Below are 242,473 nucleotides of genomic sequence, written 5' to 3' on the forward strand. Positions count from 1 at the left end.
TCCATGCCCACAGTTTTGGGGTGCCTCTCAGTTTTAGGGGTACCCCACACTTTTGGGGCACCTCTCTTCCCTGGGGGCACCCGTACAGTTGTAGGGCACCATCATACCCCTGGGATGTCACCACAGACCCGAGGACGCTCCTATTCCCTCAGGACACACCCATGCTTTTCTAGGGCACCCCCAAAGTTTTGGGCACACCCCCCCTAGCTCCAGGCCAACCTCACGGCCCCCCTCGGGTGTCCCCATTCCCTGGGGCACTCTCACGCTTTTGGGGGGCCCCCCATCCCTTTGGGGCATCCTCCCATCACCCTGGGTCTCCCCTGGTCCGTGGGGGCCCCCCATGTTTTTGGGGTCCTGTAACCCTGGGATCACGCAGCCCACGGGCCACCCCTTTTCCCTGTGGGCACCCCCATATCCCTGGAGCACCCCATTCTTGTGCAGACCCCCGTACTCTGGGGCACACACACATTTGCCTGGGGTACCCCTATATCCCGGGGGGTGCCCCATATTTTGCGGGACCCCCATACACCTGGAGCACCCCATATCCCCTGGGGACTCCCCACACTTTTGGGGACCCCTCCACACTTTTGCCCCCCCCCTTTTACCCCAGGTGCACCCCATATCTCGGGGGGGCACCCCACACTTTTGAGGACCCCCCACACTTTTTGGGACCCCCTCCCTACCCCAGGTGCATGCCATATCCCTAGGGGCACCCCACACTTTTGGGGACCCCTCCACAATTTTGGACCCCCCCTTTACCCCAGGTGCACCCCATATCTCGGGGCCACCCCACCCCTTCGGAGACGCCCCTTGTCCCAGGTGCATCCCATATCCGGGGGGCACACCCACACTTTTAAGGACCCCACACACTTTTGGGGACACCCCCCCCTTACCCCAGGCACACCACATATCCCTGGGGGTGCCCCACACTTTTGGGGACCCCCTTATCCCAGGTGCACCCCATATCCGGAGGGGCAACCCCGTATCCGGAGGGGCACACCCACACTATCAAGGACCCCACACATTTTTGGGGACCCCCTCCCTTACCCCAGGCGCTTCCCATATCCCGGGGGGGCACCCCACACTTTTGGCGACCCCTTCACCTCCACACTTTTGGCGACCCCCCCTTACCCCAGGCGTACCCCATGGCTCCCTCACCTGGCGCCCCCCACCTGGGGGGACCCCCACACCCCGCAGCACCCCCCAGCCCCGGGGGCACCCGCCTGCCCATGCCGACCCCCCCAATTTGGGGTACCCCCGGTGTACCCCCCTCCCCTCCGCCGCCGGCCGCTGGGCGGGGCATCAAGTGACGTCAGCGCGGAGGGCGGGGCGGGCGCGCCTCCGCCGCTGCCGCCGGAGGTTGTCGGGGAGGGGGGGCCGGAAGTGACGCGCGGGCGCGAGAGCGGAAGCGGCGGCGCAGGCTCGGGCGGGTCCCCGGTGCGCGCAGCGGGCTCGGCTCCCTCCGGCCTCGGCGCCCTGAGAGCCCCTCCCCTCCCCGCCACCGACATGATCCTGCTCGAGGTCAACAACCGCATCATCGAGGAGACCCTCACGCTCAAGTTCGAGGGCGCGGCCGCCGGGTAAAGGACTGGGGTTGGGGGGGAGGCGCCGGGACGGGCCTGACTGGGGCGGGGGCGGCGGGGCCGGGCTGGGCCTGGCAGGGGCGGTGGGGCCCGGGCCGCGGGCTGAGGGAGGGGCGGGGACCGCCGGTGTAGGATAGGGGCCCGGGGGATGATGGGGCTGGGCTGGGCGCGGGGGGGTGGTGGGAGTGGTGACAAGGCAGGATGGGGGCCTGGGGAGTGATGGGGGGTGGCACTGAGGAAGGATGGCGGCCTGGGGAGTGATGGGGTCATGGAGAATGATGGGGGAGTGGCACTGAAGTAGGATAGGGGCCTGGGGAGCGATGGGAGCCTGGAGAGTGGGGGGGCTGGCACTGAGGTAGGATGATGGCCTGGGGAGTGATGGGGGCATGGAGAATGATGAGGGGGTGGCACTAAGGTAGGATGGGGGCCTGGGGAGCAGGGGGGGCAGAGCTGGGGCAGGATGGGGGCCCGCGGGGTGAGGGGGGCTGGGGTTGGTGCTGGAGGAGGGTGGGCTGGGAGAGGGTAATTGGGCTGGGAGCGGGGCAGTTGGTCAGAGGTTGGGCATAGTGAAGGGCTGGGGGATGAGGAGGCAAAGTTGGACAAGCAGAATGTGGGGGAGGTTAGTGCAGTGTGGAGAGCCATGGGAGGAGGAGAGAGGTGGGGAGGGTATTGGGGATTGCGGTGTTGAGGCGGGCTGTGGGAGACAAGCTGGAGGAGAGGGCCTGGGCAAGGAGGGAACTGGGAAGGGGGGAAAGTTGAATTTGCAGGGATGTTTGTTTTGGGTAAAGCAGCTTTCAACAGAACGGGCCAAGCGTGGTGCCAGCGCTGGTACAGAATGTGGGGGGGGAGCCCAGGAACAGGAAGCATGTGGGGGGAGCCGTGGCCTCAGCCTTTTGCTTTGGGGGTGGAGAGCAGATTCCAGCCTGCCCCTCTTTACTTTGCCAAGCAGGAGGGATGCAGGCCCACAGGTCTGCCATGGCCCCTGGTGCCAGGCTGGTGGGTGTCCTGGCCTCGGGGGGTGGGTTGGGGGCTGGTTTGCACCTGCATCTCTGTCTGGGACAGCTCAGTTCCTGGGGAGCCAGTGATTATTTTAATGTGAGTGTTGTATCAGGGCTGTAAAGGTGCTTATCTGAGCACAGTTTAGCTCAGAAGAGAGTCCCTTTGTATAAACGTCCTTATCTGCAGCTGAGCTACCTGTAGGCTCCCTGCGCTGTCTGCACTGCACCTTTGTACAGAGACAAAGCCTTGAGAAGCAAAGCAGGGGTGTTATCTCTGAGGTGGAGCCTGCCCTGGCACTTCAAAGAGCAGGGCCCAGGCTGCTCTGGGAAGGGACTCCCCAGGCAGGTGCCTTTTTCTATGTCACCTTTTCCTCCAGTGGCTTTCGAAGCTGTCAGCCTTTTGCGTTCAGAACTTTGACAGAGGCCATTTCCTCTGCTTTCCCCTCTCTGTTGACTTCTTGCTCAATTTTTTTTGTTTTTTGTTTGCTTGTTTGTTTGTTTTTTGGTTTGTGGTTTGGTTTTTTTTTTTTCATAAAATAACCGACAGGCTGTACAGCCTTGCAGGGTAGCTGAGCTGCTCGCAGGCTTTTTATTCTTCTTGAGCCTGATCGTTTAACGCAACAGGTTTCCCCAGAGCATGGGCACCACACTGGGAAGAGAGAGCTCCCAGGTGACCACTATGGTATTGCAGCTGCATCCATTAGAAAATATTACGTGTACAGAGGTTGATAGCTTGTGTCAAAAATGCTCGTTCATCACAAGTCCTTACCGATGCACTTTTCCTGCTGGAGAGAGAAGAATGCACACGCATCCCTGTGTTTGCGTAAATGTGGAGGTGGCAGTCTGCAGGTTTAAACACACCTTGAAACCCTAACTCTGTGCGACCAGAGCTGGGGTTGCTCACTCTGCACCAGCCTGCAGGCCCCCGAAGTTTCGATTTCGCTCTACAGCAAAGCCACCTTGCTTGTGCGTCAGCATGCTTGCCTGGTGTACCGATTGTTCCTGGATCGATTTGTAGTGCAGCTGATAGTGCTCTGCTTCTGCCTCTTAACTCATCTGCAGCATGTTCTTTTCTTTAGATGTCATTTCTAGATAAGTTTTGTGCCTTGAGCGTGTTGCTGGAGGAGAGGAAGTTACTCTACTTCTGCTTTTAGTCTATGCTTGTGCTGGGGCCCTCCTGTCCAGGCAAGCACAGGGCGGAGACAAAGGTCTGAGTTGTACAAGGAGGTGTATTTTTTTTTTTTTCTCTTGGTTTCAAGTCTTTTAGGGAATGGGTGTTATGCAGTATTTATTCATGTGAAATTTCTTTTCCCTCTGGCCACAATTCCAGGGTCATTCCCATTGAGCTGAGCCTGGAAACAGGAGGGTATTTGCTGTATTTCATTATTCTGGTGATGGTTTTCCCAAGGCATGTCTTGGGGACAGACACTGGACAGTCAGGGCAAGGTCAAGCATTGAGGGATTCAGTGACTGGGAGAGGAGTGAGTCTGGACACTCGGACAGAGTTGGTTTTGAGTTATTTGTCCTAAACCAGGAGTAAGGCAGATGCAATGCACGGATTTGTCAATAATGATTGTCTCAGAGCCAGGTGTGCCTGGTGGCTTCAGCGCCAGCCTGGGAGTCGAGCAGGGCGGGGTTTGTTTCCAAATCCTTCACCAGAGACCTGTTCTGTGACGTGGGCTGTGTCACTCCCCTCTGCTTCCCACACCGTGGCCATGATTTAACAGGCTTCCTGCAGAGCTTTCTGGGGCCATCAGGTGAGAGACACGTTGTATTTCCCTGTATCACATAGAACTAGGTCATATTTAGAAGTCAGAGCTAGCAACTGCTCATAACGTTAGTGTTGTATATTATGTGTCAAAATTCGCTCTGCGTGGAGGTCCGTCAGCTGTCTCTGGAGTTCCCAGTGTGGAAGATGCCTTGGCAGGCTGCAGAGATCAGCACTCAAGGCAGGGCCTGAGCCCTATCTTAAGAGTCCTCCCTTGACAAGGCCCTTGGGTCTCGGCAGCATCTGCCTACAAATAGGGTAATTCCAAATTGAGTTTGTTTTTTTTTTGTGGGCAAAACCCATGGAAATCTCACCTCCTTTGACAGCCACCATTGAATGGTGGTGTTTAGATCAAGGTGCTGACAGGTAATGGACTTCAGTGCATCTGTTTTTTTTTTCCTTTATTTAACATTGTAATTTCTTGTTTTAAATACATTTCCTTAAACCAACCACATTTTTAAAATAAAGGCCTAAAGCTACCAGAATCAGAATCTTGAAATAGGTTGAGTTAGGAATTTGCTGCTGAAACTTTCAGGCGTCAAATTGCTGCATTGGGGGAGTACCTGGTCAGTACCTGGAAACAAGTGTGTTGGAATGAGGCACCTCCTGGGCTTTTGTAGGTGTCGAGAGAATAAGCTGTTCCAGAAGCTTTTGGCTAATTCGTTTTGACTTGAGAAATTGCCTAGAAGCTGGAGTCACACTCGTGTTTTCCCATTTCTGACAGAAACGTGATGTGGGGGGATGAGTTCTACCAGTTGGAAGATTTTATTTTTTTTTCTCGTCATTGCTTCCCTTTGCTAACCACACAGACAGAAAAAAACCCAGCAAACAATTTGTGTAAAACATTTTGATGATTGTCTTCTGTGTCTAATGAATGCTCGTTCTCTTTAACACACAGGGAGGAACAGCCTCCAAAAACAGCTTTTCTGTCCAGTTTTGTCCTGCTCTAATTTAACTGACCCTAGTGAAAGTGTCACAGGGCATGGGGTTTCGTTTTCCAGCCATACATAGCTTACCCTAAATCGCAGGTAAATTAATCATCTATCTCAAATTGTTACTTAGTATTTACCCGCTGTGCAAAAGAAAACAAATTCGCATAGCTGGGGAACAGCATGCCTTTTCCCTTGGTTGGGGGCGGAGGGAAGAGAATCTCAAATTAAATTGTCGGTTTCTTTACAGCCTTTAGTTAGGTACAAATCTGCAGGGCTTCATGACTATTAGCCACATAGGAAAACAGCTGAAGCTTGAACTTCCCCGATGTAGAGCGGTTCCTGTGAGCTGGTTGGAGACTTGGGCTGAAGCTGTACCTAGTGCTTTATGGTATTTCCCATTTGCGGTGACTTTGGTGCTTGGCAGCTGTAGAGCTGAGCGCTTCAGACGGGAGGTTGAGCGCTGGGTGAAACTGGGTAACGTGAACTTTGTGATGTGACATGCGATGTGAGTTCATCGTGGGGAGACCGAGGAGCATCTGGAGGCTCTCTGGCACACAGGGAAGGTAGAGGAGCTTCAGGTCCTGTCGGGCCCCGCTGAGAAACTCCCTGCAGGAGTGACTGCAACGATCTGTGGCTCTGGCGCTTCAGGGGAGCTCAGTGGCCCCACCAAAAACAGAGATTGCTCCTCTGGCACCCCTTCCTTCTTGCTGACACAGGCATTTTTGTGGCTTCAGGGGAAACAGGATTGGGGAAGCGACCTAGGTTAAAATTAAAACAGGCAAAACTGGGTATTTTTAGCCCAGATGAGTTTCCTCATCCCATTCATCATACGAAGGCTGCTCGCCATGGTGTAGCTGAGGAGCAGGGATCAGATCTCCCTCCTTCAGCAGCAGTAGCAGGTGCTGGCTCACTGTCCTCACCAGCCCAGCCTGGAGCCGCACATCTCCCCTGGCACAACCTCGCCTGCTGAAACTCAATCTGCTTGACTCTGTGGAGCGCTCGGGCGATGCCGCTGGCAGAAAGCGGTACCCTTGGGTTCAGCGTGGCACGGGCAGCACTGTAAACCTTGGCTGTCTGCCCACATTGATTGAGCGTGCTTGTAGGTGTTTGAGTGTAGCTCCTGGGCTGCCATAGCACATCTGCTTTCAGCCACCGGGGAAGGTGACTTTGCATTAATGGTGGATCATGAACCATCTCTGTCTGGAACTAGGCAGTGCTCTGCTTTCAAGCAGTAGCATGGGGAACAGGAGGGAAAAGCATCCTGGATCCGCAGAGCGTTAGGCTTTAGTAGGTTGTTTTGTCATTGCTCCAGCCTCAGTTTTCATCTCAGGTTCCTGAGAGGGGCCTGCTCCCTATTATCCTCTGAGAACAGTTTTCCCTGCAGCCACTGGTGCTTGACACCAGACAAAAGAGTGTATTAGTTGCTGTACTTAAAGAAATGCAGTGAACGGTGTGTGCAAAATGAGGCTCTCCAGAGACCTGCTGCAGCGCTGGATCACTCCAGGAGGGAGCTGTGGGCTACCTGCCCACAGCTGGAACTGAGACGCACAGGGTGAAGACCTGGCTGGAAGAGGACCTGCGTGCTGTGGGACCAGCCCATGCTTTGTCTGCCGGGAATCCCAACACCTTGCTAACAGCCAGCCTTTTCCAGGCTGCTGGGCTCACAGCAAAGGAGAAGCCTGGGCACAGAGGGGTTGTTTAACAAAGAGGGGAGGGCCAGCATGCGTGGGGGCTGCCATACACTGCTCAGCATTGCCCCAATGGAGTACTCCTTCTCCAGTTCATGGTGGGTGTGCTGTCAGAGCTACGGGAGCTCTTTGATTTCATACACTCCCGCAGCTTACGCAGACTAGCTTTTGTTAGCTGAGCAGGGCCCGGGAGTGGAGGAACTGTTCAGATAATTTTAGACATTGCTTATAATTTTTTTTTATTGGGGTGACCTTTCTGTAGCGAGAGCCTGCAGTCTGTCACTGAATCTGGCTCACTCTCTCCAAACTGTGTGTCGACTCCAGTGATCTGAAAGCTCTGCACAGAGCTTTAAGCTTTGAAATACCCCCTTTCTTTCCCCCCCTTCTCCCCCTCCTCTGGGGCAAGAGATTAGAATATCTGCATGCCTGCAGGTTTTAAAATAATTGCCATCCTCCTTTATTAGGTACAGCCTTAAATGTGATGTGGGAGATGCTTCAGTATGGTTGTCGACCAAGTTTGCATGTAGATCTGTTTAATACAGAAGATGAGAGCTCTGTATAATTACAGTCTTCATTCTTCTGTTCTTAAATTTGTTGTAACATATGGCTAAGAGCCTCTGTGGCCTGAGAATGAAGTGGGGAAGTTTGGAAGTTGTCCGAGTCAAAATTGAGGAAATGCTGTCAGAAAAAAAGATTTGCTATTGCTCTTAAGGGCTTGATGGCGTCTCCACGGGTGCTGTGGATCTTCGTGGATATTCCTCTGGGGTGAAAAATCTGATTTGGAGCTGGCTCTGCGTTAGATAGAGGGAGTGTAGGAGCCATTTGGAGATGAATAGGAGGAATGCGGGCGAGAAGACGTAAAACCTGTCAGGGCCTTTTATTGTTACAACCAGAGGGCAGATGGGATTTGGTGTGGATTTGACTTCAAACCTGATAAGTGTTATCAGAAAATGGACCACTGCCTGGAACAGCTGCCATTTTAGCATCAGTTCAGGCAGGGTTTTGCAGAAAGGGCTGGTCTGTATTTGGTGTTTAGTGCAAAGGGGGGGCCATCTCAGTTATTCCCAGTGTGAGCTGGTTTTATTGTCCGTTCCAGGCAGAGGCAAACAGGGAAGGTTGCTGGGGGAGGCTATGGTTTAGGTATAGTGTTGGGGTGGTAAGGAGCTTGCAGGGAGTCACAGCAGCTCTCCGCCTCAGGAGCGGATGGTCTGTACTGTCTGAAATCCTCTGAGCGTAGCCAGGCTTTAGTCTGGTTCTCCGAGACTTGAATCAGGGCTGGAAGTGAACCCCAAATGAGTTCACAGCTGCCTAGAGCACCACTTCAAAGTAAAACTTGAAAAAGGATGGCTGGGATTTACAGTCACTCTGCGCCGAGCTGCTAAACTGATGATTCTCACCATGGTGTGGATGGGTCTCATCTCAGGGGCAGGGGGCACTGGGGCATGCTGGACCAGGGAGAGCTCTTCGGGATCCCACCAGTAACTGGATGGTAACTGGTACCCACCCCACAGCAGCACAGGCCCAGGCCCATTGTGCATCCCCTGCGTGAAGCCTTCGCCTGCACGAGAGCAGGGCAGGCTGGGAGGACTAAACATGGCGAGGACATTGCTGGGGCTCCGCAGGGTGTTCGACATGTCCCCGCTGCTATTTCTGTTGGCGGAAGATGGGGTTGAGGGGTGGTGGAGGGGAAGTGATTGCGTGTGTGTGACCTGCGGCGTCCAGAAGCCACAGGAGGCTGGAGGTGAGAGCTCCTCTCCCTTCTGTCTCTGGACTTCTTGATGGAGGAACAACAATTCGGGTAGCAAAAGGGGTGGTTTTTCTGTTGTAGAAAGGTTTTAAGTAGCCAGGATAGTTTTGGTGAGGTGAGACAGAGAAATAAATAGAAGCACTTTAAACTTAGGGGTCGTAACGCTGCTGAACTGTTAAGGGCTAAGAGAGCATGTTTCCCTCCCAGCCATGCTTCTGATGTCCTCCCCTGGGCAGGGCCAGGCCTGGGTTGCTCAGGTGTATGCCAGGCGAGGCAGAAAAACCACCCTGCAGTAGATGATGGGGCCAGGGTGTCTGCGAGAAGCTCTGTATGCGGCTCACGTGAGCTCTCGCTTCACTGAGGCTGTGCGCCGGGAAGCAGTTGAATATTCAGCACCCAAAGTTCTGCCCAGTTACCTGCTTTTCCCTTAAATATCTCCCCTTCTCGCCATCCCCAAGTACAAGAACGGAGCCACTTGGGAAATCGGCGTTAAAATAACTTCTCTAAGACATCATGCCTGCGCGATGAAATGTTCAGAAATGGGGCCGTGTCAGCCGTAAGCTTTTGTGTGCAGAACAAAGGCTCGTGCAGAGCCATTAACTGACTTTGGGTACGTGGTCTCGCATGGCTTCCTAAATAACGCAACGAGTGATCTTGCTGCCATCCCCTGGGATACTGGGCAAGCGAGCAGGGGATCATTGTCCTTCCTCGGCAAAACCACTCCAGTGCTCGCTGGCTGTCAGTTTCTTCCCTGTGTTGCTCGGAGGGAGGTGCTGTGTCTGGAGGCTCTGCTGGGAGACAGGGCTCCAGGAGGTGTCAGCTCCATGCGCATGAGGAATATGGGGTTTGAACGGTGTAACTCTGAGAAGATGGAATAGAGGTTTAAGGATGCATCGCCTTTAATATTCCTAGCTCTCATGTGCCTGACTGCGCTATCTTTAAAGCTTCCTACATAGGTTTCTTTTTTTATAAAAATTTATACTGCCATCCAAGCTGATTCCCAAATCTGAGTGTGGTGCTCTAAAAGAAGAATGCGTCTGCATCAACTGACCGAGTGGGATTGGCGGGATTTTCTTTCATCTGTGCTCTGAGCAGTCCTCAGTGAGCAGAAGTGGCTTGGATGTGGCTTGGTGAATTGCCCCCCTTTCCAAGAGCCAGGTTTGAATACGCAGCCAGGGATACCCTGTGAGCCTCCATCTCAGTCCCGACTAGAGGGGAAGATGAGAGCGCGAGAGGTTGCAGATAGCTGGCATAGCTTATAAACTAAAGGGCCTGCCTTGGGTACACTCGCACCTCTTCTTTCAAGTGTGTGGTTTTTATCTTCAGCGATGCAGCGCTAAAGACGGAGGCTCTCCAGCCTCCTGACAAAAAAGGGCTGTTGCTTTTCACAGCTAATAACTTTTAAGAAGCAGCAATGTCTCATCGTTTCCACTTATGATCTCTGGCTGGGGGTTAATTCCTCCCTTTCTGCCCAAGTAAAATGTTGTTGACTGGGTGTGTGGTCTGGGATCAGTGCTGTTCAGTCAGTGCCTTGGTCTCCCTGCATTGCCTGTCTTGAGTTTTAGCACACTGTGGTCATTCCTGGCTTCCAGGAATGAGGCTGTCTGTAGAGAAGTTGATGGAAGAACATAATTTCTGATGGGGAAAAATCATTAAAACCTTTCCAGAATACAGTTAGGAAAAGCAGAAATTGAGTCATCACTTCCCCCACCTTTCTTACTGTATGTACCAAGGTGTAGCCGGTATCCAGCAGCAGACACGTGCTTGAAAGTTTCAGCAAAAAGGTTGGTGCTGGTCTCTGGGCAGCGGCAGCATAGTTGAGATCACAAGGCTGACTCGACACACTGGCTTTGGTTTGGGGAGTTATTTCAGTACATTGGTTCAGATGGGTGTGAATGAACTGTTTTAGAGGCTAGATTTCTGTTGGTAGCATCATTAGCCTGTACTCTGTTTAATACCAGCCGCTTCTGAAAAATAAACAGAGGTACACTGTGAAAGAGCAGTAGCAGACTGGCATTTTTATCCTGGTCTCATTTTCCACCGCTGCTCTCAGTGGTGGAGGTACCTTTGCATTGCTCCCTGTTGGAGAATGACCTATTAATACCGGTTCCCTCAGAGCTGCCAAAGCAATTATGTAGTGCCAGTCCCAACAAAATCACTTTTCAGAAGCAGTTAAGTCTTTTGTGGGATACTACTCTTCTATAGATCACGGGCAAACTGGCAGAAAGGGTTTGTTAAGATGCAATTAAATCTTCATACCCATGGTGTAAAAAGTGATGTGCCGTTGGATTGCAAGGTGCTCTTGTTGCTGATCAGGAATCCCAAGGAGCACGCTGGGCAGCGTTAGGGCAAACCCAGATCTACAGCTTTTCCTGCAGAAGTAGTTGGTGTTAGTGTTGGGTGTTTCAGAAGGGATGCAGGGGCTCAGGATGAAATACACATCTGGAAAGTTTCCTTCTGTGACTTGCTCCTAGTTCTGAACTTGGAGAAGGGATCTTCTCTGATATTCTTTAATATCAATGTGTTTGCAGAGCTGCTGCCGATGGTGAAGGGGGCACCAAGTCAGGAAGGATTGCTTAGCCTCTAAGTCCCTTCCATGAACTGGTATCATAGGAACTTGTAGAACAGCCTCTGTCCCCAAACCTGTATTGTAGCAGTTCTATTCGGAGAATGCACTTGTTAAAACAAACTCCTTAGTGGCAAGTAGCTTTTTCAGACATTTCTAGCTGGAAATCTGCGCTCTCAAAATCTAATAATAAACCACAAATAATAACAATCTGTGACAGCTTTGAGGCCTATTTTATATCATCTGGGGTAAAACTGATGCTTATAGGAATGGGGAGACGTCTGAGATATGTTGTCAAAGGTTACCTGCCAGTTGAAGAGCTGGAGTTAGAAGGGTTTTTAGATAGAGCTACTTGTGAGAAATAAGGCATTAGAAATGAATCCCCTTTCCTTCACAGCTTGGAGGCTGCTGTTTGAGTTCTTATTTACCTCCTTTGTTTTCTTTGCCTTTTAGAAATAAACCAGAGGCAGTAGAAGTAACATTTGCAGGTAAGCTCCACAGCTCTTTTGACTTCTCTGAAAAAAGGGCTGGCTTGAATGGTCTGCCCACGGTTACGCCCAGTGTGCCCAAATTCACACAGCACCGCTGCGGGGAGAGGAGAGACACTCTGGGGCAGCCGGTGGGGGCACCCTGCACCATCCCCAGGGCTGGGGCTTTGTTGGCTGCCACGCTCTTTTCTCTGTGTGCCTGCTGTCTCTGGGCCTTTCCCCACAGTGGTGAGTTCAGTGGTGGCATCGCTTTGTTTGGCGCGTGTGTGCTACATAACTCTTTTACCTCGCCTGTTCTCCAGTCCTGCCCTTGATGATACTTGTTATTATGTCTTTAGCACCATCTGGTTTGGGTTGTTAGAAAGCTGGCTCAGGGTGACAGGCAAGATGAATTCATTGCCTGAAGTTTGCTCTCCAGGATGAGAAGTGCCAAGGAAGTTCAAGTGTTCATTCAGCAACTGGTTTTTATTTTAATTTATTTTTTGCTTCTGTTATCAAGAATCTATGTAAGCTGCAGAGCTCCGCAGGGAAGTGGAGCTTGCTAGGTAGCTGGAGGGTTGCCTTTCCCTGCCTTCTGCCCTCCCTGCCCGTTCTGCAGTGAAGTGGAAGCTGTCTCAGCAGGCAGCAGCTGAGCTGCCTTTGCTGGCAGAGATGTTTTCTCCTCCAGGCTGGAGCTCTGGCCTGGTGGGCATGTCAGTCACTTTCTGTGCTGGCCATCCAGAAGGCTCCCGTCTCTGCGTGTTTGTATCCTCGTGCATTGAGCACAAGCAGATTTGCCGGGGATGCTAAATGACACTAGACTAAAGCTTTCTGTGATGGACAGATGTCAAAACTGTTTCAGCCCTTTGAATGATAACAGGTCTCCCTACATGACGTTACCACTTTCCTTAATTAGGGGTTTCTTTCTTGATGTATGTGTGAGGGCTGGAGCAGGGGGAACGGTGTCACTTTATGCAGTTCCTAGAACATGCATGGAAAACCTTCCTCAGAAATAGGACCTGGTTCCCTCATGTTTCTCACACTTGCTTCATAGACTTTGATGGAGTCCTTTACCATATTTCAAACCCCAATGGAGACAAGACAAAAGTGATGGTCAGTATTTCTCTGAAATTCTACAAGGAACTCCAGGAACACGGTGCTGATGAGGTGAGTGAGCATCTTTGGACCTTGAACCTACGAATACTGTCTTAGCATGTGCAATGTCCACGGGATGTTGATGAATCTAACGTCTAACGCTTCGAGAAGTATCTGTACTCTGATCTCATGCTGGTCAAAGGAGCAGCCCTGTGCCAACCAGGAGTCCCACTTTGCTGTAAGACAAGGGCAAAGTGTGTTCACACTCTCTTATGAAGTCGTCTTTTATGAACCTACAGCCTGAAAGGAGAAAGGCATCACTAGTTTTGAAAGTCAAAATGAGTGCGAGGCCTGACCATGTAGAAATATTTTCCCTGATCGATGTGCTGAGCTAACGAGTGAAGGAAGGTGCCAAGACAAATCCAGAGTCCCATGGCACTACTCTTCTGACTCTAACCACTCTTGAGAGCGAGTGATGGGCTCCTGCTGTGTCTGCAGACCTTGATCTGCAGACTGTCTGGTTCCTTTTTTGCTGCTGCTATGTGAAGTAGCAGGTTCAGTTCCTGTTGAATGGGCCGGGGCTGCAGAGGGCCATTTATGGTAGAAAGAAGGAGCCTCTCTGAGCTGTGGTTGGGCGGCGAGGCAGGAAGTGTGACTCAGTTCCTGAGTCAGTTTTCAAATCTCCGCATGGTAGCAAATGGGGTTCACCCAAGGCTCTTCAGCAGGCTTTTGCCTCAGAGTGTCTCTCTGTGGAGGAAAACAAGGAAAGTGCTCCATGAGTTTATTGTGGGTCTGACAAGAAACAGATGATTTGAACCTAAAGTGAATTCCTGCAAGTTGCTGCAAGACCTACTAAAGTCAGAGTAAATATGGCTGAGTGTCCTGCTTTCCTGGTTCCTGTATGCAGAGCTTCCTAGGGACGGCATTGCCTGCTACTGAAGGTACTGCCGCTGGCAAACAAGAGAGACAAACAGCCCCAATGGTCAATCCCTCCCAGCGTGTTTAGTGAGAATTGGTATGGTGTGTGATCCCAAGAGAACCGCTGTGGTGGGCAAGTGGCTGACACCATTCTGCACCAGCAGCCACTGCAGTTGTGGTGGAAGGCAACTTCCCAAGCTTTTAAAGGAAAATGGGATCTTTGCAGGACTGCCTTGGGAGTGCTGACTAAATAGAAATTACATTTTAAATTTCCAGTTAGCAAACTGTTGCTTTCTGTGCTTCCCTGGAGATGATGGAGCTTGTTTCTGCTCCGTCTTTGGTGAAACCCCGCAGTGAGGAGCGCAAAGTGGGGTTCCTGCTAAGACAGAGCATCTCCCTGGGCTGCTGCAGGCAGGCTCCCTGCTGAGAGGAGGTTTTGGCATGTGGAGAGACCGTACATCCTCTCTGCGTGGTAGTGGGTGTCATCCCAGGAGGGCCGGTTCTGCCACAGCGTTGTTGCGTTCTTCTCTGTGAAATACCTCCTGTTCCCGGCCCCCTCATTGACACAGAGCTATGGCTCAGCTGAAAATTGCCATTGATGTAAAATTCAGCAGTGATTATGTTTGAAGAAAGGTTTTTGCTGTGCTGTAGGCGTCTGTGCTTCTGAGAGGCATCCAAGCTGCCTGGCAGTTTCCTCTCCATCACCATCTGTGCCGTGCGATAGGCTGAGACAGAGTGGGCCATCGCCTGGCCACGCTGTGCCTGACCCTTGCGCTGCACTTGCCTTGCCGCAAGGAAGGGGACAGGGCACGCTTTGCATCTGCCTTTGAATGGGAAGAAGGGTCGTAGCCCTCAGATCTGTTGTGTCAAGCGCTGCTGACAGTTCTCCTTTGAAGGCCTGAGGTGTATGGAAGGGATTTTCTTCCCCGCACAAGTTCAAGACTACCAAGAACTTTAAAAAGTTCCAATTTTGAGTCCTGTCCTGCAGTGCATACCCTGACAGTGGGGTTCAGGGAGCTCTGCCTAGAGCAGGAGCAGCCAATAATACTAGAAGCCAATGACTTAATATTTGTCCAAGTTTACTTAACTAGGGGAGGCAGATGCTGTAATTTGATGTTCCTAAATGAAGACCAAACGTGTGCAGGAGGAAGCAGCTCTGATAGCTTGTGCCCTTAATGTTTCATTTCTTCCCTAGGTATTGAAGAAAGTCTATGGAAACTACTTGGTAAATCCTGAATCAGGTAACCCTGTGATAACATTTACTCTGTGTGTGTGTGTGAATACAATTCCAAAATTACTTAAGTCACCTCAGAAATCTCAAATGAAGGCTGCGCTTCAAGAGCTTGATATCTGAGGCTCTCTGTACAATGAATGGCAATTTAAAAGGTGGCTCAGGTACATCAGGGCTGAAGGAGCTTGCAGCACAAGCTGTAATTCTTGACGCAGCCCTCCTCCACAAAGCCTCTGTTCCTCACAGTTGGGGTCTTTGTTCTTCTCAAAGACGCTTTGTGAGACACAGGAAAACCATGGTTACCTGTGACAGCATCTCTTCCTACTTGCTGCGAAAACTTGGGAGCAGCTCAGCCAGCACGTGTGTCTGGGAGCTCAGGAAGGAGCCCCAGGAGCGTTGCCATGGCCACGTGCCGAGTTCAGGCGTGGCTTCTGGCGATGCATGGAGTGGGAAGCACTCACTCCTGGGATTTCTGGGAGGGCTTAAGGCAAAGGTGGAACTGTACGTGTCTCTTTCCAGAAGATTTCTCTGGCTTTGTTAAGGCCGTGCATAGATTATTAAGGTTAGTGGCTGTCCTTCCCCAGGTTACAATGTCTCTTTGCTCTACGACCTGGAGAACCTTCCTGCAGACAAGGATGCTATCGTGCACCAAGCCGGCATGTTGAAGCGCAACTGCTTTGCCTCGGTCTTTGAGAAGTATTTCAAATTCCAGGAAGAGGGCAAAGAAGGAGAAAAAAGAGCTGTCATCCACTACAGGGACGATGAGACAATGTAAGTGCTCAAACTAAGCAGCACGGGGAGTCGGACAGCTGTCAGTATGCTCTGCTCTTGCTCACAGCTGTAGGTTGTGGTGGAAAGTCAGGAAATCCTACTGCCCTGTGCTTTGGCAGGGTAATAAAGGCCTGTCCTAGGCTGTTAGAAGTATCCATTGAGGGTAATGCTCATCCCTCGGGCTGCAGGGATGTTACACAAGAGTCTCTGTCAGTAGCAGCACTTGTGGCTGCATGCAGGAGAGGAACTGGCCGTTCCCAACAGAAATGTTTTGCTCCCTGTAAATACTGTCTTGAGAGAGGGGAAATTTTCAGCAGACAGGCCTGTGAATGGTTGTTGAATCTACTTGACCTAGTCACATGGTTGCTTCCTCATCCAGTTGTAACTCTTAGCTCCTGTTCACAGCTGGGTTCTCCTCTCTCACCCACCTGCAGGTATGTCGAAGCAAAAAAGGATCGCGTCACAGTTGTGTTCAGCACGGTATTTAAGGATGACGATGATGTGGTGATCGGAAAGGTGTTTATGCAGGTATGGAAAATGACTGCAGGGAAAGGGGCTGGTCTTCAATTCACACGCCTTCTTGCTCGAAGCAGCATTGCCAAACAAGCAGATGTTAGGCTGAAGTGAGCTCAAGTGAAGTTTAATGCACGTAAAGCTTTGTAAGGCTACAGGCTGCGCTGGGATGGAAGAACCATGTTAACAGGTGTAGGTGGTGTATTTTCTAATCCAGGCTCCTGCGTTGGCATCTTTATTATCAATGGTCTTGCTTGTATGGACAATGGATGCTTGTATGGACAATCAAGCATACTATGTGTTACAGATGAGGAGCACCACGGTGAATACTTCAGTGTCCACCTTGAGGCCCTGTAGTGTGACAAGTTGTAGTGTAGAGATCACCAGCCAGCTGAGGAGCTGAGCGTGGTGGGGGGCTGCAGAGGGAGAAGAGGGGTGAGGCGATGTTGTGCCATGCCTGATGGTGCTGAGAGTTGTCTTCACCTCGAAGTTTGTTCCTGCTATTGCTCAAATGCTGTAGAGAGACTCAGCAGCTCAGTGTGGCTGCTCTCACATGCTGTTATGGGCTCTCAAATTTGAGCTTTTCAAAGCTATGAATTCGCTTAGTTCGTGGGCTTGAGTCAACCATCATAATGCCAAGTACTTCTGGACTCAGCTACGCTTTGCAACTGCCACTTAGCTGGGAAGCATTCAGAGGCCCATACTAAACACTTCGTGTGTCTGTTAGCGACTGTGTGCAGCCTGTGGAGACTGAGACATTTGCTTACAGCTGGGGAAGGCTCAGTGCATGCTGGTGTGTGTGTTCATCTGTGTTGCTGGCCCATCTCGCTCACCTTGTGGCTGCTGAAGCACCTGGGGAGCCTCCTGCACAGGTACAGCCGTGGAGCTGGGCCCTGCAGGGTGTTCCAGGGCTAGAGGAGCTTTAGCCCATCTGTTCAGGGGTGCCAGGCCATTCTGCTGACAGCAAGTTACTGATCTGGTTTGCTGGATACCAGTTTACCTGTCTTTGGGGTCATTAGAACAGGGTGTGTGGTGATGGGAGTCTTATCTCGCAGCTCTGCTCACTGTGTTCTTTAGCTACAGGCAGGGCATCCCCACCAGCATATCCCACAGCCTGGAATTCAGCTTTTAAAATGGGGAGGGAGGCGTGAGATGAACAAAACAGGGTTTGTGAGGCTCCTGGGGAGATGGCAGAGCTTCAAGGCAGCAGCTGTCCCAGAGTCTCCATGTCCCGAGTTCTTGGTTTTTACAACAGCAAACCCTGCTCCTGCCCAGCCACAAGAATTTCCACTGTGAGTCACGATGGCTCCTTCCCCCCAGCTATTGCTCTTGCATAACGCAGGCCGGTCGGGCATGGTGGCTGCTCATCTGGGCTCTCGTGGAGAAAATTTGACCATTAACTACCAGTGAAGCTGTTTGAACCATTTCACCCTCTGGCATAAGCAAGTGGAAGTGCAAGCTAAGCATTTTATTAAGGAAACTCCAGTGAGCTCCTCAGTTCTCTAAAAGGGGCACGGATGCTCCTGCTCTTCCTAGCGTGAGCTGTGCTCAGAAGGGAGGAGAGGCCGAGGGGCCGAGGGTGGCTGCTGATGTGTAGGTTGGGCTGGGGGTCAGCGAGGCAGAGGAATGGTGTCTGGACTTTGCCAGCCCTGCGTAGGGACAGTCCTGTAACTCCTGAAATGTGGAGCCAGTTCATTTAATATGAGGTGGGGGTTGTGCTGCTGTCAGAGAGGTTGCCTGGCAGAAGGAATCTCCCTGCCTGGAGGTATTGTTTCAAGATGTAGAGGTGTTAGGAGGAGCAGGCTTCACACAAGCTTCAAACCCTCTAGATGCCTCTTAATGCCTCGGCAAAGACTCCTGGTGGGAGATGCGTTCTCAAATGGCAGAACCTTTATGCTGGGTGCAGTGGAGACCTTGCAGCCTTTTTGGAGAATTTCCCTTCCTCTGGAGTGGTGGGTGCTGCCTGCTTTTACTGGAAGGGTTGATGGTGTTGACTTTCTGGCAGGAGCTGTGCTGTCTCATGTACTTGCTCAGAGGTGTCACTTCCACAAAACACCTGTGGCAGGAATTGTGACACTGAAAGCCACCCCAGCTGAGGGGCACATGTAAACTTGGGACAGCTGTGCATTTTGGTGTGGTTTTGCTGGGAAAAAGGACTGTTTTCTAGAAGTTTGGCCTGATGGATTTCGCCCATGCAGGGAAAGGTGGGAAATCTCCTGCTCAGTTGCCCTGTGGGGGTGGGGACACCCCATTTGCTTTCCTGAAGCGTCACAGTGGGTCTCACCTTCACTTTGTCTTGTTCAGGAGTTCAAGGAGGGTCGCCGGGCCAGTCACACAGCCCCACAGGTGCTCTTCAGCCACAGGGAGCCGCCCTTGGAGCTGAAAGACACAGACGCAGCCGTCGGCGACAATATTGGCTACATCACCTTTGGTAAGCAGGCAGCTCTGCAGCCTGGGGACGTTCAGGGAGGAGAGAGATTCCTACTGCTACATGAAAAACTAAAAGGAATTCATCTTCCCTGAGTATTCAGTGGGTCACTGGGGGCTGAAGGGACTCTGGAGTCACATTGTCCATTGTCTGCCCCCTTCAATCCCTCATGTCCGGCGTGTCCCTTTGCTGTATCAGGCCACCTCAGCTCTGCTCTGGGCAAGAAAGCATGGAAGTGGACAGTGAGACATTTAATGTCTTATAAAATAAGGTCAGCATTTGGGAGCAAGGGAAGGGCGATTTTGCTGTGATATTGTGGAAACTGAAGGTTTCTTGTGGGAGGTTTCCTGTGAGTGTATTTGTAGCTTGTCCAGCTGCAGACACCTGTGTAGTGTTTGAGCAGTAGGGGCAATCAAAGGGCAGGAGCGGGGCAGCGAGTTCTGCTTCTCTGTCTCTCTTCGCTCTGGGCCAAACACTTCCATCTCTGATAAGCCATTTTCCCCTGACTGCAGAGGTAGTGGCCAGCAGAGTCACCACTTCCTCCTGGGCAGCAATGCTGATGGCTGAGCTGAGGAGTCCAAACCCTGCCCTGTTCAAAGGGAAAGGTCTCTTCCTGAGAAATTGGGGGTCATGTTTGGATCTGCCCTTAGGGTTTCTCTCAGGCTGGCATTCCTGCAGTTCAGAGCTCAGAGGTAGAGCACAGACATTGCAGGGGAAGGTGAAGTTAGCACTGCCCTCCTCCCATGCCGGGAATGGTTCCCTGTGGTTAGGGCAGCTCCTCAGCTATGGGAGGGCTGTCTAATGGCAGGTCTGGGACTGCAAGCAAAACTTCATTCTTGTCGAGATGCAATTTCCCTGTTATCTGATCTGACAGTCCCAGGTGAGATCATCACTCAGACAAAAAGCTCTTTCATGGATCTTGGGATACTTAGCACAGCACCAGCCTGTGGAAAGAGCAAGCCACCAAACCCCTGCAGTAACCAAGCCTGGCTCTGTCACAGGGCCAGTAAGCTGTCGGCAGGGATCTACAGCTGATTTCGAGATGCAAGGGCAGACTGAATCTTGAAATCAGTTGAGCAGCCTTGCCATCATCTGCCTCCCACCTTTCTCCTCTGTTTTGCTTCTCACAAGCACTGAAGTAGCGTCATGCAGTTTGCTACTGTTCCATCACCTCTGGGCACTTGGCCTTAACATGCATCCTCTGGAGTGCACAGCTGTGTCCAGGCTCCTGCGGGCAATATGGAAAAGTGCTGCTAAACCCTGTGTTTAAAATCACAAGTGCTGCTTAATCTTGTTATGTGTCACAGTAAAGGGCTCTCTGTAGAGGGCAAAGTAGGTGTTTAGAGCAGCGCGCCCTGAAGCCTCCAGCACTGGAGGAACCCAAAGCCCTTTGGTGGCCTCGGGGTGCGGGGGTACTAACGGTTTGTGTCGCCCTCTTCTTTCAGTGCTGTTCCCCCGTCACACCAATGCTGCTGCCAGAGACAACACCATAAACCTGATCCACACATTCCGGGACTACCTGCACTATCACATCAAGTGCTCGAAGGTACCGAGGGGACAGGGCTGGGGGATACAGGGTAGCTTCAGCCCCTCTAGCCTAGGTGCTGCAGGAGGCGACCACAGGGCAGGGGTGCTGCCCTGAGAACTTGCTAGGATCTGGCATTGCCCTCCCCAGTCACACAGGGGTGGCAAATGATGCATCATCACCTTCTCCCAGTTCTCTGGCACAGGCAGTGCCCGTTTACTTCCCATCCTAGCAGTGAAGTAGGGTTTGGTTTTTTTTTTTTTTTTCCCCCCTTTGAATCCAGTTTTTTTTCTGGGAACAGAAGTAAGGGTAATTGTTCAGTGAAATCTGGCTTTGACCAGGGCTCAGGTGGTAATTTTCACTGTTGCCTCCTGAGCTCCCCTCGTAGCACCGTGGCTGTGCAGAGCCAGGTGCTTTCCCAACAAGGAGCAGAAAGATAGCTCCTGTCCTGAAATCTCAGATGTGAAGACAGGATCCTGACATGTCCCTGTTCTGTCCCAATGAAATGCAGGCCTATATTCACACGCGTATGAGGGCGAAAACATCAGATTTCCTCAAGGTGCTGAATCGTGCCCGTCCAGATGCAGAGAAAAAAGAAATGAAAACAATCACGTGAGTAGCAAAGTGGGGTCTGGCTGTCTGTTTCCCTGCCAGCCACGAGCTTGCTCCTTCTCAGCTTGGCGTGCTCCGGTTTGGGGAGAACTAGGATGCTGTGGGGGTGTCCAGACCAGGGCTTGATGTGCTGGGACCCCATCAGAGAGAGGAAGGGGGTGTTTCATAGCAAGGTGCTTGCCTTGGTGCCTCGAGGTGAAAGACTGGATCAGGATGTGTTGGCCTCCTGGGGATCCCTGTGCTCCCTCCACCACACTTGCTTACTGCCTCGTGTGTCCTTAGCAGGAGCTGGGTCTGTAGCACAACCTGTGCCAGCAGGTCCGTTCCAAAAGAAGGCCCATGCACGGCTCTGCAAGTCCTAGTGTCACCACTCTCCCACCCAACACGGTGGTGGCATCCATAGGACTTTTCCCCCATTGCATTAGAGCTGGTTGATGGACTCTGGGGTCAGCTCCACGTCACAGGGGAGAGTGACCAGGTCCTTCCTGGGGGGTTGCAGGCGCTGGAGTGGGTTTGTGCTGCCCAGTGGGTCTGCAGCTTCTCATAGCCCTTGGCCAGCAGATGGCTGGGGCCAGGAGCACTCTCGGGCCACTGTGCTGGCTGGCTGGCTCCCTCTTGTGAATAAAGCTGCCCAGAGGAACGTGGGTGGAGGAGAACAGTTGTATGAACACATTTCCCTTGTGTCCTTTACCCTCTGCTGATCCCAGAGCACCTTTATGTCCTCTTTCCCCGTGTCCTGGCATGTCCCCTTTGTGTTCTGCTCCAGGGCAGAAGCACTGTCCCCTGTTCGAAAGCCCTCCCCTCCCCACAGCCCTGTGAGCTGGTTCTGCAGCTACAAGTGCCTGCAAGCTCTGAACCAGTGGTACCTGCCTGGCTTTGAGAGCTCAGTGCAAGCGTGTGTCCCACAAAAAGCCCTGTAGCCACCCCGGGCCAGTGCCTGGGGGGCTGTGCTGACCTCTCTCTGCATCCATTCAGGGGGAAGACATTCACAACCCGTTAACGCCAGGGTCTCTGAGGCTGCCGTGGAGGATGAAGGTTGGGGCACTTGCTACCTGATAATCGTAGCTTTTAATGTTGCACCTCTGTGGGCTCATAAGGAATTCAAGCAATCGGGGTCTGTTTGTACGACAGTTTGGGGAGTAATCTGCAGAAACGAGCTGTGCTTGCGAGGACTCGATCGTTCCAAGAAACAAAACCTTAATTCCAGTTTGATTGACTTAATTTCTTTTCTTTTTTTAATTTTTTTTTCCTTTTCAAGCTGTTTCGCTTTGCAATATGTTACCGGAAATAAGTTGCAGTATTTCTTATGAGAATAATGCAATATTAACTTGTTTTCTTCTGAGTATTTGAGTTGAAAACTCCTGTATCTGAAGAAATACTGTTGGGGTTCATTAATAAAGGAGATCTTTCTATCTTAAGGGGCTGTGGGGCTTTGGCTTGTCAGTGCCTGTGGCCTTGCCCTGAAGGGGGTGTTTGGAGTCACAGGCGCAAGGGGGTTAATCACTGTATCTGGGAGCAAATCAATCACCTGTGCTGATATGTGGCATGGGGGCTGAGGCGGGGGTGCTCTGCCCAGCTCTAGGAGCGAGTAACCTGTTGCATTATGGAACTCCTGGACTGCACAAAGCAGGATTCTTCTACCCTCCGTGAGCAATCTGCACCCCTCCCTTGTACCGTCGCCCCCTCTTTCCCGCTAATAGGGACGACTAGGCTGGGGGTCTTTGCCTCCACACAGACCAGAATAAAAGATCTACCATCACTGCTCAGGCCATGGCAGAATGCTAGGGAGATCCCTGAGGAGGGAGGGAGCACAGCTTCTCAGGTCCTCTTCCCCCCAACAAGCAGAGTGGATGGCATCCAGTTAAGTGAAATAATTTATATAATTATAAGACATTTTCATACAAAACCCCAGGCTTGGTCCCCAGGTGGTGGGGGCGAAGCGGGGCAGGCTGGAAAATTACAAAGCACGCACCGGAGAAGGGTGGTGAAACCCATCTCCCTCATCCCTCTGTACACGAGCCACCCGGCAGAGCCAGGACACCATCCCTCAGCACAGCTCCTAGCGATCGGGGCGCTGGACACAGAACACTTTGGCTTGGTGGTCACCAGAGGTCGTCACCACAATGGAGGCGTCCCTGGGGGGGAAACAAAGCTCAGAGATGGGGCTGGGGTCTTCAGGCATCCCATACCCACTCCCCCGGCCCAGCTCTGATTTGCTCCGCTCCCCGTTGAGAACCTCACGTCTCAGCAAGACCCCAGTCTTTCGTCCCCCCCCATCACCCAAGCTCCCAGTGGCATCTGATGAAGAGACAGCTTGTCACCCAGCAGCCTTCGGAGGGGGAAGGGAAGGGGTCTGGGGGGTTCCCCTCTCACTTGTTGACGGCAAAGTCGAGGATTTCGGCTGAGTGCCCTCGGTACTCGCTGATCATCTTCCCCGAGCGGGCATCCCAGAGCCGCACGGCCCCGTCCAGGCTGCAGGTGTACACCACGGCCGAGCTCTCCTCCCACAGCAACTGCACGATCCCCGACTGGGGCACAGGGAAGCCGTGAGGTGAGCACTGGGGACGCCCAGCACAGTCCCAGCTCCCCCCACATGTCCCCCAAGCGTTGTCTGCCATCCCCACAGATAGGAGAGCCAGCCCCCAGGGCCAAGGTATGGGGCACGTCCCCTGTCAGGGACTGCAGCTGCCTTTGGAGAAGCCCAAGGGGCTGAGGGAGAAGCACAAATTGGGAACTGGCCCCAGGAAAGCCCCTGGGCTCCAAGGGAGGTCATGGATGGGTCCAGAGACACACACAACCCCCCCACCCAGGCCTGGGGAGAGGGCAGTACCTCATGTTGGCACTTATGCCTCAAGCTCTGTGTGGAGAGGTCGTAGATAGCCAGCGTGCCATCCAGGTAGCCCACAGCAGCCAGCGGCATCCTGTAGAGAGGGAACAGGCATTACGTGGGCCTGGGGGAAGGAGGGATGGAAGCACGGGAAGGATCAAGGTTGAAGGCAAAGCACATTGAGAAGATGAGGGACACCCCAATGACAGAAGCCATGAAACACCCCAATTCAGGAAACCAACAGGACAGTGAGAAGCAGCAAGGGGCCCGAGGGTCACAAGGGAGAAGACAACATCCTGGTAGGAAAGATCCCCAGCAGCTGTGTCTGGAGGGTATCCCAGCCAAACAGTGCTCCATCAGGCTAGCTAGAGACCTAACGGCTTGGGGGGAGGACTGAGCGGCTGGTGTCCCTCGTCATTCCTGTCACACACAAGTGACCCAGGATAACCACAGCCAACTGGGGAGGGCACAGGTGAGAGGAGAACGAGCATGAGGGACGGAAATGGGTCTGTTAGTAACCACATCCCCCCCATAAGGTCTGGCACTGAAGGGGGGCTGTCGTGCCACGCGTCCCCACACTCACACGTTGCAGAAGCCCAGCGACTCCACCGAGTTGGACTCAGCCTCCTCACCCTCGCCGGCGGGGGCCTTGGGGGCCATGCTCTCCATCTTGAACACGCACACCACCTGGGTGGAGGGAGGCCGAGGGGAGGGGAAGGGGACACCCAGTCACACCGAGGTTCCACACCCCCTGGACACCAAGGCCCGACCCCAAAACCTCAGCTCTTTGGAGCAAACGCGGGGGCAACTTCCTCCTACGAGCGCAACCACCCAGCTACCGGTCCCACCAGCAGCTGCGAGTCAGCAGTCGTGTTGGCCAAGGGCGCCTCCTGCTGGCCGCCCTTGGCCACCACAGGCTACTCGGGGTCGTCGTCGCCAGAACCCTGAACCATCCGGGAACACCCGCCTGGCCCAGGACAGGGGGTTGGGAGGCCGGTCCCCCATCCCCGAGGGCTTCTGGCTCTGCCCCCGCCGACACGGACCCACCTTGCCCGTGGCGGAGTTGATCAGCTTGGCGTGACAGTCCACAGAGCCCGTCATGATCAAACTGCCGTCCTGGTTGCTGGCCACACACGTCAAGGGGTCCTGGTGGCCATCCTGGCCTGGGGGGTGAACAGGAGAGGCATGAGCTCCATGTGTCCTCCCTGCAGAGGCCTCAAAACCCACCCTCCTGCAGCCTCCACCTTGCCCAGCTCTGTGAGCACCCCGGTGGCAAGGAGTGGCCACCTGTGGGGACAGGGAAACCCAGCGCCAGGCTCCCTCCGGCAGCCCCTGGCCTCAGAGGGTACCAGCTCTCCACCCAGGCAGAGGCCAGAGCCCCACTGTTAGGGAGCACCCCAGACGATTAACCTCTTCCCTACCTTTCAGGACGTGCAGCGAGGTTCCCTGCTTCAGGTCCCAGATGCGCATGGTCCCGTCCTCATACCCCACCACCGCTCGCTTCCCTGGGCAAGACAAAGCCGGTGGCTAGAGCTTGAGCTACCCTGGCCCCTCCACTTCCCGCTCAGCACAGACTGGCAGAAGCAGGAGAGCAGATGATGGCAGTGGGATCTGTCACAGACCTAGTGACATTCCCCACCCCGGGCAGCCGCCATGCCTCACCGTCAGGCAGGATCCTGCCACACGTGGCCGGGCACGCAGGGCCCTGGAAGGTTTTGCAGTCTCCGCTCGGGATCTTCCACATCCAGGAGTTGCCATCAGCCGTGCCCGCCAGAAGGACGTGGGCTTGAGGGTGCCACTCCATCCACTAGGCAGGGAGAGAGACAGACAGTGTCACAGGGGTGGCATGTCCCCCACCACCCAGTTGAGTCCCGGCTGCCAGCCTATGAGCTCCCCACAGCTCCAGGGGTCCCACCGCTCACCTCCAAGTCCCCCACCTCGAAGGACCACACTTCTTCCTTGGACTCCACCCGCCACACTTTGATAAGCCCAGACATGTCACCCGTGGCCACAAACACAGAGTCGTGACTGAAGCCAGCACAGGTGACTGAGTCCTTGTGTCCTAGAGATGGTGGGGGACAGAGACTGCTCAGGTCAAGCTATGGAGGACAGTCAGGAGCCTGGCTCCAGCAGAGCATCGGCTAGGGAAGAGCATGTCTGGAGAGACGCGGGCGGGAAGGGATGTGGCCTCGAGCACCTCACCTGAGCATTCAAACAGGAGCTCTCCGTCACTCACGCGCCACACAAAGGCCTTGTCGTCCTCCCCACCCGTCACTGCCAGTGTGTTGGTCTTGGGGTCAAGGCTCACGCAGAAAACGGAAGCTTCACAGAAGAATAAAGAGAGGCTACGTGGCTCGGATGCCGGTCACGCCCCACCCGATATTCCCAGGGAATCCAAATCCCCCGTAGCGGTGGGTCTGGGCAGGATGTCAATGAGCTGAACTTCCAACCCAAACCAGTGGGAATCAATCCTTCCCATGGGGGAAGAGCAGCACAGGCTGCCTACCGAGCTCAGGGCGGGCGAGCTGGCACAGCAGGTGGCTTGAAGGGCTTCCCTACCGGCGTGCAAGCCAGAAATGAGCAAAGCCCAAAGCATCATAGCCCCGAGTCACGACGGCTGTCCCAGGAACAGCCGGGAGATGACAGCCTGGCAAGGACCTGCTGCACCCCTGTGCTCTGGGGAAAGCCAGGGTGGGCGCAGGTCCCGGGGGACATCCCAGCTGCCACTGCCCATTGCCCACCGCTCACCCGAGTGGAGGGAGAAGGTGACCTCGCTGTCGTCCTGCGCCTCCATGCCGTCCTCCACCCCCTCGTCGTCCTCCGTCTCCCAAGCCTCGGCGTCGGGCTCTTCTGCCCCCTCCTCGTCGAAGTCCACGTCCTCCATCTCGTCGGCCAGGTCATCTGCAGAGGGCGAAGGTCAGGACGCGGCTCGGCCCTCCCAGGGCAGGCGGCGGCGGGCACGGCAGGACCTCGGGGGTCCCCGGGGAACGGCGCAGCGGGGAGGGGGGGACGCGCCATCCCGACGCCGCCACGGCCGGGAGACCCGGCGCAGAGGAGCTGCAAGGGAGCGGGGAGCGACGCGGGGAGAGGCCGCGGTCCCCGAGGGGAGGGATGAACAGGCCGGGCCCCGAGGTCGGCCCTGCCGCTGGGGCGGGGCTGGAGCGGGCCCGCTGCCCCGGTGGGAGGCCGGAGCCCCCGCAGGCCCTGCCCGGTGCGCGGCGCGGGGAGGCCCCGTCTCACCCGGCCCGGGCGGGCCCAGCTCCACCACCTCGATGATCTCCTCGTCGCCGTGGAAACCCAGCGCTCCCGGGCCCTCGGCGGGCTCCATGCCGGCCTGCCCGCGCACCCCACCCCGCCGCCGCCGTCGCCGCTTCCGCCGGTCGCCCCACCCCGGCCAATCCCCGCCCGCCGCCCTCCCGGCCTCAGCCAATCCGAACCCGCGTCCTCACCAAGACCCCGCCCCCTTCCGCCAGCAGTGTAAGCTGACCCTGCCCCGCGCGATGTGTTCTGGGAGCTGTAGTTTCTCGCGCGCAGCCCTGCCTGCGTCGCCGCCGGGCAGCCCGCGCGCGGCGGACTGCAGCTCCCGGCATGCAGCGGGGCGGCGGCGCACGGACTCGGCCCAACATGGCGGCGGCGCTCGGCCGACTGAGGGGTAACGGCGGTCGGGCGGCGGGGGAGGCTCCGGGGCGGCTGGGCGGGGGATCCCGATCGCCGTCACCCCTCACCGCACCGTCCCGCGGCCTCCGGGACGCGCCCAGGGCCGGCCCCGCCCGGCTGAGGAGAGGCCTCAGAGCCACGCCCCCGGTGCATTTGGCCACGCCTCCTTTGGCCTTGGCCATGGTTCAGGCCCCGCCCTCGAGCCCCCCCTAGCGCCAAGGCAGGGGAAAGGGAAAGGGAAAGGGAAAGGGAAAGGGAAAGGGAAAGGGTGAAGGCAGGGGTAAGGGCAGGACCCTCAGGCAGCTCAGGCTGGGCCCCCCGCACGCTGCCCCATGGCCGCCCCTCCCTAACACCTCTCTCCCTACAGGGCTGCTGGCAGCAGCAGGACCGGCCGTGGGTCGCGCCAGGCTGGCCCTCCCAGGCACACGGCTCCTGGGGCAGAGCTGCCGCCGGCCAGCGGGGCCACAGGCCAGCCCGGAGCCCAGCAGCAGCAGCAGGGGTCTGCCCGAGGGGGTGGAGTACATCCCTACGCGCAAGAAGGGCAAGAATCCCATGAAGCCGGTGGGGGTGGCCTGGTGAGTGTCCAGGTGGCACGGGGAGGCTCCACTGCTCCGCAGGGCTTAGGGTGGGATGGGGGGGGTCCCAGGAGGACTGCAGCACTGAGCGGGGTGGGGGGTCTGCCACCCCAGGGTGTCACAGGAGCTTTTGTTTCCCTGCTGGGTCTCTTCATCTGCCGATCGCCGGCTGTCCTGCAGGGCCATCGGGTTGCCCTCCGGCATCATCCTCTTCCTCCTGGTCAAGCGGGAAGTGGACAAAAGCCGTCTGGAGCAGCTCAAAATTCGCCGGAAGATGATGGAAGCCAACCAGGGCGAGTACGAGACGGAGCGATACAAGCGGGTGGCCAGGGGGGCATAGCCAGCCTGCTCACCCCCAGCCTGGCACCGTGGCACCCTGAAGGGACTGGACGAGGGGATGTCAGCCCTGTGGGGCAGTCGTGGGGCTGGATGGGAACAAATAAACCTCATGCCTGGTGAGTGGAACAGCTCGGTGCAGTGACACTGCAGTCACTCCCTCAGCGCTCAGCCCCTGCCTGTCCCCACAATGGGAGGGGGCCAGCTGGGATCCTGCCCATGAGGGCAGGAGGAGTTACAGACCTGGGGGAGGCCCAGCCTGGAGCACCTCAACCTTGGCTTTTCCACCCCAAAGCAGAGTTTGCGCTGCCCCAGGCCCCAGCCCCTGCTGAGGCTGCCCACAGGTTTTCTGGGGGAGTCACCACACCAGTAAGACCGGGACCGTCTGGAAAATTAAAGTGTTTTATTTAGGAAGTGCAACTTTGCCCGCACCCGTAGCTGCGGAGCCTCTGCGACGTGAGCTCTGCCACGAGTCCCGCCATGGGGGTCCCAGCTGCGCCCCCGCCTGCACCAGGCACTGCCGCAGCTTGGGGAGGGGGGCACGGCCGGAGCCGCATTTAAGGCACCGAGTGAATGATACCGACCAGGCTCTGCCAAAAAAAATCCTATCACGATCCCAGTGGCTGCTGACAGCTCCCCAGGCCCAGGCAGGACCATGGTGCTCTGTTGCCAGCCCGGCACCGCCAGCACAGCCTTGGCGAGTGGTGCTGAGGCCAGGCACTGCCTAAACACCGGCAGCCAGTCCCCCCCCACTGCCCTGGAAGGCTTGTGGGGGGGTGATCAAGGGAAGCCCTTTCCTTAGCAGCCTACGGGTAGGGATGCCAAAGCGTTAGGAGACATAGTAAGCGGCCGTATCCTGTACAGAGGCCAGAGGAGGGGGTGAAGGGCAGTGCGGGGAGACAACAGGGGACACCGGAGGGGTCCCAGGGCTAATCCCGGCCCACGATCTGCAGGATGAAGGTGAAGATGTAGACGATGTCAGTGTAGATGGTCAGGGCACCGTAGATGTACTCCTCGGGGCTCAGCGTGTTCTTCCTGTTCCCCAGCACAAGTTGGGTGTCGTAGGCAAGGAACTGGGGGGGGACAGAGGGTGTCAGGCAGGGACCAGGGGAGGCGGAGGAGGGGGTTCCCTGCGTGACACCCTCTGCTCACCCCAGCCGTCAACTCACCAGGGTGAAGGCAATGGCGCCGATGGCTGCATAGAGCATGTGGAGCCAGGGGACCTGCGCAAGGAAAGGGACACGGGCAGGGTGAGCCGGGTGCTGGCAGGCAGTGGGCAAGGCAGGGCAGGTCCTGCCCGCACCTGGCTCCCGAGGAGATGATGCCGACGCTGACGCACCCTCTCCCTGCGGGCAAGCTGCCTCTGCCGTGGCCACCACCACCCTGCTTCCCAGCAAAGGGGGACCACCCAAACCCCCCCGGCCTGCACCAGCCCTGGGGACACCCAACCAGGGACACCCATGGCACCCCACAGCCTCTCTGTCCCCGCCACTCACATATTTGAAGGAGAGGACGATGGCGGTGACGATCCCAGTCACCATGACCACAATGCCCAGCACGCAGAAGAGCCCCGGGCATGATGTAAAATCAACCTGCCAGTGGAGGACACACATATGTCACAGGAGACCCCAGAGTGTCCCCACCTCCTGGCTCCCTTCGTCTGACCCCCCACCCAAGGCAGGGCACGTCCCCCTCCTTGCCTTGGTCTGGAAGCAGAAGATGGTGACAATGATGGCCACGATGGCAGTGATGAGCATGGCAATCAGGACAGCACTGGTCTCGTACATGCTGCAGACAGAAGGGACAACAGAGTCACCCCACGCTTGGTGACCCTCCACGGCCCCAATCCCAGGCAGGGACCGCATTGTCCCCAATCCCAGGGGACCACGGTGTCCCCCCAGCTCCCGGCAGCCTCTCACTGGAGCCAGCCACGTGGGGGGGGGACAGGAGGGACCCCAGCTCCTGTCACCACAGAGTCCCCAGGGCTTACCTGGCTATTGTCCCTGTCATAAACCCCATGGCCAGCGTCTGAGAGAGAGAAGAAAGGTGGGCTCAGCAGGGCAAGTGGCACCGTGGGGGACAGCAGTTCCTGTCTGCCCCCCACCTGCCCACACGTCCCCCCATCCCTCCTGCCAGGTTCCCCCCATCGTCCCTGGCCCACTCACAAAGATGCTCAGCAGGATGATGTTCCAGGGGAAGCGTCTCCTGGGGACGAAATTGGGGGGAGAGAGGTGAGCGGGTGACAGCAGCCATGTCGTATCCCTCGGAGGCAGCTCCAGGCAGGGAAACCCCACACCTCCTCCTGATGCCTTGGAGACCCCTCGCCCCCATATCCACACCTTCCCACCCCAGGGTGGGTCCCAGCCACCAGCAACTCACCGGGGACCCTGGCAGCAGACCAGCACCAGGTAGGTCACCAGGAACACGACGCTGCAGAGAGAGACAGCGGGTGTCAGCCCTGCGACCACCCCACCAGGACACACCATCCCCCCTGGGCTGGAGGTCACCCCGGGGGGGACGCGAGCCAGAGGTCCCCTACTCACTACGAGGCGTAGTAGACAGCGACGTTCCTCCGGACGAAGGAGCGGACGGGGGAGCTGCAGGACAGGAAGGATGGGTGTGAGGGAGGGGGGACAGCACTTGCTGTCCCCTCGGGACCCCCCCAGGGGACACAAGGCACCAGGCTCCCCACTTTTTTGGGGCAAGGCTAAGGAGGGACCCTCTACTCACACAAAGGTGAACATGGCAATGATCCCCACCGTCACCAGCAGCTGCAGGGAGATGATGGCATAGACCTGCGAGAGACAGCGGGGGTCAGCACCCGCCCCCCCCACACCGACAGGTGCCCCCCAACCCTGACGGGGTCCTCCCAGCCCCCCAGGACTCGCCTTGCGGATGAAGGTGTGCCGGACTTTCCTGTCATCCCAATCAGCCGATTGGATGGGGGAGCCATTCCCGATGCCATCGTCACCTGCGGTGGGGGACACTCCTCAGCACCAGGGTGGGCTGCGCAGCCTCCCTATGGCACCCCTGTTTCTAGTCGTCCCCCCCTCCCCCGCAAAAAAACCCCAAGGTGTCCCCACTTACCGAACCGAACGGGCATGGTGGGCATGGCCATCCCTGGCTGGGGGTACCCCCCTGCTGCTGGGTACCCCCCTGGCTGCGGGTACCCTCCTGCTGCAGGGTATCCCCCAGGCTGTGGGTACCCCCCAGGATAGTGGGGGGGCTGGGGGTACCCCCCCGGGGGTGGGGGGTAGAGGGGGTTCTTGTCATCGTAGTAAGGGGGCGCGTTGGGCTGCGCCATGCCGGCTCACTGCGTCTCCCACGGGCACCTGAAGGGGGAAGAAGATGGGGGGCTGTCAGCGCAGGTCCCCCGTCCTGGGCAGGACGTGTCCCCAGCGAGCAGAGCCGCAGCTGCTGGGACACAGGGGACAGTGGAGCCACAAAACCTCCCCCTCCCACTTTAATAGCGGCTTCTAATTAATAAGGACGAGCTGGCCTCAATGTCAGCGGGTCAATGAGAGACGAGGGACATTGGCCAGGGCCACCTGCATTCCTGTGCCCTGAGTCCCCGGCACCTGCGTCGGAGGCCAGCCACAGGCAGGGCATGGCCATGCACTGACTCAAGCTGCGGTGGGGATGTGACCTCTCCAGTGGCGACGTGACCTCTCCGGCAGGGATGTGACCTCTCCGGCCTCTGGAGCCCACCCTGCCATTGCCTGGGGGCAGGGAACACCCCCCACTGCGCCCCAGCAGGTCCCTGCCTCCTGGTGGCACTGCCATGGGGACAAACGGCATCACCCTGCCCAAAGCCTGGGATGAAAACATAGGGCCTGATCCTGATCCCGTCCATGCAGACCCTTCTGTCTTCCCCACCATTTCGGGGGTGCGCCCCCACCCAGCAGCCCAGTGGGTCATGCGGGAGGCTCCAGAACTCCTGAGTCCCCCCAGGGAGTTACAGGGACAAGTGCCACCTGCATCACCTCAGAGGGAGGTGGGTGGATCCCTGGGGAGGGGACCCAGGACCCCTCCCAGAGCTGAGCTCCCCTCCCTGGCCATGCTGGGCCCCCTCACAGAGCCCCCAGCAGCCGCGAGCAGCCAGCCCGGGCCCAGGGCCAGCTGCCGGGCTCGGCCCCAGGAGGAGGAAGAGGAGGAGGAGGAGGAGGAGGAAGGCAGGATCTCCAAGGCCAGGAAAACAACAGCGCTGCCAGGAGCCAGTGCCAGGCCGTTACCCGCCTGCCACCCCCCCGACGCTGGCAGCAGGGGACACCCCAGGCAGGTGCCAGGACCCCCCACGTCCCCCCTACCCACAGCGGTGACGTGACTGGGAAGGGACCAAGATCTCACCCCAACCGGCAACAGGCTGGGAGGGAACCAGGAGCTTCCTCCAGCATGACGCCAGCGCTTCCCGCAGCCGGGCTGGGCGAGCAACAGTGCCGGGGGGGGACACACCCGGGCCAGCCATGCCAGCCCCCAGCTCAGCCTCTGTCCCTCCCACCTTCCATCTGTCCCAGCCACGGTGGAGCTCCCACGGCCGCGCCACGCTTTGCCATTGTGATAACGGCAGTGCCGAAAATAACCAGCACGCAGTGACCACCCGGCTGGGAAGTTTCACTTCTGCCGTTTTGCGGTTTGCCAAAAAACACCCAGTGCCAGGGAAGGGCCCAAAATAGGAGCCTGACCCCAGGAAAACCCATGTGACTGGCACCCAGCTAGGGGGGGTCCAGAGTCCCCAGGGAGGGGACACAGGCGTCTGGGGAAAGCGAGGTGTATCCAGCCAGTACATGGACATCGGAGGGTCCCACCATGTGCCCATGGCCGGCACCCCCTGGCAGGGGTCCACCGGCTGCTCCAGCCCCTCCTGTCCCCTCCCCGGCGGGGTGGCCTCGGGGATGAGGAAGCAACCAGCCCGACATGGGCTGGGGCACAGCAGGGTCCTGAAACCAGAGGTCACCAGCCATGGGCCCACCCGGGCCAGCTCTGTGACCCCTGCATGACGTGCCATCCCCGGGGACAGGGTGCTGCTCTGCGCTGGCACTGTGACTCAGCAGAGATAAGGCACGCGTGGTGGGGACATGGGGCACAGCCGGTTGTCACCCCCAGCACAGCCCATGGGTAGCACCCAGCGGTGTCCCCAGTAGCCACCCCAATGCTCCTGCCGCGCTCAGGCCCCTGCCACCAGCTCCATGGGGACCCTGGGGTGCCGAGGAACACCTAGGGGGGGTGACCAGAGTTTGGGATGGGAGAGAAGGGACCAGGGCTCCCCACGGCGAGGCTGCCTGGGAAAGCATCTAAGTTCCCAGGAGAGCCTGGAAGCTCCCACCAAGTATGGCACAGCCTGGTACGGCACGGCACAGCCTGGTATGGCACGGCACGGCACAGCCTGGTACGGCACGGCTCCTCCGTACAGCACAACTCACAATTCAGCCTAGCTCAGCCCAGTTCAGCCCAGTTCAGCCCAGCAGGGTTCACGCCGGGGAAGAGGGGCGCCGCTCACCCAGGCCGGGTTCCCCCTCTGCCCCACCGTGCTGCCTGGCCCCACGCCGCTCACACGGGACACGAGTTTGCAAGACCTCAGCATCGCTGCCGCCTCTCTGTTCCCCCCCCTCCGAGCCCCCTCCCGGGGGGCAGGGCCGTGTGACGGAGGTGCCTTCCTGTCCCCAAGGCCAGGCGCACCCACACCACCCAGAACCGGTCCCCACGCCCCCCCCCCACGGTGCCACCCCACGCCCTGCCGGGCACAGACCCTCCCGAGACGCCCCACGGGGTCCGTGGGGACACCCTCCACAGCACAAAGGACGGTGTCTTCCCCCCTTGCCGGGCCACCCCCCCCCCCGCCCCGCGATCCCCTGGGGTCCGGCAAACGGCACGAGCCCTCCAACGGAGTCCCACCGGACCGTGGGGGTCCTGCCCCCCCCGTGCCCCGCCCGCGGGACCCCGCTTCCCCCGCCGCCTCGGCCCCCGACCCGAAGCGCCCCCACCCTCTCCGGGGATGGGAGTGCGGGGGGTCGCGGCGCGTCCCCGCGGCTCAGGGACCGGCCCGTCCCCCCCGCCCGGTCCCCGCCACCCTCCGGGACGCTCGGTCCAGCGCTAGGACACCGGAGCAGGCCAGAACAGGGGGGTCGGGGGTCGGGAGAGGGCGGGGGGAACCGGGCGGGGGGGAGCCGGGCTAACATGGGGGGGTCTCCGCGGCCCACCGCAGGCGGGAACCGGTGGGGTTACGGAGCGGGGCCGGGCCGACCTACCTGCTGCGCGTTGCTCCGCCGGGCTGCGGCCGCGACGAGCCGGGACGGGGCGGGGGAAGGCACCGCCCCCGCCCGCCCTCCCGTGGCGCCCTCCCGCGGCGGCTCCGCGCCGCTGCGCCCCGGGAGGGCCGGGGTGTTGCCGGGGTGTTGGCGGGGTGCGTTCCCCCTCCCGTCGCTGCCCGGGACAGACCACTCTTCCCCCCGGCCCGTCGAATGGAACCCCAATCCCCCCCAGGGTGCTCCTTCCTCCCCGCTCTGACGTCATTCAGGGACACCCCCCCCCCCCCGACATGACGTCAGCTAGGGGGACACCCTTTGACGCGATGGCGGGGGGGGGAATCCCCTCCTCTCCGCCGGTGATGCGGTGTGTGTCCCGTCCCCCTCCCGCCCCGGTTCCCGCGGCAGCGGTGACGCGAAACGCCCAGCAGGGGGCGCGGCGGCGGCGCGTGAGGGAGCGTGGCCGGGGCGGCGGCGTGACGTGCGCGGGGGGGGGCGTGGCCGGGGGCGGCATGGCCGCGGGGCGCGGGGGGGGGCGGCGCCCGGGGCATGGCGGGTCCGCGCTGCGGGCGGCGGCGGCGGCCGGTGCCCGGGGGCTGGGGGCCGCCTGCCTGCGCTGCTGCCTGCCCTTCCGCCGCCTGGCCCGCCGCGCCGCCGCCGCACTCATGGCCCTCGCCGGCCCGCTGCTGTTCCGCCTGGGGTGAGTGTCCCGCCGCTTCGGTAACACCCACACACACACACACACACACACACCACCGCCCCCGCCGAGGGGGAGCCGTCGCCGCCCGCCTTTTGTTTTGCCACCTTCCCTCCGTCCTTCCTGGCTTGTGCGGAGCCCACCGGCGGCTGGGGCTTGGCGGGAGGGGGCAGCCCTCCATGTGCGCTCAACCCACTCGGGCTGGGGGTGGGGGCGATGGCAGGCGGTGTCAGCCCCGCTACCCGGGGGGGGCTACACCGGAACGGCGACAGTCGCCCTCGGACCTGTCCCCTTCCCCACCCCGGGTCTCCTTCCGCCGGGTCTAATCAATAACCCAGCCCGGTGCCCCGGCCGTGGACCCGCTGCCCGGCTCTATCAGGAGCCCCCCGATCTCCAGCGTCGGGCTTCCACACACACCCCCCCGCCACCGATCCCCGGCTCCTACCGGGATCCCGCCGCGGTGTGCCTGCCGGTGCCAGCGCGGAAGATGTAACAAGCCGGGGGGATGCCCTTGGCTCGGGGATGGGCTTTGCGTGTCCTTCATGGCACTGTCCCCAGCCCCAAAACGCAGCTGTATAAATGGGGGGGGGTGTGCGTGACCCCCCAAGGCCCCCGGCCAGCTCTGTTGCACCCCTGCGTGGCACATGCCACGGGGGCATTTTCGTTTCCCCTTTCCTCGGCCCGTTCTGCTCCCGCTTCCCTCTTCCCCGGGGCCATGGCACCCAGGGCAGGCCCTTGGAGAGGGGTCAACCCTGGGCATGGCCCCTCCGGGGTGAGGCGGGGGGGGGACAGCTGGGGGATGGACTGGCATCCAGAGCGCTGCTGCGGGAGAAGCTCTGGAGCTTCAGCCCTCCCTGTGAGCTAGAGCCTGCCTGGACAGATGGACGGACAGATGGACACCCCCACAATGATTTCCTCCCCCCCGCACTGGTCCTTGCTGCGCACAGCAGCTGGGGGGGGCCTGCCTGGGGAACCGATTCTGCCCTCGCTGCAGATCTGAGGCAGGGGAAGGCAGGGGGACACGTGCCACCTCCAGCCCCCACGCGTGGGAAAGTGACCCTGCATATGTCCCCCGTGGGGGTCCCGGCCCTGGCAGCAGCCCCCTCCCCAAGCGTGCTCCTGGGGACAAACTGGGGGTTAATGCCAGGGGGTGTCTGCCCTCCCCAGGTACAGCCTGTACGCCCGCACGCGGCTGGGCTACCTCTTCTACCAGCGGCAAGTGAAGAAGGCCCGGGAGCGGTACCCGCATGGCCACTCCGTGCCCCAGCCCTGCCGCTTCCCCGGTGAGTCCTGGCGAGACCCACCCCCCCACCTCCCCCCCCCCCCGGCCAAGCGCTGTGGCAATGTCGTGTCCCCCAACACCGGAACTTTGGGGTGGGGAGGGGTTATCATCACCGAATTGCCCAAAGCATGTTTAACTGAGAATTTGAGAATTTTGAGAATTTAGGAGGTGGGGAGTTTGGGCCATGAGCGGGGGGGGTCATGCCCTGATGTTTGTCTGTCTCTCCATCCCTCCCAGGAGTGAAAATCCTGCCCATTCCTGTGCTTTCCAACAACTACAGCTACCTGGTCATTGACACTGGCTCCGGACGGGCGGCTGTCATCGACCCCTCCGACCCACTGGCCGTGCAGGTGAGACATCCGCAGCCCCCCCAGCCCCGACGTTAGGGTGTCCCCGGGGGAGGGGGTGGCATATCTCTGGCTTTTTTGGGGGTAGAGGGGACAAATCTGCCCTGAATCTGCAGCCCTTCATGCCCGGGGTAAGGTTGGAGGGTGGCAGGGCTCATCCCGCGCCTGGGGAGTTGTGGGAGTGGGGGTTAGGGGGAGACTGGTATTTGGGGTTTGTGCGTTGCCCCCCCCCCCCCCCCAAACTCTCTGTGTTCCCCCCGCCTCGCTATTCCCAGGCTGCCATTGAAGACGAAGGCGTGATGCTGGAGGCCATATTCTGCACCCACAAACACTGGTAAGGGCCAAGAAGGGGGATGGAGGATGCCCCAGCTGAGGCGACCCCCAACCCTACGCTACGGGGGGGAAGGATGGGGGGGACAGACACGCATTTAGGGACACTGACCTCTCTGTCCACAGGGACCACAGCGGGGGGAACGCAGCGCTCCGCCAGCAGCACGGCTCCTGCAAGGTGTACGGCAGCGCCCTCGATGCCATCCCAGAGCTCACTAAGTAAGTCCTGTGCCCCACATCGTGTCCCCCCCCCCAGCACCCCTGTAAATTTAGGCGCGGGGGGGGGGGGCTTCACTCCCAACCACCACTACCTAGTCCACCCCCAAGTCCCACATTGCAGAGACCTGGCATGCTCACGACACCAGTGCCCCGGGGAAGGGTTGTGTGGGGAGGCTGGTGTTTTGAGGAGCTGGGGGGGGTACCCTGACTGGTGCCCCCCTGTGCCTGGCGCAGCCCGCTTGCGGACAAGGAGAAGGTGAAGGTGGGCTGCCTGACCTTCGAGGCGCTTGCCACGCCTGGCCACACCGTGGGCCATATGGTGTACGTGCTGGACGGGGGCCCCTTCGGCGGCCCCCCCTGCCTCTTCTCCGGGGACCTCCTCTTCCTCGCTGGCTGCGGTGAGTGCGCCCGGCCCCAGACCTGGGTGGATGAAGGGGGGGTCCCACCCTGAGAAGGGCTTGGGGGGACCCCCAATTCCTGCCCCCCCATGACAGGCTGTTGCACGGGGGTGCAGGCAGGCTGTTTGAGGGCTCCCCTGAGACCATGCTCGCCTCCCTGGACGTGGCCGTGGGCTTGGGCGAGGACACGCTGCTGTGGCCAGGTGAGTGTTCCCAACAGCGGGGCGCAGCCGCCAGTGTCCCCACTAGCCCCGGCTGCCGAGCTGGGGGGGCCAGGCGGGGGCGATGCTAAGGGGTCCGAGGGTCCGCAGGCCACGAATACGCGCTGGAGTGCCTGACCTTCGCCAGCCTCCTGGAGCTGGACAACCCCGCGCTGGAGCAGAAGCTGCAGTGGGCGACGCAGCAGCGGCAGGAGAAGAGGAGCACGGTGAGGCTGGGGCGGGGAGAATGTCCCCTGGCTGCAGCCCCCCACCACCACCTCAGCCCCTCGCGGGGTTCCCCCTCCCTTGGTGGGGATGCTGCACCCCAACACCCTCCTGCGTGGTGGGTGCTGTAGGGGAAGGAGGTGCTGGGGTGGGGTGGGGAGGGGGGTCTCGGCTCCCTGACGGGAGTGCTGTCTCTGGCAGGGGGGGCTGAGTGTCTGTTCCCCCCACCCCGCAGTGTCCCTCCACGCTGGGCGAGGAGCAGACCTACAACCCCTTCCTGCGGACCCACCAGCCGGAGCTGCAGGCAGCGCTGGGGCTGCGGCGGGGCGGGGGGGAGCACCCCGATGCCTTCCGCGCCCGCGTCCTCAAGGAGGTGCGGAGGCGCAAGGACCTCTACAAACCCACCTAGAGCCCCCCCCCCCCCGCCCTCTGCCAACAGCCCCCCTTTCCATGGGGCTGGGTGCTGCTCAGACACGGGGGGACCCGAGACTTTGTGATTTGTTTTGCTGTGAATCTCCCTCCTGGGGTGCAGGATTGGGGGGGGGGGGGAAGAGTGGACACACACCCCCTGCCATGGGCACCCCGTAAGTGATCCCTGCCTTTGTTCCCCCGGACTTGGGGGTCACCAGCTCTTACGTAGAAGCACCTTGATCTCCTTTCTGGGGGTCTGTAGCCCCCCCACCCCGCTGCTGGGGCTGTAGGGCTGGCACCAAGGGCTTTTTCTAACTGCCCCCCCGCCCCCTCCGTTTTTCTGGGAGCTCCCAATTTCCCCCCCTCTCAGCACTCAGGGAGCCAGCCCCCCTGCCCTTCCTCTAACAGCCCCCCAGTGCTGTGCATATCCTTTTTGGGGGGGGGGGGGCGCTAGGATGGAACCAGCCCAATACTACCTCCAGGCAAGGGACCCTATGCTTGGTGCCAGAGCCCCCCCCACACACACACACACATATACACACACACTGCAATGGGGCCATGGGGGCACGCTGGTGGGGTGGGGGGGGGGGCGGTTTGCTGCTGTACTGGGGACTGGAGCCCCTCCCCAGATAAAAGATTCGGTCGGATTTTTGCCTGTTTGGTCCTTTCTTTCCGCGGCCGGTGAGGTGTGCGCCCCCCCCCCACCCCCCCCCACCCCGGTAAAACCCCTCTGCGGGGTTGCCGCCCCTTTAAGAGGCGGGGCCAGGCCGTTGCTATGGAGACCGCCGAGGCGTTGTTGTGGGGGGGCAGCGGGTCCCGGGCACCCAGAGCCGCGCAGGTCTTGGGGCGGGGGGGCAGGTGTTGGGGGGCTGCTGAGGGGCGGGGGGTGCTGGGGGTCCGTGGAGGAGGATGGTGGGGGAACGACAGGGGCTCGGGGGGGGGGGGGGTGGTCACTGCGTCCCCCCCCCCCCGCCATGGTTACACAGGTGGGCACCGTGGTTTGGAGGAGACCCGCTGCCCCCTCACCCGGGGGTCCGGCAGTAGGAGCCCCCCCGGCGAGGCATGGAGCCCCCCCCCGAGTGCCGGCAGGAGACCCCGGCCCTGACGGAGGCAGCCGCCAAGTTCCTGAACTTCATCGGTGGGTGTGTGTGTCCCGCCCCCCCCGCCCCAAACTCCCCCCGGCCTCCCCCTTGTCCCCCACGCCGTGCCGGGGGGGGGGTCTCCCGGTGCGGGGGTGGGGGGCACCAGGTCCGCGGGACGGGGCCGTGGGCTTGAGCTGGGTAAATGGTGGGGGGGCTCAGCCTGGTCCGCTCTGGGGCAGGGGGGAGCAGAACAGAGGCAGGGTGGTAGACCCTCGGGGCACGGGTGACCAGCCCTCGGGGCAGAGGTGATGGTCCCTCCGTGCAGGGCCGGAGGACCTGGAGCGCTGCCTCTTTGCCGAGATGCTGGAGGTGGTGGCAGCTGGGGACCAGCCGAGGGACGGGGTCAGGGGGCGATGGTGGGTGTCAGCCCGGTGGGCACCCTACAAGCGGACAGGTGAGCCGGTGCGGAGCTGCCTCCTGGTCCAAGCTGCTTCCCGCCGCAGGCAGGACGGTGTGCTCTGCTCCAGCACCCTCAAAGGTGAGAAGGGGGTGGCTTGGGGTGTCCCCCTCCCTCCCCAGGGCTGGAGCATCCCCGTCCCACTGGCCCCCAGGGCTGGGATGGGGGGCACTGCTGTGGTGCCAGTGGGGTGGGCTGAGTGTGGCTCTGCTCTGTCAGCCTATGTGACCACCCAGCTGGAGACCCTGGAGCAAGAGGAGAAGGAGCGCCTGGAGGTGACCAGTGTGGTGACTGCATGTCCCCATCCCCGTCTCCTGCCCACCTGCCCTGGGGTGGGCTCTGCAATGATGCCCTCCTGCGGGCTGCCCCCCATGAAAGGTCGCTGTGGGCATCCTGGTGTCCCCTCCCCAGCTGGGACACCAGTTCCGTCCCACCAGCCTGGTCCCCATGCCCTACTCTGGGTAGCAGCTGGGGTGGGGAGTTTCCCACAATGCATCTGGAGTGGTACCCTGATTGAAAGGGGTGCTGGGGTGTGCCACCTCAGAGCCCGGGTGCCCTGGCTATGCCCTCCACCTTGTGCCCCCCACCCCTCCCACAGCTCAGAGCACACCCAGTAGAGAAGAGGACTCACATGGTGAGCCACCAGCATGGGATGACTATCACCAAGACCCTCAGGGAGGGAGAGGTGAGACTGAGCGGGGGGGATCTCTCCCCTCTGCCCCCCAGATGGGTCACATCCTGGGAGGGGGCGGCAGAGCTGGCCTGTCCAGCTGTGCCCCCCAGGCTCTGGGGGGGTGCCATCCCTGGGGATAGTGGAGCTGTGGCTGTCCCACGAGGTGGCCGGGTCTCTCCGCAGGCAGAGCTGCAGTGCTGGAGCTTCTCCTATGGCCGGGATGAGCTTCAGGGTCTGATGCCAGAGGGTGCCAGCCTCCTCCTGCTGCGGGTGCTGGCGTGTCGGTGGGCAGTGCCCCCCGGCCTCGTCTTCCCAGCCATCGACACCGAGGGCCACCTCTGCACCTCCAGCTATGTGAGCCACCAGCCAGGAGGGCCCGTGGGCTGGGGGGGTGTGGGTGAGGTTGGGGGTGCCAGGGTGGGATGTGGGAGGTGGGAGCCAGCATGGGGGGCATGGGGATGGCACCTGCAGGCAGGGGTGACCCCAGGGCAGGGGTGACCCCTGGCCATACCTCCCCAGCATGCCCTGGGCACCCAGCAGCAGGCAGTGGGCTCGTCGGAGGCCGAGGTGTTAGTGATCGAGCGAGCCGTGCATGCCAGCGCGGGCACCTCCACCATCTGGCACAGCAGCTTCCTCCCCAGCGGGTATGGGCAGGGGTCCGTCTGGGGGCATCCCCAGCCCTGCCAGCCTGGCAGGGACCCAGGAGAGGGGGTGTCACCACCTCTTCTCCCCCCGCCAGGCGTTTGGCTCGGCAGGTGCAGGTTGGCTCCCCAGTGATGGTACTTCTGCAGGATGAATCCGTCCTTGGTGAGACAGGTACTGCGTGGGGGAGGTTTGTGCCCCCCAGCACAGGCAGCCCCTGCCCATTGCCTGGCAGCCAAGTGGGGAACACCCTGCCCTGCCTTTCTGCTGCCAGGTGGGGTCGAGCCCCGGCCCCCCTTTCCCAAACAGCCCCTGGACTGGGAGGAGGACGTCCAGCTCTACTCGTGGTTCCTGGACAGGAAGGTGAGATGGTGGGACATGGGGACGTGGTGCTGTGCCACTCCCCAGCAGGGTGTCCCAGGGGGCACTGTGGGGATCAGGCTGGCCAGCAGCCCCCCACGCTCCTCAAGTGTGGAAAAGGACCCGGGCACCCTGCCCCCCCCACCCTGGCACAGCGGCTGGGGGGGACATCGGCGCCTGTGCCCACCCTGCCCACCCCGCCGCAGGAGGAACTGCAAGCGTCCCACACCGCTTACGTCCGGCAGCATCCTGAGCTCTGGGCGCTGCTGGCCGACTTCCTCCAGGCCCTGTTCCTGCATCAGCCCCACGACCCCGTCTCCTTCGCCGCCCAATTTTTCACCCCCTTCGCCCACCAGCAGCCCCCCGGGACCCGCTTCGCCTCTGCCAGGGCTGCAAGCCCCCTCCCTGCCCCCCCACCTCGCCACTCTCCAGCTAACGGGGAATAAAGCTGCCAGCGCTGCCCGTCCAGGATCATTTGCTTCGGGGAAACTGAGGCACGGGGAGGGGAGGGGGTACTGAGTTGCGTGCTAGACCCCCCTGTGCCAGTCTGGGGGGGAATTAGACATCCTGCTCCCCTCCTGCCTGTTCTAGCCCCTTCCCGGGGCTGGGAGGGAACCTGGGACATACCCTGGGGCAGAGCCAGGCTGGTATCCCTGTGCACCCCACATCTCCCCAGTGGCAGACCCCCAGGCCTACCTCTCTGTGGGGCACAGCCTGGTGGCATCTGGTACTGCCCAGACACCCACGGGCGCGCCTGGGGGGCTCCTCCTGCCACCTCCGCAGCCACAAGGGCCCTGGGGATGGGGTGCTGGTGCCCCACTTTGTGGGAGAAGCCTGACCCGCACAGGCGCTGAGGACCCCAGCTTTGGGGTGAGGATCCCCCCCCCCAACCCGGAGGTGGCGTGAGCACCCTCTGCTGCAGAGCCCGCCTGGCTGGGTGCTGCCCCCCCCCGTCCCCCCCCCGCAAGAAGCCGAGGGTGCATTTTGACCTGCTCCCACGCTTGTGCAACCCACGCCTGCTTCCTCCCTGCTCCCGCTCCTCCGGCCTTTCCCCTGCTCCCATGGGGCCAGCCCTCCCTCCCCACACCGTGGGACACCGTCTCCTGTCCCCCTCCCCACAGCTGCCCAGGGAGCAGGATGGCTGGCATGTGGTGGGGGGCAACACACAAGCACGTTCCCACCTCCCCGGGCAGCCTGGTGTCGGGGCCTCGTGTTTGCACGTGCGTGTGCACAAACCGAGGGGAGGGAGGCGCTGGGTCCCCCCCCTGCTGGCACAGGGTGGGGAAACTGAGGCCGTGCACATTCATAGCACCCAACTTCCCCCAGGCAGGGCCCCTTTCCCAGCCCAGGGCAGGGCGTGGGGAAGGAGAACTTCCTCCTCCTCCTCGGGGGCGGGGGGCAACTGAGGGGGGTCTTTAAAAGCCGGGCGGCGGGCTCCACACCCAGTGTCGAGATCAGGGCTCCCCAGCAGCGTGTCTGGATCGGGCCCAGCCATGGCATCACTGGAGCCAGGTGAGCCCTGCGACACCCGGGTCCCCCCCAACGCCCCCTTTCCTCCCCCGGACCCCCTTCCCTCTGCCCTGGGACCCCTGGCTCTGCTCCTCTCCACAGTGGGCACCGTCCCCGCCACCTGTCCCGGCTTCCCCACCTGCCCCATCCTCTCCTCCCCAAAGCCCACTCATGATTCATCCACACTCCCAGGACCTGTCTGTGGGCTGGGGGGGAATGGGGCCAGTGCCAGCCTCTTGTCCCCGCTCCATGCCCACCCAGCAGCAGGAGCCGGAGCAGCGTCCCCTCCTGTCCCTCCTGCCCAGAAATGCACTTGGCTCTTGGATTAGTGAAGACTGGGCTGGGACTAGAGGTTTTTAGGGACACCTGAGCTGGACGTGGCATCTGACCCCTCTAGGTAGCCACTGATAGCCCTCATATAGCCACCCTCAAGGCCCCCCTGGAAAAATGGGGCTCATCCCTCATGGGACTCACCAGGCAGGGGCAGGTGGGACTGGGCAGAAGCTGGTACCACGGCTGCCATCCCACCAGCGTCCTTGTCGCCCCGGCGGGATGCCACCTCCCCTCCTCCCTTTCCTTGCCCCCCCCCAGGCCTCGCCGGGTCCCTGAACCGGGGCCAAGCCCAGACCTACGGCACCGGTGGGAGCCCCGTGTCCCTGCGGCACCCTGCCACTCGGGATCAGACCTACCTGGACGAACTCATCAGCATCCCCAAGGGCAGCGGGGTAGGTGCTGCCAGGCTGGCACCTCTGCCTGAGGGTGGGCAGACCCTCCCATTCCCGTCCGCCCCCCAGGACGAAGGGATAAGGGGAAGGGACGGAGGTTCCATGGCCAGGAGAGGTGTTAAAAGCCGGGGTTGGCAGTGGAATCCCATGGGATGCAATTAACGGTGCCTGACAGCCACAGGAACGCCCTGAACATCACTGTACAACCTGTCCCCATGTGGGATGGGGGTCTCGCTGCCCCCCCAGCACTGCTGTTAACGGAGAGGGGCTGGGGAGGGGGCAGCGGTTCCCTCCCCGAAGCAGGAGAAATCTCCTCCCTGTGCGAAACGTGCCCATGCGGGCAGCACAGGGCTTCCCAGCAATGGGCTAGAGGGGACCGGGAGTGCAACTGGGGGACACTGGTTTTGAATGGGAGCTCCCCGCTCTGACCTGCTGCCTCGTCCCAGCCCAGATTCAGCTTTAGGAAACTCTGGGCTTTCACCGGTCCCGGCTTCCTCATGAGCATCGCCTACCTGGACCCGGGCAACGTGGAGTCTGACTTGCAGTGCGGGGCGGTGGCAGGGTTCAAGGTGAGCCCTGGACACCCCCACACACACACTCCCCCCCCCTGCCCTGGCCCCAGGGTCAGGAAACAGCCGGGGGTTTCGTAACCTCTCCTGCGCCAACGGCCACGGCAATCCAGCTTCCCCAGCCCGGAGAGCGGGAAGGGAACAGGGGAGGAGGGGGGCCTTGGCGCTGGGTGAGGGCACCCATGGGTGCCGACAGGCCACCCCTCTGCCTGGGCTGGGGACCACTTACAGCCCCCCGGGCTGGTTGATAACCTTGCTGGGAGCCCCGGGCGGCCGGATCCTGCCCAGTACCCAGCCCCTGCTGCCCCCCTCCCTCCTTCCCCCCCACCCAGCTGCTGTGGGTGCTGCTGTGGGCCACTGTCCTGGGGCTGCTGTGCCAGCGCCTGGCCATCCGGCTGGGAGTGGTGACGGGGAAGGACCTGGGCGAGATTTGCTACCTCTATTACCCCAAGGTGAGCAGCCACGGGGGGACACACACACGCACACCCCCTGGGAGGGTCACAGCCTGGGGTGACCCCATGCTTGGGTTGGTGGTGGTCCTGGGGGGGGACAGGGCTGTCTGGGGGATGGAGAGGAGCAGGAAGATGCTGCTGCGAGAGTCCCACCTCTCCCAGGGGCCCCCCAAAGCCCCCCCAGCCCCAGTGCCCCCCATCTAGCACCCACACACCCTTCTGGTATGGGAACAGGGTGCAGGAAGCAGCTGTCTCAGTGTCCTGGGCTGGTCTGGGGACATGTGAGCATGTCCCCTGGGGGTGGTGAGCCCGGGCGTCGCAGCAGCGACGCGCAGCAGCGACGCGCAGCAGGGACGCGGGGCAAGCCTGGGCGCATTGGTGCGGGGAGCTGGGGGGGATCGGGGGGGTCACATGGCAAAAGACGGGTTCCCTCTAGGCAGCATGCGGGAGCGAACAAGCGCTGAGATGTTGGCTGAATGACAGGTCCCCAGAAGGAGGGCTGGATACGTCCCTCTGCCCCAGCACCCCCCAGGAGCATCATATCCAGAGATGGGTCCTGTTCTCGGCTCCCGCTGGCGCAGGGATGGGGGGCGGGGGGGGCAGACTGGGGTTTAGGATCTATCCTGCACCCTGACGTTGTGTTGTGGGAGAGGCTGGGAGGGCTCTCCTGGGGTCCCTATGCTGCTCTAGGTGACCTGCTGCAGCCTGAGGATGGGGACAGGGGTCTCCACCCTGGAGGCTGTGTCCCCCCATGGGCTCGGGCACCTCACCGGGTCCTGGCCCCTCCAGGTGCCCCGTGTGCTGCTCTGGCTCATGATCGAGATCGCCATCATCGGCTCCGACATGCAGGAGGTGATTGGGACAGCCATCGCCTTCAGCCTGCTCTCGGCTGGCCGGTGAGCCACCCCCTGGGGACCTCCACAGCCCCTCCAGTGGCCCTGCTCTGCCTACGGGCATGTGGCTAACGCCTCCCCCTTGCCATCCCGCAGCATCCCCCTCTGGGGTGGGGTCCTCATCACCATCGTGGACACCCTCTTCTTCCTCTTCCTTGACAAGTACGGTGAGTGCTGGGGTGGGGAGACAGGGGGGACACTTGCCCTGGTGCAGATGCGGCATCGGTGTCCCCCACCTCGTCCCACCCCATCTCTTGACCCCTCTAGGGCTCCGCAAACTGGAGGCTTTCTTCGGCCTCCTCATCGCCATCATGGCCCTGAGCTTCGGCTACGAGGTGAAGGGGGGAGCTGGGGACACCCCTTTCCCTGCAGGGTGCTGGCCCCACGGGGTGTCCCCCCTGGCACCGGGCTGCAGTGGGGGGGTGTCAGCTCACAGTAGCCCTTTCCACCGGTCCCCAGTACGTGGTGGTGAGGCCGGGGCAGGCGGAGGTGCTGAAGGGCATTTTCCTGCCCTACTGCCCGGGCTGCGGGCGAGAGGAGCTGCTCCAGGCCGTGGGCATCGTCGGCGCCATCATTATGCCCCATAACATCTTCCTCCACTCCTCCTTGGTCAAGGTGAGACCAAGTCACTGCTGTCGGCACTGCCATCCCGGGGTGTCTCAGGGGACACTTGGTGGGACACTGTGGGACCAGGGGTGCTCTCCTGACCCCATGGCACCCCTGTCACCCACTGTCCCCAGACGCGGGCAATCGACCGGTCCAAGAAAGAGGCAGTGCAGGAAGCCAACATGTATTTCCTGACCGAGTCCTGCCTGGCCCTCTTTGTCTCCTTCCTCATCAACCTCTTCGTCATGGCTGTCTTCGGCGAGGCTTTCTACCACCAGCGAAATGAGGACGTGGTGAGTGTCACCCCGCGCCCGCGGGGAGGTGATGGCTGTGCCTGGCTGCGGAGACGGGCGGAGCGAGCATCCCTTGGAGGGTGGGCGTCCCCATCTCCTGGGATGTGGGGGAGTCCCCCCGTGTCCGTGGGGGCTGCCAGGTGGCCACCACGCTCGTGCCCACCGTGCCTTGCAGCACAACAAGTGCATCAACAGCAGCGTCAGCCGCTACGCCGGCATCTTCCCTGCCAACAACGAGACGGTCTCTGTGGATATCTACCAGGGGGTGAGTGGCCCTGGGCTGTGCCCAGCGGGTATCCGTACCCATGTGGGAGACATTGAGCTCCCCCCCAGTGACCCCTGGGTGCTGCCACCCTGCTGGGAGACCGGGAGATGATGGGGGTGGCTGGGGAGGGGGATACATTGGGGTCCCCATGGGAATGTCCTCACACAGGGTGTCATCCTGGGCTGCTATTTTGGGGCGGTGGCTCTGTACATCTGGGCCATCGGGATCCTGGCGGCGGGGCAGAGCTCCACGATGACCGGGACCTACGCGGGGCAGTTCGTTATGGAGGTGAGGGACGGACAGGGATGCTGGCCCTCACCCCCACGGGGAGCAGCTGGGAGGGAGGGGAATCACAGGTGGGCTCTGGGTGGGAGGTCCTATGGGTGTCCCTCCACCCCTAGCGGTATTTGGCAGAGTTAGTTGCCCCCCCATGCCCGCAGGGAGCTGGGCACAGGGCATTGCCCACCCAGTGGGTGGCAATTTGCTGGCACCAGGGTCCCGGGTCCCCAGGAGGTGGGATGGGGACAGTGCCCACCCATTGCCCCTGCACAGCCGCCCCCGCCCCCTGTGACATCTCCTCCCAGAGGCACACTGTGGGTGCCCCACGCAGCTTTTCCCTAATGAGTTCGTTTGCTTAATGAGCTGGAGCTGACATCTAGCGGGACCCGGCAGCCCTGCAAGGCCCTACTCAGCGCCTTGGCACAGAGGAGGGGGTGATGCCCCCTGTGTCCCTCCCAGCCCGGATTTGGGGAAGGCACCCCGGCGCAGTGCTCCAGGCATGGTGAAGGGCGAAGGCGCAGGTTTCGCTGTGTCCCCAGGGCTTCCTGCAGCTCCGCTGGTCCCGCTTCGCCCGGGTGCTCTTCACCCGCTCCTTTGCCATCCTGCCCACCGTTTTCGTGGCTGCCTTCAAGGATGTCAGCCACCTCACGGGCATGAACGACCTGCTCAATGTCCTCCAGAGCATACTGGTAAGGTGTGGGGGGGAGAACACACCAAGTGCCCCGCAACTGCATGGCCTGGCAGCTGTGCCCCCCTCACCCGGCTCTCCTTCCAGCTGCCCTTCGCCGTTCTGCCCGTCCTCACCTTCACCAGCCTGCGCCCGCTCATGCAGGACTTCACCAACGGCCTGTGAGTGCCACAGTGGGGGGAGACACAGGGGGGCAGAGCGGGGTGCCCCAGCTTCAGACATCCTCCCTTTGGACCATCCTGCCCCCCCAAACCACACCACGGGGGCAGCTGGTGTATGGGCATTGCGGCGGTATATCTTCATTCCCACATGCCCAGAGCAGCCAAAGCGGGACAGACCCCGTCACTGCCTTCTCCATCCTCATCCCAATGCCACGTCCAACACCCCCCCTCAGGCACCCCTGGGTCCTCAGCATCCTCCTGGCACTACCAGCCTTGCGTTCAGAGGGTGGCCAAAGCCCTTGCCCAGAGCCCCATCATGGGGGTGTAGTATGGCCGTGGGGTACAGAGATGTCCCAGTTGGGGTCTTGCTCACCTACAACCCCAGATCTCCCAGACCGCTGTGCCCGGTGGCACACGGGGTGGGGGCTCTGCCCTGGCGCTGATGTCCGCTCCCCTGCCACAGCCCAGGGAAGGTGCTGATGACCCTCATCACGGGGCTGGTCTGCGCCATCAACGTCTACTTCGTGGTGGACTTTCTGCCGACGCTACGGAGCCCGGGGTACCACATCCCCCTGGGCCTGCTGCTGGCCGGCTACGTGGCCTTCATCACCTACCTGGTAGGGCTGGCAATGCGGGAAGGGGCGACTGTGAGGGGGACGGCGTCCCCGTTGGGTGCCCATCGACCTGCCCTCTTTGCCCCCCCACAGATCTGGACATGCAGCATCGCGCACGGAGCCCGGTTCCTGGACCGAGGCCACCACAGCCGGTTCAGCTTCGGCGTCTCCCACGACCCGCCGGCGCTGGCAGGGACCCGGTGACAGACCCCGTCCCCTCTTACTGTCCCCCCCTCCCTGCCCAGCACGGCCCCCTGCACCGGGCACCGATTTGATGCCACACCAAGCCCGGGGATGATGTTCTGGCTGGAGATGCATCCAGCAAGGAAGGGATTAACAGCCGGGCAGACCTCCCCCCGAATTTTTAGAGTGTCCCCCCCACTACAAATTCAGGGGTGCTGGTCCAGGCTGGGTGCGGGGGGTGCGGGGGAGCAGAGGGAGGTGCCCCCGGCCCTTGGCACAGAGGCTTCAGTGAACGAGCCGCCCCGGAGACCTCTCCTCCTCATTAGTGCCGGGAACCGCCGGCCCCCGAGACCGCTAATTACCGCGCGGGACCGCTAATCACCTCCCGGGACCGCTAATCACCTCCCGGGACCGCTAATCACCTCCCGGGACCGCTACCCATCCCTCCCCGCCCGGGGACGGCGGGGCCGCCAGCCACCCGGCCCGGCCCCGGCCCCCAGACCGCACCGGCCGGAGCCCCACGGCGGGGGGGATCCTAAACTCGGGGCGGGGGGGGGGGGAAGCTCATAAATGGCGTGTTTGTAACCTGGCTTCAGCCTCGCCGCTGCTGCGCGCCCCGGGGAGGGACCCCCCCCTCCTTTTCCCCGGGCTGGGGGTCTCGGCAGGGGACGTCCCACACGCACACACGTGGCCGTGGGTGCGCGGGGTGGGATGGGGAGGTGCGGGGGCTTACCCCTAACCCTTTGCATTCCCCCGGGGGGGGCCACCGTGCCCTCCCCGCCCCGGATGCCCCGTTTCCCGCCCGCCGGCCCCGCCGGATGCGGATGCGGAGCCGCTCGGGCCCACCCCGGGGGCGGCTGTCGCCCCCCTCCCCCCCGCAACCCCCCCACCTCAAGCTCCGCACCCTGGGTTGGGGGGTGGTGGGGGGGGTGTCCCGCCGCGCTTCGCCCCCCGCCGCGGCCCGCACTTGCGAGACGCTCCCTGGCTGTTTCAAGGCTCCCCCCTCTCCCCAGCGTTCCCCGCCCCCCCCCCCCAAAATCCTCTTTCCCAAACCAGCCTGGCCGGGGGGTGGAGGGGGGGAATTTGGGGGGGGGGTAGGGGGGGGTGGATCCCCCCTCCCGTACCGTGCCCCCCCCGCCCCTTCCCCGGGAAGGGACACCCCCCCCCCGCTCCCGGGGGCCGCGCTTGTTTATGTGAAGAATTTCCCCTTCCTTAAAAGGGCGATGGCGGACGGAGTGGGGCGGTGCCTCCCCCCGCGCCTCCGCGTTGGCCCGGCCTCGGGCTGCTTGAAGGAGGAGCCAGAGCGGTGGGGCCCACCGAAAAGCGGGGTGTCCCCTGTCCCCGTCCCCCCCACCCCCCTCCCGCCCGAGGGCGCAGCCGACCCCAGTCGCCTCTGAGGAGGAGGAGCAGGGACCGTCCCGTCCCCCACACTGCGCCTGCAAGGGGCATCCCCGGCCCCGGCGTGCCCCTGCCTGGGGGTGACAGGGCTGGAGGGGCCGCGAGGGGCTGGGGGGGACCGGGGGACCTCGGGGTCGTCCCCAGCGGGCGCGGGGTTGGGGGGTTTTGGGGGCTGGGGTGCAGGGAGCAGTCCCATGGCTCTGCTGGGGGGCAGGGGGATCCCCCGGGCTGTGCTTTGCGGGGATCACCCTTCTCCGGATGGCACCCCCAGCCCGGGGACGCCCCCAGCCCGGGGACACCTGCCTGGGTCCAGCTCTTAGCAGGAGGTGCCCGGCCCCAGGCCTCGGCCGTGGGGCAGTGTTCCATGGGGCAGTGCTCCCTGGGGCAGCAGTCCCACGGCCATGGGTAGCTGGGGAATAGGGGACAGCATCTGGGACCCCAGCCTGGGGGGCAGTGGGGTGGCACAGATGGGTCCCTTGGGGGGAGCACGGTGCCTTTCTGCCCTTGCACCCCACAGCCCCCACGTCCAGCTGGGGTCTGCCTGCTCCTGGGCTGGGGATGCAGGATGAGGCCCTTGTCCACGTAAGCCCCATGTCCCCAGCCTGTCCCACAGCCCCAGGACAGAGACAACATCCCCCTGAGCTCCGCAGTTTCCCAATCTGTCCCTAAACCTGTGGGCAGTGAACCTGGAAACGATGCTCCAACTGCTGCCGCAGGTGTCTGGCCTGGAGACTTTCCTAATTGCATTAATTAGAGAACAGGCAGGGCTGCTGCCTGCGCCTGGCTCATCGGGGAGGGAAGAGCAGGATTCGGCCAAGGGGGAACAGGGGGTCCTGGAGGGGACAGTGTGTGGCCTCCGTAGCTGTCCTCACGGTGAGCAGTGTCCCCTGGCACCCACCGGCAGCCCGGCCGCCCCACTGGGGATGTGGCAGCCATCCTGCCCAGTTCCACCTGGGCTAAAGGAGCAGCACAGGTCAGCCCAAAAATAGGGAGTGGAGGAAGGAGAGCCTCTTCCTTCCTCTTCCTCCCGCCGGGAAGGGGGGCGGCAGCCAGGGGAGCGAGCTGCCTCCTCATCCAGGGTAGGGAAACTGAGGCACGACGGCTGCCCACCGGCAGGGCGGGCGGGGGAGGCGACAGGACGAGGTGTCCCGGTTCCCAAGCCGCGGTCCGGACCCCGCCGGGGTTCCCGGTGCCGGGATGCCCCGCGATGCCCCGCACGGAGCTGGGAGCGCGGGATTCGCAGGCGGGAACCGGATTTTTCTCTGCCAGCCTTTGCACCGCCCGCCAGGTCCCGCAGCGTCCCAATTCCGCCGGGGGGGTACCTCCCCATGCCGGACCCAGTTTCCCAGCGGGGTCACCTGTGGGCATGTGTCGTGCCCCACGCTGGCGGGGGTGGGGGGCGAGTCCCCTCCCAGCCCCGTTCCCCGAGGGCTGATCACACCGGCCCCGGGGAGCCGGAGGGGCAGAGCGGTACCCGGGGGTGCCGCCGCCGGCATCGCTGCCTCGCTAGTGTCCCTGGTCTTACGCCCCCCCCCGGGCCAGACAGGACAATTCCAGCCCCTGAAGATCCCAAACCGCTGCTGAGACAGGTGGAAAGACCCCAAACAAGCTGAAATGGGTAATTTCCAACCTGCTCTGCCCCCGGGGCGGCACTGACGGAGGGAGCAGCATCTTCGGCCACCGAGATGGCGACCAGGACCGGCTGGACAACCACCACTCCTCGGGTCCGGATGCTGCCCGGGGTGCGGAGGTGCCCTGGCAGGGCCCGGCCGGGCTTGCAGGGGGGGAAGGGGCTGGGGATGGAGGATGCCGGCACATGGGGGGCTTGTGAGGGGACACGATTTTGTCCTGAAGGGGGTTGTTGCATCCTCGAGTACCCGGTAAAAGCTACTTTTCGAAGAGCGCCTGGAAACAGCCCTGATTCCTCCCGAAGGAGGGGAGGTATTGCGAGAGAAAATATATGTATCGATAATATATGTATATATGTTAATTTCCCAAATAATTGGGTAATTGCAGGGGAAAGAGGAACGAAAGAAACAAGCAGGTGGTTACTGGTGCAGCGCCCCCCCCCCCAGCACCTGTTGCCCGGTTGCACTGGCCTGCCCTGGCAATGGGGAACGTGTCCCCACGCGGGGGGGGACGAGAACCCCCCCCCAGCCGGGAGGCACCGGGCTCAGGGGGGGCTTTGCTGCAGGGGACACCCAGCATGGCGGGGGGCTTCGCATGCCGGGGGTGGGACTTCCCTCTTTCCCCGGGGCTGCCAACTGGATTGGGGGGGGTGTGTGTGTGTGTGTGACCCTTGGGAGGGGTGACACTTGGGGGGAGTGACACTTGGGGAGGGCGACACTTGGGGGAAGAGTAATACTCGGGGCGGGGGGAAGGGGGGGGGGGGTGACACCTGGGGGGGGTTAATCCCTGAGCCGGAGGGAGCGTGGGGGGAGCCGACCACCATGGCGCAAGGTGTGTGTGTGGGGGGGTGTCCTTCCCAACCAAACCTGTGCCGCACCGCACCGCCCCCCCCACAAGAAGCCACTACCCCCTGCACCCCCAGCCCCGGTGGCGGGAGGTGGGAGGAGGAGAAGGAGGAGGAGGAGGAGGAAGAAGAAGAGGGGTGTCCTCCCCCCCCCCCCCCGGCGTTGCCCTTTTAAGGGGTTCCTTGAAACCGCGCCCGGGTTCCATGTTTGCAGCCCCAGCCCGGGCGGAGGAAACTCCATGTTGTAACAAAGTTTCCTCCGCGGCGCCGCTCCCGCGCCCGCCGCCCCGCAACGCCGCCGGCCCCCGCCCCGCCTCCCCCCCCCTCCCCCGCCCCCCCTCGGGGGGCAGCGCCGGGGGGGGCCGCCCTCTCCCACCGCCCCCCCCCCCCCCAACCTTCCCCCCCCTGCCCCCCATGGAGCACCAGTCCATCATCGCCCAGGTTAGCAGGGAGGAGGGGAGCGCCCCGCTGCAGGAGAAAGGTAACGCGGAGCGGCGTGGGGGGAGGAAGGGGGGGGGGGGGGGAAGGGGGGTTTCCCCTCTCCATCCCCCCTCCATCTCCCCCACCCCGGTGAGGGAGAGGGGGGGAGGTCGCCCCTCGGGGGTCTCCGCCATCCGGGTGTGATGAGCTGCGGGCGGGCTCAGTCTGCCCCGCGCGTGCCGCTGCCCCAGGATGCGCTGGGGCACTGGGGGGGGGTCGGAGGGAGGAGGGTTGTCGGGGGGGCGTCGTGCCCCATGTTGTCGTTCCCCCCCCTCCCCCGCCCCGAACCCCGTCGGTGACCCTGGGGTGCTCGGGGCGCCGCTCGGGCCGCGGCGCTCGGCGTATCTGCGCTGTTTCCTCCGGAGCCGGGCGGGGGGGTGCAGGCAGCGCCGGTGGGGAAACTGAGGCGGGGAAAGTGTGGGGGGGCGGGGGCATAGCCCCGTGTCCGGCCTCCCACCCCCGCCGCCATCCTTCCACCGGTTTGGCGGGGAGCGCTGCCCGTCCCGCTGCCCGATGTCGGGGTGCTGCCCGCCGGCCTGGGGAGCTGGCAGGGCCGGGGTGGGGGGGAAACGGTGGGAGCGGGGCCCGTCCCCAGGAGCGAGGGGGGGGGCCCCTGCCCCACGGGCGCCCCGCGTTATCCCTGGCCCGGCTGCTGGGGGCGGGGGGGGGGGCACAACCAGGGGGGAGCTGCGGCCCCTGGCCCAGGGCAGCCCCGCTACCGGCCGGGGCTGGGGGCAGGATCGGGCCCGCGGGGCCGGTGGGGAAGGGATTGGAGGCGCCGCGCTGCCCCCGGGGCGGGCGGGAGCGGCCCCTCTGCCTCAGTTTCCCTTTGATCCGCCAATGGGGGCTGCGGGAACGGCGCCCGGGGGCGGGCGCTTCGCCCTGATTGGCTTCTCGCCTGCGGTTACGCTCGAGCCGGCCAATGAGAGGGGAGGGGGCCAGGCTGGGGGCGGGGCAAAAGAGCTGCCGTAAGCCCCGCCTCCCCCCGGCCAGGCCCCGCCCACGGGGACACCCCCCCGCCTGGGGCTGTGCCCCCCCCCCCCCCCCGGGGGTCCACGACCACCCATCCCCCGGGGCAGGACCCACTGTGTTATTGTAGGGTCTCCGGCCGCGTGAGGGGGACCCAAGGGGGGGGGCACCCGTTTGGCGGGGGTAGGGGGCTGTGGGTGGTCTCCAAACCCTCCGGGTGGGGCAGGAAGGGCGGCTGGATGGGTGCCAGGGGACGATAAGGACGTGGGGGGCTCGGGAAGGGCCCCCCCACCACCACCTCCCAACACCCCGACCCCGGCTCACCCGCTGTGCTTGGGGAGGGGGGGAAAGATGGGACCCCCGGGGGTGCCCCTGACCCCCCCCGTGTCCCCCCCCCCGCTCCCCCCAGGTACCCAGACCCCCGCCAAGAAGCCGCGGAGCCGCAGCATCCTCCAGTCCCTCTTCTGCTGCCTGTGCCGGGATGAGGGGGAGCCCCGCGCCGGCACCACCAGCGCCCCGCTGCTGGTGGAGGAGAACGGGGCCCTGCCCAAGGTACCCCCCCCCGCCCCCGGGCACCCCCTGCACCCCCAGCCTGGCAATGGATGGGGGGGGGGGACACAGACAGTGCTGGGGTGCCCATCCCCTGTGCCAGGATGGGGGGAGTGAAAGGGGCTTCCCCCCCGACCCCCAACTCTGTGCTCCCCCTCTGGGTGGGCAGGAGGGGAGGGGGTGTCCCTCGCCACCCCGCTGACCCCCGGGTTTGCTTGTGCCCCCCCCTCCCTGTCCCCACAGGCTGCCGTCAAACACCTCCTGCCCGAGATCAAGCCGCAGGACGCCAGCAAGCTCTGCGTGGTCATCGACCTGGACGAGACGCTGGTGCACAGTTCCTTCAAGGTGAGGGACACGCCGGCCCACCCCCCTTCTTTCTGCCCCATGTCCCCCCCCCCCCACCCCGACCCTCCACCTGCTCTGCTTCCTCCCCTCCCACTCTCGGGCACCCAGGACCCTGCTGGGTCGGATGGGGTGTCCCCGCGAGGGGACAGCGGGGCTGGCAGGGGGTGCGTGGTGGGCAGAGGGCAAGGCAGCGTTTGGGCAGGGGGTGCCCACCCAGCGCTGACCTGTTCCCCCCCCCTCCCTCCCCGTTCCTTCCCCAGCCGGTGAACAACGCCGACTTCATCATTCCCGTGGAAATCGATGGCATCATGCACCAGGTAACGGGGGGGGGGTGCCCGGCAGGAGGGGGGGCACGGTCCCCTCTGCCCCCTTCCCGGGGAACAGGAGATGCACCGAGGGGCGTCAGGGTGCCGAGGCTGGCACCTTGGGGGGCAGAGGTTGGTGCCCCTCTTTCCAGGGGGTGGGGAGGTGGAAGGGTGGTGGGGGTGGTGGGGGGGATGTCCTGGCCCGGTGCCCTCCTGCAGTGGCCGGTCCCGGGTTCAAGTAATCCAGGATAGGCTGTGGTCTGGGCAGTCAGCCTGTTCTCGGTTACTTGGCTCCGGAGCCGGCCGGACACTTCGCTCTGGATGTGCCAGCGAGGCCGTGGTGGAGTCCCCCAGCCCACCTGGGGGGGGTGGCATCCCCCCCCCAGCCCACTCAGGAAGGTGGCATCCCCCAGCTCAACGCGGGGTGGTGGCATCCCCCAGCCCACGCAGGGCACCCCTCATGGCACGGGGCACGGGCAGCTCTCTGACCCCCTTCCCCAGCCACCTGCTGGGCTTGGGGACCACGTGTGTCCCCTGGGGTGGCCGGGTTGCCAGCGCGCTGCCCTGTGCCCCGTGTGTCCCCCCCGCAGGTGTACGTGCTCAAGCGGCCGCACGTGGACGAGTTCCTGCAGCGCATGGGCGAGCTCTTCGAGTGCGTGCTCTTCACCGCCAGCCTGGCCAAGGTGGGTACCGTCACCTCCCCACCCCGCCATCGGCCACCCCTGAGGTGGCACGACCTCTCCTTGGCTGCCCACCCATGGGCAGCGCTGGCCCCTTGTCCCCTGTGGGCAGTGACGGTGCCTCCCCCCAAGGTGCTGGCCAGGGAAACTGAGGCATGGGGTGAGCTGGCAGCGGCGGAGAGCTGGGTGCCATCGTCACCGTGGGGTGGTCACGGTGGCACGGCGTGCCTCGGTGACCCCGCTTCCCTGCCTGCAGTACGCGGACCCCGTGGCTGACCTGCTGGATAAATGGGGGGCTTTCCGAGCACGGCTTTTCCGGGAATCCTGCGTCTTCCACCGCGGCAACTACGTGAAGGACCTGAGCCGCCTGGGCCGCGACCTGCGCCGCATCATCATCGTGGACAACTCGCCCGCATCCTACATCTTCCACCCCGATAACGCTGTACGTAACCCCGGGGTGAGGCTGGGGGGGGGGGGGGGACATGGAGGGGGATGTGGTGGGGGCCCCCCCGCACTTAGCCGCCGCGCTGCCCGCAGGTGCCGGTGGCCTCCTGGTTCGATAACATGGCGGACACGGAGCTGCTGGACCTGCTGCCCTTCTTCGAGAGGCTCAGCAAGGTGGAGGACGTGTACGCAGTGCTCAAGAAGCAGCGGACTAACAGCTAGTGCCCCCCCCCCTCCCCGGCACCGCCGTGGCAGCCGGGTGCCTTATTTTGGGGAGCAGGGAGGGGGGGGGGGTGTTCCCCCCGGTGTGCCCCCCCCCCCCAGCATCGTCCTCCCCAGCCCCGGTGGGCGCGGGTGCCCTCCCTGCCCGCTGGTGGTGGGAGATGTGGGTGCCCCCGCCGGGGACCTGGGTGTCCCCCCTTCCTGCGGAGGAGGGGGGGCCGTGGGTAACCCGCTGCCTTGCCGTGCTGGGGACCCATTAGGGGGGGGGAGTTCCAGTCCTTCCCAACCCCCCACAACCTGTGTCCCCCCTCCCCGAAACGGTTCTCAGGTCCTTTTCCCCTCCGTGTCCCCCCGAGTGGGGAGGGGGGGGGGGTCAGCAGCTGCTGCTTTCCACTGCCTTTGGGGGGACTAGACCCCCCCAATTTGGGCTCTGCCTGCTGCGGGGGCGGGGGGGCGGAGGCCCTCGGCCCCTGTTTGCAGGGGGATGTAAGAAGGGTTCACTTCTCCCTTACCATCCCCCCAAAATGGGGGGGGGTGTTGTATTTGCCTTGGTGCATGGGGCTGTTGTCACCATACCCTTAAATCTGCCCTTGGTGCAGCTGATCACCTCGGGGGGGGGGGGGGGGGGGGCATGTCCCTACCCCTCCCCTGTGCCTTCTGCTGCCCCCCCGCCTAGGGGGGGTGTTTTGGGGGGGGCAGCCTGGCCTCAGGGCTGAGTCCCTGGCCACAAATGCCCCGCCACGTGCCTTGGGACACCACGTCTACGTGCCGCCCCCGCCCCAGCCCTACAAGGGGTGTGCCTGGGGGGGGGTCTCTTAACTCACCTCCTCCAACCTCGGTTTCTTCCCATGGAGGGGGGGGGGGAGTCTGGTGGCCTCCTCCCTCCCCAGTTACACTGTGTCAGTGGGAGCCACTCCAGTCACTGGTGGGGGGGGTTCCTTCCGTCGTGGGGGGGGGCATGCACCCCCTCTGCAGCTTCACTAAAGGCTGCGACTCCCAGGGGAGAGGGACCCCCGTACCAGCCTTAGCGTGTGTCCCCCCCCCAGCCTTACTCCAGCCCCAGCCCCCCAGATGGGGCAGGGGTGGGGGGCACAGCATGTCGTCCCCCCCCCCCACCACCTTCCTGCAGCCTGGGGTTACCCTGACCCCCGTGGGGTTGGGCTTGTGCCAGGGTGTCCCCCAGCCTCGAGGGGATGGGGGGGGTCTCAGGGAGGGTTTTTTTTTTTGAGGGGGGGGGAGCTGAGCTCAGCCAGGCCTTTTTTAGTGTCGCAATATGGACAATGTTTCATATATTTTTAGGGGGAAAAGCAACGGTTTCCCAAAAAAAAATCATGGGTGCCTTTTTACCGCTGTGCCAGGGAAGGGGGGGGGGGCAGTATTGGGGAGGGCGGGGGGGGATGCGAGGGGTTTTATCTCTCCGGTGCTGTCTGGCCGGCTCCTGCCGGCACTGCCCTTCTCCAATGCTGGGTGCCAGGGGCAGGTGGGGGTCCCCCCATGCCCCTGCCTCCACCCCCTGCCCCATGGTGGGGTGGGATGGGGGATGCTGCGGCATCCCCGCCCCCGCCCCCCCCCCCCCCAGACCCCCACCTGCCCCTCCAGGAGGGTTGAACTCAGCACTTTATATTCGACAAGTCAAACGGCACCAGCGAAGCCCCCTGCCCAGCAAGCACCCGTGGGCGCTGCAGCCCCCACGCTGGGCACCCTTGGGGGGCCCGGGGGGGTCTGGAGGTGGCAACTGGGGGGGCTGGGGAGGGCTGGGGGACCAGATCCAAGTGCCTTCATGTGATTAAAGCTGTCAAACCATCTTGGAAAGGGGTTGTCCTCTGTGTGTGTGTGCACGTGTGGGCACGTGCGTGTCACTAGTGGGTATGCCCAGGGTGGGGGGGCAGAGACGCACGCCGTCCCCACCCCGGATCCCCTAAATAACCCTGAGAAGGGGGAGTGCTGGGGGAGCACCCTCGGGCTGCAGAATCGGGGGGGGGGGGGGGGGTCATCACTTTCCCGGTGCCGGGGGAGCACCCTCGGGCTGCAGAATCGGGGGTGGGGGGTGTCATCACTTTCCCGGTGCCAAGGGAACACCCTCGTGCTCCAGGGCACCCCCCAGGCTGCCCTGGTACCCCCATCCTAACCCCTTTCCCCTCCTCCTGGAAAAAAGACCCTGATGCCACGGTGATGGGTAATCTGCCCCTTAACAAGGGGGGAGCCTGAATTTACCGTGTGGGCTGTGCCCCCCAGCTTTGGGCTTGTGGAGGTGAGTGCCTTGCGGGGGGGGGGGGTGTGAGTGTATGTCACAAGTTCTCCCTTCCTCAGTTTCCTCCGAATAAGGCGTTGGATGCCCCCCGGATAGACTGGGGGGGTCACTGTGGGGGGACTTGTGTCACCCTCTCGGGCAGCGCGCTGCAAACGTGCAGGCAGTGGGGGTCCCTTAGCTGCCCCCCCCCCGCCGTGCCCTCATTGGCTCCATGCCTCCCCTCATTAACGAAGTCTCTGTCCTCCCTGATGGCTGCACTAATTACTGAGTTCATTAGTGGCCCAGCATGTCCGGCTGGGGGGCCCGGGGAGGGGGCGAGCCCTCTGGGGCTGGCGTGGGGTCCCCCCCCCACCCCTGTGCCACACCGACGGGCTCAGCCCTGGGACTCGGCCACCGAGCGGAGAGCGGCCACCTGGGTGGCACACCCCACCCAAAACTCAGCCCCACACACAAGCCCCCCGCCGGGGGGGTCTGCACCCAGGTAAGGGACCTACGGGGACACTGGTGTGAGGTGCAGGGCTTGGGAGCTGGGTGGCATGTTTGGGGTTTTGGGGGGCCGGGGGGGAGGCAGCAGAGCCCATCCCCGTGGCATCAGGGCACCTGCCTGGCGCCGAAGTGACGGCCGGGATGCCGAGACGTCCAGGACGCTGGTGGTGAGGGCTGCTGGCTCAGCAGGGCAGCCGAGATAAGGCTGCAGCAATCCTGCAGGGCTGGGGAAGAGATAAGAGCGGGAAGGGGAGCCCTGGGGAACTGCTGGGACATCCCCCACACTCCCAGATTTATGTCCCGGCCACCCCCCCCCCCCGGCCCCCCCAAACCCCATTTGGGGCTGGGAGCCACTGGGCAGGACTCCATTCTCTCTGTCAACAGCAAAGTGCCACCCATTGGGGCTGGGGTTTGGGGACACGGGACAGGACATAGGGTGGTGGCACGGCTTAGCCGTGCCACCACCCTATGTCCTGTCCCGTGTCCCCAAACCCCAGCCCCATCCCTGCGCCCCCTTCCCATCCCCAAGGCTGCAGAGACCCCCCCTTAATGCAGGGAGGCAAAGCCCGTCAGGCAGTGATCCAGCTGGGGGCGGGGGGGGCACAACTTGGGGACGGTCCCATGGGCAGGGGAGTGATGTGCCAGGTAACGGCTGGGACAGGAGGACGCGTGAGGTGGAAAAGTGATGCCCCAGCGAGACGACGCTGCGTCGCTGGTAGCTCTGAGCTGGTGGCACCAAAAACCCCCCAAAAACCCAAAACCAAATGGCTTCGTGCTCCGTGGCCGGGGAGGGTTTGGGGGTTTTGGGGACCAGGGAGCGGAGGGCAGCGTCAGAGCCCATCCCTGTGGCATCAGGGCACCTCCGTGTTTGTGGCTGACACCCCCGCCCCGGTTGAGCTCATTGTTATCACTTTGGGAAACCTTTTTTTTTTGGGGGGGGTGGTGGTGGTGCAGGCATCAAAAACCCCATCACCGTGGGCTCGGTGCCAAGGAGAGGACAAGAGGGAAGCAGGTCCGGGAAGCTCAGCAGGTACCACCCTGGGCACAGCAAAGCCCGTGGGGAGGGTGCCCTGGGTTGCCCTGTGCTGCAATAGCACCTGGATGGTGGGGGGTGGGGGTGGGGGGGCAATTACCCCATGAGTAACGGGGCTCTTCGGGTGCCGTGAAGCCTCGAAGGGCCGTGGGGACCTTGACACTGGGCTGTTCCTGCCCTTATATGGTGAACATAGGCTGGGACAGGAGGGGACAAAGGTCTCCTGGGTGCTGGCACCCCGAGCACTTTGCCTAGGTACGCTCACCTGTGCCCAGCTCCGCAGGGAAGGTGAGGGGCTGGGGCGGGGGGGGGACGACAGGGAGGTGGGCATGGGGCGGCGGGGGGAGGCAGTGCATCCCACAGCCACCACCGCTCCTGGCACCGGGGTGGTGTGGGGATGGGGCTTGGGGACCCACCTGTGCCCCACCTCGGGGCTGTGCAGGGGGGATGTCACACGCCACACACACACACACACACCCCCCCCGGATCTGCGGGACGGGATGTGGGTGCTTTTGGGGCAGCGCAGTGGGACCAGGAGGGGTTTTGCGGGGCTGGGGGAGCAGAGACTTCTCCGTGGGCGCTGCTGGCTCTCCCTGCCAGGGCACACGGGGTGGGGGGCTTTGCCCAACGCTGTCTCCCCGAGCTCCCCCTGCCCACTGCCCGGCAGGGATGGCTGTGGGCAACCTCAGCAGCACCGGGGCTGAGCCCTGGCACACTCGTCACCTCTGTGGGGAGGGGCTGTGCCCTCCCTGGGGGGTATGGATCCGGCAGTCCGGGAGTTGGGGGGGGGTCGGGGGCTGGAAGCGGGCAGAGTGTGCTTGCACACGTGTGTGTGTGTGTGTGTGTGCAAGGCCACCAGCAGTGGCCATGCCACGCTGTGCCATGCCGTGCCATGCCGTGCCGGGCCCAGGCTGAGCGGGGGCTGGTTCCTGCTGGCGCTGGGGAGGAGCAGGTCACAGCGGTGTCATCCAGCTGCGGCTGCTGCGTTGGGGACGCCCTGCACGGCCCTGCCCCGTGCCCGGGCACAGGACAGGGCACCGGGGCGCTCGGGGGACCCCGCTCCTGCCCACCGCAGACCCTGGCACGGAACTGTGACAGCCCCCCGTTAGCCACGGTGACAGCCAGGCCGAGGGCTGGGCAGGGGATCCGGGGGGGGTCCCCTTGCTCCGGACGGGGGGTTTACAGCCCGTCCGGCCGCAGAGCGGGCAGGGCAGCAGATGGCACAGCAGGCTGGCTCCCTCCCAGCTCTTAACGACACCGCCTGCCATTAACGAGGGTGTTGCCGATGCCTCGGCAGGTCCCCTTGCCTGCAGCAGCCGTCACCATGGTGGAGCTCAGCACCAAAGTCAAAAGGACGCTTGACAAGACCACGCCGGGCCTCCAGATATGGCGGATTGAGGTGGGGACAGGGGCACGGCCTGGGCACCCATCACCCGGGCACCCATCGCCGGGCTGTTTGGGGGGGTGGGGGGTGGCTGCGGGAGGGAAGATCTCCCCCTTTGTGTCCTCAGTGCCTGGGTTTGGGGGTCTCAGTGCGGCACCCAGGGTTAAACCCGCACAGGTTTTGGGGCTGGGGTGGGGGGGGTCCCCGCCAGGGCTGATGTCTCCCTTCCTTCTGCAGAACATGGAGATGGTGCCAGTGCCCACCAAAAGCTACGGCAACTTCTACGAAGGGGATTGCTACATCCTGCTGTCGGTAGGGCAACCTGGGGTCCTGCGGGGGATCGGGGATGGGCTCTGCCCTGGGGGGGGGGACTGGGTGCAGGGAGGGATGTCCCTGGCTGGGGTGGTCTGGGGACAGGGGGGCTCTTCTAGCAGGGACCTGTGTCCTGCAGACACGCAAGACCGGGAGCAGCTTCAGCTACAGCATCCACTACTGGCTGGGCAAGGATTCGAGCCAGGACGAGCAGGGGGCGGCTGCCATCTACACCACCCAGATGGACGACCACCTGGGCACGGTGGCCGTGCAGCACCGCGAGGTCCAGGGCCACGAGAGTGAGACCTTCCGTGCCTACTTCAAGCAGGGACTCATGTACGTCGGTCACTGCCAGGGACCCACTCCCACTGTGGGGGGGGGACCTTCTGCATGCCCCCCCATGGGGACATCCCCAGAGGTGGGGACAGCCCTGTCCCAGTGGGGTGGGGGAGGCAGGAGGAGGATCTGGAGCTGGTCTTGCTCCATCCATCACCCACGTGGGTGGGTGGGTGGCTCCCCGAACACCTCCCTGCACACAGAGGTGGGAGGGGACCCAGCTGGAGGGGAAGGGGCACGCCCAGGGCTCACACCATATCTATCCCCTGCCAGCTATAAGAAGGGTGGTGTGGCCTCAGGCATGAAGCACGTGGAGACGAACACCTACAACGTCCAGCGCCTGCTGCACGTGAAGGGCAAGAAGAATGTGACGGCAGGAGAGGTGAGTTATGGGGTGCGGGGGGGTCCCTAGCCACCAACCTCTACGCAGAGATGCCCTTTGGGGTCAGGATCAGGCCAGAGGACGGCATACACAGCTGCCTTCAAGTAGGGGACAGAGTGGGTGTGGGGCCACCACCGCCTTGCCTCAGGAGCAACCTCTCCCCGAAAAGCCCCGCTTGGGGTAGGGAGGAGGAATAGAGGCATCAGCGCTGAGCCAGGGCAGGCGGGGCCTGCGGAGGCAGGGGGACCCGGGTGTCCTGCTGCTTGACATCCCCCCAATCCCATCCTGCCGCAGGTGGAGATGAGCTGGAAGAGCTTCAACCAGGGGGATGTGTTCCTGCTGGACCTGGGCCAGCTCATCATCCAGTGGAATGGCCCCGAGAGCAACCGAAACGAGAGGCTGAAGGTATGGCCGGGGGGGTCCCAGGGTCCCCCCGCTGGAGGACCCGTCACCCCCTCCTTGATCTGGGCTGAGCCCTTCTCCTCCGGGTGCAGGCAATGATCCTGGCTAAGGACATCCGGGACCGGGAGCGCGGGGGCCGTGCCAAGGTGGGCATAGTGGATGGTGAGAACGAGGGCGCCTCGCCGGGGCTCATGCAGGTCCTCACGCATGTGCTGGGTGAGAAGAAGGACATCAAGGCAGCCATCCCTGATGACAAAGTGGATCAGAAGCTCAACTCCTCCCTCAAGCTCTACCAGTGAGTTGCTGGGGGTGGGGTGCCTGTGGGGGCATCTCGCAGGGTGCCAGAGGGACCCAGCACCCATTTCTGCTATATCCCACAACTGCTATCCCCATGGATAGCCACCAAGAGGGGTCAAGGCCACTGCAGGGATGGGGACAGGTCCTTTGGATGCAGTTGGAGTAAGGGAGTCCCTGGTGCTAATAGGGTTGATACCTGATGGACAGATGCTCATGCAAGTGTGACCTTTGGATACGGTGGCAATGTCCCTGGGTGGCCCCATCACATCTGACACTCTTTTGTCCCTCCTCATGGCCATGAGTGAGCTGCATGGCAGGGCAAGCTGCAAACCAGGTTGCCACCATGGCAGGGCAAGAGGGTCCCTGGGTACCACCTCTGCCATGATCAGGGTGGGGAAGGAGATAGGGAGGGAACACCCTCACCCAACCCTGCCACCCCAAGGTGGGGGTGGGGAAGGGGTTTTACAGATCCGTTTCAAAGGCCCTCTCCTCTCTTTTCCCCTGCCAGCCTCTCCAATGCCAGCGGCAACCTGGTCATACAGGAGGTGGGGATTCGACCCCTGACTCAAGACATGCTCCTGCATGAGGTCTGTCACCCATGGGAATGTTTGGGGGTGCCCAATTTCCTTGGCAGCTTTAACTCTTCAAAAGCCGTGGCTTCGCCCACCAGATCGGCTTTTGAAGCGTTAAACCTGCCCAAATTCCCAATTTCTGCTGTTGTCTCCTCCCCAAGGACTGCTACATCCTTGATCAAGGAGGTCTCAAGATCTTCGTGTGGAAGGGCAAGAATGCCAATAAGGAGGAGAAGCAGCAGGCGATGAGCAGGGCGCTGGTGGGTGCTGGGTTAGAGGTCGGTTATGGGACATCCTGGCTGCTCCCTGGATGCCAGACACCCTGTACCCATGTTCTGGGTCTGAATCCCCCCAGGGCTTCATCAATGCCAAGAACTACCCAGCCAGCACCAGTGTGGAGACAGAGAATGATGGGTCTGAGTCAACCATCTTCAGGCAGCTCTTCCAAAAATGGACCGTCCCCAACCAGACCAGCGGGTTGGGCAAGACCCACACTGTGGGCAAAGTGGGTGAGTGTCCCCCTCTGATGCTGCAGGACTCCCTGGATTGGGATCGGGGCGGGCTGTGGGGGCCCCCATGGCCAGCAGGATGTGTCTCAGCCCTCTGTCCTTCCCCACAGCCAAGGTGGAGCAGGTGAAGTTTGATGCCACCACGCTGCACGCCAAGCCCCAGATGGCCGCCCAGCAGAAGATGGTGGATGATGGATCCGGGGAGGTGGAGGTAGAGTGGCCGGGGCAGAACATGGGACCTTCTTGGGCACCCTCCGGGCTGCACTGGGGGATGCCATGGGGCCCAGGGGCTGCAGGGCAGGGAGATGCACCAGCCCTGGCAGCAGAACATCCCTGTCCCACCAGGTCTGGCGTGTGGAGAACCAGGAGCTAGTGCCTGTGGAGAAGAAGTGGCTGGGACATTTCTACGGCGGGGACTGCTACCTGGTGCTCTACACCTATACTGTGGGGTCCAAGGTGAACCGCATCATCTACCTCTGGCAGGTGAGGCTCACAGGTCACTGACATGTGGGTGGGGGACAGGGACACCTCCTCGGACTGGGGGTGCTCTATGCGTGACCCCGTGCGAATGGCATGAGGGTTCCCTTTTCCCAAGAGGGAAAAGGGGGCCATGGTGGGCGCTGAGCCCCGCTCTGACCTGCCCAGGGCCGCCAAGCCAGCACGGACGAGCTGGCTGCCTCCGCCTACCAAGCAGTCATCCTGGACCAGAAGTACAACAACGAGCCCGTGCAGGTCCGTGTCACCATGGGCAAGGAGCCGGCCCACCTGATGGCCATCTTCAAGGGCAAGATGGTGGTGTACGCGGTGAGTTTGGGGTTGTCGGGGGGGAAGCCCGCAGGTGTCTGAACCTGTGGCACTGGTGGTGACCTCCTGTCCCTGTCACTGCAGGGTGGCACCTCACGGGCAGGCAGCACGGAGCCCACGCCCTCCACCCGCCTCTTCCATGTGCATGGCACCAATGAGTACAACACCAAGGCCTTCGAGGTGGCCGTCCGCGCCTCCTCCCTCAACTCCAATGATGTCTTTGTGCTCAAGACCCCCAGCTGCTGCTACCTCTGGTATGGTAAGGTAGGTACCGCCGGGCTCCGGGGTGGGTGCTGCCACTCCCAAGAGAAATGCCCCCATCTCCTCTTCCTCCTCCTTGGCGGGGGCTGGTGATGGAGCAGCCACGCTTGCTCGGCAGGGCTGCAGCGGGGACGAGCGTGAAATGGGCAAGACGGTGGCTGACATCATCTCCAAGACGGAGAAGCTAGTGATCGCAGAGGGACAGGAGCCAGCTGAGTTCTGGGTGGCCCTGGGGGGCAAGTCCCAGTATGCCAACAGCAAGAGGTACCAGCCCTGTGCCCAGGGGTCCCTTGTCCCTGCTCACCCTCAGGGGTGAGATGGGCCACCGGTCCCCAAGCCAGGTGAGCCCCTTTCCTACCACCACCACCACTGCTTTCCCCGCTCTGCCAGGCTGCAGGAGGAGAACCCCTCTGTTACCCCCCGTCTCTTTGAGTGCTCCAACAAGACAGGCACCTTCTTGGCCACAGAGATCGTAGACTTCACCCAGGATGACCTGGAGGAGGATGAAGTTTACCTGCTGGACACCTGGGACCAGGTGAGCTGGGGGGGAAACACCTTTGATCCCACAAGCTGATGTCCCCGGAGGGGATGGAGAACCTGCAGCGACCAGAAGTGATGGGCTGGGAGGCTGAAAACCCCAATGTGCCTGGCCCCATGCTGTTTTTTTCCAGCCCCCTTGCTCCAGTGATGGCTGAGGATGGACTCCCAGTGCCCTTCCCCATGGACAGATCCTGTGTGCCCCCAGCCATAGGTCAGGCATGGCCCCAGAGGGCCCCATCCCACCCCAGTGGTCGTCACGGTGACCCTGTTGCAGGTTTTCTTCTGGACTGGGAAAGGCGCTAACGAGTCGGAGAAGGAGGCGGCAGCAGTGATGGTGCAGGAGTACCTGCGGACCCACCCCAGCGGGCGCGACCTCGACACCCCCATCATTGTGGTGAAACAGGGCTACGAGCCCCCCACCTTCACTGGCTGGTTCCTGGCCTGGGATCCTCTCAACTGGGACGTAAGTCGTGGAAGGGGCTGGAAAGACCAGGGGGGACCCTTCACAGATGGGAACCAACTCTGGATCTGGCCCCAGGCAGCATCTCCAGGGCAAGGGCAGCAGTTTGCCTGATCCCTGCCTGTGCCGAGGGGCTGAGCGCTTTTGTCCCCTTCCCAGGACAAGAAATCCTACGAGGAGCTGAAAGCTGAGCTGGGGGACGAGAGCAGCCTCGGGCAGCTCACCTCCGTAAGTGGCAGAGGGAGAGAAGGTGGCCGGGGTGGGAGGGGGCACAGAAAGGCCCTCTGTCCCTTGGCAGGTGGCATCAGGAGCTGCAAGGACACATCCTCCAGTGTGGGGACACCTGCAGCCACCCTGGTGCCTCTATTCCTGGGGACACAAGGCAGGCCCTGATGTGACCCTGTCCGCCCCGCATCCAGGTGCTCACATCCAAGCAAGAGATCTTCACCTCCACCACCACCCTCCTCCCCGACAAACTGGAGACCTTCCCCCTGCATGTGCTGGTGAACACCTCGGCCGACGACCTGCCGCGGGGCGTGGATCCCAGCAGGAAGGAGGTGAGCCGAGGCCGGGGGGGGGCTGCTGTGGGGGGGAGACGGACCAGGGAAGCCCCCCCGGCTTTAGCTCAGCCTCCTCTCTCCTCCCCCAGTACCACCTCTCCGACGAGGACTTCGAGGCTACCTTCGGCATGAAGCGCGCTGCCTTCAGCAGCCTGCCCCTGTGGAAACAACAGAAACTCAAGAAGGACAAAGGACTCTTCTAGGGCAAGAGCCTGTGCCCGGGGACAGCCCCACCTCCTTATTTTTATTAAATAAAATATATTTGGAGAATGGGGCTGCGTCTTCCTCCCCGACGCCTGGGTTCAGCCCAGTCGTGGGGCTTATTCGGCTAAGAGACAGGGCACAGGGGGATGCGGGTCTTGATGGGGCACCGAGGCAGCACAGAGAAGGACCCTCAGCTCCTTCCTCTCCAGGTCCTTCACCCTCACTGCCCCCGGGGGCAAGGCACAAGCTGGCCCCCCCGGGCACCCCCATCCCACCCCGGCAGCTGCAGCTCGGGACTAAAGGTCTGGTATACAGGTGGAGCCGCTCCCTGCGTTATCACGTGAACCTCAGTAAACACATGCGATAACAAAGGTAAAAGCGACAAGATACAGGCACAGCACGCATGCGGGGACGGCGCCAGCTGGGGACAGTCACCAGCGACCACTCGTCCTTTCTCCTGGGACAGGAGGAGGGCACTTCCCTGCTGCTTGGGATCCAGGGGGACCTGGAGAGGGGCTGAGGTTCCCCCCCAGGGACGCGTCTCCGACAGGGAAGCTGGGATTTGCATGTGCTGGGTGGCGCTGAACATACACACACACACTCGATGGTCCCGGGCAACTGAGCAAAGTCCCAACGGCAAACGCAGGGCGGAGGTGCGGTGCCCACCACCAGCAGCAGCGCAGGTGGCACGGAAATAAGATCCCAAACCAAGAGAGGGTTAATAAAGAGGTTTTAATTTCACCAAAAAAAATAAAATTAAAAAAAAAAACCAAACTATCTATACATCATTTAAAAAGGGAGTGGGGAGAACCCAAGAGCAAAAACTGTAAATAGAGAGGAACAGGTCTGCTAAAACACAGAGAAAAGTGCTGCTCCACATCAACAGTGTAAAGAACCAGAAAGTCAGGGTGCAGGCAGAAACCGGCAGCAGCCACCCCGCAAGCAGGCACGGCTGGAGTCCGGCAGCAGAGCTGCCAGGGGTCCTGCACCCCTTTTTCTCTCTTTGGCGGGTGTTTACAGGGATAATTAGCTCCATTAAAAAGAAAACAATGCAGATGAGTTATTCCCAGTCCCCCCCATCCCGAAGCACAGCCATCCCCACGCGCCCCACGCTGGGGTGAACCGCAGCAGGATGCGCTGGGCTGGATATCAGCCCTTCCTCAGGAAGCAGGATGGGAAGATGCACAGGCGATGCTTATCCAGGCGGCACAGGAGGTGGAAGGCAATGCCATGGCCGCAGGCATCCAAGAGCCCTGCTCCTCCTCCCGCTCAGCTCCTCGCAGCGGTTGCAGGCTGCCGCACCAGTCGGGACACCAGTCCTTGGTTTGCAAAGGCTCTTTGTGCAGCCCTCGCCGGCCAGGGCTCCCCAGGGACCCGCGCACACAAGCTCCAGTTTATCGACACAGACAGTTTTGCACCTCTTGGAGTAGGGGAATAAATCAGGACCCAATTATCGAAGTGAAACAACGGAGGGGCAAGGTTAATGGCACGATGGGAGTTCCTTGCATTTATATGCTGCATCACGCTTGGACTAAACTAAACTGACTCAGGAGCGGGTAAATGTTTAACCACAACTCCGCACGTCTGAAGAAGAGCCTGCACATGTGCAGGGACCGCAACTGAACTTCTCCACCCCCAGGATGGGCATCCCACCAGGAAGGGATGGCCATACTGAATCCACTGCTGGGACAGCATGAGCAGTGGGAACGTTACAGCTCATCATCAGCATGCTCCTTGAGGATCGCAGCGTGTCCCTTGAGGATTGTACCCCCGTCTTCCTCCCCGCCGCTCTCCGACAGGGACACAGCTGGCTTCTGCAAGGAAGGGACTCCACGGACACTCCTGCCAGAGTGAAGGGGCAACTGAGCTGCCGTACACCAAGTGAAAAAAAAAAAGCTTAAATTAATTAACAGATGTCTGTGAATTCTTAATGGCTGGAATAATAAGCAAGAACTCTTCATAAAACAACGAACGCCGGTTTCAAGCATCAGCTTTCACACCTCAACCCAAACAAGAAGTGGTTTTAAACAAAAGTTAGCGCACTGAAAAGTCGGGCAATGTTTGCTTTTATTATAAATTAACTGGAGTGCAGCATCTTGGAAAAACAACCTTGCCACCCAAAAAAGCAGAGCTGACTTCTGATACTACAGGAATACTGGTTATTTACAGCACTAGCATAGGATGCACTTGGGGAAAACAGATTTGCCCTCTGGACGGAGCAGTCCCTTCATCACCTTCACAGGGGCAACCAGCAGAAAGGACAACTCCCACGTCACCGCCTCTTCCCATTGCCCAGAATTCTACCAAAATTAGTATCGACAATAGAAAAGTATAATGCTTTGTAATAAATTAACATATACACCCACCCGGGCTGCATCTTACAAGATCAACGCTCTGCCATGTTTACAACCCAGCGTTGGCTCCTAGCTCGGAAACCAGAAAGATGTCACCCTGACCAGGCCCACCCCGCTCATCCGACAACGTGGACTGGAAGGTCAGTCAGTCTTGTCACCACGCTGGGGTCCCCAGAGTACTTGGCGTGGGGAGGACGACCGGCGGCTGTCATTCATGGCTGCCCACAGAGGTGAGAACAGGCCACTGAGGCAGCATCTCCCTTGCCAGCCCCCCAGGATCAACTCCAGTGTGGAAGTGCCCAAGAAAGAGGTGCCTGCTGTCTCCTAAATCCATGGTTTTGTCTGCTTTGCTTCAGCTGGTTTATTCCTGAGAAACTCTTAACGATAGTTTAAAAAACCCAGAAGCTATCTTGACAGCAAAAAAAGGTGGCTTTTTTTTTGTTTGTTTGTTTTTCTTAAAAGAAGTATTTCACCTCTCAAACTCAAGCTGCAAAAATCAGAACTAGAGGCCAAAACAAAAGCAACTACTCCGCTTAACAGCAAGAATTTCTCTGAAATGAGACGTCTGCTCCTAAGTAAGGGCGAAGGTGCTGAAAAAATGAACTCCCTGGGCTTTACCCTCCCTGCTGAAACCAGCTATAGAAGGAGAATCATGCCTCTAAATCCAATAAAATGCAACACTTCTTCCTAACAGTGTTCTGTTAATGCAGAATATGGGCTTTCTGAAAGCCTTCCACCTGGTTTAGTTTCACAGTTTGAGCACTCTGCACTCCTCAGGAAGGAGAACAGAGGCAAAGCTGCAGTAAAAACCCTCTTGCCCTGGGATACGGGAAGACCAAGGCAAGACCATGACGGCTCAATCAAAGGGCGATTCAAGTGCCAAGCGCTATTCTGCAGGCCCTTTTCCCACCGTTCCCGTTTCACAGTGACCCAGGCCTGCGTGGAAAGGGCAACGCTAGAACACTCTTTCCCTCTCGGAAGATGACAAAGCGGCCATTGCTTCACCTCTGGCTACTGCTCTCAGCCTGCTCCAGGCATTCTCCTGCCCCCAGAGTTACATTGAAGCAGCCCCAAGCGATCAAACTTCAGCGCGAAATACTGCGCGCACCCAGAGAGAGACATCTCCTCTCCAAACGGTACTCGTGCCACAACCTTATGAAGAAAATGCAATCAAATAATAGAACTTGTAAAACAAAAGAAATCACATATATAATCTCACATCTAAAGGAGGATGACAGTGAATGGTGTTAAAAAAAAAAAAAAAAAAAAAAAACAAAACCAAAACAACCCGACAAAGCTGCCACCAGGTATGCAATACATTCTACAGCACCGACAGTTTGTTTCCTGGAACCGTATGTAAATAGCGGAGCGCTTACAAACCCATGAATGTCAAAACGCATCAGCTTGAGTGATTCCAAAACGCCTGTCAGCGAGATGACCGGCAAGAGCGTACTCAGTGATCCGGGTTTCCAGTGAATATTACTAACACAACACACGCCAGGTTACAGAATCTATTGCTTAAATTGCTCTTGGAGGAGAAGAAAAAAAAAAAGCCAAGTGATATGTAAATCTTCGCCACCCACGTCTCACAGGTGAATGGGCTTTTAAAGTCGAGTCTCTTTTTGCACTTTTTTATTTTATTTAAATCAGTTTATGAGCAGCTGTAGTCTTGTGGCTTGATGCAACTCTTTAAGGCTCCATGCTGACAGAATTATTTGAGGAACAAATAAAAACTTCACCACAGGAGGATCGCTCTGGGATGTCACAGTTTAAACGCATGGTTCAGGCCCAGGACTTGCACAGATGGTTCAACAAACCGAGCGTCCCATATTTCTACCTTTTGTCTCTTGTTTTGGCCCTGAGCTGTTTGTTACTCCTGCGTGTCTGGCACAAGTTCAGAACCTTCCTTGTTCCTCAGGAGGAACAAGGCGTTTTACTCTTCACAGAGGCTGACGAACCGATCTTCCTACTTCCGTGCTAAGTGGCTGTGCATTTTTTTCTGTTTCTAGTAACTCATCGAAGATATCCCTAGGACAGAGAGAAAAAACAATAGTGAAACTTATGTACAACAAGCTGCTACATAAGACAGCCCTGAGGGAATCGGCAACTGGATTTAATCCACAAATGCAAGCGTCACGGATCCTGTCAGAGAAAGGTGTCTTATCTGGCATCTCTAAGCAAGGCTCCTTGAATCCTAAAGCACCTTTTTTTTCATTTATTACAATGAATAAGGTCAGTGGTAAGCCTCAGAGAACAGTAACAATAGTGAAAATAAGTCCTGATCAGAAGCAACACAAGACAGTCTGTAACATCCTTTATTAGAGCAACCAGTAAAGACAGAAGAAGGGGCCACGCTGAGGTACAAAACCCCTTCTTCAGTTCTGTGCGCCTGAAAAGATATCGCTTCTACCTAACAAAGCTCATCTTGCCCCTGGCCTGAGACGACCACGGCTGCAACAACACAACCAGCAGGAGCAGGGATAAAGGAATTTACAAATATCACAGCACTTACGGAAAAAACCCAAGCTCCATTATGATTCTTAGTCTAATGAGTGCATAGCTGAGACACTGAATCCCCTTCTTAAAAGATGGTTTAATGCATCTTGTTAAAACCCTATGTATTAGTGACATACAATTCCAGCCTCTGAACGCAGAGCACTTCAATTTTGTCATTCTTGCAGATAATTCTGACTAAGATTTCTTCTGACAAATACATGGAGACACTTTTCAACCCAGCAAAGAGGACTAGAGGAAGAAGAGACGCCCACTTCCTGACAAACAGCAGGTAACTACCAGCACCAAAATTCCCTGAGACACCTACTTGTGCATGTAGAAGAAGATATAACCGCTTCGGTCTCTGTCACACTGAACGGTGGCCTCTAGAGTTCTAGACACTTCCAAGTCATTGTAGGTGAACCAGGACTGCTTCTTGATATCATAGACATCACTGATATAATGACCTTAAAAACAGAGAACGCACCATTGTTTTCATGCTGCAGTTCAACCAGGAAGCTGGTTAGCTATATACCCTGCTCCAGTGAGCCGTGTCAGATTTAAATACTAAAACACCCTTAAGATCCTGGTCCCTCCACCCTTCCTGGTCAACGAGCCGGTAACAAGCACAAGCAATCACACAGACCCCATAAGCTGTACTTCATCCACATGCCACAGTTAGGCACCGTGACATCCTCAACCTGCTCCCCCCAACTGCAAGCCACAATGGAAGACTTGCTTTGCTGCCTGAATTTTTCTCTGCAAATAATCCTACTATGGTAATTCTGCATTACAGATTTTTTTTAAACTAGATAAGAGATGAAGAATAAAATATAGTATCTTTTACCTGAAGATGATGTACTTCCGATATGGCTGACGATGCTGATGAGACGATAGGAGTGAGGAAGCTCTCCTGTCTGAAAACAAACTCCCAATTAAAGCTTTTAGGCGTTCACTTTTGTCCCACATAGTTTACAGACAAGGTGATTTATACCCAAGATAACAGCTTTGGCTACTATATTCCAAGTTGCAACCCAATCAAGGGTTACAGAAACAGACACCCTGGTTCAGACCAAACAGAGAATCCTTCCAGAAGTGGGAAAAAGCCTCCCATCCTATTTAATCTTGCAGCCAGCCAGTGAAAATGCAAAGGAGCCGCTCTGACCTCAGAACAGCTGCTGACACGAGCACTACACTGAGAAGTTTTCTAAACAACCATTTCCTGAGTGACTTCCACTGATGTCAGAATTAATCCACCAAATAAACATAGAAAAGCAAAAAGGGCACACCAAGCTTACTTCTGCAATATCAAAGAAATACCCTTGATAGTGGTACACAGATTTAACAGCTAATACCAGATACGCAGCCCAGATTCTCTTGTCCTGCACCTGTAATGTCAGCAGACAATGCCTTCTTTGCATGCAGGAAACATACTCTCTCTGTTCACTGACAATAAAACTAAACAACGATGACTGGTTTTTGACAATTATTTTTCAATCCTCTCTGACCAGGAAATCTTATTGATATGATTCACTGACAATACTCTTAAAATCTAACTCTTGGTTTAATGGTAAGGAAATTGGCAAAGAACTGTAAGAAAATAAAAACTGCTCAAAGATACTCCAATTATTTAACTTTTTCCACTCTACACAGTATTCCTTCCACTGAGGCAAGCAGGCAACTTTCACAACCCTGCTGCGTGGACTCTGAGTGTGCTAGCAGCTGGCAGCGCAGACTAGGTTACAGTTACATTTCACCTAATGGGAATAAGGTCTTGCTACAACTTCTCAGTTGTGCTGGTGCAGGATCTAGAAGCCCATGGCACTGCAACTAAAACACCACGCTGGCTGAAGTCCTCTCTCTCTGTAAGTAAAAATTTCACAATAGGACAGACTCTCAAAGATAGAAATTTTCTATCTTTTCACTTTTGAACATAAAAGATCTTTCCAGACTCCACAAACACTCTGCAAAACTACCTCCAACACTAAACTGATGGTAAAGAAGGGGTATACTTCTCAGCTGGCTTTTGAAATCATAGATCACACCTCCGCATTTCTTTTTAGCTCTTCTGCTTCAGCTTCTGAATACTCCATGTCAAGAACATCCTCGTTCCCAGAGTCTTCATCAGAGCCAACGCTGTCCAGTAGGGAGCTGTTGAACTCTAGATACATGGAAACAACGTGTGAGAAGCCGTGGCACACGCAGGAATTCAAAACAGGTTGAGGTGTATCTACCCACATAAACAAGCACAATAAAATGCTAACGTTTCAAGCTTCCTTTCCAAGGAAAGCAGGAGATGTTGGAATTCCCAAATAAAAACTCTGCCTCCCTTCCCCAACTTGTCAGAGCAATAGTTAAGAAAAGTATCTTGGATTAGAGAATTAATTTTAGCATCATCTCTCTGATACATTTACAAAAGGACACTATGGCAATGACAGCTGGGTGATAAAAGAGCATTTAAACACCCAGTTCGCTTCAGAGCGCTGGTGGTCTGCAGCCAGAACCGACATTAGAAGAAGCACAGCCAGCCTGGCCAGCGAACTGTAAGTTCCTGCAACGAGAAGCTATGAATTACAGTTTTAACTGTAAGTTGCATTAACAAAGTGCATTTTTCAATTAAAACTGGCATCAAAATGCTACTGCTGGCAGCAGGCATCTTTTCATTGTTTTCAATGGTAAGAAGGCCGCTCACCGCAGGAACTTCCAGTTTGCTTGGCTGAGCGAAACGCAGGCAGCTTTCTGTAAAGAGCCGGAAGGCACCACTGCTCCCTGTACACGCTGTTCCAAACTTCCTGGGATTCTGCAGCTACCCGACTCATTTAAGATTTTGTACAGTTCTCATCATGAGAAGTAGCTACGCTTTCACCAGCTAAATTAAAGCTATGAAGTCGTGGGTGGATGAGAAGTTAAGATTAACAGGACACTGCTCAGGATATTTTTTTGTTTTGTTTTCTTACAGAGACTATCACACCAGTTATGATGGAGACGTTTTGTCAAAGACATTCTCAAACGGCTTGCCCTGTTAAATCATCAGACGCTGGATTAGTATAATCTTCTTGGGAAATTTATAGATGAATCCCTTTAACTGAGAATATTTTACTGCTGGTTTCCACACTTTATTCGGGCTGTTGTAAGCCCGAATTCTTACTGTTGTAAGACTACAGCAAAGAAATGCAGCCATTTAGGTAGGTCTCTGCATGAAGCACTTGCCATGGGTATTGCTAAATGCCACTAATGCCACTTCACCAATGGTCCTCAGATGACTAGTGGCTCTTTGATTGCAGCACCACTGGGAACCTTTCTAAGACAAATACTACCAGCTATACGTTCAGGATTATTAGCACCTCCTTGAACAACTGCTGGCTGATGCTTTACAAATGACACAGTAGCAAGTTGAGGAGCACAAGGTAATGCTCATGTTTAAGTAAAGCCACTGCAAATCAAGGAGGAGTAAAGACTTCAGTGATGAACTCTTCCCGGCCATGAATCAGGGAAGATCTAAGAGGGACTGGGCACTGGCAGAGCTCATCAGGGGACAACTCAGGCTCAGGGATGTCTAAGTGGCATTCGACATCTCTTCAGAAGCAGACACAGGCTCATCCAGTAATATCTGAGGGCCTTTAAAGGTGTCTGAGCAACTACAAGTACCTTAACACAATACTTCGTTACCCTTCCCTCTCCTTTGGAGCAGGAATTTTCTCTCGGTTATGCTTTGCTCTGCCAGGTTGTATGAAATCACTCACATGCCAGGCTCACACAAATGTTAAACAATGCCCGAGGCTCATCGCACTGGCTGCATTTGGGAAAGACGGACAGTGTACTTTGGGTTTCTTTTTTCACCTCCAACAGCTATAGCTTGCAGTGAGGTCTGTCTCCCTCCCATCCTGTATCAGACAGGTAGAGCACTTACTCATTTTTCTGGGCAAGGCCAGTGCATTCATTAATCAGCGCTAAAATATTGGTGGAAGTAAGAAATAACCCTTATGCTCTGACTACAGCCATTACCAGCGTGTCGGCTTTTGCTGGGAATGCAAAATTTCAACATCCATTTTCCTATATATAATATAATAATTATACATAATGCATTTAATATCCTATAAATATAATACTACATATATAATTATATATTTGCTTATATATAAAAATGATATTAAAAACTCAAGAGACTGAAATAAGTCATTTTTCCTATTAAGTTTTTCCTGGCATTTGCTTTCACAACCACGAGCAAGAAAAGCTGACCTGCGCAAAGCCAAACACAACAAAGCACGCAGCAAAAGAGCATGAAATCCCAGCTGTCTTACAGACATCTGGGAGCTGCACTCATACATACAGATCTATTTTCCCTCAAAAGCAACGTTCTGGAAGAAGTTAAGTAAGTTTCACCTTGTAGACTCAATTCCGTGGCTCGTTTAAGGTCATCATCCTCTTTTTGTTCTCGTGCCTCCTGATGGGAAGAGAACAAAACTTAGCTCATTGAGACACTTCACTGTTTAAAATTCTTGTGGTGCTCTTTTTCCATTGAAACTGTCCTGCTCTGGTTTCTACAACAAACCTGACATTGTAAATTAAAGGTTCTGTGTGAAGGAATGTTTGCAACCAGCGAGAGTCCAACGTTCCCGTGCAACAGAACCTGGGACAAACCTTCATTAAGGCTCCTCAAAGCTCCTGAAATTTGGTATGCAGCAGAGCGAGTCTCTAGTAACACCGAAGGCTCTCTCTAGATCATTAATTTGAAAAGCATCTGAATGAATTTGTAACCCTTCGCTAAGGAAAGCTGTCACTTACACACAAAGCTCCTCACACTTCGGCAAAATTTAGACTACTTCTGCCCAAAGCCAGCTCAGGACAGAGTCGTTAAATCCTGTCAGATTTTATTATTTTTAAGGCCTTTGGAAGTAGAGCCAGTGGTTCTACGTAACAGGTGTACTTCACAAAGGCAGAATGCAAAAAAAGACACCACTAAACAACCAGGTATTAAAAATATTACCATGAACAAGTAGCAAAGAAACCTCAAGTCAACAAACCCGTCTAATCTTTGGATAATATCATGCCCCTGTTCCTCCCCCCACTCTTGAAAGCTCAGAGCTACAGCAAGCCAGTCAATAATATTTAATGAGCTGGCTTCTTAATTCAGGGCTTGAATGCTTTCGGTGCACCTGAACACAGAACCCTAACTCCGTATTTCAAATCAAGATAACCACAGCTACTGCATTTCCATGCATGAATCATTAGAAGAGCAGATTTTCACTTCAGAACTGTAGCAGAACAACACTCAAAGGGCAGTTTTACATTATTAGCATGAGGCCTTTTATCTTACTATTTCTAAAGCATTTGGGAATCTTTGTTAAACTACTCGGCATCGCTGAATCAAAGCTACATCTGGCACGGAACATACCAAGCAGCACCTCATAATGAGTAATGGGAGAGAAAAATCCAAGAGCCATGGAAACATCAGCTCTCATAAGGAAAACCACGACAGCTTTAGTATTAATAGAGAGGAGACAAGGGCACCTATTTAAAGAAAGACCTGGCTAAGCACTTGCTTCACTCTCAGTGGCTCAGTTAAACTTGCAGAAATCAGTTACAGGTCTTGAAATTCAAGTGCAACACGGATGGTCAGCACACAATCTGATATCCCAATTCTTTCCAAGTCTAATTTAGAGGACTTGTTTTCAATTAAATTATTTGTCATCTTTTTTCCAACTTACTAACAGGGAAGGATCCCGTAAATGCTCGTTTTCTATATTCTTCAGTAAGCATCTCCTACTTGCTAGTACCAGAAGCAAGACACTGGGATAGACAGATCTTTAACCTGCCCTGGCATGGCTGATCTTAGCTTTTGCTTTGAAACCTGCCTCTGTCACTTTGAGTCTTGACGTGACACGCTGCAAGAAGGAACTGCCAGGGAAGCTAAAGGTGGGCTTGGTTCTTGGTGACAGAAGCTAAAGGCGGGCTTGGTTCTTGGTGACAGACAGTAAGAGTTTAGTTCATTTTATCATCGTTTTACATAATGTTACAAGCCAATGCATAAGTGTGCACAGAAAGCTTTGAGAAATCTGCAGGTCTGTGATGTGATATATGGTTTCCGAAGCACATACAAAATGTGCCCAGACGTATCCAGTGCCATCACTCTACTGACACCAGAGCTAGAAGAAACGCAAGCCTTTTTTCATCTGGTTCTCTCAAAAACCAGCAGAATCCCTTTGCAGTTATTGCCCAAACACAAGTTTTTCCTCTAGCCATGAGGTTTCCAGTGTTGGGGAAGACAATTCAAGGAAGCAAGCTTTATTTCTTACTTGCTCTTGAAGGCTTTGAGCCAGTGCCTGCTGAAGTTCTTGTTCTTCCCTCTCTCTCTCCATATCGTACTGCTGCAGCCAGTCAACCTCCCCCTGGGAGCCTTCCGGAGTTTTATTTTCCTTATTCTCATCAAAATCTTTAGTTATCTCGGTGAAATTGGCAGGACCTGAGGAATCAGAAAGTACAGTCATGCTTTTCTGGGTCTTCTGTTTGTTACCAGCTAAATCATCTTTAAATTACCACAATCCTTGCAGCACAGTGACATCTATTGACAGGGAGAGCCTCACCAGCCATGAAAAACCACACAAGAGTTGAATGGAAAAAAATTCCAAAGCACAGCCTTATACTTATTTTAACTGGTGTAAGATGAACCATTTGATTAATCCCTGAACTCGTTCTCTTCTTAGCCTTTTATGTTCACTCAGAAACAGCAACATTAACTAAAGGAAGATGCCACACACCACTAGGTTTCTGCATCCACGAAGCTGACACTTGAATTTCTCTAGAAGCAACCATGGATTATAAAAATTTGCATTGCAGATTATACCTCAGAGTACTACAGACGAAGCCACAATTAAAGTCAAATCATATGTAAGATGGAGCGAAGCACAAATCTCAGGCGCTGTTTAAATTTGTTAGTTTTTTGCTTCAGGTGAAGAGCCTCTATCTTGTGAACACTATCTACAGCTTTAAAAGTGCAAGAAGATTATAACTCTTCAGTTCACCTTTAAAGTGAATACCATGGCAGAAGTATTTTACAGAACTTCCGGAACGAGCATTCATTCAACCACTGCATACATCTCCTGCAGTTGCAGGACAATGATTCTCCCATTTACTTGCAGCTGAAAAAGAGTCGGGACCTGCTCCAACAGCTATCGTGCAACAACATGTGAAACTTTATAGTTTTGCCCTATGCAGACTTAGACATCTGCTTATTAGTTATTAGCAAGGATTATACAAGGCAGTCTCAGTATCTGTGACCTGTTAAACACAAGATCACCAGAACCAGCCATATAATCCACCAGTCTAATCCTCTTAAGATGAAAAACAAAACAGAATTTATTACATGACCTTTGAAAACTTCCAATGTAAGAAGAAATACTCAATTGATTCACACAACTGTTATCTGAGGATCATGTATCAAAAAAGACATCTTCTGTCTTATCTAAATTAGCCTTTTTTGAAAGCACCACAAACTATTCAGTGTTTACAAAAAAAATATTATTACTAGCGGTAACAAGAAATGGACCAAGTTAAATCCATCATGTTTAGAAGCATCTTGTCTGATACAGTTTTGCAATTAAGTTTCCTTTAAATAGAACATAGGATTGTGAACTCGTGCCATGTTACATTCAGCTACCATAACTGGTAATTCAACATACACAAATACGTATCTCATCAGAATGCCAAAATCCATGCTTTGACTAGTACTTGGGTTTTCTTGGTCATACACAGTCAAATACAGAAACTTTTACTAAACACATGCTTTTTGCTGAAGTGTCACAATAGAGCCTTCAAATAATGACATTATACTTTCCAAAGAAAACCTGGAGAGAGATACATTTACGTGGCCACACTCTCACAACTCTCTTTCACACAGCCATAAGCAACACCAGTGTATATAAAGGAGGGCACAAACAAGGCTGACCACACACTTAGTTTTCTTCTACGCTGTCTTCAACATGAAAGCTGTCAAGAGCTGTCTATTGAAATAAGCGTGATTTTTGGTAAGGGGGGTGGGGGCGTTGCTAGTATTTAACCTCCTGGCTCTTAGAGGAGGAGAGCATATTGTTGGCCTGTTTTTCCAGGCCTAGTAGAATTAAGAATTTGACTGAAAGCATATAGCACACAACAAGTGATAAACACTTAAATTTTCTTTAGCGAACTAAAGGAAGACTCAGTTTTCCCCACACTGAGATCAAACAGGCTCCTTCTTGTACTTAACTGTGGCTTTGGGTCAGAGACCATAATTCACATGCGGAGTCTCTTATGCTCAAGGGTCTACTCTCACACAAAGTATTAGAAAAACTTACAGAGATAGAGCTAAATTAATTAGCAACTAGTGACAAAACAACTGTGTTTATGGAAGCATTCTAGTTTTGCATCATTCTTGCACTCCAGCGATATGAACACTGCTACTGCGCTGCCTAGGCTGCAACAGCTACAGAAATGAAAACCTGTTCCGATTATGGAAGATTAAGTTCCAGACACTGCAAAATCTTAGTAAATTGAATCATCTGGTATGGGAACCAGTGGAAGCATGTGTTAATCCAGAGAGAAAAAAATGGAAATTAACTCTGAAGATGACCTTACCTTTATCAGAGAGGTGACAGACATACAAGAAAATACATTTTCACAGTTCAATGAATTAAATGCTTTATACACAGGGAAACTGTAAGAAAGCTCTGGGGAAGGCAGGCAGTTTCAGCAGTGCGTTTGCACCCAGATTCTGCCACCATACATTACTAACTTGCTGCTGTCAGTAACCCGCTTTAGCTCACTATAGTCCAATTAAGATGGTTACTTTGCCTTACCTGAGTCTAATGCTGCTTTGGGTTTCTCCATCTCCATACATTCCAGGTTTTCCGGCAATTCCTGAATTTCATCATCTCCAAAACCAGTGTCTGGGCTGCTTGTGGGCTTATCTTCATCATGGCTCAAAGACAGAGAAGCTTCCCTTTTGCTAATCTCTAAGACAGCTGCTAGTAGCTCATCTTCGCTCATCCCATCAAAACCAGTATTACCCAGCTCAGGTTTATCGCCTTCCATTTTACTTCTTTTTGAACCCTGGAGATGAATGGAGTTATGATTAAGTGCTTGAATAAACAGGTACATAACATCAGCTTTACATTTCTGTGGGGATTTTTTTCATTTATTTTATTAACCCCAGGGAGCGGGAGCTTGGCTCTGTCAACATTAAACAGATAGTTATATGGGACTCAATGGAGACACAACCTTTGTAGCTACATTCACTCCAAGGAATAACATTTAAATATAAACTACAACCAGTTTTTACAGGCCCTGTGGATTAACATTAACAAGGTAACTCTTCTCCGCTCCTTCCTTCAACACACGTGTTCCACCTTTAGGTTCTGACGAATCCTCAAGCCTCTGGCAAATCACTGCTAAAATACTGAGTTACAAATCGCAAAACTGCAAGCTTATTAACAGAGCAAGGTGAAACAGCAGCATGAGAGTAACTGCACCTCAATACAGGGATGGAAGGATAGGAACTGAAATCAGGCTAGTCCAAAGAGCAATTAAAATTAGGTTTAGTGCTGCAGACTTGCCATACAAAATCTTACACGTGAGTCTGCAAACCAAGTAATGAAACAGTTAACGAAGGAAAGGGGGGATTATTCTTTCCAAAAGAGAACAGAATGACTTTAAATTGGAAGAAAGGAAAAACACTTCAGTCAGTCTGAATGTTTCCTTTTTTAGTTATTTTCCTAAAACTGATGCTCATCAACTCCTAAACCATACTGACTTGCAACTAATGGAGTAATTTCAATCATTTTGATATTAACTGTTAATCAGGAGATTAATCTCCATGTATACATAAATACACTACTTACCAAATGTTTACTTTTTTTTTTTTTACTATATTATGTTAAAAATGGGGGGAAAATAGTTTCTATTAGAATCTACTTGCCCAGATCTTACTGCAAACTGCATTTAGATAGGTCTCAGAACTTCGTTAAAATAAACAAGGATACATTTTTACTGCCACTTTTTACGTAAATACAACAAGCTTTTGATAATCAAGACTAGTTTTATATAGCAAACATTTTGTATTAAAACTGGCTTATCAAACAAGATTAGCAAATGAATTAGCCAGCTAAATCGGTTATTTCTAGACATCATGCCCTCCAAGAATTAGAACTGACAAATTTAAACCTCTCTCCTCACATCTATTCATGCACTGAATAAGGAAAGCCGAGTACCTGCTTTTTAAGCGTTCTGATTTCTTTCTCTGCACCTGTAGGCTACTAATGTCAAAACTGGTTTAGCTCTTCAGCAAACTCTAGTTCCAGGCACTTTGCCAACAACTACCACTAATTCAGTGGCTGGACTTTAAAGACTTGGCAGCATCTGTGCATTATTTGAATACAACTTTTCTATTAGAAATTATTTGCATAGATTTTAAGAAGCTTAGCCTCTAGGACAGCCTGCTTTAAATAAGTATTTTTAAGAAGTACTTCAAATCCTACTTCATCTGCAGAGGCAGCAATCGCAGAAATGGCAGTTCTGCCCACTTTAGCACTTTTTGCCTCTACAACCCCATGCTGTATACACCCGCTGTTCCAGCTGCTCTCCCGCGCGGCAGGACTGTTTTGCAAGCAGTGCCCCACAGGGAATATACTGGCCATACGAAGTGACTGCCAAGCCCTTAATGCAACCCCATCCACAGCTGCTATGAGCGGCATTCCAAGGGAAACGGTGCAGCAGCAATGGCACTTGCAAGAACCAGGAGCGGGTCCTCCCAGGACAACACAGAGAAGGACAGAGGATCTGGTTAATGACGACAGACGGCTGGTCAGGCCTGTGGTTGAGGAGTGGCCAATGTGCATGGCCACAAAGAATAAAGTTACTTATGTGGAATCATCACCACCACTGTCTTTTTCCCACAACAGGCTGGAAAGCCTATAATTAATTTGCTATTCAAATTAACAGGCTTTATTCCCACAATTTCTGCACTCACAGGGCTTGTGCGATAGAGACTCCCTACACTTCCTCACAAACAAAACTCAAGGAAGAATCATTTAGAACAGTTTGGAATACTTTTTCTATGAGGGACTTCAAAGACAAGCTAGTTTCCTTCCCCCACCCGCAGCCAGCTATAGATGCGCCATGCAGGACAGCAGTTGCCTACCCTGTCCCTGAGGGCTTCAGCAAAGGGTTTTTCTACTTTCTCCCAAAGGAATCCATTCGATTCCTACACATCCTGAGCATCAGGAAGCTTTCCCTAATATTTAATCTAAAAATTAATGTCTGCAATTTAGTCTATTAATTTTTGTTCTATCCACCATGAGCATGGAAAACAACACAAGTGTTTCCATTCATTTCTTTCCCTTCCTCGAAGACACAAGCCCTGTTTAGGTTTCTCCTTAAACTAACGGCCAAAGTTCACTTGCCTGCTCTTTCCCCCCAAATTCTTCCTTTCTAGACCTCTGACCATTCATGCTTCTCTCCTCTGGCCCCTCTCCAATTAATCTATAACTCTTCTGGAGTTCAGAGCCCAAAGCTGGATGCAGAACTCTAGCTAAACCTCAATGCTGAGGAAAAAAAAGGAAGGATTACTTCATGCAAACTGCGGGCTGTGCCTCTGTCTATACACTTGTGTTTTCAACCAGCCTGACCTTGTTATTGACTGTCACATTTTGGCTTTCCGAAGGCCCACTGCTTTCCCAGCTGTTCGCACCCCTCCCTGCATTTACAGTCGTTAGTCCTGCTAAGATTAGCACGTTTAGCCTGTTCCTACTGAACAACCCCTCCTATTTTTAGGTAACTTCTCAGATTTGTCAACATCATTCTTAACTGTAGTTCTGAGCTTCAACATACTTGCAGCCCTTCCCAGCTCTGGGTCTTCTGAAAATTTAATACTCATTATCTGTTTTATCATTTATTAAATACTGAGTGGATGAGGATCCTCCCTTGGTTTGATCTTCCCATCAGATCAGAAACTAGACATCTACCTCCTGTTAGATCTACTGTTCTAATCTACTGTTAGATCTACTAACATCTACCTACTGTTATTCAGCCAGGCTTACCCTTGTCCTTTCATGCCATAATCAAGACCACAAGTCTACGCTTGATTGAAATAACCCCATGAACATTGTCAAAAACTTTAGAGAAGCTGAGATGCAGGACACTTCTCCTAAGCACTAGGCCTGCAATACCCTAACAGAAGAAAGTGGTACTGCAAGATAATCCTCTAAGCTTCTTGCTTTCCCTTCTGAGTCATCATTCTTCTCCAGATAACTCCCCTACCTGCTAATACACTGTCCTGGTTGAGGGAAAAAAAAAAAAAAAAAAAATCTTCGCAACACTAATGTTAGTCACAATGAAATGCTCAAAAGCAATTTGAAGTTAACAGTGCCTTTATATCAATGAGCTCGATCTCTACACATTTCTATGTGCCCACCTCCAAAGACTGATAACTTCAGTTTCTAAAAGCCTTTAAAAAGCCACACTTGAAAGGGGACACAGACTGGATGTGCAAGATGTTCTCCCAACCAAATATTTTGCCTAGCCCAACTTGTACTGGATCTAATTTAATCAAGGACTTTACTGCATAATTTTATTATTGACAGCCCATTATACTTCAGCCTGGAAATGTTACTGGTGAAAGTTACCCAAAGGACTGATAGAACTGCTAAGCAGCTGGTATCCATAACCTGAAAACTCAAGTGCAGTTGCAACGCAATTACCTCTGTTCCCAGTGGGAACCCAAGACAACTGTACAGAGAAGCCAATTCGCAAAGCACTCCCTTCCAGCATTGCAGTGCTAATTAGGAGAAAAAAATATTATCTTACATCAATTTTACCCATAGTCTATGCTAAGAAAAGCACAGGCCAGACATAAGCACATATAGGATCTACGTACATGAAAGTCTGTGGTTTTTCCCCTTACCTTTTCTGGCTCTTCTTGCAGTTGTTGCTGATCTCTACTCTGTATGTTACACAACCTTTGGCTATGAGCAACAGAGCGCTTCAACGGCTCATCATCACTGTCAGAATCTACATAGAGTGCTGCAGAGCTCTTTGACTTGAAAGTGTATTTTCTGTAAATTAAAAACGCGGTTATAAAAACTTTATAGCATTATACAAATCTGTTTTGAAGTAACTACTAAAGAAGCGTTACACCCAACTTTCACATTGCAGGCCGGTACAATTTGGGGAACAAACTGAAACAATTGACACTGAAATTAAATTATCATAGCAGGCAGAGTTTTCAGAAAAGGTATATTTTACTAGGTTAACTGACATACCTACTTCAAGCCTGCAACTTGCAACTACAAATGCAAGCTACTTTAAGATAGCTGGCACTGACAAATAATCTGTACAAACTAAATCCAGTTCACATTCTGATGCTCGGCCTTCTGTCCGAAAAACAACAAAAAAAAAAAAATCATCTTTGCTTACTTACAAGTCCCCAGAGGTTCTCTAAAGAAATGCTAAGGTGACCATGTCAATTAGGCAAATGGTACCATTGATATTAATTTCAGCTAGCATGTAACACTCAGCTATGAAAAAAGACAGTAGCTGAAATAATTTACTACAATAGAAAAAATATAAAAAAGTGGAAAGTAAAGAAAATAAGTAGAAAAAGCGGAAAAATTAAAGAAGAATAATTAGAAAGCTTTAAAAAGCCTTAAAAATTATCCCATGAAACCCCAGGCCATGGGCATTCCAGAGCTATAACTCACCTACAAGGTGTGGAAGTGCTTATAGTACAGGAATTCACCATTTGGGAGGCTTTCAACGGACGGGAACTATTAAAAAAGCAAAGTATTTATTGCAGCAGTTACAGTCTTTAAAAAAATAAGTGTTTACTTGTCTGCTATGCATGCAAATCCATGACCAAAGAAACAAGTAGAATACCATCATGTACTTGCTAATTGCTTAGATTTAGAGTAATAACTCCATCATGCTATAAATATACAACAGTTGTTCAAAATCATATATAATTCTTTAAACTTGATTCACTTCTTAGTGATGCACCCTTAGGGACAAGCTCACAAATTAAAGGCTTTGGGCTCCCATGTCAAGACAACTCATTCCTTTATTTTTTATTCCCACCAACACTTGAGTTCCTGCTCCCAAACCACAGTCTCCTGCTGCTGTCTGGATCAGCCGGTTTTCTGGCATGTCCCACATCTCCGTTTCTCCTCCCTTACCTAGATTCTTCTAAACAAACTTCCTGCTCCATTTAATCCTTTCATGGGCTCCTCAAAGTCCACCACTATCACTACACATCTATCCACCAGATGGCTGCCAACGCAGAAATCTTTCCTAATCTTCCCCCTCAAACCAGGGCTGCGTCCCTCCAGCCTACTTACCCTTCCACTCTCTGGTCAATCAGAATGGTTTCAATGACCAAAAAAAGCCATTGGAAAGCTCTTTCAAACATATTTTCAAGTATTTCTGCTCTGGTTAGCTTAAGTTGTTTGTTGTGTTTAAGATATCTATTGTTAAAGCAAACTCTTGTAAAACATCCATGTAAATCTCAAATGTCACTGAACATTCAGCACAAGAACACATGCCACACTGCTAAACATACACACCAGATGTGTCCTAACTCACTACGACTACCATGGTTATGTCACTAGGCAGGGACCGTAAGAGACCTGAGGGTTTCCTGTTCCTTATTCTGCCACAGACTTCCTATGTGACAACTGGCACATTTAATCTCTGTGTCTCAGGACAAGCTGCTGTACAGAAATAACTGTCACGGGGAAAAGGAGAGAGTATTTTCAGCATGTGAAGTGCTCAGATACTACAGTGGCACAGGAAAGACAATGAAAAATGAATGACAGCACAGGAGGGGTTAAGTGGAAATTAGCAGAAAAAGGTAGGATGTTATGTTTAGCTCCTGAGCATAATATTAAGCATGCTGCGAAGGGAAAAAGTAATCCAGATTGTTTTGGACCAAGAGGCATAAATTTTAGAAATTACTAACAGAAGCTCTCTTAAAAAGGATAGAAAGTTATTTTCAAGGACAGTGAAGAATATTATTTTACCAAATATTCCCTAGATAATGCCCCACCAACTCTTCCTACCGTTTCTATCATGCTTCCTTCCCCTGCGTGTTCTCATGGCGGCATCACTACAAACTAGCAGCGCACATCTGAAGCTGCATAATTTTAACGTTTCCTTGCCCAGGCATCTTCTGGAGGAGATCTAACAACTGCCTCCCTTGTGGCACATATGCTTGACACGGCACGGATCAAATCACAAGTTGTACGCTTACATTGCAGAATGGACGCTCCATCCCAGCGTCAGCGGCAGCCGAGTGCTTTCCGTGCAGTGTGAGAGCAGGGTTAAGTATCTTGGAATAACCACCTGCTGCCCGACTTTATGATTGAGAGACAATGCTACATTGAAGCTGTATCGTTTCAGATGAAGAATCAGGACCCTGAGAGATGTAAGAGAAGGACAAATGTTAATCTCAGGACAGAAATCAGAGAAAACCTATTCAAAATCCAAGTAGCCCTGTTTACAAAACGCATTCCCCTGACTGTAAACCAGATTATTACTTTGGGGTGGTAGGGAAACACAATCCATCTCTTATCTGGCAAGAGACAGGTAATTACTCTCCTGTCCATCACTCAACTTTGTGCAAGGCGCAGAGTGCAGACTCTGCTGACTCAAGAGCCTTCCTGCTTTGATCTGTATCACCTTGATCTTCACTCAAGCAGAAGCAAGCAGCTCTTACCAAACTCATTATTTCTACGATACAGTGAGAGGCAGGAAACAATCAAAATATTACCATTATAGGCCAGAATACTAGTATATTACTCCCAGATATTCAAGATTGTGATGGAGGGATCACACAGGTACCCAAATCTGCGGAGGAACTGTGCCCAGTGCAAGACGTGTACTCGGTTTCTCTGTCACAACACTTTCTCTTCGAAAGAGCTTTTGATCACAACGGCATAAAGAGCCTGAAAAGGCCTCCTTACACTGAATCTTATCCCTTATGCTGCACTTTGTACTGCCTGTTTTGATCATGCAGCTGTATCCTCACCAATGTTGGGCTAATATTCAAAACCTTTGACAAGGCTTTTGCAGTGCTAGCATAAATACACTATTTAAGCAAAACGCAAGCTAACTACCAAGTTACTGGGTTCAGTATGAGCATACCTGGGACAAGGACATAGGCCGGATAAAGTCATCCAACAGACTCTTTTAGCTTTACATACCAAGAGAAAGTGATCCCTATCTCCAAGCACTTCCACTCTAAATAATGATCTAAACCCAGCCACGAGGTCAGAATCTATTGAGCATGCCATTAACCCCCACAGTGTCCGCCTTCTTCCTCAAAGTGCCAGGCTTACTGAGACAGAAAACAGGTATCAGCATGGGAAGAATTAATTGATCAAAGCAGAACACTCTATATACCTTCTGGCACTAATGCCTCCAACTCAGTCCTGCCCATCATGTCAGCTGAGCACAAAATATTAACATTACAGAATACATTTACTGTTTCCGCTTCCCTTACATCCCAGAAACCCCCCGAAAAGGGGAAGGGGAAAACTCAGGCCTCCTTGTATAGCAACAGGGAGGAAGAAAGAAGGGTTGCAGAGGGTGCTCAAGAGAGGTTCTTTCGTGGGAAACTGAAGAACAGCGTGAAGACTACTGGCTGCACGTGCATCTTCCTCACACACTGCCCACCACACATGCTGCCCTTTCCCAGCTTTACTCTTCGAGGGACTTCTGCTTGCACTTCTGTAACACGTGCTTCCAGAAAGAGAGGAACAGATGTCAACATTTACCTGGGAAGCCTGTTGAACTTGTGTGTGACAACAGCAGACTTCCCATTGCACTTCTCACAAGAATACTCGATCTCCTCTGCCTGTTTGAGGGAACAGAAAAATGACTAGTGGAACAAGAGACAGGGCAAACAGATCTCAACAGAAGGCACATCACTTTTGGCTGTTACAGAAGCTCTTCAAAACACCAGTTACACTTAAAATTGTAATAACCTTCAATATGACCTTACAAGAGGGCATCCGCTAAGAGGACAGGTAACAGAGCTTACAATTCAGCAACATACCCACTAAAACAGCTGGAATTTTTACTGCAAGTCTGTTGCAGACCAGTGAATTAGTCACAGTTCAGACAAATTAACTTCCAAAGAGAGGGGACAATCCTGCAAGGCTTACAGTTTTCTCTCTTATAGACAGCTCTTTTTTTCCCAATAACCTTTGGTGGAACGTAATTTGCCATGAAGTTTTCTCTCTCTTGTTCAAAATGTCAACTTTGTTCCTGAAAAGCTATCCTCATCTGAACTTTTCAAGGATATGCTGCACCAGAGTAGAGTTTTGAACAGACAGCAAAAGGGGAAGCACCACTGTGCTGAAATTATGTGACTTAGCCATCAAACATTTCTACAGCCCTTTTCTTTAAGTGAGGCCAAATGACGCCACTATAATGTTTTTTTTAATCCTAAGACCTCCATCAGCTTTTAGAAGAGTTAAGTCCGTGAATTATTCTATTTATTGAAAACACTATCTGTAAATGGAGAAAAAACAAAGGTCTGTCCCAACATATGACAAAATACAACACTAATTCACAGACGTAAGGCTCATTTTTAGCCTTCATAAACCTCACCTTGAAGCTCTACTTGCAAGATGAGCATCCACATATTACAACTATTTTTTTAATTATTATATCTGCATGACCTTTTTCCTCCATGCTAATTTAGGCCAGCACATAAGCTGTTGGAAGCATCCTAGCCCAGGAGAGGAAGCAGCAATTCCTGTGTGATTATCTCAATCTGACAGCCTCCCTTCTCTCCTTTGTATTTGTTTACGCCACTGCTCTCCCACCACAAAATGGGGAAGTTTACCTATTTCACAGCAGTATTGTAAGGATCAGTTAAATTCTGCACATCGTTTTAGAACAAAAATTCCTGTATACTGTTAATGTACAAACCTCAAAAAAGTGCAAAGTTAATTATTTCACGTGCCTGCAATCACTGCCACAGAAACTAATAATTAGCTATACAATCAAAATTTCCATACTGTACATAACCTACACATACTTCACAGTGAATAAAAACAACCCCAAAAACTATTTACCCGAAAGAAGAGGTCAAGGGAATCCTGGATTGATCGAGAAGGAAGCAATTTCTTTCTTCGAGGAAGGTCAATGGAGAGGTCATTAAACTGTTCTCGTTTGGTGATTGTTTCACCACACCTAAAAAGAAACATGCTTATGTAACTCTGATGAAACATATATTTTATTAATTAATGACAACTTATATTTTTTAGGCTAAAGTAACTAACTTCCCAGTAAATATATACCTCAATCTATTTTTACTTACCCAAATGAAACTGCTTGATGCTTATGAAAAAGGTGAATTTTGGGATTTCGCTTTGATGCTTTAGAAGTTGAAAGAAATGTTTATGCAACGGTAAGAACAAAAAAAACAGACTGCTTTGGAGAGGCAAGTGATCAGGTATACAAGAAGTTAAAGTGACTGCTATGTAGCTGAACACACCTTCTTAATTCAGCACTCTTAGGGGAAGTGAGTCCAGCCCAGAAGAAAGAAAAGCATAGAAATACTTTCAAACTGGTTTTAGAAAAAAAATAGAAGAGTCCCTCTAAAAAAAAAAAATATTCTCAATTTTCTTCTGCTTTTTTTTTTGGGGTGGGGGGAGAGGAGGGGGCAGGGAGGACCCTACAGTCATTTGTCTTCAATAATTATTACCTGCATGCAATTTACTTTTTATTATTTTAGGGAACTAATGCAGTACACGCAAAGTAATTCTCCCAAATATGTGTGCTCATGAAAGCTCTGTGGAATGCAAGTATCCTGTATGGGAATCTGCTGCACAGGTCATACACAATTAATGTCCAGACATATTGGGTTACATCTTTTCCGCAATAACCTAGAGAGACAGAAGAAAATGCCATTCCCTGGAAGTCCTTAGAAAGAACAAATTAAAAACATGGCTTCCCTTGGGTTTTTTTTTGGTTTTTTTTGTTTGTTTTGGTGTTTTTTTTTTTTGTTTTTTTTTTTTTTGTTTTTTTTTTTTTTTGTGGGTTTGTTGTTGTTGTTTTGTGGGTTTTGGTTTTTTTTTGTTGTTTTATAAGAGGAAACATTACTTGGCTGAAACCCTGTTTTCTCTCTATTCTCATATAACCGGTACACAAAAAGCAAATCACAGAGGCTTTACACTGTGTAAGTAATAAAGAACTAGATGGTACGAGACTGTTTAAAGACGACTTGTAGCAGCAGACAGCAGGGTGTGCGGTTTACAGCATTTCTAGACCACAGGATATTTCCTAAATATCTAGCTTTGGAAAAAGCATAGCTCTTAGTTCCAGTTCTAGCCTTCAGATGAAGTCACGTAAGATGGAAACACTTCCCAGTCTTTTAAAGTAAGTGTGAGAAAAGCTCTCAAGCATACTTACATTTTGCAAATGATAGAATGCTGAACCTCAAACTCTAAGTTACTGATAACCGGACACGTGTAAACTTTGGTGGCTGAGAGGTCATCAGAAGCCCGTCCAGGTGAGTTATCCTCATTAGGGACTGGCTCACTCTTCCAAGTTTTGTTTAATTTTTCCATGTCTTCCTTCAGCTGATCCAGACACTGGCTCAAGAACTCATGTGCATCCTAGAAAGGGGGTAAACTCATCAAAGTGATTTTGTACAACTTTATTCAGTATCTTTCTCTCAAACACACACAGGCTGGGGAAATTATGTTTTAGTCCATCGCATTCAGCACTACTAAAGCAGTTCTGCTTTAACAAACAGCAGGCAATTGTTGTCATTCAACCAAAAGCTCAAATCACTGTCAAATAGAGCTGAAGCTTGACAGGATTCAATGCAGTCCAAACACTGAACAAATTACACATAATTGTTTCTATACAATATGATACTTACATTCTGCATGTACCCAGAAAATCTTTCTGCAGTAGCTGAAATGGCACTTTTCACCTTCTTGAGCAGCTCTTTCTTAACCTCAGGGCTGCAGACATCCTTTTTAGCAAGCAGATGGGCAAAACGTCTGCAGAAGTCAATGCAATGAAACACTGATTGGCTTTCCAGGACTTTAGAGAAACAAAATAAAACTCACAATACCTCATTTTAAGAGTCTCTAAAAGCTTTTCTCCTGTGATAAGTGGTTTATGGATTCTGTATGAAAATATCTCATATATAATTAACCTTTTCCATTTCAAGTATTTTGAAATCCCATTTGAGGCCATCATTGGAACAGGATTCAAATGAACACAAAAATTCCACAATCTTTTAAGGTAAAGCGAATAGCCTCATAAAGTTCTGTAAACTTATTTCTGCTGTGTCTTTTACAATGAGAATAAAAAGCCCTCGATGTGAAAACATTTGTACTGACAGGAGATATGAAATCACATGGCACCAAAATTAGCAACACAAAATCATTAGATTCTACTTGCATGGCCAGATTGGTTTCTATTTATTTTTTTATTTTTAAATTTCCACTCAGTTTCAAGCCTTACTTCTTTTGTCAGTAAAACATTACAACAGAGTAGAAAAAGCTGTAATATGAGGAGTTGTTTGGCTCAAGCTACATATAGTGTTACCGGTAACTTTGTTAAAACACTGTTGAAATTGACTTCACCTGTGCCTCTCAGTTATTGTGATTTAGTTATCTTTTACAGCTGCTTTACAATTTCACAGGAAATACACACCCAATATACTCCAAGTACAACAGTTTTGGTCATAGCACATACATGGGAAGGTGATGGGAAGATGTCAAGTTCCACAACACACAGACAAAAAAGACAGAAGAGACCTGTGCAATCCCCTCCTACACCAAACCAACAACTAATACTCAATTACCCAAAGACTGATCAGTTCACTGCCGCTCAACAAGTTTCTGCCATTCTGCTGAGCTACAGTGTGTGCACTCCTAACCCTCTGCAACTGCTCAGTGAATCATCTTAGGAAACATGCCTTTTTTACCACAAAGCAGTTGACAGGCAATCCCTTTTCAACCAGAAAAATATTCATCATGTTACATCAAGTGCCCATACCCAAACCAACAGAAGCCAAAGCAGATGCTACTGAGCACCAACTCTGACTTGCTGTACTTGGGCACAGGATTGCACGCAGCCCTCCATCAGAGGTAAACGGCATAAGCTCTACCCACAGTTTACCATTAGGTGTGTGGGGCACAAGCTTCAGAGGTCTTTCTACAAAAATTAGGGAAAGGACATTTCAAGAGGCATGTGGAACGGCCTCTGATCCCGAGTAGGGTAGGAAGAGTTCAAGAAGGCACAGCAAAAATAGAAATGACCCCAAAAGATATAAAGCACTAAAATGGAAACAGAAATGGTTCTGATAATCCTGAATCTTGTTTAGTGAGAGAAAATAAACAAAGAGCATATGTAATAAAAATCCCAAATGGCAGAGAGCGCAGTACATTGAGCAAACAGCTGTCCCTCTTTCTGACAGACATACAATGGAATCCAAATGGCACAGGAATTAAAAATTTCAAAGAGAAAAAAGAGTTTTACATGTTACAGAAACCTTTGGAGTTTCTTGACATGAGGTTTGTCTGAACTAAGAGTTCAGCTGAATTTAGAAAAAGATTAAGTATGCAGAACTCGAACACTCTCCACAGTTACCAGACAAAGTATTTTCCAAAAAGGCATTAGCCCTCACGTATCAGGTGAAGTTTGTGACCAGCTTAAACCCAAGCTGGTAATGTTTTAAAAAGAAGTTATTCTGCATCTGTTTATTTTGAAGTTTCTTGTATGTTCTTCTGAAGCGTTTCACTCTGCCACTAGAAATACAGTAGAAGATATAAAAGACTGCCTGCAACTCAGCATTGCAATTTTTAAGAGCCTACTTCCTATTTCTAAAGTAAAACTCCAAAATACAGAGAGCTCTAGGATTTATTATCTACACATGCAAATCACTCTCCACAAAGGTGCTTCAGTATTACAAGACTAGTTTCTCAGTAATGAAAGAGAAAATATCCTTCACAGAAAATGAGTTTTACCTGATAAGCGCATTGAGTGGAATTTTTTTCCATGGGATACCCTGCTTGAGCAAATCATTAGCAAAAGACTGAATTGAAAATAAGGACTGTAGAATGGCATTCATATAGCAGGTGTTTCCCAAGTTTGAAAATCTGAAAAACAGAAGATTGAATGTGGTACGTATGTCAATGTGTAAACATGCCAGCGTTAAACACAACACTACTAACATACAGGACATTCACCCCAGCCACTCCCCACAAAGTTTCTGATCGGAGTTGTCCTCCTGCCTTTCAGGCTAAGCTGAAAACTCACAGAAGGCGGCATTTATCAGGAAGGCATCCGTGAGTTCTTACCATCAAAGTTTTAAAAAAATGTGTGTATATACACAAGGTAGAGGAATCAATCAAGAAAGTATAGGAAAGGAACATGAATTACCTGAAATTATTATATCTCTAAAATTCACAGGAAGTAAATGTAAGAATACATATTTTCCAAACTAGAAAAAGTGTTCCCTGCCTCAGTGTTCAATAATTTCAGGATTTTTTTTTTCATTCAATAATTATAACAAGAATGTGCATGTTCTGGTGATCAAAGTATGCATGCTAGATAAAGAAAATTAAAATCACCCTTGTAATTGTTGCTGAGGATGGGTGGAAAGGGGCACTCGGGGTTTGTTCCACCCTGTGTAATCTTGATTAGATCTCATTTTTTTAACAGAAAGAGGGGCAGGCTGAGAAAGAAATCCCAGGCTTCTTTTAGCTGAAGGTGTCTGGCTGGATACAGTAGACCTAAAAACATAAAAGGATAAGAAGTGTAAGATTTCTAATGCTCTTAAATAGCTGTAGTCTATGACCCTGGAATTGTACCACTGTAGGAGACAAGGACTGGTAAAGCCACAAGGTAACTGGCATGTGTCATAATGTGGAAGAGGTGAGACAGAGAAATTCTTTCCAGAGCACTTAAATACTTTGGTTAAATTTCCTTACATCCACAGGTGCGCACGCAGTGTAACCAAGTCTTTTGTCTTTAAATTATTTAACAATTCCCCCCACTATATGATGAGAGGACGAATGACTGTGTAGCATGAGATCACCACTCCTAAGATATGCTTAAAATTCACATCTGGACCAGAGTCTTCATTTTCAGTCTCTTGTTCTTGTAACCTAATCGCTCTAGACCTCAGTCCCTCATGTGTAAAGCACAGACAATGCTTCTTTTCTTCCTTGTTCTTATATCTCATCTATCTAGGGCAGAGACCAACGGTTTGACTGCACAGTGTCTAACACAGAAGAATCCCAACCTCAGCAGGATTCAGTATTACTAAAATACTGTTATCAAAATATAATTTCAAGCCATTTATCTACTTTGGAAAAATGAAGCAAGGATTCATTCTAAAGTTCCAGAGTTTATACGGAATTTGAACCACCTGGAGTTCAGATATCATCTGGATCGCTCATTCACAATGACTATTATAGATATTATAGACTATAGATATTATAACTATAGATATTATAGACTAAAATCATGGTGATTTTAGAAAGTCTATCTATTGCAAGCAATAACTGGAGTTTGTAGATTTAACTAGAGCAACTGTAGCCACCTTGAATACCTAGATTATACTCTGGGGGAAAAGAGATAATATATATACACATTTTATGCATATAAGCTATATACCATAAGATAAACACACAAGAAACCAAAGATCCTAATTCCTGGGAAAGAACTGTCATTTGCAGTTCATGCCAGTGAAATCAGTCCTACCTGTCCACGGTGGAACTGCCAGTGGAGTACTCTTTTGATGAGGACCGACTACCATAAAAGGATGATGACTGCAGTGGTAAAATACCTTGAAAAACAGAGAGAGGGGCAGGTCATTTTGTTCAAGGTAACTCAGCTATTTATTCAATATACAACTTGTTTAAAAGTATCGAGTCAAAAGGTTTAAAAACCCTCAAATATTGTTTTCCAGAATTGGTTGGGAAAGAACTAACACACATACTGAGAAGTACTAATGTGAATATTAATCATACGTAAGTAAAGACATGCTGGAGTTTTAACTGAATTTAATAGCATAATCTCCACCAAACCCAAACTGTGATACGAAACATTAAAAAGTGATTGAATCATCTTAACTACCTGAAAGATAATAAATATCCACCTTTTGTTCAAATATACCAGATACACATAACAGAAAACTCACTAATGATTTCCAATAGTGTTCTCAAAATTCAAGGTAAATATGCAGAAGCGAAAACAATTTCTCTTCCCACTCCAGATTCCACAGTAAATTACTATATGCCTGGGGCAAAATACGATTGCTTCATTGTTCTGATATCACTGTGTCAAATCCTGAGACTCTTAATGCCTCAGATGGTGCCATATATAAAAAGATGCTCTCAAGCATCAAAAAAACACCTATTGTGGTGAATCACAGCATAATTCAGTTTGGATAATGAAGAAACGTTTGCGTCTATCCCAGCTTGAAGTGGTTTGAGCCACGCAACTTTCAAAAATGCAGATATATGAAGGGAGTTTGCAATACTGTTATGTGAACTTGCAGGTATACGCTCACAGATTCTAATTTTGACTCTAAAGAGCAAACTAGATTTTCGTTCAGAGATAAACATTCACGTTACTGGCTCCTCCAGCAACATGTTTGTGCATCAGAGCTGCACTAAAAAAAAGAATGCATTCAGCAACATTCCCCATAAAAACAGATCTGGAATGCATTCTCCTTTATGGGAAAAGAGGTTCCGTATTTACTAGTAAAACTGAAGAATGGTGCTGCTTACCAGCTTATGTACATAGCGTCAATACTTTTATATTGCCTGTCAAAACCATGTCACACACCAGTATTCAACAGAACTTTGTTACAAACAGAACAAAAAGTCCTGGCCCCAAAGAGTCCCCCCTCTTAAGTTCTGGGGAAGAGATAGGGAAGTAAAAGCAAGCAGTACACACTTTCAGCACAAAAACCAGCCTACAAATCATTTGGGCATTAACAGCAAAGGAGACCTTTAAAAATAAACAAGAAAGCAAGCAAAAAGGAAATCCTTAGGTGTTTACAGGAATCACCTCCCAAGGGGAAGGGCAGCTCGGAGCAAAGTTTGAACCTGCTTGTTGGATTTTCAAAGAAGGCGGCACATGGGCTGGCATTGGCGCCTAAGTATAAAGGTCAGGGTCACACTAGAGCAGGCTAGGCTTTGAAAACAAAGGCAAGCTGTTTGCATCTCATATATAGCTCTGTGGGAAGCAAGAAAGTTAGTGGCACAGGGAAAGCAGATTAGGAAAACCACCTCTGCAGCAACTTCTAAACTAATATCAAATGGGTAAAATTGTAGTGGTCAAAGCCAGATATCATTTGGCTTTACTTTTTTTAATTTTTTTTTACCTGATGTCCTATTTTCCTCTGCCTGCTTCAGATTCAACTGTTTTTCTCTGCTGCTGTTCAGGTACTTCCATGCTGGATCACTCAAGGCTTTATTATTCCTACAGATAAACAAAAGTGGAAGTCAGTGCAGTTATAGAAGATACAGGATATTCCTGCTTGATATTTACAACTTGTTTTAAAGCATTTCTCTTCCATCACCTTCAATACTTGACTATGGAACTGTTAAACTTTACTCGCAGATAAGTTTAACCAATTGATTTAAAAGAGGCTTTCTTACTTCTGGTTAAATGTGATTTCAAACACAGCGAGCTTATTCTCCAAATGGCAATTTCCCTTTATGAATTTCGTTTTGTAAAGGGTCAGAGTTCAATAAAGAAGGTACCAATTGCTATACATATATAGCATCTATGACAATCCTGACTACACTGAGAAAAGAAAGATGACACAAAATTTGCATGTGCTAGTTCCTGTAAAACAACTGCTAGAGCAGGTTGTATTTCCCTCATTAATCCTGAATGCAAACCCCATTTCAAGCACCCTGTGTGTTCAGAAGTTGACTATTGGCCTGTACCATGTTGCTGGGATAGCAAATACTCAAGCGTTCTTTTCAGAAAAAGTTATCTTTACAAACAAACAAGGAGTTTAAAACTAGAAACAACGGTTACTTACGTTGAAGAATCATTCTCTTTGGGATAATCTTCACTCATTTCTGAACCAGGAAGTTGTGTTCTTTTCCTCTTTTCACTGATGACAGAAAATTTTTGAAGTGGTCATTCTTTCAGAAAGGCTACTAAGTGATCCTCTTCCAACTGCCCAGAACTCCTCAATGCTTTCTGTGCATTTTGCACTTATCTTCCACAATCTCTACTTTCATAAAACAGCATAAGGAGAAGAATTTGCTCTGCCCAACTCTAAGTTGTTGATAAAGCTCTAGTGCCAGTACCAGCCAGAGGCTAGAAAAGCACGTATTAACATCCTGTTAAAAGCAACAGTAAAACCAGAGGAAGAAACACATTCCCTTCTTACTTCTAGGGGTACTGAGTTCCGCCTGCAGCTGTATAAAGAGCTAAATTTTAACCATATCATAACAAGAGGATAACACTCCTACCGATTCTCCAACAAGCTTGTTCTGTGAGGGACTGATGACGCAGGAGATGCTGAAACATTCACCCTGTTGCTAGGTGTTCCAGTTCCAGCAGAATTCTTAACAGATGCTCTGGCTGGGGTACCCAGCACCTTGCGAAATGTATTTTCCTCCTTACTTTCCACAGTCACTCTTTTGGGAGGAGTCTGCAAAACCAAAGCGGAGTGGGAAACAACCAAAATAGTGGTAAATATTACCATCTTTAGTCTAATCTAGCATTTACACCACTGCTTTACTTGCTACAGTGTAGCATCCAAAAGCAGAAAAATGCTACTTGCAAAAGATTAAAAGAGTTTAACACTAATTAGACACTGGTAAAATTTTGACGATATCAATGCAAGTCATAAACATGAAACTCTACTGCAGCAACCAATTTCCCTTCTGACTTTCCAACGGTAGGTCAGTTAACTTTAGTTCTTAAAATCTCCTTTATGTGCTTTGACATTACAAAATCCAAGGCATGATTCCTAACTATCCCCAGATCAATCCTGAGCGGTATTAAAAAACAAACAAACAAAAAAACCCAACAGCAGCCGTATTAAAAACCACGCAATTAGAACAGTGCCCTGACAGCCCTGGGCCAAGCAGGTGCCACATGTAATGCAATGGAAAGAGCTAATAGCTGGTTGACTAAGGAATGCTGGTCAATTGTGACTTGAAAACTAAACATGTCTAATCTTAACACTGTATACACAGCCTTAGAGTTTTTATTGTGAGATTGCCTTTAAGGAACATGTAAAGTTTGTTTTGGGACAACGTCAAAAATATTCTCCCTCAGGGCGGTAATACAAGTGTATTCACAGAGATAACACAGTAAATTAAAACCGGTAGATACACCATGAAATCTGTGTTATGCAGGGAGAAAAGGAAGAACCAAAGTATTTTGAAGGAAAACCATTTTCAGGGAAAAGTCTGCAAAATTTACACAAAAAACTGAGCAGACTGCCACAAATTCAATAACTTTATTCCGATACAAAATTGGGTGAGCAGTTTTTCAATATATACATTTGGCTGAAGTCTGCTTAAACTCATTAAGACCTATGCTGACTATAACACATTCAGTTGCTATGTAAGGTGTTCAGTATAAACAAAGAGATATTCATAACTACGTGAGAAGCAAGTCTTAATCGTGTACTTTTCCCTCTATTTCTGCTCCTTCACTGCCTGACTGATAGCTCAGCACGAAGAACACATTCTGTCTTCCACAGCCAGACACTGACCTTTCTTATTCACACAGAATGCATGGCTCCTCACGAGCAAGACACACTGTTGCCAACCACCCTGTATACATCTATTCCAAGCCCTCTAGATTACAAAGACTTTGGATGCAAAATGAGTATTTACCGTGCTATTACAACATACAATAAGAGAACGAGAGGAGGAAATGAATTAAATAAAATTAAAGGAGAGGAAAAATCTGAACAATTAAACAAACCTGGTTCTCTATATAAGAGAATTGCCTGTTAGCTTCCTTCTGTGTGGTCCTGCTGCCCAGAACACCTCCAAAGCTGCCAGATCCCTGAGAGGGTTTCCCAGCTGACAGGAAAAGTACACAACATTTTATCTGATCGTCATTTAACTGATTGGCATTCTTATTTGTAAGATGTTATTTAGCTGGAGTTGATTTTGGAAGGGACATACTAGGTTTCTTGCCAACAGACAGTATGATACTCTGAGTGCGCAGACATAAGCACATGTTTATGGATATCCCTTATATTGGTCATTTACTCAGTTGGCAGTAAAGTTCCTACCCGTAAAAAGAACAAAATAAAACAAAAGTTAAAAAAAAGGAAAGGGACTATGCGCATGCGTGATTAACAGACAAGAGTTTTTCAAATATCAACATTCTTACAACATAAACAATCCCTACGTGTTTAATCTCTGCTTATTGTTCAGCGTGACAAAGTGACATTAGCAGCAAGGCATATAGCAAAAATTGAGGTTCAGCACGAGAAAGAAGCATTTACACAAAGGTGAAGAGTCAGTAACACAAGGACAAAATCACTAAAGGTGAAAAAAAAGAAAACACAGCACCAACCCCTCTCCAAACTGCGATTAACATGATTTACAACAATTGCACTTACCAGTATGAACCCTGTCTTGATGGACCGCATCCAAATACATCCGCATTTCATTTGCATCTTTAAATGGTACCTTATCAATCGTCAGGAAGCTGGTATCCTTTAGTGTTAGCATCAGGCAGCACAGTTTTCTACCATTTGGTCTTAAGGTCACAGTTTTAATATTATGGCTTAGCTGAAAACAAGAAAGTGACTATAAACATCAATCCATTTTTAAAAGGCCAAAACACTTACAAATTCAAACAAAACACTTCAAAGAGAGAGGGTAAGAGGCACTTGCACCAAAATACTTCTTGGTCCATTTCAAGCAAACACTAAGCCTCACAGAATTAATGCAATCAGTTATCTTGGAGGCTGACAGGACTGAAAGGACAGTATCATTACAGCTCACTGGTTCCTATATTCCTGGAAAAGCCTTCTGAAACTTATTTTGCTATTGAGCGTGACATTTTTGAATGTGAAGGAGCAAGAGCTTCATGCAGTCCAATTTAGCTGTCTGAAACTTCCACATCAAGTTTGAAATATAATTTAATTTAAGATGGGGAAAGTTTTAAACATTAAGTACAAACTTCTACTCACCTAATAATTTGCTCACAGGAAAGACAGATTTGACATAGCTTAAAAAATTTGTTGAGGGAGTAAGTCAATAAGAAACTTGCTTAGTCTATATGCAACATTATAGCAATTAAGTGGTGTCAAAACTTTCAGGGTTATGGTCAAGCACGAGAATTTTAATAAGAATTTGTGCTCCCTAATAATGCCGGTGCTACTTTATTATATAATTACTTAATTGTCACTTCATGCTAAGCCACCTATAAGAACTGGCTGCTCAGCAAAGGCTCTACTATTCACACAGGTTGAGGGTAACTCCTAAAGCAAAAAAATGTCTCACACCTGCAGGCTGCATGGAAGTTCAACAACCCAAATCTAAGCACACCCTCATGTTCAATTCCCTTGTCCTTTTTCACTTAATTCTTCATTTTGTTGCTGCTTCTTTAGCCTTGCCTAAGATCGGGCACTAGCTACACAATGACCTCTGTGCCAGTATATTGCTATACTCAGTGCTTCATGGAAGATAGGAAACCACAGCCAAGGTCATCAGGCACAACACAGGACATGGTAAAATGCTGCCCATCAGATGGGAGTCTTCGCCTAATTTGGCCTGACCTGCATACTGCCATACTACTGACCTAAATAACGATGTTGAATTAATAGAGTGTAATTAGCGTTCATGTCTAACACAAAAGTTTCGCTATACATGGCTCTAAAACCTGGCTTGCCTCCTTCAAATTACACACAAGTTTAAAAATAAAAATTATTCCCAATTTTTATTTAAATTTATTCAGGTCTATAAAAGACTGAGATAGTAAGAGGTACTCCACGTCCATCAGTGATATTTCTTTTTTTCCATGCAGATCTCTAGCTTCTTGGAAAGTCAATCTAGACACAGCAGTTTATAAGAGAGTCTGGAAAAACACCTCAATCGGAAAATAAGGGTTTATTTTGCTGGGAAAATCATGCTTCTGAAATACTTTGTGCTCAATCCTTGTACTTTGGCGATTTTTTGGGGAGGATGGTTGTTTTGTTGTGGGTTTGTTTTTTTTTTTTTTTTTAATATAAGCTAAAAATGCCTTCAAAGACCTAAGAATTGAAAAGGGCGCTCCAAATTTTTCATCCTCTCCTAAAATACTAAGCCCAGTGCAAAGGGATTACAGTTACTTCACCACCTCAGTGCAAAACAACCTATTTCAACTCAAAATGCTATTATGAGGGGGCTCCATCCATACTCTCCATGCACTTGTTATGACCCAGTCAGTGCCACAAAGTCTTGGGAGGTGGGGGTAAACAAAGTATTTCTCTTAATACTTATCTAGCATCTAGGACAACTTAGCCAAAGCCCTGAAACATCATCAAAACGTATCATTTGACGTAAGATATTTGATGATGCACCAGTCACTGTAGAAAGAAGTTTAACCCTGGATCCATTCAAATGTTCCATTACAGAAAAGGGAAAACACGTGGGGAAATCACCCACTTTTATCCCAGAGCAACTTGTCAAAAAAAAAAAAAAAAGAGAACGCTACTTTCTAAAGCAAAATTATCAGGAATTTGCCTCACCTGAAGCAGCAGGCAAGAGCACTGTGACAGACTGGGGCCAGCTCACACAAACTACACTCAAGCACATGCCTGCAGCACAAGGGGCAGGCAGCTCTCCCTGCCTGCGGCTCGCTCCCACCAACACTCCGGTGCTGGTGTCTGCGTTGCTTCAAGATGAACAGGACCAGAAAGCAGATTCCACTGAAAAATAACCACCATCCAGACAAAAACAATAGGTGTAAAGATGCAGCATTTCCTCCTCCTCCTCCGCTGCGGTGCCAGCTGCATGGTGCCCTATCACCCCCTCCACCAGATCTTGCATTTGGTCCTTTCCCCAAATTAATTCACATGAAAACCATCCACTGAGCTCACAGAGAGATCCGATGAATGCCAGAGCCAGCACATGTAAGAGGCTGGGAACAAAACCTGCCCCTTTAGGCCATGGCAAGCTGTTCCATAGGCTCATCCTCCCCATGGAACCACCTTTCGAGTCACTGTCACACAACGTCAACACTCATCCAGGCACAAAAGAGCGCGAGAACAAGCACCCAGGGAAGGTACAAGGAGAACAGGAGATCAGTCTTCTCAGAAGCAACGCGGTCCAACACTGGATTAAATCAAATGTGCAGTCACAGCATCACACGTTGAGAAGGCAGACGATCCTTTTCGAGTCTTCAGTAACAGAGTTAGGAACTACCCATAGCTAACGATTTTCTCACACCTTGATTCTGAGAGCAACACAGCCTGCCAAATTCTTTGCTGAGACTTTTCAGCACACTAAGGCAGCAAAACCTGATCTTTCAAAAATAAAGTGAACTTTTTTCACCAAGTCCTCACACAGAACTAAAGGGCTCAGAGAAAAGTCTGGTGAACACTACTGATGAAAAGCAACAGTGGCATGAAAAAGCAGAAGTCAACATTTAGATCAGTTTACAAAGTTACTAAATAAGATAGGATTTTTTTTTCCAACTGCTCTTACATACTCTACATATTTTTAAGTCATATGGAAATTTCTTACAGGAAAACACTCCTTCACATTCTTTTTGGGGCATTTTGCACAAAAAACCTAGGAAGACTGAGCTGAAAACAACAGTAGAATGAAAAAAAAAAAAGGCAATTTAGTCTGAATGTTGCAAGAGACACTTTAACAGTGATCTGCATCAGTCTCCCAGTGAGGAAACCACATTGCCTGACATTTTTAAAACCTAAAACTGTAACAACTGCTTTTCGGCAGAGTCTTGTATAAACAAGCAGAAAGGTTACAAGTGTGTTAACACAAATGCTCTTCAGCTGTGAAAACTGCTAGCACAAAGCGTTCAGGATCTTCACCTGCAGATTCTGCAAATGGACCGGTAACAGTAAGGTTACACATTCCAAGAATCTAAACATATGAGACATGATGCTATGTACTTTGGTAACTTTTTTCCTGCTTTTTGGTTTTTCCCATTCAGTGGTATCTCGATGCTGACCTTGATGGATCCTTTAACAATACACGGGAATAATTTACAAAAGAGCTACACAAAGGGATTAGTGTTCAGGAAACGAGGAACAAGATGCTGTGACAGAGGGAAGTTTGTGTGACACTTAATAGCCTTGAAGAAGACAGCTGTTCACAAAAGAGCACAATCCATGCACTGCTCAAACAAAAGCCTTAATATTTGGTGTACCTGAAATGTCTTTGGAATTCCTCCAACATTGTAGTGAACCACTAGACTCACTTTGTTGTCCTTCTCCACAATTTCAAAGCTCCCTTCTTTCCACTTTGTAATCCCAGTCTGCATGCTGCGCATCCGGACAGGTCCGTGCACCTTGAGCGGAGCCATGCTTTCTCACGGGAAAGCGCGAGCGCACTCCACCTTTAAAACCTGTTAAAAAAGGAGAAACACGTAACTGGGCAGGCCAAAGAGTATTTACAGAGAGAGAGAGAGATGTAAATGTGGATTAAAGTTTCTGTGGAAGCTTGGGAGAAGTGTTTGGCCGGCATTTTTAAACGCAGTGAAGGAAAGTTAGACAGGAGGAAACTTCAGCTTAATAAACTTAAGATTAATAAAACCTCTCCCACTTTGGTCAGCAACACGCCGATCCCTCAACTGCTGCGAGCCGAGCCGCCGCAACCCACAGAACTTCTCGGTAACACTTAAAGCGACTTAAAACGAGAAACAGTCGTCCCCCCCCCAACACACACGCGCGCACACCGCCGCGGGCTCCCGGTCAGCACGGCGGGGGTGGGGGTCGGGGGGAAGAGGGGATTATTTTAAATAATTTTTAAAAATAAATTAATTAGAAGAAATGAATGAAGCGGCCCCGGGAGGGGCCGCGGAGGAGGGTTCCCCCTCACGGACATGGTGACGCGGAGGGGGTGAGGGCCGCGTCTCCCGCCTCGCCGCTCCGGGGCCGCTCCCGGGCCGGGCCGCCGTGAGGAGAGGCGCCGTACGGCGGCCCGGCCCGGGAGCGGCCCCGGAGCGGCGAGGCGGGAGGTAGGAAGGCGAAGGGGGGGGTCCGAGCCCCGGTACCTGCGTCCCGGTGCCGCTGAGGGGGAGGGGGGGGAAGGGGAAAGGGGGGGGGCGGCGGCGGCGGATGGCGGGAACCGGCCAGCAGCGCCAGACGCCGCACGCACGCACGCTGACGTCAGCGCGGCGGCGCGCATGCGGCTTAGCCCCCGCCCCACCTGCGCGCATGCGCGCAGCCCTCCGCTCACCCCCTCCCCCCCGCGCGCTATCCCAGCATCCCTTGCGCGCGGGGTGAGGGGTCAGGGCGGGTCTTGGGTCGATGGCGGCGGCCTCCTGAGGCGGGCCCGGCATTGAGCGCTGCTCCCACCATGCACAGCTTGGCCACGGCCGCGGTGAGGCGCGGTTCCGTGCTCCGGTGGGGCGTGGGTGGGGTTGGGGATGGGACCCCGGTGGCGCTAGGCCGCGCGGGGAGCGGGTCTATGGGGGGTTGTGGCCTCCTTCCCCTCAGCGCCCCGGTGGCGGGATGGCTTTGGTAGTGGGTAGGCCTCCTTGTCCCAGCTACTCCCCTGTGGGCTCCTGTGGACCTCCCCGTGGCGGCCGTGGCTTTATCTGCTGCTTGTGGGGACCGTGTGGCTCGCACAGGGGCCAGGAGGGCTTCCCTGCTGGGTCCCTGGGCTGTCCTCCTCCTGCCCGGCGTGTATCACATAGGCTTTTCCCTCCTTCCCTCCTGCCGCCCTCCCTCCTTGCGCCTGGATGCCTCCTGTGTGCCTAGACACCCACTCTATTTTCTGGGGAGCTCTTTTACTTTTGGTCTTGGCTGCAGAGGGAAAGAGGAGGTAGCAAAAAGTTCCTCAGGGCGGCAGGGAAGCGGGAGGAAAGGCAGAGACTGCCTGTTCCTTCTTTCCTTTTTCCCCAGTACCTTGCAGTGCTGTGTGTAGCTGGTGCTTGACGTCCTCCCTCTCAGGAAGCTGCCATGGTGGGATGGGATGCTGCCTGATGTTCAGGCTGGTGGGAGTGGAATGGTATCTTGGCTGGTTGGGTTAAAAAATGGAAGCTGAGTTTGAATGTGTGTGGTTCTTGCATCTTATCTGCCATCTGAGCAGGTTTGTGTTTTGTTTTTCCCTTCTGCAAGTGCACGTTCATTGCATGTGTAAGGCTTCCTAGAGTTGATTGAGCCTCTGGTGTGTATTGGGTTTGGGAGGTATATTGCAAGACCAGCAGTTACGGCTGTTTTCAAATGACCTTAGCTCAAAGATCTGCTTAGACTAACAAGAGTGAGTAAAGTACTTATGAACAGGAGTTAAGAGAACTTTTTAAGTCTTCCCACTTTGTTTGAGTGTTCGAGACTTTAAATTGGTTCTTGGAGTGCTGGCAAATACTTCTGGTTTAAAGTGACACTTTAGTGACACTGGAGCATAGAAGGGTATGCAAGATCATAAAGAACTCTCTTAATCAGCATTTATATTTTTATAACAATGTAATTCCTAAGTGCTTGTTGAAATGCATGAGGGACTGTTGTATCTTCCATTAATCCTCTATCTGTGTTACAAAATAATCTGTTTCAGGAATAGAAATCAATTTGGGGACTCACTTAAATGTATATTTAATTTATATGTAATTCATGCCACCTGGTAGTTCTGTATTGAAGTGTTTCCTACCACAGTTGGTTAGTATGCTTAGACTAAAGGTGACAGAGAAGGCTGGCTCTGGAGATGTGCTTGGGAGCTGCAGTAAATAACATTACCTCTTAGTAGGGTCATGAATTGGCTCAGGAATCTCTTTGGGTGTTGTGAGTGCTGTTGCGATAAAGCTGTGGTAAGCCAGAGCATTGGTCTTCATAAAGTTGTTGTGGTTTAACCCCAGGCAGAAGCTAGGACCGCGCAGCCACTCGCTCACTCCCCCAGTTGGGATGGGGAAGAGAATGAGAAGAGTAAAAGTGAGAAAACTCGTGGGTTGAGGTAAAGGCAGTTTAATAAGTAGAACAAAAGCCACGCAGACAAGCAAAGCAAAACCAAGGAATTCATTCACTGCTTCCCATCATCAGGCAGATGTTCAGCCATCCCCAGGAAAGTAGGGCTCCATCACACGTATCAGTTACTTAGGAAGACAAGCACCATAACTCCAAACGTCTTCCCCCTTCCTTTTTCTTCTCCTAGCTTCGTATACTGAGCACCATGTCATATGGTATGGAATATCCCTTCATTCAGTTGGGGTCAACTGTCCTGGCTGTGTCCCCTGCACTTCTTGTGCATCCGCAGCCTACTCTTTGGTGAGGCTGTGTGAGGAGCAGAAAAGGCCTTGACTGCTTAGCAACAACCAAAACCATCAGTGCGCTATCATCGCTTTCATCCCAAATCTAAAAGATAGCACTATACCAGCTGCTAGTAAGAAAGTTAACTCTATCCCAACTGAAACCATGACAACAGTGATGCTGGTGGCAGAGCTGACACTTCTGTTTCAGACCTGAAGACAGCATAATGTGCTAGAGGCTCGAGAACTGGCTAAAACTAATAAATATAGCTGTAACTAGCAGTAAGGCGTTGAAAGCTCAATACAAACCTGCTGTTGAAATTCAAAGTTCATTTTGAGTTGGTGATCCATCAAAATAGTTTAAAAAGCACAGGTATCCAGTTAGTTGATGTTCTACTTTAGTTGACCAGTACTTTTACCGTTTGCCTAGCAGCCACTGCTCAATTAAGAAGAGAAAGCCAGTTGCCTAAATCCGGTTTGTTGGAGGTGTAATTGGGCGTGCATATTTGAGGTAGTGCCGTTTCTGTTGAGGAAGGTGTTACAAGATCTTTCATGATGCAAAGGTGGCTAGTTTGTGCTGTGTTGAGAACTTTTGCTCTCCCTGTTTGGAAAAAAAAAAAGCCTGCCTCACAGGGTTCTGTCTCGGAGCTTGCAGGATTTGTGTGTAGCCCTCAGGGTTCCCCAGAATTTTGGGTTTTAGAGGGAGAAGGGGGAACAACAATAAAGTAGGACATTAGGAAAAAATATATCTTTCAATTTAAACTAAAATGAGAGGAGCAACCGTAGAGCCTGTGAAAAGCAGTTAGTTCTGGCTAAGACAGATATTGGATATCATAAACTTAATTGTGTGGAAAATCTACTTAGTGTTCTCTAGGGATCACAAACACATGATTGTGCTTTTAAAGGGTCGATGTATTTAAGCTTACAGGAACTGAAACTTCCAGTGAGTCTAGAAAAATAGATGGAAGCTTTAGATAAGACAATTGTAACAACATTATTGCTACACTGCTTGTCACTCTACCATCCCAAATGAAAAGAAATGAGCTTTGTTCATTCTCTCTCTCTCTTTCTGAGCTCCAGTGTTGGAGTTGCCATTGGAATTGCACTCCCAGCTATAAGAGCACAATAAATTTCTCAGTATTACTAATTTACTGTGAAGTTCTGGGGAAAAAAAATAAAATTGAGTAGACGAGAAAAAAGAGGATAGGAGGAAAGATGAAGAGCTAAAAAGGTATTTGACCCCCAAGAGTGTAGGGATTGCTAACAGCACATTGGCTTATATATAGACATTTACGTGAAATAATACGATGGAAGTGGCTGGGGGAGAGAGAATCCCATAGCTGGGGAAGAATCTCTTTGGACATGAGTATAGATATAATATGTGGATGAACGAAGAAGGGAAACCTTTGCAGAAATAGAGACAGAAAGCTCTGGATGTGCCTGCCAAAGATTAATAAGTCTCCCTTCATCCCTCCTGCAGTTCTGGGAGCCTGACTCTGGCATATAGTTTCAGGTTAGGTTACAGCCACTTTCAATTCCTGAACTCCTTTGTGTTGTCTTCAGTGCCTCAGTGAGCTGCTTAGTAGTAGTGTTGTTGTCAGTGTGGTACAGGCAGCGCTCACATCTGTTGTGGTAAGTGCATGAAGAGTTTCAGTCTGAGTTCTAAAAAAAAGAAATGAAATATGGTCCATTCTCTGTTCCCAGCTGTGATTGCCGTACGCTTGGGGATGCTGAGCTGGTTGCATGCAGGCTAGCTCAGGAGCAGTAGCATACCAACAGGGCTGTGCTTTACTTGAGTAGTAAGCGCTGTGGCAGAATGTTTGAATAGGTTCTGAACTGGCTTTTGGAAGCATTCACACAGGAGGTTTTAATGTTGATGTTTGTCTTCCTCAAAATTTTGTATCTGAATCACCAAACTGTCTGGTTAGGAAGCCTGCTGAGCGTTTGTTTCCACCTTGAGTACTGCTTGTGCCAGTAGAGGCATGAGATGAACTTACATTGAAAGACTTGTGCCTTGCCCTCTCCACAGAGACTATGCAACAATTCCACAGTCCTCCTTTCTCTTCCTTTCCTTCCCTTCCCAGTGCTCCCTCATTTTTTTTTTGGCTTGAAAACTTGTTGGCCTTGATGCTGTTCTTTCCCTGATGTTCCAAGAAAGACAGAAGAGAAATCATGCGTTTCTCCTAAGTAGTAGAAAATGTGCCTTGACTGCGAATACAAATCTGCCCTTCCCTGGGTTTATTTTGAACAGGAATTTTTGCACAAAATCAGTCTTGAAAAATTCCCTTTTAGCTCCATGCATGTAAACAAGATACATAGGATGAATACGAGACGGCTCTAACAGCAGGTGTCACTGGCTATGCACAGTGTCATGCTGATGTTGGAGTAGTGAGAATTTTTCTAGTATTTGTATGAATATTTTTCTCATGTATGTTGAGTGAATCCAATTGGCAGGTTCCAATGTCATGGATGTTTTTGGAGAGGTAGTGTCTGCTTTACTTTGAGTTTGTGGAAGCTTGTACTTGAAGCATGAAATGAATGTGTGCTAAATGCAGGTGGGGCAAATTATAGTTGGCTAAAGTATGTGTGACCTCCCCGGGAGCTCTGCTGGCACAGACAGGTAGCAGCATGGCTGTCTTATATTGCTGAATGAGGTTACAAGGTACTACTTGATAGGCTGATTATGAAAGACTGTCCTAATGAGTCAGGCCAGAAAGTAAAACCTTTGTATTTCAAATAGGCGAAATAATAAGATTAATCTAAGGAAGGGATCCATATCCAGAGCATCTTAATACAGCTTTAATTCCTCCACCCCCAGTCGGGAGTTTCTTGAGCACTTTTTTGCTTATCTGCCAGGTTGTGGGAAGGGTTTGGGTGAGATTTGAGTAAAATGTTTGTACTGAAGTTTTCTCGTCTCCCTCCCAGCCTGTGCCAACAGCGCTGGCTCAGGTTGACCGTGAAAAGATCTACCAGTGGATCAATGAGTTGTCCAGCCCTGAGACGCGAGAGAATGCGCTGCTGGAGCTGAGCAAGAAGCGTGAGTCCGTGCCTGATCTTGCCCCGATGCTGTGGCACTCATTTGGCACAATTGCAGCGCTCCTTCAGGTGGGTAGGACTGGTGGCATCTTTATTCTGTGGTGCAGCACCAGCACGTTGCAGAGCTTGTGCACCCATGGGGCAGATCTGGGGAGGCACTGGTGGGGTCCCTTATTGCCATTGCTGGGTGTATGGTGTGTGTTGGATCGTGTGGTGAGGGGAGCCGAAGTGGGAAGCCCATTTGCCGTTAATCATCACTAGCAAGCTGATGTGTGCAGAGACTGTAAGATTTCTATTTAGACGGCTTGTATAGTTGGAAGGGGAACAGGTGAGTTCTTGGGTATATGAGGTCCCTGTGGATCACATTCTGCTTATTTTCATACAGTGTCATAGCAGAGCCACAACAGTCTTACTCGTAAGATCTCTGGTTTGATTTGTTTTGCATGAGCTTGAGCACTTCCTGGTCAGAAGGTTGCCCTTGCAGGGAGCCCGCTGGAAGGGCAGCAGGGGAATGGAATGCTGCTCACTGCTCCGGAGATCCTTACAAGGGAATGTACCTGCATTTCATGTTAAACTGAGCGGCAAAATACTCTACAGCTGATGACTGGCTCTCTCTCAGTGCTGAATCTAGTAATTTCTTTTGAAGAAGGAAAGAAAAGAGTGCAAGATTGGCAATGTCAGACTGTTCTCAGAGTGGCCCTGAAACAAGTGAAGAAAATTAGAAGGGAACTGTAGTTGGAATCAGTCAGACTTCTGAATCGGATTTTTCGCCCTCAGCTGCTTCCTCTGCATTGAGTTAGAAGAGTACCAGCAGCTACAGTATGAATAGAGTGGGTGTGCTTTGCTTCTAGGCACAAGAACAACACTCCTCTTCGATCTGGAAGTTGAAAACAAAGCAGTTCCTACACTAGTAAAGAGCCAGGAAATCAAATGAACCCTTTTTAAATGAAATTAAGGTTTGAATGCATTCCTGTGACTCCTTGTCAAATTGACTCTGATCCAGCTCTGCCCTTGCCTGGGCAGCATGGTGGCTGCCATGTAACTTTAAAGTGATGCTTCGTGAAAGCAGACTGTCATCTCCTGTCGTCATAGTTCCTTGCTGGGCAAGTGCTTTAGTGCAGCCTTCTGATGTTTTTCTCCTTTAACTCTTCTTCATCTGTTAATTTTTAGGAAATTGTAAATATTTATCCATCAATTAACCCTCCGACTTTGACAGCCCATCAGTCCAACAGAGTCTGCAATGCTTTAGCTCTACTACAGTGTGTTGCATCGCATCCTGAAACGAGGTAAGCGTTTCCAAGTGCATGAGTTTTGTGAGGTGTTGATGTTGACAGCTAAGCCTATCTGTCTGACTCCAGAAGTATGTAAGCTCCTCTCTTCTTTTTTACTAAGAGAAGTGGAACAGAGGACAGAGCTGGAAGATAGGCAGCTGCCTGCTGGTTTCACTTGTTTGCATGGATTATCAGGATGACAGCTTTATGGTGGACCTAAATGCATTGCATTCCCTGGATCATCCTGGGATCCTGCAAATTTCCAAAACATTGGGTTGTGGCACCTCCTGGGAGCCCAGCCAGAGATAAGGGTGCCTTTGTGCTGTGTGCAGGATCCTCGTTTTAATGAGCTTACAGTTATTTAGACTAGCTGCCCAAAGCGTGGAATGAGCAGGATTCTCCTTCCCAGAGACTGTGTGTGGCAAGGGAGCAGTAGTAGAGCCATGTCTGGAGTCCTCAGCCAGTGCCTGACTCGGGTTTTCTCAATCTGTGTCCAGCTGATGTCAGCAAGGGAAAAGAAGATGTTGGTTCAGCCAAAACCAGTAGCTAAAACTCAGAAGAAAATTACCCAGAGATATATGATTTCGTGCTTCTGTTCCTGATGAGGAGTATGTGCTGCATAGCTGAAATTGTTTTTCAGCTGCTGCAAAGTAGTGTTAAACAGCAACCCTCCATGAGGTGATATCCAAAGAATTAGGGTAGTTTTACTCCACACACCTTTACGTTTAAAGTTTGAAAACTGAAAACAGAGGAAGAATGTTGGATGATTATTCAAGAGAGCTTCCCTCTGTTGGCAAAGCAGTCTCCAGGTTTCTCCGTGCGGTCTGGTTTTTTTGGCATTGTCAGAGGGCAGTGTGAGGACTTGGGGAAAGATGGCTGCACACATTTAAACTGTGGTAATGCCTAGACATCAGACAGTCTGGATTTCTGTCATGCAGAGGCTTTTTACATCTGCATTGTGGCTGACTGTCCCTGCCCATGGGTGCAGGTGAAATGCCTGCAAGGTGAAGTGCAACACTGAATGTACAAAGCAGAGTGTTTTGGTGGCAGGAAGAGATAATAAAAACAACAGCATGTGCTCTCTTCCTGGTCATCTGGGAGCAGTGATGCAGGTAACTGACAGTTTACGTGTTAGGTTTTGTGCTGCATCCAGTACAAAGTTTACTTCATACCTTTCCATAAGAGACTGAACTGTTACCCTTTTTTGAGGAGCAGCAGCAATGGTGTCTGTCAGGAACAACCTGAGGCTCTGCACGTTAACGCTGGATTGCGTGCTCACTTTGTGTTTCTCGTCTCTCATATTGGATGTTCTCTCTTTTCTACAGGTCAGCTTTTCTGGCGGCTCATATCCCTCTCTTCCTGTACCCCTTCTTGCACACAGTTAGCAAGACACGTCCGTTTGAGTATCTGCGGCTCACGAGCCTCGGAGTGATTGGTAAGTGGCCAAACTAGTGCTGGAGCACTGGTTTCTTACCAAGTTGGATGCGGTTCATGCTGTGGGTATAGAGCTGCACGACCAAAATCACAGGTCTCTCTTTATTGGGATCTTTTGAGTCTTGTAGTATTAACAGGAGGAGCTGCTCCTTTTCCATCAGTTGTGGAGGCAGATTCCTCTTAGTGTGTAGAAACTGGGCCTTTCACTAATAACAAAACACTGGATGCATTGTCAAAAATATGTTTCCTGTGACTACAAGCACCTGCAGGCTTGTTGAGCCTTCCCCCTCAGCCCAGCCAGATAGATACTGGGGTGGGTGGGTGCAGACTGGGCTTTCTTTGGGTTTTTGTCATTGATTGACTTGGGTGTATTTGCCCTGTCTTCCCCTTATCCTGGTTTGTTGTTTTTTTTCTTCTTTCTGCCGAAAACATTTCTTTCTCAATGCATAATGAGGGTCTTAAAATGCATTTCTTCTTCTCAGAAGTCACTGTGGGTGACATGATCCTCTTGTGTTTTTGATACCACTGGGGGAGAGCCAAGAATGCATCCCCTTTCTGAAAAACAAGCAACCCTTCAAACCCAGCTTCGTTACTTTTATGCTGCTGAAATGATTTCTTCTCCAGCCATGTGCTGCAGCATATTTAGGATGACAGTTGCTCTGCCTGCTATTCAGACCTAATGATTTTGAGAGAGGACAAAGTACAGGACCTCTTTGGAAGTGAGATTTTTTTTTGAAGCAATTTATCATTTATTGATTTTGGTCTTTGTTTTTCTTTCAAGGGGCCTTGGTGAAAACTGATGAGCAAGAGGTGATAAATTTCTTACTGACAACAGAAATTATCCCTCTGTGCTTACGCATTATGGAGTCTGGCAGTGAACTCTCCAAAACGGTACCTATTCTTTTTGTACTAATTAAGACTTGTTGTTTATCTCTGGCTGTAACCTGCAGAGTTGGCTTGTGTCCTGTTGCAAATGCGGGAGCAACTCTGGGTGGAGTTTTTACCTCCTCAAAAACCAAACAAACCAAAACCACCAAACTAAGCTGGAGTTCCTGAGCTTGGTAGTTTTACTGGGAAAGACCTTACTGCTCTCAGCACCTGTTCCCTCCTTTGCAGCCCTGCAGAGTAACTTTCAGGGCTGAGTTGGATCAACTTTCCTTGGCCTGAGAGAACAAATGCTGTAGCTACGCAGTGCAGAGGTTGGGCAGCAGCTGTTAGTGATGGTTATGGGAATGTTCACCACACCGGGCCAGTTTGTTGTCTCCTCTGATCAGAGGCCTCTTTCCCCCATGAGCTCAGATCTGTGGTCAGACTGGTCCGATGACCCAGGTAGGCTGGCCATAGGTTTTATTCTGTGTGCATGTCTCTGGTGAAGCCTGCTGACATGGCTGGCTGAGGTTCTTCCAGAAAGTCATGTGTCTTGTGACGAATCAGTAATGCTCAAGATGAAAACTGAAACCAGCTTTCCATCTAGACGGCAGGGCCAAGCGACAGATCCTTCCCCTGCTTCTTGCTCTATGACTAGTGTAGTGTGGCCGTAATCCTGAGGCTGTCCTGAGTGGCCCGGCAGTAGTTGCTGTCTTATGCAACCTTCATCCAGTCATCTTGTACAGACTGCTTTGTGTCCATTTCTTTAGTCAGAGATGCCAAGCATTGTGTAGCGTCCCGCATTTTCTTTTGGCTTTAAACTTTCACTGGTAAAGCATTTGCTGCCTGCTGAAAGGCCTTTCAGTTCTGGGACCGCCTTGAAAAGAACAGAGCACAAAGGCTGCCCCTTTTCAGGTTAGATAAGTTGTTCATATGCTTTCTTTTCTGCTTTTTTCACATTCTAGGTTGCTACCTTTATTCTTCAGAAAATCCTCCTGGATGACACAGGGCTGGCATATATCTGTCAGACTTACGAGCGGTTTTCCCATGTTGCCATGATACTGGTAAGACTATTTTGTTTCCTCTCTTTAAAAAAAGAAAATAATAATGCTCTAGCAGCCAGGCTTCTTCAGCAGCTGCTTTACTGCTCTCTGGCTGGAGCACAGGATGAGAGGGGCAGATCATTCTTGGGCTGACTGCTCGTGACACTGTAGCTCTCTGCTCCTGCTTGTTTCTTTTGTATATCTCTGATTTGCATGTCAAGAGAACACATATTAGCTGTAATATACTAAGTCCCCAAGATAAACCAAGTAAACATCTCCAGAGAAGAAGAAGAGTTTTCAAGGTTGTTGGTTGGATGTGAATTTATTTAATTTCATGTGAGAATGGTCACGCAGCTCAGACCGTGGATCTATTTCCCATCTCTGCCTCCCACAACAGGTTGAAAGAGCAGCAGGTTAAGCAAAGGAGTAAGAGCAGGGCAAGCGTATATGATACTTGCCTTCGTAACAGTCTTGCAGCTGACAGCTGTTTTCAGCTTTGGATTTCTGAGGCCAGTTGTGGACTTTCTATGCAGTAACCCCCAGTGTTTGTCCTGTTCTCCCCTTGAACCCATGGAAGCCTTTTGTGTCCACAGTGTCCTTTACCGAGGAGTTTCACGAGTTTGCTGTTTGCTGGCTGGAAGGCCAACCTCCTTTTTTTCCTCTTTGAACCTGGCTCCTACTAGCTGCTGCTTATGACTCTAATTCTTGTGTTGGAACACAGAGAGAGCAGACAACTTTTGTCCATTCCCTGTCCCCTGTGAAGGAGAAGTTTGAGTACTCATAATTTGTTCATCCCAGGAGTAATAATCCCAATTCGAGCTTTATTATCTTTGAGTTTGCCAAGGGGAATACACGTCTGCCCTGGAATAGCTATTGTCGTGCTTTTGTGTTTGGTGGTTGCTTGTTCGCTTTTTAAAGAGCAGTCTCAGGAGAAGAAAATGCAGCATTAAGTTAAGCGTTTTGCAGTGCTGGTTCTGTGCCTAAATGTTGATGCTTTTATTGGGAATAATTATTTGTCTGTCTGTTTTCCCAAACATAAAGAAAATGTTACCTCCTAATTCACCCATAAACAGCAAAATATGAACAATTGTGAGCTGATATCCATAATATCCAATGTGATGTGATTTTTGCATTCAAGAAAAGGATCGGCTTTGATGAAAGTACATGTGGTTTGGGGGCAAAGTGAAGGATGCAATTAGAACCCCTGGGGTAGGGGAGAGGCGGGAAGGAGACCAAGGAAGAACCTGTGGCTGGGAAAGGTATGAACAGGGAAGGATGTGGGCCTGTAAAGCTGTGTTAGCACGGGAGAAGTCCTAGCTGTGGTATAATCCCACCAGTGGGTGAAGCACTGACATGGTTAATATTCCATAGCACTATGGAGAAAGATTAAAATGGTCATAGACATTTCTGTTCTCTATTTCAAAAATCGGGATAGCGTATTCCTGTCTCATGAGGGTGATGATTTACTTCCTTGTCTGCTGATAACGGAGTAAGATGTTATGCATGTATTAGACGCTTTTAAAAGAGCGAGTTAGTAATTGCCATCTAGGAGCTGTCTGAGGAGCTCTCTGGCTTGTTGTTCTTTATTTCGAAGAAATATTGGTATCCTGGGAAACTGCTGAGAACAGGAAGCTTGGAAAAGGGCAGATAAGGGGGCCCTGCGAATTGCTAACTGCCTGAATATCCAAATACAGGTGAATTTGTCTAATGAAGAAAATGATTAGTGCTAGCCAATACAGTTTTACACAGAAAAAACCCAACTTGTTGGGCAGATCTGATGGACTCCTAAATATGAGGAAGCAGACTGTTGAAGTCCTTCAAAACAGGTGTGTGAGGGCGTCCACGCTGTTTGCTAGGCTGCGTGCATTCAAAGATGCAACCATGTGCAAAGTCTTACATGGTGTGAGAAATGGAGGCTGGGCTGGAGAGATCTGCCCTGGTCTTGCTTCCTGGTAATGGCTTAATGAAGGATGTGACAGAAAAACAAAATACAGCTCTTGGGTGCGTGATAAGACCAGATGTGGATCTTACTATACATGGTGTGGGTGAGCCCAGTCCTTCAGCATGGCTTCCCAGGCTATAGTTAATGTTTTAAAAGGGCATTGAAATGAAGGCAGCGCAGATGAGAACAGAGCTTGGGAACACACCTCACAGCGTGACTCATCCTGAGCTTATCAAAGTGTTTGGGATACAGTCACCTTCCTCCACGAGGAGGAAACCCCAGGTTCTCTTTAATCTAGCAGAGAGTTGGACCACTAAGCAGTCCTGGGGAGTTAAAAACAAAACAGAGATGAGACAAGCTTTCCCCGAGCTGCTGGGAGAATCCTTTGCAAGTCGTGGCTAGCTGCTCTTCTCAAAGGCATCTTGGCAAGCAGAGCGCTGGGCTCCACGCGAGGGCATCTAGATGAAAGGTAATGGGCTGTGATGTGTGGGAAGCCAGAGTGAGTGATCTAATGGTCTTTCCCAGTCGCTGCTGATTGTGAAGCTGCTCTTACAAAGACTTTAACTGGTGGCACTGGCCTCTGTCAAACAGGGTAAAATGGTCCTGCAGCTCTCCAAGGAGCCATCAGCACGTCTGCTGAAACACGTCGTCCGCTGCTACCTTCGCCTTTCTGATAACCCCAGGTAAACATTTTAGGAGTTTGGGCAGGGGCTTCTCCCATTCCCTTGGAAGTGCAGTTCTCCACAATGCCCATTCGGGGGGAGGGTCAAGGTTCCTTGTCTGTCCTTCCGTCACCCTTAGCTCAGTGTGGAAAATGGGTGGATTTTTTTTTTTGGTCTCTTTGCTTTTTTTATTGCTAGTCCCAGGAGCTTTTATGGTACATGGGAGAAACGGTGACGGTGTGGGGCTTGTGCAGATTCAAGCTGTTCAGGTTACAACTGCCCGAGCTCAAATGTAGCTTGGACTAGGTATGAGGGAGGGACTGAGGTGTGGAAGGTATGCTATGCTCTCCCTCTTCTGCATCACGTGGCCTGTTGGCAGTAGAAACCAATAGATGAAATTCAGCTTGAAATCAGTTTGTATTCCCTCAGCTGATTAGCAGCTCTGCGCAGAGCCCCTGGGTATGCATTTGTTGTCTCAGCCTCTCCTGACATTGCGTGGCTCTTGACTGATGGGTGTCAGGGCAGAGGGCTTGGCTTGGTGGGGTCTAGTGTGAGGGATGGGAGCTGTGCTGGCTGGCCGCCTGCCATGTGCTGCTGCTCGGTGCTTTCCTTGGCTGGCCCCGCCAGCGAGACCCCCAGGCAAAGGAGCATCGTGTCCCCATGGTGTTTGTTCCCCTCTTGCCCCTGTGAGTTTATTTGTTGGGCCCTGTTTCTTGTCTCTTGATGTAGGGCACGTGAAGCTCTCAGGCAGTGCCTTCCTGACCAACTGAAGGACACCACCTTCGCCCAGGTCCTGAAGGATGACACCACCACAAAGCGCTGGCTTGCTCAGCTTGTCAAGAACCTGCAAGAGGGTCAAGTCACTGACCCACGGGGCATCCCTCTTCCTCCGCAATGACTGCTGGGGGGGGTGGGGGACCGGGGAAGAAACAGCTCAGGTTTACAAAGAACCAGGAACAGGTGACCTCTTCATAACAAACTGGGCATGCCAGCTGGCTGCCGTCCTTTCGGACCATCCTGCCCAGCCAAAGGGCTGCTCTGTAGCAATGCAGCATGCCTCTGGGGATCGCAACACCAGCAAATGCTGATACCACAGCTTCAAAAAGAAAAAAATCAATAAAAACAATCTGTAAAGATCCCTGTCTCTCCAGGAGGCTTGGCTGGCATCTCTGCCCTCACCGCCAGGCAGGGGGTAGTGCAGATGTCTGCTCTTCAGCTAGCTCAGCCTCCACCCAAGCGGTGCGTGACACTGGGTGTGCGCACCATTGTCCCTCCAGTTCCTTGTCACTCCTTGTTTACACGTCTGTTTAGATGAGTGAGCTGAATAAAAGCTGATCCCGTTGTTTTATCCCCTCTTAAGACTGCTACTCAGCTGCAGGTAGCCTGGGGACAGCTTTCTTCCCTGCCAACACATCCTTGCTCCTGGCTCTGCATCTGGCTGGCGCAGTAAGCTTCTCTTCCTTTCCTTTGACGTGGAGGCAGTGGTTGGAGCTGGGCCACCGCGGTGCTCGCCCCAAGAGGAGGGGTGGATTACTTGCCATGAACCCACGCGTCATAAGCTTGCTTCCCAGGGCTCTGGGGGAGGAGAAGACAGCAGGACTGTGGCTCTTGCGCTGTAAATAGTGCGCTCCCGCAGCTAGCCAGCGGCTGGGAGCTGATGTGTGCTGGCCTCCCATCTAGTCCAGGTCCTGCCCAGCGGGGCTGCTGCCTGGCTCGTCAGACAGAGCTCAGCGTTAGGGAAGAACCTGCCCTGTGGTGGTCAGCAGGCCACTGACCGATAATCCCTTGCCGCAGAACAGCTGGGAGCAACATCCTGCGGGATCCAGGTATGCCGGCTTCCCTGCCCGCTGCTGCCTGCCAGGCGTCTCTCAGTCCTGGCCCCCCTCCCTTTTCCCCCCCCTCCTCCAGCTCATCTCTGCCAGCCGGCTGCATCCATTTCAAGCTTTCAAACCTGCCTTGGCGTCTGCCTCGGCCCCGCTGCAATTAAAGTGGACCAGCAGCCGCTTACCTGCCTTCCCTGTGCCGAGGGGTCAGTGTGGCTGCAGCAGGCTCTCTCAGAAGCAGCCGAGGAGCTGCCGGGCTCTGCTGCAGCACAGCCTGCTCTGCCTGCGCTTGGCTGCAGGCAAGCCTGGGCAGCTACTCGATTACTCTCCCCCACCCCACCCTCCTCGAGTAGCTCATTTTGCTGATCATCTGCGATGTCGTGCCAACAGTGTCTTAAATCCCATCGTTTCCCTTCCCTCCTCCCCTCGCAGCCTTGCGTAACAAGGCCAGAGCATGGCCTCTTCCTTACCCCCGGGGTCCTGTTTTATAACCATCGCCTTCTTTTCCCTTCCTTCCACCCTGACCTTGACAGGGTGTGAAAATGCTTCTGTTTGGTTTATTATTTTTTTTTTCTTTTTGTAAGTTCGAATTAATAAATAATAAAACCCCAGCCAGCACAGATTGGTCCCTGTCTGGTCTCTTGGGGAGGGCAAATGGTGAGGCTGGGAGGGGGGGAGGATTTATTTGCAGGCGAGAGGAAGAGGGGGGAATGTACCAGCTTGGGGATGTGAGCTGGGGGGAGCGCGTGGCCTTTCCTGGCTGGGAGCTGGCTGCATCCCTACGGCACTCCATCTCTCCTGGAGCAGGTAAGGGGGTTTGGGGTGGAGGTACTGCTCCATCTTTGCAGGAAGGCAGCGAGCGCTCTCCCCCCGTTGGGCTCCATTCGGAGCCCAACGGGGGGAGAGCGCTCGCTGCCTTCCTGCAGCGTGTTTGCAAGCACTGCCACCCTCCTCTGGGGCTGTCAGAACATCAGCCACCTGAAGTTTGGTCCCTGCAGCCCTTGCATCCAAGGGTGTCCCAGTTTGGATCCCTATGGTGGTTTTGCCCCAGGATGCTCAAGCTATGCCCTGTTCTTTGGGTCCTGCATCCCTCCCAGCTGGAGAGTCCGTGGACCACTGTGTGCTGGGAGGGGGACAGGGACACGCTGGCAACCTTCTGATGGGCACAAACGGGTCTGGGGAGGGACGGATTGTGCCGGAGGGTGGGAATAGAGGCTCGGCCCCAAGCGGGGGACACTCCAGGGTGCTCCCACCCCCTGCCAGCCCCGCCACCGCCTTCCCCCCTCCCTCCGTCCCCGTCCCTCGGGAACGGCGTGACCTTAATCCGAGGCGACCTTGAGAGGAGGCGGCTGCGGGCAGTGCGAGGGCCGGGGGCGTCCCGCCGGGGCGGGGGGCCGGGGGCGGGCTCGCCGCCCTGCCGCTGCCGAGGGGCGGGCAGCCCGGGCAGCCCCGGCCCCGAGCGACCGCAGGCGGTGGAGCACCGGCGGAGCGGAACGGAGCGGCACCGGAGAGCGGGTACGGGGCTCCTCCGCGGGGGAACCGAGCGTCCTGCGGGGCGGGCTGGGACCCCCCGCACCGTCCCAGAGGCGGCTGCACGGGTAGGGTGCGGGGAGAGGTGCCGGCGGGCTTGTTTATTCCGCCTTAAGGTGTCACTTGCCCCCCATCCCGAGTCCCGCACCCCCCCCGGGTTGTGCTGCCCTATCCCGGACCCCCTCCTCTGACCGTCCGGCTGGTCCCCCCGCGTGGGTCAGGCTCCGTCCTCGGACGCTGTGGCGTGTCCTGGGGCAGGTGGAAATGCTGCGTCGGGCAGTGGGGCTGAGCAGAGCCCGGGGACACGGGCAGTCTGCGGGCACACCGGGACAGCAGGAGGCTCGGGGGTGTTCGGTGGGGGGGTGGGGGGTGGCACCCCTCCCTGCTTTGGCACGGACACCCCCGCGGTGGCATTTAGTTCTGCCGGGGGGGACTCTGTGCTGGAGCGGCTGGGGAGCGCTCACACCCGCTGGCCCTCCAACTTTGCCTGGGGACTGTCACCTCCAGGAGAGAAGCTGTGGTGGCTCAGCGTGTGCTGGGGGCAGCTGGGGCTGTCCCTGGCAGGAGACAGCTGCCCTGCGGGAAGCCCTTGGGTTGGGTTTCTCCAGCCCCTGGCTCCCGTCCCGCTCTCCTCGACAGTGTAACTCAGACTGGGACGAGGGGGGGATGCGTGGGGTTGGGCTGCGCCGGGCTCAGGGCATCACTGAGGTGAGCGGGACAGCCATGTCCTTGCAGCCGCATTCCCGGGATCTTCCCTGCGCTGGAAGGGATCGTCTCTTCTTTGCTGCGTGCATGGGGAAGACACGGCTCCTGCGGCCAGGGCAAGGCTGGGCACGCTTGGGCTGTGCTGGGAGCCTGGAAGGGCTGGCACTGGGGGAGATCAGTTTAGCTCCAAAATCTCAGCGTGGTTACGGGCCTGGGGGCTGCAAGCAGCTCCCTTGCACGTTGCCTCCTTGCACACATGTGTGGCAGGGCACAGAGAGGACAGCCCCGATGGTGGCACCAAGCCCATCCCTGTCCCAGGCCAGCGTCTCTTGCTGCTCCTCCAGCCCCGGTGCCTCTCCCTTCACCCCAGCTTCCCAAAACCATCCCCATCTCCAGCCCCTCGCCTGCTGCAGTACAGGGGCCACGGGGCAGGTGGGGACACGCTGCAAAGAGGCCATGCCGGGCTGGGTGCTGCCAGCAGGTAGGAGGGTGCAGGCAGGTGTGTGATGGGGTTGTCCCCCGGCTAGTTCCCTGCAGGCCATGGGGTACAGGGGGGCTGAGAGCATGCTGGGGGGGGGGACACAGGGCACTCTGGGGGCTGTGCAAACCAGCAGGCATCAGGGCACCCACTCTGCAGGGCCCGAGAGGAGCGTGGTGCCACCTCCCCATTTGTGGGTGCGGGAGCCCTGAGCTCTGGGACGGCGTGTCGGTGTGTCCCCCCGCCCTCCCCAGCACATCGGATGCGGGATGGTGCAGGCACTGCACCAAATCCTTGTGGTCTGAGCCCTGCAAGAAGGGCCGGTGCCGGGAACACGCAGCCTTGGCGCTGTGCGCTGCTGGGAGGCAGCTGGGACGGCATCCCAGCCGCCCCGTGACTCCAGCAACACGCGAGGTCCCCCAGAGCGTGGACAGGCAGCCCCCGCCGCCCCAGCCAGTGCTGTGCTGGGGATCTGTCCTGCCTGTCCCCACACCGAGCAGGGGACGGCCACTCTTCGGCCCCTGAGCCTGCGAGGGTCTGGCAGCCGCGCTTGGCAGCTGCCTGCACGCTGACGGCACCGGCTATTCCCAGCCCCACGCCGCCGGTGTCTGTGCTGAGTCAGGGGCCTGGGGCAGGGCTGCCACCCCTGTGCCCCGGCACAGAGCCCTTCGCCCCCAGGGACCCCCGAGTCCCCTCCTGCACCCAAATCCCAGCTCACTGGCTGCGGCGGCATCCGCTCCTCGAGGGCTCAGCTCCAACAGTCGGGTGACAGGCGCATCCAGCGATTTGTCAGTCTAATTAAAGCCTTAAGAGCCTAATCAAAGCCTTATTGTCAGTCCGGTTGTATTTATAGTCCCACTTGTCTCAGCACGCTCCCAAAACGGCTCCCAGTGCGGTCGCGGCCCCAGGGCGCTGATGTTCCCCGGGGCAGAAGGGGCTGGGGGAGCTGAGGATCCTGCTCTGTGCCCCCTTCCTTCCTCTTACAGCAAGTAAGGCTCTCTCTTCCTTCCAAGTTTGCTGGTTGGGGGCCATTTCCTGGGCGGTGGGGGCTTGTTCTTGGCTCTCCCGGGCACCCCCAGGGCAGTTTTTCCCAGCTCCCGGCGCCGCTTCTCCCCTGGGGAGCAGTGACCGGCGGGAGCACCAGGGCTCTGGTACCTGCCGGGCTGCCGGCGGCCGCGCTCGCAAGTTTTTCTGTTTTCCTCTGACACCTTTTTGAGCTCTGGCTTCCTGGTAACGCAAATTAATATTTCATGAGCGCGGCAGGGTGAACTCGACACTTCAGGAGAGCAGTGACCCAGCAGGAGACAGGCGCAGGTGCGCTCGCACACGGGCAGGGCCACACGGACCTCGCACACGCGTGGGCACGGCTGGAGCCCACCCGGGCACGGGGAGGGTTGCTGCGGCCCCGCTCCCCCCAGCTGCCCTCTCTCTTCCCTCCTCGGCGGTCGCCAGCGTGGAGGAGGCAGAGCCATGGCATCGCTGCTGTGCAACGCCCGTGAGTGCCCCGGCGGAAGGGAGGCGCAGGGCAGGGCATCGGGACATCCGGATTTACACCGGGGCAAATGTGGGGGCAGAGCTCACCTTCCCACTCTCCGAAGCATCTCCACCCCGCCACAGCCATTGGGATGCGCCCAGGGTGGGTGGGAAGGGTCGATGGGGAATTACCTTCTGCCCCTCGTGCTGCAAAGGGAGTTTGTTTTGGGTCCGTCCCTCCTCCATCCCAAATCGAGGGACCACGTGGGCTCCCAGGGGTAGGAGGGAGCAAGGTGGCAGGGTGCAGTGCCCGGATACCCCCACCCTCAGTGATGCAGCCCACACTGCCCCCAGGCATCCAGCTCACAGACACGCTGGAGCAGATGCAGCAAGGGACGCTGATGCGCAAAGTCAAGTCCAAAAGCTGGAAGAAGCAGCGTTTCTTCAAGCTGCAGGATGACTGCATGACCATCTGGTACCAGTCCAAGAGGACGGGCAAAATTGAGTCTGCCTGTGAGTACCAGCTGTTGTGTGTTGTCCGTGGGGCCATCAGTAGGGTTAAGAGTGAACGGGAGTATGAATGTATGGAGATTCTTGGAGCCATGCCTGCAAATGGTGCTGGGGCATTCAAGAGAGGCTCTGTGTGCGTGTATGGGCTCTTCTCGCCCACACCTCTCCGTGAAGTATCCTGTCCCCAGCAGGACCTCTGGTGCACAAGGGCTGAGTAGAAATTGCAGCTGACACAAGTGGAAGCACTGACATGCCTGTGTAGGAGCAGGCAGACAAACAGAGGTGCAGATGGATGAGTAGCTCAATGGGATGGATGGATGGATGGATGGATGGATGGATGGATGGATGGATGAGTGGAAGAAGAGATGGCTGGAAGGACAGATGTCTGTGGGCAGTGTCCCCTGCCCTGCAGTCCTTGTCCCCCATAGACAGGCCTCCCCTCCTTCTGCCCCAGTCTCCATCAGCGATGTGGAGACAGTGCGGGAAGGGCACCAGTCGGAGGTGCTGCAGAGCCTGGCTGAGGAGTTCCCCCCTGAGCGATGCTTCACCATCGTCTTCTACGGCCGCCGGGGCAACCTGGACCTCATTGCTGGCTCGGCAGAGGAAGCACAGTGCTGGGTCCAGGGCCTGCGCCAGCTCATCGAGGTGGCCACCAGCATGGACCAAAGGGAGAAGATAGACCAATATCCTTCCTGCGGGCATCACTCTGCCCTCCACACCCAGTCCTTCCCCCATCTTCTGCCTTGCCATGTGCTTAGGTCTTCTGGGTCTCATCACCTGCATCAGGGCAGGGAGAGCCCACAGAAAAAGGAAAAGAGGCCCTCTGATGCTCCCCAGCTCCATGTCTCTTAGCCAAGGTCCTTTCCCTTAACATCTGCCCTGGTTTCTCGCACGTGGATTCGTGACTGGTTTCAGAAAGCCGACAAGAATAAGGATGGGCGCATGAACTTCAAGGAGGTGCAGCGTCTCCTCAAGATGATGAATGTGGACATGAACGAGGATCATGCCCTGCGGCTCTTCCAGGTAAGCACCGCACCTGAGGGCCTGGAGGGGCTGGGGAGGGGCTGAAGGGGCTGGAACAAGCTGCACAACACCCCCCTGCAGAAGGATCTGTTCACTTTCTCCTATCTCTCAGTCCGTCCATCCGTCTGTCCATCCACCCACCCATCCATCCATTTATTTGTTGACCCAACCCAACCAGCCAAGGCAGCTGTTCCTTCCTCCCATTCATTTGTCCACGCAGCTGCTTATCTGTCCATCCAGCTAACCAGCCATCTGTTTATTTATCCATCAACCCAACCATTGGTCTAGCTGTCCATCCATCCATCCATCCATCCATGTAACCATCCATCCATCCATCAATCTGTTCCTCTACCTGTTTGTCCATCTCTCATGGATCCATCCATCTATCAGTCCACCCAACCAACCCTTCATCTGCTAGTCCATCCAAGCATTGATTGATGCCTACCACTGCGGTTGGTGTGGACTCTCTGTGCCCTCCATTGGGGGTGGGACCCCCCCCGGGGGTGGGACCCCCCCCCTCCCCCCTCCAGCCCCATGGGGAGGCCAGGACTCCGCATTTTGCCCCGGCTGGGCGCTGAGTGAGCTCTCTTGCAGGCTGCCGACAAGTCGGAGTCGGGGACGCTGGAAGGGGAGGAGTTTGTGCTCTTCTACAAGGCCCTCACACAGCGTGAGGAGGTGCTTAGCCTCTTCCAGGACTTCTCTGAGGATGGGAAGAAGCTGACGCTGCTGGAGCTGGTGGATTTCCTGCGGCAGGAGCAGCTGGAGGATGAGGGCACAGAGGAGCTGGCCATGGAGCTCATCGACAAGTACGAACCATCGGAGACAGGTGAGAGCCAGCCCAGACATCGGCTATGCTCTACATATGGGGACAGAGGGGGCTGAGACCCACAGCCCCATTGCAGGGGCACCCCCAGCCCCATCCTGCTGTGGGTGGGCACAGGGGGAAGGCTCACCATGGTGTGATCTGTGTGCAGTTTCCCTCTTTTTGGTCTATTCCTGGACCATTTTAGTGTAGGAGGTTGACCAGCCATGGGGTGTGAGCTCCAGCTTAGGGGTCCACTGCCCACCTTCCCACGACTGCTGCTCCGGGGCATCTCTCCCTGTGCCCCAGCCTCTGGCAGCAGCTGTGCCCACCAGGTTGGGAATGCCAGGAGCCACCAGCAGCCCCATTTGTCGTGGTCCCATCCCCTGCGGGTCCTTGGCTGTTGCTGAGCCTCCCCCTCCGCCTGCAGCCCGGGCTCGCCATGCTCTGAGTGCCGACGGGTTCCTCATGTACCTCTGCTCCCCGGAGGGCTCCATCTTCAACCCCCGGCACCGGGCACTGTGGCAGGACATGAGCCAGCCGCTCTGCCACTACTTCATCTCCTCCTCCCACAATACCTACCTGATAGAGGACCAGATCCGGGGCCAGAGCAGCATCGAGGGCTACATCAGGTAAAGGGGCTGCTCCCTCCTGGCTGCCCCCCAGCACCTTTCTGCCCCAACGCCGTGCCCCAGGCATCCCCATGGGGCAAACCCAGAAGCTCCTTTGCCTCCTCCATGGTCCAGCACCCCTATGGCCACGCCATGTGGTGCTCAGCAAGGGAGATGCTGAGCCCAGCTCTACCTGCCCTGCATGCAGCAGCATGCCCACCCTTGGCGGTTGTCCCCTGGTCCCTGCAGGGGTGACACCCACAGGCAGAGGGGAGGGCAGGGGGCTTGTGCCCTGGCCGGGTGCGGGGTCCCAGGGGTGACCACCCACCCCTAGGGCTCTGAAACGGGGCTGCCGGTGCCTGGAGGTGGATTGCTGGGACGGGCCGAACGGGGAGCCCATGGTGTACCACGGCCACACCTTCACCTCCAAGATCCCTTTCCGGGAGGTGGTGAGCACCCTGGGGAAATACGCCTTCAAGGTAGGGCACCCTTCCCCGGGTGCTGGGTGTCGTGGGTGGGCCTTGGTAGGTGGTGGTGGGGGTGAGGCTGCGATTTGGGGCAGGGATGGGTCTCGGGAGGGGGAACAGTGCTGGGGCTCACACGCCTGGTGCTGCAGCAGGTCTGACCCCACTGTGGGCGAGGAGGGTGGCTGTGTCCTTTCCCAGGGAGCAGCGCTGGGGGGGTCTGACTCATAGCCCTGCTATGTGCCAGGACAGGGGATGGTCTGCTGGGGGTGCAGGGGTGACATGGGGCCTGGGGGACGCAGGGGTGTGCAGGGGTGAGATGGAATATGGGGGAATGCTGAAGGGGTGTGAAAGCCTCAGGGGGATACAAGGGTGCACAATGGGTTCCTTCCTGGCACTGACCATGCCTGGGAAAAGCCCTTGTGAGAGCTCTCCAGCCCCACCAAGGCTGATCTCCAGCTGGGCACATTGCTCCCCAGACCTCAGACTACCCGGTGATCTTGTCCCTGGAGAACCACTGCAGCATGGAGCAGCAGGAGGTCCTGGCCCAGCAGCTCAAGACCATCCTGGGGGAACAGCTCCTCACCACCACCACCGATGGGCGTGTCCCCACCCAGCTCCCATCCCCAGAGGTAGGGACAGAGCATAGCCATGCTGGACATCACTGTCCTGCCTGGGAGTGGGGTGAGGAGGTGGCTCTGCTGTCTAGAGGAAAGGCCATCCCTGTCCCAGCATCGTCCTGCTCCACTGGAGCACTTGGGGACCCTTCGGACACTGTGTTCTCATGTTCACAGAGGTCCCAAAGCTGTCCCCAAGGTTGTCTCCCCATGCCCTGCAGAGCCGGACAGCAGGGCAGAGCCCTCCTAACCCCATTCCCTCCTGGGTGCTGAAGGCAGATGGTGGTGCTGGTCCCAGAGGTGCTGGGAACCGGTGGACAGCAAGTCCCATGGAGGAGATGGGCAACCCCAAGGTGTCTAACTCTCCATCCTCAACCCCATAGGAGCTGAAGCACAAAATCCTGCTGAAGGGGAAGAAGATCGGTCGTCTGGAGGACACGCTGGATGGGCCAGGGGACGAGGCACCCGATGTGTCTGATGATGACAACGGGGCAGAGGTGGAGGAGGAGAGGAGGAGGGCAAAGGTGGGTGGCCCCGGCTGGGGACCAGCAGAGACTGCAGGGATATCACTAGGCAGGAGGAACAGCCCTTTCTGCCCCTGGCCATGCCAGCCCCCTCTTTGCACAGCGTGCCTGTGGTGACACCGTGTTGGGGGTCCCCTGCCTGCTTTGTTCCCAGCAGGAAGGCTGCTTGTGATGGGGATGCTGCCACCCCCAGCACCCCATGGCTGTTCTCAGCTGCCCTGGGCTGTAGACCCCCATTCTAGGTGAGTGCTGGGGGACGGCGCACCCATCAGGGGGGACCTAACATAGCCCTGCCTTACAGAAGGACAAGGAGAGCCTGGCACAGGCGTTGTCCGACTGCGTAATCTACTGCAAGAGCGTGTCCTTCCGGGGCTTCCAGGAGGCCCTCAGCCATTCCCGGCCCTCCGAGATCTCCTCCCTCTCAGAGGCCAAGGCCAGGAAGCTCATCCGGGATGCGGGTGAGGAGGAGGGGATAGCAGAACGCAGGGAGCGGACCAGGGTGGAGGGGGCAGGCAGCTTCCTCAGGTGTAGGGCTAGAGCCTCCAGATACTGGGGTTCCCTCCCTGTCCGGGAGAAAGAGGGTCCAGCGGGGCCATACCCTGGGGTTTGCTCTGGTGGGTGACGGGGGGCTTATAAGCAAGGCAGGATGCCTGGGTTACTGAGAGGGGAGAGGGATGAGAGTTGGTGGGTGGATGGGTGGGTAGATGGGAGGGAGGGAGGGAAGGAGGATGGATGGATGGATGGATGGATGGATGGATGGATGGATGGATGGATGGCATGGATAGCACATGTTGTGGGTGGCTGCGCAGGCCAGGGCATGACCCCACAAGTGGCCCTCATGCTCCATCTCTAGGGAATGAGTTTGTCCGCCACAACACCTGGCAGCTGACACGCATCTACCCCAGCGGGATGCGGACTGACTCCTCCAACTACAGTCCCCAGGAGATGTGGAATGTGGGGTGCCAGATTGGTATGGCTGGGGGGTGCCAGGGCTGCGGGCTGGGGAGGTGCGCTGGGTCCTGTGACAAATAGCACCATCAGCACCCATGTTGGTGGCAGCTGCAACCCTGGCTGGAGCCAGTTCTGGCTCTTGACCTGCGTCGGGGAGCCCAGGTCCCTCTGTGTGGCCCCGTGTCTCTCTGGCCACAGGGGCAGGCTGGTTCTCACCTCTAAGCAGAGCATGGTCTCCAAGCTGCCCTGAACCCTTTCCCTACCACCTTCCCCCAGTGGCCCTGAACTTCCAGACGGCTGGTACAGAGATGGACCTGTGTGACGGGCTCTTCAGCCAGAACGGCCGCTGTGGCTACGTGCTCAAACCCCACTTCATGAGGGACGAGGAGACTCTCTTCAACCCCAGTGACCCCAGCAGCCGGGAGGGCCCTGGCCCCATCACCCTGACGATCCAGGTATGGGGTTGAGGAGAGACCCCGGGGAGCCATGACAGTGTCCTGGGGCTCTGTTGGTCCCAGCCGGGTGGTGACACTGCTGGGCAGCACACCAGAGCCGAGCAGCCTCCCTAGCAGATCAGTTCAGCTTCTCCCTGGCTTATGGGGTCACTGCCCCTTCCTGCAGGTGATCAGCGGGCAGCAGCTGCCCAAAGTGGCCAACAGCAAGGATGGAGCCATCATTGACCCGCTGGTACGCGTGGAGATCCACGGGGTCCCCGCGGACCAGGCACGCCAGGAGACCAAGTACATTGAGAACAACGGTGAGGCCCACGGTGGTACCAGGGATCCTGCTGTGCCCAAGCGGTCCTGTCCCTGCTCTCCCTCTCCCTCCCAGCAGCTGCTCTCCCTTCCCAGGGTTTAACCCCCGCTGGGACGAGACACTGCAGTTCCAGCTCCATGTGCCCGAGCTGGCCCTCATCCGCTTCGTGGTGGAGGATTACGACAAGACGTCCAGGAACGACTTTGTGGGCCAGTTTACTGTAGCCTTTGCCAACATCAAAGCCGGTGAGCGGCTGCTGCCCGGTGGTGGTGGTGGCCCAGGACAGCCCCACAGGGGTGTCTGGGCTCAGCTGGGTGTTAGAGAGCTGGATGGGGGACAGCCATCAGCCAGAGCCTCGCTGTCCCCACTGCAGGCTACCGCCACATCCATCTCCTCTCCAAGGATGGCACCAGCATCCCACCCTCTTCTCTCTTTGTCCACATCCGCATCACCGAGCCGCCCGGTCCCGAGCAGGACTGAGTCTGTGGGGTGAGCAGGACCCCGGATGGAAGCCATAGAACCGGCCCCAAGCAGCTGGGGACGCAGACCCAACCGCATCACCTTCTTGTTGAGCTGTTTGTGTCATCCCTGTGCCATTGTTGGTGCTGTGCTCCTGTTTGCAGTGGCCTCCAGGTGCCTCCCCTGCCCAGGTTTTGGACGCTGCCTCCCATGCATAAGTGCAGGGTCTGCACTGGTGCAGCCCCCTGCGTCCCCCATGTGCAACCCACCCTGACCCATGGGCACGGCTTGGAGGAGGAGAGATGGTGCATGGCCTCCTAGCTCTGCCACAGGGGCTGGTCCCCCCCAGCCAGGGAGCAAAACTGGAGGCCAGCAAACCCCAGGGCTGGGAAGAGCTGGGAGAGGAGTCAGTCCTTGCTGCCCCCCGACCCTGCAGAGTCCCCTGTCCCAGCCCCTGGCCCCTGCAGTCCCCAGGGCTGCTCCTGGCCCATGCCCATTATTAACCCTTGCCCTGTCCTTTCTCTGTAAGCAACTTAATAAATTGTTCGGTGACAGGCAGGCTCCGGTCTGGGTGCAGTGGCGCTGGGGATGGAGATGGGGGCTTCCACTTGTGCTCTCTCCTTGCAGGCACCTGCCCCATGGCTTACACAGAGCTCCAAAGGGCCCAAAGAAAAAGGATTAAAAGGAGCTGAGAGATTCCTTTTATACAGCTGCATATTTTACATCCCATATACATATATGCCTATACACACACATACATCTCCCCAGCAGGGGCCTTAAAGCAGTCAGGATTCAGCCTCACTGCGACGCGCCGTCCTTCTCTGTGGGGCACCCTTGTTCCTGATCCATCTCGGGGGGATCCTTGGCCCGTCTCTCCCTCTGCACGGCGTGGAGGTGGACGGTGGGCGTGCTGGGGTCCTTGCCCACCCCTTGGCTGGGGTCACTGGCCCCATGCTCAGGGTGATGCCGCTGGATGTGTTTGATGACCTGAAACTTCTGCTTGGCCTTGTAGGGACAGTAGCGGCAGAAGAAGGGGTGCTCGTTGGTGTGTGTCAGGTAATGGTGGCGCAGGCCAGCTGCCCAGCGGAAAGCCCGCCCGCAGGCATTGCAGACATAGGGCTTCTCCTCGCTGTGCTTCTTCAGGTGGGTCTTGAGGAGGAAGCGGGTCTTGAAGGCCTTGCCGCACTGCTCGCAGATGAAGGAGCGGGCCTCCCGGTGCCGTGTTTCCTTGTGCACCCGCAGGGCGTCTGCCCGGTTGGTGCGGTACTCACACTCATCACAGCGGTACGGCTTCAGACCTGTGGGGACAGGGAAGGGGATGGCACCGGGACAGGGGGGATGGTGCCCTCCATCCCACAGGTCTCACTATTCCTGTAACAGAGCATCAGTCCCCAGGGACTCCTCCCTACAGCCCATGATGTCAGCAGGCACCCCAAGACCCCCCATTTCCAAGGCATCACATGGTGCTGGGGGTCTGTACCACCCCACCTTCCATCCCAGCCTGGGACACTGTCCCCAACCCACCAGCACACAAGAAGGTGCTGCTCCCCGATTGCTGGGGGTCCTCCCCCACCTCCAGCTGGGCCACTGGTCGCAAAGGAAGCACGGAGCAGTCGCAGCCCTAGTGCCCCACAGCCTGTTCCTGGTGGGCAGCACTCACCTGTGTGCTTTGTCATGTGGTACTTGAGCTGGTTCACCCACTTGCACTTGTAGCCGCAGTCAGGGCAGAGGTATTTCCGCTCCTCCTTGTGGATCCGCATGTGGTACTGGGCACAGGGCAAGGGGGCAGGGTCAGGATGAGGCCATGTCCCCTGTCCTGGGGGCAGAGCTCTGTGGAGCCAGCAAGGGGCTCAAAGACAGCTCTGACATCTCAAACTGCATGGGGCAAAGAGGGCTGTCTGCTTGCCTGGCAGACTGTGGGCAGCAGGCAGGATGAGACCCCCATACTGCTCAGCTTGCTCTGTCCCAGCCTGCAGAGGGACACAGGCTTTTCTTGCCAGATTGGTATTTAGGGCAAAGTTCGAGTTAAAACGCAGCCCAACAGAGCTAGCCCTGAGCTGAGTGTGTTGCACACCCTGGCCCAGGCAGCCCCAGAGGGCTCCAGCTCAGCTTGGCCATTAAAAAAGTCAATATTTCTTTTAGCAAAACCAGACCATTTTCCCCTCCATTACCCCATACCTGGCCCTCCTGTTCCAGGAAAGGCCCTTACCATGCATAAGGATGCTAATCACGTACAGGAATGAGGGCAGGGTCTGACTCTGCTTGCAGGGAAGCTGAGCTTTCCCTGCACTGTGTCTAACCGGTGTCACAGAGCACGCTGCAACCCAGCAGGCAGCAAACTTGGCTTCGAGGGGTGCAAGGCTGCACCCAGAGGATGCCAGAGATGTCAGTGGGAAGAGTGAACTCAGACAGCTGCCCACCTTCTTGCTTTGCTACAAATACCCCTTCCCCTTAATCTGCAATAGCAGGGAGCAGGGAAGAAACATACTGAGTTTTATCCACTCGCCTCCTATTTCTGTATGAGCCACAGAAGAGAAAAAAAACCTCCCCTTGGGAGTTTCTTCTTCCCCAAATCCCCATCTTGGGATCCGCCCACAACCCATGTAGATGCAGTAGGATATATCCCCAAGCAGGGCTCTCACCTTGAGACGCGAAGGGTCGGCGCAGGCGTATTTACAGAGGTGGCACTTGTAGGGCTTCTCGCCAGTGTGGATGCGGATGTGCCATGTGATCTTCTGCCTGTTCTTGGTGGTATACTCGCAGTCTGAGCACTTGTACACGCGGGTGCCCCCATGGCCCTTCATATGCTGGTCGAAGACAAGCTGGTGGCGGCAGGCAAAGTCACAGAAGGGGCACCGCAGGGGTTTGTCCTGGGGGGTGGCTGGCTCGTGGCTCTCCACATAATGCCGCACCAGCTGCTGCCGCTCCTTGGCTGCAAAGCTGCACAGCTCACAACGGTGGCTGAAATGCTGCGTCTTGTGCTCCTCCAGAGCCTCCCGGGTGGCAAAGGTCTCCTTGCAGGTACTGCACTCCAGGTGCGGGTGCTGCTTCTGCACGTGGCACTTGAGCGTGGCCTCGCTGTGGCACACGAAGCCGCAGCGCGGGCAGCCGTAGGACACCTTCTCCTCGTGCCGCCGCAGGACATGCTGCTTGAGGGCCGTCTCGGAGCTGAAGCGAGCCTCGCAGCGGGAGCAGCCAAAGTTGAGCTCGCCGCGGTGGCAGCTGTTGACGTGGCGGGTGATGTCATTCTGCAGGTAGCTGCTGTAGTCGCAGAGCGGGCAGAAGTGGGTGGGCGTCTTCTCGTGCACCCGCAGGCGGTGGATGCGCAGCTTGGAGTTGGTGCCGAAGGTCTGGCTGCAGATGCCGCAGGCGATGCGCCCCACGCCGGTGTGCAGGGACTGGTGGGCTTCCAGGCGGTATCGCCGCGTGGTGCTGAACTCACAGTAGCGGCACTTGTGCGGCTTCACCCCCTCGTGCTTGATGCGGACGTGCTGCCGCAGGCAGCGGGCCTGCTTGCAGGTGAACTCGCACTGGCGGCACTGCAGCTGCGGCCGCTTGCTGTAGTGCTTGCGGTGCAGCTTGCGGTGCAGCCGCAGGGCTTTAGCCACCTTGGAGGTGAAGGGGCAGGAGGAGCAGCGAAACTCGCCCAGCGCCACGCAGCCCCTCTTCTTGTGTGTCTTCATGGCCCGTTCCTGGTGGCAGGTGAAAGGGCAGGTGGGGCAGGAGAAACGCCTTCTCTTGCGCAGGGTGGATTTTGGGGTGGCTGCATCCTGGGGGGGCTCACTGGGCTGGCCTATTTCAATGCTGGCCGGACCCCCTTCGGGGAGCTCGGTGCTTTGGGGTCTGTGCTCCTCAGGATGCACAATGTGCTTCTCAGCACAGTGACTCTTGAGGGCTCGCCGGGAGCGGAAAGCCTCAGGACACAGGGAGCACCAGAACTGCTCCAGGCTCCGGCACCCATCCTCCACGTGGGAGGTGATGGTGGAGACACGAGAACACACGAAGGAGCAGGCATTGCAGTGCAGCTTCCCTCCCTCCAGACGATATTTCTCCAAGGGTTTCCCAAGCTGAGGGGGACAAGCATCTCCACCTGGATCGGCACCATGCCCTGGCTGGGGAGGCTCTTCTACCACCTCCGTGCTGTCACCCAGCAGGGATTTCTCAGGGGTAGGACAGCCCAAGGCCCGTCCCCCGCCCAAAGGACTGCCTCCTGCCTTCGTTTTACCAGGCAGCAGTTCATCTTCCCAGGGGTTCTCACCATGCCTAGACTCCTCTGAGCCTCCCCTTTCGCTCTCCGATGTTTCCATACTGTTATCACCAGGCTGGTCATCAGGTTGGCACAACCCAGGTGGCTCCTGACCAGCTGGTTTGAGGATCTTGTTCTTCTTCAGGAGGACCGGGCACTTCTTGAGGAGATGGGTGTTGAGTCCCCTTTGCTGCTTAAAGCTGGCGCCGCACTCGTGGCACACAAGTGGGGCCCGGCGGCTCTGACAGCTGGCCTTGGAGTGCAGGGACATGGACTTCTCCTTCCGTGTGATGTACGAGCACTTCTCGCACTTAAAGATCTGGCTCTCTGACTGCACCACCAGCATCTGCACCCTGCCCTCCAGCACCAGTGTCTCCGCCTGCTCCTTGTCCTGCTTTCGCAGTGCCTTCAGCACCGATTCCGAGCCACCTCTGGCATCATCACCAGAGGTGGCTGTATCCTCTGGGACAGGTGGCTGGCTCTGCTCAGCCATCTTCAGCACACTGAGCCAGGCCTCTGGCAGCTCAGCTTGGCTGGTCTCTCTCATCTCAGTGTCTGCCATCAGCTTGGGGTGGTCCGAGCATGACCCCTCAAGGTGGCCTGTGGTCTCCCTTAGGGTATCTTTTCCCTGGCTATCTCCTGCCGCTGCCCTGTCCTCCAGCCTCACTGCCTCGTCCTGCTGTACATCTGGGTCCTCTTCGTCAAAGTCCGGGATGTCTTCAAGCGTATTGTCATTGTCCTCCAAGCCAAGGTCATCCTGGGAGCCCAGCATCTCATAGGCTGCAGGAGGCTCCTTGCAGGACAGCATTTCCACACTCTCTGGCTGTGTCATGCAGGATTCTCCATTCAAATGCTCCAGGAGGGGGTCAGATGAGACGTTCAGTGCCTCCAACTGCAATGTGCAGCTTTCCGCCATGTCCCCAGAAGCAGCGAGCTCAGTCGAGCCTGCTGGAGCGTCTCCTTGCATGCAGTCATCTCCCAGGGCATGATCAGCAGTGGGATGACTCTGCTCCCCCTCACCCACACCTCCCTCTGCCTCGCCGCCACTCTGGTGCGGAGCGGTATCCTGCCCAAGGAGGGGCATCACAAACGCTTGCTCCCCTTCTTTCCCCTGGGACTCCAGCTGGGTTGGCTTCACCTTTGCCCACTGCTCCTTGCTGGCAAGGGGGGAGCTGGGATCCGCACGCAGGGCTGCGCCGAGCTCGTAGCCGAAGAGTGCCTCGGACGAGCTGATCTCCAGCTCCTTGCTAGCGTAGTTGTCCAGCCAGTCCTTGTCACCGGGGACGTAGCCGTGAATCTTGCGCTTGTGGAAGAAGAGGCTGGTGTTGCTGAAGGTGCAGTAGGAGCAGAGGGCGCAGCGAAACTCCTTCTGCTTGGTGTGCTTGCAGTTCTCATGGTTCAGCAGCGCCTGCTTGTACTTTGTCTGGTAGGTGCAGTACTGGCACTGGAAGATAGGCACCTGGTAGTTCTGTGAGTGCTTTGCCTGCATGTGTTTCTGCAGCTCGTACTTGCGCTTGCAAGCGAAGCCACACACCTCACAGATCAGACTTTTGCCCTGGTGCCGCAGCTTGTGGCTGCTCAGCTGGTCGGCACGATGGCACCGGTACGAGCACTGGTTGCATTGGTACCTGTGGGGAAAGCAGAATCGGTCAGGAAGCGTGAGGAACCAGGGCATGCTGAGCCCTACCAGACATGCTGAGCTCTGCTTCCCGGTCACGGACACTAGGGGAAGGGGTACTGTTCAGTTTGCCAGATACGACCTTCAGCATCCAGGCAGCTCTTACCACAGGCAATTCGTCCCTGCTGCAGCCTTTAGTGCTGCTTGTGCTTCACATCCCAAGACTGGGGACGGGAAGTATCTTCCCTGGGTATCCCATACAGTGACTGCAACACCCCCCATGCACACATATCACACCAGCAGCACCTCCAGCATCCCTGGAGGCAGACTAGACCCAAAGGAGGTGATAATAGAGGTAAAAACAGGTTTTGGCAGATTCCTGCACATGCCCAAGCTGGCCTTAGCCCACAAACATCAGCAGAGCCCATGAATCCGAGCTCAGAGCTGCACTGATATGGTAATACACCTCCTTTGCAGCGCAGACACACCAAAGACAACTTTGCCTCTGCAGCACCACGCTGGCAACAACCTGCAAGCTCAAGGACTGCATTTGTTACATGCCAGGCAAAGCAGACTGTAGCCATCCTCCAGGCACGAGAGAGTCTGGCATACAACGCAGCCCAGAGCGGCAGACCCCCAGAGCAGAATTTGGGAAGCCCTGACTATGCTGCCAGGCTAGCAGGGCTGGGAGTCGTACCGGAGATCTCCAGTGTGCTTGCGCATGTGGACATTCAGGTAGTGCTTCCACTTGGTGATATACCCGCACTCAGTACACATGAAGTTCTTGTCGTTGGAGTGGGTCAGCATGTGCTTGGACAGATAGCTCACATCCCGGCACGTGAAGTCGCAGAGCTCACACTTGTGAGGTTTCTCTCCTGCAAGCAACACAGGAATGCTCTCAGCATGACACCCAGCTAAAGGCAGCACAGGCTGCCTTCCTCCGTGGGGAAACCAGCTCATCAGGAGATGGGGTAACAGCAGGGACGAGGGCATGCCACAACTGCAGCCAAGTGATGCAATGGTGGAAGAGCCAGTGATGGGACCCAGGAGCCCTGACCCAGCCCTCCCTACCCACTCAGAGTCAGGGCAGACTGTCCCCCTATCCCAGCTTGGCTCTCAGAACCCCCGCAGCAGACACCCACCGGTGTGCAGCAGCATGTGCCGGATGAGCACCCTCTTGTGTGCGGTGGCAAAGGTGCATTCGGTGCACTTGTGGATCTTCTCGTTGGCGTGCATCTTGCCCACGTGGTCGTGAAACTCCACAGGGTTGAAAGTGGCATAGGGGCAGAAGCTGCACTGCAGCTGCTCGCTGCCCGGGTGCCCCTGCTTCTTGTGCTTGCGGAAAACGTGCTTGTTGGAGCAGATGAAGTCACACTGCTGGCAGTGGAAGGCATAGTGGGTTTTTCGGTGAGCCTCCATGGCCTCAGCCGTGCCGAAGAGCAGCGAGCAGGCATGGTACTTGCACTCCACCGCCTTGATGCCATGAGCATCCTTGAGGTGACGGACAAATTCCTTCCGGTCCTCTGCACAGTAGCCACAGCCCCCCTGGAAGCAGCTCAGCCTCTTGGGCTCGGCTTTGTGAGTCTTCAAGTGCTCTTTGAGAGCCTGGCTGAGCCGAAACTTCTCCTCGCAGACAGGGCAGGAGTAAACATCAGAGTAGAAGTTGGAAATGTCCTCATGCATGCTGGCCATGTGGCGGTTGAGGGCGTTCTTCTCCACTGAGCTGTAGTGGCAGAGTGGGCAGCGGTGGGCCTTCTCACCCGTCTCCCGCATCATGTGGATTTTCAGTTTGCTTTTGCTGGTAAAGTACTTGTGGCAGTTGGGGCACTGCAGGCTGGGGTCAGGGAAGTGCAGGTGGAGGTGCTCCACCAGGTGCGTCCGCTTCTTGAAGCACCGCTTGCATTCAGGGCACATGTGGGTTTTGTAGAGGTACTCGGAGCCCTCCACAACATCTCCTGTGAGAGCAGAGGAGGGGAAGCCATCAGCAGGGAAGAGACAAAGAAGAGCACAGGCAGATGTTCTCTGCCTGATCCAGCTGTGATGCGGTGAGGGTTTATCATATATGCAGTCACATGGCAGCCATCTTCTTGGATGGACTGTCCCCACTCCAAGCCAACAGCGTGGTTCAGGTGGGCTCCTTCCAGCTCAACACTGGCAAAGATGATCCAGTGCAGCCTGAATCAGGTTGGCCCGTGTGCCCCCACTCCCCAAAGCCAGGCAGACTTTTGCCTGCTTTAGTCTGAGCCTGGCAGCAGCAGAGGACAAGCAAGAGGAGAAGGGACACATTTGCTTGGGCAGGGGAGGGGGGAAACAGTGCAGTGGTACGTGCAGGAGACATGAGGCTGCTGGATGGCACAGGACCCCCATGTCCCACCAGCCCAGCCCATGTCTCCCCACCAGTCTCGAGGCCACACTGATTGTTCATAATACAAAGTCCAAGCAGCCCCCGGTATGGCTCCGCATCCTACCTTTGAAGTGCTGTGCCCGCAGCACTCTGGCTTTCTTGGGAGCCGCCTTCCCATCCTCTTTGGCCTTGCCTTCACAGGGGCTCTCACCATCCTCCTCCGGTGACTCATCCCCACCGCTGTCTGAGTCCTCTTCTCCAGCTGATGCTTTCTGCCCCTCCAAGGAGACCTCCCCAGTGCCTGTGGGCTTTGCTGGCCTGGCTTCTGCTGCGGTGGCTTCCCAGCCAGAGTGGCAATTCCCCACCTCCTCCTGCCCTTCTGCTGCTTCAGTGGGGAAAGACAGAGATCATCATGCTCTAGGCAAGAGGGAGCCACCCACCCTCACCCACACATGTGCGAAAAACCCTCTGGCTGAGATGGGGGTACAAACCATGCCGCAGGGAGGGAGGAACGCAAGGCTCCCTAGCCCTCTGGCAGCAGAGCCTCTTCCACTCCTCCCAGTTGCAACTGGGATGCAGGAACATGGTCAGCCTCTGCGGCACCCACAAGCCCTGACCCCTCCCACCCAGCCGTACCTGATGGCAGGATGCAGCGCTGCTGCGCGAGGCCATGGGGTGCTGAGCCAGGATGGCTGCCAGTCACGAGGGTCTCATCAGGGGGCTCCGCAGCATGGCCCTTCCTGTGCTGCCAGAAGAGCTTGGCATTGGCTGTGATGAAGTCGCAGTGGCCACAGTGGAAGGGGAAGTGGGTGCGGTGGTGCTGCTCCATGGCTGGGCGGCTGGGGAAGAGCAGCGGGCAGGCACGGTAGGTGCAGGACACAGGGGAGGCCCCATGCAGGCGGCGCAGGTGGCCACGTAGTTGCTTGCGGTCCTCCGTGGTAAAGCAGCAGCCCTTCTCGGGGCAGGGCAGGGCTCCCAGTGGGGTGCGGTGGGTCTTGAAGTGCTCCTTGAGATCTCCAGGCTGCTTGAACACCTCCCGGCAGATAGGGCACAGCAGGCACTCCAGAGCAGAGGCTTCCTGCTTGCTGGCTCCAGGCGGTTCCGAGGCCCCCGGCTCACTCTGGCCCTCGCTGGCAGAAGCCAACAGTGCCCTAGGGAGCTCCAGGTGCCCTGAGGGGGGCAGCAGCAGACACTGGTGCTGGGACAGCAGGGAGGCCTCCGGGAAGCTCTGGCTGCACCTCTCACAGAAATAGAGCTCCACCACTTTGACCAGCACCTCTGCAGAGACCGAAGGGCAAGCATTACAAAGGACTTTTGCCAGGCCCAGAGTTTGGGACTGGCAGTTCAGTTCCAGCTTCAGATAGAGAGAATACATCCCTGTTGCCATACATTACAGTTTGGAGAACCATGGCCCTCCTCTGCCCGCGTTATCCCAGGACATCTCCCATAAGAAAGGGGACACCACCACCTAGGTGACCATGACGACCAGGTCTGACCCTTAGCACCTCTGAAGCATGCAGAGACGTGAGGCTGGCTCAGCGTCGTTCCTAGCAGGATGTGCCCACACTGGACCCAGGTGAGAAGCATGCTGGGGGCAGCAGTCCATGGTGGAGTTCTCCACCTGGTCCCTACTGACAGCCCCGAGAGACCCCCTCACCCGGCATGCAACTCCCACAGCCGTCCCTCCCCATCTGCAAACCCAGCTTGTGCCAGGTCTGCACTGAATGGTAGCACCAAACTCATGATGCACACAGGGTCAGAGACACAAGGACATCGTGCCATCCCCAGGGTACCAGCTAGGGGGGACAGGGGCCCTGGCCAGACTTCTCTCCCTCTGCTGAGCACCACAGGGCCACACTGCCCTCCCTGTACCCCATACCTGTGGCACTGGCTGCGTTGCTCAGGGTCACGTTGCCAGCCACTGCCTCGATGAATATTTCCACATTGCTTCCTTCAGCGTGAGCCCCTTCCCCAGGCATCGATGCCTCTGCCAGCAGCAAGTCCTGGCTAGCAGTGAGCGGGGGTGTCCCGGCCAGGCCAGCACTATCCACACCAGGGCTTCCCATGGCTCCTGCCTCTCCTGGTGTGGGCAGGAGCAGTTCCGAGCACAGGGCCTCCATCTCCCTGCTGGCACCCTCAGAGACGGCCACTTCTGCGCTCATTACCACCGAGCACTGTCTTGGTGCTGCCCGGGAGGGTCTCTCACTCTGAAACAGAAGAAAGGGCTTTAAACGAGGGAGAACCCAGAGGCCTAGGGGTCCTACAGGATTCTGGGGGGCTGCCTGCAGTGCCAGTCCCCAAGCAGAGGTATGAACCTGGGTACCTGAATGCTGTCTCCCTTCTGCTGTGCCCCAAGTGGGATGCTGACAAAACCCCCTACCACCGGGGACACAGGGGTGCAAGGACCCCTGTACCCCCCTGAAAGACACCTGGGGGCCTCTCCCTGAGCCCAACAGCTAGGGCTTGCTCCCCAGGCCCAAGCAGACCCAAACCCAGGCCTATCCCCCCCAAGACCTGGGCCCAGGTGGGCCCCAGCCCGAGCCCAACTCCCAGACTCGGGCCCAGCCTCGAGCGAGGAGGTGCCCACCGCGAGTCCCCGCACGGCCGGGGCCGCCCCAGCCCCCTCGCCCCGCAGCCCCGGCCTGTCCCCGTCACCCCGGGCCGGGGACTCAAGCTGGGCCCCAGTGCCTCCAGCCCTGACACATCTCGGTGGTGCACGCCGGGCGGGAGGGAGCGCCGCCCTTTGTGCGGCTCGCGCCGCCGCTCTGCTCTGCCCCGCCGCCCGACCCGGCCCCGCTCTATGGTGCCAGCCGGCAGCCGGCCGGAAGCAGCGCCGGGCGGAAGTGAGGGTCGGGGCCATAGAGAGCGGGGCGGGGCGGGCCAGAGCGGCGTTGCGTGGAGGTGAGGGGCGCCGGGGCCGGGGCCGCGGCCGCCATTGCCATGGGAGCGAGGGGAGCGGACGGGGGCTGGGCCTCTGCTATGGGGATGGCCGGTGTGAGGCCGGGTCTCCTGCAGAGGAAGGTGGGCTCCTGCTGCGGGGCTGAGGCTCGGGGGGAAGGCCCCGCGGCGGGGCAGGGACCGTGGGGCAGGGGACGCCCTGCCTTGGGAAGGAGCCTTGCTGCGGGGTCCGGCCGTGTTGTGGGGGAGGTGGGATCCTGCTTGAGGGAGCAGAGTCTGTCTGTCTGTCTGTCTGTATGTATGTTGGAAGCTCCCCCTCATCCCTTATATCATAGAATGGTATAGGTACAAAAGGACCTTAAAGATCATCTAGTTCCAAACCCTCTGCCATGGGCAGGGACACCTTCTGCTAGACAAATTCGTATCCAGCCTGGCGCCCTGAACACCTCCAGGGGTGGGGCCTCCACAGATTCCCTGGGCAACCTGTTCCAGTGCCTCACCACACTCATAGCAAAAAATTTATTCCTGATATCCGATCTTAATCTGCCCACTTGCAGTTTGAAGCCATTACTCCTCGTCCTGTCACTACATGCCCTTCTAAAACATCCCTCTCCAGCTTTCTTGTAGGCACCCTTCAGATACTGGAAAGCTGCTATAAGGTCTCCCCAGAGCCTTCTCTTCTCCAGGCTGAATAACCCCAACTGTCTCAGTCTGTCTTCACAGGAGAGGTGCTGCAGCCCTCTGATTGTCTTTGTGGCCCTGTCTGACATATATCTGACAGACTCTGCTGGCGGAGCTGGAGAAACTTCTAAGCCTCCTAAGTGTGCAGCTGCTGCCCTGTATCCAGGCACAGGGGTGCTGCTTCCTCCAGTCATGCGCCCATTGCCAGCAGCAAAGAACCAGCTCAGCCTGGGGATGTGCTTCAGCTTTTTCAAACAATAAACCTTAAATAATTGCAGTGCTCGTGATTTCTAGCTATTTAAAGAATAAAACTCTGGGTTTATTGTCATAGCTGAAAAAGCAACAGATGCTCCTGTGCTTCCTTGACAGCCTCCAGCTCCTGGCTCCCTCCTGCCTTTCTCAGAGGCTGCAGAGAGGGAGGAGGCTCCTGTGGCCAGCAGCTGTCTGAACCCCTGGTAATAAGAAAAGCATGGGTGTGGGAGATCCAAATGTGCCAGGCAACCTTTCACCTTGAGAACTGACCACAATACAGGGCAGGGAACTGCAGGCAATCCATTATGTCCCCTGCTGCCATTGAGTCCTTCTCTTTCCATGCAGGTTTGTTTCCAGTGTGATGCTGTGGAGAGGAGCCACTTGACCTCCCGCAATGCCCTTTTCTGACTTTGTCTTAGCACTGAAAGACAACCCATACTTTGGGGCTGGGTTCGGCCTCGTTGGGGTGGGCACAGCCCTGGCGTTAGCCCGGAAAGGGGCCCAGTTTGGGCTGGTGGCTTTCAGGCGCCATTATATGATCACCTTGGAGGTGCCCAGCAAGGATAAGAGCTACCACTGGCTGCTGAACTGGATCTCCCACCATGCCAAGCACACGCAGCACCTCAGTGTCGAGACATCGTACCTGCAGCATGAAAGCGGGCGTGTCAGCACCAAGTTCGACTTTGTCCCCAGCCCTGGGAACCATTTCATCTGGTAAGGGAGAGCAGGGGAAAGCAGCCTGGGGACTGACCCTCATTTTGGCAAGGAAACTCCAACTTGGGGGGCCCGTGGAGGCAGCAGAGAGGATCCTACCGCTTCCTTGAGTCTGGATAAGGGCAGGAGATTGAAAGTAGTGATGTGAAGTGATTTCTTTATCCGAGATGAACATTACCCTTGATGCACAGTCTCAGCTGGGATCAGCTGAGTGGTGCTGGACCACAGCCCCCAACCTCGCTTTCCCACCCCAGGTATCGCAGGAAGTGGATTCGCATTGAGCGCAACCGGGAGAAGCAGATGATCGACCTGCACACGGGGACCCCCTGGGAGTCCGTCACCTTCACTGCACTGGGCACCAACCGGGAGATCTTCTTCAATATCCTCCGGGAAGGTCTGTAGCGGAGCTGTGTAGGGCCCTGCTGGGAACAGCCTGCTCCATGGAGATGCCCAGGGCTTCACGGGAGATCCTTTTCCTTGCCACTTGTTCCCTCTGCCTCTCTCTGCAGCCCGGGAGCTGGCCCTGCAGCAGCAGGAGGGGAGGACGATCATGTACACAGCCATGGGAGCAGAGTGGCGGCAGTTTGGCTTCCCCCGCCGCCGGCGGCCTCTCAGCTCTGTGGTGCTGGAGGAAGGTGTGTCAGAGAGGCTCGTCCAGGACGTGAAGGAGTTCATCGACAACCCCAAGTGGTACAGCGAGAGAGGCAAGGCTCTGGCGTGCTGTCCTCTGTATCGTGCCCAGTGCGGCTTCTTAGCCCCCTGCAGCCGTGGCTGTGGGGCACTGCCTCAGGCACATCCCACAAATGAGTGAGCCCAGGTGCTGAGCTCAGGCCTGGATCTGCAAAGGGACAAACTCCACTTGGTTGAGTCCAATCCTGGAAACCATCATAAGCCACGGAGTTCATTGCTCCTGTGATGCTGCTGTGGGGTGGGGGAGGATGCCTGTGGTCCTCTCTGGAAATGGCTGCAGAGAGATTTTGTCCTGCTGCTTGCCTTCCCTGGTGTATCCTCTGTGTGTGCTCAGCATAGCCCCGTGGCTCTGGGGGAGAGAGCTCAGAGCCACCCAGCTGGTTCCTAAAATGACACTGTCTTCCTAGGGATCCCCTACCGAAGAGGCTATCTGCTGTATGGTCCTCCCGGCTGTGGGAAAAGCAGCTTCATGTGAGTATTGCCAGCTGGCTAACGGCAGTGTTCCTGCCAGCTGCCTGCTCCGGGGCGCAGCAGTTTGGTGAGAGGATGTGGATGACTTTGGGTTTGAAATGCAGGAGTGGGCTGTGCCTCCTGTATGGTGCCTGGTGTAAGCGTTTGCATTGCTGGCACCATGACAGGTCAGGGTGACGAGCCCTTTACGCCCTTGCTTTGCACAGTACTGCATGGCACCAGTAGGTTGAGCAAGGGCTCCCACCTGCCCCCCGTATCTGATCCCTGATGGGGGAGGATGCCTCTGCCCTCTCTCCTGTTGCTGGTCAGGGAGATACGGTTCTTCCTCTGCTCTGGGCTTTCTTGCTGTGATTCACTCCTGTGGTTCGCATCCTTCCCAGCACAGCCCTGGCTGGGGAGCTGCAGTACAGTATCTGCCTGCTGAGTCTCAGTGACCGCAGCCTCTCCGATGACCGGCTCAATCACCTCCTGAGTGTTGCACCGCAGCAGAGCATCATCCTGCTGGAGGACGTGGACGCTGCCTTCGTCAGTCGGGACCTCGCCGCTGAGAGTGAGCAGTGCCCCTGTTCCTGGGCCAGGAGTGGGAGGGAGGTTTGCTGGCTGTGCTGGGGGAAGGTTTGGACTCCGGGCTGCTCTGGTGCACCAGCAGAGACCAGGAGTGGGCAGCTCTCTGGGGCCTCAGGGCCCAAGCTGGACCTCGCCCAGCTTTGGCTAGGCTTTATAAAAGGAAATTTGGGTTCTTTATCCTCAAGCAAAACCACTTCTCCTGTCCAGCTGTTTTCAGCATGATTCAGCATGAGGGAGGGAATGGCTTTGCCCCTCATTCTCTTTTTTGGTTCCCAGGGGTGTGGGTGGGCAGGGGAGGTGAATGTGCTGCCAGCCAGGGAGAGGCACAGGGTTAGACTCGGGGGAAAGAAAGAGCGGGGCACTTGGCTTAAGCCTCCAGTGATAGGGAAGTGGCCTGCAAGACTGCATGGGGTGAGTAGCCAATGGATATGGTCTCAGATGCCTCTATCCCCAGACCCGGCTATGTACCAAGGCATGGGGCGCCTGACCTTCAGCGGCCTCCTCAACGCACTGGATGGTGTGGCCTCCACGGAAGCCAGAATTGTCTTCATGACCACCAACTACGTGGACAGGTTAGAGCCGCCCTCTGGGAGGGAACAGGGAGGGTAGCATGGGAGAACCTTGCTCCCTTTTGATGACCTATATGGATGGCTGTTTGCATCCTCCACTGTGAGGACTGGGGGCTTCAGGTTTCCCAAATCCTCCCTCGCGATACAAACCCCTTGATGTCTAATCGGGATCCCCTTCTATCACCCGATGACCCCTCCCCACCTGGGAAGTGAAATCGGGGAAAAAAAAGGAAACACGAGGGTTAAAATATAAGCCAATTTAATAGAATAAGACTTCATAATTAACATTAATAACACTAAAGAACCAATATTGATCCCGATACCAATATAAAATACACAAGGATTATACTCAGCCAGTTCTATCAGTAGGGAGCTGTGCACTCCCAGCAGTAGACAGCAAATGTTGGACACTGCAAGCACTACAGCGTTGGGAGGAAGGGAAGGGCTCAGGGGTCTGACACTTGGGCAAGAAGCTCTCTGGATTGCAGCATTAAGGGAGAGAGAGAACTTCTCAGCAAACTTTCTAATTTTTATTGAATTTGATGTTCATGGTATGAAATAATCCTGTCGGCCAGCCTGGGTCAAGTGCCCAGGTCTTGCTCCTCCTCATCCCTGCACCTGGCTAAACTTGAAAACACTGAGACCTTGAAAACCACATAGCATAGCTGGCTGTAAAGTAATTTTTTTCACAAGTTCAGACACTAGAGTCTTCTAAAAGTGCAATTTTCCCAAGCATTAGAAGAGAAATTATCCTGTGTCTCTCAAACCAGGACACTGTGCTGGCATGGAGGGTGGCTTCCTGTGGGACCCAAACTGCAGAGACACTGATCAGGTTTTCAAGGCACTCCTTTGTCTCTTGACAGGCTGGACCCAGCCCTGGTGCGGCCCGGCCGTGTGGATCTCAAGCAGTATGTGGGCCACTGCTCCCGTTGGCAGCTTGCCTGCATGTTCCAGCGCTTCTACCCCGAGCAGCCCCCGGCTGCAGCCGAGCGGTTTGCGGAGCAGGCGCTGGCAGTCTCCAAACAGATCAGCGCTGCCCAGGTGCAGGGCCACTTCATGCTCTACAAGATGGACCCTGAAGGAGCCATTTCAAACGTATGCTCCATCCTGCTATGACCAGGGGCCAGCTTTCCCCTGCCACGCTGCAAGGACTCGGACAAGGACTTGACCATCCCAAGGATGCTGTGGAGCTGCCCAGCCGTGCAGGCCAGGTCTCTGTTCACCTCTCCTCACCAAGGTCTTGGCTTTTTATTAAAACACGGGGAGAGTCAGAGCTGCCAGCCCTGCAGCAGGAAGAGGGGAACGGCTCTTGCTGCTCCCCAGACTCGGTGCTACTGCACTGGCCCCACTCGCCAGCATGTGTCTCCTGCTGGAATTGCCATAAGCTGCCGAGGCTCCTGGGTGTGAATCCCCTTCCTTGTGGGGCACTCTGGGGACGCCCCAGATGGGCATTTCCCTGGGGCAGGACATTGGGGTGCTGCACTGATAAAGAGCTGCTGGTCTTTGCAGGGAGAATGGTTTTCACTGGTGTTTGAATATCCTCTGTGAAGTGCACAACATGGCTTATGGCTCTCTCGTCCCTTTGCCTGTTAGTTGCCCCACTATCCAGCTGCTGGTCCAGAGCCCTCCTGACCAGGGCCTGGCACAGCCAGTACTGCAAATCCAGAGTGTTTCAGAAAAAAGCAGCTCCCAAGAGACAGCTCATTATCCCTCGGGCTGCAGGCTGGTGCCACAGCTCCTGCCATGCTGGGCTGCGATGACAAGTTGCAGATCTGCTTGGACATTCTTCTTGGGTGGGCATGACCCTCCTGCCAGAGGAGGAGATGTGGGGCTCTGGAGCTACTGCAGGCCTGCGTGTAGGGGCAGATGAGAGGCTTTGGCTGGTTACAGAATAATATCTTCCCAAGGGTTTGATGTTAACCCCAGTGTGAATTTCTGCAGCCAAGCCAGGTCAGTGCAAGGTGCGGAAATCCCTGTGGGGGTGACCAACTCCACTACCTTGCAGCAGGCAAGGCCCTGCATAGCTGAAGGAGGGATCTGGCCAGCTGTTGGCAGTCTCACAGCCTTTTCCCTGTTGCCAGCTTCCTTCTTGCCAGGAACAAAAGTCCTGGATGGGATGGTAGAGCCACAGGTGCCTGAAATGCAATGGAGAAGTGGGCAGGTTCCACACCTCCTTCTCAGTGCCACAGAGCCAAGGGTCAGGGTATGCATGCTGACCCACAGAACGAGCCAGCCAAAGCCTCTCCTCACCCCAGTCCCTGTTTCAGAGTCCCAAAATCAGCTTCCCCAGAGCCAGCCCTGTATTCAGTGTCCTTGCTGTGGGGGCTGTGTCACCTTGGTGGGGCTGGGGGAGCTGGTTCCAGGCCAAACCCAAACCATCAGGTGCCTGCTCAGCCCTTATCTTGTCTCTGCCTTGTAGGGCCAAGGGCAAAGCTGAAGAGCACGCAGGGCTATGAAGGGGCCCAGCAGATGCCACCTGGCTGAATTTCAGCACAAATGGGTGCTGCTTTGCTGCAACCTCGGACTTGCACAAATGTTTCCACAATTGAAGGGTTGATTCTGTGGTCAAGGGGGAGTCTCCAGGGCCTCAAGGGCAGCTCCCAGAGCAGGGTGCTGCTGTTGGCATCTCAAATCCTGTGCTTGGCCGTCCCGCAGAGGCTGACTGCTCGGATCCAGCCTTGTCTCACAAAGCTGTGGGTCAACATTGGCCAGTGAGTGACTGGCAAGTGCCTCGCAGCAGTTGGGGAGGATGGGGAAGTGGTGAGGGAGAGCCAGAGGGGACATGGACCCCCACCCTGATGCCACCAAACAAGACAAGAGGCAACATCAATCACTCTGATGCTTTTAATAGTGTTAATGCTACAGACACTGCTGGTGCCCTTCTGCCTGGCCTGAGCACTTTTGCCAGTTAAGCCTCACAACAGCCCTGTGAGGTAGGTGGGTGACACAGGTAGTCACCAAGCAAGGAGCCCCAGGGCAGGGTGCACGCTCCATTCCTCCTCTCTGACAGGGAGGTTTGTTTTGTTTAGCCCAAATTCATTTCCCCATGCTGCTGCAAAATGTCCTCTGCTCTAGGGTGACAGCACTGAGTCAGAAAGGTGAGGGCTCTTCCTAAATCCCTATTCCCAGGAAAAAACCCTCCCCTTTAACATGTCTGGCATTTGATTGAAGTTACCCAAGTCTGCGCTCACTCTGATTTCTGTGGCTGAATTCCCAGGCTCCAAATACTGGGCACAGCAGTTTTCCTGCTGAGAGTAAGCCTCGCTCACTTGAGGAAGCCACAGAGCTGCAGCTTCAGCTGCTGTGAGGGGCAAAGATTTTCATGTTTCTTTCAGAACATGATCAAATGCCTTTCTTGGAGCTCAGCAATTTCAGAAGTGAAGGCAGGAGGCAGCAGAACAGGCACCAATGTCAGATAAAGTTTACACCTTTTCACCCAAGTGTGGACAGGCCATTCACCCAGAAACCAGGTGGAAGAAGGACAGAGTGAGCACTGAAGAAAAATTAGGGTTCTCTTCAGGGAGTGAGTGCTCAGCCCTTGCTCAGCAGGGCACAATGTCTGGCCCTCAGATCCCAAAGGGACAGGTAGTGTAGGCTGAGATCAAGGAGGGAAAAAAAATGCTTTTAGAACATTAGTGTTGGAAATTTAAGCACAGAAGGTTCTTGGGCAGTGGGTTAAACCAGCCCCTTCAGGATGAGGCCAGGCATGGAGAGAGCAGGGCAGCAGTTGAGGAGGACCCCTTCAAGAGACAGCTTTTGTGCACCCTGCATGTGCCAAAGGATCAGCCAGGCAGATGCAGCACAAACGCCCTCCCAGCCGGCACAAAGCACATGGTTTCCTAGGGATCTCACCTGAAGCTCTGTCAAGTCCATTGCAGCCTGGCCAGTTTTGCACTTAGCAGCAGGAGCAAGACAATAACAACCCATGTGTGGCGAAAAAAGAGGTGGGGGCACAAGGCACAAACAAGTGTGAAGGAATCGGTACTGTCTGGATGAGCCAGGTAGATAGCTTACACCGAGCCAGGCAAAGCAGGGACTGCGGAGTGCTCCTGACACCCAGGAATGCCAGGGGAAGGTCTCTGCCCCAGCCCCGGGTGTAGGGAACAGGGAGGGGAGTGAGCAATACCAGGGATCAACACCTTCGCTCCAAACAACAAAGAACAGGAGCGAGAGGACAGACAAAACAGGGAGCAGGCTCTGTGGAAAAGACCCAACGAATTAATTTAATAGCAGTATCCCACTTCAGAGGCTTGGAATTGCACATCACAGCTCTGGAGTGGGACACGGTTTTAATCTGTGAAGCATTAGCAGAAGGAACTACACCAAGTTAGTCTAAACAGCAAATCCTCATTTCTTTGAAGCAAGCTTGAAGATGAAAGGAGGGTAAGAGTATCCAAAGTATTGGGGCATGTCTTCACTCTGTGCTGTTGGGTGCTCCAAGAGACAGCCTGGCCTTAAAGGGGCATCCAGACAGATACAGGTCACAAAGCAGAGTGCTCTTCCCAGGTCTCCCCCATCAGCTTCTGCCTGCACAAAAGCAGCTGAAGGACAGGGCAGGAGCTCTAAATTCAGGGTTCCTGAAAGCCTCAGCCACCAGACAGCCCTGACCTGCCAACGTGTTGACTTAAGCTTGATTTAGCTCTTCTGGCTTGACTGGGAAGTGTACTGTCAAACAAAGGACTTTCCTGTCTGAGCCCACCAGGTGAACAGCAGTTAGGCCTGCAGGAGAGCGATGTCCCCAAGGGACAGGGAAAGCAGTTGAGAAGGCGCTCTGAGAAGCACAAAGGGACACAGCAAGCTGAGCTGCTGTCCTGGCACAGCCTCGTCACTTGGCACCACCATAGCTCTGCTGGGAAGGTCCTGCCACAACTCTGGCTCTGCCGTGGCACCACGTTGGGCTCAGTCCATTTGCTCTGTAGGTGTGCACGTTTCTTGGCAGCTCACATAGAGGGATGATGGCTCCAGGTCCCCGGTCAAGGCTTCCTCTGCCCTCTAGGTGCTCCAAGACCAAGGCTGACATGATCTGTCAGGAGTCAGCTTCTCCAATGCTGGTGGCAGCCAGTCGCTCACACAAGGATGCTTCACTCTGCACATATCCTGGAGACACTGCCTGTCCCAAGCTGTGCCACATGCCAACTGCCTCCTCCCTCCCAAGTGTCTGCTTGCTACTGCTCCACCAGAGCCTTCACTGTTCTCCCCAGAAACAGCCCTTCCCTCCCCCAGCCCAGCCCCTCACCACTCCTGCTAGGAGCCACTCTCCTTCTCAAGGAGATGGGCTTCTCGACGTCCACTGGGCCTGAACACCCCTCGCCCTCTTGGAGCTCTGGGGTAGGAGCCACGCTCCTGGACCCTAGACCTCTCCCACCTTCCACAATCCCAGGGCCTGTGGTGGCCCTGCCAGCTGGGAGCTGCTCTGTGGTCGCTGCGGTTGTATGCCAGGTTCTCCTTCTGCCTGCCCCGGGCCTCGGCCCCCTCCTCTGGGGTCCATCTCTCCACATCATGATGCTCCTCTTTCAAGTCCACTGCCTCTGTTACTGGTGAGGGGTCTTCAGGGCACAACTCCTTTCTTTCAGCCAAGGCACCAGCCCTGTTTCTATTGTGAGGCTTTGGAAACTCCTGGCTGTGCCTCCCACCAGGTCTCCGCTCTGGTCTTCGGCTGAAGCCCCTGGGCCCTCTGGAGCCATGGAGCAGATGACAGCCTTCCTCTGTCGGTTCCTGCACGCTGCTGCACGACTGCCTGCCCTGGCCTCTGGGGCTGGGCCTCTCCCCTCTGTGCCTCTCCCTCTTGCTCTGTTGCTCCCTGGGCACAGCAGGCCTCTCAGGCCACCGGGGTTCTGCCCTGGCCTCCGTCCCTCCGGCTGGCTCTGGAGCCGAGGCTTGGCTGGGCAGCTCAGGCGAATCCACAGCGCTTGCACTCACCGGTGTCTCAGAGGCAGCAGCTGTTTGGTTTGGGTCGACAGCAGACGGAGGCTGAAAGAAAGAAGCCGCTCATTACAAAAGGGACAGAGCAGCCCCACAGCAGATGACAGTGCTCAGTCCTGCAGTCCAGGGCCCCCCTCGCCGGTTCTCTGCCCCCCAGTGCCATACCGCCTGGAGGCTGATGAAATAACGGTTCCTCTCTGCTTCAGGGTCAATGATGCCCCCTTTCTCTTGCTGTCTCTTGAAAATTAAGCGCAGTTCTTCTTGGTGCTGCAGCGTCTTGGCATCTGGCCTGTACGGCTCCTGAGCAGCAGAAAGCAAGGTGGGATAAGGGCTCTCTCAACACCTAGCGTGAGTAGGCAGCTGGCAATGCCAAGAGCTACTCCCCAAACCCTCCTTTGATCACACAAGGAATGTGGGATACAGAGCACATTTCATAGTCTAGGAGAAGAAAACTCAGGGCTATATAACTAAGCCTACGCTTTGTGGACACATCAAACAATCAGGAGACACCTTGCTAGGTTTTATGAACTGCCCTTTGGATGGGCCGCCTCGGAGGACACGAGAGCATGCAGTGTGTGTTCATTCATCCGTTATATTGTCCCAGAAGAAGTTACCCAGCGAGCGGGCGCAGCTGGGCAGGTGAGCCCCCATCTCTTACCAGTGGGTGCTGCGGGGGCGGCGCTGCCTTCAGAGCACAGAGATCGTAGACGAGGGTCTCCCGGCAGACAGGGCACTGCACACCGACTTCCTGCAAGGAGGCGAGAGGTGACACCAAACCCCAGCCATGACCCAGCCCATGTACTGCTGGATAATCCCCAGCCTGGAAGTGGAACAGGGTGGCCTTCTTCATTCTTCGGCCAGGGCAGGGAAGCCCAGGGGGTTTCCAGAAGCATGAAAGCAGCCTGGTGTCTCAACGACTCCTATGGAAGGTGTCTCCACCATGAGGCATGCCAGGCTTTGTGCTCCAGCAGTCGACTGCTGTACAAACCACCTGTCAACACATATGACTCCAGTCCTCCTTAGCCAAGGATCTATTTTTCCCCACTCCAAAGTGGAGCATGTCATCTAGGCTGCACCTCTTTGAAAGGGTTTTGCAGGAAGGAGCCTTTGACTTGTTTCATATTCAGCTGCGCTGTTTGCTGTGCGGCTGACAACTGTTTCAACACCTGCTCAGGCAGGTTTTATCACCCCAGAACATGGGTGATCATGTTTATCCTGCCGCACAGTCCTGCAGTTCGAGGACTAGGGAAGAAGCTCTCTTTTCTAACTCCTATGGTTCCAGAAGTCCCAAAATACTACCAACTCCCATGCTCCCTCACACAGCAGGCACTGACCCAGAGATCCAATAAACCAACTGCTAAAGTACTAAAAACTCCCAGGGTAATTTTGATTGGAAAGGGCCCTTGGAGATCACTTGGTCCAATCGCTGCTCTGATTCTCAGCACAGGCATGACACTGACTGTGCTTCCAGGTCAGGCTAGCCCCTCCCTTGCTCCATGTCCCAAATGGGGTGACAGAAACACCATGAGGGCCTGTGCAGAGGGCGAGCCCAGGGCCTGGTACCTGTTTGGGGGATGGCGCCAGGTGCTGCTCTCTCTCCTCCTGTTGCATGAGGATCTCCTCCTCCATGTGCTGGGCGTAGCGGGCCAGGCAGTGGGAGTGGAAGTAGTGGTAGCACTGGGTCTTTGTGAAAGCTTCTCTCTCCTGCAGAGAAGAAAGGGCAGCTTTAAAGGCTTTCTGAGTACAGGGTTGTGTAGCCTCCCCAGATGAGGTGGGCTTTCACTCCCATGTCAGCGCTGGCAGTGGAGAACTAGTGCTATTGCTGGCAGAGACAGAGAACATCTGCTGGGCTTCATCTCTAGCTTCTAAGCTCTTACTGGGATACTGCTCCCTATTCTGAGTGAGAAATACTCCTAATGTCAAGCTGCAAAGTTTTTGTGACTGATTTATCTGCATATGTTCCTGTGTAAGCAGCAGTCTTCTCACTCAATGTGTTCTTCCCAGGCAGGTACCACCTCTCCTTGCAAGCTGCATAAGGCAAGCTGCCTTGTCCCTGCAGATCTCAGCACTCATACAGATGTGTCCCAGTCCCTCCTGACCACCTGTGTGCTGAACTCCAGGTGAGGTTTGACCAACACAGAAAAGTTGAGATGCACCAGCAACTACCCCTAGACCTTACCCACTCCCTTGGAGATGCTCCAGCATCACTCACTGCCCCTATACCCTGTTCTGTAGATGGTTATCTTCAGGCTGACTGGGAGAGTAGCATACACTGCCTTAGGAAGGTCCATGCTGAGTAGCTCTGCCTACAGACCAGGGAGGCAGGGGGCTCCTGAGGCACACCCCAGTTCCAGACCAATATGCCAGGCTTTCAGCCCCAGGCTCCCTGTTCTCTTGCCTCACTTCCCAGTCAGCTTGTGGGGCTGGGGAACACGTTCCTACCTGGAATCCGTAGAGGCAGATCACACACTGGCCATGAGGAATGTTGTTGTCAGTGAGAATCTCCTTCCCCTTCTGCAGAAGCATTAAAGCAAACATTTTACTCCCTGGCCTGCCTGTGGGCGCAGAGCAATCGGGCAATCAGGGACCAGTGTCTGTGGCTGGTCACCCCCATCCTCACCTCAATTAGCTCGTAGAGCACCTCTGTCCCCAGCCTGTCTTCAGCAACACTTCTGAGGGTCTGGGAAATCCTACAGCAAAGCAGCAGCAAGACTTAACACAAGTTTAGCCACACCTTTTCACTCTCCCACATACCTGTCACCCCACCACGATGACAGGAGGAAGAAATAGAGCACTGGCCTTCAGGCTTTGCCTGCAGCGTGAGACAGCTACATGTGCACATGCGTATTCACGTGCTCCCCATAAACCAGTGCACAGAAAGCCTTTGTCCTCAGAGGACTTGCAAGAGCGGGTTTGCTTGAGCTCACCCAGCACCTTTCAGTTTTGGTAAATCTCAGGCTTTGTTTATCTGATGGCAGCCCCTGAGCGGGCCTGGTGGGAGCCACGTTATTCCTGTGCTGCTGGTAGGTACCAGGGTCTCTCTGCACACACTCCACTGCACCAAGGACAGGAGCAGAAAGGCAACAACAGGCTGCCCGAGGACTTGGTTCAGTCCTACCGCTGTCAAAGCAGGACCAACAGCTTCAAAGGCCCAGGGGATTTAGATTACAATTCAGGGGAACCACAGAGGAACAACCATAGGGTGGACCCCTTGGTGTCAAACTCAGTACCTGTGGCACCAATAAGATTTAAGACAAGGTGATTTAGGGACCTGTGTCCATCTGGTAACTGGACACAGGGAGCCAGGTGAATTTGAGAGAAGGCTTTTCCACCAGTTCTGAGTTCCAGATCTCCAGGGGAAAGGATCACCCTCTCCCCTCCCAGCACTCACTTTTGAATTTGCTCATCTGACAGCCCCCGTGGGTTCCTGATCGAGATTTCTGGAGCTTTGTTGGGATACTAGGAAAAAAGAACAACAGCAAAACCAAAACAAACAGCCAAAGCACAACAAGGAAGGCAGAGAGATCCGAGGCAGGCAGGAGCAGGGTCCCGGGGGGCCAGCAGCCTACCTGGGGGGGCACGGAGAGCAGCAGGGTGAAGCGGACATACTGGGAGTCCTGGTCCTGGGCCGTGGCAGGGTGCAGGGTGATGCTGATCTCCCAGGGTTCCCACCTGTGGGGCAGGCCGAGGTGAGGGGGGTGGTGGTGGCGGGGCCGGACCGGGCCGGGCCCGGCGGGAGTGTGAGAGGGGGGATGTGGGCCGCGGTACCGACCTGCCGCGGCCCCGCGCCACCCGCAGCTCCTCCAGGTAGATGGACTCCAGCACCTCCACCTCCGGCGGCAGCGCCCTGCGGGGACCGGGCAGGGGTCAGGCCTGGGCTAGGGGTTTAGGGCACCGGGACCAGGGAAAAAAAAAGGCGGGGGGGGGGGGGGATGTTACCAGTCCGTCGCCTCCGCCTCCTCACCGGCCGCCGCCATCTTCCCGCGCGCCCCGGAACCGGAACCGCAGCGAAGGCGCACGCGCGGAGGTGGGGGTTGTTGCTAGGCGACGCGGCGGCGGGGCCGGCGGCGGCCGGGCTGCGGCGGGAGCGGAGCGGAGCGGGGCGAGGTTAATCCCACCTGGGGCTGGGGTCTCGTCCTGTCGTGGGGGAGCGGAGGTGGAGCCGGCGGGCAGGGACGGAGTCCGGTGGGAAGCCCCGGGCACAGCCGCCCTGGGGAAGAGGCCCACACGGGGAGGCGAAGCCCCGGCCCGTTGGATTTGGGATCGCAGCGCGTGCAGCCCTGCCGTCCCAGCACTGGCACTACCCGTCTCCATCGTGGCCTGCAGCGGCTGGGGTTGGGGGTCGGCGCCCCACGGCAGCTGGTGGTGGAGGGCGGGAGGAGGGGAGAAGGGGCGAAGAGCTCCTCCTCACTGGCCACTTTGCCTCGGCGGCTCGGCGGCCCCCTCCCCGAACGCCCGCGATGGAGAAGTATCATGTCCTGGAAATGATCGGCGAAGGCTCCTTTGGGCGTGTGTACAAGGGGCGCCGGAAACACAGCGCCCAGGTGAGGAGAGAGGCGGCACGGGAGAGGGCCAAGGCTCTGTTGTGTGGCAGTGGGGACTGATTTCTAGTAGCTGTTGGGTTCCAGGACCCTGCCAGGGCTTTGGGACTCAGCACTTATTCATTTTTCTGCTGACATTCCAGCTCCTGCTGGAATGGTCGTTCAGGTTCACGGGACCTCAGGAGGTCTCCAGTCCATCCCCTGACCAAAGCAGAGTCAGCACTAAATTCAGATCCTGCAAAACCGTAGGGATAAAGACCCCACAGCCAGAGCTTGACTGTACTTGGGGTGAATGGTTTTTCCTTATATCTAGTTGAGATCTTCCCTGTTTCAGTTTGTAATACCTATCTCGTCCTCCTGCCTTGCATGTCTGTAAAAGTCTGGCTCCATTTTCTCTGAAACCTCCTTTTGGGAATCACAACGTTACTATTCTACTTCCCTATACATGTTTTCTTCAGGCTAACCAAGCCTGTTGCCCCCAGCTTCAACTTGCACACCGTGTGCTTCAGCCCCCTTGCCATCCTGGTGGCCTCTGCAATACCCTCTCTGGCCTATCGGTGTCCTTCTGGGCCAAAAACCAGGCACAATATTGCCAATGTGGTCTAACAAGTGTCAGGTAAAGGGTAATAATCACTTCCTTCAAACTCCTGCCTATTGATACAGCCCAGGGTGGTGCTAGTGCTCCTCAGTGCCAGGACATGCTGGTGGCTTGTGTTGGGCTTGCTGTCCACCAGCATCTCTAGCTTCTGTCCCATGTTTGGACTGTTTCTGGCAGTCCTATCTTTGTCTGCCCTCACTGATTACATTGCTTTAAACACCAGTGTGCAAAGTACTGTGAGCACCTGTATCAATATGCAAGGGCCTGGGGGGAGCCCCAGCTCCAAGGGATCCAGTGAACAAATGTTTTGTTTGGTGTGCTCAGCTGGAAAATACTGAGTCCTGTTTGGGTTAAACACGGCCTCTGCCAGGGCATGTAGAAACCTGGTCTGATCACAGCTTTACTGGCTTTGAAAGGTGGTGGCCTTGAAGTTCATCCCCAAGGTGGGGCGGTCTGAGAAGGAGCTGAAGAACCTGCAGCGGGAAATTGAGATCATGAGAGGCCTCCATCACCCCAATATCATCCAGATGCTCGACAGCTTTGAGACCGACAAGGAGGTGAAGGGCAGATGCTTTTGCTTGACTGGGGCTGTGGGACAAGGGCTGGCTCCTGCTGTCATAGGGATCTTTTTCTCAAGAGGTGCTGGTGACACCCTCCCAGAACCTGGTCAGTGTTTTTCAGAGCCCTCCAGTACGTGCTGTTTGGGGAGCCAGCACCTATTTGGGCTGTGTGGGTTGTGCTGGGTCATATACAGAGGTGAAGGAGCTCGATGGGGTCGTGTGTGATGAAGAGGAGTTGTTTAGGATCACAGGATGAGAGTGACTCTTCAGTCCCTCATCAGTCTCTTCAGAGTCTGACTATTCACTGATTTAAACGCTCATGGAGAGAGTGTGGTAAGAAAGGATTGAAGACTGTGCTACGGAACATGGGAGCATAAGGGAGTGATTCTACCCACTGGTCTTGGAAATACCATTCTGGGCTTGTCCTGTCCTTCCCTCTTCCCTGTCTTCTGCTGGCTGCCTGAGATAAGGACAGCCACAAAGCCTCTGCTAAGTACTAGGCCCGTGCAGCACTGCACCCACTCCACTGCCATCTCCCACCCCGGGTCCCATCCCAAGCTGATGGGTTGGGCACAACGAAACCCCAGCATCTTCCTCAGATTTCTTACCCTGCTCTGTCCCGGTCCCCAGGGCATGGTGGGGATGCGGCTGGGTGAGTGCTTGATCTCACCACACTGCTTTTCCTTCCAGGTTGTGGTGGTGACTGACTACGCAGAGGGGGAGCTCTTCCAGATCCTGGAGGATGATGGGAGTTTGCCCGAGGACCAGGTGACTGTTGTGGCAGTGGCCACTCAGTGTTTGCTGCAGGATGGAGAGAACAGGGTTTGTCTGCCTGCAGGAAGTGGGTCTCTGCTGTGGGCCAGGCGACATCAGGAGGGTGAAGGTGCCTCCAGGGCTTTACCTGGCAGAGCTTCTGAATGGGATGGAGCAGGGGCCAAGTTGCACTGGGGGACAATGGGGTCCAGTAGTGACCTTAGTTTCCCTGTTCCCTCTCCAAAGACCACAGCACCAGGCTGCTGCCTCAGATGTCGGCCTGCTCCAAGGAACTGGTGGTCCCTGCCCCAAATAGGGCAAGGGCAGAATTGGGGGTACAGGGGGAGCCAGGCAATAAGGGACCCCATGGCTGTGATGGCTGGTGGTGCTGTGGGGCACAGGGTGAGGTTTCTGTGTCTCTGTCAGGTCCAGACCATAGCTGCCCAACTGGTCTCTGCTCTCTATTACCTGCACTCCCACCGCATCCTGCACCGCGACATGAAACCCCAGAACATCCTGCTGGGCAAAGACGGCGTCGTCAAACTCTGTGACTTCGGGTGGGTGTTGGGGGCCAGTGTGAGGCTTGGGGCAGCCAAGGGGTGTCCTGAGTGCTCTAGAGGAGGAGGGGGGAGGGTGGAAGGGGACCTGGATTCTGTGCCTATTTAGGGGTTGGCAGGGATGGGGGATTTTGGACTCCAGAGGGAAGACGTGTTGGTAAACGTGTAGGCATCTCCTTGGGAGTTGCAACAGATGTTTCAGCCTGAACCAACCATCTGTGCTTTCCTCTGAGCAGGTTTGCCCGTGCCATGAGCATCCACACCATGGTGCTGACCTCCATCAAGGGCACCCCACTGTACATGTCCCCTGAGCTGGTGGAGGAGCGGCCATATGACCACACAGCAGACCTGTGGTCCGTGGGCTGTATCCTGTACGAGCTGTTCATGGGCACTCCTCCCTTCTACACCAGCAGCATCTTCCAGCTTGTCAGCCTCATCGTCAAAGACCCCGTCAAATGGCCCAAGGCCATAAGCCCAGTCTTCAAGGTAAGGGGGAAGGCCCTGTCTGTGGGGTGAGATCCACTAATGCGGTAGCAGCTTTGGCCTCACCTGCTGCCTAGGTGGGTGACTCTTAGGTTTTATGTTGTCTAACAGGGATTTCAGAACACAGAGAAGGGATGAGAGCTTGGTCTCCTGGGGTGGGGTGGGGGGGCCTTGTCACTGCTGTCCCTCTCTATGAGCTCGGAAGCTGGGGCTGAAGCAAAGGTGTGATTTATTGCACTGGGAAGTGTCTTCCCATATGCTCTAAGCACTAGAGCCACTCCTTTCCCAAAGCAGGGAATGTGGGCCTCCTGGGTGCCCTCACTGGGGGAGACTGGTGGGTACACTCTGCTCACTATGGGTACCAAGCAGGTGTTGGTGACCCTGGTACTGTGCCCCCTGTAGAGCTTCCTGCAGGGACTACTAATGAAGGACCCCTGCCAGCGCCTGTCATGGCCAGAGCTGCTCTCTCACCCCTTCATTGCTGGACGGGTTACTGGTAAGTACCAGCTCTTTTTCCAGCACTGGCCAGGTGTATTTTCTCCTCCTACTGCCTGGAGGATGGAAGGACCACCCCACCCTGCTTTTTTTACTACCCTGTTCTTTGCCTACCTCCTCTCAGCTTTCTCCAGGCACTGACCCCTACCTCCTGCCCCTGGGCTTGCTCTGGGTCCCCTGGGATTCCCCTGGGATCCCAGAGCCGATCGCTCTCCCTGTATCCCAAGGGAGAGCTGCTGATGAAGCTCTCCTCTCCCCTCCCCAGTGATTGATGACACGGAAGAGCATGGGATCTCAAACCCCTTCACCACCAAGCTGTCCCCAGAGCTGCAGGCCCTGAAGGAGCAGCAAGCCCATTCCCTGGCCCCCAGGGGCGGCCAGTCCAGGATCCTGAGAAAGGCCCGTCAGAAGATGGCTGAGGAGGCACAGAAAAAGGTGTGGGATTCCCCTGGCTGTGTCCCACAGTCGGGGCAAAGGAGGGGCACTGAAATGGGACCTGGGGGGAAAGACAGAAGGGACGTGGGCCAGACTGAGGTATCAGCCACATACAAGGCAGGATGTGGCGTCCTTGGGGTGGTGGGGTCTAGAGGCCTCATCTGGCTGTTGGAGTAACCCTGCCCTGACCAAAATTCTCTGCCATCACCCAGGGGCAACTGAAAGCAGGTGATGCATCTACGAAGAACTCTGGCAAAAGATGCCCAGGGCACGGACCCAGAGCATCTCTAAAGAAGGCAGCCCTCATGGAGGGGGAGCCACCTGCTGCCTCCAAAGAGAAGAACCCCAGTGTCCTGCAAGGAAAGAGCAGCACGGCAGAGTGGGATTTGAAGGAGCCTCCACCCAGCCCACGGTGAGGGAGGTCTGGGGCTGGGAGAGGAGGAAGAAGGAAAGGCAGGGTAGTTCACCAACTGTGCTGTTTTCTTGGCCAGGGAGCACAGCATCACTCAAGACTATGAGCGGGAGTTTCCTGGAGCAGGGGCCTCCCCGCAGCCTGGTGCTGTCAGGGCAGAGCCCTGGAGCAGGCGCAGCATTGAGACCGTGGACCTGGAGAGTGAGGTAAGACAGTGTCTTGTGGTGAGGACAGCAGGGCCCAGTCCCCAGGGCCTGGTACAGAGACCCTGGGGCAGGCAGGGTCTGTGGTACCAGTCCTCTCTCCTCCGCGGGTAGGAGCTGGAGAGCGATGAGGAGTGGCAGCACCTGATTGAGGCCACTGAGCCTTCAACCATGCAGCTGAGCACGCCACTGAGCCTCCTGAGGGACCCAGCCTTCCGGCACCGTGTCCAGGCCCGCCTGAGAGACTCTGCTCAGCAGGTAAGTGATGGCTGGCTCAGACAACTATGACTGGGGACATTGATGCTACCTTTTTCCCCAGGATTGTATTGGGAGCATTGGGAGAGTCCTCAGTCCAGTCAACAAGGGGATCCTCTGCTTCTCCAGGAGCTGGAGCTGTCTCATGCACTTAGCTTGTCATCTGCTCCCCTGCTGTCCCCAGCCTGAGGGGGTGGAGGGCTGCCACATGGCTGGTGGAGAGGCCAAAACCACTGCTGATCATGAGCACTTCTGGCTTCTCTGTGTCCAGGTGCTGGAAGGGATGCTGGAGGGAGCCTCCCGTCTCCGTCCCGTGCTCCGCGTTGTGGGCAACCTCCTGGCTACCCGGTGTGACTCTGAGCTGCTGGACTACTTCTGCCAAGAGCTGAATGTGCCTCTGTCCCTGCTGTGTCTAGCCAAGCAGATCCTGGAGAGTGGTAGCACCAAGCAGGTGGGTGTAGGACCCCAGAGGAATTTGGGCTTCTTCCAGCCCTGCAGAGTGCTGGTGCTGAGGAGGCCCTGGTGTCCTGCTGGAGCTGGCTTACTGGACTGGTAAGCTTCCAGGCCCCCTAGGGAAGGGGGAGGTTCTGGCAGGGAAGAATCGCGCCGTGGTGGTGTTGGCATGGCCAGCAGACGATCCCCACTTGCTGTTTGTTTCTGGATCCTGCAGCAGCCCTGGTGTATCACGGTGCTGACAGACCTCCTCGTGGTGACCACAGTTTATTTCAGCAGTGAATGCAGCCTGGAGGAGAGTGGGCAAAATGACAGGTAAGGACAACGCTCTGTGTTCTGAGGTCTCTTGTGGCCACTGTGGATACCCACCAAGTAGGCACGAGGGTGGTGTTCATACTCTGTGGCTGGAGCTGTCTCTGTGGGGTAGCATCACGGACTAAGTGCTTCATGCCATATCACTGTTCTCACAGAGAAGCGCTTTCCGTGAGTGAGATTAATTAAGGGGAAGGCACAGCTGACTAGAATCCAGTTGTGCTGCCTGCTGGCACTGGCTCATAGTGCCAGTGTGTGCTGCCTGCTCCATTACCCAGGGCCATGTGGGCCTGGCCACACCCTGTCCTCACAGCCAGGGCATGTGTTTCTCTGCTCTCCTCTGCCCCTGCTGCCTCCCCCAGCCTGCAGGCCTTCCGGGAGAGTGCCAGCTGCTTCCTAGCCCTGCTGCCGGAGCTGCTGGCTGAGCCAGCTGACAGCGAGATGAGACTCTGCCAGCAAAGCCTCCTGGTAAGGGTGCCCCTGTCTCCCTTCTCCCCACCCTGTACCCCAGGGACAGAAGCTGTGGGGCCGGGCGTGCCTGTTAGGGGGAGTGCAGGCTGAGAACCCTGCTCCCAGCTGTGGGGTCTGATGCATTCTTGTCAGGGCAGGCTGTCTCACCCACTGGGGCTTTTGAGGGGATCAGATGCAGAAATGAGGTCTCTGAGGGAGCGCGTTCCCTGACTGTGCCCCTCTCTCAGCCAGCATGTAGCCACGTGTGGCTCCCACACAATAGCTGGGCTGGAGAGGACACTTAGAGGTCCCTCAAGCTCCAGCACACGAGCCCTTCTCCCATCTCTGCTGTCCCCCCACAGCCTTCTCCCCCATTGCCTTTTTCCCTCCTTCCTCCATCAGTCTGCCGTGATGGCCCTCCCTGTTTCTCCCCCAGTGCTTCACCCTGCTTTGTGAGAGCCTGGATGCGACGTGCCCCTCTGTCTCTGCCCCCTTCTATGCCAGCCTGCGAGAGGAGCGTCAGCCCCTGCTAAGCAGACTCCTCCAGGGATCCATCTCAGAGCAGCCTGCTCTGCGAGGTAGCAGTGGTGGCAGCTCCTGCCTGTTCCTGGTATTTCCTCTCTCCCTCCTACCCTTGTGCTCCCTCAGAGCACTGGCTGCCATTGCAGTGCTGTTGGCTGGAGGAGGTGGCTGAAACTTATCTGCCCCAAACCCTTGCTAACCAGGGCTCTCCTGTTCTCTTCCTCAATCCCAGATCTCACTCTCTTCATGTCACAAGCCTGACTTTTCCTCTCTTGGCCTCCAACCCCATCCTGCTGCCCCTCAGCATCCCTCACCCTTAGCACATGTCTCCTGAGCTCTGTCCCTGTGCAGGTGCAGCGATGGAGGCCAAGTCATCCCATGATCGGAGCCCAAGTGCAGCAGATCTCTTCACAGCTGCACTGGCTGCTGCCTGCAGCATCCCCCTGGAGAGGAACGGCTGTCAGGAAGCCAAGCAGCAGGTCAGGCCACCTGTTTTTGCAAGGCAAGGAGGTGTGGTCCCCACAGGGGCAGCAACCCTTTGCAGGAGGGTCTCTTTTTCAGCAGTAGAGTGGAGGGCTGGGGTCCTCTGCCTTTGGTGGCTGCAGGTCTGATGTTTGCAGGCTGCTCCTTCCCAGCCAACAGCTGAGCTTCAGGAGTCTAAGGACTCCTAAGTCAATTAAGAGACACACTTAGGATGTGCCCTATGGGATGGGCTAAGTGGAGAACTAGGCAATGCAGAGAAAACATGAAGAATTCTTATATGACAGTGATATGAACTGTAGGAAATCTGAAATTGAATGGACAGTAAATAAGAGGGAAAACAAAACTACAGATGTACATTTGATCCTTTAACTCAACTCTGAGTCGACAAGGAGGGAAGCAGAGGAGGAATCTCGCCTTGCTCATCTCAGCTCTGGGACGGTGCATCCAAGCCATACTGGTCATGGCAGATGGGCATCCCCTTGTGAACGCAGCATGTAGGAAGCAGATGCCTTCTTTTATTTATTTTTTGCTAGCATTAAATTCCTTAAGTGTGTGCAGTGCTTCAAGTGCCCAGGGTGCCAAACAGGCTGATTTCTGCAGGTCGCTCGGGAGGTAGCTGAAAAGCTTATGGAGGGAGAGAGCCAGCATCTTGGGAGGCTGCTGGGGAGGCTGGAGCACCCAAGCTGCTCCTTGAACGTGCTCAAGGTAACGTCCCTGTCCATTTATCTGGCTGCCCCCAGAGATGCCTGGACCTTTGGTCTGGGGTTAGGAGCATGGGGAAGGGGGAACCATGGGCTCATCCCTCGATGACTCCCATCTCCCTGGTGTCAGTTGTTGAATAAATGAGCCCATGGTAGTCATGGGGTGTGACTGGGATGGGCCTGGTCACTGTGTCCCTGTCCCATCTTTCCCCTCTGCCTCCCAGATCCTCTATGCTGGCTGCCATGCCAGCCTGAGCCTGTGTCAGCACCTGGGAAGGAGCCAGCAACTGTGGGGTTCCCTCATGCAGCTCTCAAAGGGCAAGGTAGGCCTGACCACAGCTCCGGTGGTGGGTTAGGAGTGTGGGCAAGCAGGACACATTCCTCTGAGTGCTACTTGGACCAATCTGAGGGATGTGTGGGGAGAATTTGGGGGAGCTTAGCCTGGAGAGTGCAGTTCTCCAGGGCTACCTCTCCTCCCAGTCTTGCTGTATTCCTGTGACTCCTGCTCCTTTGGCAGGTCCCCATGGCGGAGGTGACCGAGGGCGCAGCCTGTGAGGCCTCTCTGTACCTGCTGGCCCTGCTCACCCTGCAGCTCCAGGGCTCCCCTCCCAGGTAAGCACCCGCTTTCACTCATGGGTAGGAGAGGAACATGCCCTGTCCTGAACAGCCCTCTGCCCCGCACCCTACCCAGAGCTGGGCTTCTGCTCCAACTGATCCCTCCAATCTGGACACATCAGCAGAATGCTGGGCAGCGTGGGTGGGTGCTGGGGATGTGGTGAGGGCCCGATGTGGACAAGGAGGTGCTGTGAACAATGGCGTGCTCCTCTTGCAAGGTGGCTGTTTCCCAGCCCTGGAGGTATTTGGATGCTGCTGCTCTGTGGGATGTGAAGCTATGGGAACACAGCGCCTCTCTCCTGGTTCCTGTGTTTCAGGCTTGAGGAGGTGGTTACCCTGGCCATGGATCTCATCACCCAGTCTCCTGTCGTCTCCCTTGTGGTGAGTCTGACCACCCTGCCAGAGCCATCACTGGTAGCCCTGCAGAGCCCCATGTCCCGTTTGGGTCCTACTGTTGCTTGCTTAGGGTGGGATGGCGGCAGGCGCAGCCTGGCTGTCCATGCCCTGGGCTGAGGGATGAAGAGTCAGAACTGAGTGGGCAGATGGGAAAGTCCCAAAGGTGCTAATCTCTCCCTGCTCCCACAGGGTGCTGCAGCATTCCTCCTGACACAGCTCAGTCAGCATGGGGTGACCTTGGAGCTCGGGGGGGAAGAGATCCTACCGGTGGTGACAAACATGCTGACAGCACCTGCTGAGGTATGGGATGGGGACAGAGGAGCCAGGGAGCCATGATGTAACCTCACAGTGGAGGTGTGCAGTCAAAGATGGGCTCAGAAGGGTGCAGGTGTGGTCCTGCTGCCCTCAGACCCAGCACCAGGCTCCAGCCTGTCCCCTACTCTCTCTTACAGCTGCAGCTCCCCCTGCCAATGGGTGCTGGTCTCTATGATGGGATCTTTTTCCTCCTGCTGAAGCTGCTTGCCCAGGTACCAGCCTGCCTATCTCGCTTTGCCTGGTCCCTGACAAAAGCTGTGGGGACAAAAAGGCACTAATGTAGATCAGTAAAGAAGGCTGAGGCAAACCAGGGAACTGGGGAGCTTTGGCTGAGCTGTGCAACCCCATGAAAGTCACCTAATGTCCCTGGGTTGTCTGTGAAGCTCTGGAGGGTTGGTGGGAGGATGGTCAGCAAGGAGTTGAGTGATTCATGGGCACATAGGAGTGAGAGAGGGCTGATATGCCTGGGGACTGTCAGCCTCCCCTCCCCTCAGCACCATGTGGCTGGGATGGATGTGGACCTGAACCCATGGGAGCCATAGTGGACCAGGATGTCCCCCAACACCTATCTCCCCATCTTTAGGAGGATGTGGCTGTGGAGCAGGGCTTTGCTGCCTCAGAGCTGTGGAGCGTGGTGTGGCATTGTGTTGCTGTGGTGCTTCGTGCGGGCAACCACAGGGTAGTGCTGGACGGAGACCCCCCAGGGGCAGACCACCCCACAGCAGAGCCGGACTGGAACCTCCTCTCCCCTCAAGGTAGGAGCTGCAGGATGGCCTGGACCCTGCTCCACATCCTGCCCTCAGACTTGCCCATGCCTGTCCCCATCGGCATCTGGTGCCTGAGGCCAGAGGGCCTGGGGGGCTTTTTTTGAGGGTTGCTGTTGTCCTCCAGTGAAAGAGGGCTGGGCTGGCTGATGCTGTGCCCAGTCAGCAGCAGCTTAGCTGAGCTGGCTGTGGAGGAAGAAGAAAGCGTGTCTCTGCTGGAGGGGAACATTCACCCTGGCAGGTGTGACCACCATGGGTAGAGAACGGTCTGGTCTTGGGCATGGAAGCACAGAAGCGACCCTGGAGCAGCCTTGAAGCAGTACAGGCAGAGGAGAGGAGGCTTTTCAGCCTGTCCTAGCATTGCCCCTCTGCTGCACTGTTCCCCCTGCAGGCACCCTGCTCTTCCTCAGCCTGGCCCTCTTCGTCTTCACTCGTGAGTCCCACCAGTGCCTGCCTCAGCTTGCCCAGTCCCACGGTGTCCTTATGGTGACACTGAAGAGGCTGCTGTCCCCTGGCTTCCTGGCATGCCTGGCACAGACGTGAGTCGTGGGGAGGGCTGAAGAGGTCAGAGCTCAGCCGCTGAATGGGGCTTGAACACAAGCACACAGAGGGCCGAGAAGTTTCTGACCTGGCACTTGCAGGGCACAGCTCACCTGCAGAGCTGCTCCTTAGTGCCTGGCGTGGGGAATGCTCTCTGCCTCTTGCCTTGATGTTTTTCTGATGACCTCTGTATTAAGCTCGCTCTCTAACAAATTCAGGCAAGCAGGAGAGGATGGGGACCCTGAGCTTGTCCCAGCTGTGGTGATCCAGGCCTGCCAGCTCCTCTGTTTCCCTTTTGCCCTGGATGTGGATGGGGACACCTTAGCATTGGTCATGGAGGCTGTGAGAGACGCCCAGATACCTGCCCAGCTGCTGCAGGTACCCTCTTGGCCCTTTGTTTCTCTTCCACCCCATACTGTGGAGACACCTCCCCACATTGCATCCCCCAGTGCGTGGCACCACCTCACACCGTGCTGGTGATTTCTGCCCACACAGGGATGTCACTTGGGTGCCATGCAGCCCCCAGAGTGGCTTGGCCAACAGCTGAGCTCTGCACCCACCTGCTGGCAGCCCTCAGCCACTGCTTGACATGGCCCACACGCGAGGACAGCACACTCAGTGCCACTCTCTCTCCTTTCTCCTTAGGTCTGCTCTCACCATCTGCCCTTCTCGTACACCGAGCTCCCCATGAGCCTCTTGTGCCACCTTGTTGTGTCTGATGAGCAGGTCATAGATCAAATGGTGAGGGCAGCCACTGCCTCAGAGCACATCATCACCTTCTTGACGTCTGCCTTATTTTCAGACAGCCTCACGCTCACAACCGACCTCCTGTCTCTCTTGACCCATGTGGCCCGGGCCTGTCCGGAGCACCTGCCCTTTCTCCAGAGGATCCTGAGAGGCTCGGATGTGGCTGACCAGCCACTGACCTGCCTACTTGGCCACCGGCAACACATGATACGGGCCAAAACCTGCAACCTGCTGGGCAACCTGCTCCGGCACAGCCACGGCTTTCCCCAGGTGCTGCAGAGCCAGCCGGCCTTGCTGGAGAGCCTGCTGGGCTGCCTGGCGGACCGGGAGGAGAGCGTGCGGAGAGCAGCCAGCTTCGCGGTGGGCAACGCTGCCTACCACGAGTCCTTCCCGGCAGGGACCCTGGGCAGGGCCGTGCCCAGGCTGACAAGGCTGTTGAGGGACGCGCAGGCCAGGACGTGCTGCAACGCGGCCTCGGCCCTGGGCAACCTGGGCCGGCGCTCGGCGGAGCTGGGGGACCTGCTGATCGAGAGCAGGGCCCCCCACGTCCTGCTGGAGGTGGCCTGCTGGGACCCCCGGGAGAGCGTGCGTGAGGGAGCCCTGGTGGCGCTGCGGGCCCTCAGCCAGCACCCCGGGATACAGCAGGTACCGCATGGGCACCTCTGCTCCTTTGTGGGACCTCATGGGGCGAGGGGCCAGACTGGCGGGTGACTCCTGTCCCTCCCTTTGCTCCGCAGGTCCTGCTGTCCCTCAGAGCCACTGAGAGGCTGGCCATGCTGGCCAGCGGTGACTCACAGCCTGCTGCCGGTGGCAGTCCCCGGCCACCTTCTGCCCGGCACTGCGAGAAGCTCCTCCGTCTCCTCGCACCCCTGTGCAGCACTGGTGGGAATGGTGCTGGAAACGCCCCCAGACCCCCAGATCCCGGCAAGCCTGTGGCCCCGCGCTGACAACTGGGCTCAGCCTGATGTTGCCTCCAGTGGGACAGGACAACCACTCTCTGCCTCCTCCTCGGGCTCCGGCTCCGACCTTCCACAGAACCCACGGTTGTCCGCCCCGAGGAGGGGGATATTCTTGCCCGGCCAGCTGCTCCCTGTGGGAAGCCATTCCTGCAAAAGGGCCTGTAGACCTAAAGAGACCACCTCTTTCTAAGTGGCCTCCCGGGCCCGTGCCCGCCCACCGGGCGCCGGGGCTCTGCCCCGCCATCTCCGCTGCTTCCCCGCCAGGCCGCTCGGGGGCGCCGTGTGCCGTTGCGGCTGGCGCGGTGGCTGCCGGGAGGTGTAGTCACGTGGCGGTGCCGCCCCGGATCCCTATGGTAACGGCGGGCGGTGCGGCGGCGGCCCAGGAGCGGCGGGACCCGGGGGCGCCGGGCGGGCGGTGAGTACGGGAGGGGTGGACCCGAGTGTGCCTCCCCTTCAAGGAACCGGTCCCTTCCCCTCGTGGGGAGTGCGTGCCCTCTGTGGGTACCATTCCCAGGGCCTGCCCCGGGGCGTGCGGCCCTTGGTTCCCCTCGCTGGTTCCCCGTCCGCCCCTCGCCGGGCCCCCACGGTCCTCCCTGCCCCACTGCCATGCCCGCAGCGCTCACCCGGCCTCTGCCCCAGCGCCGAGGAGGCGCCTTGCTCAACCACAGGCCTCGCTGTGGCCCTGCGCTGTGACCCCTTGGGGTGCTCTGGGCCAGGCCCCATGGGGCTGGGGACACGACATAGGGGCGCTCTGCGGCAGGATCTGCTGGGGACAGTGTCCTGGCCAGCGCTCCTGGGACAGGAGGGAGCATCTCAATAGCGCCTTTGGCCTCAAAGACTTTTACCTGAAAAAATGAGAACCAGAGTGTGTTCCCTGGGCGAGCGTCAGGGAGAAAGAAGAGCTGGCTCCGTAGTGAGCCTCTCCAACAGCTCTTGGAGCAGCAGTGAGGATGGAACTGGGGTTGACCGGAGCCAAGCGGGCACTGGGACAACCCAGCTGCTAATCCTTCCACTAGGGTCTTGGCTGCTCTAATGTTGTAAAAAGGAACTGGTGGGTCTGAAAGGTGAACGGGCAGAGCTGCAAGATGAGTTGAGACAAGCCTGGAATGTTTCCTGAATGACTCCAGGGTCTGGGCTGGGAATGAGGGGCGCAGGAGTGGGGAAGCCCTGTAGAGCTGTGCCAGCCTGCTGTCTCCCTGCCCAGCCAGGCTGCAGATATCTCATGGGAGGCAGAGTTCAGCCCCACAGCTCCACATCAAAACCCTCCCTATGTGACTCCCTGAGATGCAGCTTCTCTTTTTCATTGCTGTGTACTCCCTAACAAACATGTGTGTGGTGGTCTGGTGGCTCCTGGGCAGTTTGGGGAAATAAACAGCAGATTGTTGGTCTGATTACAGCCCTATCTAATAATTTTTCCTTTATTCTTAGTGGTTGTACTCAGCAAATAGTGGCACTTGTCTGTCCTTGCATTGCACTCTTGCTGCAGTCCTTAAGTTTTGTATTAGGCAAACTTTGTTGATGACAAATCGGCTACTCCTGCACTTCAGTCATGCCTGGGGCCCTTCTCAGCATAGCAGGAATCGCATTGCGAGGAGGACACTGACAGGGCCAAATGCCACTATCCCCAGATAATGATGCCTGCCTGGAGATGTGGTGTCACCGATGCAGGTCGAGGGCTTTGGCTGACGTACTGGCTTGGCTGGGTGCCACTCCTTGGCATTTCCCAGGTTCATCCCCTGCAGCAAGTTTGGGAGTATTTGGCGGCTTCTTCCTGACTTGAATCTGTGTTTCTGCTCCACTCCTGAGCTCTGAGAGACCACTGCGAGATGGTTGCAGTGCCTCCAGAGGAATCTTTCTCATCCCGGCCAAGACATGGAAGAGTCCTCATCACATACTGAAGGACAGACCTGGGAGCTTTTTCTTCCAGTTCCAGATATGTTTCAGAAAAAAGTATCAAGAAAAGGGGATGGACAAAGAATTGATGTGTTTTGAACTAATTGGGCAGTTCTTGTCTCCCTGCTACATATCGATATTTTATAGTTGTTCCACTCACCCTGAGTCTTCCACCTTTATTTTATTTCTATGCCAAAGGCTGAGAACATGTCCAGGCTGCCTAAGACCAGACTGATCTGTGCTGACTGCCTGTCAGTTCCTGTGCTGGTGGCCGAGCTCTCCCCAAGTCTTGTTGTGTAATTTTCCTGTAGCTTTTCTCTCATTGTGAGTCATAATTGAGAATGATATCACTTTGGTTCGCTATCTGTTTGGATTTGCAGGAAGGTGCTTTAGATCTCCTCAATGAAAAGCTGTAAAACACCCCATGCTTTAGCTGGTTGCTTTTATCCCAGACTTGTTTCCCTACTGTAGTTTACACTGCGATACAACTGCTCCTGTAGCTCAGATGATAAGAAAGTACAAGTCAGAGATGGGAGCAAGGGCAGGGACATCCCTGCTTCGCTGCCTGGGAAGCAGAGCTGTGCAGTCTGCTGTGGCTGTATGGCTGGTCCCCTTCAGTGGCCTGGTGACCCTGTCAGGGTGGAAAAGTCAATATCCATTGATAGCAATGGGGACTCCACGCTCTGGACCTTTTGTCCTTTGGTGTGGCCCCTGTACTCTCTGGTCACAGCCAGGTTAGCCCTCCTGGGGTGAGCACTGAGCCAGCCCTTTATTTAGATGTCCCTGGTGCGCTCTCTCCATGGCAAAGCTGCAGCCCTGGATTTTCTGCCTAACCACGCTGGAGTCCCTCATCTCATCCAACACTGTGCTCTGATGCCCTGACAGCGGTGAGAAAGTCCCCTGTGAACTCAAACACGTGAGCCTTCAGTCCCCAGGCCAGAGCCTGTGTGTGTGTGTGGACGGAGGCATTTGCTGCACCACAGAGTGAGGCAGCAGCTGAATTCCAGCTCTCCTATGGCTTAGTCCAACACCCTGCTGCCCATAAAGTCGGCCTCTCTCCCTCCCTGTCACCTCAAAAACAGGAGCGTGGGCCAGAGCTGCTCTGCTGCGCTTGCAGGGTAGTGCTCTGCTTAGTTCAATGATCATTTTGGGCAGCTGTGCACTTCTCACGCCTCCTCTGTTCAGCATGGAGGGGAGTTCAGCACCGCAGCCATTGAATTGAAATGACTAGCAACAGCACAAATGCCAGGCACAAACGTAATCCTGGGATGCAAGTGGGATTTGCTGACACATCCCTGCAGTGGGTCATTTCTCACTGATATCTTTTTTTTGACCTGAGTGACCAAGCAAAAGCTAGGTGTCTTCATTAGGAGAGAAATTGGTGATCATCATGTGCCTCTGGTTTTGCACTCAAAACGTGGTTTTGCAGGATGATACTGGAGCTGAGAGGGAGCAGCGATGCTTAACTGCTTGGCAAAGCAGCACGCCAGGTTGTTGGTGTTTCTGTGGTGGCCAAGCTGTCTTTGAGCTGTCTGGTCCCCATGGGCTTCTTGTGGCCACTAAGACCCTCTACTCTTCAGCTTGAACTTGTGGGTGGCCTCGCGTGCTGCTTTGTCTTGGTATGTGACTGCACTTGAGGCCACTTGTTTCCTGGAACTGATGTAGGTGACGTTTGTTTCCATGGTGTCGAAACACAAGAGTTTGTACTTAGCTACCAAGGGTAACAGCAGCTTTAAGGCACTCTCAGTCAGTCAGTTTCAGAACAATGTGCTTGATCTTGTTGAAAGCTTTTTAATTTTTTGGAAGGGGTATAAACTCTTATTTTGAAATGTGTATTAGTTTTAAAACATGTTTATTTTGCGTTGCTGTTAACTCGCTTGTTCAAGCTTTAATCAAAAGCCCCAGAGCTGCAAGTGGGGAACTTGGTGTGAACTCGGATCTCATCTAGAAGATGTTATCCTTTCTAATAGTAAAGAACAGAAATTGCACCCTGCAATGGCATAGAAAACAATAGCAAATCACAGTTGTATGACTCCCCCACCCCCTTGTGACTTTGGGCTATGTGAGGCTGACAGCACATTATCAGGTCAGCTTGCAACTCATACATTTGCAAGCTCTTGTTATTTTGAGCGTGTCACCACAGCTGCGTTTAAAATAATCTCCCCAGCCAGACTCATATGATGGAGGGATCATGTGCACACCTGGGCTCTTACGCTCTTGCTTTTCCTGTTAGAAATTGGTCTGCGAGGAGCTGCCATGCTGCTGTTAAAAGCACCGGCCGTGGGGGGGGGGGCTTGGGCTGGAAGAAGGGACTTCCACTGATGCTTAGTGGGGCACGCACGGGCTGGGGCGCATGGTGGCTTCTGTGCACCTGTGATGTGACATTCGTAAAGGCTGTGGCAGTGCTCCAGCTGACGTCCCGAAGCTTGCGAGTAGGCTGTGCAATAATAAAAGGTGCTAGCGAAATAATTGTAAGTGAGCGCAGCTGTACCGTCACTCCAACAGTGACAACTTTGGCCTCTAAATTGTGTGTCACTAAGTCCAAGCCAAAATCCATTAATTACTAGTAATGATGTTTGGGTTTGACTTCCAGCACAGCCAGTTTGCCCTGAGCTTTTCCCGGCTCATGTTTCTACAATAAAATTTCCAAGTGCAGTTTTATTGCTCTTGTGAGCAGCAGAACAGGCTCCTGCTCTTTTGCCCTAGGGTTGGGTTGGCAGAACTAGGATTTGCATAAATCTGTGACCTTCCTTCACCCCAAAACTCTGACTGAGTTAAACGTAGGGGGGAAACTTCCTTGACTGGTAACCAGCGGGGATTTACCTTGGGCAGGTGACGTGGTTCATGCCCAGAGTCACGGGGACGTGGCAGCTGCTGTCCTGTTGTGCCCACAGCCTAGCATGTGAAGGTGTCTTCATCTCTGCTGGTTCTCCTGGATGTTCAGCAGCTGCTTTGCCGAGCTGTTGTGCAGTGAGGACAGGAGCTGGTTTGCAAGCAGACATCAGAGATGTCTGTACTGGTACGCAGGAAGTGGGACAGGAGTGTGGTCGGGGAGAAGGACAGGCAGCATAAGCTGGTGCTGCCAGCCTGGCTGCATCCTGCCCTGCCCTGTTCAGGGGCATGTCATGTTCTTCCTTTCATCCTTCCTGCCCCTATCTCCGAGCTCCTGTATCTCCACAGAGAAACAGCAGTGGTTACTAGCCGTCGGCTGGTACAGTCCTCGTCTGGAAGCTGTATGAAAGGCCCTGCTGCTTCCTTCTGCAGCTGCTGCTTCCAGTCCACCCCTGCCCTGTGCTGGCCCAGCCGCTTCTGCAGCTCCACGGCAAAACCACTTTGGAGAGGGGCAAGCTCAGCACGTTCTCCCTCTGCCATTGTGGGGCTGGGGACCATCTCTGGCCAAGCAGGCAGTGGCAGCTAAGGCCATGCCACGTCCAGACCTCCACGCTGGCAGTTGCAGCTGCCGGTGGTACTCCCGTGCTTGTGCTGGTCACATCTGTGCCGCCGTTGCAACTTACTCCGGAGCAGGGTCACACAGGGCTTCTGCTGGAATACTCACACCCGTGTCTAAGCTGGCTGTAGGATTCCTTATTACAGCTTCATTAGGCCAAATCGCTTTTATTTTTATAGCAGGATGATCCACTGATAGCTGTAAAGCCGTGTGGAGATGAGGCACAGGTGGCTTTCACTGCAGGCTGGTTTTCCAAGGTCATTCACAGCCGGATGAGAGCACAGGCGATGGCCAAGCTGGCAGCATGCGCGGTGACACCGCAGTGACAGTACCCTCCAGGCAAGGACGTCAGGGACAGTTTCATTCACCTCCTCATGTTTTTATTTTTCTTTTTCACATCTATGCTCACTGGTGCACTAGGGTCACTTTGTGGTTCAAGCATGCTTGTGACCTGGGTGCATCTGGGGGAATGGCGTGCGGAAGCTGAGCTTCTCTCTCTTGTTTACTGGGGGAAACTTGAGCCAGGAGAGTGGCGGCATCTGAGCCACAGCCTCTTCGCTCTGTGCTAATCGCTGTGAATGTCACAACACGGCTGGGTTTGCTGCTGGGTGCAGATCAGGTAGCGATCGGATATTGTGGTACAGCTCAGTTGTGTATGGCACGTAGGACTCCCTTCCCTACGGCTCAGAGCCCCTCTGGGCTGCACCTCGCAGAGGGATGAAGCCACCCAGTCCTCATCTGGAGTGCTCAGTGTGACTGTACAAGTGCTAACGAGGAGTGCAGTCATGGGCATGGAGCGGACCTGACCCCTTCCATACTTCCTTGCAGAGCTTGGCAGGGCAGCAGCTCTCCTTCAGGACATATAGCTCCTATGGGATCCTGCGTGGAACGTTCCCACCTTGTACCGCCTCCAGTTGGGATGCTGCTGACCTGATGTATGCTGGAGACTGGGGCCTGATGCTGGGGTGGGTCTGTGTGGGGTGTAGGTCTGTCTGACCCAGCCCTGTGGTGGGTGTGAGCCACTGTCATGGAGCTACAGAGCAACTTCAGTGTGTCCTAGCGGCACTTTACTGCTGCACCCAAGGCTTGATTTCCTGGTGAGAAAGGAGCATGTATGAGTATTGCAAGAAAACTAAGAGGGTGATGGTTGATGCTCTGCTTACCCTTTTATACTTTTTTTTTTAAACATGCAAGCTTGTGTGGGAACGGGAAGGTGGAAAAGCAAGCCAGCCAGCCTGCTTGGGGTACAAATTCCTGTATCCAGGAGCCCTCCAGCTATGTGTTAAAGCAAGACAAATACCTGGCGCATGGTTTGTTTTCTCTTTCCCTTCTCCCCAGGCAAGAGGATCTTACAGGCATGATGGAATAGTTCATTTTGGAAGGATTCAGGATTACGTCTGCAGCTCTGTGGTCTGCCAGTTGCTCCTTGCAAGAGACTTTTCTGTAGGACTGCAGTGGGGAGCAACATGTGTGTGGTACTGCCAGCCTCTGCTGGAAACCGAGGTGTTGATGTTAGAACAGCCCTGCATTTGCTCCTTGCTGCCTTCTCAGTCCTGAGCTCTTTAGGATGCCCTCAACCCTCGCGGAGCTTTTCCATGGGGCTACAAAAGTGAGAAAAGTGTTCCTTTTAAGAGCAAGGGCTGAGGTTCTCACCTAGGTGTGGTTCTCACCTTGGGAGCTGAAGCTTTAAGGAGTGGGGAGAAGAAAAAGAAGCAGAAGCAGGGGCTTGTGGTGGAGCCCACGGTGCAGTTTGGAGATGCAGACCCATGGGAGTGGGCTTCGGCTCCTTTGCCAGTTCCAAGGCAGGCAGACAGGCAGGTGGCCTCTCCTTGCAGTCAGGGCTGCTCTACTGGGGCTGCTACGCTGTGGCTCTGGCTGGCCACCAGGCACCTCTGCACGTTTGCAGGGTACAAGCTTTTCTGCAGATAGCACTTTTCTTAGGGCCATCTGTAAGTCATCCTTTGCATCCTCTGATTTCATATGAGATGCCAGCTCTTCCTTTGACTTGGTCCCAGGAAACTCTCGGGGAGCTCAGCAGATGGAGACATGGTTTTTCATCCTGCAGGGAAAGCAGCTCGCCCTCCTTCCCTCCCGTGGCACTGGGCTGGGTGCTTTGCCCTGCTGGAGTAATAGCATCTTTCATGCTGTCGTCTTGTTTCAGGCCAGCAAAGATGCTGCTGTAGATGACTGACTTGCTGGAGCTTGTGTGCTATGGCTCTACATGGCCTCTGCAGGACCAGAACGCGTTAATCTGGGCCCCAAACAGGAGAATAGCATCAGGCTCGAGTCAAGCACCCTTCCGGCAGGGAGAGCTCATCCACGCCAGGCCTGGCACCTCGCTCAGCAGCAGGCAAAACCCATCTGGAATTTAGAGAAGAAGTATGTGAATGCTTTCCAGGATCACAACCTGCTGCCCTCAGGGATCCCTCTGCAGCAATCCTGCTTCTTGTGCCCACCATCCCTATGTCACGCACACCCCGGTGAAGACACCCTCCCAAGCCTGCCCTTGGCCCAGCCGTGCCTGGACCTGGGTGGGAGCACTCTGCTCTACCAACGCTCCTGCCTCAGACCCAAGCCCTACGGGTTTCCTTTCCAAAGCACTCCGGACACCGGCTCTGCTACGGGAAAGGCGATGTCTTCCTTGCTGATGGAGCCCTGCCTCCTGCCTGCGCTGGTGGAGGAGCACTCTGCGGCTGGAGTCAAAGGCTCTGCCCTCAGCTCAGGTCGGCAGGCATCCAGGTCCTATAGACCACTGCTCAATAATAACTCCTTCCTACAGCCAAGCAGTGCTAAAGTGCCTTTGCTGCAGTCACCAGAGATGAAGAAGTTGAAAAACACCCACAGCCTCTCTGACGCCTCGTGTCCCCACTCTGGGGGCGATGGGGAGAGCTTCCCTGGCAGCCTGGTCAATGAAGCAGTGAAAAGCAGCAACCTTGTGTTGGAGCAAACTGCGGTCTCCTCCCTGACCCTTGTGCCCAGCGGTGCGATCCTCAGGAAGGATCGGTGCTCACGGAAGGAAGCTGAGAGGAGAGCACACAGCTTAAAAGAGAAGGAGCCGGAGATCAGCCTCGTGGAGGCTGTGCAGCCGCTTGCCGGACAGACTGCCACAAACGACAGCTTTGGACGCGAAGTTGAAAGCTCAGGCCTTACAAATGTGGGCAGCCTGTCCAACTGGAACAGCAGGTGGGGGCAGCACGTCATAGCACAGTTCACCCCAAAAGAAACCAGCGCTCCTGTGAACTCAGAGCTGGGTAGGCATCGCCTTAACGGTAACTCAAGCCTTATAGGCACCAATGGTGCTGTTGTCTGCACTAAGCGTATCAGTGTCCATCTCTTGGCCTCGCATGCTGGCTCTCCCGACTGCAACGCTGACTGCCGGCTTGTAAGCATGCTGAGCTCATGTGGTGGGGACCGGGTGCCAAAAGCAGAGCCTCTGCATCTCGCTGCTGTTTCTGAAGTGGCAACTCAGATGTCTACCATGCAACTGGAGAAAGAGGAGAAACAGGCCCAGGCTGAGCTCCCAAGAAAGCTTGAGTAAGTAGAGACAGGAGGAGGAGGGAGGATATGGTAGGATGGGCTGGGCTGGCAGTTGCGTCTTTGTGTGTTGGGAGAGGATGCACTGTGGGCACTATGGGGGTGGCCGTAAGGGTAACCATGGGCTGTGTCCCTGAGCAAAACCCATCGGTGGCATCCTGGTGCAGGGGGAGCCTTCCTGCCACTCCCAGCTTGATGCAGGCACTCAGGGTGGCTCCAAGCCTTTCCACCTTCTCCTTCAGCCACAGCATGGAATTGTTGTGTGGCATTTCTAGCTCCCCCCGCTCCCAGTTATGGGGCCCTGCCTGCTGTGGCAGACTCTGCACATATGTTGGGTGAAGCCGGCTCTTGAGCCAGGTCCAGCAAGGCTTTCCCAAGCAAAGACATGGGTTCCTAAAGGAACATGGAGCTGATGCAGGACAGGAGGGTGCAAGGACAAGGAGTTCCTGCTCTCCTGCTGGGCGAGAGTGTCCTTGTGCTTCTTTCTTTTTGGCTGCTCTGGAAATGCTCCCTCTTAGGGTGCCCTGGGGCCTTTCTATCTTGCTAGCTTGGGATGAGTGCTTGTACAACAGCATTGGGCAGGGCAGTGTTGTCACTCCCCTTCCCATGTTGTCCCATGCTGCCTTGTGGGCTTCTGGGTTTTTTGGCCCCCAGAAAGTACATGCCACTCTTTCTGATGTGATGTCCTTTGTCCTAGTGTCACTGCTGAGCAGTTGCTGCTGGAGCCAAGTCATCCCCAGGATGAAGCAGAGGAAGAACTTCCTGATGGTCTGGACGAGAGCTGCAGTCAGGAGGAGGACGAGGACAGTGAGTGGTGGTTCCCTGGGGAGAGCTGTGCTCCATGCCTTGAGGTGGGAAGTGTGAGGGCTGTCTGGGAGCTGGGGTTGAGCACAGCCACCCTCCTGTCTTACATTCATGCTGTCATTTCAGGATGACCTAGAGATTATGCTGAACCCAAAAGTGATGTATCAGCAAGGAGGAACTGCATAGGTTCCTCTGGGGAGCAGGCTAGGGCTCACCACCATCCTGCTCCAAAACTTACCCATCTTCTCTCTGTGCAGGGTTGTCAGCTCCACCCTGCCTTTTATGCCACCAATTAGCGAGCAAAACCCTGGATCCAAGGATTTGGGGCAGCTGGGAAGGGCCTGTCCCCTGGAGCATTTCTTTTCTCTCTTCCCTTAACTCTGTGTGCATTCACACCCCATGGGGACAAAACTTGAGTCTGTCCTCTCCTGCAGGTGACTCAGATGCTTCCTCTGTTGCTGACGTGACGTCCAGTGGCTCTGTGGCTCTTGTATCCAGGTTAGTAGCTGTAAATCGTGCATTGAACTTGACATCTTTGTCCAGGCTTGTCCGTCTTTGCCCTCCCTGGTGACAGAGGAGAGCTGTAGCATGTGGGGAAATGGAGTGAAGGCACAAACAGGCTTCCCAACCAAAATGAGCGTCCTTGCCCTGCAGACCAAAGCTACCTCTCTTACTCCAGACAGCCGCCCGTAAAGCGCTCAGGATGCAAAGCAGGGGTCTTAATTTCACTGCCTCTGCCAGTTGCTAGGTTAGATTTACTGGATTAAATTGTGTTCTTGCACTGCTGTTGCTTTGCAGATGAAGCAGAATGGAGGCGTCCTGAGCCAGAGATTGCAAACACTCCTTGGGGGTCTTCTGTCTCAGCATTGCATCCTAGAAACAAGTCCTGGAGCCTGGGTTTTTCTTTAGCCCAGGTTTCTCTGGGAAGGACTGGTCAGCCTGTGGTCATCTGAGCCCTTCCTCCGTGACTCCTGGCAGACCTTTGTTCTTGCCTGTCCAGCAATGGGAGCTGGTTCTTGCAGTTATGCTGCCCCTTGCACTAGGGCTGCCTCTGGCTTTCCTGTCTGCCCAACATCTCGCTGCTTTCCACCATGCCGTTACTCACCTGGGAGATGAGGAAGGCTTCCTGCGACCAAGTGTTGAACCTCAGGGTGCTGCAGGGCTCTGAGTGCTCACATGTGGTTGTGAAAGTCCTGTAGAGGTGATGTAAATGGGACCAGCAGCTCTTTCTGGCAGGATGTGGCTGGTTGGCCTCTGGGAGCAGATCGGGGGAAGCAGCGCTTGGGCCAAATGCCTCTTGTGGTGTGGAGGGAGGGAGACCTTATAGCAGCCTTCCAGTTCCTAAAGGGGGCTTGCAGGAAGGATGGGGAGGGACTCTATCAGGGAGTGTAACGACAGGACAAGGGGTAACAGTTTCAAACTGAAGGAGGGTAGATTTAGATTGGCTCTTAGGAAGAAATTCTTTACTGTGAGGGTGGTGAGGCACTGGAACAGTTTGCCCAGGGAGGTTGTGGATTCCCCATCCCTGGAAGTGTTCAAGGCCAGGCTGGATGGGGCTTTGAGCAGCCTGGTCTAGTGGGAGGTGTCCCTGCCCAGGGCAGGGGGGTTGGAACTAGATGGTCCTTAAGGTCCCTTCCAACCCGAACCATTCTGTGATTCTATGTTGGCCTCTTCTCTGTGCGGGCTGTGTGTTGGGCTGGCTTCAAAGCCTTTGCAGCTATCTCCTGTCTTCAGTCTGTTGTGGGCAAAACCAGTTTTGTGCCAGGGAATGTTAATATAATTTATTGCCAATTAACAAACTTTTAATTACCAGTTCTGGTATTGAAAAAAATATATATGTACAAGGACTTAGGGAAAATACCTCTCCTTCCCCCATCCTGGTCTCCAGCCCCCCAGGCTATACTCAGTCCCTTCAGCAAGGAAAGGGGTGCCCTGAGAGATTGGGGTCAATGTGTTGTGGTTCTTTTTTCTTTTGCTGCTCTGTTCCTTACTGGATTGCTCTGGTGTGGCTTCTTCCACTGGCTGCAGTGGCATGTATTTGAATATATGTTCCTTATAAACTCTACTTGTAGTGTCATCACAACCTTAATAGATATGTTGTAAATTCTACCCTTCCTCCCAGGTGTTAGGGATTGCTGAGTTAAGGAGGTGTACATACAGTCGGTAAAACTCCAGCCCTCTTCCCTGCAACACATCAAAACTAAGAAGGTTACAACAGCTGAATCATATATGCATTACACCCTCCACCCCTTGTACCTGCGGACTAAGTTATAGGGTTTGTCATGTAACAGACTCCACCCCTTGCCCTGGCAAAACACAAACCCCTCAGAGGTTACAACACTTGGCATGTGAATTCATCGCAAGCTCACCCCCTCGTCACTGCAGACTGCGCTACTGACCTTAGCGCCCATTGCTTCCACCACATTGCAATGATGCAAATTCCCAGCACAAGGATGGAGATTCCTTCTGGCTTCCCCCTTCCTCCCTGTGCTACTTTCAACTTTAGCCAACTGCCTACTGCTTCATCTCTCCTAGGAACTGCATCAAGTGCCTGGCCCAGCCCGCTGAGGCTCAGGAGAAAGTGCTCAAACCAGCTCTTGTCTGCAGTTTATTCCCTAATGTGCCTCCGACTATCTACTTCAGCACTCGGGATGAGAGAGGTGAGCCGGGGTCTGTTACTGTGCAAGGTGAGAGCGGCCAGCCCATTATTAGCAAGCAGTGGTGCCAGCAAACAGCTGGGAGCTGGTCAGCAGCGACTCCCCTTCACCCTTCCTGTGATGAGACGCAGTGCTGCTGTGAGATCCAAAGGGTTGGAGTAAAATGACGGCTGCTTCCACAGCCTGGAGCATGAGTCAGGCTGCCACCAAACGTTCCAGCATCCTGGAAATCTCCCAGCTGTGGGGTCTTCTGCTCCATGCTCATTCTGTAAAGGGGGCTACACACCCTCCTCTGAAGGCCTGGTGCCTGTGCAGCAAAGCAAGAATTTCCGTGGGTGTAGCTGTAGAAAATTGGGATATTGTGTTTGTTTTCCTTCTGTCCTTATTTTTTTGCCTTCTTAGTGGAAAAGCTGCCTTGGGAGCAGAGGAAGCTGCTGCGATGGAAAATGTGCACAGTCACGCCGAACATAGTGAAGCAAACCGTTGGCAGGTCCCACTTTAGAGTCAGCAAAAGTAAGTTGTGGGAGGCTGGCAGCATCCAACACGTCATGTCCTCCCTCGCCTCCAGCCCGTGGGCGTGAGAAGGCAGACTGCCTGCGAAGAGCAGAGCAGGAGCGATACAGGCTCATCTCTGCAGAATGCTGAGTTCCAATTTCTGTCTGTCTGACCTGTAGTATCTGAGCTCTGTGGGTCCTGGCAGGGCCTGATCTACCTCTTGGCTTGTCCCTGGTGTGGACCACAAGGACTTAATCCTAGGTTGTCAGGAGCTGAGGCAGTTTATGGGGCAGCAGAGCTGTGCTCCAGCTTGTTTGAGCTGTGCCTCTAGATGGTGCTGCCACTCTAAGGAGGCTGGCACTCATCTGGTGACAACCCCAGTACCTCTGTCCCCTGTCCCCATGTGTTGAGGAAGAAGCCATCCCCTCTGACCATAGCCAGAGAGGTCTCAGGGTTGGGATATTGTCACTGAAGAGATGTGCAAGGAGAGTTCTTGGGGTGGGGAAGCACTGAGCATTTGCAGCTATGCTCCATACTCTGGCGTGTGATCTCTCACCAGTACTTACGGGGCTTCTGCATGTGTCACGAGACCTCTGCACAGACCATTTTGGGGCCATAAAGGGACAAGCAGGGCACAGCAAGACCTAGAAATCTTACAATGCAATCTACATGTCTGTCTGCAGTGCAGCACTGATTAGCCAACTGTTTCATTCACCTGCTGTAAAGGAGTGAAGTCAGGGTATTGGGGGATTAAAGCCAGTCCTTTGGGCCTGTGTCTGCCCAGATCCCTGTAACAATCATGTCTGCAAGGATATGACCCACCTGGTTAACTGGATCCCTCTCACAGCCCTCAGTTTGTTGCCTCACAGTACGAGTGCTTTATGCTATTGCTGTGCAGCGTTCCTGGCACACTTCTGCTAGCCCCAGGAGATGGGGTGCTGGTGGGTTGAGAGGGTGCTGGTGGGTTGAGAGGGTGTTGTGGGTGGCGGGGTACTCGGTCATGGACTTTTATGGTTTTCCTGCAGAAAGCAACGACTGGCTGGGCTGCTGGGGCCACCACATGAAATCCCCCAGCTTCAGAGCCATCAGGGAGCACCAGAAGGTAGGGGATGTTTTGGGCTGACCTCCTTCATGTGCATGGAGAGTGTGTTGGGAGCAGTTTCGTTGCCCCTCTCTTCAGGGCCAGGGGTTAGCTGTGCAGGCTGTCCCTGCAGTGTCCCTTCCAAAGCGTGGCAGCTGGCATTCCTATGCTGGGAGATGAGCCCGAGACAGGCACAGAGGCACAGCTGGGTGAGCATCCCCATGTGAGGGTGGCTCTTGTACAGACTGAGGCTGTAGCCAAGCCGTGTTCACTTGTGAGCTTGTCTAAATTCAGTCATTGTTGCTTAAAGCAGTCCTTCCTCTGTCAGAACTGAGTGATAGGGCCACTGCCCTCCCTGCCAGTGCAGCCAGAGGTGATGTACCTAACTCGGATCATAAAAGAGTCAGGAGTGGCCTATGGCATGGGGAATGTGCAAGGGACCAGAGGTTTGATATCTGTCACACACGCGTGTTTGTTCTGGAGGGCTGTGTTGCTCCAAACTGCTCGGTATTGAGGCAGCATCCGGGGTTGGAAGCTAGCAACCTCCAGCCCTGTTGCTGTCCTACTGTGAGGTCTTTCTGTCCCTAGAGCTTTTGTTGCATGGGCAAGACTCTGGCATACAGTTTAGAAGGAAGCAGGAAACCACTGGGGTGGAGGATACTGCCAGAGGAAGCTCAAAGGCTGAGAGTTAGTGCCCTGCAGCTGCTCAGTCATCTGAAGGGACAAGGTGGCAGCTGCTGGCTTTGTAGCCAGTGCGGGTCACTGTGCAGGTGTTTGTTCCTGCAAAGCTTCAGGAGCAGGTGGGTCCTGTCTTGGTGCAATGCTGGGAAGAGAGCAAGGAGTGTTACCCTGCACTGTGTTCAGAAAGGATGTATCCTCTGGCCAGGGAGCAGCAAGCGGTGGGCAGGGAGATGGGGAAGCAGGGAGACCTCACAGCATCTGTGTTCCTTTCCAGCTAAACCACTTCCCTGGTTCATTTCAAATTGGGAGAAAGGACCGTCTGTGGCGCAACCTGTTGAAGATGCAGGCTCGCTGTGGGAAGAAGGAGTTTAACTTCTTCCCGCAGTCCTTCATCCTGCCCCAGGACATCAAATTACTCAGGAAAGCATGGGAGGAAGGAGCCAGCCGCCAGAAATGGATTGTGAAACCAGTAAGTGCGAAGTAGAGCTCAATCCTCTGTCCCATTGTAGTTGCAGGAAGAAGACCTGATCCCTTCTTGTTTGTGTTTTGCAGCCAGCATCAGCAAGAGGCATTGGTATCCAGGTCATCCACAAATGGAGCCAGCTCCCCAAAAGGAGACCGCTGCTGGTACAAAGGTGAGTGAAGGAAAGCAAGGTTGACAAACAACCTGGGATCTCCTAGTGCCTAGTCTCTCTAGCCAGGTCTTGGCCACTGCCACTATATGACAGAGCAGAAGCACCTGATTTGCATCTGGAAACATGTCGACTGCCTGGGTGTAATGCTGCTGATGGAAGTCTGGCTTTGTCAGCTGCAGCTGGACTTACTGGAATGCTGCTGTCTCTGTGTAGATTTTTTGATATCTCGGGTACAAACTCGCCCATGGGCTTTCTGGAGCTTCTGCCTGCTGTCATCCTGCTACCACTGCTTCGTACTCTGGGGTTTGGCATCTTTGGAGGCAAAGAAACCTTATCCAGTGCCCACAGGCACAGTGAGAAGTCCCAGGGCAGAGTTGGCAATTGTCAAAGATTTTTTCTTATCCAAGTTATAATGGAGCAGTAAGAGCCTGCTTGTGTGTGGATGTTGGTCAAAGGGTTTTCTTGAATTACAGGATTTTCAGAATCTCCTTCCCCTTCTGCAGAAAAATGGAATAGTTCATCTTGGTTTGAGGCTGCTTTCTGTGAAGGTTCTTGTGAGGGTGGGAAAACTGTCTGGTGTTTGACAGACAGGGAACTGCTGTGGTTGTTTGTCTGTTCTCCCTTTCCACTTCCCATGCAAAGTTACAAGCTTTGCTATGTAAAATCATGAGCTTCTGGGGTGAATAATCAATTGTTTGGATGAAAATTTCCATCTGTTTCTGCTCACTGAACCAAACCATCTGTGTCCCACTGCATGTCTTAGATGTTTGTGATATTTTGTGGTCAGTCTTGTGGGTGTGGAAAAGCTACTGTGCCTTAGAGCTGGGGAAAATCTCTCCAAAAAGGAACTGAGCGGAAGGGAATACTGCTCATGTGCTGCAGGTTCTCCACATGCAAGGAAGGGATTTTTTCTCTCTCATTTTGACTGTCATGCGCTTAGCTGTGAAATGCTGTGCAAAAGGGCTTCTGCATTGATCCCTGGTTTTGCCAAGCCTTCTGAGGTGGGGGCTAGAGGTGTTCCTGCATGCAATCATAACCCTCCTCTGGTGCCTGCTTCCCTCTGCAGATATCTACACAAACCCTACCTCATTGGCGGGAAGAAGTTCGACCTGAGGATCTACGTTTATGTCACTTGCTACGATCCCCTCAGGGTCTACCTGTTCAAGGACGGATTGGTTCGCTTTGCTAGCTGCAAGTAGGTTGTGCAGGAGAGTGGTGCTGGGGAGCTTCCTCAGCACTGAGGCATGTGTGGCTGTGGTACCCACCTCATCTGGGGCAGAAGGGAGCCATTCTGTATAAGGTGATGCTTAAAGCTGTAGCTTGCTTGCTTAAAAAGCAGTCTGGAAACACAGGAGGTCACGGCAGTTGAGAGTGTTGAAAGGGAATATGAGAGGATGTTTCGCTCATCCACCTTTCCCAAGGCAAGATCAGCTCAGTGTAAAGCAGTTCTTGAAATATGCTGTCTGTGCTTCATGCTGCATAAGAGCTGGTGTACCAGAAACTGCGATGTTTCTATCAGTTTTGACTATATCGCTGTGGGCTGCAGTGCCATCAGTGCTTTTGCTTACCAACGCCGTGGTCTTTTCTTAAGGACCTGCTACAAGGGTGGGATTGCATCCCCCTGCTCCAAGGCAGCCTGCTCCATGCCTCATACTTTGTCCATCAACTCTGGGCCCAGGGGGACAGAGAGCTCCATGCAGCCTGGGCAAGGGAGGCAGCAGGGCTGTTGGGTGGCTGAGAGTGGTCTGAGATGATTCTGCCTGCTTCATGAACCTGGGGGCAACCAGTTCAAGCTCAGACTGCTTGTGGTCTGTCACCTCCAGGTACTCCTCCTCAATGAAGAGCCTGAGCAACAAGTTTGTGCACTTGACCAACTACAGCGTGAACAAGAAGAACACAGAGTACAAGTCCAATTCGGATGAGACTGCTTGTCAGGGACACAAATGGTAGGTGTGCTGCCTTTAGGGCACAGGCCAGCTCTTTCAGACTGTTAAGTCAGCCTTTTTTCAGTATTTCTACCCAAAACTTGAAGGTGCTTCCTGTATTGTCTGCTTCCGCTTGGGGAAGCTGGAGAAGCAGAGTAATTTTGGCATGGGTTAGTGGCAATGGAGGCTGGACAGTCTCCCTGGCTTGTGATTCATCCTGTCCACTGCTGCTTGGGCTGTGGTTGCCGTTCATCCTGCCTGTGTCTGTGCCGTTCCCTGCTTCCAACACTGCTCTCATCTGTACTCATTCACCCCCTTGCCCTGTTGTGGGGGTGATGGGATGCGGTTAAAGCAGAATCTGATTTTTTTTGCTGTTAGAACTTGAGTGGGTGATTGTGATGCTTAAATTGGCTAGAAAGGAGCTTCTGCCCATCTCACTCTTGACTTCCCTCTGGAGGCAGAGAAAGGGACAATCCTGGTGCAAAACTGATAATTTACATGCTTCTGGGTGTGAATGGGAACAGCGGTGCCATTCCTAGGAATTTGAGAGGAGGTCTGCAGTCTTGCAGGACTTCCTGTTCCCTTCTGTCCCATGGGTGGACTGATCCAAGGCCCCAGGCACTTGTCTCTGATTCCACAGCGGTGTTAGAACTCTTTTAAAAATAGTGCAGGATAGAGTTCTCAATTCATGGGCCTGAGCAGGGCTACTTCACTTCAAAGGGAGCTGCAGAAGGTGGTTTGCTGTGGTAGAATTGCTTTCTTAGACCTGGACCTGCTGCACAGTGGTCTGTTCCTCCACTGGGATGTTGAGGAGGGTCTGCTGTCACCCAGCAGTTGAAATCCCACGGAGGTGGGATTGTGTGGGTTTTCGGTATGGCCATGCAAGTCAAAGCTGTCTGCTCCCATGTTGAAGATGAGAGTGACTGTAATCCACTCCATCTCGTATGCAGGAAGCATGACCTTTGGATTCCTGGCCATTAGCCACACGGTCTCACTTAAGCAACATCTGAGCATCCTTGGCTCAGTGTCAGGGTAGCTTGCAGCGCTCAGTGTGGTGTGGGAAACTCCTATAAAAGTAGAGAACGCTCCCCCCCCTACCATCTTGTTCTCCGCATTTTTCAAAAATTTTTCTCCACCCCCAAAGCCTCAGTGAAATGGCTCTAGCTAAAAGATTTACGGGGGTCTTGCTAGATTCCTGCTGAGCTGCTTTGCAGTGCTGCGAGGGAAGGCCTGCAGGAAGGGGAGGTTTGCTGAGGACATGGAGGGGGAGGGAAGAGAAGATCTGGGCCTGATATACCTTGCTCATGTGCTAATTTGGGACGTATTACTCGAGTGCTGGGACAAGGCTATGACAGATTTATATTCCTAGTAGCTTGGGCCTACAAGACCAGGGGCCAGGCTGGGGAGGGCAGCACCCAGTAGCTGGAGGATGGCAGATGGATGGCCGTGCCATGGAAGAGCTTTGTCAAGATTCCCCTAGCAGGGCTGGGCAGCAAGGGGCTACAGAGCTACCTCCTTTGCTTTCTCTCTCCCAGGGCACTCAAAGCTCTCTGGAGTTACCTGACCCAGAAGGGAGTTAATAGCGAGGCCATCTGGGAGAAGATTAAGGACATCGTTATCAAAACCATCATTGCGTGAGTCCTGGCACCCCTTGCTCAGTGCCTGGCTGTGGGGTGCACCCTGGCCCCTCTGGCTCTCCAGTCCCCTCTCAGCCCAGTCCTTTTGCTCTTAATCTAAATTCTACCTCTGCCGTTGGCTTCAGTATTTCTCTTTGAATCCTTCCTTTCATCCTGTTACTTATGTTCATGCTGCAGTAGCTGCTATGAGTAAATAGCCCTTACATTTCCTGGGTCTGCCTGCAGTGCATGGGGGGAGGCCAAGAGGGTTCGGTGTACCCAACACTCTGCCCAGCTCGCCGCCTGCACCCCTGCTTGGCCAGGGTGCCTGAGAAGAAAGGTCCCCTGGTGCAGAATGGATCTTATGTTCAGAGGTGGATCCTGCCTGATGGAGGGGGGATGCTCAGAATGCATATGGATCCATACGCAGTGCAGCAGCAGCAGCTCACAGGCCTGCATCGCTCTCAGCCCACCCGCTCCCGCAGCATGTGGCTGCATACGCTCTCAGAACCGTCAGTGTGTGCTGTGAACAGGCAGAGCTCTGCTGTGTGACTGTTGGAAACAACTGTTTTTTCCTTGGCTTGCAGATCTGAGCCCTACGTGAATAGCCTGGTGAAGATGTACGTGCGGCGGCCGTATTGTTGCCATGAGCTGTTTGGGTTTGATATCATGCTGGATGAAAACCTCAAGCCCTGGATCTTAGAGGTCAACATTTCCCCAAGGTAAAGCAGATTCTGAGCCACAGCAGAATAGATAATGGCCTTTCTTTTACCACAAGTGAATTTGGCTCGTGATGTCCCCTACACCCTGTGCTGAAAGACTGTGGGCTTTGAAGCCTCCCTCTCCAGATTGCAGGAATTGAAGTCCTCCCTGTCTGCGAAAGCAACATCCATCCGTGGCTCAGAAACCTTCGCTGGGCATGCTCCAGCTAGAGCTGGGGAAGAGTACATGAAAAGAGGAAGGCCAAGGAGGGATGTGTCATGTAGGGAACAGGCGATGGCAGAGATTTCTTTGTGTGGGCAGAAGTGATCAGTGGCTCTGCTGCCTTGTGCGCCGTTGCTTGCTCGCTGATGGCACTCGGCCGTGTGGTGTTGGCTGCGCAGGCAGGGCCAGGAGCTGTGGTGTGCCTGAGCATGGCCTCTCCTGCCTGCAAGAGTGGATGGGCATGAGCTGGACACAGAGCCGTGGTCCCACACAGGGCTCTGGGGAGGGATTTGCAGGTTTCCAGCAAATCTGGGAAGAGATGGAGAAATGAACCATTTCTGGTGGGGACCCCCTATTCAAAGAGCTGTTTTCAGGATTTTTCTCTTAATGTCTTATGGCTGTCTGTGATGAGGTGAGGGACAGGCTGGGTTTTGTATCCTGGTCGGGATACAACCCAGGAAGTGATCTTGCGGCCATGAGGCTTGGCGCCTCTGTTCTAGCACTCAAACTGCTTCCTCCCTGCAGCCTCCACTCCAACTCCCCACTGGATGTGAGCATCAAGGGCCAGATGATCCGGGACCTCCTCAACCTCGCCGGCTTTGTTCTGCCCAGCACGGACAGCATGGCCTCAAGGCCACAGACAAGAAATGGCTCTACCTGCAGGTCAGACCCCTTCTCTGTCAGAGCAGCAGGGCAAGGCAGGGTTTTTTTCTTGTGGGATTTCATCTGGGGGCTTTTTGCAGCCCAGCAAACGCTGGTTTCTGTGTTGTTGAGGGCCTGTGCTTGCTGGTCCTTCAGCTATGGGTCTGAGGGACTTGCATCATTGCTTGGGTATCTGGTTCCTGCGGTCTCTTCAAGGCAGAAGGATTTATGCCCTCTTTGCGGGTCCATAGTTGGAAGTGAGGCCAGTGTAATTTGTGCTTGCTCTGCAGTTAGTCGAGTCGTGCTCTCTCTTCCTTCCCCCTGCCAGAACTAATGTGATGCTGAGCTGCACTGCCTCTTCATTTGCTTGGAGGGCTGGCTGGGTGTGTTGGGGCTGGATCTCCTTACCCTCTACCCCAGGACTGACGTGCTGCTGCCTTGAGCAAGAGGAGCACCTGTTATTTTTGCAAAGGCTGGAGTGATCTGTTCCTTAGGCAGGACTGGAGGCGTCAGAGGCTGTAGACGTGTGGACAGTCTTACCTTGCAGCTAACATGACTGTTTCTTACATAAGGCTAAATCCTGGGCATGTGTCCACCCAGGCCCCTGCTCCATCTGTCTTTCACCGCAGCTTGGGCTTGTACTGGTTTCAAACCTGATGGTGGGGGAAAACCAGTCCTGTTCCCTGCAGCAGAGCGGCTGCTGGCTGTATGTCACTTAAGGAGCAGCTTGCTGGGATAAGCACCGGCACGCAGTGATGTGTGGGCACACCGAAAGATGGGACTCTTGCCCTCCACCTGCCCTGTGCCTTCAGTGAAGGCAGAAGCTTGGAGCGTGGGCCCATTCCAGCCAGGGAGCTCTCGCCAGCTCCTCTGCAGTGATTTGATCACACACTCGTTTGCGGCTTGCAACACTCATTTGCAGCTTGCGACGGAGGTGCTGAAGGGCAGGTGTCCTCAGAGGGGCCTGCAGGGGATTAAGCAGATCCTTAACATTGTTCAGATGCTGCATTACCAGAGTTCCTGCATCCAGGGTCAAGCTTACTTCACCATGTCTTCTGCCCTGGGAAGGATATGAAGGGTTTTTTTGTATATGGGCATAATTCCAGTAATCTGTATGTTCCCCAAACACCATGCAGTACGGCCTTGAGGCTCTGCTCTTCCTGTTTGGATCAGCACACAACTGACTTTTGCAGCGCCAGAACAAATGTAGCTGTGTTGACATAAGTGTTAAAAGGTGTTGCACAAGTATCTCCCAGACTCTGGCATCCCCAAATGGTTCAGTTGGGTACTTAGAATAGTTTAGATTGTTGATGGTCAGATCATACAAAATGCTGGGATTTCCCATGGCATGTGGAGCTGGAGCTGAATTTGAATCTTGAGAGTTCTTGGATGTTGCAGGAAGAAGTTTTTCATCTAAGAATTCTCTACTTCCTTGCACAGTACTAGTACCGAGTACTTGTACCCCCAGCCCTGTGATTACAGTAAAGAAGCTGCATTCCAAGTGGGATGTAAACACAAGATCCCACCAGGCTTCAAGTGCTGTGAATTGGGTCACAGTGTGTCTTTGGCCGTCTTGCATCCTATGTGGGTGTGAGGTGACAGTTCACCTTTTGGATGAAGGAACACTGAAATGCCTTAGTGAGGAGTTGGCAGGGCCCTCTCTGTTCCCCTGCCCACATCCTTCCTAGGTCCTGTGCTGATGCACAAGGCTGTGGGTGCCTCACTGATCTCGAAACTAGTGAAATCCTTGGAGAAAGTGTTCTCTCCTCCACAGCATCTTCCTGAGGGTGTCACTGCTTGCACAGGGAGCAACTCTGCCATGACAGGACTTTGCCTTCTCTGCTTAAGTGCTCTGCTGCCTCTTCTTGTGTCCTCAGTCCAGGCAGTACTTTAAAGGAGAAGCCCAAGCCAGCATCTGAGCATTTCATAGCAGAGAAGATGAAGAAGGCCTATTACTTGACGCAGAAGATACCTGACCAGGTATGACACAATCTCCTCTGATACTTGCGCCAACCTGCCAAGCCACTGTCCCAACCAGTCCCACATGTCTATCCCTTGTCCCTCTCCAGATTGTGCCCCCTCTGTGGGGACTGCCAGATGATGGGGTGTGCTTCGGCTCCAGTGGTTTACAAGACAGCTGGTCAGAAATAAGTTTGGTTTGCTTAAGCCACTGCTGCACTGGCTCATCTTTACATTAAAATAGGCATGTGCTGAGGGGCATGTTACCCACCAGTCCCCAAATGGGGTCTGAGCACTGCCTGTTCCTCCTTGTGTCTTTGCGCAACTCTCATAGCCTTTGCCTGCTGACCCTGTGCAGGTTAGCAGGGATGCTTGCCTTGAGTGCCACCTGGCAGTGTCTGTAAGAGAGGTTGGGCTGCAGAATTTGGGGATTTCCTCAGCTCTGTGCCACATCGATGTCACCACTGAGCCTAGATTTCTTCATTTTCCACATGGTCGCTGTCCCAGAGCTCTCAGACATATGGAGACCTCTGCCTGGGAGACTTCGAGGAGTGGGGAGGTGGGAAGGGGGACTGACAAAACGTAATTCACTTCTCCATCACCCTGAGTTGCTCTTGTCTGCAGGACTTTTATTCTTCTGTCTTGGACATCCTGACGCCAGATGATGTCCGCATCCTGGTGCAGACAGAGGACGAGTATTCCCGGCGTGGGCAGTTCGAGCGGGTGTTCCCCACCCACATCTCCATGCGCTACCTGCGCTTCTTTGAGCAACCTCGTTACTTCAACATCCTGGTGACCCAGTGGGAGCTCAAATACTACTTGAATAAACACAAAGGTAACTGCCATCTGAGAGGCTGGCACAGCCACCTGAGTCAGGCAGGCTGCCTGCTGGTGGTTGTGGGAGACTTCTGAGCTACGCATGTTGAGGAGGAACTATTTGTCTGCACACTAGCCATAGGAAACGTGTTACCTTCCCAGACTGCTTCAAATATCAGAAAAAGCTTATTCTGTGTTGAGCAGAGGTGCTGACTGCTCTGGTAAATGCAGCACCAGCACTTCTACGTGCCCTGGGGCTAAAGCAGGCTGTGATTCTGCCTTCAACCTGTAGCTCTGGCCTCTTATTGCATTCCTCTGTCCTGTTTTGAGGGAGAAACAGCTGGAGTCACTGGGCTTTGCTCCTTGCAGGTGATCTGTGAAGTGAAGGAAAAATTGGGCCTATTCCCTGGTCTCCTGCTGCGTTCTAATTGATTAAAAACTGTCAGTGTGCAGAGGGAGGAATTTTTCCTAAATGCTAGAAATCTAGCTGTTGTTTCCACCTTTCCAGAACCCAACTCTGTATTTTAATGCAAAACATTCTTTAATGAGGCATAGCTGGGCTGGACCAATTCCTTCTCACCCAGGCTGTTTCTATCAGGGCAGCAGCAGAGGCTATTTAAGAGAGAACCAGTGAGGTCTAGTGTGAAGGGTTAGAGAACATATATAAAGAAAGAGTCTGTGGCTCAGGGCTCTCCATCCAGCATCTGATCTAGCTGGAGAGGCTTCTGCAGGAGCCCGCCCTCCGCTGAGGCAACCGTATGTGTGCTTCTAGCCTGGCTGTCATGCAGAAAAAAAAAAAAAATGCTTTTGTCACTTTTCACTGGTGCTAAAGCAAATATCAAAGGGGTTGGTAACAGTCTTTCACAGAGAGACAGTAACCTCATAGCCCTCTCCAGCTGCGCTGTCAGCATGTGTCATCCTTTGCCTTGCTAATACCTTTGCTGGATGCGCTCCTGTCAGCTGGAAGAAAGGTCTTGTCATCGTCCGCACTGAAGTGCTGCCCTGAACTTTGCCACTCAGTCTGGGGTCCTGGTTCAGTGCTCCAGCTTCCCCAAAGCAGCCCCACGAGCAGATTTGCTCTACCCCCTTGTTGCTCTTCACCTCTGAGCAAAACCCAGCCTCCCCCTGGCCCCTTCCCATTCATGTATGTTCCCCACAGCCCTCCTCTCTCCCTGGCCAGCAAGACGCAAAGCCTGGGCTGGTACACAGAGCCAGGGCAGGGCTGCCATGCTGCCCCGCTCCCCTCAGCCCCCAACACGTGGGGTTTTTTTCCAAAGTCCTGGGACTTGCTTGAAAGGTCATGGAGGAGCAGAGTTTGCACAGCAAGGATTCCTCCTATAGCCAGGGCTGGTATCGTATAGCAAACCACAGTAACCCCAGCTGGACAGCATCAAGTTCCTGGCCATTGCTCCGCTGGTTTTTAAGTCTCAAGGCACCTTAGCTTGTGCTATGGCTCTAAGGCTCTTAAAAAAGAAAAGAAGGAAGGAGTCCTGGATTTCTCAGTATTTCTGGGTTAGCAGAGAGCAGGGAGCTTGGCTGTTGTGGAGGCCTTGGAAGAAGTGGAGCCTGTTCATTGCGGTTGGACACATGGCTCTGCTTCAAGGTGACCTCTCTGTGCTCCAGCGCAGCACATCTTTTGTGCTGCCGGAGGAATGGTCCCATCTAGTCACACTGTCAGTGAGCTTGGTCCACGCCAGCCTCACCCTCTGTCAGGGATGAAGACCAGGTCTCAGCCCATGTTGAGCTCCAGGTGGATCCGTGCAGGAGAAGATGATGCGTTCGGATGCTGCAGCTGATCAGTGCTGTGTAAGGAGGAGGTTGCCTGAGCTGCCCTCCTCTGTGAAAGGGGCCGGTGACAGCAAAGCTGCTCTACATTTACATTGTAGGAACTTTCACCAGTGCAGCCCAAATCAGGTGCTACTGTTGGCAGGCACCAGGCTCAGGGGGACAGCCAGTCTGGTCTAATTCGGCAAATCCTGTGTTGCCCCAGTTTCCCTGCTTAGCTGAGCCTGCTGCACAGTGTGTCTGGCTCCCCGAGAAGAAGGCAGGCTCTGCTGCAGCCCACGTGCTGGCACTCACTGGTGTTTGCTCGTACAAAGGGTGAACGCCCTTGTTTTACCCCGTGTTTGCTGGGGCTCAGGCACGTGTTCAAGTAGTTATTGCGTAGCATGTACTGCGCAGCCAGTTTGCTCCGTGCAGCATATTTGTGTTCCCCAAGCTGGGATGGCTTAACTCTCTGCAAACTCAGTCATTCATTCTTGCTTCTTGTCTTTTCTGTCACTTCCCAGGTCTGGAGCTACTGAGGAACTGGTGTGTCCAGGGGTACCACACTGGGGCAGGGACAGATTTGGCCCAGACGGTGCGTATGGCTGTGGGTAAGCTAGGGAGAGGTGGTTGTTTGCCTGGGCAGAGTTGGGCTGCTTGTTCTGCTTCCTGTGACTCCTGCCCTACCTGTTTGCCCTCTTCTTCCCTCTCTGCCAAGGCCTCCAGGAGTCTGGAAAAACCCACGCTTCTCTGTCTCCCACCAACATGAAGTCCACCCAGTATATCAGATCTGCAAGTACTTTGCCTCTGAACATCTGTGGGTGCACTGGGCACAACCCTGCATATTTTGCAGCTGGCCTGCCCTCTATTCCCCTCCATGAGGGAGCCATCTCCGTCTGTCACTTCTGTGCCTTACAGCAGGCTGATCCAGTGAAAGAAACCCACTCTTTTGACCTCGAGATGCTCTGCTCCCATTTACAGCATAGGGATTCATTAAGCACAGAGCAAAGACTGCTCTGTTTGCTATTCTGGGAACAGTCTGATGGCAGTGATGATGCACAGCAGCGTGAGGCGGTTGAAGCTGAAGCGCACTAGGGCAGCCTACAGCAGAGCCCAGCAGGCTTGAGGGATTTTTGCCATGACTTAAATAGCCATTTGGTTGTCTTTTTTTCCTCCTACAGTGGTCGTTGCCAAAGTCTTTCTTCCTCCAGAAGAGCAGCGTTCAATCAAATGGCTTCAGCAAACTGGATCTGGGCAGGCTGGGGTGAGTTTGCACTGTCCGTGACGCGCATGATGTTCACAGGACTGGTGTCCTGAGAGAGAACTGGCAGCAGGGAAAGCAGCTTCGTTTAAGGGGAGAGGAACAGGTTGGCTTGCAGGCTCTGAAGCCAGCCTCCGCTCTCTGGAGAGCCAACTGGTGGGGCTGGCATGATGTCTATGCGACTGGGCATGTCTCCTTGGCACTGTATGCCCAGCTCAGATGGGAGTGAGACCCAGAACAGACAGACTGAGTGACGCTTGGCATTGTCATGGTCAGGACACGCTGACAAGATGTTCCCCACAAGGACCCGCGCTGCTTCTGTAGGCTCTGATGTGGCCAGCAGTGAGCCAGAGGCATAGCATGGGGCTGGGGGAGCTGCACTCTGCCAGCGTCCCCAAGCAAAGCTGGGCTGCAAAATAGCTGCTGCTGGCCCTGACAGCCTCCTGCAGAGAGGTGGAGGATGGGGTTCATCTGGGTGAGCTGAAATGGGGGGCAGGCAACAACCCCGGTCTCTGGTGTTGAGGGAAAGAGCATCCCTGCTCCTGTGCCCAGGCCAGGGGGGAGTTGCAGCCATGGAGATCAAGCTGTGACCTTAAAGTCCTGTCACTGTCTTGGATGTCTGTTGGAGTGACTGATGCTGCCCAGGGTTGGGGACGGAGTAGGTGAGCCTGGCAGCCCCATCTCTGTGCCTGTGTATGGTGATACCACAGGTGATGACCTTAAAGGTCTTTTCCAACCTAAATGATTCTATGATTCTATGAGTGTTGCACCGTGGCCCTTTTGATGCTTTCTTGCTATTCCTAAGCAGCATGGGGTCTCCTTTTTCCTGCAGCGCACTCCTTCCCTCGGCCGGTGAGGACCTCACAAGATGCCTGGAGCCCAGCCCTGCTCAGACCTTACCTCTCAACAAGTGCACTGATGGAGCCGACCAGAAACCTGCTGGCTGCCTCTCAGACACTGCGCTGGTGATGTGACCAGGCAGCCGCCGTCCCTCCCTGGGGACACCTCGACCTACCTCAAAGGAAGATACAGGAGCTGGCTCTGGAGAGCAAGGACTGTGGGAGCCCCCTGCACTGCACACTTGTTTGTGGGGCTGTTTTTAGAGAGCGATGTTTTACTGGGCAAAGGGGAGAGCTGTGTGACTTCTATTTTGAAACAAATGGCAAAGCCTGGGGAAGTGGGGTTTGTCTGGGCTTTGTCCTGGGCTGCTCTTGAAGCCTGACGTGGTGGTTGTGGTTTCTTTGCTGCGTGGGGGCTGGCTGAACTTGGAGTCAGCCTGGCCTTCCTGTCCACGACCAGCACAGGCTGAGCCATTCCTTGCGTGTGTCTCTGTGCTCTTGTCCTGAGCTGCTGGGAGCCGAGTCTGCTCCCACCCTGCTGCAGCCTGGCCCTGGAGAAGAGTCCCCAGCCACCACTCCACTCCTCCGGAAGGAGCAAGGGCTTGGGACTTTCACCTGACCTGTTTCATCCTTTCTGAATGCCTGTGCCAACATCCCCCAGCCTGGGGGCATGGGGAAACCTCAGGCTTGCACATCGCTGCTCGAGAGAGACCATGGGTACCAGCATGGCTCTGGTTTGTCATGGGACAGCAGGGCTGCCAGGGAAGGAGCATCCTCTTGAGGCTGTCGGCTGTCCCGGGTGACCTGCAGTGTGCGTGTGGGGACCGCAGGCTGGTGCTCTTCACCTGGGCTCTGGTTTCTATTTTCCCTTCATTTCTCAAGGATTTCTATTAACATTTAACACTCAGCTGTTCTCCTGGCCTCCATCTTCCTCTGTTTTCCTGACCTGTTTGGGTGTGTGGAGCAGCTCGGCTCTCCCTACGCTTCGCTGGGCTCTGGTACAGGAAGGGCTTGTGCCACCACCCTGCTGTTCCCCTGTCCTTCCCGGAGCTGGAGGCTGTTCCTGCTGCCCCATGGCAGGTAAGCATGCACCCCTGCATGGGGGAGCAGCTGCCAGCATAGCTGCTGGGGACTGGGGTCAGCCTTATGTCCTGGGGACTCTCCCGCAGACCAAGGGGGACAGGGCAGCCTGGCCTCATGGTAGGGGAAGGTGGGGTTGGGTCCCCTAAACCCTCCCTTGCCTGTTCTGGGTTACGTCCCCCAAGCCTGGCAGGGGGATGCTGGGCATTTGGGTGGGTTTTTCAGGGCCAGGGGAGGTGCTGAGCCCTATGCGTGGGCCCTGTGGCTTACAGAAAGCCCTTCCCTCCCCTCTCCCTGCAGCCCCCCACTGCCCAGAGCTGAGCCCTGTTTCTCCGGTCTCCTTGGTGACAATCTCATTGCTCCTCGGCTTCTCTCCAGCACCTGAAAATAGCCGCGGAAAGTGGAGATGCCTTCTCCCTTTCCCACTGCCAGCACCCGCTGGTGGCCAGGATGGAGCCAGGCTGCCTGGGTCGGCACAGCTGTAAGGGCCCGACCCCATCTCACCCACTGCACCGCTGTGGGGCAAGGGCCACCTGCGACCAGGGCAGCTAATGTGTCCTCCTGTCACCCCACTCCTGCTGGCCTGTCCCCAGCACCGAGCCCCCTGCCTCATCCCTCCTCGTCCTCCCTGCCTTGGGGTACCACCAGGGGACAGGGGTTTTGCTCCTTGCACTCCACCATGGGACAGGGTCCAGCTGTCCCCGGGGAGTCAGCCGGAGCCACTTTGTCCCCTTGGCCTGGCAGCCACCAGTCCGCTCGCCCACGGCTGCTCCCGGGCCGGCACGGCAGCTGGCCAAGGGGTTATTTGAACCTTCCTGAAATAGAAATGGAGCCGGGAGCGAGCGGAGGACGGGCAGGAGGGGGTGGCCCAGCAGGCAAGGAAGGAGGTTCAGCCGGCCAGCGTAGGCTGTCCCCACTGTGAAACCCCGGGGTGGCCGGGGACAGATGAACGGCAGTGAGACCCCGGTCAGGGCTGTGTGAGCATGGGCGACAAAGGGTCCCCAGCTGCTCTGGCTGCTGCCCGGCCTGGGGACGGATCCAGCCCTTCTACAGCATCTCCAGGGCCAGCGTTGTCCCTGGGGCCGCAGCCGTCCCCCTCCAGCCCAGTGCTGGGGGGTTGCAGGGTGGCGCAGTGGCTTCGGGCGCTGCACGGTGGTGTGTGTCCCCCCCCCACCCCGCCCCGCGGCGGTGGCGGGGGCATGGCTGGCATTGCTCGCTGACACCCTATCTGCCAGGTCCCCGCCAGGCGCGGGCCCAGAATAGCAGCGCTGCCCTGCAGTCAGCATGGAGCAACTCCCCGGCCCCACCGCGCCCCAGGTACTGCGGGGGCGGGTGGGGGGCCCGGCCCGACAGCCCCCTGCTTGGGGACAGGCCACCCCCGGGGTGGGGGGACGTGGGGGGCTGGCAGCAGCCTTCCTACAGCTGGGCAGCCGTGGGGACAAGGACAAGGAGCACAGGCTGACCTGCCTGCCTGCTCCGGCTGTCCCCAGCCCCTTGGGAAGGGTTTGGGGGTGTTGGCATAGGGTCACCTTCTTCCCAGGGCTGGCTCTGGGCTCTTTAGGGAGAAGTCCCTGTGCCTTTGTTATAGTAGGGTGGCTCGTAAACATTGGCTCTGCCAGCGGGTTAGTGGTCCAGGGTTGTTCTTGCCGCGCGTGCTGCTTTGTTGTGGTAGGGTCTCCTGGGGACTGGGGGGCATGGGGTTAGTCGGCTGGCCGTGCTTACCTCCCTCCTGCCTGGGGCTGCCCCCTTTGTTATTGTAGGGTCTCCCGGAGTGGGGCTGGCAGGGCTCCCGGCACGGGAGGAAGCAGGAGCGGGATTTACACCTTGGGGTCGGAGAAGGGAGAGAACGGGTGTGGAGCCGCTGTGGGACGCACTCCGCTCCAACAGTGGAGAGAGGAGTGAGCGGGTCATGTCATCCCCTGCCCTGAGGACCCCTGCTGCCCCCCCAGAGCCGGGGGACAAGCTGGGCGTCCTGGGCTGGAGCCACCACAGGGGCAGCAGGCTCTGGGGGTCCTGGGCAGGTGTGGGGCTCCGCAAGGGAATGGGGGTTGAGCCCAGCCCGCATCCCTACCTTGAAAGGATGGTCCCCTCTGCCTGGCTTGGGGAGGGGCAGGGCAGCTTTGTGGGTGCAGGTAGCACCCATGGGTGGGGGAGAGGATGGGCTGGCTCCTGCTGACCCCCCACCTCGCTGTGTGCCCCTTCAGGTGGCGTTGCTGGATGCTGCTGCCCGCCGCGAGGAGGAAGGTGGGTAGCAGCCAGTGCCGAGGTGCATAGGAGGGGGGGGCTGGCTCACTCATGCGATTACAATTAGCGCATCAGTCCTCTGCCCACCCTGACCGTACCCCTTGTTGCCCCACTCTTCAGCTCCTTCCCAGCAGCTCCCGGTGTCCCCAGGCTGGAGAACGGACATGCTGCCCTTGTGGGGTGGGGAACAGGGGGGTCTGTGGGGAACACCCTCTCCCGCAGCACCCCCCTGCTCGCCCCAGGCAGGAGGGTGCTGAGACCTGGCAGCTCAGCTCACCAGCCAGGGCTGGGGCGGGTTTGCCCACAGGGTTCCCAGAGGCCCTGTGCCCCAGGGAGGATGGGGAGGAGGAGGAGGAGGAGGAAGAGGAGGAGGAGGAAGAGGACAGGCGGAGGAACCAGAGAGCCGTCACCTTCACGCTGGGCAATGAGATGCTGGGGCTGGGCCCGGGCCCGGAGAGTGAGTTTCAGACCCCCGACGCCGAGGTCTACATGCACTTCCTGAGGAGCCACTGCTGCTATGACGCCGTCCCCACCAGCTGCAAGCTCGTTGTCTTCGACATCTCCCTGGAGGTGACAAAGCAGGGGATCAGTAGGAATGGGCAGGGGGAGAGCAGCCTCGGGGAACCCCTGATCCCCTCTCCGCTCTGCCAGCAGATCAAGAAAGCCTTCGTGGCACTGGTGGCTAACGGGGTGCGTGCCGCCCCGCTCTGGGACAGCAAGAAACAGAGCTTTGTGGGTGAGTGCCGGCGGCGCCGCCTGGCCCCTTCCCCTGCCTGGCAGCGAGGGGTGCGAGCAGCACTGCCAGCCCCACATATCTCCGCAGGGATGCTCACCATCACCGACTTCATCAACATCCTCCACCGCTACTACCGCTCACCCCTGGTGAGTGTGGTGGGGAGGGCATGGAGAGTCGGGGGGGGCAGCATAGGGCAGGGATAGGCTGTCCTCACCTCTCCTGGTCCCCTCTTCCCTCTCCTGGTCCCCTCTTCATCACTAGATTGTGACAGGGGGATGCTCTGGGCTGGACCAGCATCTGCTTGGTGCCCCTCTGCCTGGCACTCAAGATGTGATCCCTGCTCTCAGGGTGATGGGGTGGGATGCCCGGGGAAGGGGACAGTGCCCCAGAGCCCCCCTCAGTCCTCCATGGGGCCACCGTGACCAGGGCATCTCCCTGCCCTCAGGTTCAGATCTATGAGGTGGAGGAGCACAAGATTGAGACCTGGAGAGGTAAAAAGCTGGGGGCGATGGGGGTGGCTGGGCTGGGGATGTCGTGCAGGGCGTGGAGTTGGGCTCCGGGGGTGTGGGGCTGGGGTACCCCCTTTCCCACCTCTTTCCCTTGGCAGAGGTGTACCTGCAGGGCTCCTTCAAGCCACTGGTCTACATCTCCCCGAGCAATAGGTGAGCACCTGCCCGCTGGGGGAGAGCACACCCCATGGCGGGGTGTGCCCGGGATGCAGCCCTATCCCCCCACGGTGTCCCCGTCACCTGCAGCCTCTTCGACGCTGTCTACTCCCTGATCAAGCACAAGATCCACCGTCTGCCCGTCATTGAGCCCATCTCGGGCAATGTCCTGCACATCCTGACACACAAGCGCATCCTCAAGTTCCTTCACATCTTCGTGAGTGCTGGGGCCACATGTGCGCACACACAGCCAGTGTGTAGGGGCACAAGCAAGGGTGTCAGGGTGCATGTAGGTGCCAGCCCAGCCGTGTCCTGCCCTAGCACAGGGCTCCACCATCCCCAAGCCACGCTTCCTGAAGAAAACAGTGCAGGAGCTGTGCGTCGGCACCTTCCGTGATGTGGCTGTCGTGCCCGAGACCGCCCCCATCTACGCTGCCCTGGAGATCTTCGTGGACCGCCGCGTCTCTGCCCTGCCCGTCATCAACGATGCTGGTACCTGGGGAGGGGACCAGCGACCCCCCCGTATCCCTCTGCCAGTGGCTCCAGCCCCATCCACCCAAAAATCCCCTCCTGGCCCTTGGGCTGCCCTTGGGGTGCAGGGGGAGCATGGCGGGTGGTCCCCAGGGCCCCCTCCCCAGCCTCTGCACTGTCCCTCTTTGCAGGGCAAGTGGTCGGTCTCTACTCCCGGTTCGACGTCATTGTGAGTACCCTGCGTGTTTGCATGCCTGGCACGACTGCGGCCCCTTGCATGCTGCCGCTGGGGTGCTCACACCTGCCTGTGCCTGTGTGAACCTGCCCCATGGGCACTGATGCATGTGCCAGTGTGGATCTGCCCCGTATGTCATCGGGGCTCGGTATCCCCCTTGGTGTCAGCACAATGGGGTGTGAGGACGCGTTGGGACACTGAGCGGGACCACCTCTCCCGCAGCACCTGGCAGCCCAGAAGACCTACAACAACCTGGACATCAGTGTGCGGGAGGCACTGCGGCAGCGCACCATCTGCCTGGAGGGGGTTCTTACCTGCTACCCCCATGAAACCATGGAGACCATCATTGACCGCATCGCCAAGGAGCAGGTAAGTGGCTGGGGTGTCTTGTGCCAGCGCCAGCCCCCCCTTGCCCACTGCCTGACCTGCCTGTGATGCTCTGCCTGCATCTACAGGTCCATCGCCTGGTTCTGGTGGATGAGAACCGGTACCCGCGGGGCATCATCTCCCTCTCTGACATCCTCCAGGCCCTTGTGCTCACTCCCGCAGGTATCGATGCTCTTAACTCTTAGCCCACGACGCTCCATCTTTCTCCACTTGCACCCTCCATTTCTCTCCACTTCAGGTAGGCGCCGTCCCCTGCCCGCTGCTGGGTCACCCACACCTCATCATCTCCCTGCTCGGGCCACTGGCCTCCACCCCAGCCAAACCGGCCCTGGGGGAAGGAGGCGGCTGGGGCTGGGGTCCAGCAGCGCTGGGTGCCCAGGGGGGATGGCAGGACCTGGATGCTGCTCGTCCCCGGGGACACAAGGATCACAGTGGATCCCTTCCGGGGTCCTGATCCCTGGTGTCCATGAGGAAGGATGTGGGCACCTGCCATGGAGACACCCCCAGACCCCCATCCAGGCAGCGTATGGGATGCAGGTTTTGCAGGTCCCTGGGCTTTTGGTCTGGATGAGGCTTTTAGTCTGTGATGTGCCCCAAGACAAAAGCCCTTTTTTGACCTTGTCCCCCCTGAGATCTGAGCCCCTCCAGTGCCATTCCCAGGGGACACAGAGGGGACAGACCCCAACTCGCACAGCCTGGACATGCTGCCCACCACTAGCCCTGTGCACAGGGTGGTTGACCCACGGGCCATGGCTGGCAGACCCCACTGCCCCCTCCACCCGTGGTGGCCCAAAACTGCTTGTTCCTGGGCTGTGCTGGGACTGCGCTGCCCGGCCACCTGTGCCTGGCTCTGCTTGCCCACTGCCTCGTGGGTCCTCACTGGTGACGGGTGGGCACAGCGCTGGCGCCCACCGTGGCACCCGTTTAGGGGTGAACTGTGGAGGAGGGAGCTGGCCCCTGTGTCCAGCTGCTTCCCAGAAGTAATGATGCTTTTTTGGGGTGGTGATGGCGGACAGGCTTGGGTCACTCCATGCCCACCCTTGTGCCCACCCATTCTCCCAGCAATGCCCAGTTGCTCCATGCAGAAGGGGACTGGGGGAGTGGTGTGTGTTAATACACCAGATATGGGACTCTCCCCCCACCCCCCATTTTCCTATCGTGGTGCCTTCACTCACCCCATCCTTAGTGCCCATGGGGGTGTCTGTGCTGGGAGCTGCTGGGCAGCCACTGAGATGTCCCTCTACAGGCCAGCACTCCCCTCCCATTCCAGGGCTTGCAATCCAGGGATGGAGGCACGACCCTGCTGTCTCCGTGGCTGCCCGGGCAGGTCAGAGGGCCATGCCTCAGGATGCCCAGCCCAGCACCGGTGCCTGCCTCGGAGTTATGGCCTCACGCTCTCTCTTGCCCCTCAGGCATTGACCGATTCTCACTCTGAAGACACCAGGGAAGTGCCGTCATCTTGTCCGACGCGGGGGTCTCTTGCATGGCCCTGGGGCCGTGGAAGGAGGCTCGGGCCCTGGAGGCTCTCCACGGGGAGGGCCTGCCTGCCCGCCCCGGTCCTGGGGCTCGTCTTGAGTCCGGGGCCAGATCCTGCCAGCCTCGGGGAGGCAGGGAGCGGGGAAAAGGGGGTCGGAGGGTGCCTCCCGCCAGCGAGCACACGGTGATGCTCAATGGGCATTGAGCCTGAGGAGCCGTGCCATGCCCGCAGCTGGGCACGGGGACCCACATGGCCCCAGGGGACTCGGCCACCCCACTCCCATCCAGCTGCAAGCGCCTCGGCTGTGGCTCTCCCCCCCGGCGAGCATGGTCCTGCCGGCAGCACCCGGTGCCCGGTAGCGTAGGCTCAGCTGCACACACAGGCTTGTTTATTGTAGGGTCACGCAGGGCTGGAGCACCCTGGCAGAGGCACAGCCTGTGCCGGAGCTGGCGCCAGGGCGGGCACTTGCACGGGGACCCTGTGCATGTTTTGGGGTGGGCAGGGGGTATTTATTTAGTTGCCGGTCTGTTCAGCTTTGTTGTAATAAGTAAAGCAGCCTGCTCCAGGAACCGCTGCCTTGCTTTTCTAGGGTGCAGCCGGGCATGGCTCCTCCGGAGAGACCCAGGCTGGGGAAGGGGTGCCGGCTGCTCAGCAGGGCTGGGGCACCCAGCCTGGGATGCCCACCGGGACGTGCTTCAGCGAGGGTGGTGTGGGCAGAAATGCCACCCTCTGCCCATGTTGGTAGAGCCAGGGGGACGGGGACATTGGCTCACTGTATGTCATGTAGCCTTGATGGCTCCACCATGGCAGTGGTTAGCAGGTCCCCTCAGGGACACCCTGGGCACACAGGAGCCTTGGTGCCAGCAGGATTTCTGCCTGATGCTTCCCCCCAGTCCAGCTCGGCTCCCCAGCAGCAGGAACACGAGGGGGGTTCACCACGGGGGTGCTCTGTATCCCAGCCCTCCAGGAGCTCAGGCAAGCAGCAACGCATCCCCTGCCTGTTGGCTGCTGCCAGCTCTGAGCCCCTGTGATGGCCCTGGGTGACAGCCAGCCTGGGGACTAGGGGAGCTGAGCCGATCCTTTCTGATGATTTGCCCGGAGTGAGTCCTGCCCCCATTTCTGTGCCCCCATATCAGCATCTCGGTGAAATAACGGCTGATAGCAAAAGGTCCCGGGTGCTCCACACCCCCCATGTGCTGGCTGGCCCTGCCAGCACCGGCTGGTGACATGATGCCAGCGCCAGGTGGTGACAGGCCCCCTCCCCATCACAGGGGACATGCTGTGTTATTGCTCTGCTTGCCCACGACCAGGGCTGGCTCCATCCCTTGGGACCAGACGCAAACCCCAGACCCCTGCTGGCAGCCCAACTCTCCCCCGGGAGGCAGGAGGGAAACTGAGGCACAGAGAAGCGGCTGAGGCCAAGGTCAGCTGTTCAGAGAGGACCCAGACATCCTGGCTCCAGGCACAGATCCACGCGCAGCTACACAAGGACGGGACGAAGGAGACACCAAATGGCTGCAAGCCCCCTCCCCACATCCCCCCCCAGCCCCGGCAGAGATCCCGGGTCCCCGACGCAGCCCAGCTGGGCACAGGATGAGGCGGGGGGACACAACCCCTTGCGGTGTGTGAAAGGCACAGCAGTTCCCCAAGCCTCCTGCTGATTTGGGGTAGGGGGACACTAGTGCCCCAGGGGCAATTTGGAGGCATCTCTCATCGCCCCCCTCACCTTCCCCACAGTGGGGCTGGGAGTCCCCCAGCCCAAGTCAGGCAGAGGCTGGGTGCTGGGGGGGATTTGCCTTCCTGCCCCTCCTTGTGGGGCAGCGGGGGTCCCCGTTTGGTGCCCAGCATGGGCACGCAGTCAGGGGGCCCCCGGGCGAGCGATGAACTCCAGGTTGATGGGCTTGTCAGCCACCAGGACGATGCGGGACACAGATGTCACCTCCACGCCGCGGGGGTCTGGCCGCACCTCAAACGCCTGGATGATCTGTGGGGCGAAGGGGGTGGCAGTGCCTCAGGGACCCCCTGGGGCCCCCATCCCAGCTTGTGGCAAGGTACCTAGGGTGGGGGAAGTCCCTACTCACCCTGGCGAGGGCCAGGTGCATCTCCAGCTCGGCAATGCGGCGGCCGACGCAGGCACGGACCCCGTAGCCAAAGGGGATGGAGCTGAAGGGGTGGTGGGGGGAGCCGTGGCCCCGGAGCCAGCGCTGGGGCAGGAACCGCTCAGGCTCGGGGAAGTAGGTCTCATCGTGGGACATCGCGTAGTGCGCCAGGACGAAGAGGGTCTGCGGGTCAAGAAGTGGGGGTGTGGTAATGACCCCTGCCGGGCACCACTGGGGGGTCCCCACAGCACGGCCCCCACTCACGTTCTTGGGGAAGAGGTAGTCTCCGATGACAATGTCCTTCTCATAGAAGACCCTGGCATTGGTGGGCACCACAGGGTAGACCCTGGGGTATGGGGAGAGTTAGTCGGGAAGCAGGACCCACCCGGGGAACCCCAGGGGGAAAAAGCCACAGGCAGGACATCTCCTGCTGCTCTGCAGCTGTGTCCCCCCTCCCCAGGGAGGACGTGGGTGGGTGCAGCCCTGAGGGACTGAAATCCAGCCCTGCACCCTGCCTGGCTGGTGCACGCAACTGGTACACCCCCCGATGTGGGGGGAGAAGGGACTGCCCCTGGGGAAGGGGCTGGTGACCGGGACTCTGGGGCAGGGGCAAGGCTGGGCTGTACCTCAGCGTCTCCTTGATAACAGCCCGAAGCATCGGCATCTTGGGGATATCCTCAGCACCAGGATACCGGTTGGCAGGCACGACGGCTTTCAGCTCCTGGTACAGGGTCTCTTGGATGCCGGGGTCCCGGGAGAGGTGGTACAGGGCCCAGGAGAGCGTGTTGGAGGTCTGGGGGAGGAGAGCACAGAGGGGAGGGAGGGAGATGGGGCTGGTACTCAAACAGCTTTGTGCCACGTGTGGCACCAGGATGGCAGCAGACAGCCCCTGCCCCAGCGTGCAGGGAACCAGGGGTGAGGGGCAGCGAGCACAGGGGAAACTGAGGCAAGGAACAGGGCAGGGAGCAGAGCGGAGGACAGGATCTGTACTGACTGATCCCTGAGGGTTTGCCCCTGTGGGACATCAGCCCCTCAGCTACCAGCCCAGAGCTCACAGGGGCTGGGGAGCGTGGCTGACCACAGCCCCATGTCTCCCCCCGACCCAGCATGGATCTCAGCGGCTGCCCAGCTCTCACCGTGTCCACGCCGGCCAGCAGCAGCTCGGCCACGCTGCCATAGACCTCATCCAGGCTGAGCCTGCCGCTGGCCAGCAGGTAGCTCAGGTAGCCAGACACCTCTTTGCCCCGCTCCACCTGTCCCTCCAGCTCCTCCATCTTTCGGTCAATCAGGGTCTTGCCTGCAGGGACAGAGAGCGGGACCCAGCGCTGACAGGGTGAGGGTGGCCAAAAGGACACGTGGCTGGGGACTGCCCCACCTTTGAGGGTCCTTAGGGAGTCCAATCCCACCATGCTGGGTTCCCATCGTCACCACTCACCGAAGGCGAAGATGGTATCCCAGCTGTCCAGGTAGCGGTCCCAGAAGGGCAGCACCTTGCGGCTCCATCGGGGCAGGACGGTGGCAAAGATGGAGTTCTTGAACATGAGGTTGATGGAGTCGATGAAGCGCTGGGTCTCGGCGGGAACCTGCTGCTTCAGGCACCCAATGCGAGTCTCGAAGAGGATATAGGAGATCCCTGTGGGGGAAAGCACTCATCGAGACCCCCACGGAGATGGGGAGAGTGGGGCAGGGCAGGGGCAAGGGGGGGGACCCCCCTACCTTCCAGGGCGAAGCGGTAGAGCAGGTTGGCCACATCCCCCACCAGCACCCCCGAGGGGCTGCGGCTCCGCTCGTCCCGCAGCCGCACCATCAGGTCCGACACCACCTCCCCGATGGCGTCCGCGTACAGCACCGCCTCCGAGGGCTTCAGCAGCCGCTTGTTGAGGACCTGGCGCAGGCGGTACCAGCGCTCCCCTTCCCTGTGCAGGGACGGGGCTCAGCGCTGGGGGCACGGCCGGGCAGGGGACAGTGGCTGGCAGCAGTTTCCCAGTCCCTGAGTGCATCCCCCCCACACCGGGCTGGAACCACCCCAAGGGTCTTTCCACCCGCCATGGCCATGCTTTTCTGCTTGCGGGGGACACGCTGCTTGCAGGAGAGGGAAGCGATGCGAGCTGCCACCTGGGCCCTACATCCGAGGAAGGGACAGGAGCCACACGCCACCCCGCAGAGTGCTGTTAGGGCAGGACTCACTCGGTGAAGGGTCCGTAGGGCAGGCGCCGGGTGTCACGGTGCTCCTTCCACAGGGCCATGTCGCTCCGCATGGGGTACTTGCCCTCCTGCCGTAGCAGCTGCTCCAGCACCACCGGGCTCCCGATGTTAATGTTCTCATAATGCCCGAAGGTTGACTTCCAGATAGGGCCATAAATGCGCCGGGACATCAGCTGTGATGCACCAGAGCACAGCAGGGTGAATGGGACAGGGCCAGCACAGGGGCAGGATCCATCCCTCCCTGCCCCGATGCTGCCCCGCACCTGTCCTGGGGACCCCTCAGCACCAGCTGGGCCCAAGCTCTGACCCCCCCAAGATGGCACCATCCTTGAAACACTCTGCAGGTGGCTTGGGCTGGTGCCTCCAGGCTCATGTCCTCTGCTAGCACTACGCACACCAGGCACCAACCCCCGGCACAGGCTGGCACATCCCTCACCCACCCCAGAGGTGCACGGAGGGCCTGGTGGGTCTTTTGGGCAAGCAAGGCCAAAGAGGGGACGGCAGGGACAGGGACAACTGCCAAGCACGGGGCTCTACTGAGATGCAGGGCCATTGCAGTGGCTGTCAGCAGGTCCAAGCCCCATGGCTTCCAGCGTCGCCCCCACCATGGTCTGCTCAACCTGGGGACAACAGTCCCCGCGTGGGTCCTTGAACCCACTGTCTGATAAGGGTAGTTAATGATCAGCGGTGGGAGGGCAGGACTGGGCTCCTCTCAGGGCAGGCTGCCACCACTGGGGCACGGCCCTGGGGCCACGGGCTCACAAGCCAACTAGGGGACATCCACCAGCACCAGCCCCACTCTGGGCTCTGCCGGCTGCAGCTCCCCTCTCCTCGGCTGCACTCAAGGGTGCCATGCCTGCCCCCCTAAACGGGGAGCACCGTGACCCCCAGCGCATCCCTCAGGGGCAGCCAGGCACGCTTTTCCAAGTGGATCTGCACAGGGCCACCTCCAAGGGGTGCTTTCCATCTCACCCGGGCACCGCCAGAGCCCCCGCGGAGTGGGTCCAAGCCTGGGGGGTTGTAGGGGACCTAGCCAGGAAGCCCTGGTCCCCGTTCCCCGTGGCTGCGGGGATGCACGTGGTACAATCTCCCTTGGTGACTGACTGCATCGCAGCCTGCGCCCGGATTCAGCTGGATTCGTCACCGCGGGGAGACGTTCCTCGCGTGTGGTGGCAGGAGGAGGGGGAGGGACGGCCGCCCCGGTGCCGCAGCCAGCTCGCCGGGCGAACAAGCTGCGTGGGGCCGTGGGCTGCCGTGGCCCGGGCTGAAGCTTGCCCACCGGTGTCTGCTGGCAGCTGGGACCCTGGTAGAGTAGGGCTGGGAGAGAAAGGCTGAAGCCAGAGCTGCTGGAATCCGGGGAAAGGCTCCTCTGGAGCATGTGGGCATCTGTCCGCTAAGCCGGGCCACGTTTGGGGCCTCAAGGGCAGGAGGGAGCAGAGGGGAGCTCCCATGCCCGCTCCCTGAGACCCCGCTGCCCTGCGACAGCCCTTTCTCCAAACATCAGTGCCCGGCGCTCTGCGGTGCCGGGGAGGCCTGATCCCACACACTCCTCCCGGCCGGTCAGAGCTCCAGGGCTCTGGGAAGAAGCCGCCTGGCTCGCGGCCAGCCAAACCCATCGCTTGCTTCATCCGACGTATGAGGAAGTGTTGACAGGAGAAAACAAACACCTCTGCCTATCCCTCCCCTGCCTGCCTGGGTACCATCTGCCCAAACACCTGCCTGGCTGCCTGCCCCCCAAACCGTGGCCCCTCCAGCTTGTCGTGGCCGGGGCAGCTCAGGCTGCCCGGGGATGCCAGGACCCCATGAGCCGCCCCTGAACCTTTGCCCTCGGCTGCCCGGCCGGCTTGGGGGATGCTGGAGTAGCCCTGGGCTGGCTGGACCCTCCCGGGGCCACCCGGTTCTCTCCGTGCTGCTTGCCCCAGCTTCACCCCACGGCGGAGGGGTGCTCCCCGCCGCTCGGCCCCTCCTCTCCCTCGCCCTGCCGCCCCCGCTTAACTCCCTGCCGTCACTTGTAGGCTTCTCCCCCCGCGACGCCCCGGAGCCCATCTCACCCTGCCCCCAGCACGCACCCACTCCCCCGCTTTGCAAAGCCCCCTCCCCACGCACAGCATCCTCCCCGCACCCCACCCGGGAGCCCCCCCCCCCAGCCCACGCACCCCCCCCACCTCCACGCCCCCGTGCAGGGTCCCCAGGCCCCCGTTTACCCCGCAGCCCCGGCCTTCGCCCTCCCTCCCCCGCCGCCCCCCGGGCCGGGCTGCCCCGGCGCACCTGGAGCCGGTGGGTGTGCAGCAGGTAGCCCCGCAGGAAGAGCCAGACGAAAGTCCGGAGCAGCCCCGGCCCCGGTAGCTCCTCCGGTCCCTTCAGCCGCGCCGGCCCCGCCGCCGCCGCCGCCGACCCCCCGGTCCTGCGGGGCGGCGGCGGCGGCGGCGGGCGGGGGCTGAGGAGCAGCGGCAGCAACGACCGCCGGGCCCCGCCGCTCGGCCCCGCCATGCTCCGTCGGCAGCGCACGGGACGGGGCGGGGCGGGGAGGCACCGGGGGCGGTGGGGGGGCGGCACCGGGGGCGGCACCGGAGGGCGGCACCGGGGCGGCAACCGGGCACCGGCACCGAGCACCGGGAGCTAAGCATCGCCCAGCGGGTGCTGCGCACTGGGTACCAGCCCCGGTACTGGGGATGGGGGACCGGCTGCTGCACGGCGGGGACCGGGCGCCTTGTGCCAGCTGCTGCACACCTGCTAGCAGGCCATGGATACGGGCTACAGCCTACCGGCTACCGGCTCTGGCACACCGGGTACCACGTGCCATACACCGAGTACCGTACACCGGGCATCACACACCGTGCACCCGGCGCTGGGTACCTGGAGCTGCCACATAGCAGGTACTGGGTGCCACGGGCTGTGCATTGCTCAACGTCACCGTGCAGCAGGCAGCTCACAGCCAGCACTGGCACGGCGTGGCAAGTACAGCACCCTGGGAACAACGTAGCGTGTGGCACTGGCACCGCTACCAGCACTAGGTGCTGCAGGCCAGGCATTGCACATGGACAGCGGGCGCCAGGGACGGCTCACCGGGCACCGCACATCATGTGTCGGCACAGGCATTGCACACCGGCATTGGGTACACTCCGCAGTGACACCAGGCTCACCGCTGGGCCTGCTCTTCAGGGCTGCTGCCACTCCTGGCCTGAGCCCTCCTGTCCTGCCTTGTCCCCTGCCTGCCATATCCCTGTCCCTGCCTTGTCCCCCTGCAGCGCAGGATGATGCAGGGAGCTGGGTCCAATCTGTCCCAGGGCCTCTCTCAGCACTTCCTCAGGGTGCTGCCAGCATGAGGAGACCTTGGTGTGCCCAGTGTAGGGTTTGGCAACCCAAATGGAAGTGGGTCTGATTTGTCATGGCACCAGGGAGAGCATGGCACCAGCTCCTGCCCGACCTGGCGCAGGCCAGACTGTCCAGCCCACAAGCAGGGCTCTGCTGTGGTGGTGTCTGGGGCCATGGGTGCAGGGCACGTCCCCTCTGGCTAGCCTGGTGCTGCCACCAGGTCCTGGGGCTGTGGGGCAGGGCACTGCCCTGCCCAGGTGTTGTTTCTGGGGCAGCGGGCACTGTGCCTCTGGCTTGGACATGCCAGCGCTGATCATTAACCACCCTTATCGAACGGTGGGTTCAAGGTCCTGGACAGGGACGGTTTGTCCCCTGTTGTCCCTCTCAGTTTGGGGGACTGGGGGGGTGTCCCAGGCTGGTGCCTGCTGTGCTCCCTGCCAGCGGGGCCAGGGCTGGCGGTGCAGGATGCGGGCACCCCCGGTGCCTGCAGACACCCGTGAGGCTCCCCGGGCTGGGACAGCCAAGCGTGAGCTCCTGCCGCCATCTCATGGCTGCTCACAGCCAGCTCTGCAGCTCGTCCTGCCCCAGCTTGCCCTGCCCCGGCCGGGCCCAGAGCCGGGGGCAGCGACAGAGCCCAGACCCCAGCCCGGCTCGGGGAGACCCAGCCTGGCACCCGGCCACCTCTCGCTCCCCGTGGCAGGGGACACCTCCATTCCCCTTGCGGAGGAGTGGGGCCCTGCCATCTCTTTCAGTTTAAAGCTGTTGCCCCTTGCAGAAACAGTAGAAACTACAGGCCATAGTAAAAAGTCTATTTCCATCTTTCTCATAAGTCCCTTTATATGTTGGAAGGCTGCAATAGGGTCTTCCTGAAGTCTTCTCATCTCCAGGCTCAACAACCCCAAATCTCTCAGTCTTTCTCCATAGAAGAGGTGTTGCAGCCCTCTTACCGCTTTTGTGGTCCTCTGGACCCGCTCGAGCAGATCTATGTCTTTCTTGTCCTGGGGCCCCCAGAACTGGACACCCACGAGAGCGGGGTGGAGGGGGAGAATCCCCTCCCTCGCCCTGCTGGCCGTGTTTCTTGTTCTGCAGTCCCAGATACAATCAGCTTTCTGGGCTACAAGCACAAATTGACGGCTAAAGTCCAATTTTTAATCCACCAGTATCCCACCCAAAGTCCTTCTCCACGGGGCTGCTTTCCTTCCTTCCATCCATCCATCCATCCATCCGTCTGTCCGTCCGTCCGTCCATGCATCCATCCCCCAGCCTGTACCGGTGCCGGGGTTGCCCCGACCCGGCTGCAGGACCTCTCACTCGGCCCTGGGGAAGCTTTACCACCGCAGCGGCTCTCCGGGCCGGTCCTCGCTGCCCTCCGCGGCCTGGCCGGGGCTGGAGGGGGGGGACGCGGGCAGCCCGGTTCCTTCCAGCTCCAGCCGCTAGGCTGTGCTGCCCGCCCTCCGACGGCGAGCAGCGGCGGGGCCGGGCGGGGGCTCGGCCGGGGCGGGCTGCCAGGGCTGTGGGGGAGGCCGTGCGGGAAGAGGGGGGGTGTGAGTCAGACCCCCCCCCGGAGCCTCCCGGGGGGGACTTCCGAAGGGAAGCGGATGGGCCATGACACATCTGCAGCTGGAAGATGCCGCGGGGAGCCGGGGACATCGCCAGCTCCCGGGAAGATGGGGACCTCCAGTGCGGGGCCATCCCTGGCCCCAGCTTGGTGACAGGGCAGGAGAGTGAATGCTGCGTTTATCCATGGTGATGGGGAGGGTATCGCGGGGTGGCAGGTCCCATCCTGCGTGTCCCCCTGTCCCAGCGATGCCGTGACTCTGCTCCTCTCACAGCTGCACCATCAGGTCCGGCATCACCTCACCTGTGGGACCTGCGGGTGCAGAGGCACTGTGGGACCCCCTCGCTGCTCTGCCCCTCTGCAAGGGGATCCTCAACCCACCCATCACCACACGCTGCTCGGGGGTTGCTGACCCCAACAAGGAGGGTCCTGGCTGCTGGGACGGCGTGACAGCTTCTTTACGTGACTCACGCAGTGTCACCCAGAGCTGGAAACTTTTCCCAGGGCTGCATCTGCTAATCCCCCTCTGCTCTCCCACAGGCAGGGGAGCAGGATGTCCCAGGGGATGGCATCCCCTGACTCACCCCCAGGAAAGCCCAGGCTGTGAGAAGGCTGAGCCCGGGGTCCCGGGAATTGTAAATAGCCTGTAGCATTAAACTGGAGATGGCCTGTCAAGCCAGCTGTGTGTCACCACACTGCCACTGCCTGAGTCACGAGCCATGCTGGGGCCGGCGGATCTGCACAGGGGGGACATGGAAAGATCCAGAGGGAGGGAGGGGGAAGATCCCAGGCCTGCAGTCAGCTGCTCCTCTTCCACATAGAGGGTTCAAGTGGGACCCTCTTGTCTCTCTCCCAAAGGTCCCCATCCCTCCGTTTCCCTCTGTCGGACCCCTCAAACCTGGGCAGGGGCTTGGGGACAGCACAAAGCTTTTGAAACAAGAGGTAAATCAACAAGCACGATGGTGTCGTCTCCCCGCCCTAACACAGGGCTCAGCACCCGGTGGTGACCTCTGCTCCGAGCTCTCCTCGCTTTGTGCCCTGCAGGACCCTGACAGGCCGGGACCTTTCCCCGAGGACGTGGGAGCGGGACGCCGGAGTGAGCCTGGGGCTGGCGGCCTGTTATCGGCAGGAGACGGGAGGCAGCCCCGGGCTGCTCTCAAGTGCTCTGGGCTGATTAGTGACTTCAAGTGCCTACAGAGTTATTCTAAGTCAAGTAGGCGCAAAGGCAGCCGACCTGGCACCGGCAAGACCAGTGCCAGGCTTTGCTGGGGGGGTCCCCCATCACCTCTGCTCTCTGCCAAGCCCTCCGAGATGGGGAGGTGTCCCCCCCATCCAGCTGCTCTCACTATCCCTTACTCCTTCCTGCAAAAGGCTGTTTGCTCCAGCCCAAAGCAAACCTGATTTTATCTCCCGACTCCAGTTCCCTTGGCTGTGGGCCACGGTCGATGCCTCCCACGCAGGACTTGTGAAGCCCATTCGCGAACCCGCGCACAGAGCAGGCTGTGTACGCTGCCACATGACATCATGTTTACTGCCCGTGGGGGCCCAAGGACACCCCCTCCCAGCGGCATTGCTCCCAGCCCAAGCAATGCGTGTCCTTCCCATGGCCGGACAGACGGATGTGCGGGGAGCTGGAGGGAGCAGGACTGGCCACGGCGCTGTGCCTCCTCGCAGAGGGGTGGTTTCGGCTCCGCTGGACTTGAGGTGGGTCACCCCTGGCCTCAGTTTCCCCTCTGGGCTGTGGAGAACGGATCCTGTGGTAGCAGCGAGCGTGAACTGCTGCAAGGGCACAAGGTCAGGCCCTTGAGTTGTTGCTTAGTGGGAAAGACCAATTTTCTCCCCTTGGGATGTAGATATGCCCTTCTCTCACAGGACAGAGCTGGGCCTTTTCTGCTGGTAGATGAAATTGAGGTTGTTGGAAAAGAATGATCATGTACAGAGTCATAGGGGCTCACTAAGGAGTTGCTAGGGCCATCCTTCCTCCCTTCCGTCCGTCCGTCCATCCATCCATCATCCATCCATCCATCCATCCATCCATCCATCCATCCATCCATCCATCCATCAATACTTGCATACAGCTTTCTATCTCACAACCATCTCCTCATCCATCTCCTGACCTGCCTGTGCACTCACCCATCCATCCATCAACAAACACATGCATCCCTCTTCCCACCCATCCCCATACCTACCTGCCTGTCCATCCATCCAGCCACCCACCCACCCATCGGTCTGTCCGTCCTCCCATTCACCCCTCCATCCATCCATCACTTGTTTGTCAGTGCCCGAGTGATGTCCGGCCACCAAACAGCCCTTCTCGGGGCGGGTACGGTGCGTGACCACGCATGTGTGTGGGACCGGCTGGCCAGGCAGATGTCAGGGATGTCCCAGGCTGTGCTCTGCCGTGGGGCTGACCATGGGGCAGGGGCTGGAAGCGCCGGCTGGGGGGAGGCGGGGGACCCGTCTAATTTAAGAACGGGCCCCACGGTCGCTGTCAGCGCCGGGCGGCTCTGATCTGGGGACAGGTCCTCATCAGCTCTGCTCGCCACCCGCCGGCCCGACATGAAAGGGCTCTGCGCCCCGATAAGGCCCCAGACGCTCAGCCCTGGCTGTGGGCAGTGCCATGGCCGAGCCCCGGGGGACCCCCGAGCATGGCTGTCCCCAATGTCACCGTCAACTCAGCACCACAGGGATTGTGTGTTTGTGTTGGTCAGGGTGCCCTCCGCTTTGGGCACTGTATCGTACCCTGTGTCACCGCCAGCACCCACTGGTGACACAACCCAAGGAGGGGTCCATCGCCAGTGTCTCCCTGGCTGCCACCAGTCCCTCCGCTGGCCGTTATCCTGCACTGGAGTCCCCCGGCCTCGAGCGGCCACGGACGGGGATCATGTTGTTTTAATAAGATCATTGTCCTCCTGCTGTGAGGTCGCAACCCTGGGCTTATGACATCACAGCGCGCTGCCATGGAGATGCCGGGATGTCACAAACACAGCTCGATGACCTCACTGCAGGAGCGGGAGATGGGGCCAACCTGGGTTTGATCGCCAATGTCCTCGGGAATAAAGGAGGGGAGGGACGCTGGGAAAGTATGCGGCTGCTGAGCGCCGGGGTGTTTGGGTTGGAAATCGCCGCGCTTTCCCCGCAGCGGGAAGGGCCAGTTCCTTCCTCCCCCCGTCCGCTCCCTCCCAGCAGCCAGAACCCCCCCCAGTCTTGCGGCTGGGGGGGAGCTGGGGGAGTGGGGCACCCCTATCCCTGCCCTCGGGGCCACACGGTGGGCGGTGAGAGCCAGAGCTCAGTGCAGCGCTGGGGCACCAGCTTAGGAGCAGAGGGGGGTTTGGGGGGGGTATGCTGTGTCCCCGAGCAGAATGGGGCACTCGGGGGGTGCCTTGTCCCAGGAGTAGGGTGGGGACCAGTGGGGAAGCCCTGGCACAGGGCAGAGTGTGTTGGTGTCTGGCGGGGGGAGGTCTCCGCTTCCCCAAGGGAAGCCCAAAGCCACACTGTGGCATGGGTACATGGTTCCCCATCCCAGCACCCTGCAGCTGGACCCTGGACCCCTTGGCCCTGCCCAGCCACCCAACAGCCCCCACCTCCCCATCCCAAAACCAGCAGTGTCTTCTGGGGGCCAGCCCCATGCCAGCCCCTGCTGCCCCATCAGCTGTCCCCAACTGCAGCCCGGCTCTCCGTCCTCCTCACTCAGACATTGTCACTTGGGAAATCACAGCTGGCTTGGGGAGACACCTGTCCCCCCACCTCTCTGATGCAGGGGTGTGGGGGTGCCTGCCCCCCTCCTTTCCGGCCCCCCCCCCCCCCCCGCATCCCCCATCATTAATTTCCATCAGTGGCCAAGCAGGGCCAGGGCTGCCCCGGGGGTGGCCGAGGAACACGGCGCTTTCCCCTGATAGCAAAAATAAATACATTAAAATTCTTGCAGGAGGCAGAAGAATGCGGGACGGCAGGAAAAAATTGTTTTATAATTTGTAATAACACAAAAGCCGGGGCGGGGGGGCGAGCGGCGAGAGGCGAGGGAAGGCAGAGACAAAGGATCGGCCGCGGTCGAGAAGGCTGCTTTGGGGTGGCAGTGGCATCCCTGTTGCCCATAGCTCTGGCTCAGTGTCACCACTGGGTGCCTTGTTCCCTGAAGGACGTGGCCTCTTGGGTCCTGTTGCAGAAAGGAGGCTGAGCAAGGCTGGTCCTGCAGCTGGGGGGAGCTGGCAATCACCCCCTCCAGCTGCTTAAGCGGGTCTCAGCATCTCTGTGCCTCAGTTTCCCCCTTACTAAAGGGGGATTTTTATGCAATTAGGATAAAACTGGGAGGCAGGGGCAAACCCCAGGCACCCCCCTGGTCCCAGCTCCCCTGGTGCAGGTAGAAGGCAAGGAGTCCGCCTTCACCCATCCTGCTCCACCAACCCATCTCAAGAGGTTTCACCACAGGACCCAGGCAACGGGGCCAGTTCCCGTACACGTGCTGGGGGCACCACGACCCCCCCGTCCCCCTCCTGCCTCGCACAGAGCTGGGACGTGACAAGACGAGTCGCTGTGCGCCAGCCGCACCTGCTCGCCGGGACGGGGCTCCCCCTCCTCCTGCTCCCCTCTTGGGGGCAAAATCAAAGGGATTTTTCTGCCCTTAGGAAATCAGATAAAGGCTCCTCACCTGCCCCGCGCCGCCTTTGCGAGGAGGCCGGGCGCTCGGGGCGGGGGGGACAACAGGCACTTTCAACACGCCGGCAGATGAGCCATGTGTTGCAGAGAGCCGCCATGGAGCTCTGCCCGCAGGGGCTGGGGCCCCGGGCACGGTGTCGGCCTGTCCCTGGCCTTGGCAGGGGTGTCCCCTCCCCAAGAGCTGCCTGTTGCTGACTTCTCCCCTTGATTTGAGGCAATGGGGCATGTAGGATGGAAGCTGGCGGGTGAAAGAAAAAGACCCCGGGGACTGGACACGGTGCAGCAGCCCAGACGCAATGCCCAGCTCAGGGAAGGTCCCCGTGTCCCTGTGCTGCAGCCAGGACAGCTCAATCCTGGCCATCATGCCAAGGGTGCAGGCTGGTAGCCCGATCCCTGTGTGGAGTGGCAGGGAAGGAGCAGGTGGGAAACCTCCGAAGGTGGTAGGAGTCTTTTACCTCCTGCACCCAGGAGGGAGAGGAGAACCATGCCAAGCTCCTGATAGAACCCAAGTTATTCACCACCAAAAGCTGCTGCTGGGGAGCAAACGTGCCAAGGTAAAAGGGAGAAACCATTGATGATGGGGGCGACGGGACCACTTGAGGGGCTCGTGCTGGGGGCAAGGGGACCACTGATGGGCAAGCCAGCAGCTAGAGGTGGGCAGGGGATGTGGGAAGGTACCGTGCCAGAAAGGGAGATAGAACCCAGATCTTTCCTGGAGGGAGGGGTGAGCTCGGCAGCAGTGAGGGTGCTCTGCTTTGCCCATCACTGGTGGCAAACACCCCATTTTAACCCAGTGGTCTGGATGGATGTTCAGCAGAGGTGGGTGCAGAGGTGGATCAGGGTGCCCCAGGATGGCTGTCCCAGCCCCAGGATCCGTGACCCCGATGCTGCAGGGCTGGGAGCTCCATCCCCGAGCTCTGCTGTGAGTCACGGATGGTGCAAGAGGAAGCGGAGATCCAGGGCCCTGGGAAACCATTCCCAAGGCTGCACAGGGGGGACAAAATGGTGATGGCAGCCTAGGGGCACCGGGTCCTCCTGTCCCTGGCTGCCCAGCCCTGGTGTGGCTCCCCGCTACCTCCCAGTCCCCTCAGCTTCCTCCTGCCGCAGGCAGCTCCTGCTCTCTGCTGTGATCCAGTGTGGGGGGCTGTCCCCCTCCTGGGTCCCAGCTGCACCTGAGATGAGATCACTGTAAACAACCTGACCCTCCCCGCACTCTTCTCCTGGTCTCTTTGCTCCTGGAGCTTGCTCCTGTCACCCACCTGCGTGTCCCCCTGCCCCAGGGATGTCTCCCCAGAGGAGCTGGAGCTGAATGCTGGGAGATGCCTGGGGGGGTGTCGCTCCTCCAGTGTCCCCAGGCAGGACAGACTGGTCTGAGGGCAGGCAGCACCACAGAGACAGGCTTGTGCCAGGTGGACCCAGTACAGGGACAGGGGCCAGGCAGGGCTGTGCCAGGGGGCAACATAGGGGCACCAGGTTTGGGCAAGGCCATGCCAGGGGTGTCAAGGTCGGGCAGGAGAGCAACGGGCAGGTGCCAGGAACGTCAAGGCTGGGTCAAGTTTGGCAGGGCCACGCCAGGACCCCGAGCGGAGCCGGGCAGGGCTGTGCCAGGCAGGGTCCCGCAAGGGCTGCAGTGCTGAGCCGTGCCATGCCAAGCGGGGCCGTGCCAGGTCCCCGGGGTTGCGGTGGACAGGGCTGTGCCCGCCAGACCCCGCTAAAAGGGTGTGTGTCCAAGCGCGGTGGCGGGACGCGGGGCCGGGCAGTCCGCGGCCACCGTCCCGCTGCCGGAGGTTGCCAGTGGCCGTGTCCGTGTCCGTGCCCGCGCTGTGTCCGTGGCTGCGCGCCGGGAGCCGGGCTTGGCACCCAGGAGTCCCCCCCGCCCGGCCCGCCCTGTCCGTCCCCCCGGGCTCCGGTTTCCCTGTCGGAGGCAGATGCTTTCGCAGCCCCGTCCCTCCTCCTCCTCCTTCTCCGGAGCAGCCTCCGCGCCGCGCTCCAGCCGCCCGGAGGTGCCTGCCCAGCCCAGCCCCAGCCCAGCCCAGCCCCGCCGGCCGCGGTGCCCGCCCGCCCCGGCCCGGCGGAGGCAGGCAGCGGGCACCCACCCGCCGGGGCCCCGGCCGGACCCTCGGGGCGGCGGCGAGCCCGGCTGCCTGGCTCCCCTCGGGGGGCGCGGAGGGGGCTCAGCGCTCCCCCCGCCTCCCCGAGCCCTGGCAGGATGCTGCCTTCCTCCCGGACCCAGCTAGGGCTCTTCTTCATCCTCCTCTGCCCCGCCAACATCATCGGGCTCTGGTGGTGAGTAGGACTTCCCGGGGTGGGTGCCAGCAGGGTCCCTCGCTTCTCTAGGGGTGGCTCCCCCCCACCCCAGCTTGGGGACAGAGTCCCCTACACCCAGGGCACCCCTTGGGTGGGGACTCGCTGGCCAGGTGGATCCAGGTCGGGGGTGCCCCCCACGCTGTTGGGGCTCGGGTGCACGAGTGTGTTGGGGACGACAGGATGGGGGTGACCCGGGGGGTATGGGGCACCCAGGTCCTGCAGAGAGAGCTGCAGCCTCCCTCCCTGCACCCCAAGCCCACAGCCCGGGAGGGTTGTGTGCCTGCGGGGCAGGGAAGGGGGGGCAGGGGCCTCCAGACCCCTCCAATAAGTCAACTTTAATTAAAAGCCCGAGGGTCCCTACAGTGTCCCCTCCTGAGTGGTGGTCTGGACGCGGCGGGGACAAAACCCCTGTTTGTAATGGTGCCTTCATCAAAGGCAGAGACGGTGCCTTGCAGGATACCGGAGGGGGTGGGGGATTCATTACAGGCGCAGAGCCGGGACCCAGCCTTGGAAAGCCCAGGTATCTGTCGAAACATGAACTATTTAAATCTATTAAGAATTTCACCCAGCCTGTCTTTATCCGGTTTTAAGTGCTTAGATTCCAGCTCCCCGGCGTGCCGTCCGGGCTATCATTCATTATCTGAGGCTATTCGTCTCCACATTGTCACACTCTTTTGACCCCTAAAATAAAGCTCTCCGTAAGCCTTTCCCCTCCTGGTCCCCCGCCTGCCCACCGGTGATTTATTCCGTGGCTCCATCCCCTTTGCTAGCCCTGTCCCCAAGGGTGCAGGGCAAAAGCGGGGGGGCCTTGGTGGGTATAAATTGTGCCGTTACAGAAGGCTTTACACCAACTGAGGGTTTGTCCCCAGAGCCCAAGTGCTGTGTTTATTGCCAGGGAAGGGGTTAACGTGGGTCTGAGAGGGGCTTGCTTTGGGTTTTTGCTAGAGGAGGGAAGAACAAGGTAGAGTGAGCTCTGGCCAGGGCTGAGGGTCCCCCTGCTCCCCACCAACCACTTTGGGGTAGCTGCACCACCCCGGGGCATGGTCCATCCTGCTGTTTTTTCCCTGGCTAATTCCGCTGCTCCACCTGCACGGCTGTCCCTTCAGCTCTCCCCGCTTTCTCTGCCCCATCCTCATCAATACCCACCCCCTCACCCCCAAGATCACGCCCCGCACCCCATCTCCGGGGACATCAGTACCACCCTGCCTGTGGCTGGAGCAGGCAGGGGTGAAGCGGGACCTTTCTTTGCCTTCGATTCGGGGCAGGCGGATGGGACTGGCAAGGGCAGGGTGCTGGGGTACCGCTGCCCCCCACCCCGGCTGCTCAGAGCCGTGTCTTGTTGCCGAGCCTGGGTCCTGCTGGTGCCATGCGTGCGCTGGCAGCGCCGGCTTGGGGAGATTAGCAGGATTTGGCAGAGGAGGGCGAGGGGTCAAACTTGTTTTTGCTTCTTTTAAAAAAGAAGAAGAAAAGGAACCTTTAATTTAAGAATAATAACCCAGCTGCAGGCAGCGTGGCCAAACGCGCGGGGTAGCGGAGCAGCCGCAGGGGGATCACCAGCTCGCACTCTGCTTGGCTCCGGAGCCAGTGAGCCAGGAGGACGTGATGCGTGGATGAGGCCACCAGCACCGCCAAACGGATGTGCTGGGCTTCTTGGGGATGGGGCACTGAAGCAGTCGGCTGATTCACGAGCTGCTTCTCCCAGAGCTTGGGATCTCCAGCCCCCGGCTGAGATCATCCCTCGTTTTGAGGGAGCTCTTCCCATGCCGGGGAGAGACATCTGGGCACTGCCTGGCCCTTAGAGCCAGCTCAAGGTGGGCATCTTCCCATGTGCCTGCTGCTGGTACCTGTCCCCTCTCCCAGCTCTATGTAGCACTGGTGTTGGTGGGTTTTGCTTTTGGTGAGGAGGGGGTTCAGGCATGCAGCCATGTGTTGTGCCAGGGCTCCTGCAAGCCCCAGGGTTGGTGGCATTGGTAGAGCTGTTCCTTGCTGTCCCTGTGCCTAGGGACCATGGTGGGATGCCTTCACATGTGCATCTCTGGGTACCCATGGGTGCTTAGCCAAGGAGGCATGTTCTTCTGGGCAGGAAAGGAAGGTCTTTACCCTCCCCTGTCCCACCCCTTGGTGCATTGGCTGTGTAGTGGTGGTGGTGGTGGGGACACGCAAGGGCTCCCTGGTTGAGGCATTTTTTCCTATGGTGGTGATGAAGTGTTTTGCGAGAGTGGCACAGTGGGGTGCAGTGGGGCTGGGTCGCAGGGGGCACGATCCCAGGGTGGTAACACCGGGATCCCAGCAGATGGCTGCATCTGCAGAGAAAGGGTTGGGTGTGATGGCTGAGCAGTGACACCGTGCTGCTGATGTTGTAGCCTGAGAAAGAGCATCCTCATTGTGATGGGATGTCCTCAGAGGGCTCACTGAAGATACAGTCACCCTTATCCTATATCCCCTGTGCCCCTGTATCTAAAAAGAGATAAAGGGACAGGGGGACAAGCAGTCACATGGACCTTTCCATGGCAGAGAGGAGACAGCTATGGTCAGTGCTGATGGGGAAGATGTATCATTCAGGTGCTGCTGGTCCCTTGGTTAGTGCCAGGCTGCAGGGAATAGGCTCCCCTCGTTCCCACCAGCCCTGTAAAATCTCTTTCTTCCTTTTCCCTTCATCTTTTCATGTTTCTCACCTGACTCCTCGTGCAACAGCAATTCCTCCCTGAGCAAGTCAAGTAGGGACTGCCTGGGGCGCCCAGGCTGGCCCAGAGGGTGCAGGGATATGGGATGGGCAAACCTGGTGTCTCAGGAGCCCCGGGCAGGTTCAGGGCAGGATTTCAGCTGAGCCGGTTTGTGGTTGGGCTGTGGTCACAGGTATGAAGGCACTGTGGGGATGGGGGCCAGCAAAGTCAGGCTTTCCCAGTGCCCATCGGCTCTCCGTGGGCATGGCTGAGAGCAGTTGGGAGGTGGAAGAGGCAGTAAGAGGGGAAACCACTGCTGGTGACATGTTTTCTGCTCCACCTGTAGATCTCAGGGGGCCTGGAGGGATGGATACCTACCCTGTGTCCCCTTCCCATGTGGGCAAAGCACCTCCAGGTTCTCATGGGGCTCCTTCAGAGGAGCTCAGGGAGGACCCATCTGCCAGCACGTGTTTCTGCATTCTTGCTTGAGGGGGTCCAGATGCTGGGTCCTCTGAAGCCACACTGCCCCTGGTGGGTTTCATGCACTGGTGGCCTTCCCTTCTCCTCTGCTGCCCTGACCAGCACCCACACTGTGTGCAGCCTGTAAGGGCAGGCTGCCGGACTGCAGGGCCCTGCCTGCGTGCCTTGGGGTGAGCACCATGAGTCACCCCCCACACTCGCTGACCCACACCCACCACCCCACAGCCCACAGCCCCCTACGGCGCCTGGGAGACTGGGCAGCCTGGCCATCTCGGGCATGTCCTCACCCCTGGAGCAGTGCCGCCTGGGCAGCAAAGCACCTCCCAACGTGGGAGTCCCTGCCCGACGGCATCTCCCTGTGCCCCTTCTGGGGCATCTGCAGACCCGCTGGGTTTTTCAATGGGAAAATGTTTCCCTTGTGCTCTTTGAGATGGTACCAGCTCCAGAATTGGGCTACTTGTTTACTTGAGCTTTCCCCCATGCCATCCCTCGTGCCTACTCCTGGTCACCTCCTACTCTTCCATAGTGACATGCAGGTTGCCCAGCCCTGCCCTGTGCATGCCGCAAGCTGGAGGGCTCAGCCGGGCTTTGCATCAGAGGCTTGGCCCCCTCAAACCCCCTCCTTGCACAGGAGGATGCTGGGCAGAGCTGGGCACACCTCAATATTCTCTCAGGTGGGATCATGGATGTACAGGATCAAGCAAGCCACCACACGCGGCACCCACACTTGGCCATACGCTGGTCCAGCCCTCATGCCACCCCAGCTCCAGCCTTCATAAGCCATTTGTGAAGGCTGACCATCCTCTTCCTCACCACTGGCTCCCTTCAAACCAGGACCCCTCTGGCTCCCCTTGATCATGGTCCACTGGCAGGGGCCAGCAGAAGCCCTGCTCCACACCATCCCCATGTCCGAGGGGGAGGTGGGGACTTGTGACAGTCTCCTTGGTCTACGATTTTGGCTGGGAACTGAGGAAGAACACAGTGACCAGGGGTGGGTGGACCCCTTTCATCTCATCCCAGCCCTTCCAGGGCTTGGACATGGCTTTGGGACCACTGCCTCTGTGGGCGCGTGCTCCCTTCATCCCCCCTGGTACCCACAGCACAAGCTTGGGCAGCTCCTGCCCGTGATCTCCTGGCCTCAGCGTGACCCTGCAGCCTGCAGGTCCGTGGGTTGACACCATGCCATGCCAAAAGCCTCTTTCCTTTGGGTGGTTTCCCAGCTATTTGCATCCCATCCTTGACAAGGAGGTGTGAGGCGGAGGGCAGGGAATGGCGTCCCCCTGCTCTCCCCGACCCGTGGCATTTCCCGCTCCCTCCATCCCCTCGGTGCTGCTCTGCAGCCGAGCCCCGGCAATGCCCCCCAGGGCAGTGACTTGCTGCTTACTCACCCCCCACCCCGGGGCTCCTGCTCTGTTTTCCACACCCGGCTGCCCCGGCTAGTAACCCCGCTCTGGCAGCACCCACGCACCGCCCCGGGTGAGGGGCCGGGCACCCACTGCACGCCTGCGTGGGATGAAGAGATGCCGGATGGGTGAAAATTCATGTATTTCCCCCCCCTCACCCTGTTTGCACAGCTTGGAAAGAGATGGGTTCCCATCGGGTCCAATTTCCTCGCAGGGCTGTCACTGAATGTGACACCAGTGGGTGAGATGCAGGGTGACCTGTGCCCCTCAGGGATGGAGCTCGTCTCTCCAGGGCTGGTGTCCTGCAGCTCTCGCCTCTCCAAGCAGGTGAAGAAGTTCCTGTGGGCTCGGGGCGATGGGCTGGGCACCCTGGCATCCTGCAACCCCCTCCTGAAGGCATCCAGGGGCTGGGATGGAGACCTGGATGCGAGGTGAGCCGTAGAGGAACGCCCAGGCAGCAGCACTAGATAGGTGCAGACCCAGCTGGTCCCGCATGGAGCTGGCACGGCACAACCACCTTCAGGGTTTCAAGGCCATCAGGACCAAAGGAGGCATTTTTCCACCCACGGCGTGGGTGCCATTTTTGAAGGCTGACCATCCTCTTCCTCACCACTGGCTCCCTGCAAGCCAGGACCCCTTCGTCTCCCCTTGATCATAATCCACTGGCAGGGGCCAGCAGATGCCTTGCTCCACACCATCCCCATGTCCGAGGGGGAGATGGGGACTTGTGCCAGTCTCCTTGGTCTGCGATTCCAGCTGGGAACAGGACTGGGACATACTGGAGGCTCCACGACCATGAGCTGAGCTGGAAAAGCTGGGGATTATGGCTCTTAGGACCCGCCAGCTCTGTTGCAGCAGGGACAGCATCCAGAGCACAAGGGTTGCATCAGAAGTGCCAATGAGTCCTATTTCCCATGTGTCACCCCCACCGGGCTCGGGCTGCCGAAGGGGTGACAGCAGTAGGTTGGCAGTGGGTTGCAGCTCTTCTGTGCCTCAGTTTACCCTTTCAGCAATGGGGGTTGTTTCCCTTGGCCAGGGGTGCTGGGAATCATGGTGGAAAGCGCCTTTTGGGGTGAGGTGGCAGCAATGTGGTGGCAATTTCGGTGGCAGGCGAAGGGCGCCAGGGCCAGGTGGGAGAGATGCTACCGGGACGCCGAGCCCGGCTGGGGTCTGCCAGGCAGGAGGCGGTGGGGGGTGGGGGGGGAGACTGGGATGCCCCGGGCGAGTTGGGGGGAGCCGGGTTGGCGACCCGGTTCCTTCACCAGGGCAGGGGGAGGAGTGCCCGGCGGCAGAGGTGGGGCACCTTAATTGTAGATGCGGGAGGCCTTGGAGCAGGACAAGCTCAGGCAGATCTGGGCCCCGCGCCGGAGCCCTTGCCAAAGCGGTAGCAGTTTGGCAGCATTTTTCTTGCCCTTGTCTCCCCCCGCCTCCCCAAACCCTCCAAAGCAAAACAGCTCTCGGGCTCCCAGCAGCCTCCCCGCGTCAGAAAGCGGAGCCCAGCGGAAATTAATATCGTGCCGGACTTAGGCAGCCCACCCCATGCCTCGTCGGCATGGCCGGCGAGCTCCCGCTGGCCTCGCCGCCACCGGGGCCATGGGTGGGGACCCCCGCGGTGTCGGCGAGCCGCCCGCCACCCCCCGGCCCCGCGGGGCTGAGCTCTTCTTCCCGGCCTGATCCGGCGGGCCGGGGTGAGCCGCAGTTCAGCATTTGATCTGATGGCCTCGGGGGGCTGGCGCATCGTTTTTATATGAGTACAAAGAGTTGTCTCTTAATGAAAGTCCCGTCCTGGCTCCCCTTCTTTCCCCCACCCCGCCGGAGCAGGCGGCCAAACCTCCGCCATCCCGTTGGGGGTGTCGAGAGCCCACAGTCCCCAAGGAGGGCGAGCTCAGAGCCCGGCATGGAGACGTTGAATCCCCATCGTGGGTTGGGACTGGACAGGCTCGCTGGTGGCTTTCCACAGGGGCTTCAGTTCCCCCATTGATGCTTCCCCAGCTGTCCCATCCCTTCACAGAGGCATCCATGCATCACACAGCGGGATGCCCATGCAAAGGGAAACCGACGTGGGGGGAGCAAAGGGAGATGGATGCTCCCCAGCAGCAGTGTGAGCTTGCCTCAGTTTCCCTGCTGGAGGTCACCTTTCCAGGCTGCGCTCCTCGGTTGAGCTGTTTAGTCCTTTAAACCTCCAGCCAAAGCATAAGGGCTCCTTTTCCAGGCTGTGTGAGAGGGCACGTCCTCCCCAAACCCAGCTGGGGTTTGGTGGGCAGGAGATGTGGGCAGCTTGGAACCCTGACATGGGGCAGGGGGACCCTGGCTGGACCTCGAACTTCAAATAAGGGGTTTGGAGGGGGCTTGCACCAGGGGCAGGTTGGCAAGCGAAGTCCTGCAGCCTGGTGTCCCAAATGCAGCCCCCCAGCTGCGCGAGAGAGAAAAGGAAACCCGGAACATAGTTAAACACTGAGATTCAGCTTGTGATTTTCGAGCCCCTGGGGCTTGGCCAGACTATAAAGGTCTCGGTTTGGAAGCTGCAGCGCAGCCGGTGCTCCCCAGTGAGCGGAGCTGCCAGGGGCGAAGGTCCCCAGGGGACCCCAGGGGACGTGTCCCCTCAGTCCTCGGCCATCCCAAAGCCCTGTGGGATGCTGAGGCCAGCCCTGGGGTCCTGTGGGCACCCACAGCCAGAAAAATCACGTTAGTGAGCAGGACAAGCTCTGAGCCCACAGGAGCGGTGCTGGAGGCCAGGGGGTGCTGCGTGGGGCTGTGTTTTGGGCATGCTAAATTTGGGTGGCCCATGGCCACGCGGTCTCCATGCCACGGGCCGAGCGGCGTAGGCGGGCAGCTGTCAGCATGGCGTGCCTGCCCTCTGCCCGCTGCGGCTCCGGCGTTGCCCGCGGCGGAGCTGGAGCATGGCCCGCCTCGGCACGGAGCATGGCACCAGCGGGCTGTGCAGCTGCACGAGCCGTGCCACGGAGGGCACTCCAGGCGAAATGTGTGGGGAGAGTACAGGAGTTTCTGTAGCCGGCGGCGCGCCGAGGAGCGCGGCGTCGTGCTCAGACTTTGCCTCCCAGCCCGGAGAGCCAGGCACCTCGTTCCAGCTGTGCTGGCGAGGAGGAGCCGCCTCTGGCACAAGCCCAGCCGAGACTTGCCCTCCCGCGCTGGCACCGGCAGGGCTGGCGATGCCACCTGCATCCCTCCCTCACACGCCCGCGCCCACCCCAGGCTCCATTCCCCCGGGGCTGGTGCCTGGGGAGGGGGAGGCAAGCATGGGAGCCTGGCCAGCAGCCAAGGGGCTTTATCGCCGGCAAGGTCACTCGGCTCATCTCCCACAGGGTCAAGCAGCGAGCCTCCCTGGAGAGGGAGCGGGAGGCGCAGGGAGAGAGCTGGCTGGGCTCCCCGCTGTGCCCACAGGGCTCCGTGAGCTGCAGCTGCACCAGGTATCGGTCGCCCCGCGATGCCAGGGCTGTGCCAGGGTCAGCGCCAGACCCAAAGAGCAGGTGCTGAGCAGCACAGCGTCTCTGTCACCTTCCATCAGGGACACCGTCATCACCCCCAGGGGTGTCCCCAAGGGCTTTGGGGTGTAAGGTGGCATGTGCCAGCACACTCTAGCCAGCCCCACAGCTGGGGATCTCCCCCTTTCCCCAGCTGGCTGGGCAGGGCAAGGTGTCCCCTGGGTGCTGGCATGCAGGTGCCACCCATACCTTTTACCCTGCCCTCCCTGGGTACCTCTCACTGTTACCTTGTCACCCAGGCTCAGGGCTGAGCAGGTACTGCCCCACAGCCCCTCTCCATCCCTGGGAGCAGGTCTTGGCCGTGCCACCCTGGTCCCCCCTGGCTCGGGTGCTGGTTTTGCTCTGCTCGCTGTCCCTCCTGCAGGGCAGTGGGGAGCCCCCTGGTCATGGACCCCAACAGCATCTGCCGCAAGACGAAGCGGCTGGCGGGGAAGCAGGCAGAGCTGTGCCAGCTGGAGCCGGAGATCGTGCAGGAGGTGGCCAAGGGCACCAAGCTGGGCGTCCGGGAGTGCCAGTACCAATTCCGCTTCCGCCGCTGGAACTGCACCAGCCACAGCAAGTACTTCGGCAAGATCCTGCAGCAGGGTAAGGCCAGTGCTTCCTTGGCTTCCCATCTCCCAAAAAGCACACCGCAGCCTCCAGCTGCCTGGCCACGCACCTCCCCGGGACTCCTGGAGCAGAGTCTGGGCGTGCAAGTGTGTGTGTGTGTGTGCCTGTGTATGTGTCTGTGTATGTGGAGGGGCTTGCTCAGTGCTCCCCGGTGCAGTCACGCTGAGGTTTTACTGCCGGGACATGTCTCCCCGTGTTGTAATGAAGCAATTACCGATGCTCCCAGACAGCGCGGGGCTTCACAAAGCCCAAGAATGCACCCTCGTCTGGCAGTGATTTACTGCTCCCCCGGGACCCCAGGGTGTGCTGGCGGAAGGGGCCTGGGTGGGAGGCAGCGCGCAGCCACTGGGAGCTGCCCCTCGCTCCATGGGTGCCCTGCATTTCCCTCCTCCTGGCTTCACAGGGAGCAGAGGAGAGGAGCACTCACCCCCCCATCCCTGCATCCCCGGATGGGCACCCTGCTGTCACCCTGAGGGACAGAGGTGGGGCAGCAGGGAGGGACGGCCAGGTCCCAGCCAGCTGGATGCAGTGGTCCAAGCCCAGCCCAGCTGCATCAGAGCCAGAGGAGGGGCAGAGTGATGGGGCACCCGGGAGTCTGTAAGGGATGGGGAATCCCTGTCATGCTCCCCAGGGAGAGGGGCTGGGGTGGGTAGGGAGGGAGAGGATGCTTGAAGCACCTCGGGCTGGTAGGGCCACTTAGTGGGTGGGGAGTTTAGTCCTGCCCTTGTTCTCATGTTGGTCCCTGTGCTGAGGATGATGAAGATGCTGGAGCAAGCCCCAGCCTCCTCATCACATCTCCCACCAGCGCATCCACCAGGCCAAGGCAGAGTGGGACATGCCCTTGGACCCTGCAAGGAGGTTGGGGTGGCAGTGCCTTGACATCGAAGGTTTGCTCTTTTCCTCCTCCCTGGAGGCACTGGCAAGGGCAGAGCGCCCTGGGCACCCGGCGGCTGCAGTGCTGGCGGGGGGCAGAGCTGGGGCCCTGAGGGAGACACCAGCCCATGGTGGGGAGACAGGTGCATTTGAGGAACTGATTTACAAGTGTGGGTTTCCCCCAGCCACAGTATATTTAGTCGAGGGGCAGAGAGACAGGGTGTGGAGGGTCAGTCCTGCCTCTGGAGTCACCTATTTTCACACTGTCCCGGTGGCAAGGCAGGTGGGAGCTGTGCCAGGCAGGGTCTGGGCTGGCAGAAGGATGGTGCCGGGATGCCAGGGCCAGACCAGGTATTGCATGGGTGATGCTGGCAGATGAGCTGTTGGGTACCCGGGGCAGCTTGGGTTGAAAAAAACCAGAGGTGCATCAGGCACAGGGATGCTGAAGGAGCCATCACGCTCTGTTTGGCCCAGCCTCAGTGCTGGGGAAATGGAAAAAAACAATGTCCTGGGGACAGTGGTGAGTTTGGGAGCCCCTGGCACTCTGAGGACATGGACATCCCAGCTAGAGGCATGGAGGTCCCCAGGGCTGCATCATGGGTGTCAGAAGCAGAGACTTCACCCTGTGCTGAGAGATGCCAACAGGCACCAGCCTCCGTGTAAGCCTGCAGGGACTGCACAAGCCATCACAGAGTTTTTGGGGTTCCCAGGTGCCATCCAACAGCCTCCTCTTTCCAAGGATGTTGCAGCAAGCTCCGTCTCCTGGTTGTGGCCTCCTCGGCACAGTCACAGCCGTCCCCCCCTTCCCTCCCTGCTGCCTGTGCCAGGTGCGGCGTGCCAGGGCAGGCTGGCTTGGGGGCAGCCACGTGTCTGGAGGAGCTGTCAGAGGAGCGGCACCCCCGGGGCCCCGGCTGGCGGGGTGACACGGGGAGCTCTGCCGGCTGCCGGCTGCTCGCTGAGGGCTCTGCCAGCCCCAGGCGGGAGCAGGTAGGTGGGTGGGTGGTCAGGTGGCTTAGGGCAAGCGTGAGGGCCAGGACAGGGGACACACATCCCCGGGGTGGCACTGCTGGGAAGACACCAGTGTGCCCAGTTCCTGCCAACACCAGTGGAAATCAGGCGCTGTGTGGGCTGGTGGAGGAGCCGCTCATGGAGACGGTGCCCAGGACCCCCCCCAAGTCAGAGTGCTGGAGATGGAGGGATGGGGCACCCTCCAAAACACACTTTCTCCTCCATCCCCACATCCCAGGCATCCCCTCTGTGTCACCACCGTGGGACAGCCCCGCCCTGGCATTAGGATGGGCAAGGTTTTGCCTGGCATGGGGGTGGGGGGGGCGCGGGAGCCCCCAGAGCAGGCGCCGCACCCCCGCTGCCAGAATCCCCCGCTGGCTGCGGCTGCGAGCGGCAGGTCCGGGCAGGGGAAGGATGCTTGGAATTCGTGTCCCGGAGCAGAGAGAGACAGGAGCAAATACTAATAATAAATAATCCTGCAGGGTGGAGGCTGTGCCGGCAGAGGGAGGGGGGCAGGCAGCGCCCTGTGGCAAAGCGGGTATGGGGGGAGAGCGGGCAGCACAGCTTCATCGCGTCACCTCGCAGAGGGGTGAGTGGCACCCGCGGTGTCCCTCGCAGCACTTCTCTCCAGGGCCCGGCTTGCAGCCGGGGATGGGATTTTTATGGCTAGGAGGGACATTGCAGGGTGGTGTGAGGAGGCTGCGGGTACCACCCGCTCACCCGGGACCCCTCTGCCTGCAGCCAGCACCAGCTCACTGAGCTCCCCTCTTTTCTGTGGGGCAGCACTCATCCTTGCAAGGGGAGGCAGGAGGTTTGTTGGCCTTGGGACCCTACAGCTGAGGTGGAGGAACGCTGGCAGGGCCTGGCCATCCCCCAAATTCTGCATATCTGCTTGCAAGAGACATCTCCTACCCCAGGTAGCTCGCTCCAGCGTGGGTGCATCACCCATAGTGCAGCACAGAGAAAGGGGCAGAAGGGGAGGTCCAAGCACCCATGGGGTGTGGGTGGGGGCATGTTTTGCTTGCAGAGTCTTTGCCAGAGCTGACCCCGCATCCCGGCCCTGGCTGTTCCCTTGCAGATATCCGGGAGACAGCCTTCGTGTACGCCATCACGGCGGCCGGGGTGAGCCACGCCATCACGCAGGCCTGCAGCATGGGCGAGCTGCTGCAGTGCGGCTGCGAGCTGACACGGAGCCGGGCTCCCCCCTCGCCCGCGGCGGGTTCGGGCACTGAGGGCACAGCCTGGGAATGGGGGGGCTGCGGGGACGACGTGCAGTTCGGCTACGAGAAATCCCAGCAGTTCATGGATGCCAAGAGCAAGAAAGGCAAAAATGACATCCGAGCTCTCATCGACCTGCACAACAACGAAGCTGGGCGCTTGGTAAGACCCCCACACTCCCTGCCCTCTGCAAACATCACCTCCCCCCCACCATGCCCCTACCCAGCACAGCCCTCCACCTTTATGTCCTCCAAGCCATGTAGCTGCACCAACTTTGGGTGAAACATGGACCAACATCTTTCAGGAGCTCTTTGCAGGTGCTTTGGAAAACTCCTGTGCCCACCCTCCCCAGCAGCCTCCCCCAGGCCAGGGCGGCACCAAGAGGCAGGGTTTTGCCTGGAGGTGCTGGGCAGGGAGGTGGGGGACTGGGGGGGTTGTGCTGAGCGTCGCCATCTCGCCATCTCTTCCCCAGGCGGTGCGCAGCTACATGAGGACAGAGTGCAAATGCCACGGGCTGTCGGGCTCCTGCACCCTGCGAACCTGCTGGCGGAAGATGCCCCATTTCCGCGAGGTGGGGGACCGCCTGCTCGAGCGCTTCAATGGGGCTTTCAAGGTGATGGGGGGCAACGACGGGAAAACCCTCATCCCCGTGGGCGACAACATCAAGCCGCCCGACAAGCAGGACCTCATCTACTCAGCCGACTCGCCCGATTTCTGCTCGGCTAACCGTAAGACGGGCTCGCTGGGCACTCGGGGCCGCGTCTGCAACAGCACGGCCATGGACACGAGCGGGTGCGACCTGCTGTGCTGCGGGCGAGGGCACCGGGACGAGACCGTGGTGCTGGAGGAGAACTGCCTTTGCCGCTTCCACTGGTGCTGCGTGGTGCAGTGCCGCAAGTGCTCCGTCCGGCAGGAGCTCAGTCTCTGCGTCTGACGGCTCGGGGTGGGGCGAGGACAATTTTGGGGGGCCACCCCCTGGCTCACACTGTGTCCCCACCCCCCCGGGACAGACACAGGCTGAGCTGGTGGCAGGGACGGCGGGGGGTGAGCCCAGCTCTGCACCCCAGGGAGTCCTGGCTTCCCTGGGGGACAGCGTGGGGCTGCCTGGCATCCCCATGGCCCCCGCGGTGGGGGCGGCGGGCGCAGAGCTTCCACTAATAAAGCTATTTAAAGCCGGCGTGTGGCAGCCCTTCCTGGGGAGGGCTGGGAAGCACTGACAGCTGTACTGGGAAGGGACCGGCTGGAGAGTTGTCCTGCTCCCGCTGTGAGTCCCAGTCAGCCGGACTCCCTCCAGCCTCCTGTTCGTGCTGGCTGCGCTGGGACCCGTGGCAGCACCCAGCTCATCTTTCGTCCACTCTTTGCCTTTCTCCACCGTTGTAGAGCCAGGAGATGAGTGTGGATGAGGGTGAGCATTCTCTTGCCCCACTCCACAGCCCCCAGGCTGGGTGGGTGCTCTCCTCCCATCATCCACGGCCACCGTTGTTTGGAGATGCCAGTTTGTGTCCTGCCACCACCTGACCTGGAATATGTGCGATGAACTACAGTCCATGGTCCCCTCTGCTCACCCCTCATGCAGGAGGCACGGCTAGCTGCCCTGACACCATGGTGGTGGGCTGGGAGATTCCTGAAGGTGTCCTCTCTTCTTTTCACTCCATCTCCAGCCACCATAGCTGCAGTCTCCGCTGTGAGGCTTGGCATGGAGAAGTCCTGTGTGGCGCTGGCACTGTCATTTTGGTGGCATGCGAGGCATTTGCTTGGCCTGCCGTGGGCCACGTGCAGCCTCACCTGGCCGGCATGGTGCCAGGCATGTCTTGGTAACCTGATAAGCCTGTGCCCCTCGTGGGCAAAAACAGGGCGAGGAGCAGCCCGCCTGGCTGCCCAGCTGGGCAGGCTGCCATCCCTCTGCTCCAGAGGATCCAGAGAGTCTCCAAGGGGGTCCCTCCCATGCTGCAGGGAGTCCATGGGCTTCTTCAGCATGGGGGTTTAGGTAACTGCAGAGGGGAATTGCTTGCCTGGAAATGCCACACCGGGCAGAGGAGCCCCTGAGGGATGTCAGCAGAGCCAGACCCTGAGCAGAGAGGTTCATGGCCCCTCCTTGCTGTATCAACGCAGGGCATGGGGGCTCTGCCTGTCTGCCCCTCTGCCAAAGGGCTACCGGGGCTCTCAGCCGAGGCAGGCGATGCCCCGTGTGCTGAGTGCTGCCAGGCAGGGCAGGAGCGGATCTCGCAGCACTGGGCATGCTGCAGGGCAAGGGGAGCTGCAGTAGGGTGATGCCCAGGTGATGTCCACCAGCGGGGTCCCTCCTCGCCCACCCCCAGGCAGCCAGCGGGGAAGGGCAGGGGGAGCAGGGTGCCAGCGAACCATTAACTTGGCCCAGTGAGCACTGGGCTGGGAGCCTCTAAGTCTGTCAGCTGCAGCTTTGCAGCTGGAAATTCCCTCCTGGCTTGCCCACAGCAGGGGTGGGAGAGGGGAGGCAGACGGGGCTCCCGGGAACTCCTGGCCACGTGCCCGCCCCTGGGAACACATGGGTGGGTGTGAGTGGGGCTGGGTGGGTGCGGGTGGAGGTACCGCTGCATGCAAGCAGCTCGGTGTGGGTGTGTGTACGCCTGCAGGTCACATGTCTCCGCGTCTTCACGGCCGTACGTGTGCGTGTGAGCTTGTGTGCACATCCATCACCGTGTGTGTAAGCCCCCCGCAGGTGTGCAAAAGAAGTTGGACCGTGTGTCTTCCTGCCTGTCTATGAATACAGGGCAAATTGTCAGCGTGTGTGTGACACCGTCCCCGTGTGTGCCTGTGCGCGAGCATGTTTGTTTGCACGTGTCTTACTGTGTTTGTGCAGGTGTGTCTGGGACAGGGAGGACATGCGTGGGTGCAGGAGGGCCCAGCAGGAGGGGAACTGTGTGCTGGGAGATGTGGGGACCCATCTCGTAGGCTGAGCAGGTTCATTTGAATCAGAAACACCAGAGCACACCCCAAGCCCTGGGCTACCTATCAGGGGATCAGGCGGGTCCTTTGGGTCACCGCTGCTCTCCTCAGAGCCATCCCAGGCTGAGGCCACTTATACTGGGTGATTCTGAATCTCTCCATGAGATGTCAGAGTGCATGGTTTGAGCCAGGCAGAGCTCCGTCACAGCTCTGACCTTCAGCAAGCTCCTTCTCTGCAGCCTGCCTCAGTTTCCCCACAATGGGCTGCTTTCATGCTCCTGGCTGCATGGACGTGGCTCTGGAGATCTGGATCATGGATAAACCCTGGGGAAGACAGGTAGTTCTTGTGAGCAGTGGATCTGAACCATGTCCTCACTACCATTACCCCAAATCACAGCTCCTGAAGACTAGGGACCACAAAAGCCAAAAATGTGGAGGGGGAGGAAGAAGCTGGAAAATGGAGCTAGTGCAGGGCAAGGGGTTCTCAGTTGGAGAGAAGCACACGGCCACTGATAGTGGGGTGACTCCTCTGCACCTCCAGGATATCGCCAAGTGCCCTGCATAGCTATGGAGAAGGGCTAGCTCTTTGTGGGCGCTGCAAGCTCCCTGCCACTCCTCCCTGCTGACCCTGATCTGGCAGAGCCAAATCCATTCCCTTGGTAGCCAGGAGAGGCCCTGGCACGGGCAGGTGACACTGGTAGCCGGGCAAGGTCTGGAGTTGGCCCAGTGGTCTGGTGAGCACTGAACAGCCAGCAGAGCCCCCTAGCAACCCTCCAATCTCCCCAGACCTCCAGCAGCTCCCCAAGAGCTCCGCATCCACTAGGACCCCATCCCAGACTCTTAGAAGCATCCCAGCAGTCCCCAGGAGCCCCTCATCCCCCTAGCATTCCCCCGGGTCCACAGCGGTGCCCGGGGAGACTCCCGGATTCCTAGAAGTCCCTTAGCTCTCCAGACCCCCTAGGAGCCCGCTGAAACCCCTCAAGAGCCCGCAGTTCCCAGCCCGGGGGGAGGCGGGGGGGGGTGGGCCGCAGCATCCTCGCCGTCACCGTGGCAACCCGGGATGCGGGGCGGGGCCGCCGGCGCGGCACAGGGCGGCCGCCAGGGGGCGCTGCGGCACGGCACGGCACGGCACGGCGGGGAGGGGCGGGGGGGACCCGGGGGGTGCGGGACTGGGGGTCCGAGGAGGGCATGGGGGGAGTGCAGGGGGGGGGATGTAGGAGTGCGTGGGGGACATGGGGAGTGGGCGGGGGGGGCTGGAGGGATGCGTGGGGAACATGGAGAGTGGGCATGGGGGGGTGTGCGGGGGTGGCACGGGGGGTGCGGGCTTGGGAAGCATGGGGACTGGGGGGGGGTACAGGGAGGGTGATGGGGATGTCCGGGGATGCATGGGCGTGTGTATGGGAGGGCACGGTGGGGAGTGTATAGGGGTGTGCAGGGGGCGTCCATGCAGCCCCCCGATTCCCTCCCAAACTCTCGTCCCCGTGCTCTCGTGGGCAGCGCGCAGGCAGGACCCAGCTCTGGGGGGCTGGTGTGAGCTGGGGGTGCACACGGGTGGCTGCGGGGGTGCCACGTGTCACTGCGGAGCCTGGGGGTGTCACTGTACACGTGCGTGTGCAGCCCAGATCCCTGGTGCTGGGCAGTTTACAACACAAAACTTGCAGGATCTTCCCAAGGGGAAAAAAAGGAAGTTTATAATATTTGGCTTAAAAAAAAATATAGAGAGAATCACAAACCTCTGTAACATTAATGGCTTCATTTTATTTTATTTTATTTTTTAAATGGGAAGAGCACAATTTTCCCTTCAATTGCCCGAGTTTAAAACAGCCGGACAGATTAATTCAATCAAACTTCCACAAAAAAAAAATCCCTCTGGACTGAGACCAAAAATAGAATGTTTTTGGCAAAAAAAGAAGCTTTTTAGGAAAGTTTGGAGTAATGCAGATAGGCCTATGAGGGGGAGGCTGAGAAACCCGGATACCAGCTCAGCTGAGGGAAGGCTTGGAGAGCAGCATCCAAAACCTCCGACAAACCGCTTTCTCTTGGTTGCGGTCCCTCTGGCAGCTCCTCGCTGGGTGCCGAGCAGGAGGCTGCCTGGCCAATGGAGCTGGGTCCTGGCCAGGGCTCCCGCCTGCCCGGCCCTGTGCTCCCGGGAGGCCTCGAACTCCCCCTCTCCAGGCTCTGCTGCTCCCTCCAAGGAGCTGCTGGCAACTGTCCTCTGTCCCCACTCCAGCTCCCGTGACAGACGTCACCCATGCAGCCACAGGGTCACATCCACCCTGACCTGCCCAGGAGGGTCCGGCTCATCCCTGCCCACCGTGGGGGTTCTGCTGACCCACTCCAGCCCCCTGGCCCCGGCTCTGCCCTGTTCCCGGGATGGCTCTGGAGCATGGGGTGGCTGGCTTGGCAGGGGGGAGATGGGTGCTGGGGAGGGGGTGTCCAGACCAGTCCTGCTGCGGCATCTCCAAGCACCCAGACGAGGGGGTGCTATGGGGCACCCAAAGCAGGGTGCGGACAGTGGGCATGAGCCCTCAACAGGCAAGAGATGGGGTGCGCAAAGACCCCCAGGAATGCTGTTTGGGGACGCTGCCTGTGAACGCGAGGGCTCTGCACCCCCCAGTGTTCCCTTCCTTGACCCTCTCTGGTGTCCAGGGCTGGCCACACCAGCATGGTGCACACTAACCTGCATCTGCGAGGGTGGTGGGCTCTGGAGGCTGGCAGAGAGCTGGGGCAACCCCAGGGCACCCCTCAGCCCTCCCAGCAGAGGGGCACCGCAGAGACCCCCCCACTCCTGGGCTCTGTTTTTAACTACCAACACTTCACCTTACCCATATCCCCTCCACTCCCACCACCTCGCTACTCACCCTTGTAATGAAGGCAGCAGCCATCCTCCATCTCTGGGGAGGGGGTCTGACTGCACATACCCCCGGAGAGGGGAGCTGCTGGAGAAGGGGCTACTGAGGTGACTCCATGCCCTGCTCACCCTGCAGGGGGACCAGCACCCTCCACCCATCCCCGGGGCCGTGCATCCCTCCCTGCGGGGGAGAGGTGCCCGGGGCAGCGCCGCACAGACGCGCTTGGCCAGTCCTGATCCGGCCACCTCCCCAACCACCCCAGACGGCAGCTTGGCCCTCTGGGGACACGCTCTCCTTGCCAGAGGCAGTGCAAGGGCTGGGATCCTCCATCCTGATCATACCAGCATCCCAACCAGCCCGGAGGCTGCTGTGTCACGGTGGTGTCCCCTTGCATGGCCAGTCTCTGGGGTGTGGGGGATGCAGCTTGGGTGGTGGCCTGTCCCCATCCCGGCATTCGACGCTCCCACAGAGGGGCTTCAACACCTTCCCTGCACCCTGCTGCCACTGTGGCACCCTCCGCCGGGTGCTGGGGGGGGGATGAGGAGGGGAGCTATGCCTGACTGCAAGGATGCTCCCGGGGATGGCTGGAGGCGGCCGGATCCTGCCTCTCCGCCCTGACGCGAGGGGCAGCGTGGCCCAGTGCTGGTGCCGGGGCTGGCGTGCACCCACCGCCTCAGGCCCCACCAGCGCCCCAGCCCCGGGCAGCCAGGAGGACTGGCCAGGCCGGCCAGGTGGCCGTGCGGTTGTCTCCTGAGTCACGGCGAGCAGACTCAGGCAGGTCGTGGGGTGTGAGCCAGCGGGAGGGCAGCCATGCTGGGGGCTCCGGTGCTGCCGGGCTGGGGCAGCTCAGCACAGTGACTAACACTGCCACAAAAGGCAGGGTCGCCCCGACCCCACGCCCAGCTCTGACTCACGCAGCTGTCGCTCCGGTCCTGTGGGTGCTGCTGGGCAGGGGAGCAAGGAGAAGCCGTGCTGCAGGACGGCGAAAGGCTGGGTGCGTGGCTGGCTGCATGGGCTCCTGGTGAACCTCTCCTTCCTCCTACTCCTCCTCACCCTCTCGCATGCCCTGCTGCAGACTGCAAGCCACGCAGCTCCCAGCATCCTTCCCCTCTGGCCTCCAGGTTCTGGTGGCATCAGACTGAGTGCGTGGCCTGGTGCCTCTCCATCTCTGTCCATCCTCCTGCTCCACCATCCTTTGGGGTTCCCCAGTGCTTCCCCCTGCACCCCTGCTCTGTGTTAGCAGAACTGCCCCATCCTGCACAGACTGGCTGGACCTGGTGGTCCTGGGGGTGCCATCAGCCCCTCCAAAGCTGTGGCATGGCCAGGACTGTGCTTGGCTGGAGCTGGTCTCTCCCGGTGCTGTCCCCCGGTCCCAGTGGCCTGCAGCCACTCTGAGATCAAGCGGAAGCAGCATGATACAGCACAGAGACCTTGAATCCTGCCCTTCCCTGCCGTGGGTCTCTAGGGGGTCATCCTTAGACATCCCAAAGCCCCAGAGAGATGACCCCCCTGCTCCCAGGAGATGCCAGAAACCCTCCATCCAGTGCCTATGAAAACCACCACGTGTCCAGGGCACAGGGCTTGGAGATTGCTTATCCCAAGGCAGAAGGGGCTAAAGGAGGGCACCTTCCAGAATGGGAGGGGGTAACAGAGACAGCGAGCCATGGGCTTCATGGAGAGGTGCTGGAAAGGGGTCCTGATGGAGACAACAACAGAAGAGTCAGACCCATCCTCCTGGGGGTGTGGAGCCTGTGGCTTGGGGTGCTGGCGGGACCTGCTCCGGCACGAGGGAAGGCGAAAGGAGCAGAGAAAGCGCAGGCAGCCAGGGGGCTGGGCAGGAGGATGTGGGGTGCAGAGATGGAGGCACGGCAAGAGGGATGGAGGGATCATCACTGGATGATAGCAGTGATGGAAGGACAGAGAGACAGGATGATGGAGGGAATGAAGGATGGAGAGGAAGAGGAACATACTCTTCCCCAGTCCCCTGCACAAAGCACATGCTGGGGGTGGGGGGGGTGTGTGGTTAGAAGGCTTGTGAAGAAGTCACAAGCTGCTGAAAGATGGGAACTGCCTGGGTGCTTTGGCCTGGTCAGGGGAGCTCCAAACGGTGTCCCCACGGTGCCCTGTGCCAGGGAACCCCCATCACCTTTCCTGCCCTGGCTCTGGGGAGCAACACCCTCCATGCCAGCTCTGACTGCTTCCCACCCCCCTGGCTGGCCTCTGCAGAGCGTGGGGCTGCTGAGGGGTGCTGGAGGTAGGAGAGAAGCTGGGAGGTAGCAGGTCCCATGGCCATGTGGCTCTGTGTCTCCAACCAGGGGGGCTGCAGCAGTGACAACGAGTGCTGACAGAAGGCTCAGCTTTTGCCCTGACCCTTGATGCTCCCATCAGGACCAGAGCATCCTCCACCAACCTTGCTTGCCTGCCTGTACCCATCCCTGCGCGGAAGGGCCAGATCCTGTCCCGTAGGCTCCCGGTTCCCCCGGCCACAACAGATGCTTAATCTTGTGCTTAAGGGCTTTTCCAGCGTGACGCAGAAGAAAGGCTGGAGCAAAGGGCTCACCTGGCTCTTCCTCAGCCCTGGGATGTTGCTGGGACATGAGGAAACAGGTCCTCCCCCGCCTGCCCCCGCTGTGAGTGCTGAGACGGTGGGACGCAGCGGCCGGTCTCCTCCCCAAGTCAGCAGGAGCATGCGAGTGAGACACCCGCTCTTGGAAGCGATTATGTCATTAAGGGCTGGAGGAGGATGAAAGCGTTTCCCCTCTGATTTGCCTTGGCATTTATTTGTGCGCAAGATCCTAACAAGCACACAAACATCTGCGCTCCTGGAGCCCGGGCGCCTGGGTCCCCGGAGCCACGGGAGTTGCCTTCCGTTGGGAAGGAGCCCCGCTTTCGCCACGGGACCCCCAAAAGGAGCCCCCAGGACACCCTCCGGTGGGCCCAGGTCAAGGGCAGTGCATGCCAGTGTGTAACCCCTGAGAAAGCAGGGGGAGGTGATGACCTGCTGGGGACAGCCGAGCCAGGGTGCTGCCTGGCAGAGGGGGCTGCTCCCCTGCCTCCCCCCAACCTGCTGGGGGGGGGGGGGGTCCAGCCAGCTTGTACTGGCGTATGGAGGGGAAACAGAGCACGGGAGCCAGGTCTTGGGTGGGAGGAGATGGGAAAGGCAGGAGCAGTGGCCCCTACATCAGAGTCCAGTGAGTGCCACCCCTCCAAATCTCCTGGTGTGCTCTGCCCAGCCCTGACGCTGCACCTCCGATTAGCCAAAGTCTGCAGCAAGGGGACAAGCATCCTATGGTGGCAGGGGGGGGTCAGGACATCACTACCAAACTCCTGTGGGACACCCCACATCGCCCACTGGGTGCTGGGGGGGGGATTCAGGAGGGCAGCGGTGATGCTGAGGGGATGCTTTGCAAAGGACCTCTCTGTGCGCTCAGGGACAGAAGGGTCTCGGCAACCCCCCTCCTGCCACGCTGCGTGGGGTGGGAAGTTGGAGGGTGGATGCAGGCCCCATGCCAGTTCTCCCACCTGCCCAGGGCTCGGGAGTGGAGCTGGGAGCAGGAGAAGAGCCAGCACCCCCAGAACTGCAAAAGGGACCTCAGCGGGGATGCCACCCCCCTGCACCCAGAGTCCCCAGGGGGCACAGCACAGCCTTCGGCCCCAAGCCCAGATTGCAACTCATTTCCCAAAGGAAACGCATTTTCCTCCCTGGCACAAACAGGAACCGACACGCAAGCGGTGCTGGCAGCCCCCGCCAGCGCTGCTGTGCCGGCGCGGAGACGCGCGGTGCCCGCCCGGGGGGAGAGTGCTTTGCCAGCTGCCGCCCGGCTGTTTACGGCGGGAACACCAGCATGGCGTGGGCTGTGGTGGCTGGGGACACCGGGGAGCTGCGGGGGCACTGCATTCCACCACCCAGCCTGAAGAGGAGCCCCACTATCCCCAGGGTGGGGACCCAAACTCAGGGGACAACAAGTGTCCTCATGGCCAGGAAGGGGCTGCATTGGGGCAGATGATGTTCACTGAGTTACTCTGGGCTTTCCTAGTGACACCCTCCTGTCCCCAAGGGAGCAGCAGCAGGACACAGGGACAGCCTGCAAGGCCACTGCATAGCTCCCAGATGGGAGACCCCCTGCCCAGCGGGACCCGACGAGGGAAAGGGGTAGCTGGGCTTTGGGGTGATGGTGCTGAGGAGAGGCACGACCTGCGTGGCCAGATCAGGAGGGCTCATGGGGAAACTGAGGCAGGGAACGCTCAGTGGCCCCATTGAGGGAAGCCAGAGCCACAGCCACAGCTCCTCCAAAGGCAGCTGCCCTGTGTGGTGCTCCTTTCCCAGCCTCAGCATTGGGCTGCGGGAACCCAAACCGGGTCCAGCGCCTCCATGGGCTGTACATGGTCATGCTCTGTGCCCACACACAGAGTCACACCGCCAGCACATCCATTCACACTCGCACACCTTTGCACACAGACAGGTGCCCACGTGCCTCACACCGGCAGGGACACTTTCCTGCAAACCCCCAGCTCGTGCCAGGTACCCCCAGCCCCCATGCACAAACTCCTGTGCACCCCCAGTGTCCTGGGGACACCCCACACCATGGGCACACTCATCCCCACTTCTGATACCCCCACATACCCCACGCTATGCACACCCTTCTCCCTGTGCACACTCACTCCATGCCCCGTGACTGACTTACCCACTTACCCACTTACCCATGCCATGCACGCTCATCCTACACCCTGCACATTCACCCTGCGCCCCAAGCATGATCAATCCACACTGTCCACACTCGCCCACGTTGCACACACTCACCCCACACACACTCACACCAGGCTGTGCACGGTCGCCCCACACCCCATGCACGCTCACCCTCACCACTCACACTTCCTCCGTGCTCCGCACACGCTCCCGCCCCACCATGTGTATCCGTGCGCCGTGCACACCCACCCCATGCCATGCACCCTCGCTCCGTACCTGGTGGACACTCAACCATATCACACACACTCACCGCACACCCCACGCACTCACCCCTGCCATGCACGCTCACCCACGCGGCGCACACTCACCACACGTTGCACACACTCCCCCATACTCACGCATGCTGTGCACACTCACCCACGCCGCGCACAACTGCCCCGCACCTTGTGCAGTCACCCCCACTCTGAGCAGGCTCATTCTGTGCACCTTCGCCCACACCTTGTGTATACTTATCCCACACCCCGCACACTGCCCCGCGCTGCGCACACTCACCCCATACCCTATGCACGCTCCTCCACCCCGTGCACACTCACCCCACACCCACAGCGCCCTGCCCCGTGCCCTGTGCACACTCACTCTGTGCACTGCTCGTCCCCACGAGTATTCCCCCACTCCCCCCTCACACCCCACGCACTGTCCCCCACACTGTGCACGCTTGCCCCCATGCTAGATACCCTCAGCCCTCATCCACACTCAATCCCCATGCCACACACACTCACCTCACGCCGTGCACGCTCACCCACGACGCGCGTACCCACCATACACACTTCTCCACGCCACGCACACTTACCCCACGCACCCTGCACTCTCCCCCACGCCGTACACGCTCCCCACGCCGTGCCCGCTCCCCCTTACTCCCCGTGCGCACTCCCCCCACGCCGCCCCTACTTCCCCACGCCGTGCCCACTCCCCCCACACCCCCTCTACTCCCCGTGCCCGCTCCCCCACGCCGTGCCCACCCCACGCCGCGCCCCCCCCCCCGACCTCCCCGCTCCCACTCCCCCGCCGGCCGTGCCCGCTCCCCCCCGTCCGGTGCTCGCCCCAACACCCCCCCACCCCCCCACCCCCCGCCGCCCGCTCCCTCCCCGGCAGGCTGCGTGCGACACGCCGGCTCCCCGCCCCGCTGCCACCCTCTGCCCCGTCCTTCCCCCGCGGGCTCCTGTCTGGACGTGTCGGGACTCGGGCTCCGGGCGCTGAGTAATGCTCGGCGCAGCGCGATCCCAGGCAGAGCCGCCGCCGCCGCCGCTCCGCGCCCAGCGCTGCCGGGGCGCTCCGGCCGCGACCCTGCCCGCTCCGCCGGCGGCCCGGCGACACCGGCGGCGGGG

At 56.7% G+C, this 242,473-nt stretch overlaps 19 protein-coding genes across 47 annotated transcripts; 13 read left to right on the top strand and 6 right to left on the bottom strand.

Moving 5' to 3' along the window:
* The first annotated feature begins 1,372 nt into the window (after positions 1 to 1,372).
* Positions 1,373 to 22,260, top strand: ARPC2 (actin related protein 2/3 complex subunit 2). Its single transcript, XM_063340475.1, has 10 exons — positions 1,373 to 1,580; positions 11,736 to 11,770; positions 12,804 to 12,916; positions 14,958 to 15,003; positions 15,578 to 15,764; positions 16,199 to 16,292; positions 18,582 to 18,708; positions 20,151 to 20,251; positions 20,742 to 20,842; positions 21,818 to 22,260. Exons 1-10 carry the CDS (start codon positions 1,507 to 1,509, stop codon positions 21,840 to 21,842), a joined length of 903 nt encoding a protein of 300 aa, XP_063196545.1. The 5' UTR covers positions 1,373 to 1,506; the 3' UTR covers positions 21,843 to 22,260.
* Positions 22,261 to 22,703: 443 nt separating this feature from the next.
* AAMP (angio associated migratory cell protein) lies at positions 22,704 to 27,059 on the bottom strand. Its single transcript, XM_063340474.1, has 11 exons — positions 26,910 to 27,059; positions 26,418 to 26,570; positions 25,872 to 25,991; positions 25,592 to 25,731; positions 25,332 to 25,476; positions 25,091 to 25,174; positions 24,717 to 24,832; positions 24,253 to 24,356; positions 23,673 to 23,763; positions 23,216 to 23,370; positions 22,704 to 22,977 (listed from the first exon to the last, which is right to left on the bottom strand). Exons 1-11 carry the CDS (start codon positions 26,995 to 26,997, stop codon positions 22,902 to 22,904), a joined length of 1,272 nt encoding a protein of 423 aa, XP_063196544.1. The 5' UTR covers positions 26,998 to 27,059; the 3' UTR covers positions 22,704 to 22,901.
* A 169-nt stretch (positions 27,060 to 27,228) lies between these two features.
* Positions 27,229 to 39,161, top strand: PNKD (PNKD metallo-beta-lactamase domain containing). The gene is made up of 10 exons (XM_063341682.1): positions 27,229 to 27,321; positions 27,694 to 27,901; positions 36,344 to 36,459; positions 36,696 to 36,808; positions 37,081 to 37,139; positions 37,262 to 37,354; positions 37,589 to 37,752; positions 37,869 to 37,955; positions 38,064 to 38,179; positions 38,413 to 39,161. The coding sequence occupies exons 1-10, from the start codon at positions 27,258 to 27,260 to the stop codon at positions 38,584 to 38,586; spliced, it is 1,194 nt and encodes a 397-aa protein (XP_063197752.1). The 5' UTR covers positions 27,229 to 27,257; the 3' UTR covers positions 38,587 to 39,161.
* On the bottom strand, positions 28,619 to 34,640 carry TMBIM1 (transmembrane BAX inhibitor motif containing 1). Its single transcript, XM_063341679.1, has 12 exons — positions 34,483 to 34,640; positions 31,325 to 31,569; positions 31,126 to 31,208; positions 30,968 to 31,032; positions 30,781 to 30,834; positions 30,617 to 30,667; positions 30,403 to 30,442; positions 30,228 to 30,265; positions 29,938 to 30,025; positions 29,734 to 29,829; positions 29,407 to 29,460; positions 28,619 to 29,310 (listed from the first exon to the last, which is right to left on the bottom strand). Exons 2-12 carry the CDS (start codon positions 31,539 to 31,541, stop codon positions 29,167 to 29,169), a joined length of 930 nt encoding a protein of 309 aa, XP_063197749.1. The 5' UTR covers positions 31,542 to 31,569; positions 34,483 to 34,640; the 3' UTR covers positions 28,619 to 29,166.
* Positions 39,162 to 39,397: 236 nt separating the features above from the next.
* On the top strand, positions 39,398 to 42,248 carry CATIP (ciliogenesis associated TTC17 interacting protein). Its single transcript, XM_063341038.1, has 10 exons — positions 39,398 to 39,426; positions 39,575 to 39,726; positions 39,996 to 40,208; positions 40,347 to 40,402; positions 40,726 to 40,812; positions 40,984 to 41,154; positions 41,320 to 41,444; positions 41,540 to 41,616; positions 41,717 to 41,805; positions 42,009 to 42,248. Exons 2-10 carry the CDS (start codon positions 39,651 to 39,653, stop codon positions 42,246 to 42,248), a joined length of 1,134 nt encoding a protein of 377 aa, XP_063197108.1. The 5' UTR covers positions 39,398 to 39,426; positions 39,575 to 39,650.
* A 986-nt stretch (positions 42,249 to 43,234) lies between these two features.
* SLC11A1 (solute carrier family 11 member 1) lies at positions 43,235 to 49,416 on the top strand. Of its 3 annotated transcripts, XM_063341287.1 has the most exons (16): positions 43,235 to 43,314; positions 43,903 to 44,036; positions 44,483 to 44,605; positions 44,938 to 45,057; positions 45,847 to 45,953; positions 46,047 to 46,117; positions 46,218 to 46,285; positions 46,410 to 46,565; positions 46,691 to 46,849; positions 47,025 to 47,114; positions 47,283 to 47,402; positions 47,933 to 48,082; positions 48,169 to 48,242; positions 48,706 to 48,859; positions 48,950 to 49,058; positions 49,154 to 49,416. In XM_063341287.1, exons 1-16 carry the CDS (start codon positions 43,296 to 43,298, stop codon positions 49,222 to 49,224), a joined length of 1,725 nt encoding a protein of 574 aa, XP_063197357.1. In that variant the 5' UTR covers positions 43,235 to 43,295; the 3' UTR covers positions 49,225 to 49,416. The 3 variants fall into 3 exon arrangements, with proteins under 3 accessions (XP_063197357.1, XP_063197356.1, XP_063197355.1); XM_063341286.1 differs by having other exon boundaries at positions 48,950 to 49,416; XM_063341285.1 differs by having other exon boundaries at positions 48,706 to 49,416.
* Positions 49,417 to 53,241: 3,825 nt separating this feature from the next.
* On the top strand, positions 53,242 to 58,723 carry CTDSP1 (CTD small phosphatase 1). The gene is made up of 7 exons (XM_063342147.1): positions 53,242 to 53,391; positions 54,769 to 54,911; positions 55,152 to 55,253; positions 55,514 to 55,570; positions 56,149 to 56,241; positions 56,495 to 56,680; positions 56,776 to 58,723. The coding sequence occupies exons 1-7, from the start codon at positions 53,325 to 53,327 to the stop codon at positions 56,902 to 56,904; spliced, it is 777 nt and encodes a 258-aa protein (XP_063198217.1). The 5' UTR covers positions 53,242 to 53,324; the 3' UTR covers positions 56,905 to 58,723.
* Positions 58,724 to 59,533: 810 nt separating this feature from the next.
* On the top strand, positions 59,534 to 67,713 carry VIL1 (villin 1). 4 transcript variants are annotated; one of them, XM_063341064.1, is made up of 20 exons: positions 59,534 to 59,636; positions 61,972 to 62,073; positions 62,296 to 62,370; positions 62,510 to 62,706; positions 62,980 to 63,088; positions 63,383 to 63,493; positions 63,583 to 63,785; positions 64,296 to 64,374; positions 64,521 to 64,619; positions 64,715 to 64,868; positions 64,979 to 65,079; positions 65,214 to 65,351; positions 65,514 to 65,672; positions 65,757 to 65,936; positions 66,052 to 66,197; positions 66,324 to 66,468; positions 66,748 to 66,936; positions 67,093 to 67,161; positions 67,353 to 67,490; positions 67,583 to 67,713. In XM_063341064.1, exons 2-20 carry the CDS (start codon positions 61,999 to 62,001, stop codon positions 67,694 to 67,696), a joined length of 2,481 nt encoding a protein of 826 aa, XP_063197134.1. In that variant the 5' UTR covers positions 59,534 to 59,636; positions 61,972 to 61,998; the 3' UTR covers positions 67,697 to 67,713. The 4 variants fall into 4 exon arrangements, with proteins under 4 accessions (XP_063197134.1, XP_063197135.1, XP_063197136.1 ...); XM_063341065.1 differs by lacking the exon at positions 59,534 to 59,636 and adding an exon at positions 60,663 to 60,671; XM_063341066.1 differs by lacking the exon at positions 59,534 to 59,636 and adding an exon at positions 60,941 to 60,962.
* Positions 67,714 to 69,747: 2,034 nt separating this feature from the next.
* On the bottom strand, positions 69,748 to 105,845 carry USP37 (ubiquitin specific peptidase 37). 2 transcript variants are annotated; one of them, XM_063341612.1, is made up of 24 exons: positions 105,770 to 105,845; positions 104,924 to 105,121; positions 101,163 to 101,334; positions 100,514 to 100,614; positions 99,043 to 99,224; positions 98,604 to 98,678; positions 97,935 to 98,032; positions 96,305 to 96,389; positions 95,170 to 95,331; positions 94,564 to 94,695; positions 92,463 to 92,586; positions 91,988 to 92,193; positions 90,649 to 90,766; positions 89,341 to 89,420; positions 87,816 to 87,980; positions 86,272 to 86,337; positions 85,476 to 85,626; positions 81,376 to 81,628; positions 78,841 to 79,007; positions 76,928 to 76,988; positions 74,590 to 74,705; positions 73,392 to 73,461; positions 72,873 to 73,011; positions 69,748 to 72,079 (listed from the first exon to the last, which is right to left on the bottom strand). In XM_063341612.1, exons 2-24 carry the CDS (start codon positions 105,077 to 105,079, stop codon positions 71,992 to 71,994), a joined length of 2,967 nt encoding a protein of 988 aa, XP_063197682.1. In that variant the 5' UTR covers positions 105,080 to 105,121; positions 105,770 to 105,845; the 3' UTR covers positions 69,748 to 71,991. The 2 variants fall into 2 exon arrangements, 1 of the variants encoding a protein (XP_063197682.1); XR_010072018.1 differs by lacking the exon at positions 69,748 to 72,079 and having other exon boundaries at positions 72,944 to 73,011; positions 74,521 to 74,705.
* A 134-nt stretch (positions 105,846 to 105,979) lies between these two features.
* Positions 105,980 to 120,652, top strand: CNOT9 (CCR4-NOT transcription complex subunit 9). Of its 2 annotated transcripts, none has more exons than XM_063341846.1 (8): positions 105,980 to 106,098; positions 110,882 to 111,061; positions 112,163 to 112,278; positions 113,589 to 113,698; positions 114,479 to 114,588; positions 115,530 to 115,628; positions 118,141 to 118,232; positions 118,941 to 120,652. In XM_063341846.1, the coding sequence occupies exons 1-8, from the start codon at positions 106,075 to 106,077 to the stop codon at positions 119,107 to 119,109; spliced, it is 900 nt and encodes a 299-aa protein (XP_063197916.1). In that variant the 5' UTR covers positions 105,980 to 106,074; the 3' UTR covers positions 119,110 to 120,652. The 2 variants fall into 2 exon arrangements, with proteins under 2 accessions (XP_063197916.1, XP_063197914.1); XM_063341844.1 differs by having other exon boundaries at positions 118,141 to 118,231; positions 118,934 to 120,652.
* A 757-nt stretch (positions 120,653 to 121,409) lies between these two features.
* PLCD4 (phospholipase C delta 4) lies at positions 121,410 to 131,491 on the top strand. Of its 3 annotated transcripts, none has more exons than XM_063340635.1 (16): positions 121,410 to 121,549; positions 124,011 to 124,242; positions 124,575 to 124,733; positions 125,185 to 125,413; positions 125,624 to 125,753; positions 126,348 to 126,579; positions 126,986 to 127,187; positions 127,501 to 127,645; positions 128,110 to 128,262; positions 128,631 to 128,771; positions 129,073 to 129,229; positions 129,625 to 129,741; positions 129,999 to 130,177; positions 130,344 to 130,479; positions 130,574 to 130,723; positions 130,852 to 131,491. In XM_063340635.1, exons 2-16 carry the CDS (start codon positions 124,218 to 124,220, stop codon positions 130,956 to 130,958), a joined length of 2,262 nt encoding a protein of 753 aa, XP_063196705.1. In that variant the 5' UTR covers positions 121,410 to 121,549; positions 124,011 to 124,217; the 3' UTR covers positions 130,959 to 131,491. The 3 variants fall into 3 exon arrangements, with proteins under 3 accessions (XP_063196705.1, XP_063196707.1, XP_063196706.1); XM_063340637.1 differs by having other exon boundaries at positions 121,430 to 121,549; positions 124,200 to 124,242; XM_063340636.1 differs by having other exon boundaries at positions 121,526 to 121,632.
* Positions 131,492 to 131,615: 124 nt separating this feature from the next.
* ZNF142 (zinc finger protein 142) lies at positions 131,616 to 141,958 on the bottom strand. Of its 4 annotated transcripts, none has more exons than XM_063340633.1 (9): positions 141,801 to 141,958; positions 141,025 to 141,352; positions 139,782 to 140,423; positions 139,270 to 139,530; positions 137,944 to 138,756; positions 137,499 to 137,676; positions 133,580 to 136,811; positions 132,598 to 132,703; positions 131,616 to 132,235 (listed from the first exon to the last, which is right to left on the bottom strand). In XM_063340633.1, the coding sequence occupies exons 2-9, from the start codon at positions 141,305 to 141,307 to the stop codon at positions 131,736 to 131,738; spliced, it is 6,015 nt and encodes a 2,004-aa protein (XP_063196703.1). In that variant the 5' UTR covers positions 141,308 to 141,352; positions 141,801 to 141,958; the 3' UTR covers positions 131,616 to 131,735. The 4 variants fall into 4 exon arrangements, with proteins under 4 accessions (XP_063196703.1, XP_063196702.1, XP_063196701.1 ...); XM_063340632.1 differs by having other exon boundaries at positions 141,733 to 141,958; XM_063340631.1 differs by having other exon boundaries at positions 141,469 to 141,958.
* Positions 141,959 to 141,997: 39 nt separating this feature from the next.
* On the top strand, positions 141,998 to 147,563 carry LOC134518421 (mitochondrial chaperone BCS1). 2 transcript variants are annotated; one of them, XM_063341206.1, is made up of 8 exons: positions 141,998 to 142,046; positions 143,322 to 143,690; positions 143,945 to 144,084; positions 144,200 to 144,394; positions 144,788 to 144,851; positions 145,232 to 145,401; positions 145,873 to 145,990; positions 146,851 to 147,563. In XM_063341206.1, the coding sequence occupies exons 2-8, from the start codon at positions 143,371 to 143,373 to the stop codon at positions 147,101 to 147,103; spliced, it is 1,260 nt and encodes a 419-aa protein (XP_063197276.1). In that variant the 5' UTR covers positions 141,998 to 142,046; positions 143,322 to 143,370; the 3' UTR covers positions 147,104 to 147,563. The 2 variants fall into 2 exon arrangements, with proteins under 2 accessions (XP_063197276.1, XP_063197277.1); XM_063341207.1 differs by lacking the exon at positions 141,998 to 142,046 and adding an exon at positions 142,092 to 142,166.
* On the bottom strand, positions 147,536 to 155,928 carry RNF25 (ring finger protein 25). Of its 2 annotated transcripts, XM_063341204.1 has the most exons (10): positions 155,849 to 155,928; positions 155,682 to 155,756; positions 155,479 to 155,581; positions 155,301 to 155,368; positions 154,530 to 154,599; positions 154,352 to 154,423; positions 153,473 to 153,613; positions 152,568 to 152,657; positions 152,075 to 152,209; positions 147,536 to 151,957 (listed from the first exon to the last, which is right to left on the bottom strand). In XM_063341204.1, the coding sequence occupies exons 1-10, from the start codon at positions 155,884 to 155,886 to the stop codon at positions 151,232 to 151,234; spliced, it is 1,518 nt and encodes a 505-aa protein (XP_063197274.1). In that variant the 5' UTR covers positions 155,887 to 155,928; the 3' UTR covers positions 147,536 to 151,231. The 2 variants fall into 2 exon arrangements, with proteins under 2 accessions (XP_063197274.1, XP_063197275.1); XM_063341205.1 differs by lacking the exons at positions 155,301 to 155,368; positions 155,849 to 155,928 and having other exon boundaries at positions 155,682 to 155,750.
* Positions 155,929 to 156,052: 124 nt separating this feature from the next.
* On the top strand, positions 156,053 to 174,752 carry STK36 (serine/threonine kinase 36). Of its 2 annotated transcripts, XR_010071956.1 has the most exons (27): positions 156,053 to 156,453; positions 157,465 to 157,605; positions 158,299 to 158,376; positions 158,788 to 158,918; positions 159,155 to 159,404; positions 159,804 to 159,897; positions 160,162 to 160,331; positions 160,544 to 160,743; positions 160,823 to 160,949; positions 161,061 to 161,204; positions 161,473 to 161,652; positions 161,872 to 161,969; positions 162,329 to 162,434; positions 162,853 to 162,994; positions 163,290 to 163,417; positions 164,022 to 164,126; positions 164,347 to 164,445; positions 164,640 to 164,734; positions 165,055 to 165,118; positions 165,323 to 165,433; positions 165,586 to 165,660; positions 166,032 to 166,203; positions 166,604 to 166,751; positions 166,971 to 167,130; positions 167,398 to 168,144; positions 168,237 to 168,873; positions 174,628 to 174,752. XR_010071956.1 is itself a non-coding variant. In XM_063341190.1 (26 exons), the coding sequence occupies exons 1-26, from the start codon at positions 156,370 to 156,372 to the stop codon at positions 168,444 to 168,446; spliced, it is 4,059 nt and encodes a 1,352-aa protein (XP_063197260.1). In that variant the 5' UTR covers positions 156,053 to 156,369; the 3' UTR covers positions 168,447 to 170,706. The 2 variants fall into 2 exon arrangements, 1 of the variants encoding a protein (XP_063197260.1); XM_063341190.1 differs by lacking the exon at positions 174,628 to 174,752 and having other exon boundaries at positions 168,237 to 170,706.
* A 1,679-nt stretch (positions 174,753 to 176,431) lies between these two features.
* On the top strand, positions 176,432 to 195,567 carry TTLL4 (tubulin tyrosine ligase like 4). Its single transcript, XM_063341039.1, has 18 exons — positions 176,432 to 177,333; positions 178,031 to 178,140; positions 178,572 to 178,635; positions 180,673 to 180,824; positions 182,074 to 182,157; positions 182,315 to 182,391; positions 183,326 to 183,520; positions 183,604 to 183,686; positions 184,753 to 184,881; positions 185,510 to 185,632; positions 187,147 to 187,245; positions 187,815 to 187,949; positions 188,677 to 188,814; positions 190,671 to 190,773; positions 191,377 to 191,587; positions 193,857 to 193,927; positions 194,514 to 194,596; positions 195,426 to 195,567. The coding sequence occupies exons 1-18, from the start codon at positions 176,432 to 176,434 to the stop codon at positions 195,565 to 195,567; spliced, it is 2,901 nt and encodes a 966-aa protein (XP_063197109.1).
* PRKAG3 (protein kinase AMP-activated non-catalytic subunit gamma 3) lies at positions 195,565 to 203,296 on the top strand. Of its 14 annotated transcripts, XM_063341200.1 has the most exons (14): positions 197,043 to 197,829; positions 198,717 to 198,756; positions 199,064 to 199,326; positions 199,408 to 199,492; positions 199,580 to 199,638; positions 199,938 to 199,983; positions 200,100 to 200,154; positions 200,248 to 200,374; positions 200,484 to 200,649; positions 200,820 to 200,857; positions 201,086 to 201,232; positions 201,413 to 201,488; positions 202,521 to 202,577; positions 202,663 to 203,296. In XM_063341200.1, exons 1-14 carry the CDS (start codon positions 197,797 to 197,799, stop codon positions 202,683 to 202,685), a joined length of 1,215 nt encoding a protein of 404 aa, XP_063197270.1. In that variant the 5' UTR covers positions 197,043 to 197,796; the 3' UTR covers positions 202,686 to 203,296. The 14 variants fall into 14 exon arrangements, 10 of the variants coding, with proteins under 10 accessions (XP_063197261.1, XP_063197263.1, XP_063197270.1 ...); XM_063341191.1 differs by adding an exon at positions 195,565 to 196,512 and having other exon boundaries at positions 197,748 to 197,829; positions 201,413 to 202,664; XR_010071957.1 differs by having other exon boundaries at positions 197,039 to 197,829; positions 201,413 to 202,577.
* An 844-nt stretch (positions 203,297 to 204,140) lies between these two features.
* LOC134518419 (sterol 26-hydroxylase, mitochondrial) lies at positions 204,141 to 209,546 on the bottom strand. The gene is made up of 9 exons (XM_063341203.1): positions 209,300 to 209,546; positions 207,014 to 207,204; positions 206,543 to 206,742; positions 206,262 to 206,459; positions 205,963 to 206,123; positions 205,453 to 205,619; positions 205,091 to 205,172; positions 204,809 to 205,009; positions 204,141 to 204,711 (listed from the first exon to the last, which is right to left on the bottom strand). Exons 1-9 carry the CDS (start codon positions 209,519 to 209,521, stop codon positions 204,586 to 204,588), a joined length of 1,548 nt encoding a protein of 515 aa, XP_063197273.1. The 5' UTR covers positions 209,522 to 209,546; the 3' UTR covers positions 204,141 to 204,585.
* Positions 209,547 to 218,769: 9,223 nt separating this feature from the next.
* Positions 218,770 to 231,630, top strand: WNT6 (Wnt family member 6). The gene is made up of 4 exons (XM_063341651.1): positions 218,770 to 218,846; positions 227,281 to 227,501; positions 230,485 to 230,786; positions 231,097 to 231,630. Exons 1-4 carry the CDS (start codon positions 218,770 to 218,772, stop codon positions 231,556 to 231,558), a joined length of 1,062 nt encoding a protein of 353 aa, XP_063197721.1. The 3' UTR covers positions 231,559 to 231,630.
* Positions 231,631 to 242,473: the final 10,843 nt, after the last annotated feature.

This window comes from Chroicocephalus ridibundus, chromosome 7, assembly GCF_963924245.1.
Source record: "Chroicocephalus ridibundus chromosome 7, bChrRid1.1, whole genome shotgun sequence".
NCBI lineage: Eukaryota > Metazoa > Chordata > Aves > Charadriiformes > Laridae > Chroicocephalus > Chroicocephalus ridibundus.

What these genes read in the sequence shown, in the direction of transcription:
- ZNF142 (XM_063340633.1), bottom strand. Translation starts at nt 141,307, where the DNA reads ATGAGCGCAGAAGTGGCCGTCTCTGAGGGTGCCAGCAGGGAGATGGAG. An exon ending in CAACGCAGCCAGTGCCACAG is followed by an intron (nt 140,424 to 141,024) that starts GTATGGGGTACA and finishes CGGTCTCTGCAG; the next exon opens with AGGTGCTGGTCAAAGTGGTG. An exon ending in GCACATGCTGCTGCACACCG is followed by an intron (nt 137,677 to 137,943) that starts GTGGGTGTCTGC and finishes TGTTGCTTGCAG; the next exon opens with GAGAGAAACCTCACAAGTGT.
- PRKAG3 (XM_063341191.1), top strand. Translation starts at nt 197,797, where the DNA reads ATGGAGCAACTCCCCGGCCCCACCGCGCCCCAG. An exon ending in ACTCCCGGTTCGACGTCATT is followed by an intron (nt 200,858 to 201,085) that starts GTGAGTACCCTG and finishes CCTCTCCCGCAG; the next exon opens with CACCTGGCAGCCCAGAAGAC. An exon ending in ACCGCATCGCCAAGGAGCAG is followed by an intron (nt 201,233 to 201,412) that starts GTAAGTGGCTGG and finishes TCACTCCCGCAG; the next exon opens with GTATCGATGCTCTTAACTCT.
- TTLL4 (XM_063341039.1), top strand. Translation starts at nt 176,432, where the DNA reads ATGTCTTCCTTGCTGATGGAGCCCTGCCTCCTGCCTGCGCTGGTGGAG. An exon ending in TCTGTGGCTCTTGTATCCAG is followed by an intron (nt 178,636 to 180,672) that starts GTTAGTAGCTGT and finishes CATCTCTCCTAG; the next exon opens with GAACTGCATCAAGTGCCTGG. An exon ending in CCTCAGTTTGTTGCCTCACA is followed by an intron (nt 182,158 to 182,314) that starts GTACGAGTGCTT and finishes GTTTTCCTGCAG; the next exon opens with AAAGCAACGACTGGCTGGGC.
- CATIP (XM_063341038.1), top strand. Translation starts at nt 39,651, where the DNA reads ATGGAGCCCCCCCCCGAGTGCCGGCAGGAGACCCCGGCCCTGACGGAG. An exon ending in AGGAGAAGGAGCGCCTGGAG is followed by an intron (nt 40,403 to 40,725) that starts GTGACCAGTGTG and finishes CCCCTCCCACAG; the next exon opens with CTCAGAGCACACCCAGTAGA. An exon ending in ATCCGTCCTTGGTGAGACAG is followed by an intron (nt 41,617 to 41,716) that starts GTACTGCGTGGG and finishes TTCTGCTGCCAG; the next exon opens with GTGGGGTCGAGCCCCGGCCC.
- VIL1 (XM_063341063.1), top strand. Translation starts at nt 61,960, where the DNA reads ATGCCTCGGCAGGTCCCCTTGCCTGCAGCAGCCGTCACCATGGTGGAG. An exon ending in TCCTCCCTCAAGCTCTACCA is followed by an intron (nt 63,786 to 64,295) that starts GTGAGTTGCTGG and finishes TTCCCCTGCCAG; the next exon opens with CCTCTCCAATGCCAGCGGCA. An exon ending in TGCTGGACACCTGGGACCAG is followed by an intron (nt 66,469 to 66,747) that starts GTGAGCTGGGGG and finishes ACCCTGTTGCAG; the next exon opens with GTTTTCTTCTGGACTGGGAA.
- CTDSP1 (XM_063342147.1), top strand. Translation starts at nt 53,325, where the DNA reads ATGGAGCACCAGTCCATCATCGCCCAGGTTAGCAGGGAGGAGGGGAGC. An exon ending in AGAACGGGGCCCTGCCCAAG is followed by an intron (nt 54,912 to 55,151) that starts GTACCCCCCCCC and finishes CTGTCCCCACAG; the next exon opens with GCTGCCGTCAAACACCTCCT. An exon ending in TCACCGCCAGCCTGGCCAAG is followed by an intron (nt 56,242 to 56,494) that starts GTGGGTACCGTC and finishes CCCTGCCTGCAG; the next exon opens with TACGCGGACCCCGTGGCTGA.
- RNF25 (XM_063341204.1), bottom strand. Translation starts at nt 155,886, where the DNA reads ATGGCGGCGGCCGGTGAGGAGGCGGAGGCGACGGACTG. An exon ending in TCTGCCTCTACGGATTCCAG is followed by an intron (nt 153,614 to 154,351) that starts GTAGGAACGTGT and finishes TCTTCTCTGCAG; the next exon opens with GAGAGAGAAGCTTTCACAAA. An exon ending in TGGCGCCATCCCCCAAACAG is followed by an intron (nt 152,658 to 153,472) that starts GTACCAGGCCCT and finishes GCCTCCTTGCAG; the next exon opens with GAAGTCGGTGTGCAGTGCCC.
- ARPC2 (XM_063340475.1), top strand. Translation starts at nt 1,507, where the DNA reads ATGATCCTGCTCGAGGTCAACAACCGCATCATCGAGGAGACCCTCACG. An exon ending in AGGAACACGGTGCTGATGAG is followed by an intron (nt 12,917 to 14,957) that starts GTGAGTGAGCAT and finishes TTTCTTCCCTAG; the next exon opens with GTATTGAAGAAAGTCTATGG. An exon ending in TACAGGGACGATGAGACAAT is followed by an intron (nt 15,765 to 16,198) that starts GTAAGTGCTCAA and finishes ACCCACCTGCAG; the next exon opens with GTATGTCGAAGCAAAAAAGG.
- LOC134518421 (XM_063341206.1), top strand. Translation starts at nt 143,371, where the DNA reads ATGCCCTTTTCTGACTTTGTCTTAGCACTGAAAGACAACCCATACTTT. An exon ending in CTTCAATATCCTCCGGGAAG is followed by an intron (nt 144,085 to 144,199) that starts GTCTGTAGCGGA and finishes CTCTCTCTGCAG; the next exon opens with CCCGGGAGCTGGCCCTGCAG. An exon ending in ACCACCAACTACGTGGACAG is followed by an intron (nt 145,991 to 146,850) that starts GTTAGAGCCGCC and finishes GTCTCTTGACAG; the next exon opens with GCTGGACCCAGCCCTGGTGC.
- CNOT9 (XM_063341844.1), top strand. Translation starts at nt 106,075, where the DNA reads ATGCACAGCTTGGCCACGGCCGCG. An exon ending in GCATCGCATCCTGAAACGAG is followed by an intron (nt 112,279 to 113,588) that starts GTAAGCGTTTCC and finishes TCTTTTCTACAG; the next exon opens with GTCAGCTTTTCTGGCGGCTC. An exon ending in GCAGTGAACTCTCCAAAACG is followed by an intron (nt 114,589 to 115,529) that starts GTACCTATTCTT and finishes TTCACATTCTAG; the next exon opens with GTTGCTACCTTTATTCTTCA.
- PNKD (XM_063341682.1), top strand. Translation starts at nt 27,258, where the DNA reads ATGCAGCGGGGCGGCGGCGCACGGACTCGGCCCAACATGGCGGCGGCG. An exon ending in AAGCCGGTGGGGGTGGCCTG is followed by an intron (nt 27,902 to 36,343) that starts GTGAGTGTCCAG and finishes TGCCCTCCCCAG; the next exon opens with GTACAGCCTGTACGCCCGCA. An exon ending in GGACACGCTGCTGTGGCCAG is followed by an intron (nt 37,956 to 38,063) that starts GTGAGTGTTCCC and finishes GAGGGTCCGCAG; the next exon opens with GCCACGAATACGCGCTGGAG.
- TMBIM1 (XM_063341679.1), bottom strand. Translation starts at nt 31,541, where the DNA reads ATGGCGCAGCCCAACGCGCCCCCTTACTACGATGACAAGAACCCCCTC. An exon ending in GCTGTCTACTACGCCTCGTA is followed by an intron (nt 30,668 to 30,780) that starts GTGAGTAGGGGA and finishes CTCTCTCTGCAG; the next exon opens with CGTCGTGTTCCTGGTGACCT. An exon ending in TCGTCCTCTCCTTCAAATAT is followed by an intron (nt 29,461 to 29,733) that starts GTGAGTGGCGGG and finishes TTCCTTGCGCAG; the next exon opens with GTCCCCTGGCTCCACATGCT.
- WNT6 (XM_063341651.1), top strand. Translation starts at nt 218,770, where the DNA reads ATGCTGCCTTCCTCCCGGACCCAGCTAGGGCTCTTCTTCATCCTCCTC. An exon ending in AACATCATCGGGCTCTGGTG is followed by an intron (nt 218,847 to 227,280) that starts GTGAGTAGGACT and finishes TCCCTCCTGCAG; the next exon opens with GGCAGTGGGGAGCCCCCTGG. An exon ending in ACAACGAAGCTGGGCGCTTG is followed by an intron (nt 230,787 to 231,096) that starts GTAAGACCCCCA and finishes TCTCTTCCCCAG; the next exon opens with GCGGTGCGCAGCTACATGAG.
- STK36 (XM_063341190.1), top strand. Translation starts at nt 156,370, where the DNA reads ATGGAGAAGTATCATGTCCTGGAAATGATCGGCGAAGGCTCCTTTGGG. An exon ending in CATTGCTGGACGGGTTACTG is followed by an intron (nt 159,898 to 160,161) that starts GTAAGTACCAGC and finishes TCCCCTCCCCAG; the next exon opens with TGATTGATGACACGGAAGAG. An exon ending in CTGAGGAGGCACAGAAAAAG is followed by an intron (nt 160,332 to 160,543) that starts GTGTGGGATTCC and finishes GCCATCACCCAG; the next exon opens with GGGCAACTGAAAGCAGGTGA.
- LOC134518419 (XM_063341203.1), bottom strand. Translation starts at nt 209,521, where the DNA reads ATGGCGGGGCCGAGCGGCGGGGCCCGGCGGTCGTTGCTGCCGCTGCTC. An exon ending in CTACCGCTTCGCCCTGGAAG is followed by an intron (nt 206,460 to 206,542) that starts GTAGGGGGGTCC and finishes TTTCCCCCACAG; the next exon opens with GGATCTCCTATATCCTCTTC. An exon ending in TGCTGGCCGGCGTGGACACG is followed by an intron (nt 205,620 to 205,962) that starts GTGAGAGCTGGG and finishes CTCCTCCCCCAG; the next exon opens with ACCTCCAACACGCTCTCCTG.
- SLC11A1 (XM_063341285.1), top strand. An exon ending in AGCCTGCTCTCGGCTGGCCG is followed by an intron (nt 45,954 to 46,046) that starts GTGAGCCACCCC and finishes GCCATCCCGCAG; the next exon opens with CATCCCCCTCTGGGGTGGGG. An exon ending in CCCTGAGCTTCGGCTACGAG is followed by an intron (nt 46,286 to 46,409) that starts GTGAAGGGGGGA and finishes ACCGGTCCCCAG; the next exon opens with TACGTGGTGGTGAGGCCGGG.
- AAMP (XM_063340474.1), bottom strand. Translation starts at nt 26,997, where the DNA reads ATGGAGCCCGCCGAGGGCCCGGGAGCGCTGGGTTTCCACGGCGACGAG. An exon ending in GCTGGGCCCGCCCGGGCCGG is followed by an intron (nt 26,571 to 26,909) that starts GTGAGACGGGGC and finishes CGCCCTCTGCAG; the next exon opens with ATGACCTGGCCGACGAGATG. An exon ending in CTCGACTTTGCCGTCAACAA is followed by an intron (nt 22,978 to 23,215) that starts GTGAGAGGGGAA and finishes TTTCCCCCCCAG; the next exon opens with GGACGCCTCCATTGTGGTGA.
- USP37 (XM_063341612.1), bottom strand. Translation starts at nt 105,079, where the DNA reads ATGGCTCCGCTCAAGGTGCACGGACCTGTCCGGATGCGCAGCATGCAG. An exon ending in CCACTCAATGCGCTTATCAG is followed by an intron (nt 92,587 to 94,563) that starts GTAAAACTCATT and finishes TGACTTCTGCAG; the next exon opens with ACGTTTTGCCCATCTGCTTG. An exon ending in AAGTTCAACAGGCTTCCCAG is followed by an intron (nt 87,981 to 89,340) that starts GTAAATGTTGAC and finishes TACATCTCTCAG; the next exon opens with GGTCCTGATTCTTCATCTGA.
- PLCD4 (XM_063340635.1), top strand. Translation starts at nt 124,218, where the DNA reads ATGGCATCGCTGCTGTGCAACGCCC. An exon ending in GGGCAAAATTGAGTCTGCCT is followed by an intron (nt 124,734 to 125,184) that starts GTGAGTACCAGC and finishes CTTCTGCCCCAG; the next exon opens with TCTCCATCAGCGATGTGGAG. An exon ending in GAATGTGGGGTGCCAGATTG is followed by an intron (nt 129,742 to 129,998) that starts GTATGGCTGGGG and finishes ACCTTCCCCCAG; the next exon opens with TGGCCCTGAACTTCCAGACG.